General features: G+C 36.2%; 22 protein-coding genes and 3 long non-coding RNA genes across 69 annotated transcripts; 20 read left to right on the top strand and 5 right to left on the bottom strand.

Moving 5' to 3' along the window:
* The first annotated feature begins 9,432 nt into the window (after window positions 1-9,432).
* Window positions 9,433-11,714, top strand: LOC105285167 (peroxisome biogenesis factor 2). 2 transcript variants are annotated; one of them, XM_011349182.2, is made up of 2 exons: window positions 9,433-9,538; window positions 10,297-11,714. In XM_011349182.2, exon 2 carries the CDS (start codon window positions 10,322-10,324, stop codon window positions 11,231-11,233), a length of 912 nt encoding a protein of 303 aa, XP_011347484.1. In that variant the 5' UTR covers window positions 9,433-9,538; window positions 10,297-10,321; the 3' UTR covers window positions 11,234-11,714. The 2 variants fall into 2 exon arrangements, with proteins under 2 accessions (XP_011347484.1, XP_019889122.1); XM_020033563.2 differs by lacking the exon at window positions 9,433-9,538 and adding an exon at window positions 9,808-9,831.
* On the bottom strand, window positions 11,708-52,165 carry LOC105285165 (protein bicaudal C homolog 1-B). 9 transcript variants are annotated; one of them, XM_026970305.1, is made up of 15 exons: window positions 52,079-52,165; window positions 42,244-45,933; window positions 40,409-40,443; window positions 31,851-31,920; window positions 26,326-26,405; window positions 22,295-22,510; window positions 21,595-21,834; window positions 21,035-21,253; window positions 20,525-20,840; window positions 19,471-19,830; window positions 19,118-19,219; window positions 18,781-19,031; window positions 18,229-18,460; window positions 17,939-18,058; window positions 11,708-17,639 (listed from the first exon to the last, which is right to left on the bottom strand). In XM_026970305.1, exons 2-15 carry the CDS (start codon window positions 42,473-42,475, stop codon window positions 17,518-17,520), a joined length of 2,595 nt encoding a protein of 864 aa, XP_026826106.1. In that variant the 5' UTR covers window positions 42,476-45,933; window positions 52,079-52,165; the 3' UTR covers window positions 11,708-17,517. The 9 variants fall into 9 exon arrangements, with proteins under 9 accessions (XP_026826106.1, XP_011347479.1, XP_011347477.1 ...); XM_011349177.3 differs by lacking the exon at window positions 52,079-52,165 and having other exon boundaries at window positions 42,244-42,530; window positions 45,161-45,247; XM_011349175.2 differs by lacking the exon at window positions 52,079-52,165 and having other exon boundaries at window positions 42,244-42,530; window positions 44,050-44,137.
* On the top strand, window positions 46,831-51,319 carry LOC105285164. Of its 2 annotated transcripts, XM_026970334.1 has the most exons (9): window positions 46,831-47,000; window positions 47,257-47,376; window positions 47,506-47,623; window positions 48,845-49,109; window positions 49,237-49,353; window positions 49,466-49,556; window positions 50,115-50,260; window positions 50,396-50,528; window positions 50,632-51,319. In XM_026970334.1, exons 1-9 carry the CDS (start codon window positions 46,854-46,856, stop codon window positions 50,689-50,691), a joined length of 1,197 nt encoding a protein of 398 aa, XP_026826135.1. In that variant the 5' UTR covers window positions 46,831-46,853; the 3' UTR covers window positions 50,692-51,319. The 2 variants fall into 2 exon arrangements, with proteins under 2 accessions (XP_026826135.1, XP_026826134.1); XM_026970333.1 differs by having other exon boundaries at window positions 50,396-51,319.
* A 1,500-nt stretch (window positions 52,166-53,665) lies between the features above and the next one.
* Window positions 53,666-60,634, top strand: LOC105285162. Of its 7 annotated transcripts, none has more exons than XR_003406643.1 (9): window positions 53,666-53,893; window positions 54,255-54,374; window positions 54,508-54,625; window positions 55,196-55,460; window positions 56,878-56,994; window positions 57,108-57,198; window positions 57,757-57,902; window positions 58,038-58,696; window positions 59,071-60,634. XR_003406643.1 is itself a non-coding variant. In XM_026970324.1 (9 exons), the coding sequence occupies exons 1-9, from the start codon at window positions 53,693-53,695 to the stop codon at window positions 58,317-58,319; spliced, it is 1,251 nt and encodes a 416-aa protein (XP_026826125.1). In that variant the 5' UTR covers window positions 53,666-53,692; the 3' UTR covers window positions 58,320-58,939. The 7 variants fall into 7 exon arrangements, 3 of the variants coding, with proteins under 3 accessions (XP_026826125.1, XP_026826124.1, XP_026826126.1); XR_003406641.1 differs by having other exon boundaries at window positions 58,038-58,983; window positions 59,071-59,210; XR_003406642.1 differs by lacking the exon at window positions 59,071-60,634 and having other exon boundaries at window positions 58,038-58,493; window positions 58,603-58,939.
* A 653-nt stretch (window positions 60,635-61,287) lies between these two features.
* LOC113561430 lies at window positions 61,288-65,344 on the top strand. The gene is made up of 9 exons (XM_026970329.1): window positions 61,288-61,515; window positions 61,877-61,996; window positions 62,130-62,247; window positions 62,830-63,094; window positions 63,222-63,338; window positions 63,451-63,541; window positions 64,107-64,252; window positions 64,388-64,520; window positions 64,627-65,344. Exons 1-9 carry the CDS (start codon window positions 61,315-61,317, stop codon window positions 64,693-64,695), a joined length of 1,260 nt encoding a protein of 419 aa, XP_026826130.1. The 5' UTR covers window positions 61,288-61,314; the 3' UTR covers window positions 64,696-65,344.
* A 949-nt stretch (window positions 65,345-66,293) lies between these two features.
* On the bottom strand, window positions 66,294-144,113 carry LOC105284147 (phosphatidylinositol 3,4,5-trisphosphate 3-phosphatase and dual-specificity protein phosphatase PTEN). 7 transcript variants are annotated; one of them, XM_026970309.1, is made up of 9 exons: window positions 142,245-142,459; window positions 141,898-142,114; window positions 141,631-141,760; window positions 141,259-141,537; window positions 141,025-141,170; window positions 140,757-140,914; window positions 140,390-140,671; window positions 140,083-140,260; window positions 66,294-66,763 (listed from the first exon to the last, which is right to left on the bottom strand). In XM_026970309.1, exons 1-9 carry the CDS (start codon window positions 142,419-142,421, stop codon window positions 66,738-66,740), a joined length of 1,593 nt encoding a protein of 530 aa, XP_026826110.1. In that variant the 5' UTR covers window positions 142,422-142,459; the 3' UTR covers window positions 66,294-66,737. The 7 variants fall into 7 exon arrangements, with proteins under 7 accessions (XP_026826110.1, XP_026826111.1, XP_026826109.1 ...); XM_026970310.1 differs by lacking the exon at window positions 66,294-66,763 and adding an exon at window positions 87,545-87,932; XM_026970308.1 differs by lacking the exon at window positions 66,294-66,763 and adding an exon at window positions 100,003-101,375.
* Window positions 66,789-71,587, top strand: LOC105279430. 4 transcript variants are annotated; one of them, XM_026970328.1, is made up of 9 exons: window positions 66,789-66,872; window positions 67,609-67,756; window positions 68,128-68,247; window positions 68,376-68,493; window positions 69,075-69,339; window positions 69,467-69,583; window positions 69,696-69,786; window positions 70,352-70,497; window positions 70,633-71,587. In XM_026970328.1, the coding sequence occupies exons 1-9, from the start codon at window positions 66,859-66,861 to the stop codon at window positions 70,844-70,846; spliced, it is 1,233 nt and encodes a 410-aa protein (XP_026826129.1). In that variant the 5' UTR covers window positions 66,789-66,858; the 3' UTR covers window positions 70,847-71,587. The 4 variants fall into 4 exon arrangements, with proteins under 4 accessions (XP_026826129.1, XP_026826128.1, XP_026826127.1 ...); XM_026970327.1 differs by lacking the exon at window positions 66,789-66,872 and having other exon boundaries at window positions 66,988-67,756; window positions 70,633-70,765; window positions 70,872-71,587; XM_026970326.1 differs by lacking the exon at window positions 66,789-66,872 and having other exon boundaries at window positions 66,988-67,756.
* LOC105279431 lies at window positions 71,974-73,121 on the bottom strand. The gene is made up of 2 exons (XR_893933.3): window positions 73,029-73,121; window positions 71,974-72,857 (listed from the first exon to the last, which is right to left on the bottom strand). It is a non-coding gene; the product is annotated as an uncharacterized LOC105279431 (long non-coding RNA).
* LOC105279432 (odorant receptor 4) lies at window positions 73,456-78,126 on the top strand. 3 transcript variants are annotated; one of them, XM_011339198.3, is made up of 9 exons: window positions 73,456-73,624; window positions 73,895-74,014; window positions 74,138-74,255; window positions 74,502-74,766; window positions 74,908-75,024; window positions 75,140-75,230; window positions 77,048-77,193; window positions 77,369-77,501; window positions 77,603-78,126. In XM_011339198.3, the coding sequence occupies exons 1-9, from the start codon at window positions 73,478-73,480 to the stop codon at window positions 77,669-77,671; spliced, it is 1,206 nt and encodes a 401-aa protein (XP_011337500.1). In that variant the 5' UTR covers window positions 73,456-73,477; the 3' UTR covers window positions 77,672-78,126. The 3 variants fall into 3 exon arrangements, with proteins under 3 accessions (XP_011337500.1, XP_019887257.1, XP_011337499.1); XM_020031698.2 differs by adding an exon at window positions 76,249-76,288 and having other exon boundaries at window positions 77,139-77,193; window positions 77,369-78,126; XM_011339197.3 differs by having other exon boundaries at window positions 77,369-78,126.
* LOC105279433 lies at window positions 78,585-84,852 on the top strand. 5 transcript variants are annotated; one of them, XM_026970322.1, is made up of 9 exons: window positions 78,585-78,753; window positions 79,030-79,149; window positions 79,277-79,394; window positions 81,507-81,771; window positions 81,902-82,018; window positions 82,122-82,212; window positions 83,766-83,911; window positions 84,102-84,110; window positions 84,329-84,852. In XM_026970322.1, coding segments are annotated over exons 1-9 (1,014 nt in total). In that variant the 5' UTR covers window positions 78,585-78,606; the 3' UTR covers window positions 84,330-84,852. The 5 variants fall into 5 exon arrangements, with proteins under 5 accessions (XP_026826123.1, XP_026826122.1, XP_026826121.1 ...); XM_026970321.1 differs by having other exon boundaries at window positions 84,096-84,110; XM_026970320.1 differs by having other exon boundaries at window positions 84,096-84,228.
* LOC105286688 lies at window positions 85,068-93,949 on the top strand. 2 transcript variants are annotated; one of them, XM_026970335.1, is made up of 8 exons: window positions 85,068-85,445; window positions 85,707-85,826; window positions 85,956-86,073; window positions 88,150-88,414; window positions 88,545-88,661; window positions 88,765-88,855; window positions 90,410-90,555; window positions 90,738-93,949. In XM_026970335.1, exons 1-8 carry the CDS (start codon window positions 85,299-85,301, stop codon window positions 90,946-90,948), a joined length of 1,215 nt encoding a protein of 404 aa, XP_026826136.1. In that variant the 5' UTR covers window positions 85,068-85,298; the 3' UTR covers window positions 90,949-93,949. The 2 variants fall into 2 exon arrangements, with proteins under 2 accessions (XP_026826136.1, XP_026826137.1); XM_026970336.1 differs by lacking the exon at window positions 85,707-85,826.
* On the top strand, window positions 91,070-99,072 carry LOC113562085 (odorant receptor 4-like). Of its 3 annotated transcripts, XM_026970331.1 has the most exons (9): window positions 91,072-94,554; window positions 94,825-94,944; window positions 95,068-95,185; window positions 95,432-95,696; window positions 95,838-95,954; window positions 96,070-96,160; window positions 97,978-98,123; window positions 98,296-98,428; window positions 98,530-99,072. In XM_026970331.1, exons 1-9 carry the CDS (start codon window positions 94,408-94,410, stop codon window positions 98,596-98,598), a joined length of 1,206 nt encoding a protein of 401 aa, XP_026826132.1. In that variant the 5' UTR covers window positions 91,072-94,407; the 3' UTR covers window positions 98,599-99,072. The 3 variants fall into 3 exon arrangements, with proteins under 3 accessions (XP_026826133.1, XP_026826131.1, XP_026826132.1); XM_026970332.1 differs by lacking the exons at window positions 98,296-98,428; window positions 98,530-99,072 and adding an exon at window positions 97,179-97,218 and having other exon boundaries at window positions 91,070-94,554; window positions 97,978-98,117; XM_026970330.1 differs by having other exon boundaries at window positions 91,071-94,554; window positions 98,296-99,072.
* On the top strand, window positions 99,191-104,965 carry LOC105287242. 3 transcript variants are annotated; one of them, XM_026970316.1, is made up of 9 exons: window positions 99,191-99,679; window positions 99,954-100,073; window positions 100,201-100,318; window positions 101,594-101,858; window positions 101,989-102,105; window positions 102,209-102,299; window positions 103,881-104,026; window positions 104,209-104,341; window positions 104,442-104,965. In XM_026970316.1, the coding sequence occupies exons 1-9, from the start codon at window positions 99,533-99,535 to the stop codon at window positions 104,508-104,510; spliced, it is 1,206 nt and encodes a 401-aa protein (XP_026826117.1). In that variant the 5' UTR covers window positions 99,191-99,532; the 3' UTR covers window positions 104,511-104,965. The 3 variants fall into 3 exon arrangements, with proteins under 3 accessions (XP_026826117.1, XP_026826116.1, XP_026826115.1); XM_026970315.1 differs by having other exon boundaries at window positions 104,215-104,965; XM_026970314.1 differs by having other exon boundaries at window positions 104,209-104,965.
* On the top strand, window positions 105,100-114,662 carry LOC105287244. 4 transcript variants are annotated; one of them, XR_003406639.1, is made up of 9 exons: window positions 105,100-105,589; window positions 105,782-105,901; window positions 106,033-106,150; window positions 108,228-108,492; window positions 108,623-108,739; window positions 108,843-108,933; window positions 111,716-111,861; window positions 112,044-112,988; window positions 113,060-114,662. XR_003406639.1 is itself a non-coding variant. In XM_026970313.1 (9 exons), the coding sequence occupies exons 1-9, from the start codon at window positions 105,443-105,445 to the stop codon at window positions 112,343-112,345; spliced, it is 1,206 nt and encodes a 401-aa protein (XP_026826114.1). In that variant the 5' UTR covers window positions 105,100-105,442; the 3' UTR covers window positions 112,346-114,662. The 4 variants fall into 4 exon arrangements, 3 of the variants coding, with proteins under 3 accessions (XP_026826114.1, XP_026826113.1, XP_026826112.1); XM_026970313.1 differs by having other exon boundaries at window positions 112,044-112,176; window positions 112,277-114,662; XM_026970312.1 differs by having other exon boundaries at window positions 112,050-114,662.
* LOC105284145 lies at window positions 114,034-119,422 on the top strand. 5 transcript variants are annotated; one of them, XR_894819.3, is made up of 9 exons: window positions 114,034-114,216; window positions 114,493-114,612; window positions 114,734-114,851; window positions 115,894-116,158; window positions 116,698-116,838; window positions 116,921-117,011; window positions 118,118-118,263; window positions 118,437-118,979; window positions 119,075-119,422. XR_894819.3 is itself a non-coding variant. In XM_011347444.3 (9 exons), exons 1-9 carry the CDS (start codon window positions 114,049-114,051, stop codon window positions 118,768-118,770), a joined length of 1,242 nt encoding a protein of 413 aa, XP_011345746.2. In that variant the 5' UTR covers window positions 114,034-114,048; the 3' UTR covers window positions 118,771-119,420. The 5 variants fall into 5 exon arrangements, 3 of the variants coding, with proteins under 3 accessions (XP_011345746.2, XP_011345747.2, XP_011345745.2); XR_894818.3 differs by having other exon boundaries at window positions 118,437-119,003; XM_011347444.3 differs by having other exon boundaries at window positions 118,437-118,569; window positions 118,711-119,420.
* Window positions 121,559-124,046, top strand: LOC105284146 (N6-adenosine-methyltransferase non-catalytic subunit). Its single transcript, XM_011347447.3, has 5 exons — window positions 121,559-122,088; window positions 122,193-122,369; window positions 122,457-122,774; window positions 123,001-123,383; window positions 123,471-124,046. The coding sequence occupies exons 1-5, from the start codon at window positions 122,023-122,025 to the stop codon at window positions 123,706-123,708; spliced, it is 1,182 nt and encodes a 393-aa protein (XP_011345749.1). The 5' UTR covers window positions 121,559-122,022; the 3' UTR covers window positions 123,709-124,046.
* Window positions 144,114-144,909: 796 nt separating the features above from the next.
* LOC105284142 (ATPase family AAA domain-containing protein 1-B) lies at window positions 144,910-149,313 on the bottom strand. The gene is made up of 8 exons (XM_011347433.3): window positions 149,066-149,313; window positions 148,548-148,633; window positions 148,045-148,244; window positions 147,682-147,924; window positions 147,400-147,601; window positions 147,035-147,231; window positions 146,762-146,934; window positions 144,910-146,649 (listed from the first exon to the last, which is right to left on the bottom strand). Exons 3-8 carry the CDS (start codon window positions 148,198-148,200, stop codon window positions 146,481-146,483), a joined length of 1,140 nt encoding a protein of 379 aa, XP_011345735.1. The 5' UTR covers window positions 148,201-148,244; window positions 148,548-148,633; window positions 149,066-149,313; the 3' UTR covers window positions 144,910-146,480.
* A 684-nt stretch (window positions 149,314-149,997) lies between these two features.
* On the top strand, window positions 149,998-150,925 carry LOC109610647. The gene is made up of 3 exons (XR_894815.2): window positions 149,998-150,206; window positions 150,326-150,474; window positions 150,777-150,925. It is a non-coding gene; the product is annotated as an uncharacterized LOC109610647 (long non-coding RNA).
* Window positions 150,926-152,391: 1,466 nt separating this feature from the next.
* Window positions 152,392-156,105, top strand: LOC105284141 (speckle-type POZ protein B). The gene is made up of 3 exons (XM_020033224.2): window positions 152,392-153,580; window positions 153,656-154,003; window positions 154,527-156,105. The coding sequence occupies exons 2-3, from the start codon at window positions 153,848-153,850 to the stop codon at window positions 155,703-155,705; spliced, it is 1,335 nt and encodes a 444-aa protein (XP_019888783.1). The 5' UTR covers window positions 152,392-153,580; window positions 153,656-153,847; the 3' UTR covers window positions 155,706-156,105.
* Window positions 156,106-156,241: 136 nt separating this feature from the next.
* On the top strand, window positions 156,242-157,207 carry LOC105284140. The gene is made up of 2 exons (XR_894814.3): window positions 156,242-157,059; window positions 157,159-157,207. It is a non-coding gene; the product is annotated as an uncharacterized LOC105284140 (long non-coding RNA).
* A 74-nt stretch (window positions 157,208-157,281) lies between these two features.
* Window positions 157,282-158,605, top strand: LOC105284139. 2 transcript variants are annotated; one of them, XM_011347431.2, is made up of 3 exons: window positions 157,282-157,484; window positions 157,694-157,817; window positions 157,976-158,605. In XM_011347431.2, exons 2-3 carry the CDS (start codon window positions 157,713-157,715, stop codon window positions 158,387-158,389), a joined length of 519 nt encoding a protein of 172 aa, XP_011345733.1. In that variant the 5' UTR covers window positions 157,282-157,484; window positions 157,694-157,712; the 3' UTR covers window positions 158,390-158,605. The 2 variants fall into 2 exon arrangements, with proteins under 2 accessions (XP_011345733.1, XP_011345731.1); XM_011347429.2 differs by having other exon boundaries at window positions 157,632-157,817.
* A 5,929-nt stretch (window positions 158,606-164,534) lies between these two features.
* On the top strand, window positions 164,535-166,960 carry LOC105284138. The gene is made up of 2 exons (XM_011347428.2): window positions 164,535-164,737; window positions 165,288-166,960. The coding sequence occupies exons 1-2, from the start codon at window positions 164,726-164,728 to the stop codon at window positions 166,404-166,406; spliced, it is 1,131 nt and encodes a 376-aa protein (XP_011345730.2). The 5' UTR covers window positions 164,535-164,725; the 3' UTR covers window positions 166,407-166,960.
* A 1,267-nt stretch (window positions 166,961-168,227) lies between these two features.
* On the bottom strand, window positions 168,228-171,031 carry LOC105284137. The gene is made up of 3 exons (XM_011347427.3): window positions 170,865-171,031; window positions 170,053-170,238; window positions 168,228-169,655 (listed from the first exon to the last, which is right to left on the bottom strand). The coding sequence occupies exons 1-3, from the start codon at window positions 170,923-170,925 to the stop codon at window positions 169,438-169,440; spliced, it is 465 nt and encodes a 154-aa protein (XP_011345729.1). The 5' UTR covers window positions 170,926-171,031; the 3' UTR covers window positions 168,228-169,437.
* A 9,703-nt stretch (window positions 171,032-180,734) lies between these two features.
* Window positions 180,735-182,448, top strand: LOC105284151 (4-coumarate--CoA ligase-like 3). Its single transcript, XM_026970765.1, is given in 6 exon segments — window positions 180,735-181,208; window positions 181,281-181,455; window positions 181,567-181,818; window positions 181,950-181,976; window positions 181,979-182,172; window positions 182,284-182,448. Coding segments are annotated over 6 exon segments (1,056 nt in total). The 5' UTR covers window positions 180,735-180,965.
* Window positions 182,449-183,557: 1,109 nt separating this feature from the next.
* On the top strand, window positions 183,558-186,305 carry LOC105284135 (luciferin 4-monooxygenase-like). Its single transcript, XM_011347425.3, has 8 exons — window positions 183,558-183,775; window positions 183,871-184,002; window positions 184,158-184,365; window positions 184,514-185,016; window positions 185,092-185,266; window positions 185,373-185,624; window positions 185,753-185,976; window positions 186,089-186,305. Exons 1-8 carry the CDS (start codon window positions 183,716-183,718, stop codon window positions 186,251-186,253), a joined length of 1,719 nt encoding a protein of 572 aa, XP_011345727.2. The 5' UTR covers window positions 183,558-183,715; the 3' UTR covers window positions 186,254-186,305.
* The last annotated feature ends 37,326 nt before the right edge of the window (window positions 186,306-223,631 follow it).

The following is a 223,631-nucleotide window of genomic DNA, read 5'->3' as shown; positions in this document are numbered from 1 at the left end:
GAAGGACGTCGGCTTCCGGCTGTTCTTTGAACGCAAGAGGCTTCACAGACCATCGTCGTTTCGACCGAACACTGTTCAAGCACTCTCCAGGCAAATTTGCCTTCCAATAAAGGCTGTAGCAGGAGTGCAGGTCAACGCGTGGAGCGACCACACTGCTCGCGGAATGCCGGTAAATAGCCACTCAATCAATGCGGTTAAGCCAACGATTGCTTAGCATTCTAGAGAGTATTGTTTGGTACTCCAAGAATCGCATAGTATTCCAAAAACATCTCGATATTTTGGAATGTCTCGATATTTTAAGTGTCTAAGAGCTGTAAGGCTTAATTTTTAATTGATAGCGTTCTAAAAATGCCGTTGGATTTTCTTGCATAGAATTTAAAAAGTTACTTGCAACATTTTAAAGCTAATAAAGTAATTACACATATACTACACTTTAAACAATACAATTATATAATTTATATGCTTGGTAAAAATATTATTTCATTACGTTGTCACTTCGTTGATATTGCATAAAAATTACTTTTTTATTTGAGTAATCTATATTATTTTCACAGAGAAATGTCACATAAAATATTTATAAACCGATCATCGTACCAAATATTTGAACATAATTAGCCACATCTCAATCCCAACATCAAGTACGAACAACACACACTCCATGTAGATGAGGCAATTACCCGATCTCGGTAATCAGGCATCGATCTCACATGCAGAACCACCGTTTCTCGAAGCGAATCCGCGAAATAGCAAGAAGATTCAACGTCCCGATCTCGTCGAGACGCGCAAACGACGAAGATTTCTGTTGGAAACGACAGAAATAAAGAAAAGTGCGAAGGAGGTACAGACGGGGGCTGCGAAAGCGGAAAGGAAGCCGCGAAATCTTTCGGAGGCGGCGAGCGTGAAATTCTTATGGGAGTTTCCGCTTCGGTCGTGGCCGGAATCTCTAAGCAGTGAGGCGCGGAGATGTCCGCGGAGCGCAAATTTAATAGGTGAAACCTGACGGAGGATGTTCTGTTCCGCGAGGATAAAACCTGACAAAAGAGCGAAGAATAAGAGGGGAAGTGCCCCCGGGACAAATTCGCGAGCCGAGGAGACATAAGCGACCGAGAGGAGAAGCATCACGTCCCGCTCGACCTTCGTTATCCGCCACGAAATTTACAGAAATAGATTCTCTCCGGCGGTCGCGTCCGCGACATTGGATTATGCGATACGTGGTATACGCGTCTCCGAGAAGTTTTTTATTATTTTACATATTAATATATATTATATTTGTATTATGCACAAAACCATGTAATATAAAATGTAAATGTTAATAATTATTAATATTAAATATAATATAATAATTGTGTACGTGCACGTGCGTTTGCGTATGTATCTATAATATCTATATGCAAGAAAGATATAGTTTCACTTATCGTCATTAATATTTTAATAGAATCATTTTTAATTTATGTACACTGATTTAATAAATTATAGCACAACTATGGACATAATAATTTCTTAATTGTCTCTTTTCTCGTTACTGGTAAAACTTTCTTATTCTCAGTATATTATTTATTTGTTCTTTCAATTATTATTTAAGTTAGCGAAGGATTTCTACGGAATAAATTAAAAATACAAACTCTAAATACGCTTTTCATTAGTCTATTATTTTCATTCTTTAAAAATATTCTCTTTATATCATAATTCCTTCTCCTTGTAACGTTGGAAGTATTAATTTCATATTTTTGATATAAACAAAGAAAGGATGTCAAGACTCAATACGATACGAAGAAAATCTAAGAGACTGACATAAGGGAAAGAAGCAGTAAAAGGCGATCTGGCGATCTCCGAAGGCATCATCGGATTACTTAATGTCGTTCCACGTATGCACGCGTATAAAAGTTTAGATGGATACGCGAAAAAAGAAAGACTTTTCTCGTTTATTTTCGCGAGTAAAATCGCGCAGTCTAATCTAATAATGAAAGTCTAATCCAAATACATACCACGAATGTAAGATAGTAAAGGTCAATTATCAGTAAGGCTATTGGTGATATCACGTTTATAGCGAAATTAAAATTCTTGCGCGAAACAAGAAGAAAATACATGTATTGCATGTATAGTTTCTCGAAGAGATTCCGTAGGAGTTTTTATCGCGTGATTTTTTTCACCTGAAATGATTACGAGCACATGACAAGGATATTAATACACTTGCATGTTGGTCAGGAATCTTATGTGTTCTAGGATGCCAGCAAAAATAAAACAATAAAACGTTGAAAGTTTGGAATAATGTATTTTAAGAACTGAAAGAATAGATTTCGAAAAATTCAATTTTCTTTTTGAACTAGATACGAATTGCTCACGAAGCAATTTATATTAATAATACCGATCCTTATAGAGTGTACTCCGAGAAATGTTCATGTATGACGAGGTACATATAGGTAATAAGGACGAACCCTTTAATAGCACTGCATTGCATAGCTATTGATCCATCATAATTCCAATTAAGTACGAACGCTTTTGGGACTGATATAACTCTCTACATCGAGCAAGTTAGGGCTAATCTCAAGACGGTACTTCCTTCATGAAAGTAACAAGATTTCGGTTGTCGGCCTATTTCGATGTAATGAAATTACGAGTCCCTGAGTTTGTAACTAATTTAATGACAGATCCTGAGCAAATGTTTACACGCTCCATCATATACGCTCGTTCACATATATTGGGTTGACCAGAAAGTCCGAATGTTTTTAGCAAAATTGCCGCAGAGAATAGCAATTCGATTTCACACAAAACTGATAGAGAAACTTTCGATGAGCTTAACGGATTGCCGTCCATTATAAAATCCTAAAAATTCCTCAGCTTCCCAGAGCCGAGCGCAAACACGTCGTTGAAAAAACCGGATTACTCAATAAATAAAAGATTGCCGAAGGGGTTGAAGTGCCGTCGTGATCATCCAGCTGGTAACGTTCGTTTCGTCGTTCCGACGTCGAATGCCGACGACGGCGGCGAAGGTGAAGAAGATGCATGAATAAGGGGAAGAGAAAGAGACCGAGAGACATAGCTGAAGAGGGAAGATGGTGGGGGTTGGCAACGTCGTGGGGGAGGACAGGTGGGGCAAACAGGGGGTGGCGAGGGGTTTAAACGGCGGATGACGTCGGTCGGTCGGTCGGGGGGATGCGGTGAAGGGCCAGGGGGAAATCGCGCCACGCTCGCTGGTGGCGATCAATACTTCGCCACCACGCCTCGCCTTCGCCACCACCTATCTCTCGCGTTGCGTTGCGAGAGAGCAAAACTTGACTCTCTCTCCCTACGTCACGAGCGAGAGGGTGGAATCGTCGGGCCGAGGAACGCCGATCACCTTGGACTTGGACGGGTCCGAGCTTTAACCCTCTCCCGCACGAATTGTCTCCTTGAACGGGGAAAAACCGTGGAGCGCTGTGGGTGACGCGCTTATCTGCGTTCCCTGTCGCTTTGTCACGATATAAGATAGAGACATAACATTAATTTTAACATCTAGTGGACTAGTAATTTTAGATAAATTATCTTTAAAATGCAAAACCGGTTTTAATAAATGTTAGATGAGGAAAACATGCATAGTACTACGAGGATTTTACTAATTGTACGATATGCTACTTTAAAGCCGGGTCAGTCTGGTTGGCGTTTTGCGAAAATGAGTTAAGCATGGTAGTTTCATGTATTAAAAATACAGACTTTACTTTACACAGTTATATATGTATTATGAATTTGCATTTTTAATTCTGTAAATCGATTTTATTGCGCAGTATCGAATGTTTAATCTGCAAACAATTTATAAATATCGATTTACACTTCGATTATCATACGAGCGTGGTACTTTAATTGTCCGAAAGTAGGCCAGCAAACACAGAAAAATAGCTGCTCTCAAGAAAAAGTCCTAAAATTCATTTTGATAGTTACATTCATGGAAATTCGCGCAACTACTTAAGACAATGGAATCTTTTCGAAGGACAACGTAAACGAAATGGAATTGCTCGATTTGATGCGAAAAAAGGGAACGACTCATTCGCAAAGCGTTTCTTCGACGAGCGAATGCCTGAACATGCGTGACCCCGTTCGATGGGGTCACGATACGGGGTGGGAAACGCGGAAAACACGAGATGGCAGCACGTTGCAACTGGGTAAAAATTTTGGCATGCAGATTTGTATCCTGAATTATTTTAGAAAACAAAAAATAATAAATTGCACACAGATTCACGATTTCTACATTGTGAAATAATACTAAACGAAAGTCTACCATATATAAAACATAATCGCGCATAAAATGTCATACATTTTACACAAAAATAATCATTATTTATTTCAATTATTAGCCCAATTTATACTTTTAATTTATTAATACATCTTACTTTCTTTATCCAAATTATTAATCTAATTTGTTTAAACAAGTGGTAAAAATACAAAGTTCGACCGAGCGTTTTACACTTTTATTACTCATTACAGTGCCGGTCATTAAATAGAAAAAATTTCAAGGTGGATAAGTGAGGTGTGAAATGTGCGATTAATGTCATGATCCGCGAGCGAATATTGGCGACTAATCGATGAACAGTACGTACGAGCTAAAACACGCTTTATCGTGATGGCAAACACGGTAAGTAAACTACTACCTAATCGGACTATCGGTTGTTCGAACATTGCTGAGCATCCTTTGTTTCGTGATCACAAACGACAACGTGCAAACACGTCAATTATCACCATATATGATTTCAATAAAATGGAGATAGTTTTGTGTTGATATTTGTTGCACTGTTATCTCTAGAAATTATAACAAATCTGACAAAGTTGCCTACTTTGCACTACAGCAGCTTTTCAACTGAGCAACTAACGGTATAACTATAAACCATTTTCTCAAAATGCTATAATCTTTTTTGTGTTAAACTACAAATGAAATTATTGTTACTACATACGAAATGCTAATATTTTATGTACTATAAACTTATTTTATTAAAAGTGGGGTGCCAAGTTCACATAGATTATCGTATGCAGGCCTCCTACATTGGCGTACTGATTATGATAATGGGAGTTCTTCTCTCTCTCTCTCTCTCTCTCTCTCTCTCTCTCTCTCTCTCTCTCTTTCTATCCCAATGCGAATTAATAGCAATTAGTGCAGATTCTTTTTTTTTATTATCGACTATCAATCGCGCGGAATACCTTTTTACAGAATAAATTTGTTGAGATTCTTGGAATTACTTTGAAGGTCTTAAATTAAAGCATAGACACGATAGCATTATATTAAAAATTTGAAAACGTGTGAACGTTCTCTTTTACAAAGCTAATTTCTAATAATTTCGCATAAATTGATAAAAGTTTGATTTAAGTCTTTCAGTGTGTTCTAGAAACTCGTGAACAATTTATTAGTTAAAACAGATTCCCTCAATTCTTTCAAATTTAATTTGCAACATTGCTGATTAAATATACTTGACACTCCCCATACATCTCGTTCGCATCTGCCTTTTAATGTACGGATCGAACGTTCTTTATAAAACTTTTGTGTCACTTCGCATTACGGACTTTCATTAAATTTTTATCAGCTTGACAAGCGAGACATCGCTTGGATATTAAAGGACGAAGAGCAAAAGCTTCCACTCTGCGAGATTAATTTTATTCGGTTGTACATGTCGGAACAATTAGCGCCTCATATTTCAATTGCGTCGGCATGATTGAAATGTAAGCGTACGGTTGCGTACTTTATCAATTTCTTCTGAATTACAACTCGCTTACTGTGACAGTCGCAAGCATATACTGTAAATCGATACTGCGCTTCGCTTGGATACACGACCGAATAAATTATTTCTTCGTCAAATAAAGCGGAGCTGCACCAGTTGTAAAATTATTCCTCGAATTTTTCATGCGCGATAACTACATGATGTTTCCACTGGTTTCATCTCATACAGAACCATGAACTACATCGATTAACAACATCGATGTAAACAAACAAACGAATGCACAAATATACGTAATTAACTCTCGTATAATCGAATTTTATTTGCCATTAAAATCGTTATACAATGTCCATCGAAACAAATTTCTCTGCCAAGGTAAATCTATTTATAATTAATCAGAAACATAATTATACCCATTCACAAAAGATACGGAAATACATTCAAAGGAGTCCAAATATACGCACAAAACACAAAATATTAAAATACATAAATTCGATAGCGAATCGCACTTCAAATCGGCCGACGTTGAACAACCATTTAGTAAGATCCGCATCGAGATATTTCACGAGATAAGTTCATGGGAAGTCACTATCAGGTAGAGAAATCTCAGCAAGCGCGTACGACGCGTAAGGGACGCCGATAATTATGGATCGGTAGCACCGTATATTCCCCGCGGCGCAGACGGATACCGTAAATAAGATCTCCCCCCGAATAAAATAGCGTGTCTAATGCGAGGAGTACCGTGGAGCGCGCGCGCGATCGGTCTAATTTATCGGTGATATCGACGTGCCGTGGGCTACGACGATAATATCGAAGTACGACGAATTCGACGTGCACGCGGGATATATCGGCGATACGTGCGTCGTCGTCGCAGCGCGTCGCGACGGATTTAGGCACGTCGATAAATAACGCCGGCAGGTGCGCGTGCACGCCGAAAAGCTTGTCCGCTCGTTCGTCCGCGCGAGCGGATCTTCCACGTCGGCGGCCACGGACCGTAAATTAAGGTCAGAGCCAAGAGCGATGTAAGCGACAGACCGCGGAAGAGCGAGGGAGACGCCCGAGAACGAGGAACGCAGAAAGGGAGATGCGAATGGATATGCAAATCACGTACACGCTTGGCTGTTTACGTCTGTCGATCTGCTGTCAAAGCAATCCACCGGTGAAATAACGTTCAACGGCATGAGCGCGGTGCGAGCAGCGCGCAGGTGACGGGGCAGGGCAGTGCCCGCGAGCAGTGGATTCTTGGACATATGAGAGCTGGATGAAATTTTCATTTTGCAACTCAATGGGAAAAAGCGGGACAATCTACGGGAAAGTCGATTCGTACTTTCCATGTCTTCATCGCAAATGCACCTGAACAGATACGTGGTATGGAAACACAAGCAGATTGCCACAATTTTCGACAGAGTGTTGTAAAAATTCGTTGGATTACAAAGGGACTGCACGCAAGATTGTGAATGTACGTAGTGAATTTGCGTTCGGCAAAACCGTTCAGCACAGTTGTGGGATTAATTCGAGGTTCTTGATACCATGAATATCGAAGAAAAGTGCGTAATGACAAAGTTTTCGACAAAACAAGGTCGAGATAGAAGAAACTCGAGATCGAAAGAACTGAGAAGCGAAAGCACATAGAAGAAAAACTTAAAAAACTTAAGGCACATAATTTTTTTATGACGCACGATATGAGAGATATCAAAATTATGTCTTCTTAATTACGTGTTTTACTATTTACTAGGAACGGAGATTTAGTTACTTTAAATTACTAAAAGTACTAAATTACTAAAATACGACATTCTATATCTTTACGCTCGTCTCTTTAATCGTGATGTACGCTTACGCATAATTTGCACCTTCTTAATTAAGATCCTTGATTAATATATTTCGTTAATTCTATCCAAAGCTAACAAAACAAATCTCCGCGACGAAGGTAACATGCAGCGTACTCCGGCATTGCGCTCGTGCTTTAAATACGATTACATTGCAGTTTCCCTTTAACATCTTGAATCTGATTTGTGGATGAAATTTTAATTCGCGTCTGATTCTACAAAAATAGAATCTTTGCATTTCCTTGATCAAGAAGATTTATTCCGGAATAAATCCAGCATTCCGCTTCACAACGCGCTTCACGACGATGTAATAACGGTAACGCTAACAATAGCGATAATCGTGTATGTACAAGAATGCACAATGCCTCAAAATTAGACAACAGCATTATCACATGCAGCGTGATAATACAATATAAACCCCCACAATAAAGACGACAATAATAACAACATAATTTGCATAATCACAACAAAATAATACCGTTAATAATATTTCGAACCTTCGAATTCACAGTCCGGGTTCCTTCGTCGATGCATGTCGCACGGTGCATTTTGACGCAAGTGATCGGAAACGATCGCAAGTGACACATTCGAAACACGGCGGCGAACAAGTGGCCCAGGGAGTAACATGCACCGCGGCACCGGTCAAGCGTGATACGCTCGACGTTCGGGCACGTTTTCTCGCTTCTCTTTAACCCAAGTTTCCTCTCGGAGCAGTGACTGCTCCGAAAATTTCATACCATCCGGCGGAGTTCTTCCTCGGAGCAGAATGTTCCCGAGATGTCCGTTCTCGCGAAAGAAGCGAGCGCGAGCAAGGGGAAAGAGAGAGAATACATGCTCGCGCGATAAACACGCGCTCTCGGTGACGCGAGATATCGCGGGTATCGCGAGAGGGGGGCCAGCGTGACGGCAAGATCGTTGAGGAGGCAGGAGGCAGAAGTGACATGCCGGCGACGGCTCGCCTGGCCGAATTGGAGGTTAACCTGTCACTCGATGGCAGATCGATTTTACGGCACGGGTTGATACGGAGGGAGCGGGGAAGGGGAGGAGGAGGAGGGGACGGGCCGCCCGTTCGCCGCGCGGCTACGAAGCGTAACGATATTATGTAATTTCTCTGGCACTCACCTGGTCCTCTCCCGTGAGCTGCGTGGACGAGCGCGTAACAACTGGTGCGACGACTCCTGCTGTCGAGTGTCCCGTCCGTGTCCCGGGGCAGGACGGCGTTGGGAGGTGAGACGGGAGAAAAAGTGAGACGGTGATCGCCGAGCCGAGGGAGGACGATGCGGCAGAAGCGGCGAGGTCACACACCGTGGCAGCCACCGATACGACTCGACCACGACAGTGGCAGCTGCACTTCGTGTTTCACGAACGATTAACGGCGACGGTCACAGGTAAGAATGAGACTAACAGGCAGAGATGGAGAGAGAGAGAAAAAGAGACGGGGGAAAATGTCAAACTTTATCACGAGCGCGGCATGACGCGCGACGGGGCTGCGGACTGCTGCGTGCGACGACGACGACGGACGAGAGAAACAACGACGGCGACGACGACGACGACAACGACGGGTACACTCGTGCGGCACCACCGACACTCAATGACGTCATACCACCGGCGGCAACATGGAGCCCGCCGACATACGCGCGACGACGCGACACGAGCACCACGACTCGATCACGACGACGATGATGGATCTCGTCGCGCTCCGACCGTTCGTTGCTAAGCCGCGCACAGTCGTACCGTGCCGCCTAACCTCGAAACGTTATTGCCCGTAATCGAAAGAGCAGAGCCAGCCGCGGCAGCGGACGCGCCCCGAGCGCAGCGGCGGCGAGACACGAACCCGAACTGAGACGAAGTCCCGGACGAGCCGCGCCGAGCGCGCCTCCGTACGCCGCGCCCTCTCATTGGTCGAGCGGCCGTACCGCCGCCGGCTCGTGTTCGTTCGGCCGATGTCGCGACGTACGGACTCTGCACTCTCGGAGTCATTCCGAGAGTGTGCACGTTGCAGCGCGGATGTAAATTCATAGACAATCGATCGAGGTAACGTCGCCTAACCTCATTCCTCGCATCGCACGAATTCAAGTCGATTCAAGAAACTCGTCCGATCGCGATCAATCGCGAAATGTTTATTTCGGTGATGTGAAACTGCGAATTGAAACTTTGAATTCAAACGGATGCAATTTGCGCGATCGCTGGACCGTGCCTAACTTCACTCGTGTGCGTTCGATTCGAAAGTCGAGAGCCAGTTTTGACGGTTATCGCGTATTCGGTGATTGTTTCCGCGTTTCGTTGACGGTGCTTGGTAAAAGATTAGAGTCCACGCGGGCAGGCAGGTACAGGAAATGACAAGCGCAAATTATATAACGCGTGTTTCGTATTGCGCCAGTGACAAAGGTCGCGTACTTTATACTCGCATCGCAATCGCTGTCGGTCTGTGCGATCGGAAGGCTGCTGCGCGATCTTCTGATTGCATTTGGCGATCTTGCAACCGATCTTTATTCAATAACCGTTATTAGAATGTTTAATTTTCAACATCAAATATGTCATAGAACATTGTCAAATTAAAGTCCATTTGAAAATAAAAGAAACTGAATAATTAAAATATCGATGCTTAACATTTTTTAAGAAAAAAATCGGTTTTAAATTGATTAAAAAATTCATACCGCCTGTAGTCTAAATATTAATATTTAATATCGTGCGTTTAATATTAATTTTTATATCTCATTTCTTAATTCAAAAACTGATTTCTCTTTACTCCGCATGACATTATTACATTACACGACTGTCTTTGCTTTCAGATAATAAATAACGGACTAAGTTAACATGACGCCGTCACTCTACGTCTCCCGAATAAATCAAATCGATGCCGCCCAATTGGACATCGAGATCTACAAGGTGCTGAAGGATCAAGCGAAAGAGATCGCCAAGTATGGCGCGCCCGGCAAGATCGACAAGTGGCAAGCGGAGATAGACGTTCTCCTGAAATTTCTCATCTGGAAGTTCTCGCTGCAAGGAGGATCCTCCACATTCGGCCAGAAACTGCTGAATCTGCACTATGCCAACATCAATCAGAAGAAGGCTGTTCTCTACCTGATCCTAAACGTTCTTCCGCAATACTTAAAGCACAAGGTGAATGATTGTCCATCGGCACGTGGCGCAACCGCGCAAAGGCTGCAATCGCTCGTCGATTGGACGTCGAACGCGATCAGTGTCTTGGAGTTCGTCAATCTGCTCCTGTTCCTTCACCGAGGCGTACAGCCGCGCGTGATAGAGCTTCTGCTGAATCTCACCAGTCAGTCGATAACCACGCATCGACCCAGAAGTATCGGCTACTCGTACATGACGAGAGAGCTGCTGTGGCACGGCCTGATGGAGCTCTTCACCATCGGCATACCCATGATAAACTTCTACTACCTGAAGCACACGATAATAAGACTGTGGCGACGAAGGAACACGCGCGAGCGCGTGCAGAGGACGTTTCCGGTGATGAATGCGTCGACCAAGTGCGCCTACTGCGACGAGACCCCGATTCTGCCGATGCACGCCAGCTGTGAGCACATCTTCTGTTACTACTGCCTGCAGGCGCACTTCACCGCGACGAGCGTGTACCATTGTCCCAGCTGTGACGCGGAGCTCCACGCCGAAGATTCGAAGAGGTACACGCTCACGAGTGCAGTTTTGAGTGATGACGACGAGGAGTCGGACGACAGTTTCGAGAAGGTGGACAGTGGATGATGACACATGTATGTACATTTTCAGTTTTGTGCGATGAAATTGATAATAATGATTATAGTTATAGTGCATAGTGTGGAATGTGAACTCAGTGGTGTCGAAACTCGAAATTTTAAAAAAGGGACTCTTCTATGAGGATTATCTTCATCGATAAAAACAGATTTTGTTGTTATGGTAGTTGAAAGAAATTTCGGAAAGGACAGATTCACGCTGCAATTACGAAAATGATAAACGTCGCGAAAGTGAATAGAGATTTTCATTTGACATAAAACAAATGTGAATGTACTACTGTAAATAGAAACAATTTTGTTATTATATTTTGTTAGAGTTGGCTAAATTTTCAAAAAGAGTAAAAATTACTTGGGAGAAACGCCTGTTTCTTATCGATTTATCGCGCAAAGGTATCTGCAACGTGTACGAGTGCACGTATATGTTGTGCGCACGGTATTAATAATTTTTTTATTAAAAATAGCAATATACAAAATCTTCTTTATTCTTCATTTCAATACAACAAATCCCAATCTCGGGCGACTATAATATTTTTCTAACGTTTCTTTATAATCATTTTTCCCGATACAAACAACAACAATGGTAATATAATTAATAATAGACCAATACGATATAATATCTTTCTCTCTCTCTTTCTTTCTCTCTCTCTCTCTCTCTATCCCCCCCCCCTCTTTCCGTTGGTTCTTATCAAAGTTATATTAGATTAGATCATATATAAAAATATTATATTGCGCTGCTGTATATTATAAAACGCTTCATCTATGACCGTACGCGATTGACGGATCGATTATTTGCATGCGGTAATGACACATTCATTGATTAATTCAGTTGCTGCACCTGCGCTCGATGGGCGGGTACGTCCCCCGATTTATTACACAAGAAACAACATAAGCATTATAGCACAGAGGGAAAAAAACGCAAAACACACACATACACATAAATTAACACTTCTCCGTCCATCTCTCCTACGACATTATAAATTGAATTCGAGTTCGAATTCTTATTGTTTCTGCTTTTTCTTTGGAATGTGCGATTTATAATACAATTGTATAGTGCGGCTCCACATTTTACAAGAAATCTCTTCTCAAATATCGGCTTTCCTTTTTGAGGTATTCGCATTTACGCAATCGCGCGCCGCGACTTTGCTCTATTCTAATACTTAATAATCTTACACAGTTACAAAAGCGGAGTTCACCCCAAAAATAATCAAGCGCACAGCAAATCGGACGCATGTAACTCGCACAATTCTCAGTTTGTATATTTGAAAAGATTATATTTCATATAATACATATATTTTTATACTATCATTAAAAATTGCAAACATTCGTAACGTGAGAATCTCTGTCTCCGCAAAATTTTCATTGTTATTCCCGTCTTTTTCGGGCGAACTCCTTATCTTAATTTCGCTCTCTCTTATCAGCATAGTGACGATAATTGAATTGTCTCAAGTGTCCTTGTTGTACCGAGGAGTACGATTTCAGCTCGGTCTCGCTTAGCGGAAAACAACGACATGTCTGGAGGATGAAAGGAAGAACGTAATATTGTAAGACGTTCGTTATCATTTTAACGATATGTGGGAATGATTGGCGTACTGCGTTATGATTATTGCATTAATAATCGTGAATTTCAATGTGCATTCGACATGTTTTCAAAGTAGAAGCGTGTTCGGTTTTTTCGGAATCTACAGAAAGTATAATTAAGAATTTCGTGCAACCGTGATCTGATATTTTTAGATGTTCGAGAAAATTGATCTTGAATTGAGAAAACTCGATTGTAATTGCAATTGATTGGAAATAAATTAGATTCGACTTAATGAATCGGATAAATTCGTTAATATAATTCCAGTAATCCAAAATAAATCGGAATTATATTAAAATTAATTCGAATTTTATTTTTGCAACATTTAGATTAATTTACTCCCGAACTGTTAAAAAATATATGAGACCATTAAATCCTCCAGTCGAGGAGTATTCTCGAATCATGCAAAACATAATCGCAGATCTACTTTGAAGGCAAAACATGGTTACGTGGCGACTTAGAGTCTTTCCAAGATATTTAGGAAAGATCTAGTAATTTTCATATAAATTATACACTTCTCTGTTAGAAACATTTAGAAATTAGTAGAAGATAATAGTTGCGCTACATACGTATAAAACTAAAACAGATTATGTCTGCAAGTTGCGAAGTGCACTCCAAATATTGAATAGCTAAAAAAGATCGTGCAAGTTACGAACTTAATCCATTCTAGCTCCGAATGCTACATATAAATTAATTGAATTGTGTGTACTCGATGTATCAGGTAGGAAAAAGTCCACAATTTGCTGCGATGAAATACTTCGTAAATCGTAATATTTTCTCTCGACGCAAAGACATAGTGAAAAATATATACTCTCACGATACACTATATATTACATTACACAACTTGAGAATATTTTTCGTGACGCATTCTCGTAAACGCAGTGAAATCTAGGTCGTGTAATCTCGCGAATGTGGCCGATCGCGATTAATTATTACGCGTTGACACATGAATTCTGGAAAATTTCGTTTCCGCGATATGAAAGAAAGAGAGAGAAGTCTGTCATGTTATTTGCTGGGCGCAAAAAGTGTCAAGGGATTAAGGGACTAGAAGGAAGGGATAGTGGAGAAACTGCGATTTTTACACACACACACACATACAATTCGAAGACGTATCTTCCTCTCTTCCCGACGTAATCGATTCTTGTTAATCGAAATGCTCGAGCACTAGCTAGAAGCTTTTGTTTATCGTTGTCGTTTTTCTCCTCGTGCACGCGTTCCCCTCTTTTTAACGCTAATTTCCGCTATTATGCCTATACCGTATAAGCTAAATCTTGCACGGGATTGCAGTACGTATTTACGCATAGGAACATTAACAGCATTCTTCTCAGGACTAAGGTTACAGTCTACACACCTGTAAAGAATCGTTGATTCCTGACTGGCAAAGGGCACATCTTGCCACGTGGTGTGCCACGTGAATAGGGTGATCGCATATACTTTGTCGGAAATCGCAAAAACATTAAACGAATATCAAAAGATAAGACTAGAATTCAGAAAAATATTATTTTCTCGAAATATTTCTTCTGCATTATCTTTCCATCTTCCGTAATTTGGAAGAAATTTGATTTTATCAAGTCTTTTTTCTGAATTCTGAGATTATTTCTCTCGAGTATTAGTCCCAAGAACTCGAGATGCCCTATGTAAGAAACGGAGTGCCGATGAGTGCCGATAGTCGAGTTAGTGCTTTTTAAGCACGAGGACGCTTGCGCTGCTTCGTTTATTCATGATTATGGATATGCATAGTTTTATCCGCAGCGACCAACAGACATATCACACACAATTGTCCTCGCTCGGTCATGAATAAGCACTTCACGGGATATCATCTTTCTTTCTCTTCCTCCTCTCGATAGCGAATCATTTCGATACCCTTTACCGATCAGGATTCCTCTTAAGAATAATAAATGATTGATATCACAATTAATCGCTGCCACAAAAGGTATTTTCTCTTGCTCCTTGCGGAAACAGCAAGTAGCAATCCGGGGTGACATACATTATAAACGCAACTAGATGAAAGCGATGTGCAGCATTTAGATAGAATAAATCTAAGAAACGTTAAAGAAACATTCCCAACGCTTCAATTTTCGCTTGACACTCTTTTATAAATGACTTTTTAACTTTTGCGTTCTGATATTTGAAATTGAATTAATGGTTGTTCGCAACGAGATCTATGAACTAAACTTGTTGAACTCATTAAACAGATTGTACCATCAACAAAATGTAATAGTAACTGTAGTATTGTGTAGCTAAACAGTGTGAAGATAATTTTTCGCAGCAAGGCAAAATTTTTTATTCTGTGTTACCAAATTGCTAGTAATATTTAATGACATTAATTTATCCATACAAAGGTATTACTTTAATATTATTATGTGAAAATGCGGTATATCACCCTCATCCACATCCACATGTGCTCTTGCAACTGTATCGTGCGGTCTTTGTGACGATCCCGCTAGAGGATCTTGGAAGTTCTTCTATTTTAAACAATCAGATTTATCATCATTTGGATGAAAAAAAAAGAAAAAACGAGGAACGGGCAATAGAAGCGGACAGTCGAATATCATATCACATCCGCGAACACTAATTCCTCCCTTAATGTTCTGATCAATTCGCGAGCGCACAAATAATTTACGCTTAAAAAGACTTCGCAAAAGACTTAGTCAAGAACTCTTCGCAGTAAAATCGTTCGTTAGGCATATTCGATCGCGCGATCCCGCACTCGAATCTTTAACGATTTTTATGCGGGACGGCCCACGGGATCGGTGATCGTGGATTGAACTCACGAGAGAACCGATTCCCCTTTCTCTGCAAAATAAGTCGTAGCTTCTTCGTTCGATTTCGAGTATCTGTTCGATGCGGATTAATATCTAGTAGACTGATACTGCGCGTGATTTGTGAATCAATTTACCTAACGCTTTCATTCCTTTGTTCGAAAAAAATTAACAAAAATAATGCTTAAAAATTCTAATAAATTATGTTGTGAACGAAATATATCTTATGTCTATAAAACGATCGTTTTGCGAAATCGATTGCAGCTGAGCTCTCTGCGCGCGAGGACAATCCGAGAAATCTAAACTTGGCGTTGCATCGTTTCTGGATTCGTGTGTTCCACATCATGTCTTGTGCGAATTGTTATTCGAATCGTTAATCATAATTACTTTCTTCATGGCATAAATGTCATAGAAAGATCATGTTAAACGAGATAACAGTTTTCCTGGAAATCAAACTTTTGAGAGTTTTATTACATTATTTTTGTATTTTTTTAGTATAATACAATTTTGGCTCTGCCAAGTTTAAAATGAATAATTTCTCTTTGGTTTGATTTGGTTTAACGAATTTCCTAGCCGATGCAATCGTTAATTGACAATGGTCGGTTTCGTGCTTAAATATCAATGCTCGATTCAAGCACAGTCCTCGGAAAGCATCGCTCGCAGATAAGCGGAGAGTGACTCGCGAAGTATTTGCGCTATAGAATTCGTTTTGCACCGTTCTGTGCGTCTTCAACACATGCTTTACACGAAAAGTTCTTGCGGTCTATTGTTTGACGTGCGTCCAGCGTCTTTCGCGAAATAATTAATAAATACTTCGTTGCTTTGTAAAACCCGAAATCGCAACCGCTTGCGAAAATTGCTCCGCCATAACTGTGTCTTGTTTTCATTGCACAATATCCAAGTAATCAAGAGTGTAACAATCCAGGTCCAATCTTAACTAAATAATATTTCAATCGACATCACAATTTCGGCCAATGCGCGGTTGCTTTCGAGCTTAGTCTGATTTAAATATCTAATATATATATATATGTATAATATATGTATATGATATTAAATATATGTGAATCTCTCTCTCTGTGCTAGGACGAAAGGCCGCTGAACACACGGGACATCCCTCGCCCATCGCATTATATTATAAATTTTGCTTCCATGCACTTTACTCAAAACATTTCTGCCCGATATTTCATACATGCGTACACACACTCGCACATACACACACACACACATGCGCACGCATTTATACGCGCACACATATGAATACAAATTATTCGATTATCATGCAAACCATTACATAGGGACACTACATAACACGAGTCGGTAGATGCGCGCGTCGATCGTTTCTCAATTATTTTAAATTTAATTTGCACGATTATTTACTTTGCTAGCGCGCTTACGAGCGTTTCGGAGTGTTAATTGAGTCGCAGATCGGTAGGATCCGCGGAAAATTGGCCTCGATGATTCACTGGTCTTCATTTACCGAAGCGATAACGAGATTACCGAAACGAAACAGTAATAACGACGCGGCCGCATCCACCGACTGGACAACTCTGCATTCATTAGCAAACGAAAATAGCGTATAACCAGCGAAAATAGTAACAATTATCCTAAATCCTAGAGGCACCTTCCGCGAGTGGCGCCGAGAACAGCAAAAAAATTTGAAAAAAAAGTACACAACCAGTTCCCGGCACAAAAATAACTTTCTCCGCTAATTTTTTTCTCCCGAATACCTAAGAATAAATTCCGTAATCAACGTACGAACTATCGTTTGTGAATTTGTCCTCATTGTGAATTTCAGTACGCATCCGCGCTCAGTTTCGTTAAGTACGCGTATCACTTTCCGTAATTTTGGCCGACGCTGCGACATTCTCGATCGACCTGGAGAGCATTGATGATGCTGTCACGTCCAAAACGAGTGACATACACGCGATAGTCCGTCCTTTACCATTTGGTGTCCAGGCTGCACTTGCCGATCGACGATGTCGACGCCGAGGACGTAGATGCCTTCCGCTCGGCACCGGGCGCAGCGCTTCCTGAGAACGGACTAGTTCGCTTGTTCATTTCTGAAAGAAACGAGATTGTTGAAAAAATCATAAAAATAAAAATATTGCCCATAATATATTAGATAATATATATAAGTAATAATCATGTCGAAGCAAAGCAGTAGCAGTCATGCGCGTATAATCTTAAGCGTTCTTTTATGAGCTGTATGCTAGCATCAAACTTATATATTAATAGAATATTTATTTTACAATATGCTATTAAAAGCATACAAGAGGGATTATATAGCCTTCTTAAGATCTTCACAATAATGTTAACATGCGTATAAAAGCCTGATTATGAAGTTGCAAAACCTACGTACCGGATATTAACAGCATTATTTTGCGCCTCGCTCCCCAAGCAGTGATCCCAATTTCGCAGAGATCCTTCTCTGTTAGAGAAGGAAACGTAGCCATGTCTACCTCGTTAGACGTGAACAAGCCTAGTGGAGAAGAAAGAGAAAAGAATAGGGAAGAGAAAGAAAGCAGGGTTTTTCTCTAATGCAATTCCCTCAAGTAAAAGCAAAATAAGCAAGTGAAGGCAAAGCGATAGAAGCAATAGAATGCGACGTGCAACATGCGTTATATCGTTAACTGGTGAATATATACTTACGTATATACTTCTCCAGACCAATACTAGTCAGCATGCTGGCCAGGTCATCGTACTGATGGGTCGAAGTGATTTTGTTCAAGTGAGACGTCGGCGTGTGATCCATGTAGTTTGAGGCCATCCCGATCAGTCCAATGCGGTCTTTGCTCGTGATAATGTTACCGAAGTCCATCTCGGTATTGAACACCGGTGTGGCCGGTTCTTTCCACAATTCTGAGGGATGTGACGTCAATTCCTGCATAAAGAATTCAGGCATCAGTAAATCTCAACGCTGTGTTAATAGATATCTCATGTAATTAAAATTTTATGTAATACAAAAAGGTAATCTGCATCATCCAAGTCCGATTTTTTTTCGTCAATTTTTTTTAACTATCCTTAGGCGAAATAATTGCTCGATTTACATACATCGTATTTTCTGATCGTAGATATTTAATATCGCTATTATCACGCTTTTATATGTATAAAAAGAGAATCCGGTAATAAATTTCTGTCTATATAAATATCTTGAAATATTCTTATTGATGTAAATACATCGAAGAGTCTTTGTATAGTTACCTTGCTTAAGTCACTTGTACTTATGGGTGGAATACTCTGGCTAAGACCGTAACCAGACCAAGCAGATGTCGGTACACGGAAGTCGCTGGCATTCGGTTTGCTTTGCATCGCTTTTGTGGCTAGCAGCTTCTTCTGCTCATAGTCGAACGGTGTGAGATTCTGCTGCGCAGCCATCTCCAGTGATTTCTTCTCGCAACCAGGTGCACGTCGATCGGTGACTGGCAAATCGGACAACATGCTGGATAGATCCGCTGAAAGAACAGCAAATACTTGTTATTCTCTTTATTGATCGTGAGCAGGAAACGTGTTGCTTGATTTCTCGAAACATTCGACTTACTTAAGTTAGGACTAGCATCTGTGGAATTGACTGGTGAAACATTACGAGGACTGATGGCAGGACTAGATAGAGAACTGGAAACGCTGCTCAACGAAGAATAAGCTGTAAAATACGAATAATTAATTTTAAATAGATAATGGGTATATTTCGTACAAAAATATGATTATTCGATGCTACACGCGCTACTTTCTCAGCTGAAAATCAGAGAATGTAGGGAAATCCCTACCTGTACGAAAATCTTAGAATTGTAGAATATAATAAAAATAACAGAGAAAATCGAAGAAATTATCTACTGAAAAATGCATCTATGAAAAAACGATTCGCAGGCATAATCTGACACAAATCATACTCACTGCTGCTCTCTTTGCTATCCGTTAACGAGTTGGTATTCAAGCCATGGATACCGGAAAAGTTAGGCGACACACTATTAGGGTGAAACGATCCAATACCAGACATCACAGGGTTCGATAATCCATGAAGGCCATGAGGAGCTCCTATCACGTTGTTGTGCAGCATGTGTTGCGTCGGCAGCAGGTGGTTTAAGTGAGGATAGGGACACATGGACGGAATAATATGAGTGTGACCCCAGTGCGGCGATAATCCCATGGGATTCGGCGAGTGCATCGGTGACACGCAATACGGCGGATTCTGCGTGTTTATGTTCAGCATGCTCGAGAAGTTATCTGGCATGCTGATCAGATTATTGTTAGGGACTAAAAAAGAAAAGAATATATTAGAATTTTTTTTAATTGATTACTTTAATTAAACTGACTTCTTTCTCAATACAAAACTAGTACGAGAATACGAGGAAAAATTGAAAAGATTCCAGAATGGCCGCTAAGGAGTTTTTTCCAAATATTTTTATGTCGTTGTGTTGACAACTCTTTCATATGAATGATTTCATAAATGGATGAGACCTGGATTCACTATTGCCAGAAACAAAAATCAGTCGAATAAAGAGGTGATCGAAATAGTTATTTTGGGGAACTCGAAGAAAGTTACTTCCGGAAGGGAACCGAGAAGCTGGAGAAACGTTAAACCAAGTGTATTGAGCTTCAAGGGGATTATATTGAAAAATAAAATATAACTTAAATCAGATTTATTTTGTTTTCATTGTCATTCCAGAAACTTTTTAATCTATCCTCGTATAAAGAAAATTCATTTTTAAATTAAAATAGTGAACAGAATAAAAACGTTAATTAAATAATTAAATAATTCTATCGAATATTATACAATATTATTTAAATGCAAAAGAAAGTTCACTGTGAAAAAATTTACTGACATATCTTGAAATTTACTAAAGATTACGTGTACGAGAAGAGTCTTGTAGAAAGTCGATCCAACTACTGATATATTAATCGAACTAATAATATTGTGCTCTTCTCCAATCGATCTCAAAACACTCACCGCTAACATCATTATTATTGTTGTTGGAATTCCCTTGGAAGATACTGCCGGCATTCGGAATGTGATAAGTGGCTGGTATCTCGGCGTGGACCCTGGGCTCATCCAGACCCAGTAACTGTTTCCGCGCTTCATAAATGTTACCGGCGTTTCTCTCGATTCCCTTAATGATCACGGAGAGCGTGCTCTGCTTCGGCTTATGTCGAATATTAATGAATACATCTAAGGATTGCATGAGCTGAGAGATCTTCTCGGTATCCACGGAAGCAGACATAGAGTCTTCCGGCAGATCGAACATAAGTACCAACGGTAATGAGCCCTGTAAACATAATGAAAGTTGAAGCAAATCGAAGAAGCGATATGAAATCTTGATCAACGCAGCATTGATTCTATTTCTGTCAGGAAGTTTTGAATGAGAGATGCAATTGCACAATCTTAATATGCATCTTGCGGAGGAAAGGAAAACAAGATAAAACTTTAGTTGCAGACTTAAGAGTAAACATATTGTCTTACCACTAACTGTTGTCGGGCTAAATAAACATTGTGGATGGCGCCAGTGATGGTGACGTTGCTCTTTTTGAGACTGGGTATATTCGGATCGCCGGCGTCAGGAAACATAATCTGCGTAGCGGTACGTTGCATGATCATCTTCAGATTGTTGCTCTGTTTTCCTAGCACGATGCTATGATGCTGAGGTGAGATCTCCATCGACATTTGTACTTGGATCTGATTCTGTCAAAAGAGGCATTCCTGATATTAATCTTTAGATAAGCACTCGTTTTCGTAGTAGTAGAAATCGTGGAGTAACTATTTACAGAGCTCTTCTTTATATCTTTATGTCTCCGATTTTTTAGTAGACAGATTAGAAATATGTCAAATTCGGAATATTCTTCTCTAATTGTTAAGTAAGAAGATATTTTTAAAAGGAAAGCGTTCAATGCGAAATGATCGATAGGATTATTTCTGTAGAAAATTCAGAAAATTTAAGTTCAATTCTTTTTTGCTCTTCCAAAGCTAGTTCTTTGAAATTCTCAAAAAGGCAGATGGAATTTTCGATTATTTCTATTACTCACAGCTAGATTCTTGCACATGTAACGAATCAGCAGAAGCGTCGCCTCCTTGACTTGAGAAACTTCCCATTCGCATCCCTTGACGACCACGAGAGTAGCATGCAACTTCGGTCTTGTTCGGAACATCACTTGTACGTTGTATTTCTCTTGTATTTTCACAATGTACGGTGCGGTGCAGTCTGGAGTGCTCTGCGATGTACCCATTATGGGCAGCTCGAACGAGAAGATCAGAGGCGTTAGATTCTGAAATAATAGAACATTAGTCAATGTTTTCTCTTCACTGCGTTTCTCTCTACGCAAAATGTCCCAAAAATCGCCTATTTCTTTCATTCTATTGATTTACTTAGAAATTTGCTTATTAAACTAGTATAAAATTATTTTATATTTTATGTAACATAACATTACATACAGCCAAAATATTTTTAAATATAACAATAAATCTTGGTGTACTTAAATCTAAAATAAATTTAAAGAAAATATTAAAAGATACATTAAAGAAAAAACACTTAATTAAAAAATGAAATTTCGCTTTTTCTCATATTTTAGATGTCAAGATTTGTAAAACCATATAATAGCACAATGCATAGTATTAATGCTGTGTGCGGAAGCATATATAATTTTTTAAATATTAATTTAATCTCAAGAAAAATAGAATGCACGATTTTTGGGACATCCTGAACATACTTCCTGTGAAGAAACTCACCCTAACACGAGCACGGGCGCGTTCGACGCCTTCAATCTCACCAGCTATAGAGACCTGATTACTCTTATCCTGATGATTGCTGCGATTACTATCTGGAAAATGGATGTGGCAGCCAGTTTCTTCCATCACTCGCTTTATTGTCAGGCCACCTTTGCCAATGATGTGCGAATGGTCGGTGTAGCTAACGTCCAACTTCATGGTCACTCTATTACTTTGCTGAAATCAAAATTTCGTATTTTCAAACTGAAAAGGTATAATCCGTTTACGTCTTTCATCGAATGAGTTCATTTCGATCTGAATTGATTAACCCAATCGATCACTAATTATCCTGGATGTATTTCACAAATAATTTGTTCCACCATATCATTTAGGAACATTTTTGTGAAACACTCCAGATAAAACAAATTAAAATTTACAATAGAATAAAATTGATAACTCTTGATTAGCGGCAACTTAATTGACTTAAACTTAAAACTTAATTGACTATAGTTTGAAACAATAGTGAATAAACTGATTATACTGATAACATCAGGAAATAAAACGTTATCAACAATCTCCGCTTCAACAATCTTCTCTTAAAAAGAATTCGAATAAAACCCACTTTAATAACGATTTCAATCGAAGCTGGATATTATCTATTGCTACTGACTAATGTAAAAGGAGTCTCCATCCACGATAGCCTTCGATGGAATCTTCGCGGAGAGAATTAATCTGTTGTCGAGAGAAAGCCTGCGTCTTTCGACAGTATCTCCTACATATTTATCTATCCGGCCGTTTACATTCGTATTGTATTCACGTATTTCCGCCAACCTCGAGATCGTCGACTCTGGGCGCGTGAGTCTTTCGGAGCATATCGTGTGCGCCACGGAACGAGTCGTGCTCGACTCGTTTGCGCGATTTTAAATATCGCGTGGCCAAGCGTTACATAAAGTCACGCGATAACGTTGCACGATCTGCTTGTACGATCTGCTACCGTAGACTCGCTCAACGCACTCAGGAATCTCAGAATATCCACTTTATCATTTGATTTGTTATAATAATTCGACACGAGAAGATCCTTGCGACGAACGGGTCCACGAATTAGCTTTTCATCATCGCATGTCGGCCAAAATAATTCGGATCTCCAATCTCCCACGAGGGATTAATTCTCACAGTGACGTCAATATCAAAATAATAATTGATAACTGAAGATAATTGTGACACATCCGCGCGACGCATCAGTGCGATTTGATATAAAATATGTCACGTCATTTTTCTCTTATCACCGAAAGTTTTCTGATAAAAATATAATTCACGCTGATCTGTCTTTATAGTATCAAAAACACAGTTTAATTTTTAAAAGAACAAACAAACATATACGTGCAACACATTAATTAATAAAATACTTTTATTGCTCAGTAACATTTGATATTGGAATCAACTGATTACGAAATCCATATGAACTGTACGAACTCATGTTGATTCAGACGTTCAGCACGATTTCTAAAATATCTTATCTAGAAGTTTGCTACTGTGTGCGCGTGTGTGTGCACTGCAAAATTCAGAATAGCGACATCCTGTGAATCGACTCGCGATATTGGACTCGTACGATATTGGATATCTCCGCACGTGTCCAACTGGGCTCTATAAATAACGGCGCGCTATTTACGCGCCATTCGCGGTCCGTAATTAGCGCTACGTGTATAGTGTTGCTATCCCGTCGCTTTTGCACGCTTGACGCCACGACTTGGCGTCTATTTTCGAGCGTCTGCGCGCGTGCAGCGGCGAGTGCAACGCGCGAATCGCAAAGAGGAGGAGCGGGACATTCTCTCGATGTTCGAAAAGCATGGTGCGACAATATCCACGTTTCTCGTGCACGGGGTACGCGCCAGGCACCTTTCACGTCTTTCCTCGCTCCCCGTCTTTCCGTCGCCGGTTTCGTACTCCCGTGGAACGTGTGCACGTCGGAATGCACATTCGACAAAGTAACAGGAATCGATCGGTACGCCCGGTATGGCCGGCAAAAACGACATGCCCCAGCCGAGCTGTCACTCGACGATTTAACGGTAACGGGACCAACCGACCGACGACGTCTCGTCGCATCGTTTCCTCGACTACAGACGCACGCGAGAAAACGGCACGGAGGGTTCCGATGCGGCAGTCATTTAAATCGCTTTGCCCAAATATGGAATTTTTCGGAAACGCTAGCGTTATTTCGCGATCGTTTCGCGACATTCGCTAACGCCAAGTTTCGTTGCCTTCGTCTGACGAGAAAGTATGTACATTATAAGCTCATATTTATTAAATGTAAATTAATATATTAAATGTGAAAGTTAAATATTCCTTAATGTAACATATGTGATACGTATACGCTGGTTGCCCGATTTAATCCGAATTTAATCCGAATTGGAGCGTAATCTTGTCTACATGGAAAATTCATTTCCTTGAGCTTCTAAGAAAGCGAATGGCTGGGTGCCTGATTAATCGAGATGCTTGTATTCTTACGTCGTTTTGCGTGCAATGGCCTTTAGTCCCTCTTCTTCTCACTTCCTGTCTCTCTTTCTCTCTCTACGTGGCAATTCGGCTGCTCGCCTAAACGTGACGATTCGCTTTCTCACCTGGGAATTCGTGACCGCGAGGTATAAATAGAATGTTTTCTTTCTGCGTGAACTCTCACGCGTGATCTCCTTCAGCTGAATTGGAAATTCAATTGGATACTTCGATCCTTATCATGTAGCCAACAGAGTGTGCGGATCATAGAAAGCCAGATTGTTTTCTTTTTCAATAAACCTCGAGTTACTTACACGCGTCGTATCTGAAATCGTTCTTCGTTCAATTCCCAAAACGCACGACGGAATTAAAAATAATCCGCCGTATCGATAACATTATCGATCTCCGTTCGCTACAATGACGTAATGCCTCAGAAAAGTGTAAAATCATAAACGGCCGTTCTCCAATGTCACCCGATCGAATTCGGTAATCACTCATTTGCCGTACTCTTTAGTCATTGATAACGATATTAACAAGAGAGAAAGAGAGAAAAAGGCGCATCATATCACAGCAAAAAAAGATTATATTAAATTCAATACATTTCACATGTCTCAAACGATTCATTCAAATTTTTGTGTTAATTTAACATAATGTCAAACAATGGCATCAGTATTATATAGATAATTTAACATAAAAGTATTAGAATAATTCTAATGTTTGAAACATTTATAATGTTAAATTAAATTTTACTTAAAGAAAATATTATTTGTACGGTTCGCAAAATATAATCGCGCTGCGCGTCACTGTCGCGTTAATGTTTGAAAAATGCTGATTTAGCATATGGTGACTGTTGTAGAGTGAAATTCTTACTATATTACATATAAAATATGCTATTTTAACATTTGGATTAGTTGATTATAAATTTTAACACATAAAGTTCAATTAACACAACGACAATTTATGAAATTTACATATAGATGTGTTACATTTTTAACAAGAAAATTTTAACAAGGACCGTTTTTAAGGTTTAAAATGTTTTTTTGTTGTGTGGCATCTCGAATTGCGATTTTCACGAATCGCACGAATTTCGCATGCAAAGTCGTTTCCCGCGTCCTAGGACGGCCGCCGCGCCGATTGCGACAGCTGAGGTAACGTTGCGCTGCATTGAGGCAAGACTAGACACATCCGCAGTTGCGATACTCAGCAGATTTTCGTTATACGTTAACACACTTTTCCCAAGACGTACGATGTGTAGACGCACGTCGAACATATAAATTTTTCCTGCAATCTTCCATGCTCCAAATCAAAATTGGTTGGCAGACATCTCGACGCTCTTTTTATTCGGCAATTCGATATACCGATATGTCTGTGTCTGCAATCTGTTAATTCCTCGCTGCTATCCATTCTTACCGTAGTTTTAAATACCAAGTGGTTCACGAAAGCGTTCTCTTTCCTCTTATGATTTTGCAATTATAATTGCGCGATATCTTCGACTGGCATTACAACGTAACGCAATCTTATCGAATGCATATCGAATTAATTATCGAAAAATTAAAACTTACCCGTGTGTCCAAAATTTCCATTATCTTCTCCTTCGCTGATCGTACGTCATCTAATCGCCCTGCAACCTTTATGTGCGGATCTGCGGGGAAGACGGAAAATTCAATTAAATTACAATAATAGCCATACGAGGTAGGGAGGTAGGGATGGCGATAGGGTCACGCCTTTATTACACCGAGCAATCAATTATAATTGTTCCTGTTAATTATCCATTACGTGAGTGAACTTCGTCCCGTGACTCGAAAAATACACGACGTCAGAAATAACAACTCTTCAGTCAGCAAAAAAGTCTTCAAACGTGGACGAATTCGTTTTAAAGGAATATTTCTGTATTCCATGGGGAAGAAATCTCTTTACCTATGTTTTCTTGGATTAATTAATACGGGGAGAATCTGAAATAATAATTTCAGGACCTTGAAAGATAGCGATGCAGGCTCAAGGTTCCGAAGATAAACAGACGTTACTGAGGTGAACTGGCGGCCACAGAACCGACGGTCAATCGACAGCTATTTCGAAGTCGTTCTTAGTACTCGCGAAGCATATGCATGCTTCTTCCTGAACGCAAGGCCTTCGACTGTGTATAATGTGTTCCAAAGTCGAGTGCGATGACGCGTCATTGACGCTGCATAATGATCGCACGTACACGCGCGCCGCGCATTCGCACATACTCGCTGCTCGATTCTTGTCACGCACGGCCACGGCTTTATAATTCGTCTATTTACAACGATTATCGAGAAGGAAAAATCAGTTATTAAAGGTAAATAGGTGAATGTGAACCAAGTAGGAAATCATGGTTTACTGAACATGTCTTGAAGAATGTGAAAACGGAATCTGCGAGTCAGCGGAAAAAGTATTTTCTTAAGAATTTGAGAGATAATTAATGCCTCAATTATAGGATTAATTAATACGAAAAACAAGCCAACGAATAAGTGCATGCAAATAAATAAGACCGTAATCGCGAAACTAATCTCAAGCGAATTTACATATTTCAACGGAAATTGAGCAATGATTAGATGTTTCTCTTCGCCAAGATACCTTCTGTTCTCACGAAAGCTCCTGTGCAACGAAATTGGCAACGATTCTGAAACTCGGGCACTGTTTACTCTTTTAAGTCTGCATGAAGACTTTTTTCACAAAAGAAAAAAAGTATTTTACTTCGTAATCAACACGACGATACCGTATCGTCTCATTGACATCGTTATGTCATGAAGTTCGTTCTTTATCTATTTCGTATAATTATACAAGAGAGATAATGCAGAAAACAACGCGATATCTAACGTTGCACAAACGTTGAACTAACGTCAGAACTTGGAACCCAATCGAGGTCTCTTCGATCGTAGTGATGCTTATAGATGAATCTCGAATGCTGCGTCAGCGTGATCATCTGTCACTTGCCGCGGCAACCTGGATTATTTTTAGAATCGGCGCGACGCGGTGGCGTGTTCTCCGGTATACGAGGTAAGACCCGACCTGACCTCTTTAGCCACGTCGAGCATAGAAAGTAGACAAATCCTGTTAGCGCAAGGCGATAAGAAACATCAACCGTTGCAAGTAAAATAAGAACAGAAAAAAGAGAAAAGGTGTTAGTGTCCCCCTTGATAATGGTACACTGTATTGCTTGATAGAATGTAACATGTGCTTCGTACAAGTGTACCATCATACCTTGCGATAAGTTCGATATGGAAGACAGGAAGCGCACGGAAAGGAGAACAGATGATAACGATGGGACATATGAGAAAAAATTGTGATAACAGCTTACAAAAAAAAGAAACTATAATAATCATTGCCTCAAAATGCAATATCTATGCGTCGAACTTTCACGATAATCACGTTTCTTTAAAAAGACAGAAACATGAAAGCGTTGCATAATTCGTACAAATATGAATAATTATTAATTAATGAGAATAATTATTGAAATATTTGATATTGTTAATTAATACTTAATACTTAATAGGAAAAGTTGTACGTTTCCATTAAAAGATAATTTTACAATTTCATAATGAAAATGTGTTGTCGATCTGCACATTTTATCGGAAGCAACGGATCCTAAGAGGAATCTATAAACAAATTTAATTAGCGGGATAGAATGCTTTCTGATGACCTTATGCGATAATCCTATAAATTTGCTCAGCCTCAATCAGATACGAAACCAGTCGGATAATTTGGTGAAGCAGCAATATTATGGAGTCACGCGATATCCTGTTTTCGAATTTTCTCACTTACTCGGCAAACACGCATCAGTAGGTATTCACGAACTGATTGCGAGCATCAAATATTAATCGAGGTGACACTCAGAAAAAAATCAATTTTTTCTAGCTGTGTAATTGTCATTGTAAAACAGCTTTTACAATCGCTACATCAAATCAAACTCATCCAAATCCTTTATTTTTCTTTGTTTTCAATTTTCAGACGCAGAATGTACAATTTATCGAATAATTTAGATTGTTGCTTGCTTATACTTAATTTGTATCCTTATAATTAAAATTGCTCTGAAATTTCTCGCGGTTTTTCGTGGTATATCTCTTACAATATCTCCTCCTACGTTGTTTCGTAGTTTATGTACGAAGAAAGAACAGCCGCTCCCAAGAAGTGATAAAGTGATGCAGCTCTATCGCTCGGAAAACAGTGGCTTACGTGACTGCAGGCACATCGATGTCCTTGTGCTAAGAATTAGGGCGACAGCGTAATACCGTGATTGACGGTTTAATTCGATCGTGGACAATTATACGACCGGTTTGACCGGATTGGAATCTCGCCGTGGTCGCTGCGCAAAAATTCGCCACAGCGATCGCGAGAGCGGATCAAATCGCGCAGAGATATCCTATCGCAGTACGGGGGAGATAACATGATAATATCTATTAACCCTGGAGCATGCGATGCGAGTCAATCTGACTCAGCCGTTACCTCGAATGCAAGTCCCATTTCGGACATAATAACTATGACCGTTCCTGATATTATCTTAATCGATGTCACGTTACATGTTACATTGATATGCAGAATATCGTGGAATTGACAAATCGTCTTTAATCGAAAGATTATTTAACCAATTTATGATATATTGAAGTGTAAATGAAAATTTTGCTTTTCTTCAAAACTTAATATTTTTTGTATAAAAAATTGTTGTCCTAATTGAATCACTGCAATGTGTCATACAATAAAATTTATCTGAACGGAAGAGCAATTAATCAAAAAAATAGATTTTTGTCACGTTACATTTAAGAGCTTTGGAATTTTGGGAATGGTTCTAAGGTGACACATTTTCCCATGAAGGAAACGATAATATACGAATTATTATGTATAAACGGTACATTGATAATACCGAAGGATGTTATGCGGAAGAAAATTTATGCGAGCTCAGGAATGCACAAAATGCATCAAATCAATCCAAGTAGCATTGCACTTCTTTTTGCGAAGTTTAGCAGCAAATTCCTGGCGGTCGTCGACATTTCCGCAATTACGTGCAAAGAGTTATTATAACGATCATAATGGAAACTTGTGAATGGCAATTACAGTATCATGCACTCGCATGTACATGCGTATGTGTGTGTGCGCGCGAGATAAGTCATTCGTTCTAACGCTAATTAGAAGTCGCAATACGGAGTGAGATATATTTATACTAGCTTATTTATACGAGATTACCACGCACGATCGGTCTCGTAAAAGAAAAGAAAAGGCAACCGCAAGCGCGAGGGAGATAAAGAAGACAGATGCAACAGCTGTTAGGTCACGAGGAAGGGATGAATCACCGAAAAATTTCCATCAAGTCCGATCGTATGAGCGGCGACGACGCTTTTTTAAGCGTGCAAACGACCGAGCGAGCAGATCGATTCGTTTCTTGTAACGTATTTCCCGACATAAGTGATGAAATAATAATCTTGAAAATGACATGAAGAATCAGTTCAAACCAGACAACTAATCAATCGTTACACGATATTCGCAAGCTCTTTGAATTCTAGTCAAACGAGGTCTCTCCACTGTGCTATCAATCAACGGAAACTCTGGTATTAAAATCTGAAATTTTTTAGTTTGATAATTCTTAAGTTCTAATTATTTCTAACGAGTCGGTAAAAATTCTTAAAATATCGAAAAGCACGTTTTGTTGCCGAATTGATATTATGAAGGAATGAAGATTACTGCACTTTTTTAATATCATTCTCTTTTTCTTCTTCTTTCTCTCTCTCTCTCTCTCTCTCTCTCTCTCTCATATATATATATAATGTTTTAAGATTTTTAAAATAAGAGTGAAATACGAGAAAAATTTAAATCTTGTCTTGCAATTAATTTGAAAATTAGTTTGCTAATGAAGTTTTTGCATCAATCGTGGCTTCGCTCAGCCTGAAATGACCTCGAAGTTTCTGCAAAGTGTGCAGATTTTTATTTCGCTGCGCACCATTATACAGCGAATTTTAAATAGCGATCATAAAAGCAGCGTGCGCTGAGACATCAGCTGGGGAAGAGGCGCGACCCATTCGGTTGACGCAATCCGTGCACGACGCGTGTTCACATGATCACGCATCAAACCGAATGCAGAGAATTCACGCAGGTTTGTAAAAGATGATTTTTGCGTCTTCCAGCGAATGCGAGCTGCCAAGGACATGCGACTCATCGAATCTTAATTCGTATCGTAATACGAATTAAGAATTTATACGTAGATAATACGCAATACTTCGCCCACGAGTTCCTGAGCGCATTTTCGCACGAACGTCAATCTCTTCGCGATAGAGAGAGATCATCACAGAAGAACTGCAGTTATTCTTGTTCGATCTATTTTCTAGCGAATTTCAAATTTTTTGGGAAGAAAGATCTTATTATAGATTATTTATTTGAAAACTCGACGATCATTTTAACTTTCTCATGCCTTTATTTAATTTATTTAATTAACGATTTTGTAAAGATGATTCATTCGTATTCATTCGTATTCGTAAAGTATTAAATAATTTTATAAAGACTCATTCTTCAAGTTAGAGATAGCAATCTAGTGAGAATTTTCTTCGAAGTTCTTTGGACTTAAATGAAAAACAGATTATTGTCCGCTAATCATATTTCATGCATGTTTGCACTCGTCGATGGATTTTGTCGACGTCAAACGGTAATGACGATATTAGCTACGCGGTGTATATTTAAAAAGTATGACTAAAATAAATCAGACATTTTAGTAAGGATATTCTGCCTCGGAGTTCTTACTGAGCAAAGAAATGTGAAAATACATAATTAAAACAACTAAAGATATTAGTGCTACCATAATTATACTAAATGCTGAAAGACACGACAAGTTTTTTGTACGTAAATATATGTGAAAGATAAAGGTCTTATTTCCGCCATTAATACAATTATTATAATTGCACTAATCATGCATGTACTGTCTATACATATCATATAATCGTATCACGATATTCTATGTATAAACAGTAATTTGCAATGCAATTTCAAAAAATGCAATTTTTTATTAGAACTAAGCCTTTCTAAAACGAGGGATTCGGATGGTGGATTTGCGTCAGAGAGGATCACGCGATCGGCAACTTCGTACCTTTCTTTGACTTTGCTCCAATCTTCAGTCGCGACGGCCATGTAACATAGGTATTTGTTTCCTCCATAACCTGAAACAATACAAAGTCAATCAATATTTCTGCATTCAATATACAAATCATTTTCCTCGCGTGTATATCAATATTTTCTGATTTTTGGATATTCTCAAAATATTTTTCTGTTCATCTTTCTTTCTCTCGAAACTTTGAGATAAGCTATTAGTATATATCATTAAAAGTCTTTCACCAATCTTTTTATCTCATTTCTCGCATAGTTTTGTATGAATATATCATTCCTTTAGTCACACATGTTTTATTTATATCAAAATTATATTATAAATAATTATTAAGAAGTATACATTCGCGCTCTATAAGTAACTTCTATATCTATATTAGATGAGTCCTCATTTCTTAATAAATTATTGAGTTGCATATAACCTTTAACTTTAGATAAAAAAGAATTATTTTTAGACATAAATTTCAGCAGCTTCTAGCTTCGAAAATAATTTGAATGAAATTTTTCTTCGAAACAATACATTGTTAAACAAAATTGCTAAATTTCGAATTATCGAGTCAATTATCTGCGTTCGTTAATCAATTATCTACATCCATTTTGTAACGTTAAATAGAACTGCTTAGGATTATAAATTAAAAGTCAAGTAGAAAAATAAAATTTTTAAATGGAAATTAATTAAGTTAAATTACTTAAATTAATTAAGTACAGTAGATAATTTTCCAAATTTAGATCTGCATTCTTATATCGCAGTCATACTGCAAACAAGTACGATTGCTTGAATCTCGAAATAACACGTGATCTTTGCGTGACAAAAATAAAATTCGATATCAACCCACACATTAAGCATCGAACGTCAAGTATAAAATCGCTAATCTCATACCAAATATGATTATACAGAATTCGATGAATTATGAATAATTGTCATTACCACGGTCATTTTTATTGAATCCTTATGTTCCTTCGTCGGCAGAGTTCACTTGTCCTTTTTATTTCCCGGTAAAGAAGATAATAATGAGAAGCAACAAAACGAAATAACAAGACAGAGCAAGATAGAAACCAACGGAAAACTATCGCGCGTTCCGCACTATTAGAAGTCGTTAAAGAAAATGACAGACACTGCGTGATCTCGGTGATTCGACTGAGGGTTCAGGAGCAATAACTTGGTCACTTGGTAGAGTCTGTAAGGTATGCAGGAGCAGTGCAGCAAGTCGCGGCACTGGTAGCCCGCGGACGAATCGAGACACCGGGTTTACTTTCACTGCAGCCGCTGACAGTCGCGGCAAAACGTCCCGGAAGATCACGCGGTCGCTAATTAACTGACGTGGTTCCACTTCGCGACGAAGATAATTGTCGCCACGGGGGTTCGACGACCTCGCGACCGATCTCGATGACGATTCCGCACTCTGTGTACTCGAGGATCCAGTAATTTGCGAACACGTCTCGAGACTGCTCAGACACTGCGTTAAAGGCCACTAGACTGATCGCCTCGCGGTCTCCCAATTCACGAACTGATCAGGCGACCTCCCGCTATCACTGTACTCCACTTCACACGTGACCTCTCTTGCCGTTCGCACACGGAATTTGCACTTGGGGAAACGTCACGTTACCACTCGATCGCTCAGTCCACTCATCTTCCTCCTCTCGGACTCGTTCGCAACCGGTCTCGGATTCCGCTCGCGGGCAATACACACCCGGGGATTTCGAGAGCCGTCTCTTACCGCCACGGGATCGCTGGCACAACTGACTGACTAATGCAAGATAGCATAACGGATCGGCCCGGGGTCCACGTTCTTCCCACTACGTGCCCGTAGCTAGTCCGCTAGAGCGGCTTCGCTTCACTGCGCAAGAACAGGTCCGCGCAGCTAGCCGTCCCCCCCTATACACGAAAACTTCAGAAGAAGAAATTATATAATTATGTGATACTTAACGCGAACTCGAAAAACTCGAGTCGAGAATTTTGCGCATCTTTCGTTTAATCGAGAAAATGCGATTCTCACCTTGACGATCACGTCGTCTGATTTAGCTTCCTATGAGGTTTCCTCTGCAAGCTTCTAGATGCAAAAACAGTCGAGACGGTTGATAGTCAAGATTGTTCTAGGGTTACAGATTAAATTGCAGGAAGTGTTAGACTCTCTTCCTCTTCAAAGGTGCGAATTAACGTTATTCGAGCGATCCAGTTTGCTACCTGGATAGGATTTTTCAATTACTACTACTGTTCCTGTGTTACTTCCATTATTTTTACGCTTTTTTATTGTCACATTATTTATCATTCATGCTGGTTTATTTGTGTCGAATCAATAGTTCGATTGCGTATTCTCAGTATTTTGTTATAGGATCGATAAAGATATATAAATACATGAAGAAGGTGAATACGAATGAAGGAAGTTAGAGTTTCAAGCGAAGAAGTCAAATGATAAGAAGAAGACAAAAAACTCTGATTCTCGCTAGTCTGACATGTCTATATATAACAATATTATTCGTATTATCTTCATTATCTGTTACTCATACGAATAACAGTTAATTGATGATTAAATCATAATGATTATTGCATATGCGGATAGATATAGTAAAAGATAAAAAATGATGACACATAATGATAAATGTCTCCATTTCTAGTTACTTATTTCGATTACATCTTATAATATATTTTAAACAAAATTTATTTTACTTCTAGTAGTTTTTTTACATTATTTTTAGTGTTATTTTCTACTGTAATTTTTAGCAATTTTGTTATTCGACAATCTCTAAGCTAACTTGCTAAATTCGTTAGATTGTAGCAACATTTCTTTTAAATAAACTTGGGAAATGAAACGTATTGCACCAGATGAATACAATATGACCCTAATACTACGAATTATAGACTTTGTTCAATTTCAAGCAATTTCTAGTAATACGAGGCTAGTAAGGCGGATATATGCCGGCTGGTGCTAAAATTGTATCGTATGTAAATGACAACGCGTTTCCCCTCTGCCCGCAACAGTGACTCAGTATTTTTAGACAGAATGGCAATTCGGTGACGGAAGATGCATAAGAGGATTGAACTAGGGGCATTTGCGAGATCGATATGGCGTATATATACGTGTATATAATTTTGTCTATCAAATCGAATCAATTTCAACATAGTGCAAAATTGGAATTGTTTTTTATTACTCTCAGCCTCGCAAAACCAAATATTTAAACAATTCAACGTGGTAATTAAAATTTTAATATTTAATAATACATTTCAGAAAAATAAAATAGAAGAAATATGAAAAATTCTTGTGATTTTGGGACATTAATAAGTCGGTCGATATCGATATTATTAGCACCGATAGCAAAATTGTTTATCGAAATAAAATTATGGTTCCTTTTTTATTGCGTTTTAACTTTAATTTAATCTGGCGCTTAATTCTCGAGATAATTACTTGCGATATTTACTTCGCAAAATATTTTCTTTTCAGAGAATATCGAAGGAGATAAATTTTTTATACTAAAGAAGAATATTCGGTTCAGTTAATTTCAGTTAAAACTACAGACATTACAACTTGATTGTGTTGTTGTTATCTACACTGCGACCGCGCGAATATACGTTTTAGTCTCAAAATAAAATGAAAAGAGATGTGCATGAATATGTATGCACATCTTTCTCACATTAAGATTATCAGAATCACGCAACGAACGACAAGTGAAGTTATCGCGAAGATATTTAAGACTTTATCTTTAATTTGCGTGATTCGCTGATTAAACGAGCCAGATAAATATGCACAGAAAGTGACATCTAAAAATACTTTTAAATCGTACATATATATAAATTACTCGTTCATTAGTAATTATTTAATTGAAATTATTCGAAGCTATTTACAAAATCAAAAAGATCCCTGTTTTAACATTATTATAATAATTTATATTGTTTGATTGATTTCTGTTTCTTTTTGCAAATTAAAATGTGTCATTTCACTAGCACTCTGATATTAATTGATGAAAACTAAGTAGCAACTTCTGTGAGAACTGTGTGTTCCTAGTAAATAATTTAGAGAGAGAGGATGCTGATATTACTCAATTGATAAGAACTTAATTTTTATCAGTGATATGGTTGTGTTTACGATACGTCATCACTGTGCAAAATCGCTGTGCCGACTTAAGATCAATTCACACCGTACTATGCAATGTTTTGGATTCTACAAATTTTCATTTAAAAAATAGCCAAGTTGAAATGTTTTAATTAAGTTAATTATATTAAACAATAGATACATATAGAACACTTGTATCTATTGTATCATCACTTGATGTTTAGCAAATATAAGACCAACATTTTCTTAAACGAATGCAAAATGTTTAGGTTCGATAATCTCAGAATAGAGAATTAGCACAAAATAGCACGATTCGACCATGAAAGATGTTCGATACGTAACAAACCGATAAAAAGAGACTTTTTTCGTGAAATTTTTGCGCTATAAAGTTCCTCGTAAACAGATAGATATTTAAATTTGTTGAGATAAGTTAGCTTCTTTGCATAGAAAGCACATTAAATTGATAAATAGTATAATCTAATAAATAATAATAAATAGAATTTATAATAATAAAATAATAATAAATAGAATTTATAATAATAAAATAATAATAAATAGAATTTACGTTGTTGCAAGTGTTCGATCCAATCGAGATTTCAACAACAAAATGACATGTGCTGAAAGTCTAAGTACTTTTTTATAAATAAAAGATTAGATTGAGAGAGATAATTTGACGATATCGAGATATACAAAGCACATTTAATTTTAAGTGAACGAGATTGCGATCGCGCGAATTTGAAATCGCGAACTTCTCGAGAAAGAAGCTGAGACGTAGCATTTCTAGAACGCAGTTGTCTCGTGTCAGAGACAGAACAATATTTACATAACGCAAGATATTGTACTTCTTTGAGCGAATTAAAACGCAACCGCAAAGAAGAAACGAGGGGATCGCGAAAATTAAGATAAGCACTTACGAACGAAAAGTTCCATTTTGCGATCGATTAGGATCGAAACCAAACAACGAAATTCGCACAATTGTATTAATTTAATACAATTTAATGTGATTGTATCGCATAATGATCACAACACACAGTTATCTTTCGCAATTAAACATCTCTGTGCACAAATTAAGTATGCTATTAACAATCCAGCACATTAACTATATTAACTATGTACATTATTAATTATATTTTCGTATTATATCGAAATATGATATTAATTCAGTGGAATTCTAATTTAACATATTATTTTCGATTTGAAACAGGGGATACGAACGACGAACTGATTCAGCGAATTGATCATGACGAATAGCTCAACAATTACACTCCCATGCCAATTTAAGAGTTTCCGGTTATTCACAGCGTATCGCAAAATTAAAACACGCTGCACCGGGTAGGCAACACGCGCGAATATTAATTAGCAAACCGCCAGCTAGCAGCGCGTGATATCTCGCGCGTCTTTATCGAGCATCGGAGAGCCAGCAACGGTCAAGGATTACACCGTGGCGCTATAATTAACGTAGCGATATCGTCATCGAGAATGAAAGAAAAAAGAACCCGATGTGTGTTCATTACACTCGAAGTGTGTCACGCCGTGCAGCGCGAGCTCGAATTTTTTCACGCGCATCACGATAATACCGGCTGTGCGGGTATTTGCGGTGTGGAATTACTGAAAAGCAGGAGAGCGGAAGGGAGCGGAGAGAGACTCGGAGCCGTTAAAACGGCTCTATAAATAATCGGCCGGTGTATTTCCAGGGGCCTCTCCTCTATCCCCGTTTACGCAATGCGCAACGACGATAAGGATAAGCGCGAGCGTTGCCTTCGAACTTGCTCGGTGAACGGCTCTCGCTGCGAGGCCCTGCAAAACCAGCTTGCGTTATCGTTGCGAGCTTCTAGTAAAGTTTTAATTCATCTCTGCGACTTTGATACCGTTAAGGGGATCCTGGAGTTGTTCGTTTTACCGATTAAATGTTAATTTCTTTTCAGATTGCTTTATATTTCTGGCTGCACAGAAATAAAAATCCTTTCCAGAATTAACGTGTGCATATACACACATAATTAAATATATATAAGTATAATATATCGATGCAAGTATTATTCTGTAATAACGCGTTATTAATTGAATCTTATAATAAATTGCGTATTTTTAGTATTGTTAGAAAACATATCATGTACGAGTGGATGCGTGCTCGTCTCCTAGCGGAAATTACTACTTCTTTCAGTTTCATCGAAACTATTCCCTCGAACCTAACTCGAACCGCGTATTTAATTAAATTAATTATTTAATTAAATGTAACACTTTGTTACTAGATTGTCAATATTTCCCGAATCACGTGCCGTGGCGATTACTTACGTAATTCCTTAATTATTCTTTCATTCCTGTGACAATCGCAATTCACCTCCAATCGCAATTTGTCGATTGGTTTTCTCGAGATATCACGTGAGCGAGAGCGAGAGAGAGAGAGAGAGAGAGAGATGAGGAGAGTAAACGGAGAAAGTATATAGTGTTACGTCCGATCGCGAGCTTCCTGTTGCGAGTTCATTTCGCTACGATTATAATTTCGAGTTACGTTATCACGAGGAAGAAAACGAAGGAGAGAACGAGTTTCCCTGCTCGCACTCGCTCGTCCATTCGCGCGAATTTCTCCGCGCCGTAATCGAGATTTTTCGCGCGTTGTCATCGCATTCGAGAAATCGATTACTATCGATTCTTCCGTAAAAACGCGCGAGGTGGTTACCCCTGTTTCTACCTCGACATTTCAATGTTTTCTAGTAAGATATCAAATACTTCTCGATCTCTCCACCAATGTTGATTCAGCAAGGACTTAATTTGATATGCAACTTTAGATTTGACATTGTATTACGTGCAAAAATGTAAAAAAATCAATATTTTAATTTCTTGATTAAAAGATTCTTAATCATTAACGTCTAAATTATTTTCTAATTATTTCTCATTTCTTAACAAAGTTTTTTAAATATCCACATTGTTTAAACACCTTCGCCAATTTATTATCGTCCTCTTCATAACCGACGAGCCACGAAAAGAATGAGAATAATTAAACTGTACAGATCAAACTCAGTCAAATCGAATTAAACAAAACTTCAATAACAAGACAATGTGTAAAAATTACACCCGACGACTTTGATTTGTCGAAATTGCGAAAGGAAAAAAACTGGCGGTATCGTAACGTCGTTATCGGTAAAGAATTTGTATCGCGCGAACAGACGTGAATAGTTTGCAACTCGCACGACGCAATGTAAGTTATCACAAGTTGCGACGTAAACGGCAAAAATACATAAAAATAGCCTCTTTCACTTTCGCATAATCGCAAGGTCGGTGCGACGCCGCCTCAAGCGAGAAAGACGCCTCCGCCTACATCGGCTGCTCTTTGACTTCAAAGTCGGTCATATCGGTGGAACCGTTTCCATAAATCCCTTTTCCCTTCGTGTCACCATCGTCGATACACCATGGAAGACAAGAATTTCCGCTTCTCGGTGGAGGTCGATTGTGAACCTTCTCTCGTAAATATCGTCGTGCGAAAAAAGAGAAATTTAATTCCGTTGTTTGGCAGCCGGCTCTTCCGTCTTTGCGTACGGAACGATTATTACAGCAATTAAATGAAGAGCTCACCTATCATAATCGTGCGTCTGTACGTTTGCTTCCTGCTTGGTGAAAGTTACAGAAATTACGCGTATTACTTGTAATCGTTCCGATGGTGATTTAAGTACGACAATTGGAAAGCAATATTTCCTTTCGTTAAGTCCATTGATATTGCCAATGGCATTTGTTGCAGTAGTATAAAACAAGTAAACTGTAATGTATCCACAAATGATCATGTGAAGAATATCCTTGAGGATATAATTGTTTAGACTCAACTGCATTACGTAAATCGGTTTTGTCGAAATTTATTCTGCGATTAAAGCATTTGGTAATTTATTTATATTATAATTCATTTATTCAGTTTCGAAAAATTAGATTTCTCTGATAAAGTAATCATATGTATCGTTACATCTTTCGAAACAGTTTCTTAGAACATAATAAAAATAAGACGGTACCGATGGCAGAAACTTTTACCGATCTAGCACCAGGAAAGATCTTTTGTAGTTGAGAGAAAGGAGTTGCATCATGTGCTATCCTGATTTATCTTACGTGTCGTCGTCAGGTAGAAAGTTCTCGCTAATCGATCAACGAAATCTTCACGATGGGACTTCATCTTTTGTATCGCGAATAGAGCAAGCACAAAGTGACAATTTTCGTCTTTGATCTTTCAACTTTAATGATGTTACTGAACGTAGAATACACTATTAATTAGGTGCTATTAATCTTCATCGCACCTTTTCAATTCTTTTTAAGTTCTTAGAAAATGACGTCAATCGCAAAAATTGCAAAAGCAGCAAAAACACATTTCAATGATTGCGACTAAGAAATGTGAGATCTTGTGAAATATATATTAAAAATAACTAAAAATTTCTTATTATGCAAAATGCTATTTTGCAATTTTCGCGAAAGGTATTAATAATAATCGATCGTAAAAAAAGAAAGAAAAAAAACTCACGCTATGGAAGAACGTGTCTGCCGATTTGACATCACCTGCAAATGCAAAGAGAAAATTAAAATACGGTCTTTCGAGCATGGAGATTTATTTTTCCTCTTCCCCTTAATCTATCTTCATTTTATTGCACGTCCGCGCATATACATGATGCAATCTCAGCATAATCGGGATAAGTTAAATAATCTAAATAATCACGTATTTCCATATTCGCGCGTTTCGGTGTAAGATCGCGAAAATTCATAGAAATGTGTGCGTTTGATGAACGAGAAGGATATAAAACCATTACATCGTGATTTGGCCGGACGGTATAACAAGATCCAAAAACATACGGGACTTGACAGTTGCTATGTAATCCCGTTTACAAACAAGCTGTCTATTTAAATCATGTGGTTTCGGATATATTCGCGAATGCAAGTAGTAGTAACGAAATGAGTGGAAACTACTATTACATCTCACTGATCAATCTAATCAGACTCATCGATTTGACATTCAAATAAACATGAATATTTGAAAAATAAAAGAACCGCGATTAAATTCTGCCAGTCATTACGAATGGCTAAAACCGCTGCAATGTTTTATATCTTTTTTCTTTCGGGCTTGTAGATGTTTGATTAATTAGGTTGCAGCAGAATCTTTCTTTCTTATCGAATTAACTAATATTTATACATGACAGATAGATGAATACCATAACGGTACTAAAACACTCGTATTATAGACGAATGAATGATAGAGAGAATTTTAAGAAATGTTTGAAATTTCAGTTTCATTGCTTCAGTATTATATTGCTCTTTACTTTCGCTTGATCGGGAAGTTTTTCACGAACCGCGCATGCTTTCGCCGATGCGAAAAGCTGACGTTTTAGGAATCGAGTCTACATTCGACGGGAAAGCGAAAGTAGATACTGAGCGCGCGGACCCGTTCTGCTTCTCGAGTGTTATGGGCAATCCAGAAGCAATGAAAGCGATAAAGGACACTGGAGTGCTTGGTGTGTGTAAGAACAGGGAAAGGTTAAGCACGAGATATATAAAGGCGAAGTTATTGTCAGGACCGTGGCCCCGTATTCTAGTCATGATTTAGCGCTTTGGACACGACGCTGAGGTCGACCTCGAATCGTGGTGTCAGAAAAATGGAAATCAAAATAAGGACGGCCGCAGCCTACCGCTAAATTCGGCCAAATACACGCGCTCGAGTCAAAAGTCTCTTCGAAAAATAATGACATTCTCTTTGCAAAATAATGACATTGTCTCGGTAAATCGTTGACTCCACTTGCCACTGTTAGCGCTTAACTGTTAATACAGCTCGACTTTCTTTGATAACCGCCTTCTCTCGTAATCTGATATGCGATCGGAGAAAGTGCGGCAGCCCCATGACAGACGGACACATGACAACTTATACATTTAATGTTACGATAAACGAACTCGATCAATCTATGTAGTCCGCTTGATTTCAGTCAATGAAATTCATCATGATTATCTATCCATTTTAATCTACTTTCTATGAATACTTGTATCCCGTCTTATATGTATATGTACAATCGACTTTACGCATGCCAGGCCAAAAGCACGTTCCGATATATCAATGCTTAAACACTCAATTCCATCCTGCAGCTTAGAGAAATAGAGAAAACTGTCGCCAACGTGAAATTAATTAATACCTATGACTTACGTTCACACACGTAACATTTCCACTTCTCTCTTTCATCAAGCTCTCTTTTAAATATTTTTATTATATTTGATCAAACGTTTAAGCTGACTAGCAAGACGGGAAAATTTCATTATACAATTTTGCCATTCCACACGACGCACTCGACGAATCCAGGAAGTACCGCGCGAACTCACCGAGAAGCATCTGTTCCAGCTTGCGGCGATCTACGCGGAAGCGCTCCTGGTGCAGGTCCTCAGGGTCGCTGATGCCCAACAGAGCGGCGACATCGCGCAGTTCCTCGCGACTCTCGAAGCCGGATTTACCGGACACGCTGGTGGTCGCCGTGCCCTCGGATGTCTCCGACATGGTTTCAGCCGCTCGCCGTTGCTCGCCATTGTTCACCATCACCATCTCGTCGGGCCTCATCCTGTCGTCTACCGAGGCCTCCGCCTCCGTCTACCTCCCCCACGTCGCGACGCTGCTAAAACAGAAATTGAACACGTTCTAATAGGAGTCTCATGTGATAGGTGAGATGTGCGCAAACTAAAGAGATCTAAAGACATCTAAAGATATTACATCCGGCCAACGTAGGCGGTACCATCAAATTAACGCTATTGTTTCGGTATGTAACGGAGTTTTACATAAACTATTTTGTCTACTTGTAAGTTCATCTGCTCTGTAACTTCGAATTATTTCGCGTGGATATAATTTTCGAAGGACACGGAGGTTTCGGGTTTTCGCGCTTCCCGGCTTGTTCAGCGCACTTGCTTCATTGTCGGCGCACGTTGGAATTTATTTTCACGTGCGGTTTCCGTCTTTCGCGATGATCCATCACGATCACGTGAACGTCATCGTCAATACTGAGTGTCCATGTGTACAGAACAGCAACCTGATGGATCATCGGAGTAAATTCCCGGAGTGAGCGCACGATTTACGTGTGAGCGTCTCCTATGATGAATGTCTTCTCCTATCTTTGGAGTTAGGTAGCTGGGAATCTACACGGAGAAAACAAATATAATTTTAATCGATTATTCTCACGGCATTATGTACGTTTGCAAAATTTAACGCTTGCGTATGCAGCAAATTCGCCGAAATTCCTTCATTATTCCGAATAAGAAACAGCTTGTTTGCTCCTGCATGGCTCACAGTCTGCACGAAAAAAAGGTAAACATCACGTAGGCAATACCAATCACGAGGAGTCACGTAGACGTAATTTTATACATTACGAACAGGCACAAGGGAGGTTCAGCACGAGTTCGACGACCATTAAACGAACTATGAGATCTCTCTAATTTGTCAGCAACCCTTGAATTATGTGTGCCCGGACGTATAATGCAATAATACGATGTCAAAGTAAGAAAACGAAGCACGTTTCTTCTGCTCCGACATTACGGGAAGGTATCCGCGCGAAGGATTCCTTCCGCAAAATTGGCGTGCCATTTGCAGGCTCATAACTTCGTTCGATTTCTTTTCTGCGGAGTCTTAAACCCCAAGAAATCAGGGAGAAACGGAGTTCCTTCAAAGTCGAAGATGAGGTGTCCGACTGAATGCGCACGCGCACTCCAGTCAGGCGATGTGGAAGATATCATCAAAGTACCTGAGTATACCCGACTATATTTCTACTTCTGTATAATTTCCAGATACACACTGGTTATCGTATCGTTCAGCGCGAACTAACTGACATCAGACCAGCCGGACGTGCAAATCGTAGGAAGCGCACGAATCATCGGAGGATTCGCAGCAGTGTCAGCGCGTATGCGTGAAACCGTCGATTTGAAATACCCGAAGGGCACTCGGAGATCACATAAGAATAAGGAGGGCACGTAAGAAAATAGTGTTCCTGTCTGGATGCAGGTAGAAGCGCTCGTCGCAGTGCTTGCGCTGGGAGATATCTATGAAATCACGTAGCTCGAAAGGGATACCTGGAGGTATCCAAGAGGGATCTATCTGATGTCGGAGTACACTTCACACATCACTGCCGTCCGAGGACGCGAACTGACCTGCACAACGACGACAACACTGCGTCGGACTATCGAGGACGTGTGGTATACCGCCGGGGCCTGGTTCTGGTCCCACCGGTTGGTCTCTGTCTTTTCGTCCCGGATCTGCGGTCCCCGTCCACGCCGCTGCTGCCGTCCAACTCGATCGGCGGCAGCGCTGTAACCCGCGGTTGTAATCGGCGCGGGCGAACAAGCAAGCGAGCAGGAGGCGAGCGAGCGAGCGACAGCGGCGCGGTACGCGGTGTAAACAAAATAAATGGCGAAGGTACAAGTAACAGGGGAGTCACCCCGGTTCGCGGGGTACGAGGAGGGCGGACACTGTTTCCTGGAATCCTGACTAATTTTCGGGGTAAGGGTCGACCACGGGACGGCGACCAATCGCAACGCGAGGTGCCAGGCCGATTCACCCGGTTTTTATTATCCCGCTGTCTTCGGCCGGGATCGTTCCTCGCATACCGGCGCGTCGGCGTCGCCCCAGCTACCGGACGCGACGATGTATGATACGTACGCATACATATCTATACTATATGTATGAAGACCTTCGCCGGAGAACGACGGCAAAAAATTGTTTTCTTGGGCACGTGTCGAGAGCGGCGTATATTATTCGTTCCGGCATCGAATTCATTTTCGAACGATTCCGCGCGCGCTTACGACGACGGAAGCGTCAGGGACGGAGGAAGTACGGGGACGGGCATGGGCGGAATTTTGCACAACTCTCACTGACCGAACTCAGGAGGGGTAAGAACATGAAAGCCTCAAGCTGACACCGAGAAAAATTTCTTTATCTGCCTATAAATAACGAATTTTTAATGATGAGAGGAAATAAGAGAGCGGTTTTGCGATGCTCACATTGTAAGATATACGCACAGTGAATCTATAAATCTGTGCTTATTGTAGCTTGATGCAGTTTGATGTAAAGAAAATTAGCATTCTCGAGTCCTCAGTGTGCATCTTCGCGAACGCAAATAACAAATTCTGATAAAGAATGCGACAGAAATTAGAAGAGACAATTTCAGGCTTTGTTAAACCAACAGTGAGGGAGACATAAGATGAAATAGACAATACAAAGTAAGGTAGATGAGATCAGCATCGAGATCCGTTTAGTACATACCTCACTGGCGTGGCATGGTCCATGCGCACTGATCAGCACCGAGTCGCGTGTACCAGTCGCGCGCCAATTTGAAAGCTGATTAACCGCGTGCACGCAGAAGCCTGGCCGCATTCTGTACTGCGAGGGCGGCAGAGATCCTGGCTCGTTATCCTGGTGAACGCGCGTCATCATTATCTGGTCGCCTCTGATGTTTCTTCGCCCATGTCCAACCTCTTTTTCTCATGCCGGTGTGTTCCTAATTCTTCAATAATTCCTCTTCGCCGACTTCTCACTCGTTGTGTGATTTCTTCTCTATTACGCCGATTTCTTCGTTTCATTATGTGTTTCTCTTGCAACGCGTCTTTGGACTTGTCTGACTTCTGTGTCTTTTTTCTTTGATGACGCTGGTGCCTACGCCTCTGATTAATTGTTCTATTCTTCATTCTGCACGCTCCGCACTTTCTCGCTCGATTGCATGTATCATCTTCATTATGGCTCGTCGCCTCATTTTTCTATTCATTTCTTCTTCGACAGATATGTAGATTTTTTTCACACTGTCATTCAATCGTCTAATTTCTTTGCGGATGAATTCTTTTCCATCACATTTTCTTTCTCTGTTGCATGCCGCCATTATTTCTCTCACGTAAGATTGCGCGGTTTTTTTTACTAGGCAAAAGTTTCTGCTTACTAATGAATCTTTTTCATTCCCTACGAACTTCTGAATACGCGATATGTTTACAGATCAGACAGTCAGCATAATGCGTTTACTCAACAAATATTTACGGAACCACATGCTGCAACATACATACGATACAGTAATTATACGACAGTAATTATACAACAAAATGCGTTATACTTGTATGTGCACAAGTATGTCCAAAGTGCACCAAAGATAAAATATATGATAACAAACAGGTATTTTTCTTTCTGTTTTTATTTCCTCACCCAGTTACAAGCGTGTACAAAATTTTAATACTAGATACACTTCCATACGTACATACATCTATACTCAACATTAAAACATCTTTTATGTCTGAGTTCTTTAATCAATTCCTAATCAATTTTTTCACAAATGAAATATTAAAAACAAATCCATGTTTGGAGAAACTATTTAAAAAATTATTTAACGTTAAAAATATTATCACTTAGTAGATAATGCAACATGTAATAGTTAAACGTATAATAAAATGAATATATGTACTTTAGTGGGAGTCAATTTTCTTAAATATTACTTTAGCTGCAATACAAGAAATTCTGCATAATAATACTTTACGATAGCAAAGATACATTCGCATTGCAATAAAAAACGAAATTCATGGATCGATACACCTTTCAAGAGTACAACCGTATCTCACAAGGGCCTAGACTTGAATGAAACTTGCGAAAATACAATATTACAGAAAACACGATCTGCGCTTGCGTGGAATTTGAGAGAGATATTTTATAACTCTTCTTCTGGGTGGGAAATAAACATCCGCTGAATTACTTTCTCCATTATATCGATCGCGTAATAGTCGACTTATACCCCAGTCAATTGTCACACAGTTATTTTGACACTGCTATGATATTGTGCATCATTTGGCTTATACTTATGCAAAATTGAGCAATTAGTAATAGTACGTTATAGAAAAGAAATTTTAAAATATCTATCTGAAACAAAACGCAAACCCCTCATTTGGTATTTCTCAGTCAAACGTTCCTTGATGATCGCAGAATGACGATCTGCGTTGTCGATCAGCATTTTAGTCTAAATAAAATGCTTTTGCGTGCAGTTGCTTTATGGCCTTATCGTCGAACAAAACTAATTGACTTTCATGTTTTCTTGATTCTTGTTATTTTTATTAGCTTTATCCTGGTCCAGGTATGTTTATATCTTTAATCAGTTTGGTACACAATAAATTTTCATAATTATAATTATAGATTTTCATTTATGGCCACTCTAATAAATTTTGCGCACTCTTTTAATTAGATTATGTATATAGCATTTGGATAGGTAATAATAACAAATTTATTACATTCACTTTTTTCTCGTGATATTAACAGTCGATTACTTACTATTATTGCTAATTATACACAAAAATAATATATAACCTTTACTTTTAACTTGTTGATTATAGTTGACAACCTTTCTAACTACAGAATGCACACCTGAAATGATAATTAAAAGTTTATGCTACACATCGGATGCCAGTATGTATGTTTTAACATACACTTCCTTTTGGCTTAATGTCGATACTGTAAGTTAAGTTTTATGTTACTCGTTATAATAAATATTACAGAAAAATGACTTTTGTCTATATAACTATCCTGTCTACGTTTTAGAGTGAAAAACAATAATAATACATAATATATTATTAATATGATAGATAAGATGTCTATTGGAGAAATTTCAATATATATGTGACGAGCTAACAGACGAAGGTGAAATCGCTATCATAAAACAATACGGGAACGGGGCGAAACGTTTTACAATTATGTTTTCATGTAAGAACGCTTATTGAAATTTACTAAATGTAGTAAAGTAAAAAGTAAAAAATAAATTACTGTGACGACATAAATTAAACAACTACGATAGTCATATTGGTCAATTGAATACCTCGTTTGAATATTTTCGTATTTCTATAATCAAAGATGCTATTTTATATTTATTTTCTAACTAGTCAAATAGAATATATCGGAAAAACTTTACATTACAAATAGCATGTGTCAATATATTCTTAAGCGTGATTTAGACGGAGCTCCTTTTGACGCTTATCGCTGGCTTCTCTCATCGCCAACTTCTCGCTTTTTCAGAGCGAATTTTCGGCTGACAAAGTCGTTAGCGTTAAATTATTTAAATCATTTACACGTTGCTGGCAAACAGTGTGAAGTCGCCAGCGTTTTAGCGAGAATTTTGTGGGAATAGCCAATCGCAAGCTTCTTTATTCGCCAGCAAATTTGCTGGTAGAAGAATTTCTAGACGCTCAATTTAAACGCTAGCGTTCAAAATTTTGAACTCGCGGCGTCTTTAGTCACTGCTATGAAGTTGAACATGTCCACCTTTAGCGAAGAGTAATTTCTAATTTTGTCCGAGATGGAATAGCTTGGAGAACAAGAAGTTGGCGCAATAAAAGAAGCCAGCGAGAAGCGTCAAAAATCGTTCTTGCTGTCTTCTCACGCAGCTTCTCTTGACGCTGCTGCTAAGTCGAGAGTGTTAAAATTGAACATGCTCAACTTCATAGTAGTGACTAAAGACGCAGCGAATTCAAAATTTGTAACGCTAGCGATTAAAAATTGAGCGTCTAGAAGAAGTTTTTACCAGCGAATTCGCTGACGAATAAAGAAGGTTGGTCAAAACGAATGAAAGCAGCGCCGTGTAAATAGCCCATTACCAAAAGTCAACTGCGTTCACAAAGCTTTGTTCTACTTCTTACTACCAAGTTTTGGGTTTGCATTTTCCGAGAACAGTTTGGCACTGTTTCCAGTCAATCCAATATTGTTATCATTTTATTTCTTGCATTATAATTTGTGTAATAAACACAACGTGTTAATTATTGATTGCAGATTTTATTCTATTGTACTGACATTTTCCAAAAGTCAATTTCTCTAATATCAATCCACATTCTATTCGAATTTGGAAATAAGGAAATGCAAAAAAGGCAAAGAATAAATAAGATATCAGTATTACTCAAATATATAACAGTCTTTTTTAATGTTGTTATACAGTATGCATCGTGTCCAACATAAGTATTACGTGTCTTCTACCAGTTTTCCCGCGAATTCTTCGTACTTTTACGTCCATAAATGTGTCTGAAGAACATTTTACGGTACATGTTATGAGAGAATATTTTATCGATCAAGAAAAATATTACTATTGTATTTTGCTGCACTTCGACGTAACCATCTTTATAGGAGGAATTGGATGTATGGCAACAGGGACATTGCTGTTTGGCTGCATCAAATATATTTGTGGAATATTTAGAATCGCCAGGTAAACAATTAACTGCATTATAATAGAAAGTTGCATTTGCGGTTTATACATTTATATACATTAATCTTAATTAGTTGTATATGAGATGGACATAAATAAAACACAGAAAAATATTTATTTCTTGCAGTTATCGTATTGATCAAGCAATGCAGACTGCGACACTACACCATGCTGTTTTGTCGAACAATTTTATACTTTATAAGAAGATCGTACGTGCCATAGACATTCATCGCAAAGCAGTAAAGTCAGTAATAGTCCTATCGTCATATGCAATATTTTGATATATAATTAATATTAATAATTTTAATGGTATTAAGCATTGCGATATGTAAAAACATTCTTCTTTCTTTTTAAAGATTATGTGATATAATAACATCCAATTTCGTGGGAACATTTTTTATAATGATGATAGTTTGTATTATTAGCTTAAGTCTCAATCTCTATGGAGTAAGTACTTTTTATTATTTCAGGAAAATTACTTATATATACTGATATATAAATTCAATATAATTATAGATCAAAAAGTAATCGACAAAATGTGAAAATTATTACGGACCTAAATTGATTTGAATTTATATTTATTTTTAAATAGAAAAGATAGTCAAATAAAAAAAGGATACGATGTGATTGCATCTTTCCGTATTTTTCACGTTTATCGCATTATTGATATTAAATTCTCATTGACATTAAGATTTTGGAAATTATTCAGTTTAGGGGAGTCAACTTCTACACAATGCGCTGTCCAACTTAAATCAGTTGTGTTTGCGTGTGTTACGAAATTAATAATTTTTTAATAAACAACGAGCAACGGTTAAAACAGTTTGAAGATCAGTTGATAGAATGATACATATATCAAAATCTGACAAAGTCAGGGTCAGTGGAACTAATTTCTCTAAACTGGATAATTACTAACCACTTTATATGTGTTTTCTGATATGATCCGTTTATGGTTGTATAATAAGGAATTATAAAAATATAATATTCCATCTATATTATCTTCACCAGCTTCACCGGGCTCTAATGCTTAGAAGCACCACGGAGGAATATGTGGCATATGTTTCACTTACTGCCACTCCTTTAGTATACATATTCTCCGTCAATTATGCTGGACAGAAGATCACAGATCACCATAATTATATATTTATCAATGTGTAAGGAACATTACTTAGCAGGATAATATTATTTAATGATTCGCTTCATATATACTATATAAATGTGTGTAGTAGAAAATATTTCTAATTGTTTTACTCTTTTCTTACGATTATTTATCAGTTGTCATTTGACAGGTACAACTGTAAGTGGTACAGAACTCCTTTATATATACAAAGGATAATTTTGTTTCTGCTGCGAAGAGGCACTAATAATAATTACCTTGTTTTTGGTGGGCTGGCTGTGTTATCTCTGGAAAGAGCGGCCACGGTAAAATTATTTCATGTTATGTCATGTTATAAAATTTCTTCACATGAAAATCATCAAAGCAGCATGCACATGCAGTGAGAAAAATATGCAAAATGTGTTTCAGATGATAAGCACTTCCATATCGTATTTCACCGTTCTCTATTCTACACAGCAAAGTCCATGATATAATTAAATAACCTAATTACTTTATGACTTCTGACTTAAGCACGAGTAGATTCTGCATATCAGAGATTTCGTAGTCGAATTCTTATTTTCGCAAACAGATGAAATTTATCACAAGAAAATTAAGTGCTTTGAGGAACAAATCGTCATAATATTTTCCTGCGTACTAGAAACCGTAATAACTATATAAATATATTCACCAATATTTAAGTACATATGTTACGTTTTATCCTGTATTCTATACTTTCCTTGTGTTTTATGTTTTAACAAAGCATATTTTGCAGTTCCGGTAATAGTTCGAAATACAAACCGGATGATGTGATACTTTACAAGAATACAAACATGTTTCAAGGAAACTTAGTTCGGAATAAACCGGAGGTTACCATGCACTCAAATAAATGATATACGCTTGCGCGAATTTCATTCAAGACATCATTCTATGACTGATCTGTCAGAAATAAATATCCGTTGAATTTCTTTCTTTGTCCATCGCTTAATAGGCAACTTCTACCTCAGTCAATTGTCACAGAATTATTTTGATATACGATGATGTTGTGCACCATTTGTCTTACACTTGTACAAAATTGAGTAATTAGAAATATTACGCTTACATAAAAGAAATTTCGAAACATTTCTATCTTCAAAAAATGCAAATCCTTCCTATGGTATTTCTCTAATTACTAATAATACCCCAAAGTATATAACTTTCCTTTTTAAATTGTTTATTATATTTAACATTTCTATCTGTATAGATTTCACACTTGATATGCCAATTACAATTTTATTCTTTGTAATCCACTATATATGTATTAAACTATAATTCTTTTGGCTTAAAACCGATATTATAAGTTAAGTTTTATTTTACATGTTTCAATAAATATTACGGACAAATGACTTTTATGCATATAACTATTCTGTTTCAGTTTTAGAGTGAAAAGTGATAACAATACATAATATATTATTAACACGATAGAGAATTGAGCACAACTCTCGTTAACCACCCAGGAGAGGTAAGGCTATGGATGCCTAAATCTGATGCCAAGAAAAACTTCTTTATCTTACTTCGTTATTTATAAATAATAAATTTTTAACCATGAGGAGAAGTAAATGAGTGGTTTTGCAATGCTCACATTGTAAGATATACGCACATTGCATCTATAAATCTAGGTTTATTGCAGCTTGATGCAGTTTGACGCAAAGAAAGTTAGTATTTTCGAGACAATTCGCGTTTTCGCGAGCATACTTAACGAATTGTGATTCAAAGAATGCGACAGAAAAGAATAGAAGAGAAAAATTCAAGCTTTGAACCAACATCGGGGGAGACACAAGATGAGATATACGGACGATACAAGGTAAGTAGGTATCTACGAGATCCGGTTGGTACATACCTCACTACCGTGGCATAGTCCATGCGCGCTGATCAGTACCGAGTCCCGTGTATGTACCAGTCGCGCGTCGATTTTGAAAACTGATTGCGATTACATGCACGTGCACGCGGAAGATCGGCCGTATCCTGTACTGTGATGCCGGCGAGGACGGCAGCGCTCATCCTAGCTCATTTTGCCGGTGAACGCGTCACGCAGACTCCGCATCATTATCTGGTCGCTGCTGATGTTTCTTCGTCCATGTGCAAACTGTTCTTATCACATTCCGGTGTGTTCCGAATTCTTCATTAATTATTCTTCGCCGATTTCTTATTCGCTGTATGATTTCTTCTCTATTATGTCGATTTCTTTGCCGATGTTTCAGTTCCATTATGCGTTTCTCTTGCAATGCGTCTTTGGACTTGTCTGACTTCTGTGTCCTCTTTCTATGATGACGCTGGTGCTTACGTCTCTGACTAATTGTTCTGTTCTCCATTGCACGTCCCGCACTTTCTTGCTCGCTTGCATGTACCATCTTCATTATGGCTCGTCGCTTGATTTTCCTACTAATTTCAGCTTCGACAGATATGTAGATTTTCTTTATTCTGTCATACAACAATCGTCTAATTTCTTTGCGGATAAAGTCTTTTCCATCACATTTCCTTTCTCTGTTGCATGCTGCCATTATTTCTCTCACGTAAGATTGCGCGGATTTTTTGTATTAAGCACAAGTTTCTGCTTACCTACTAATGAATCTTTTTCATTCGCTACGAACCTCTGAATACGTTTTCAGATCAGGCAATCAGAATAATGCGTTTACTCAGCAAATATTTGCGGAACCACATGCTGCAACATACATATGATACAGTAATTATACGACAGTAATTATACGACAAAATGCGTTATACTTGTGTGTCCAAAGTGCACCAAAGATAAAATATATGATAGCAAACAGGTATTTTTCTTTCTGTTTTCATTTCCTCACCCAACAACATTAAAACATCTTTTATGTCTGAGTTCTTTAATCAATTCGTAATCAATTTTTTCACAAACGAAATATCAAAAACAAATCCATGTTTTGAGAAACTATTTAAAAAAATATTTAACGTTAAAAATATTATTACGTAGTAGATAATGCAATATGTAATAGTTGAACGTATAATAAAATGCATATGTGTGAACTATGTCGGAAGTCTATTTTTTAAAATATTAATTTCGCTACACTACAAGAAATTCTGAATAATAACTTACGGTAGTAAAGATACATTCGCATTGCAATAAAAAACGAAATTCATGGATCGATACACCTTTCGAGAGTACATCCGTATCTCACAAAAGCCTAGACTTGAATGACACTTGCGAAAATACAATATTACAGAAAACACGATCTGCGCATGCGTGAAATTTGAGAGAGATATCATTTTATGACTTTTTCTGTGAGAACTATACATCAGCTGAATTACATCCCACATTATATCGATCGCATAATAGTCGACCTATACCCCAGCCAATTGTCACACAATTATTTTGATAGTGCGATAATAGCGGGCACTATTTGTCTTATACTTATGCAAAATTGAGAAATTTGTAATACTTCGTTATAGAAAAAAAATTTCAAACTATCTCTATCTGAAAAAAATGCAAACCTCTTATCTGGTATTCCTCGATCAAACGTTCCTAGATATTCGCAGAATGACGATCTCCGTTGTGGAACAGCATTTTAGTATCAGTAAAATACTTCTGCGTGCAGTTGCCATATGGCCTTATCATCGAACGAAACTTGTTAAATTTCACCTGATCTTATTTCATAGTATTTTGAGTAGCTTTGTCCTATTTCAGGTATGATTATATCTTTAATCGTAATTATACAGATTAGAAGAGTCAGCTCCGATTATCTTGACCTATATTAAACATATATTATAGAGGTCACTACCCTGAATAACCCGCAGAAGATTTTAACCGTCGCTCGTTGTAAAGTTATTAACAAAAGCAGATTAATGATTCTGCACGAGTTTTCAGCTGTCCACGCAAGGGAAGAGTTGAGTTAGATTAAATTTTTGTTACAGTCAAGCCTTTACTTCGCGTCGTCAGTCGAAAACGCTTGTATTTCGTTATAATAATAGTCTATTACTTTCCTATTATATTGCTAATCACATACAACAATAGCATATAACTTTTATTTTTTACTTGTTGATTATAGTTGACAACATTTTTAACTACAGAATGCACACCTGAAATGGTAATTAAAATTTTATGCTACACATCGTATTTCAGTATGTATGTTTTAACATACAATTCCTTTTGGCTTAATGTCGATACTGTAAGTTAAGTTTTCTTTTAGTCGTTGTAATAAATAGTACAGACAAATGACTTTTGTCTATGTATGTAACTATCCTGTCCACCTTTTAGAGTGAAAAAGAATAATAATACATAATATATTATTATTATGATAGATAAGATGTCTATTGGAGAAATTTCAATATATATGTGATGAGCTAATAGACGAAGGCGAAATCGCTATCATAAAACTATACGGGAACGGGGTGAAACGTTTTACAATTATGGTTTTATGTAAGAAACCATTTATTGAAATTTACTAAATGTAGCAAAGTAAAAAAATAAATTACTGTGACCACATAAATTAAACAACTACGATAGTCATATTGGTCAATTCAATACCTCGTTTGAACATTTTCGTAATTCTATAATCAAAGATGCTATTTTATATTTATTTTCTAACCAGTCAAATAAAATATATCAGAAAAACTTTACATTACAAATAGTATGTGTCAATATATACTTACCAAAAGTCAACTGCGTTCACAAAGCTTTGTTCTAATTCTTACTACCAAGCTTTGTGTTGGTATTTTGCGAGAACAGTTTGGCACGATTTCTCCAGTCAATCTAATCTTTTTATCATTTTATGTTTTGCATTATAATTTTTGTGATAAACACGATGTGTTAATTATTGATTGCAGATTTTATTCTATTTCACTGACATTTTTCAAAAGTCAATTTCTCTAATATCAATCCACATTCTATTCGAATTTGGAAATAAGGAAATACATAAAAAGGCAAAGAATAAATAATATATCAGTATTACTCAAATATATAACAGTCTTTTTTAATGTTGTTATACAGTATGCGCCATGTCCAACTTAAGTATTGCGTATCTTCTACCATTTTTCCCGCGAATTCTTCGTACTTTTACGTCCATAAATGTGTCTGAAGAACATTTTACGATACATGTTATAAGAGAATATTTTATCGATCAAGAAAAATATTACTATTGTATTTTGATGCACTTCGACGTAACCATCTTTATAGGAACAATTGTGTCAATAGCATCAGGAACATTGTTGTTTGGGTGCTCCAAATATATTTGTGGAATTTTTAGAATCGCCAGGTAAACAATTAAATGCATTATAATAGAAAGTTGCATTTGCGGTTTATACATTTATATATTAGGTTGGCAAATAAGTTCGTTCGGTTTTTGCTTCGGTGCAACTTCTTTCCAATTCACTCTTGTTTTTCTCGATACTATCGCGCAACTTCAGAGTGCATTTAAAAGTACATGTTTCACATAACCTTTCTGTAAATTTTGGTTTGACTAACATCAATATTGTGTGTGCTGCGTAGCTGTAAAAATGGAAGTAAATAACGTGCATTATCGTCATATTTTGCTCTATTATTTTAAGAAGAGCAAACGAGCTGCAAAGGCTCATAAAAAGATATGCCGTGTTTATGGAGATGATGCCTTAACAGAACGCGTATGTCAAAAGTGGTTCACCAAATTCCGTTCTGGAGATTTTGACGTCAATGATGTGCCTCGCTCCGGTCGCCCGATCGAGATTGATTCAAGTAATGTCAAAGCTATCATCGATAAAAATCCATCCCAATCGGTGCGAGAGATTGCTACAGCACTTAATATATCTCATATAAAGCGTAGAAAACAATTTGCGCCAACTGGAATACGTTTCTCGGCTCAATGTGTGGGTGCCGCATGAATTAACCGAGGCCAACTTGGCCACTCGCATATCCATCTGTGATTTGCTGCGGAAACGTCAAGAAAACGATCAATTTTTGAAGCGGTTAGTGACAGGAGATGAAAAATGGGTCGTCTATGAGAATGTAACGCGGAAAAGATCATGGGGACACAGCAGCGAGCCACCACAAACAACCTCGAAGGCAGGATTGCATCCGAAGAAGATCATGCTCTCCGTATGGTGGGATTTCAAAGGTGTCACTTACTACGAGCTGTTACCGTCAAGCAAAACAATTGATTCAACCATATACTGCTCGCAGTTAACAAAATTGGGCCAAGCACTCCGCAAAAAACGTCCAGAATTGATAAATCGAAAAGGTGTTGTCTTCCACCACAATAACGCCAGACCTCACACATCATTGACAACTCGGAACAAATTACTCAGTCTTGGCTGGGATGTTTTGCCTCATCCTGCGTATTCACCGGACCTGGCCCCTTCCGATTATCATTTATTCCGGTCGTTGCAAAACTCTTTAAATGAAAAAATCTTCAAGGATGAAGAGAACGTCAAAAGACACCTGGATTGGTTTTTCGCCGATAAGCCTCAGATGTTTTACGAACGCGGCATAATGAAGTTGGTGGAAAGATGGCAAGAAGTCATCAATAAAAATGGTCAATATATAATTGATTAAAATTTATTTCGTGTATCAAAAAAATTGTATTTTATTCCACCTTAAAAAACCGAACCAACTTATTTGCCAACCCAATATATTAATCTTAAATAGGTGTATATGAGATGGACATAAATACAACACAGAGAAAAATTTCTTTCTTGCAGTTATCGTATTGATCAAGCAATGCAGACTCCGACATTACAACATGCTGTTTTGTCGGACAATTTTATAATTTATGAGAAGATTGTACATGCCATAGACATTCATCGCAAAGCAGTAAAGTTAGTAGTAGTCCTATCGTCATATTGCAATATTTTGATATGTACTTAACATTAATAATTAAAATAGTATTAAGCAGTACAATATGTAGAAACATTCTACTTTCTTTTTAAAGATTATGTGATATGATAACATCCAAATTCGTGGGATCATTTTTTGTAATGATGATAGTTTTTATTATTAGCTTAAGTCTCAATCTCTATGGAGTAAGTACTTTTTATTATTTCAGGAAAATTACTTATATATACTGATATATAAATTCAATATAATTATAGATCAAAAAGTAATCGACAAAATGTGAAAATTATTACGGACCTAAATTGATTTGAATTTATATTTATTTTTAAATAGAAAAGATAGTCAAATAAAAAAAGGATACGATGTGATTGCATCTTTCCGTATTTTTCACGTTTATCGCATTATTGATATTAAATTCTCATTGATATTAAGTTTTTGGAAATTATTCAGTTTAGGGGAGTCAACTTCTACACAATGCGCTGTCCAACTTAAATCAGTTGTGTTTGCGTGTGTTAAGAAGGTAATAATTTTTTACTAAACAACGAGCAACGGTTAACACAGTTTGAAGATCAGTTGATAGAATGATACATATGTCAAAATCTGACAAAGTCAGGGTCAGTGGAACTAATTTCTCTAAACTGGATAATTACTAACCACTTTATATGTGCTGTGTGATATGATCCGTTTATGGTTGTATAATAAGGAATTATAAAAATATAATATTCCATCTATATTATCTTCACCAGCTTCACCGGGCTCTAATGCTTAGAAGCACCACGGAGGAATATGTAGCATATGTTTCATTTACAGCCGCTCCTTTAGTGTACATATTCTTCGCCAATTATGCTGGACAGAAGATCACAGATCACCATAATTATATATTTACCAGTGTGTAAGGAACATTACTTAGCAGGATAATATTATTTAATGATTCGCTTCATATATAATATATAAACATGTGTAGTAGAAAATATTGTTCATTGTTTTACTCTTTTCTTATGATTCTTAATCAATTGCCATTTGACAGATACAACTTTAAGTGGTACAGAACTCCTTTATATATACAAAGGATAATTTTGTTCCTGTTGCAAAGAAGCACTAATAATTATTATCTTGTTTTTGGTGGGCTGACTGTGTTGTCTCTGCAAAGTGCGGCCACGGTAAAATTATTTCATGTTATGTCATGTTATAAAATTTCATCATATGATAATCTTCAAAGCAGCATGCAAATATGCAAAATATGTTTCAGATGATAAGCACTTCCATATCGTATTTCACCGTTCTCTATTCTACACAGCAAAGTCCATGATATAATTAAATAACCTAATTACTTTATGACTTCTGACTTAAGCACAAGTAGATTCTGCATATCAGAGATTTCGTAGTCGAATTCTTATTTTCGCAAACAGATGAAATTTATCACAAGAAAATTAAGTGCTTTGAGGAACAAATCGTCATAATATTTTCCTGCGTACTAGAAACCGTAATAACTATATAAATATATTCACCAATATTTAAGTACATATGTTACGTTTTATCCTGTATTCTATACTTTCCTTGTGTTTTATGTTTTAACAAAGCATATTTTGCAGTTCCGGTAATAGTTCGAAATACAAACCGGATGATGTGATACTTTACAAGAATACAAACATGTTTCAAGGAAACTTAGTTCGGAATAAACCGGAGGTTACCATGCACTCAAATAAATGATATACGCTTGCGCGAATTTCATTCAAGACATCATTCTATGACTGATCTGTCAGAAATAAATATCCGTTGAATTTCTTTCTTTGTCCATCGCTTAATAGGCAACTTCTACCTCAGTCAATTGTCACAGAATTATTTTGATATACGATGATGTTGTGCACCATTTGTCTTACACTTGTACAAAATTGAGTAATTAGAAATATTACGCTTACATAAAAGAAATTTCGAAACATTTCTATCTTCAAAAAATGCAAATCCTTCCTATGGTATTTCTCTAATTACTAATAATACCCCAAAGTATATAACTTTCCTTTTTAAATTGTTTCTTATATTTAATATTTCTATCTGTATAGATTTCACACTTGATATGCCAATTACAATTTTATCCTTTGTATTCCACTATATATGTGTTAAACTATAATTCTTTTGGCTTACACCGATATTATAAGTTAAGTTTTATTTTACATGTTTCAATAAATATTACGGACAAATGACTTTTATGCATATAACTATTCTGTTCCAGTTTTAGAATGAAAAATGATAATAATACATAATATATTAACACGATAGGGAATTGAGCATAACTCTCGTTAACCACCCAGGAGAGGTAAGGCTATGGATGCCTAAATCTGATGCCAAGAAAAACTTCTTTATCTTACTTCGTTATTTATAAATAATGAATTTTTAACCATGAGGAGAAGTAAATGAGTGGTTTTGCAATGCTCACATTGTAAGATATACGCACATTGCATCTATAAATCTAGGTTTATTGCAGCTTGATGCAGTTTGACGCAAAGAAAGTTAGTATTTTCGAGACAATCCGCGTTTTCGCGAGCATACTTAACAAATTGTGATTCAAAGAATGCGACAGAAAAGAATAGAAGAGAAAAATTCAAGCTTTGAACCAACATCGGGGGAGACACAAGATGAGATATACGGACGATACAAGGTAAGTAGGTATCTACGAGATCCGGTTGGTACATACCTCACTACCGTGGCATAGTCCATGCGCGCTGATCAGTACCGAGTCCCGTGTATGTACCAGTCGCGCGTCGATTTTGAAAACTGATTGCGATTACATGCACGTGCACGCGGAAGATCGGCCGTATCCTGTACTGTGATGCCGGCGAGGACGGCAGCGCTCATCCTAGCTCATTTTGCCGGTGAACGCGTCACGCGAACTTCACATCATTATTTGATCGCCGCTGATGTTTCTTCGTCCATGTGCAAACTGTTCTTCACATTCCGGTATGTTCCGAATTCTTCATTAATTGTTCTTCGCCGATTTCTTATTCGTTGTCTGATTTCTTCTCTATTACGTCGATTTCTTTGCCGATGTTTCAGTTCCATTATGCGTTTCTCTTGCAATGCGTCTTTGGACTTGTCTGACTTCTGTGTCCTCTTTCTATGATGACGCTGGTGCTTACGTGTCTGACTAATTGTTCTGTTCTCCATTGCACGTCCCGCACTTTCTTGCTCGCTTGCATGTACCATCTTTATTATGGCTCGTCGCTTGATTTTCCTACTAATTTCAGCTTCGACAGATATGTAGATTTTCTTTATTCTGTCATACAACAATCGTCTAATTTCTTTGCGGATAAAGTCTTTTCCATCACATTTCCTTTCTCTGTTGCATGCTGCCATTATTTCTCTCACGTAAGATTGCGCGGATTTTTTGTATTAAGCACAAGTTTCTGCTTACCTACTAATGAATCTTTTTCATTCGCTACGAACCTCTGAATACGTTTTCAGATCAGGCAATCAGAATAATGCGTTTACTAAGCAAATATTTGCGGAACCACATGCTGCAACATACATATGATACAGTAATTATACGACAGTAATTATACGACAAAATGCGTTATACTTGTGTGTCCAAAGTGCACCAAAGATAAAATATATGATAGCAAACAGGTATTTTTCTTTCTGTTTTCATTTCCTCACCCAACAACATTAAAACATCTTTTATGTCTGAGTTCTTTAATCAATTCGTAATCAATTTTTTCACAAACGAAATATCAAAAACAAATCCATGTTTTGAGAAACTATTTAAAAAAATATTTAACGTTAAAAATATTATTACGTAGTAGATAATGCAATATGTAATAGTTGAACGTATAATAAAATGCATATGTGTGAACTATGTCGGAAGTCTATTTTTTAAAATATTAATTTCGCTACACTACAAGAAATTCTGAATAATAACTTACGGTAGTAAAGATACATTCGCATTGCAATAAAAAACGAAATTCATGGATCGATACACCTTTCGAGAGTACATCCGTATCTCACAAAAGCCTAGACTTGAATGACACTTGCGAAAATACAATATTACAGAAAACACGATCTGCGCATGCGTGAAATTTGAGAGAGATATCATTTTATGACTTTTTCTGTGAGAACTATACATCAGCTGAATTACATCCCACATTATATCGATCGCATAATAGTCGACCTATACCCCAGCCAATTGTCACACAATTATTTTGATAGTGCGATAATAGCGGGCACTATTTGTCTTATACTTATGCAAAATTGAGAAATTTGTAATACTTCGTTATAGAAAAAAAATTTCAAACTATCTCTATCTGAAAAAAATGCAAACCTCTTATCTGGTATTCCTCGATCAAACGTTCCTAGATATTCGCAGAATGACGATCTCCGTTGTGGAACAGCATTTTAGTATCAGTAAAATACTTCTGCGTGCAGTTGCCATATGGCCTTATCATCGAACGAAACTTGTTAAATTTCACCTGATCTTATTTCATAGTATTTTGAGTAGCTTTGTCCTATTTCAGGTATGATTATATCTTTAATCGTAATTATACAGATTAGAAGAGTCAGCTCCGATTATCTTGACCTATATTAAACATATATTATAGAGGTCACTACCCTGAATAACCCGCAGAAGATTTTAACCGTCGCTCGTTGTAAAGTTATTAACAAAAGCAGATTAATGATTCTGCACGAGTTTTCAGCTGTCCACGCAAGGGAAGAGTTGAGTTAGATTAAATTTTTGTTACAGTCAAGCCTTTACTTCGCGTCGTCAGTCGAAACCGCTTGTATTTCGTTATAATAATAGTCTATTACTTTCCTATTATATTGCTAATCACATACAACAATAGCATATAACTTTTATTTTTTACTTGTTGATTATAGTTGACAACATTTTTAACTACAGAATGCACACCTGAAATGGTAATTAAAATTTTATGCTACACATCGTATTCCAGTATGTATGTTTTAACATACAATTCCTTTTGGCTTAATGTCGATAATGTAAGTTAAGTTTTCTTTTAGTCGTTGTAATAAATAGTACAGACAAATGACTTTTGTCTATGTATGTAACTATCCTGTCCACCTTTTAGAGTGAAAAAGAATAATAATACATAATATATTATTATTATGATAGATAAGATGTCTATTGGAGAAATTTCAATATATATGTGATGAGCTAACAGACGAAGGCGAAATCGCTATCATAAAACTATACGGGAACGGGGCGAAACGTTTTACAATTATGGTTTTATGTAAGAAACCATTTATTGAAATTTACTAAATGTAGCAAAGTAAAAATATAAAAAATAAATTACTGTGACGACATAAATTAAACAACTACTATAGTCATATTGGTCAATTCAATACCTCGTTCAAACATTTTCGTAATTCTATTGTATAATCAAAGATGCTATTTTATATTTATTTTCTAACCAGTCAAATAGAATATATCAGAAAAACTTTACATTACAAATAGTATGGGTCAATATATTCTTTCCAAAAGTCAACTGCGGCCGCAAAGCTTCGCACTCCTTCTTACTACCAAGTTTTTTGGTTGCATTTTGCGAGAACAGTTTGGCACGGTTTCTCCAGTCAATCCAATATTTTTATCATTTTATGTTTTGCATTATAATTTTTGTGATAACCACGATGTGTTAATTATTGATTGCAGATTTTATTCTATTTTACTGACAGTTTTCAAAAGTAAATTTCTCTAATATCAATCAACATTCTATTCGAATTTGGAAATAAGGAAATGCAAAAAAAGGCAAAGAATAAATAAGATATCAGTATTACTCAAATATATAACAGTCTTTTTTAATGTTGTTATACAGTATGCACCATGTCCAACTTAAGTATTGCGTGTCTTCTACCATTTTTCCCGCGAATTCTTCGTACTTTTACGTCCATAAATGTGTCTGAAGAACATTTTACGATACATGTTATAAGAGAATATTTTATCGATCAAGAAAAATATTACTATTGTATTTTGCTGCACTTCGACGTAAGCATCTTTATAGGAACACTTGTAACAACAGCAACAGGAACACTGTTGTTTGGGTGCATCAAATATATTTGTGGAATTTTTAGAATCGCCAGGTAAACAATTAAATGCATTATAATAGAAAGTTGCATTTGCGGTTTATACATTTATATATATTAATCTAAAATAGGTGTATATGAGATGGACATAAATACAACACAGAGAAAAATTTATTTCTTGCAGTTATCGTATTGATCAAGCAATGCAGACTGCGACACTACACCATGCTGTTTTGTCGAACAATTTTATAATTTATAAGAAGATCGTACGTGCCATAGACATTCATCGCAAAGCAGTAAAGTCAGTAATAGTCCTCTCGTCATATGCAATATTTTGATATATAATTAATATTAATAATTTTAATGGTATTAAGCATTGCGATATGTAAAAACATTCTTCTTTCTTTTTAAAGATTATGTGATATAATAACATCCAATTTCGTGGGAACATTTTTTATAATGATGATAGTTTGTATTATTAGCTTAAGTCTCAATCTCTATGGAGTAAGTACTTTTTAATATTTCAGGAAAATTACTTATATATACTGATACATAAATTCAATATAATTATCCATCAAAAAGTAATCGACAAAATGTGAAAATTATTACGGATCTAAATTGATTTGACTTTATATTTATTTTTAAATAGAAGAGATATTCAAATAAAAAACGGATATGATGTGATTGCATCTGTCCGTATTTTTCACGTTTATCGCATTATTGATATTAAATTCTCATTGACATTAAGTTTTTGGAAATTATTCAGTTTAGGGGAGTCAACTTCTACACAATGCGCTGTCCAACTTAAATCAGTTGTGTTTGCGTGTGTTAAGAAATTAATAATTTTTTAATAAACAACGAACAACGACTAAAACATTTGGAAGATCAGTTTATAGAATGATACATATATCAAAATCTGACAAAGTCAGGGTCATTGGAACTAATTTCTCTAAACTGGATAATTACTAACCATTTTATATGTGTTTTCTGATATGATCCGTTTATAGTTGTATACTAAGGAATTATAAAAAGTGATCGGATAATATTCCATCTATATTATCTTCACCAGCTTCACCAGGCTCTGATGCTTAGAAGCGCCACGGAGGACTATGTAGCATATGTTTCATTTACAGCCGCTCCTTTAGTGTACATATTCTTCGCCAATTATGCTGGACAGAAGATCACAGATCACCATAATTATATATTTACCAGTGTGTAAGGAACATTACTTAGCAGGATAATATTATTTAATGATTCGCTTCATATATAATATATAAACATGTGTAGTAGAAAATATTGTTAATTGTTTTACTCTTTTCTTATGATTCTTAATCAGTTGTCATTTGACAGATACAACTGTAAGTGGTACATAACTCCTTTATATATACAAAGGATTATTTTGTTCCTGTTACAAAAAGGCACTAATACTTATTATCTTATTTTTGGTGGGATATTGGTGTTGTGTATGGAGAATGCAGCAATGGTAAAGTTATGTCATATCATGTCATGTTTTAAAATTACATTACATGAAACTCCTCAAAACAGCATGCACTTTGCAGTGTGATAGAAAAATGAAAAATATGTTTCAGATGGTAAGCACTTCCATATCGTATTTCACCGTTCTCTATTCTACACAGCAAAGTTCACGATATAATTAAATAACCTGAATTAATTAAACAAGAGTGGATTACACATATCAGAGTTCGTAGTCAAATTCTTATTTTCGCAAACAGATGATATGTATCGCAAAAAAGAAATTGCTCAGAGGAACAAATCATAATATTTTCCTGTGTATAGAAAACTGTAATAATTATACTCTGTTCACGGAGAAATTGCCCGGGCTCAGTCATGCTTTTCGTCCGGTTCGGTCAGATCTCGCCTAACGCCTATTTTGCTCTCTCTCCACTCCATGCCGCGAGAGAAGTATGCACAATGATGCCACATTCCGTGTATTTGGTAGCATGCGGTAGCTTTCTGTCTCACTCTCGCTCGGGCGAGTTGAGTCGCGCATACGGCACTACGTAGCGCCCTTGACTTTCCGCCCAAAGCTCCGCGAAGCCTGGGCAATCTCTCTGTGAACGGAGTAAATGAATTCAACAATATTTAAGTACGTATTTTAGGTTTCATCCTGTATTCTATATGTTGTCTGTGATTGATGTTTCAACAAAGCATATTTTACAGTTCCGGCAAAAGTTCGAAATACAAAACGAACGACGTAGCAATTTTTAAGACCGTATTTTAAGGAAATCTAGTTTGGAATAAACCAGAGGTTATCATGTACTCAAATAAATGATATACGTTTGCGCGAATTTCATTCAAGACATCATTCTATGACTGATCTGTCAGAAATAAATATCCGTTGAATTTCTTTCTTTGTCCATCGCTTAATAGGCAACTTCTACCTCAGTCAATTGTCACAGAATTATTTTGATATACGATGATGTGCGTCATTTGTCTTACACTTGTACAAAATTGAGTAATTAGAAATACTACACTTACATAAAAGAAAGTTCGAAACATTTCTGTCTTAAAAAAAAATGCAAATCCTTCCTATGATATTCCTCTAATTACTACTCATACACAAAAATAGTATATGACTTTCCTTTTTAAATTGTTGATTATAGTTAACAACATAGTTAACAACATTTCTAACTATAGAATTCACACTTCATATGCTACTTAAACTTTTATCCTTTGCATTGTATTGCACTATATATGTATTAAAATACAATTCCTTTTGGCTTAATGCCGATATTATAAGTTAAGTGTTATTTTACACGTTTTAATAAGTATTACGGACAAATCACTTTTATGCATATGACTATCCTGTTCAAGTTTTAGAGTGAAAAATGATAACAATACATAATATATTATTAACACGATAGATAACTTTGCACAACTCCCGTTAACCACCCAGAAGAGGAATAAGCTGGAATAAGATGGAAGCCTAAAGCTGACGCCGAGGAAAACTTCTTTATCTGCGTATAAATAATGAATGTTTAACCATGAGGGGAAGCAAAAGAGCGGTTTTGTAATGCTCAAATTGTTACCTACGCATGATGCCGGCGAGGGCGGCAACGATTCTGCCTTGTTTTCCTGGTGAACGCGCGACATCATTATCTGCAGGCTCCACATTATTAACTGGTCGCTGCTGATGTTTCTTCGCTCATGTCCAAACTCTTCTTCTCATTCCGGTGTGTTCCAAAGTCTTCGTTAATTCTACTTCGCCAATTTCTCATTCGTTGCGTGATTTCTTCTCTATTATGCCGATTTCTTCGTTTCATTATGTGCTTCTCTTGCAACGCGTCTTTGGACTCGTCCTCTTTCTATGATGACGTTGGTGCTTACGTTTCTGACTAATTGTTTTGTTCTCCATTACATGTCCCGCACTTTCTCGCTCGATTGCATATACTATCTTCATTATAGCTCGTCGCTTGATTTTTCTATTCATTTCAGCTTCGACAGATATGTAGATTTTCTTTATTCTGTCATACAACAATCGTCTAATTTCTTTGCGGATAAAGTCTTTTCCATCACATTTCCTTTCTCTGTTGCATGCTGCCATTATTTCTCTCACGTAAGATTGCGCGGATTTTTTGTATTAAGCACAAGTTTCTGCTTACCTACTAATAAATCTTTTTCATTCGCTACGAACCTCTGAATACGTTTTCAGATCAGGCAATCAGAATAATGCGTTTACTCAGCAAATATTTGCGGAACCACATGCTGCAACATACATATGATACAGTAATTATACGACAGTAATTATACGACAAAATGCGTTATACTTGTGTGTCCAAAGTGCACCAAAGATAAAATATATGATAGCAAACAGGTATTTTTCTTTCTGTTTTCATTTCCTCACCCAACAACATTAAAACATCTTTTATGTCTGAGTTCTTTAATCAATTCGTAATCAATTTTTTCACAAACGAAATATCAAAAACAAATCCATGTTTTGAGAAACTATTTAAAAAAATATTTAACGTTAAAAATATTATTACGTAGTAGATAATGCAATATGTAATAGTTGAACGTATAATAAAATGCATATGTGTGAACTATGTCGGAAGTCTATTTTTTAAAATATTAATTTCGCTACACTACAAGAAATTCTGAATAATAACTTACGGTAGTAAAGATACATTCGCATTGCAATAAAAAACGAAAGTCATGGATCGATACACCTCTCGAGAGTACATCCGTATCTCACAAAAGCCTAGACTTGAATGACACTTGCGAAAATACAATATTACAGAAAACACGATCTGCGCATGCGTGAAATTTGAGAGAGATATCATTTTATGACTTTTTCTGTGAGAACTATACATCAGCTGAATTACATCCCACATTATATCGATCGCATAATAGTCGACCTATACCCCAGCCAATTGTCACACAATTATTTTAATAGTGCGATAATAGCGGGCACTATTTGTCTTATACTTATGCAAAATTGAGAAATTTGTAATACTTCGTTATAGAAAAAAAATTTCAAACTATCTCTATCTGAAAAAAATGCAAACCTCTTATCTGGTATTCCTCGATCAAACGTTCCTAGATATTCGCAGAATGACGATCTCCGTTGTGGAACAGCATTTTAGTATCAATAAAATACTTCTGCGTGCAGGTGCCATATGGCCATATCATCGAACGAAACTTGTTAAATTTCACCTGATCTTGGTTTTTAGTATTTTGAGTAGCTGTGTCCTATTTCAAGTATGATTATATCTTTAATCGTAATTATACAGATTAGAAGAGTCAGCTCCGATTATCTTGACCTATATTATACATATCTTATAGAGGTCACTACCCTGAATAACCCGCAGAAGATTTTAGCCGTCGCTGGTTGTTTATTAAAGTTATTAACAAAAGCAGATTAATAATTTTGCACGAATTTTCAGCTGTCCACGCAAGGGAAGAGTTGAGGTAGATTAGGTAAAAGTTTTATTAAAGTCTAGCCTTCACTTCGCGTGGTCAGTCAAAAACGCTTGTATTTCGTTATCTCACTAGCCGATTACTTTCCTACTATATTGCTAATCACATACAACTATAGCATATAACTTTTATTTTTTAATTGTTGATTATAGTTGACAACATTTTTAACTACAGAATGCAAACCTGAAATGGTAATTAAAATTTTATGCTACACATCGTATGCCAGTATGTATGTTTTAACATACAGTTCCTTTTGGCTTAATGTCGATACTGTAAGTAAAGGTTTATTTTCCTCGTTGTAATAAATATTACAGACAAATGACTTTTGACTATATAACTATCCTGTCCACGTTTTAGAGTAAAAACAATAATAATACATACTATATTATTAATATGATAGATAAGATGTCTATTGGAGAAATTTCAATATATATGTGATGAGCTAACAGACGAAGGCGAAATCGCTATCATACAACTATACGGGAACGGAGTGAAACGTTTTACAATTATGGTTTTATGTAAGAAACCATTTATTGAAATTTACTAAATGTAGCAAAGTAAAAATATAAAAAATAAATTACTGTGACGACATAAATTAAACAACTACTATAGTCATATTGGTCAATTCAATACCTCGTTCGAACATTTTCGTAATTCTATTGTATAATCAAAGATGCTATTTTATATTTATTTTCTAACCAGTCAAATAGAATATATCAGAAAAACTTTACATTACAAATAGTATGTGTCAATATATTCTTGCCACAAGTCAACTGCGTCCGCAAAGCTTCGCACTTCTTCTTACTGCCAAGTTTTTTGGTTGCATTTTGCGAGAACAGGTTGGCACGGTTTCTCCAGTCAATCTAATTTTTTTATCATTTTATGTTTTGCATTATAATTTTTGTGATAAACACGATGTGTTAATTATTGATTGCAGATTTTATTCTATTTTACTGACAGTTTTCAAAAGTAAATTTCTCTAATATCAATCCACATTCTATTCGAATTTGGAAATAAGGAAATGCAAAAAAGGCAAAGAATAAATAAGATATCAGTATTACTCAAATATATAACAGTCTTTTTTAATGTTGTTATACAGTATGCACCATGTCCAACATAAGTATTGCGTGTCTTCTACCATTTTTCCCGCGAATTCTTCGTACTTTTACGTCCATAAATGTGTCTCAAGAACATTTTACGGTACATATTATGAGAGAATATTTTATCGATCAAGAAAAATATTACTATTGTATTTTGCTGCACTTCGACGTAAGCATCTTTATAGGAACACTTGTAACAACAGCAACAGGAACATTGTTGTTTGGGTGCATCAAATATATTTGTGGAATTTTTAGAATCGCCAGGTAAACAATTAAATGCATTATAATAGAAAGTTGCATTTGCGGTTTATACATTTATATATATTAATCTGAAATAGGTGTATATGAGATGGACATAAATACAACACAGAGAAAAATTTATTTCTTGCAGTTATCGTATTGATCAAGCAATGCAGACTGCGACACTACACCATGCTGTTTTGTCGAACAATTTTATACTTTATAAGAAGATCGTACGTGCCATAGACATTCATCGCAAAGCAGTAAAGTCAGTAATAGTCCTATCGTCATATGCAATATTTTGATATATAATTAATATTAATAATTTTAATGGTATTAAGCATTGCGATATGTAAAAACATTCTTCTTTCTTTTTAAAGATTATGTGATATAATGACATCCAATTTCGTGGGAACATTTTTTGTAATGATGATAGTTTGTATTATTAGCTTAAGTCTCAATCTCTATGGAGTAAGTACTTTTTAATATGTCAGGAAAATTACTTATATATACTGATATATAAATTCAATATAATTATAGATCAAAAAGTAATCGACAAAATGTGAAAATTATTACGGACCTAAATTGACTTGAATATATATTTATTTTTAAATAGAAGAGATATTCAAATAAAAAAAGGATATGATGTGATTGCATCTGTCCGTATTTTTCACGTTTATCGCATTATTGATATTAAATTCTCATTGACATTAAGTTTTTGGAAATTATTCAGTTTAGGGGAGTCAACTTCTACACAATGCGCTGTCCAACTTAAATCAGTTGTGTTTGCGTGTGTTAAGAAATTAATAATTTTTTAATAAACAACGAACAACGACTAAAACATTTGGAAGATCAGTTTATAGAATGATACATATATCAAAATCTGTCAAAGTCAGGGTCATTGGAACTAATTTCTCTAAACTGGATAATTACTAACCATTTTATATGTGTTTTCTGATATGATCCGTTTATAGTTGTATACTAAGGAATTATAAAAAGTGATCGGATAATATTCCATCTATATTATCTTCACCAGCTTCACCGGGCTATAATGCTTAGAAGCGCCACGGAGGAATATGTGGCATATGTTTCACTTACAGGCGCTCCTTTAGTGTACATATTCTTCGCCAATTATGCTGGACAGAACATCGCAGATCACCATAATTATATATTTACCAGTGTGTAAGGAACATTATTTAGCAGGATGATAGTATTTAATAGTTCGCTTCATATATAATATATAACCATATGTAGTAGAAAATATTTCTAATTGTTTTACTCTTTTCTTACTATTATTAATCAGTTGTCATTTGACAGATACAACTGTAAGTGGTACATAACTCCTTTATATATACAAAGGATTATTTTGTTCCTGTTACAAAAAGGCACTAATACTTATTATCTTATTTTTGGTGGGATATTGGTGTTGTGTATGGAGAATGCAGCAATGGTAAAGTTATGTCATATCATGTCATGTTTTAAAATTACATTACATGAAACTCCTCAAAACAGCATGCACTTTGCAGTGTGATAGAAAAATGAAAAATATGTTTCAGATGGTAAGCACTTCCATATCGTATTTCACCGTTCTCTATTCTACACAGCAAAGTTCACGATATAATTAAATAACCTGAATTAATTAAACAAGAGTGGATTACACATATCAGAGTTCGTAGTCAAATTCTTATTTTCGCAAACAGATGATATGTATCGCAAAAAAGAAATTGCTCAGAGGAACAAATTATAATATTTTCCTGTGTATAGAAAACTGTAATAATTATACTCTGTTCACGGAGAAATTGCCCGGGCTCAGTCATGCTTTTCGTCCGGTTCGGTCAGATCTCGCCTAACGCCTATTTTGCTCTCTCTCCACTCCATGCCGCGAGAGAAGTATGCACAATGATGCCACATTCCGTGTATTTGGTAGCATGCGGTAGCTTTCTGTCTCACTCTCGCTCGGGCGAGTTGAGTCGCGCATACGGCACTACGTAGCGCCTTTACTTTCCGCCCAAAGCTTCGCGAAGCCTGGGCAATCTCTCTGTGAACGGAGTAAATGAATTCAACAATATTTAAGTACGTATTTTAGGTTTCATCCTGTATTCTATATGTTGTCTGTGATTGATGTTTCAACAAAGCATATTTTACAGTTCCGGCAAAAGTTCGAAATACAAAACGAACGACGTAGCAATTTTTAAGACCGTATTTTAAGGAAATCTAGTTTGGAATAAACCAGAGGTTATCATGTACTCAAATAAATGATATACGTTTGCGCGAATTTCATTCAAGACATCATTCTATGACTGATCTGTCAGAAATAAATATCCGTTGAATTTCTTTCTTTGTCCATCGCTTAATAGGCAACTTCTACCTCAGTCAATTGTCACAGAATTATTTTGATATACGATGATGTGCGTCATTTGTCTTACACTTGTACAAAATTGAGTAATTAGAAATACTACACTTACATAAAAGAAAGTTCGAAACATTTCTGTCTTAAAAAAAAATGCAAATCCTTCCTATGATATTCCTCTAATTACTACTCATACACAAAAATAGTATATGACTTTCCTTTTTAAATTGTTGATTATAGTTAACAACATAGTTAACAACATTTCTAACTATAGAATTCACACTTCATATGCTACTTAAACTTTTATCCTTTGCATTGTATTGCACTATATATGTATTAAAATACAATTCCTTTTGGCTTAATGCCGATATTATAAGTTAAGTGTTATTTTACACGTTTTAATAAGTATTACGGACAAATCACTTTTATGCATATGACTATCCTGTTCAAGTTTTAGAGTGAAAAATGATAACAATACATAATATATTATTAACACGATAGATAACTCTGCACAACTCCCGTTAACCACCCAGAAGAGGAATAAGCTGGAATAAGATGGAAGCCTAAAGCTGACGCCGAGGAAAACTTCTTTATCTGCGTATAAATAATGAATGTTTAACCATGAGGGGAAGCAAAAGAGCGGTTTTGTAATGCTCAAATTGTTACCTACGCATGATGCCGGCGAGGGCGGCAACGATTCTGCCTTGTTTTCCTGGTGAACGCGCGACATCATTATCTGCAGGCTCCACATTATTAACTGGTCGCTGCTGATGTTTCTTCGCTCATGTCCAAACTCTTCTTCTCATTCCGGTGTGTTCCAAAGTCTTCGTTAATTCTACTTCGCCAATTTCTCATTCGTTGCGTGATTTCTTCTCTATTATGCCGATTTCTTCGTTTCATTATGTGCTTCTCTTGCAACGCGTCTTTGGACTCGTCCTCTTTCTATGATGACGTTGGTGCTTACGTTTCTGACTAATTGTTTTGTTCTCCATTACATGTCCCGCACTTTCTCGCTCGATTGCATATACTATCTTCATTATAGCTCGTCGCTTGATTTTTCTATTCATTTCAGCTTTGACAGATATGTAGATTTTCTTTATTCTATCATTCAATAATCATCAACTTTCTTCGTGGATGAATTCTTTTTCATTACATTTTGTTGATGTTTCTCTGTTGCATGCCGCCATTATTTCTTTCACATAATATATAACAAAATATTTAATGTTAAAAATATTATTACTTAGTAGATAATGCAACATATAATAGCTGAATGTATAATAAAATGAATGTGTACTTTAACGCGAGTTAATTTTTTTAAATATTAATTTAGCTGCACTACAAGAAATTCTGAATAATGACTTACAGTAGCAAAGATACATGCTCATTGCAATAAAACAAGAACGAAATCCATGTTGATACATCTTGCGAGAGAACAACTGTATCTCACGAAAGTCTAGACTTGACTGAAACTTGCGAAAATACAATATTAAAGAAAACATGCTCAGCGCTTGCGTGACATTTGAAAGAGATATTTTATAACTCTTCTTCTTGGTGGTAACTAAACATCCACACTGAATTACTTTCCCCATTATATCGATCGCGTAATAGTCGACTTATACCTCAGCCAATTGTCACAGAATTATTTTGATAGTTCGATGATATCGTGCACCATTTGTCTTATAGTTATGCAAAATTGACCAATTAGAAATATTACGCTTACATAAAAAACATTTTAAAATATCTTTTTCTAAAATAAAAATATAAACCCTTCATCTGATATTTCTCGATCAAACGTTCCTTGATATTCGCAAAATGACGATCTGCGTTGTGGATCAGCATTTTAGTCTGAATAAAATACTTTTGCGTGCAGTTGCCTTATGGCCTTATCGTCGAACAAAACTAATTGACTTTCATCTTTTCTTGGTTCTTGTTATTTTAATTAGCTTTATCCTGGTCCAGGTATGTTTATATCTTTAATCAGTTTATTACACAATAAATTATTATAATTATAATCATAGATTTTTATTTATGAACACTCTAATAAATTTGGCGCACTCTTTTAATTAGATTATGTATATAGCATTTGGATATGTAATAATAACAAATTTATTACATTATAGTTACATTCCCTTTTTTTTCGCGATATTAACAGTCGATTACTTGACTACTATATTGCTAATTATATACAAAAATAATATATAACCTTTATTTTTAAATTGTTGATTATAGTTGACAACCTTTCTAACTACAGAATGGACATCTGATGTGGCAATTAAAATTTTATCCTCTGCATTGTATTCCACTATATATGTAGTAAAATATAATTCCTTCTGGTTTAATGCCAATACGGTAAGTAAAGTTTTATTCTATTCGTAATACAAATTACGAATAAATGACTTTTATGCACATAGCTATATTGTTCAAGTTTTAGAATAAAAAACAATAACAATACGTAATATATTAATAATATAGATAAGATGTCTATTCGAGAAATTTCAATATATATATGACGAGCTAACAGACGATAGCGAAATCGCTATCATAAAAGAATATGGGCACGAGGCGAAACGTTTTACAATTTTAATGTCATGTAAGAAAATATTTACTAAAATATACTAAATATAGCAAAGTAAAATAAATTACAGTGGCGACATAAATTATATAACTAAGGTAGCTAAATTGGTTCATAAAATATTTTACTTGAACATGATTACATGGAATATGGAACATGAAGGAAATGGTTAAAGGCAAAGACTGAATAATATATAAGATATAATATTACACAAAAAAATAACTTTGTACATACAAAACAGGTTTTATTAATATTGTTATATAGTATCCGGCGTGTTTAGTTCAATAACTATGTGTCTTCTACCAATTTTTCCGCGAATTCTTGGTATTTTTATGTCCATAAATGTGTCGGAAGAACATTTTATGATACATATTCCGAGAGAATACTTTATCGATCAAGAGAAGTATTACTATTGTATTTTGCTACACATGGACGTTAGCTTCTTTATGGGAGCAATGATATTAGTAGCAACAGGAACACTGATATTTAGCTGCATCAAATATATATGCGGATTATTTAGAATCGCCAGGTGAACAAATAAATGTATTACAATGCAGTACAGAATACAAGGAATACGAAAATTGCATTTGCGATTTATATCTTACAATCTTAAATAGGTGTATAAAAGATCGATATAAATACAGCATAGAGAAAAATTTATTTGTTGCAGTTGTCGTATTGATCAAACAGTGGAGTGTCCCATGTTTCAAAGTGCCGGTTTGTCGAAGGATTTTATACTTTATAAAAAGATTGTACATGCCATAGACATTCATCGCAAAGCAATAGAGTTAGTATTAGTTATATCGATGCATTGCAATATTCATATAATTAACATTAATAAGTATATAACAGTATTTAGCGTTACGATATGTAAAAGGAGCATTATTTTCTTTTTTTTAAAGATTATGTGATATGCTAAAATCTAATTTCGTGGGAACATGTTTTTTACTAGTGTTAGTTGGTGTTATTTCCTTAAGTCTCAATCTTTATGGGGTAAGTATCTCTTGTACTTTTTAATATTTCAGATAAAGGAAAAACTACTTAATGATATGCAAATTTAATATACATATAATAATTATAAAACAAAACGTAATCGAAAAGTTGTGAAGATAATTATAGATCTAAATTTGAATTTATATTTATTTATAAATAGGAAATATGTTCAAATGAAAGAAGGATGCGGTGTGATGCAAGCTTTTCGTATTTTTTATGTTTATGTCTTTGATATTAAATTTTTGATAATTATTTAATTTAGAGAAGCCACTTGCAACGACCGTTATCTTGACATAATGTTGTTGAGATCATCTTAAGTAGTAACCTTCAAAAGATTTTAACCGTCGTTTATTGCTTATTAAAATTTTTAACATAAAATACGTTTAATGACTAAAACATAATCTTCTAACTATTAATTGGTTCATGAAGATATCTATATTGAATTGATCGAAAACCCGATTTTTTAAACAAAATTTAAATGTAGAACTTTGTATCATGTAATAATATTATAAAGTCTTGTATTTCAATTTTGCTAGAAAAGGTGCGCACAGATCTTCCAATTCAATATACAGTCTTTTTATATTCATTATATAGTCCAGAAAATTGCGCAGGTAGTGAATAATGAATCATATACCTGTCTTTCAGTTGTAATTGACACATCAGCTTCACAATAATTCCTAATGTTTGACACTATTATATACTATATACTACCTTTATTTGACATATGATTATAATTGTTCTTGAGGATCTTGACATTAATATGTTATAACATAATGAACACACACCTCTAAATAAATTCTTAACTCTCTATCGTCACAATAATTCGCTTTTTTAAAACGTGATATACTTGAATGCATGTGCAAAGAAGGGTCTCCTTCTCCTGCCCTTCCCTTGTGCATCCCGACTATAGAATAAGTTATGTGTTCCCCACTAATAATTTAGCCCGAAACAATTTGAATAATTCTTAAATTGTATGGTATATTCATACATTTTGGGTTATATAAGTTATATTTTCTAGGTGGAAAGTACAAGTGGATTTTTACTACATATTGTCCAAGGTGAGCTGCCACCACTTTCCGTACCTACACATTGTATTAATAGCAATTTATTTTAAGTTTGTTTTTGTTTATTATTATTATTGTTACTTTTACCAAAAGTGCGTATTACAATTATCAAGCGTCAATTTGTTATATTTTTTAACTTCATAATGCACGGTTTAGTTATTGACTTTTGGGGATAATTGCTGATAACGGAGTAACCAAAACTAACATTTCTGATGAGTCGTTTGTCTGACATCTATACTCATCAGATATATGTAAACAAATAAGTTATCAATCAAGTTCATTACTTTCAGCTTTCACTAAGAAAGGAACTTCGTTTACAATCAATCCTTATCACATTCATTCATCCATATTTTTCCTACTTTCCTAGTCTAAAGACTATACATTATATCAGAATATAAACAAATAAGTTTAATTTAATCATTTTTCACATTCGACATAACACGGGGCATCATGGTTATATAAAATAAAGTGCTATCCAAATTAAAAAGTGCGCGCGCGTGCTAGAGGGTTAAGAGATTAATAAGTTTTTAATAAACAACAAGCAACGGCTAAAATATTTTAAAGGTTACTGAATTGGATGATACGTATATCAAGATCAGGGTCATTGAAAGTGATTCTCTTGATCTGGATAATTACTAAACTTTTTATATGTGTTTTCTGATGATTCGTTTGTGTCCGCCTAATAAGGAATTATAAAAATAAGAAATTATAAAATTGATCAGAACGAGTAACATTTTATATATATTGTCTTAGCTTCACCAGGCTATGATGCTTGGAAGCGCCACGGAGGAATATTTAGTGTATGTTAAATGTATGCTTGTCATTCTAATATACATGTTCGTAGGCAATTACATCGGACAAGAAATTGCAGATCACCATAACCATATGTTTATCAGCATGTAAGAGACAGTAATCAGTAGCATAATAATATTTAAATGTTCCTTTTATTCTTTTTTTTCTTACATATTATTAGCAGAAGGTAATGTTAACATAGCTCATAAAACATATTCATGTAGTAGAAAATATTTCTGTTTGAATTTTTTTTGTGATGATTAATCAGTCGCCACTTGACAGATACAACATTAAGTGGTACGTAACTCCTTTATATATACAAAGGATAATTTTGTTCCTGTTACAAAGAGGCACTAGAAATTTTCAAATTGTTGTTGGTGGACTGTTCGTGGTATCTATGGAAAGTGCAACCATGGTAAGTTTATGCCACATCATATCATCTTATAAAATTACATCATATAACAATCTACAAATTAGCATGAACTATGCAAATAACCAATGCAAAATATGTTTCAGTTGTTAAGCACTTCCATATCATATTTCACCGTTCTCCATTCTATACAGCAAAATGATGTAACTAAATAGCTAAAATGAGTTTATGGCGTTTCGATTAGATCGAATTAAAATTAGATTCTACATACTAGAGAATTCTGAAGTAACATTCTTACTGTCGAACGGAGAAGAAAGTTTTAATCAACGGAGCAACTCATGATATTTTCCTGCATAATTCAAAGAATATAAATTCGCAACAGTGGATGTATCGTACCACTTTATTGGTGTTATTTTAATCAAAAGTTTAAAGTAATCTATATATGTACATCAGTTTATAATATAGCATTTGTGCGTATATAATTAAATATTATAATTTGTGCGTATATTATTACATATTATAAATATGTGCGCGGCATGATTAGTAACAAAATGTAAACCAAACTCACAACACATTATTTAACTTTGACATGTTATTCATATTTCGTGATATATAACCAGTGCTGAATGTATACCTGATTTGAATATCAAATATATATCACGTACATATATCAACTGAAGTTTTCCTTTGTAAGTGATTATTCACTAATTCAACTTTTTTTAATAAATTCGCATTGCAATAAAAAAAAGAACTGGATTATTACATCTTTCCAGAATACAACCGTATTTCACGAAAGTCTAGACTTGACTGAACGGGCGAAAATATAATATTAAGGAAAACACGATTTGCGCTCGCGTGAAATTTGAAAGAGATATTTTATGACTTTTTTTCTGTGAGACCTAAACATCCGCTGAATTACTTTCCCCATTATATCGATCGCGTAATAGTCTTATACCCCAGCCAATTGTCACACAATTATTTTGATAGTGCGATAATATCGGGCACTATTTGTCTTATACTTATGCAAAATTGAGCAATTGAGAAATATTACGCTTACATAAAAGAAATTTCAAAACATTTTCATCTTCACGAAAAGGTGCAAACATTCCATCGAGTAATACGCTACCACACGCTCCTCGACATTTGCAGAATGGCGATCTGTGTTGTGCAGCAGTATTTTAGTATCAATAAAATACTTTTTCGTGTAGTTGCCTTATGGCCTTATCATCGCTCGAAACTCGTTGAGTTTCACCTGTCCTTCTTTCTTGTTATTTTGATTAGCTTTATCGCTGCCCAGGTATCTTTATATTTTTAATCACATTATTACACAATAAATTACCATATAGATTTTTATTTATGGCCACCCTTATATGTTTTTCGGACTTTTTTAATAAGATTATTTATATATCATTTAGTTATTGGATATGTATAGTAACACATTTCTTACACACTTATTATGCTATATTAAATTTCCAACCCTTTCGTGATATTATTAGATTAACTTACGATTTTCGAAAGCATACATAATCATAAAAATGGTATTTAACTTTTCTTTTGTAATCGCTGATTATAGTTGGCAACATTTCTAACTACAGAATGTACATCTCATATGGCAATTAAAATTTTCTCTCTTGTATTGTACTTTACTCTATATTTGATAAAGTATCTTTCCTTCCGTGTTAATGCCCATACTGTAAGTTGAGTTTTATTCTAATCGTTCCAATAAATATCGGACAAATGACTTTTGTGCACATAGCTATTCTGTTCAAGTTTTAGAATAAACAACAATAACAATACGTAATACATTATTAATACGATAGATAAAATGCCTATTGGAGAAATTTCAATATACATGTGACGAGCTAACAGACGAAGGCGAAATCGCTATCATAAAAGAATATGGGAACGAGGCGAAACATTTTACCATTAAAATTTCCTGTAAGAAAACTCTTACTGAAATGTGCTATATATAGCAAAGTATAAATTACAGTGGCGACATAAATTAAACAACTGAGTTAGTTAAAGTATAATATCTTGCCTGAACATGTTAATATTTCTATTCAAATACATATCCTATTTCATATTATCTCGAATATATTACATCAGAAAAGCTTTATATTAAACTTGGAATGTGTATGCAAATATATTTTTAGAAAACTTCATTACACATTAAGAATTAAGAATTTAGGGAGTATGCCTATCTAGAAGGTTTTAAAAAGCATGCATTTTTGTGAATTTTTTCAACGTAACAGTTTTTTGTGTGTAAAAAAAGTACGTAAAAAAAACTCTATCTGGTGTCCTAGATTTCTATCTCTAAAATAAGCCTGCACAAAATCGAATTAAATCTGAATTAAATCTGAATTAAATCGATTAAGTAGTTTCATAATTATAGTGGTCAGCGACTTTAAAATGTGATTTTGGGATAAACGAGTTTAACGTTTTGCATGTAGTTTACATCTAGATACAAAATTACTTTTTCAACTTACACAGAGATATCGATTTCTGGCCCATATAATGGCCTTTCTGCTGCAGTTGCCGCCTCTAAACTTTCAGTTTATTTTTCTGTTTCTGTAATGCTGTCTTACCTCCCGTATACTCTGCTGCGTTCACAGATCTACCTTTTTTATACGAATTTCATCTATTGTCACAGCATGTAAATGTCTATTCGGCAAGACTTTTGAGCATCCTTTCACCGAGATCTAGTACCCTCATTTTAAATATAAATCGTCTATTAATTTCATGTTGATTTACTTTTATGTTGATGTAGGCATACGAAGGAATACATAGAGATTGGCATTTGTTGCATACTATTACTATCTTGAATCCACGTCCACGCGTACTTGTTCTTTGAAATTTCACATAATTCACACGTTACATCACTTTATACTACAAGACATAAAATATAAATATTCTGAATATTTCTCAATAAATTTAAACTTAAAAAGAATAAAATGTTTTTATGTAATTTCTTAGTTATTTTAATTTTACAATATTAAAATGCAGAGATAAGCCAAAGTTAGTAGTTTTATTAATATTACGTAAAGGTAAAAAAGGATATTTAGCACATAAATCAAATGTTTTAACACATAGAAACCATTGCCAATAATCAGTGATATCATGAAATTCGAAATAGCAGCAATATTGTTATGAAAGTTTAAATTCTATACTCAATAGAGCTATCTTGTGGCACTATAATATTTTCTTGCAATTTAATTTTTGTGCAGATGTACTTTCCGGATTCCTCTCTATCTCAAGTGAACGTGTAGGTTGTTATATTTTTTGTTGCTCTCGATGTCAAATATTTTCTGATGTTTTCAGATATTCCTTGAGCCTTTCTTGTGTCCGTCATGGCACTTTATACAACGAAATACTAGCGAAAACAGCCATGTATTGTACAGCTCCAAGCTAAAGAAGGCTATTTTATTTAAATTAAAGATTTTCTAGATTTTATGGCTGCTTTCCAGTTAGCGACATGATTTGACACAGAAATAATTCTGTCTTTGGTAATATTCAGTGCAACAGTGAGAAAGGGCCTTATTTTTTTCCTTCAATAGCTGCTGCGCCCTACCTGCTCCGTAGGTATAATGGGCGCTTCACAGAACACGCTTATAACTTCGTCATGTTTGCTCGAATTATCTTGAAATTGTCAGGAAATATTTTCAAGATGTTGTACTATAAGAAAATATGAAAACATCGATTTTTTTTGAAAGTTTCTAGGTAGGCATATACCCTTACTACACAGATTTGAGTTCGACTTTTGCTAAAACACACAGACTTTCCGGACAACACTTTTCAACACTTTTATCACATCACGTCTTGCATTATAATTTCTGCAACAGAAACGACATGGCATTATTGATTAAAAGTTTTATATTCTATTTAAATGATATTTTCAAAAGTCAATTTCACGAATAATACAGTTCATATTTTATTCGAATTTGACAAGAAGCAAAAGGCTAAAGGCTAAAATGAATAAGATATGAGATATAATATTACACAAAAAAATTACTCTGTACATACATAACAGGTTTTATTAATTTTGTTATACAGTGTGGGGCATGTTCAACATACTCACTACGTGTCTTCTACCAGTTTTTCCGCGAATTCTTCGTACTTTCACGTCCACAAATGTGTCTGACGAACATTTTATGATACATATTCCGACAGAATACTTTATCGATCAAAAGAAATATTACTATTGTATTTTGCTGCACATGGACGTTAACTTCTTTATGGGAACAACAGTATTAATAGCAACAGGAACATTGCTGTTTGGCTGCATGAAATATATGTGTGGATTATTTAGAATCGCCAGGTGAACAAATAAATGCATTATACCAGAAAGGCATATAAAAGTTGCATTTGCTGTTTATAATTTGCATTAACATCTGAGATACGTATGAAAATCGACATAAATATAACACAGACTAATTTATTTGTTGCAGTTATCGTATTGATCAAACAATGAAGACTCCGATGTTTCAAATTGCTGGCTTGTCGAAGGATTGTGTAATTTATAAAAATATTCTACATGCCATAGACATTCATCGCAAGGCAATAGAGTTAGTATGATGACAATGCATTGCAGTATTTATGTAATTAACATTAATAATTATAAATGTAGTTAGCATCATGATATGTAGAAGCATTATTTGTTTTTTAAAGATTTTGTGATGTAATAAAATCCAATTTTGTGGGAATGTTTTTTATAGAAATGTTAATTAGTGTTACTTCCTTAAGTCTCAATCTTTATGGAGTAAGTATCTGATACTTTTTAATATTTCAGACAAAGAAAAAGATACTTAATGATATGGAAAATCGATATAATTAAAACCGTAATCGAAAAGTTGTGAAAATAATTACAGATTTAAATTTGAATTTCTATTTATTTTTAAATTCTATATTTATTTTGAAATGTATCGAAATGAAAGAAAGATACGGTGTGATTGCAAGCTTTTCACGTTTATGCCTTTGATATTTTTGATAATTCTTGATTATTGATAATTGTTCAGTTTAGGAGAGCCATCTATAACGACCTTGACATATGTTGTTTTGATCATCTTAAATAGTAACTTGCGAAACATTTTAACCGTTGCTCGTTGTTTATTACACTTTGTTAACATAAAATACATTTAATGAGGAAAACATAATCTTCTAACTATTACTTGGTTTGGGAAGATATTCACATTGAGTTGTCCGAAACATCTATGCCCGCTTCTTTTACATTCAAATACAGAACTTTGTATGAAGTATTATTAACAAAGTCTTGTGTTTCAAATTTGCTGAAACAAGTACATACGGATGTTCCGACCAATCCAATATTTGCATTATAATGAAATATAAATGAATAATAATAAATAAATTTATATACACGGTTGTATAATTTAATTCGCGCCTACTATTTACACAATGATGTTTCTTATGCCAAATTACTGAGTCGAAATATCCTAAACGATTTTTTCTATACTGTTTAATAAAATAGTAATTATTAAGTAAACTCAATCCAGTCAACGCCGTTCTTTAGAAGTATACACATCTGTGAGTAACACAGCTGTTTTACAGCATGAACGATGAACGCAGCGGCGGAGTACTCACACACACTACTAGACGCTCCGCTCGCTGACGCACGCCCAGCTAAGGGTCGGCGCTGATTCGATCGACTTTACTCAATAATTACTACTTTATTAAACATTATAGAAAAAAGTGGTTCAGGACTTTTCGATTTACACCCTGTATAAATAAATAATAATAAATACGTTTAGTGTAATTATTTTCCACGTCGGAAATAACACGGGCCATCATGCCCCATATGTAATATAAAATAAAGGTTATATGTGCAGTGCCATAACTAGGGTGGTGCCCCGCAACAGGCGCCAGCTTTAGGGGGCGCAGTAACAACCTGGTTAAAGCTCTGATTGTGAGTGCACACATATTTGGGAGGAAGGGCGCAAAATGTTGAAATCGCACCGGGCGCAACGCAGGCTACTTACGGCACTTATATGGTTATATACATATAATATGAATAAATTCCGAATCAACAAGTTAGCGTGTTAAGAAGTTAATAACTTTATGATAAACTACGAACAACGATTAAAACATTATGAATTAACACAGTTTACTTGATAAAATGATACATACATATGTCAAAATCTAAGTCTGTGAAAATGATTCTCCCTCGCTAAACTGGGTAATTATCAAAATTTATATACTTTAAATGATTCGATTGTGTCTATGCCTAATAAGGAATTATAAAAATTTTAATAATTATAAAATTGATCGACAAGTAATATTTTATCTATATTGTCTTAGCTTCACCAGGCTATGATGTTGGGAAGCGCCACGGAGGAATATTTAGTGTATGCTAAAGGTATATTGGTCACTCTACTATACATATCCGTATGCAATTACGTCGGACAAGAACTTACAGACCATCATAACCATATGTTTATCAGCATGTAAGAGACATTACTCAGTAGCATAATAATATTTTAATGTTCCTTTTTTATTCGTTTCTTCTTACATGTTATTAGCAGAAGTTAAAGTTAACATAACCCATAAAATATATTCATGTAGTAAATATTTCCTATTATAATTCTATTAATCTTTTCTTCCGATTAATAATCAATCATTATTTGACAGATACAGTGTTCAGTGGTACGTAACTCCCTTACACATACAGAAAATAATTTTGTTCCTGTTGCAAAGAGGCACTAAAAATTTGTATTTAGCTTTTGGTGGAATATTAGTGATGTCTATAGAAAATGTTACCACGGTAAAATTATTTCATGTTATGTCATGTTATAAAATTATATCAAATTATAATCTTCCAACCAGCATGCACTTTGAGTTAAAAAATGAAAAATATGTTTCAGATGGTAAGCGCTTCCATATCATATTTCACCGCTCTCCATTCTATGCAGCAAACTGATGTAACTAAATAACTAAAATGAGTTTATGGCGTTCGGATTAGATCGAATTAAAATTAGATTCTACATACTAGAGAATTCTGAAGTAACATTCTTACTGTCGAACGGAGAAGAAAGTTTTAATCAACGGAGCAACTCAACATGATATTTTACTGCATAATTCAAAGAATATAAATTCGCAACAATGGATGTATCGTATCAATTTATTGGTGGTTTTTTAATCAAAAGTTTATAGCATTTGTGCATATATAATTACATATTATAATTTGTGCGTATCTTATTACATATTATAACTATGTGCGCGGCATGATTAGTAACAAAATGTAAACCAAACTCACAATGCATTATTTAACTTTGACATGTTATTCATATTTCGTGATATATAAACAGTGCTGAATGTATACCTGATTTGAATATCAAATATATATCACGTACATATATCAAATAAAGTTTTCCTTTGTAAGTGATTATTCACTAATTCAACTTTATTAATACATTCGCACTGCAATAAAAGAAAGAACTGGATTGATACATCTTTCCAGAATACAACCGTATCTCACGAAAGTCTAGACTTGACTGAAACGGGCGAAAATACAATATTAATGAAAACAAGATTTGCGCTTGCGTGAAATTTCAAAGAGCTGTTTTATAACTTTTTCTGTGAGAACTAAACATCCTGAATTACTTTCCCCATTATATCGATCGCGTAATAGTCTTATACCCCAGCCAATTGTCATACAATTATTTTGATAATGCGATAATATCGGGCACTATTTGTCTTATACTTATGCAACATTGAGCAATTGAGAAATATTACGCTTACATAAAGGAAATTTCAAAACTATTTCATCTTCACGAAAAGGTGCAAACATTCTATCGAGTAATACGCTACCACACGCTCCTCGACATTTGCAGAATGGCGATCTGTGTTGTGCAGCAGTATTTTAGTATCAATAAAATACTTTTTCGTGCAGTTGCCTTATGGCCTTATCATCGAACGAAACTCGTTGAAGTTCACCTGTCCTTCTTTCTTGTTATTTTGATTAGCTTTATCGCTGCCCAGGTATCTTTCTATTTTTACTGATATCATTATACTATAAATTAGCACAAGAGATTTACTTATGGCAACTCTAATTTTGGGATTTTTTTAATAAGATTATTTATATGGCATTTATGTAGTTACTGGATATGTAGTAACATACTTATTAAGTTATATTACATTTACAAACCTTTTGTGATATTATTAGATTAACTTACGATTTTCGAAAGCATACATAATCATAAAAATGGTATTTAACTTTTCTTTTGTAATCGCTGATTATAGTTGGCAACATTTCTAACTACAGAATGTACATCTCATATGGCAATTAAAATTTTCTCTCTTGTATTGTACTTTACTCTATATTTGATAAAGTATCTTTCCTTCCGTGTTAATGCCCATACTGTAAGTTGAGTTTTATTCTAATCGTTCCAATAAATATCGGACAAATGACTTTTGTGCACATAGCTATTCTGTTCAAGTTTTAGAATAAACAACAATAACAATATATAATATATTAGTTTAATATGATAGATAAGATGCCTATTGGAGAAATTTCAATATACATGTGACGAGCTAACAGACGAAGGCGAAATCGCTATCATAAAAGAATATGGGCACGAGGCGAAACGTTTTACCATTATAATTTCCTGTAAGAAAACTCTTAATGTGCTAAACTGAAATGTGCTATATGTAGGAAAGTATAATAAATTACAGTGGCGACATAAATTAAACAACTGAGTTAGTTAAAGTTAATATAATATCTTGCCAGAACATGTTAATATTCACATATCCTATTTTATATTAAATCGAATATATTATATTAGAAAAGCTTTGTATTAAACTTGGAATGTGTATGCAAATATAATTTTAGAAAAATTCAATTACACACATTAAGAATTAAGAATTTAGGGAGTATGCCTATCTAGAAGGCTCTAAAAAGCATGCATTTTTGTGAATTTTTTTCAAAGAAACAGTTTTTTGTTTGTAAAAAAGTAAGTAAAAAAAAGAAACAACTCCATCTTGTGTCCTAGATTTCTAACTCTAAAATAAGCCTGCGCAAAATCGAATTAAATCTGAATTAAATCGATTAAGTAGTTTCATAATTATAGTGGTCAGCAACTTTAAAATGTGATTTTGGGATAAACGAGTTTAACGTTTTGCATGTAGTTTACACCTAGATACAAAATTACTTTTTCAATTTACACAGAGTTGCCGCCTCTAAACTTTCAATTTGTTCTTCTGTTTCTGTAATGCTGTCTTGCCTCCCGGATACTCTGCTGCGTTCACAGATCTCTTTTTATACGAAGTTCATCTATTGTCGCAGCATGTAAATGTGTATTCGAAAGACTTTTGAGCATCTTTTATACCGAGATCTAGTACTCTCATTGTAAATATAAATCGTCTATTAATTTCATGTTGATTTAATTTTATGTTGATGTAGGCATACGAAGGAATACATTGAGATTGGCATTTGTTGCATACTATCACTATCTTGAATCCAAGTCCACGCGTACTTGTTATTTGAAATTTCACATTACTATTACAGGCGTTACATCACTTTACACTACAAGACATAAAATATAAATATTCTGAATATTTCTCAATAAATTTAAACTTAAAAAGAATAAAATTTTTTTCTGTACTTTCTCAGTTATTTTAATTTTACAATATTAAAATGCAGAGATAAGCCAAAGTTAGTAATTTTATTAATATTACGTAAAGGTAAAAAAGGATATTTAGCACATAAATCAAATGTTTTAACACATAGAAACCATTGCCAATGATCAGTGATATCATGAAATTCGAAATAGCAGTACTATTGTCATTAAATTTAAAATTCTATACTCAATAGAGCTATCTTGCGGCACTATAATATTTTCCTGCAATTTATTTTTTGTGCAGATGTACTTTCCGGATTCCTCTCTATCTCATGTGAACGTGTAGGTTGTTATCTTGTTTTGTTGATCTCGATGTCAAATATTTTCTGATGTTTTCAGATATTCCTTGAGCCTTTCTTGTGGCCGTCATGGCACTTTATACAACGAAATACTAGCGAAAACAGCCATGTATTGTACAGCTCCAAGCTAAAGAAGGCTATTTTATTTAAATTAAAGATTTTCTAGATTTTATGGCTGCTTTCCAGTTAGCGACATGAATTGACACAGAAATAATTCTGTCTTTGTTAATATTCAGTGAAACAATGAGAAAGGGCCTTATGTTTTTCCTCCAATAGCTGCTGCGCCCTACCTGCTCCGTAGGTATACTGCGCGCTTCACAGAAAACGCTTATAACTTTGTCCAGTTTGCTCGAATTATCTTGAAATTGTCAGGAAATATTTTCAAGATGTTGTACTTTAAGAAAATATGAAAACATCGATTTTTTTGAAAGTTTCTAGGTAGGCATGTACCCTTACAACAAAGATTTGAGTTCGACTTTTGCTAAAACACACAGACTTTCCGGACAACACTTTTCAACACTTTTATCACATCACGTCTTGCATTATAATTTCTGCAACAGAAACGACATGGCATTATTGATTAAAAGTTCTATTCTATTTAAATGATATTTTCGAAAGTCAATTTCACGGATAATACAATTCATATTTTATTCGAATTTGACAAGAAGCAAAAGACTAAAGGCTAAATGAATAAGATATGAGATATAATATTACACAAAACAATTACTTTGTACATACATAACAGGTTTTATTAATATTGTTATACAGTGTACGGCATGTTTAACATAATCACTACGTGTCTTCTACCAGTTTTTCCGCGAATTCTTCGTACTTTCACGTCCACAAATGTGTCTGAGGAACATTTTATGATACATATTCCGACAGAATACTTTATCAATCAAGAGAAGTATTACTATTATATTGTACTGCACATGGACGCAAGCGTCTTTATAGGATCAATTGTATTACCAGCAACAGGAACATTGCTGTTCGGCTGCATGAAATATATGTGTGGATTATTTAGAATCGCCAGGTGAACAAATAAATGCATTATACTAGAAAGGCATATAAAAGTTGCATTTGCTGTTTATAATTTGCATTAACATCTGAGATACGTATGAAAATCGACATAAATATAACACAGACTAATTTATTTGTTGCAGTTATCGTATTGATCAAACAATGAAGACTCCGATGTTTCAAATTGCTGGTTTGTCGAAGGATTATGTAATTTATAAAACGATTGTACATGCCATAGACATTCATCGCAAGGCAATAGAGTTAGTATTATACCGATGCATTGCAGTATTTATGTAATTAACATTAATAATTATAAATGTAGTTAGCATTACGGTATGTAGAACCATTATTTTCTTTTTACAGATTTTGTAATATGATAAAATCCAATTTTGTGGGAATGTTTTTTATAGTAATAGTAATTAGTGTTACTTCCTTAAGTCTCAATCTTTATGAAGTAAGTATCTGATACTGTTTAATATTTCAGACAAGGAAAATGATACTTAATAATATGGAAAATCGATATAATTAAAACCGTAATCGAAAAGTTGTGAAAATAATTACAGATTTAAATTTGAATTTCTATTTATTTTTAAATTCTATATTTATTTTGAAATGTATCGAAATGAAAGAAAGATACGGTGTGATTGCAAGCTTTTCACGTTTATGCCTTTGATATTTTTGATAATTCTTGATTATTGATAATTGTTCAGTTTAGGAGAGCCATCTATAACGACCTTGACATATGTTGTTTTGATCATCTTAAATAGTAACTTGCGAAACATTTTAACCGTTGCTCGTTGTTTATTACACTTTGTTAACATAAAATACATTTAATGAGGAAAACATAATCTTCTAACTATTACTTGGTTTGGGAAGATATTCACATTGAGTTGTCCGAAACATCTATGCCCGCTTCTTTTACATTCAAATACAGAACTTTGTATGAAGTATTATTAACAAAGTCTTGTGTTTCAAATTTGCTGAAACAAGTACATACGGATGTTCCGACCAATCCAATATTTGTATTATAATGAAATATAAATGAATAATAATAAATAAGTTTATATACAGGGTTGTTTAATTTAATTCGCGCCTACTATTTACACAATGATGTTTCTTATAAAAAATTACTGAGTCGAAATGTCTTAAATGATTTTTTCTATACTGTTTAATTAAATAGTAATTATTGAGTAACATCAATCCAGTCAACGCCGTTGTTTAGAAGTATACACATCTATGAGTAACACAGCTGTTTTACAGCATGAACGATGAACGCAGCGGCGGAGTACTCACACACACTACTAGCCTCTTCGCTCGCTGACGCACGCCCAGCTAAGGGTCGGCGCTGATTCGATCGACTTTACTCAATAATTACTACTTTATTAAACATTATAGAAAAAAGTGGTTCAGGACTTTTCGATTTACACCCTGTATAAATAAATAATAATAAATACGTTTAGTGTAATTATTTTCCACGTCGGAAATAACACGGGCCATCATGCCCCATATGTAATATAAAATAAAGGTTATATGTGCAGTGCCATAACTAGGGTGGTGCCCCGCAACAGGCGCCAGCTTTAGGGGGCGCAGTAACAACCTGGTTAAAGCTCTGATTGTGAGTGCACACATATTTGGGAGGAAGGGCGCAAAATGTTGAAATCGCACCGGGCGCATCGCAGGCTACTTACGGCACTTATATGGTTATATATAATAATATAAAATAAAGTCCGAATTAACAAGTTAGCGCGTTAAGAAGTTAATAACTTTATGATAAACTACGAACAACGATTAAAACATTATGAATTAACACAGTTTACTTGATAAAATGATACAGACATATGTCAAAATCAAAGTCTGTGAAACTGATTCTTCCTCGCTAAACTGGGTAATTATCAAACTTTTATATGATTTAAATGATTCGATTGTGTCTGCCTAATAAGGAATTGTAAAAATTTTAATAATTATAAAATTGATCGGGACAAGTAATATTTTATCTATATTGTCTTAGCTTCACCAGGCTATGATGTTTGGAAGTGCCACGGAGGAATATTTAGTGTATGCTAAAGGTACATTTGTCACTCTACTATACATATTCATAGGCAATTACATCGGACAAGAACTTTCAGACCATCATAACCATATGTTTATCAGCATGTAAGAGACATTACTTAGTAGCATAATAATATTTAAATGTTCGTTTTATTCTTTTCTTTTTATATATTATTAGCAGAAGCTAAAGTTAACATAGCTCATAAAAGATATTCATGTAGAAAATATTTCCTATTATAATTCTATTATTCTTTTCTTCCGATTAGTAATCAATCATTATTTGACAGATACAGTGTTCAGTGGTACGTAACTCCCTTACACATACAGAAAATAATTTTGTTCCTGTTGCAAAGAGGCACTAAAAATTTTTATTTCGTTTTTGGTGGAATATTAGTGATGTCTATAGAAAATGCGACCACGGTAAATTATTTCATGTTATGTCATGTTATAAAATTATATCAAATTATAATCTTCCAACCAGCGTGCACTTTGAGTTAGAAAAATGAAAAATATTTTTCAGTTAGTAGGCGCTTCCATATCGTATTTCACCGTTCTCCATTCTATGCAGCAAACTGATGTAACTAAATAACTAAAATGAATTTATGGCGTTCGGATTAGATTGATTTAAATTTAGATTCTACATATTAGAGAATTCTGAAGTAACATTCTTACCGTCGAACGGAGAAGAAATTTTTAATCATCGGAGTAACTCATCATGATATTTTCCTGCGTAATTCAAAGTATAAATTCGCAACAGTGGGTGCATCGTACGATTTTATTAGTGTTTCTTTAATCGAAAAAACTTTAAAGTAATCCATATATGTACACAAGATTATAATATATAATTTGTGCGTTTATAATATCTCATTACATATTATAAATAAGTGCGGGACATGAGTAGTAACAAAATGTAAACCAAACTCACAATATATTAGTTACCTTTGACATATTATTCACACTTCGCGATATGTATATAACTAGTGCTGAATGTGTCTACCTCAGTTGAATATTAAATATATATCACATATATATAAATAGTCAAATAAAGTTATCCTTTAGTGATTTAGTAATTCTTCACTAATTTAGCTCTTTGTCAATGTTTTCAATAAAAACATCAAAATCGGATTACTAATACGTTAGAAGATAATTTACATTCTCATTGAATGTATAGAGAACATCATCCTAAGATATTATAAAATTGAGAATATGTGTACTCCAACATGTATTCAATAAAGTTTAAGTATAATATATTTTACGTTTTACCCTGTATTCTGTATTGTACTTGTGTTTTATGTTTCACCAGAGCATATTTTGCATTGTTATACCAACAGTGGGGAAGATACAAGAGAAGATATACAGACGATACACAGCGAAGCAGGTGTCAGCATCGAGATTGGTACATATCTCCCTGCCGTTGCATGATCCTTGCGCGCTGATTTTGAAAGTTGATTACGATTCCACATGCACACCGAAGGCCGGTCGCATCCTGTATACTACGATGCTGGTGAGGGTAGCAGCGATCTTGACTAATTTTCCTGGTGAATGCGCGTCACTCAAGCTCCACATTGTTATCTGGTCGCCGCTGATGTTTCTTCGCTCACGTACGAACTCTTTTTCATATCCCGGTGTGTCCCGAATTACGACACAGTGATTATACGGCAAAGTGATAGCGTTACAATTGTATATACACAACTATATGGTGTACATGCATCAAAGATAGAATACATGATAGCAAGAAGTTATTTTTCTTCCTATCATTTCTCGTACTCACCCAATTACATATACATAGCGCGTACAAAACTTTAAAAAATACTAAATACACATTTACATATATGTATATATTCCACACTAAATCATCTTTAATGTATAGTAGTGTATAGTAGTTATTCAATTCGTAATACATTTTTTCAAACTAAACATCGAAAAAAAATCTATCTTTTGGAAAAACTGTTTAAAAAACCATTAAACGTTGAAAATATTTTTATGTAGTAGGTAATGCAATATGTAATAGCTGAATATACAAACAGAATATGTGTAACGCGAATCAATTTTTATAAATATGAATTTAGCTGCAATATAAGGAATTCTGAATAAAATATGTTACTATAAAAAGAAAAATACATTTGCAATAAAAGTAAAATAAATTATAATGAAAGAACAAAATTCAAGAATGACGGATCGATAAATCTTTCAAGAGTACAACCATATTTCACAAAAGCATACAGCCGAATGAAACGAGCGAAAATACTATTAAAGAAAACACGAACTGAGCTTGCGTAAAATTTGAGAAAGATATTATTTTATGACTCTTTTTCTGTAGGAAATGAACATCCGCTGAATTTCTTTCCCCATCATATCGATCGCAAAATAGTCGACTTATATCCCAGCCAATTGTCCAAGAATTATTTTGATAGTGCGATGGTATCGCACCATTTATACTTATGCACATTTGAGCACTTAGTAATATTACGCTCTTACATAACAGAAATGTTTAAAGATTTTCATCTTCAAGAGATTGCGTAATAGGCGACTTCTACTGCAGCTAATTGTCACAGAATTATTTTGGTAGTGCGAAGATATCGTGCATTATTTGCCTTATATTTATGCAGAACTGAGGAATTAGAAATGTTACGCTTTCATAAAAGAAATTTTCAAACATTTTAAACCTATTTCTATCTTTTTTAATCTTTTCTTACGATTATTAATCAATCGCCATTTAACAGATACAACATTAAGTGGTACGTAACTCCTTTATATATACAAAGGATAATTTTGTTCCTATTGCAAAGAGGCACTAGAAATTGTCAAATTGTTGTTGGTGGACTGTTCGTGGTATCTATGGAAAGTGCGACCATGGTAAATTTATGCCACATCATATCATCTTATAAAATTACATCATACTAAAATCTTCAAATTAGCATGAACTATGCAAATACCAATGCAAAATATGTTTCAGGTGTTAAGCACTTCCATATCGTATTTCACCGTTCTCCATTCTATACAGCAAAATGATGAAACTAAATAGCTAAAATAAGTTTATGGCGTTTCGATTAGATCAAATTAAAATTAGATTCTACATACTAGAGAATTCTGAAGTAACATTCTTACTGTCGAACGGAGAAGAAAGTTTTAATCAACGGAGCAACTCATGATATTTTCCTGCACAATTAAAGGATATAAATTCGCAACAGTGGATGTATCGTATCAATTTATTGGTGTTTTTTTAATCAAAAATTTAAAGTAATCTATATATGTACACAAGTTTATAATATAGCACTTGTGCGTATATAATTACATATTATAATTTGTGCGTATCTAATTACATAGTATAAATATGTGCGCGGAATGATTAGTAACAAAATGTAAACCAAACTCACCATACATTATTTAACTTTGACATGTTATTCATATTTCGTGATATATAACCAGTGCTGAATGTATACCTGATTTGAATATCAAATATATGTCACGTACATATATCAAATAAAGTTTTCCTTTGTAAGTGATTATTCACTAATTCACCTTTTTTTAATACATTCGCACTGCAATAAAAGAAAGAACTGGATTATTACATCTTTCCAGAATACAACCGTATCGCATGAAAGTCTAGACTTGACTGAAATGGGCGAAAATATAATATTAAGGAAAACACGATTTGCGCTCGCGTGAAATTTGAAAGAGATATTTTATGACTTTTTTTCTGTGAGAACTAAACATCCGCTGAATTACTTTCCTCGTTATATCGATCGCGTAATAGTCTTATACCCCAGCCAATTGTCACATAGTTATTTTGATAGTGCGATAATATCGGCACTATTTGTCTTCTACTTATGCAAAATTGACCAATTAGAAATATTACGCTTACATAAAAAACATTTTAAAATATCTTTTTCTAAAATAAAAATATAAACCCTTCATCTGATATTTCTCGATCAAACGTTCCTTGATATTCGCAAAATGACGATCTGCGTTGTGGATCAGCATTTTAGTCTGAATAAAATACTTTTGCGTGCAGTTGCCTTATGGCCTTATCGTCGAACAAAACTAATTGACTTTCATCTTTTCTTGGTTCTTGTTATTTTAATTAGCTTTATCCTGGTCCAGGTATGTTTATATCTTTAATCAGTTTATTACACAATAAATTATTATAATTATAATCATAGATTTTTATTTATGAACACTCTAATAAATTTGGCGCACTCTTTTAATTAGATTATGTATATAGCATTTGGATATGTAATAATAACAAATTTATTACATTATAGTTACATTCCCTTTTTTTTCGCGATATTAACAGTCGATTACTTGACTACTATATTGCTAATTATATACAAAAATAATATATAACCTTTATTTTTAAATTGTTGATTATAGTTGACAACCTTTCTAACTACAGAATGGACATCTGATGTGGCAATTAAAATTTTATCCTCTGCATTGTATTCCACTATATATGTAGTAAAATATAATTCCTTCTGGTTTAATGCCAATACGGTAAGTAAAGTTTTATTCTATTCGTAATACAAATTACGAATAAATGACTTTTATGCACATAGCTATATTGTTCAAGTTTTAGAATAAAAAACAATAACAATACGTAATATATTAATAATATAGATAAGATGTCTATTCGAGAAATTTCAATATATATATGACGAGCTAACAGACGATAGCGAAATCGCTATCATAAAAGAATATGGGCACGAGGCGAAACGTTTTACAATTTTAATGTCATGTAAGAAAATATTTACTAAAATATACTAAATATAGCAAAGTAAAATAAATTACAGTGGCGACATAAATTATATAACTAAGGTAGCTAAATTGGTTCATAAAATATTTTACTTGAACATGATTACATGGAATATGGAACATGAAGGAAATGGTTAAAGGCAAAGACTGAATAATATATAAGATATAATATTACACAAAAAAATAACTTTGTACATACAAAACAGGTTTTATTAATATTGTTATATAGTATCCGGCGTGTTTAGTTCAATAACTATGTGTCTTCTACCAATTTTTCCGCGAATTCTTGGTATTTTTATGTCCATAAATGTGTCGGAAGAACATTTTATGATACATATTCCGAGAGAATACTTTATCGATCAAGAGAAGTATTACTATTGTATTTTGCTACACATGGACGTTAGCTTCTTTATGGGAGCAATGATATTAGTAGCAACAGGAACACTGATATTTAGCTGCATCAAATATATATGCGGATTATTTAGAATCGCCAGGTGAACAAATAAATGTATTACAATGCAGTACAGAATACAAGGAATACGAAAATTGCATTTGCGATTTATATCTTACAATCTTAAATAGGTGTATAAAAGATCGATATAAATACAGCATAGAGAAAAATTTATTTGTTGCAGTTGTCGTATTGATCAAACAGTGGAGTGTCCCATGTTTCAAAGTGCCGGTTTGTCGAAGGATTTTATACTTTATAAAAAGATTGTACATGCCATAGACATTCATCGCAAAGCAATAGAGTTAGTATTAGTTATATCGATGCATTGCAATATTCATATAATTAACATTAATAAGTATATAACAGTATTTAGCGTTACGATATGTAAAAGGAGCATTATTTTCTTTTTTTTAAAGATTATGTGATATGCTAAAATCTAATTTCGTGGGAACATGTTTTTTACTAGTGTTAGTTGGTGTTATTTCCTTAAGTCTCAATCTTTATGGGGTAAGTATCTCTTGTACTTTTTAATATTTCAGATAAAGGAAAAACTACTTAATGATATGCAAATTTAATATACATATAATAATTATAAAACAAAACGTAATCGAAAAGTTGTGAAGATAATTATAGATCTAAATTTGAATTTATATTTATTTATAAATAGGAAATATGTTCAAATGAAAGAAGGATGCGGTGTGATGCAAGCTTTTCGTATTTTTTATGTTTATGTCTTTGATATTAAATTTTTGATAATTATTTAATTTAGAGAAGCCACTTGCAACGACCGTTATCTTGACATAATGTTGTTGAGATCATCTTAAGTAGTAACCTTCAAAAGATTTTAACCGTCGTTTATTGCTTATTAAAATTTTTAACATAAAATACGTTTAATGACTAAAACATAATCTTCTAACTATTAATTGGTTCATGAAGATATCTATATTGAATTGATCGAAAACCCGATTTTTTAAACAAAATTTAAATGTAGAACTTTGTATCATGTAATAATATTATAAAGTCTTGTATTTCAATTTTGCTAGAAAAGGTGCGCACGGATCTTCCAATTCAATATACAGTCTTTTTATATTCATTATATAGTCCAGAAAATTGCGCAGGTAGTGAATAATGAATCATATACCTGTCTTTCAGTTGTAATTGACACATCAGCTTCACAATAATTCCTAATGTTTGACACTATTATATACTATATACTACCTTTATTTGACATATGATTATAATTGTTCTTGAGGATCTTGACATTAATATGTTATAACATAATGAACACACACCTCTAAATAAATTCTTAACTCTCTATCGTCACAATAATTCGCTTTTTTAAAACGTGATATAATTAAATGCATGTGCAAAGAAGGGTCTCCTTCTCCTGCCCTTCCCTTGTGCATCCCGACTATAGAATAAGTTATGTGTTCCCCACTAATAATTTAGCCCGAAACAATTTGAATAATTCTTAAATTGTATGGTATATTCATACATTTTGGGTTATATAAGTTATATTTTCTAGGTGGAAAGTACAAGTGGATTTTTACTACATATTGTCCAAGGTGAGCTGCCACCACTTTCCGTACCTACACATTGTATTAATAGCAATTTATTTTAAGTTTGTTTTTGTTTATTATTATTATTGTTACTTTTACCAAAAGTGCGTATTACAATTATCAAGCGTCAATTTGTTATATTTTTTAACTTCATAATGCACGGTTTAGTTATTGACTTTTGGGGATAATTGCTGATAACGGAGTAACCAAAACTAACATTTCTGATGAGTCGTTTGTCTGATATCTATACTCATCAGATATATGTAAACAAATAAGTTATCAATCAAGTTCATTACTTTCAGCTTTCACTAAGAAAGGGACTTCGTTTACACTCAATCCTTATCACATTCATTCATCCATATTTTTCCTACTTTCCTAGTCTAAAGACTATACATTATATCAGAATATAAACAAATAAGTTTAATTTAATCATTTTTCACATTCGACATAACACGGGGCATCATGGTTATATAAAATAAAGTGCTATCCAAATTAAAAAGTGCGCGCGCGTGCTAGAGGGTTAAGAGATTAATAAGTTTTTAATAAACAACAAGCAACGGCTAAAATATTTTAAAGGTTACTGAATTGGATGATACGTATATCAAGATCAGGGTCATTGAAAGTGATTCTCTTGATCTGGATAATTACTAAACTTTTTATATGTGTTTTCTGATGATTCGTTTGTGTCCGCCTAATAAGGAATTATAAAAATAAGAAATTATAAAATTGATCAGAACGAGTAACATTTTATATATATTGTCTTAGCTTCACCAGGCTATGATGCTTGGAAGCGCCACGGAGGAATATTTAGTGTATGTTAAATGTATGCTTGTCATTCTAATATACATGTTCGTAGGCAATTACATCGGACAAGAAATTGCAGATCACCATAACCATATGTTTATCAGCATGTAAGAAACATTAATCAGTAACATAATAATATTTAAATGTTCCTTTTATTCTTTTTTTTCTTACATATTAGCAGAAGGTAATGTTAACATAGCTCATAAAACATATTCATGTAGTAGAAAATATTTCTGTTTGAATTTTTTTTGTGATGATTAATCAGTCGCCACTTGACAGATACAACATTAAGTGGTACGTAACTCCTTTATATATACAAAGGATAATTTTGTTCCTGTTACAAAGAGGCACTAGAAATTTTCAAATTGTTGTTGGTGGACTGTTCGTGGTATCTATGGAAAGTGCGACCATGGTAAGTTTATGCCACATCATATCATCTTATAAAATTACATCATATAACAATCTACAAATTAGCATGAACTATGCAAATAACCAATGCAAAATGTGTTTCAGTTGTTAAGCACTTCCATATCATATTTCACCGTTCTCCATTCTATACAGCAAAATGATGTAACTAAATAGCTAAAATGAGTTTATGGCGTTTCGATTAGATCGAATTAAAATTAGATTCTACATACTAGAGAATTCTGAAGTAACATTCTTACCGTCGAACGGAGAAGAAAGTTTTAATCAACGGAGCAACTCATGATATTTTCCTGCACAATTAAAGGATATAAATTCGCAACAGTGGATGTATCGTATCAATTTATTGGTGTTTTTTTAATCAAAAATTTAAAGTAATCTATATATGTACACAAGTTTAAAATATAGTACTTGTGCGTATATAATTACATATTATAATTTGTGCGTATCTACTTACATATTATAAATATGTGCGCGGAATGATTAGTAACAAAATGTAAACCAAACTCACCATACATTATTTAACTTTGACATGTTATTCATATTTCGTGATATATAACCAGTGCTGAATGTATACCTGATTTGAATATCAAATATATGTCACGTACATATATCAAATAAAGTTTTCCTTTGTAAGTGATTATTCACTAATTCACCTTTTTTTAATACATTCGCACTGCAATAAAAGAAAGAACTGGATTATTACATCTTTCCAGAATACAACCGTATCGCATGAAAGTCTAGACTTGACTGAAATGGGCGAAAATATAATATTAAGGAAAACACGATTTGCGCTCGCGTGAAATTTGAAAGAGATATTTTATGACTTTTTTTCTGTGAGAACTAAACATCCGCTGAATTACTTTCCTCGTTATATCGATCGCGTAATAGTCTTATACCCCAGCCAATTGTCACACAATTATTTTGATAGTGCGATAATATCGGGCACTATTTGTCTTATACTTATGCAAAATTGAGCAATTAGAAATATTACGCTTACATAAAAGAAATTTCAAAACATTTTCATCTTCACGAAAAGGTGCAAACATTCCATCTAGTAATACGCTACCAGACGCTCCTCGACATTTGCAGAATGGCGATCTGTGTTGTAGAGCAGTATTTTAGTATTAATAAAATACTTTTTCGTGTAGTTGCCTTATGGCCTTATCATCGCTCGAAACTCGTTGAGTTTCACCTGTCCTTCTTTCTTGTTATTTTGATTAGCTTTATCGCTGCCCAGGTATCTTTATATTTTTAATCACATTATTACACAATAAATTACCATATAGATTTTTATTTATGGCCACCCTAATAAGTTTTTCGGACTTCTTTAATAAGATTATTTATATATCATTTAGTTATTGGATATGTAGTAACACACTTCTTACACACTTATTATGTTATATTACATTTACAACCCTTTTGTGATATTATTAGATTAACTTACGATTATCAAAAGCATACATAATCATAAAAATAGTATTTAACTTTTCTTTTGTAATCACTGATTATAGTTGGCAACATTTCTAACTACAGAATGTACATCTCATATGGCAATTAAAATTTTCTCTCTTGTATTGTACTTTACTCTATATTTGATAAAGTATCTTTCCTTCCGTGTTAATGCCCATACTGTAAGTTGAGTTTTATTCTAATCGTTCCAATAAATATCGGACAAATGACTTTTTTGCACATAGCTATTCTGTTCAAGTTTTAGAATAAACAACAATAACAATACGTAATATATTATTAATACGATAGATAAGATGCCTATTGGAGAAATTTCAATATATATGTGACGAGCTAACAGACGAAGGCGAAATCGCTATCATAAAAGAATATGGGAACGAGGCGAAACATTTTACCATTAAAATTTCCTGTAAGAAAACTCTTACTGAAATGTGCTATATGTAGCAAAGTATAAATTACAGTGGCGACATAAATTAAACAACTGAGTTAGTTAAAGTTAATATAATATCTTGCCTGAACATGTTAATATTTCTATTGGGATACAAATCCTATTTTATATTAAATCGAATACATTATATCAGAAAAGCTTTATATTAAATTTGGAATGTGTATGCAAATATATTTTTAGAAAAATTCAATTACACAGATTAAGAATTAAGAATTTAGGGAGTATGCCTATCTAGAAGGCTCTAAAAAGCATGCATTTTTGTGAATTTTTTTCAACCAAACAGTTTTTTGTGTGTAAAACAGTAACTAAAACAACTCCATTTGGTGGCCTAGATTTCTATCTCTAAAATAAGCCTGCACAAAATCGAATTAAATCTGAATTAAATCTGAATTAAATCGATTAAGTAGTTTCATAATTATAGTGGTCAGCGACTTTAAAATGTGATTTTGGGATAAACGAGTTTAACGTTTTGCATGTAGTTTACATCTAGATACAAAATTACTTTTTCAACTTACACAGAGATATCGATTTCTGGCCCATATAATGGCCTTTCTGCTGCAGTTGTCGCCTCTAAAACTTCAATTTATTTTTTTGTTTCTGTGATGCTGTCTTATCTCCCGGATATTCTGCTGCGTTCACAGATCTACTTTTTTTATACGCAGTTAATCTATTGTCGCAGCATGTAAATGTGTATTCGGCAAGACTTTTGAGCATCCTTTCACCGAGATCTAGTACCCTCATTGTAAATATAAATCGTCTATTAATTTCATGTTGATTTTATTTTATGTTGATGTAGGCATACGAACGAATACATTGAGATTGGCATTTGTTGCATACTATCACTATCTTGAATTCAAGTCCACGCGTACTTGTTATTTGAAATTTCACATATTTCACACGTTACATCACTTTACATATCATGAAATTCGAAATAGCAGCAATATTGTTATGAAATTTTAAATTCTATACTCAATACAGCTATCTTGCGGCACTATAATATTTTCTTGCATTATAATTTCTGCAACAGACACGACATGGCATTATTGATTAAAAGTTCTATTCTATTTAAATGATATTTTCGAAAGTCAATTTCACGAATAATACAGTTCATATTTTATTCGCATTTGACAAGAAGCAAAAGACTAAAGGCTAAAATGAATAAGATATGAGATATAATATTTCACAAAAAAATTACTTTGTACATACATAACAGGTTTTATTAATATTGGTATACAGTGTACGGCATGTTCAACATAATCACTACGTGTCTTCTACCAGTTTTTCCGCGAATTCTTCGTACTTTTACGTCCACAAATGTGTCTGAAGAACATTTTATGATACATATTCCGAGAGAATACTTTATCGATCAAGGGAAATATTACTATTGTATTTTGCTGCACATGGACGTTAGCCTCTTTATGGGAGCAACAGTATTAGTAGCAACAGGAACATTGCTGTTCGGCTGCATGAAATATATGTGTGGATTATTTAGAATCGCCAGGTGTACAAATAAATGCATTATACTAGAACGGCATATAAAAGTTGTATTTGCTGTTTATAATTTGCATTAACATCTGAGATACGTATGAAAATCGACATAAATATAACACAGACTAATTTATTTGTTGCAGTTATCGTATTGATCAAACAATGAAGACTCCGATGTTTCAAATTGCTGGTTTGTCGAAGGATTGTGTAATTTATAAAAAGATTGTACATGCCATAGACATTCATCGCAAGGCAATAGAGTTAGTATTATACCGATGCATTGCAGTATTTATGTAATTAACATTAATAATTATAAATGTAGTTAGCATTACGGTATGTAGAACCATTATTTTCTTTTTAAAGAGTTTGTGATATAATAAAATCCAATTTTGTGGGAACGTCATTTATACTAATGTTAATTAGTGTTACTTCCTTAAGTCTCAATCTTTATGGAGTAAGTATCTGATACTTTTTAATATTTCAGACAAAGAAAAAGATACTTAATGATATGGAAAATCGATATAATTAAAACCGTAATCGAAAAGTTGTGAAAATAATTACAGATTTAAATTTGAATTTCTATTTCTTTTCAAATTCTATATTTATTTTGAAATGTATCGAAATGAAAGAAAGATACGGTGTGATTGCAAGCTTTTCACGTTTATGCCTTTGATATTTTTGATAATTCTTGATTATTGATAATTGTTCAGTTTAGGAGAGCCATCTATAACGACCTTGACATATGTTGTTTTGATCATCTTAAATAGTAACTTGCGAAACATTTTAACCGTTGCTCGTTGTTTATTATACTTTGTTAACATAAAATACGTTTACTGAGGAAAACATAATCTTCTAACTATTACTTGGTTTGGGAAGATATTTACATTGAGTTGTCCGAAAAATCTATGCCCGCTTCTTTTACATTCAAATACAGAACTTTGTATGAAGTATTATTAACAAAGTCTTGTGTTTCAAATTTGCTGAAACAAGTACATACGGATGTTCCGACCAATCCAATATTTGCATTATAATGAAATATAAATGAATAATAATAAATAAGTTTATATACACGGTTGTTTAATTTAATTCGCGCCTACTGTTTACACAATGATGTTTCTTATGAAAAATTACTGATTCGAAATGTCTTAAATGATTTTTTCTATACTGTTTAATTAAATAGTAATTATTGAGTAACATCAATCCAGTCAACGCCGTTGTTTAGAAGTATACACATCTATGAGTCACACAGCTGTTTTACAGCATGAACGATGAACGCAGCGACGGAGTACTCACACACACTACTAGACGCTCCGCTCGCTGATGCACGCCCAGCTAAGGGTCGGCGCTGATTCGATCGACTTTACTCAATAATTACTACTTTATTAAACATTATAGAAAAAGTGGTTCAGGACTTTTCGATTTACACACTGTATAAATAAATAATAATAAATAAGTTTAGTGTAATTATTTTTCACGTCGGAAATAACACGGGCCATCATGCTCCATATGTAATATAAAATAAAGTGCAGTATATGTAATATAAAATAAAGTTTATATGTGCAGTGCCGTAACTAGGGCGGTGTTCCCGCACCAGGCGCCAGCTTTAGGGGGCGCAGTAACAAGCTGGTTAAAGCTCTGATTGTGAATGCACATATATTTGGGAGGAAGGGCGCAAAATGTTGAAACCGCACCGGGCGTACCGCAGGCTACTTACGGCACTTATATGGTTATATACATATGATATAAAATAAAGTCCGAATTAACAAGTTAGCGCGTTAAGAAGTTAATAACTTTATGATAAACTGCGAACAACGATTAAAACATTATGAATTAACACAGTTTACTTGATAAAATGATACAGACATATGTCAAAATTAAAGTCTGTGAAAATGATTCTCGCTCGCTAAACTGGGTAATTATCAAACTTTTATATAATTTAAATGATTCGATTGTGTCTGCCTAATAAGGAATTGTAAAAATTTTAAAAATTATAAAATTGATCGGGACAAGTAATATTTTATCTATATTGTCTTAGCTTCACCAGGCTATGATGTTTGGAAGCGCCACGGAGGAATATTTAGTTTATGTTAAAGGTCTATTTGTCACTCTACTATACATATTCGTATGCAATTACATCGGACAAGAACTTACAGACCATTATAACCATATGTTTATCAGCATGTAAGAGACATTACTCAGTAGCATAATAATATTTAAATGTTCGTTTTATTCGTTTCTTCTTACATATTATTAGCAGAAGTTAAAGTTAACATAGCCCATAAAAGATATTCATGTAGAAAATATTTCCTATTAAAATTCTATTACTCTTTTCTTCCGAATAGTAATCAATCATTATTTGACAGATACAGTGTTCAGTGGTACGTAACTCCCTTACACATACAGAAAATAATTTTGTTCCTGTTGCAAAGAGGCACTAAAAATTTTTATTTCGTTTTTGGTGGAATATTAGTGATGTCTATAGAAAATGCGACCACGGTAAAATTATTTCATGTTATGTCATGTTATAAAAATATATCAAATTATAATCTTCCAACCAGCGTGCACTTTGAGTTAAAAAATGAAAAATATTTTTCAGTTAGTAAGCGCTTCCATATCGTATTTCACCGTTCTCCATTCTATGCAGCAACCTGATATAATTACATAACTAAAATGAGTTTATAGCGTTTCGATTAGATCGAATTAAAAGTAGATTCTACATACTAGAGAATTCTGAAGTAACATTCTTACCGTCGAACGGAGAAGAAATTTTTAATCATCGGAGCAACTCATCATGATATTTTCCTGCGTAATTCAAAGTATAAATTCGCAACAATGGGTGCATCGTACGATTTTATTAGAGTTTCTTTAATCGAAACTTTAAAGTAATCCATATATGTACACCAGTTTATAATATAGCATTTGTGCGTATATAATTACATATTATAATTTGTGCGTATCTAATTACATAGTAAAAAATGTTCGGGGCATGATTAGTAACAAAATGTAAACCAAACTCACCATACATTATTTAACTTTGACATGTTATTCATATTTCGTGATATATAACCAGTGCTGAATGTATACCTGATTTGAATATCAAATATATATCACGTACATATATCAAATGAAGTTTTCCTTTGTAAGTGATTATTCACTAATTCACCTTTTTTTAATACATTCGTACTGCAATAAAAGAAAGAACTGGATTATTACATCTTTCCAGAATACAACCGTCTCTCACGAAAGTCTAGACTTGACTGAATCGGGCGAAAATACAATATTAATGAAAACACGATTTACGCTTGCGTGAAATTTGAAAGAGCTGTTTTATGACTTTTTCTGTGAGAACTGAACATCCTGAATTACTTTCCCCATTATATCGATCGCGTAATAGTCTTATACCCCAGCCAATTGTCACACAATTATTTTGATAGTGCGATAATATCGGGCACTATTTGTCTTATACTTATGCAACATTGAGCAATTGAGAAATATTACGCTTACATAAAGGAAATTTCAAAACATTTTCATCTTCACGAAAAGGTGCAAACATTCCATCGAGTAATACGCTACCACACGCTCCTCGACATTTGCAGAATGGCGATCTGTGTTGTGCAGCAGTATTTTAGTATCAATAAAATACTTTTTCGTGCAGTTGCCTTATGGCCTTATCATCGAACGAAACTCGTTGAATTTCACCTGACCTTCTTTCTTGTTATTTTGATTAGCTTTATCGCTGCCCAGGTATTTATATCTTTACTGATATCATTATACTATAAATTAGTATAAGAGTTTTACTTATGGCAACTATAATTTTCGGACTTTTTTGATAAGATTATTTATATATCATTTAGTTACTGGATATGTAGTAACACACTTCTTACAACTATTATTTAAAATAGTATTTAACTTTTCTTTTGTAATCGTTGATTATAGTTGGCAACATTTCTGACTACAGAATGCACACCTCATATGGCAATTAAAATTTTCTCTCTTGTATTGTACTTTACTCTGTATTTGATAAACTACCTTTCCTTTCGTGTTAATGCCCATACTGTAAGTTGAGTTTTATTCTATTCGTTTCAATAAATAACGAACAAATGACTTTTGTCCACATAGCTATTCTGTTCAAGTTTTAGCATAAACAAAGCAATAACAATACATAATATATTAGTTTAATATGATAGATAGGATGCCTATTGGAGAAATTTCAATATATATGTGACGAGCTAACAGATGAAGGCGAAATCGCTATCATAAAAGAATATGGAAATGAGGCGAAACGTTTTACCGTTATAATTTCCTGTAAGAAAACTCTTACTGAAATGTGCTATATGTAGCAAAGTATAATAAATTACAGTGGCGAAATAAATTAAACAACTGAGTTAGTTAAAGTTAATATAATATCTTGCCAGAACATGTTAATATTTCTATTCGGATACATATCCTATTTTATATTAAATAGAATACATTATATCAGAAAAGCTTTGTATTAAATTTGGAATGTGTATGCAAATATATTTTTAGAAAAATTCAATTACACACATTAAGAAGTAAGAATTTAGGGAGTATGCCTATCTAGAAGGCTCTAAAAAGCATGCATTTTTGTGAATTTTTTTCAAAAAAACAGTTTTTTGTCTGTAAAAAAGTAAATAAAAAAAATTGAAACAACTCCATCTTGTGTCCTAGATTTCTAACTCTAAAATAAGCCTGCGCAAAGTCGAACTAAATCTGAATTAAATCGATTAAGTAGTTTCATAATTATAGTGGTCAGCGACTTTAAAATGTGATTTTGGGATAAACGAGTTTAACGTTTTGCATGTAGTTTACACCTAGATACAAAATTACTTTTTCAATTTACACAGAGTTGCCGCCTCTAAACTTTCAATTTGTTCTTCTGTTTCTGTAATGCTGTCTTGCCTCCCGGATACTCTGCTGCGTTCATAGATCTACTCTTTTTATACGAAGTTCATCTATTGTCGCAGCATGTAAATGTGTATTCGGCAAGACTTTTGAGCATCTTTTATACCGAGATCTAGTACTCTCATTGTAAATATAAATCGTCTATTAATTTCATGTTGATTTAATTTTATGTTGATGTAGGCATACGAAGGAATACATTGAGATTGGCATTTGTTGCATACTATCACTATCTTGAATCCAAGTCCACGCGTACTTGTTATTTGAAATTTCACATTACTATTACACGCGTTACATCACTTTATACTACAAGACATAAAATATAAATATTCTGAATATTTCTCAATAAATTTAAACTTAAAAAGAATAAAATGTTTTTATGTAATTTCTTAGTTATTTTAATTTTACAATATTAAAATGCAGAGATAAGCCAAAGTTAGTAGTTTTATTAATATTACGTAAAGGTAAAAAAGGATATTTAGCACATAAATCAAATGTTTTAACACATAGAAACCATTGCCAATAATCAGTGATATCATGAAATTCGAAATAGCAGCAATATTGTTATGAAAGTTTAAATTCTATACTCAATAGAGCTATCTTGTGGCACTATAATATTTTCTTGCAATTTAATTTTTGTGCAGATGTACTTTCCGGATTCCTCTCTATCTCAAGTGAACGTGTAGGTTGTTATATTTTTTGTTGCTCTCGATGTCAAATATTTTCTGATGTTTTCAGATATTCCTTGAGCCTTTCTTGTGTCCGTCATGGCACTTTATACCACGAAATACTAGCGAAAACAGCCATGTATTGTACAGCTCCAAGCTAAAGAAGGCTATTTTATTTAAATTAAAGATTTTCTAGATTTTATGGCTGCTTTCCAGTTAGCGACATGAATTGACACAGAAATAATTCTGTTTTTGTTAATATTCAGTGAAACAATGAGAAAGGGCCTTATGTTTTTCCTCCAATAGCTGTTGCGCCCTACCTGCTCCGTAGGTATACTGCGCGCTTCACAGAAAACGCTTATAACTTTGTCCAGTTTGCTCGAATTATCTTGAAATTGTCAGGAAATATTTTCAAGATGTTGTACTTTAAGAAAATATGAAAACATCGATTTTTTTGAAAGTTTCTAGGTAGGCATATACCCTTACTACAAAGATTTGAGTTCGACTTTTGCTAAAACACACAGACTTTCCGAACAATTCAACACTTTTATCACATCACGTCTTGTATTATAATTTCTGCAACAGAAACGACATGGCATTATTGATTAAAAGTTCTATTCTATTTAAATGATATTTTCGAAAGTCAATTTCACGAATAATACATTTCATATTTTATTCGAATTTGACAAGAAGCAAAAGGCTAAAGGCTAAAATGAATAAGATATGAGATATAATATTACACAAAAAATTTACTTTGTACATACATAACAGGTTTTATTAATATTGTTATACAGTGTACGGCATGTTCAACATACTCACTACGTGTCTTCTACCAGTTTTTCCGCGCATTCTTCGTACTTTTACGTCCACAAATGTGTCTGAAAAACATTTTATGATACATATTCCGAGAGAATACTTTATCGATCAAGAGAAATATTACTATTGTATTTTGCTGCACATGGACGTTAGCCTCTTTATGGGAGCAATAGTATTAGTAGCAACAGGAACATTGCTGTTTGGCTGCATGAAATATATGTGTGGATTATTTAGAATCGCCAGGTGAACAAATAAATGCATTATACTAGAACGGCATATAAAAGTTGTATTTGCTGTTTATAATTTGCATTAACATCTGAGATACGTATGAAAATCGACATAAATATAACACAGACAAATTTATTTGTTGCAGTTATCGTATTGATCAAACAATGAAGACTCCGATGTTTCAAATTGCTGGGTTGTCGAAGGATTATGTAATTTATAAAACGATTGTGCATGCCATAGACATTCATCGCAAGGCAATAGAGTTAGTATGATGACAATGCATTGCAGTATTTATGTAATTAACATTAATAATTATAAATGTAGTTAGCATTACGGTATGTAGAACCATTATTTTCTTTTTAAAGAGTTTGTGATATAATAAAATCCAATTTTGTGGGAATGTCTTTTATACTAATGTTAATTAGTGTTACTTCCTTAAGTCTCAATCTTTATGGAGTAAGTATCTGATACTTCTTAATATTGCAGACAAAGAAAAAGATACTTAATGATATGGAAAATCGATATAATTAACCCTCCGTCGTCCATCATTTTTTAAACAACGCCATCGTCCCACTGTACACTTGAGTGTTATACATGTATCGCTAATACATAACTGCTTTAAAAAATGTGGCAAAATTCCAGGTGACTCTTTGAACGTTTCTGAACATGTTTTGACAGTCACCAAACCGGAATGATCAGTAGGTTTTTTATGAAAAATTGAAATTTGTCGGTGAAATTTACCATAGTAGTTTCAGGCGTGTCACTCAAGTGTACAGTTGGACGACGGAGGGTTAAAACCGTAATCGAAAAGTTGTGAAAATAATTACAGATTTAAATTTGAATTTCTATTTATTTTTAAATTCTATATTTACCCACACAGAACAAAATGTTCATTAAATATCTAATAAATATCTACATATCTATTTGATGTCCATATCTATTATAGATAACGTATCGATATTTAATAGATATACAAAATATCTATATCTCTAGAATAACTAGGGGGGATATCTCTTGGATATTTATATATTATTTATATATCCATATTCGCCAAGTAATTATTGAAGATATCTAGTGGGTATTTACATATTATTCACATATCCATGTCTATTACGAAGCTATCAAAGATATCTATAAGATGTTATTTATATCCATGGTCCATGTAGATTCCCGCCTCTGATTCACCAAGCGACCGATAGATGGCCAGGCCAGGCGTAATGTTCTCGCAAGAAACATTTGCGTTATCACCTTATAAATAACCATCCGGAAAACCGATCCAGTACTCTTTTCTTAATATTTCTTAATAAATCATGGTGACATTATAATCACATTTCTGTCATATAGTATTTCTGCAATCAAAATTCTGTTTATGTTATTTTGCAATTTTAGAGTCATGTTCCATTTATTGTCTTACACTAACGATATCATGAATGGATATTCACGGAGAAATCCACTGAATATTAATATATATGCACTAGATATCTATTATATATACAATATAACTATCCCGAGGATAGTGATGTAGATGTTCAATAGATATTGGTCTACATATCCCATTGATATTTATGCAACCTCGTATTGCGGACATTTGGATATTTAAGGCATGTCCACTGGCTGTTTCCTACATATTCATGGATATCCATATATCCACCAAAAATATCCAGTAGATATCTAATACAAATTATTTTCTGTGTGGGTATTTTGAAATGTATCGAAATGAAAGAAAGATACGGTGTGATTGTAAGCTTTTCACGTTTATGCCTTTGATATTTTTGATAATTCTTGATTATTGATAATTGTTCAGTTTAGGAGAGCCATCTATAACGACCTTGACATATGTTGTTTTGATCATCTTAAATAGTAACTTGCGAAACATTTTAACTGTTGCTCGTTGTTTATTACACTTTGTTAACATAAAATACATTTAATGAGGAAAACATAATCTTCTACCTATTAATTGGTTTGGGAAGATATTTACATTGAGTTGTCCGAAAAATCTATGCCCGCTTCTTTTAAATTCAAATGCAGAACTTTGTATGAAGTATTATTAACAAAGTCTTGTGTTTCAACTTTGCTGAAACAAGTACATACGGATGTTCCGACCAATCCAATATTTGCATTATATGTAAATATAAATGAATAATAATAAATAAGTTTATATACAAGGTTGTGTAATTTAATTCGCGCCTACTATTTACACAATGTTTCTTATGAAAAATTACTGAGTCGAAATGTCCTAAATGATTTTTTCAATACTGTTTAATAAAATAGTAATTATTGAGTAAAATCAGTCCAGTCAACGCCGTTCTTTAGAAGTATACACATCTGTGAGTCACACAGCTGTCTTAGGCCCGTTTCTACCAATGTCGTTTAACTTTAACCGTAGTTTAACTCACTCTCTGTTCTTTTCTAACTACCTGCCTAAAGAGACGAAGAGTCAGTTAAACTACGGTTAAAGTTAAACGACATTGGTAGAAACGGGCCTTACAGCATGAACGATGATCGCAGCGGCGGAGTACTCACACACACTACTAGACGCTCCGCTCGCTGACGCACGCCCAGCTAAGGGTCGGCGCTGATTCGATCGACTTTACTCAATAATTACTATTTTATTAAACATTATAGAAAAAGTGGTTCAGGACCTTTCGATTTACACCCTGTATAAATAAATAATAATAAATAAGTTTAGTGTAATTATTTTTCACGTCGGAAATAACACGGGCCATCGTGCTCCATATGTAATATAAAATAAAGGTTATATGTGCAGTGCCGTAACTAGGGCGGTGCCCCCGCACCAGGCGCCAGCTTTAGGGGGCGCAGTAACAACCTGGTTAAAGCTCTGATTGTGAGTGCACACATATTTGGGAGGAAGGGCGCAAAATGTTGAAATCGCACCGGGCGCATCGCAGGCTACTTACGGCACTTATATGGTTATATATAATAATATAAAATAAAGTCCGAATTAACAAGTTAGCGCGTTAAGAAGTTAATAACTTTATGATAAACTACGAACAACGATTAAAACATTATGAATTAACACAGTTTACTTGATAAAATGATACAGACATATGTCAAAATCAAAGTCTGTGAAACTGATTCTTCCTCGCTAAACTGGGTAATTATCAAACTTTTATATGATTTAAATGATTCGATTGTGTCTGCCTAATAAGGAATTGTAAAAATTTTAATAATTATAAAATTGATCGGGACAAGTAATATTTTATCTATATTGTCTTAGCTTCACCAGGCTGTAATGTTTGGAAACGCCACGGAGGAATATTTAGTGTATGCTAAAGGTCTATTTGTCACTCTACTATATATATTCATATGCAATTACATCGGACAAGAACTTACAGACCATTATAACCATATGTTTATCAGCATGTAAGAGACATTACTCAGTAGCATAATAATATTTAAATGTTCGTTTTATTCTTTTCTTCTTACATATTATTAGCAGAAGTTAAAGTTAACATAGCCCATAAAAGATATTCATGTAGAAAATATTTCCTATTATAATTCTATTACTCTTTTCTTCCGAATAGTAATCAATCATTATTTGACAGATACAGTGTTCAGTGGTACGTAACTCCCTTACACATACAGAAAATAATTTTGTTCCTGTTGCAAAGAGGCACTAAAAATTTTTATTTCGTTTTTGGTGGAATATTAGTGATGTCTATAGAAAATGCGACCACGGTAAAATTATTTCATGTTATGTCATGTTATAAAAATATATCAAATTATAATCTTCCAACCAGCATGCACTTTGAGTTAAAAAATGAAAAATATGTTTCAGTTAGTAAGCGCTTCCATATCGTATTTCACCGTTCTCCATTCTATGCAGCAACCTGATATAATTACATAACTAAAATGAGTTTATGGCGTTTCGATTAGATCGAATTAAAATTAGATTCTACATACTAGAGAATTCTGAAGTAACATTCTTACCGTCGAACGGAGAAGAAATTTTTAATCATCGGAGCAACTCATCATGATATTTTCCTGCGTAATTCAAAGTATAAATTCGCAACAATGGGTGCATCGTACGATTTTATTAGTGTTTCTTTAATCGAAACTTTAAAGTAATCCATATATGTACACAAGATTATAATATATAATTTGTGCGTTTATAATATCTCATTACATATTATAAATAAGTGCGGGACATGAGTAGTAACAAAATTTAAACCAAACTCACAATATATTAGTTACCTTTGACATATTATTCACACTTCGCGATATGTATATAACCAGTGCTGAATGTGTCTACCTCATTTGAATATTAAATATATATCACATATATATAAAAAGTCAAATAAAGTTATCCTTTAGTGATTTAGTAATTCTTCGCTAATTTAGCTCTTTGTCAATGTTTTCAATAAAAACATCAAAATCGGATTAATAATACGTTAGAAGATAATTTACATTCTCATTGGATTTATAGATAACATCATCCTAAGATATTATACAATTGAGAATATGTGTACTCCAACATCCATTCAACAATGGTTAGTATGTATTTTACGTTTTACGCTGTACTCTATATTAACGCTGCATTTTATGTTTCACCAAATCATAGTTTGCAGTTCCGGTACAAGATTGAAATGTTAAACCGAATATGGAACTTTGCAAAAATATAAACGTATTCCGAACTTGGAATGAAATGGATACTATCAATGTACTCAAGATAAATGATATGTGGTTGCATGAACTTCGTTCAAGACATCATGCTACGATTCTTCGCCAGTTGAAAATAAAAAAGCAATAAATTTCATTCCTTACCTTGATAGAAATCTGTGCAGTTTTTCTAGACACCCAAGCAGTTACTGTCTAGTATTACTGTAGTCTCATAAATTGTATCATTACTGTGTAGGAAATGGACAAAACTAGATAGAGTTTTACTAAGCCCATTTTATGAGCAGTAAACTTGCTTAGTAATAGGTTAAATAGTTTAATAGATTTAATAGTTTGAAGAAGCTAAGAAGAATTTAAAAAAATGTATAACGTTAAATATATTTTTACGTAGTAGATAATGCAACATGTAATAGCTGAATATACATATAAAATGAATATGTTTAACGCGAGTCAAGTTTATTAAATATTAATTTAGTTGCAATACACGAAATTCTGAATAATATAACTTACGTAGAAAAGACATCTTCGTATTGCAATAAAAGAACAAAATGTCCATGTATCCATACATCTTTGGAGAGTACAACCGTATCACACAAAAGCCTACACTCGAATGAAATTTGCGAAAATACAATATTAAAGAAAACGCGATCTGCGCTACCGTGAAATTTGATAGAGATATCATTTTGTGACTCTTTTTCTGTGGGAACTGAACATACGCTGAACGTACGCTTCCCCTATCGATCGCATAATAGGCGACTTCTACCGCAGCCAATTGTCACTAAAGTATTGCGATAGTGCGATAATATAGTGCACCATTTGTCTTATACTTATGTAAAATTGAGCAATCAGAAATATTACATTTACATAAAAAAAATTTCAGAATATCTTTATCTCAAAAAAAATGCAAGCTCTCGTCTGATATTTTTCCAGCAAATGTTCCTTGATATTCGCAGTATGACGATCTGCGTTGTGGATCAGCATTTTAGTCTTAATAAAATACTTTTGCGTGCACTTGCCTTATGGCCTTATCATCGCACGAAACTCGTTGAATTACACCTGGTCTTGTTGTTTTTTATTTTCATTAGCTTCATCTTAGTTCAAGTATGTTTAACCATATGAGTATAAGTTTAATCATATTAATACGTTACTATACAGATTTTTCTTTATAGCCACTCTAATAATACTTCTGCACTTTATTAATAACATTGTTTATATCGCCTTTAATTACTAAATGTGTAGGAAGAACACATTTATTACGTTATGGTTACATATTTTTACAAAGCGTCCATTTAATAATTGATTATTTTATCTTACTATATTGCTAATCATACACAAAAGCAGCATGTAACTTTTATTTTTATAAATCTTTAATTGTAGTTGACAACATTTCTAACTACAGAATGCACCCCTAATATGAGAATTAGAATTTTCTCCTTTGTATTGTATTTTACTATATATCTAATAAAGTACAGTTGCTTCTGCATTAATAGTGATACTGTAAGTTAAGTTTTATTTTACTTATTGTAATAAATATTATTGACAAATGACTTTGGTGCATATAACTATCCTGTGCAAGTTTTAGAATGAAAAGCTATAACAATACATAATACATTAACAGATAAGATGTTTATTAGACAAATTTCAATATATATGTGATGAGCTAAAAGACGAAGGCGAAATCGCTATCATAAAAGAATATGGGAACGAGGCAAAACGTTTTACACTTATTATGTCAGGTAAGAAAACATTTATTGAAATTTAATAGATATAGCAAAGTAAAATAAATTAGAGTGGCGACATAAATTAATAAACTAAGTTAGTCAAATTGGTCAATTCAATATCTCGTTTGAACATTTTCGTATTTGTATAGGAGTACAAAGATGCTATTTTGTAAACAGACGAATGGAATATATCAGAAAAACTTAACATTAAAAATGAAATATGTCAATATATTTTTAACAAAATTCAATTGTGCACGCACACGCGCGCGCACACACACACACACACGCACAAGCTTTGTACTAATTCTTACTACAAAGTTTTGTGTTTGAATTTTGCGAAAACAGGCATGGTACTTCTTCTAGTCACCCCACTACTTTTATCACATATCTCGCATTGCAATTTTTCTAATAAAGACAGCATGTCAATTATGGATTATAGACTCTATACTATTTTATTGACATATTTTAAAAGTCAATTTTTCCAATAGCATTCTATTCGAATTTGACAATAAGGAAATAGCTAAAGGAAAAAAATAAACAAGATTTTAATGGCTGTTTGCCAGCAACGGAGCACACTCATGCACTGTGTGACACAATATTATATAATGTTGCCTTATAACTGAAACGTTGCTTAGGTGTTTTTATTTCACCATCAGAGTGCAGGATAATCACATAACACATTGTCACTAGGTTTTCTGATATATACAGATGGGTTCATATTCGAGACCCTCTTTTATCGATAAAAGTGCCTCACCTATCTTCAAAGTATATCCTTAAGTTTACTTTCTCCTGTCGAAATACCATTCTTTAGAATACTAAATAGTACCAAATGTAAAAATGTTGGTATTCAGGAATACGCAAAACGACGATATAATCGAACAGCATTCTAGTTGTATACGGTTGTGTCGATTTCTTAGATGACGTAGTTGGAAAATACTATAACAATGAGTCATGTGTTACACAGTGTCGTCTACATACATTGCTGGAAAGAATTCAATATTACGCAAAAATATAATTTTGTACAAACATAACAGTCGTTTTTAATGTTGTTGTATAGTATACAGCATATCCAACGCACTTATTCTGTGTCTTCTACCAATTGTCCCGCGAATTCTTGGTATTTTTACGTCCATAAATGTGTCTGAAGAATATTTTATGATACATGTTCCGAGAGAATACTTTATCGATCAAGAGAAGTATTACTATTATATTTTGCTGCATATGGAAGCAAACTTCTTTATAGGAGCAATTGTATTATTAGCAACAGGAACAATGCTATTTGGCTGTATCAAATATATATGTGGATTATTTAGAATCGCCAGGTGAACAAATAAATGCATTATATTAAGAAAGGATACGAAAGCTGCATTTGCGGTTTATATGTTGCATTAGATAGCTGTATAGAAGATCGACATATATACAGCACACAGAAAGATTTAAGTAATTATGCAGAAAGGTTTACACAGCGCGAATCTTTTTCATTTTGACCTATATTTGACATATGAAAGATGAAGTCCTACGTGATTTTTATTTAACAACTATGAAGGTCATGTTAAGTTTTAGAGATATATCACAAATAATATACAAACTAGGTCAGCTCCGATTACTTTGACCTAGACATATGTTATAGAGGATATTACCCTGAGTAATCTGCAGAAAGTTTCAGCCATCACCCGTTGTGTATTAAAAAGTTATTACCTTAATATTATTTATGATATATCTCACAAACACACACGCGACTCCCACATAGTTGTTAAGCAAAAATTACTTAGAACTTCACTCTTCATAACATGTATCAAAATGAAAAAGTTCCGCGCTGTGTAACCTTTTCTGCACAATTATCAAGATTTATTTGTTGCAGTTGTCGTATTGATCAAACAATGGAAACTTCGATGTTTCAAAGTGCTGGTTTGTCGAAGGATTGTGTAATTTATAAAAAGATTGTACACGCCATAGACATTTATCGCAAAGCAGTAGAGTTAGTATTAATTATATCGGCGCAGTTCAGTATTTATATAATTAACATTAATAATTAACAGTACTTAGCATTACGGTAGAAGAAGCATTATATTTTCTTTTTAAAGATTATGTGATATAATAAAATCCAATCTCGTGGGATCATGTTTTTCACTAATGTTAGTTGGTGTTATTTCCTTAAGTCTCAATCTTTATGGAGTAAGTATCTTGTATTTTTTAATATTTCAGACAAAAGAAAAACTACTTAATAATATATGCAAATTCGATATAATTAAAACCGTAATAAAAAAGTTGTAAAAATAATTACAGATTTAAAATTTTTATTTATATGTATTTTTAAATGAAAAAGATGTTTAAATAAAAAAAGGAATACGGTATGATTGCAAGCTTCCCATATTTTTTTGTTTATGTCGTTGATATTAAATTCTTAATAATTACCTACTCAGTTTGGGAACGTCACCAACAGTGATCTTTATCTTGATATATGTTGTTGAGGTTACCTTAATTAATAATCTTCAAAAGATTTTAACCGTCGCTCGTTGTTTATTATAAAATTGATTTAATATAAAATAAATTTAATGTGCTCCGCTGCGCGGAATCTGACCGAACCAGACGAAAAGCATGGTCATTCTCTCCGTGAATGCAGTATAGGTGGAAGTATAAATGACTTTTTACTACACATTTTGCAAGGGAAGCTGCAGTCCCTTTCCTTGCCTATACATTGTATTAATATCAATTTATTTTAATATCAATTTTTATTTGAATATCAATTTTTTCTAATTACCTTTAGTTTTACATTATCGAAAATGCACTACAATTCTCAAACTTTAATTTGTTATATTTTGTTAATACACTCCGTAATGCACGGTTTAGTTATTGACTTTTGCTGGTATTGCTTGTAACAGAATAAAGAAAACTAAACATTCAACGAGCCGTTAATCAGGCATCTATACTCATCGGACATGTATAAACAAATAACTTTAATGTAATCATTTTTCATGCCCGAGATAACACAGGTAATATAAAATCATGGTAATATAAAATAAAGTGCTATCGGAATTAATTCAAATGCACGTTAAGAGGCTAATAACTTTTTAACGAGCCACAGCTAAACCGTTTGAAGGTTACTTGATAAGATGATACATATATCAAGATCAAGATTATTGGAACTGATTTCCCTAAATTTACTTATCAAATATGCTTTCTGATATGATTCGTTTGTGTCTGCCTAATAAAGAATTATAAAAAGTTAAAAAATTATAAAATTGATCGGGACGAGTAATACTTTATCTATATTGTCTTAGCTTCACCAGGCTTTGATGCTTGTAAGTGCGACGGAGGAATGTTTAATGTATGTTACACTTACAGTTGTCATTCTAATATATATGTTCATAGCCAGTTACATCGGACAAGAAGTTTCAGATCACCATAATCATGTATTTATAAGCGTGTAAGAGACATTAATCAGTAGCATAATAATATTTAAATATTCCTTTTATTCTTTTTTTCTTACTTATTATTAGCAGAAGGTAATGTTAACATAGCTCATGAAACATATTCATATAATAGAAAATATTTCTGTTTTAATTTTTTTGTGATGATTAATCAGTCGCCACTTGACAGATACAACATTAAGTGGTACGTAACTCCTTTATATATACAAAGGATAATTTTGTTCCTGTTGCAAAAAGGCACTAAAAATTTTTATATTACTTTTGGTGGGCAGTTTGTGATGTCTATGGAAAGTGCGACCACGGTAAAATTATGTCATATCATGTCATGTTATAAAATTACATCAAATTATAATTTTCCGCGAGGTGTAACCTTATCTGCATAATTACCTTTCAAAGCAGCATGTCCTTTACAGTGGAATAAAACAATGCAAAATATGTTTCAGATGTTAAGCACTTCCATATCGTATTTCACCATTATCTATTCTACACAGCAAGATACATGACATAACTAAATAACTTAAATTAGTTTATGGCTTCTAGAGAAAAGCCATAGCTTCTAGAGAGAAAACATGAGTAGATTCTGTATATCAGAGATTTCGTAGTCGAATACTTATTTTCGCAAAGAGATGAAATTTATTGTGAAAAAAAATTGCTCAAAGCAGCAAATCATCATAATATTTTCCTGTGTTTACAGGAACCTGATAATAATTACGTAAATAAATTCAACAATATCTAAGTACATATGTTACGTTTTATCCTGTATTCTATATTTTTTCTGTGTTTTATGTTTCAAAGCATATTTTGTAGTTCCAGTAAAAGTTCGAAATACAAAACGAACGATGTAGCACTTTCCGAGAATGGAAACGTATTTCAAAAAAACTTGGTTTGGAGTAAAACCGAGGCTACAATGTAGTCAATATAAATCATATGCATTTGCATGTGTTCAATTGAAATGTGTTCAAGACATCATACTATGATTCTTCACCAGAGGAAAATAAATATCCAGTGAATTGTTTTCTTTATCGATCGCATAATAGGCGATTTCTATTCCAGTTATTGTCACTAAATTTTTGCGATTGTGCGATGACATCATGACCATTTGCTTTGTATATACTTATGTAAAATTGAGTAATTAAAAATATTACGCTTACATGAAAGAAATTTTAAAACATCTCTGTCTCAAAAACTTTATATTATTATATTATTATATATTATATAATATTATACTATTATAATTTAAATATCAAAAGTATATACCTCATACGTATATCAAATCATATTATTATTTGTATGGGAATTATGTGATCATTTTAATCAATTTTTTTTAATGAAAACATCAAGGCTGAATATAACTCTTTGTGATTTACAAAGATATGTAATGTTAAAGATATCACTTGATTTCTTTAACACGAGTTATTATTGCGTATGAATTTAGGTATAGCACTTATAATATTATTAAGAAGCTCTATTATTATTAAGAAGCTTCGAATGACAATCTGCAGTACTTTATGCTTTATCTATATTAATACCATAGTTGTGATGAAAGTACTATAAAACGGGTATACTTTCCAAGGTTACACTCACCAAAGCGTAAAATGGAATAAAGCGGGGAAACGATATTCAGAAAGGGTGAATACTTTTGCGTTTGCGTGAATTGTATTTAAGATACCCAGCAAACATAAAATATAACTGTTATATAACACAGAAGTAACACGCAATATAACAACTGTTATATGTTATTAATGTTAAAGTTACATAATTTTCTTTGTAACTGCAATATAACTGTGTTATAAAACTGTTATATTGCTCTGTTATATATTGGTTATAATAATATAACAGTAATATAACTTAAATATGCGATGTTATATAACTGTAATATTTGCATATTATGTCTATGTTATATACCATTTTTAACATACAGATGTCGAGTCGTTCGCTAGATGGCTTCCGTTTCTCGTATGCAAAATATGATACAAAATATATGTATAAGAACGGTGATCACGGCACGGTACAACTTGTATTATAAGTCCATTTCTACAATGAAGTGGTACATTTTTGAACGAATAATAAATAAGAGCAAAGTACTAACTTCTACATAACGTTTAGGACAATAAATTAAACACAAACCTAGTAGTAGTTGTAGAAAGAGGAAGAAAGAATAATTATATTCCATTTATATAACATTTAAGTAACATTTTAGTAACACGTTATATTACTGTTATATTACTGCAATTTCGTATGAGTGGGAAATTACAACTAACATATACATTACATGTAACGAACATGTTATATTGCGTGTTACATTCTGTTATATTATGCATGGCAATATCACTGTTATATGACTGTGTTTGCTGGGGATATATTATTATCATTCTTGCGTGAGAATTAAACATACGGTAACCCTCTTTTCAAGTCAAATCGATTCCTTAGTAACTATCTCCCATTCAAACAAATTGTGACGAGCACTATTATTAATAGCAAAATGCGATCGTGCATCCCCTTGTTGTATATTATCATAAAATTGAGCTATTAGGTGTATTACATTAATGCAACTTAAGAGTGAAGAAGAGTGAGAGAATTTTCAAGAAAAAGAAAGAATATTATATAAGTACCGGCTTTCTACGTATTTTTATTTTAAATTTTGTAATAAAATTCGTATAAAGCAATGGGACATATTTTCCAGTTAATGAGTGCTTCAGTAATTATTTCACCGTTCTGTATTCTACGAGGCAAGATCCATGATATAATGAAATAATTATGCAAGTGAAAAATTGTATATATGCAAAATTCTCCTTTTTCTCTCTTATAAATATAACTATAGTAGTATGTATAATGCAAAGGCACATACAGATATTCAAAATTTAAAAAATCTCATGTCTAACTATTCAATCTCTCTCTCTCTCTCTCTCTCTCTCTCTCTCTCTCTCTCTGCAAAATATTATACAATCTACAGTGTCATATTGTACAATTAACTGCTTTTTATATTTAGTAAGATTGAATGGTTTCCGATAAGGTAGCAAATATAAAATATATAAAAATATATATATATTTTTTTTAACTAAAATTGTTCTCAGGCTAACGTGGCATTTTAAAATATCAGAAACAGAACTGTCTGAGCGCCTACGGAATGGCAATCTTCCTAGCGATCATACATATTATTCATTTTTCCTTCTAATTATTAAATCTATACGTTTTCGTCGTTTTTTGAAAATTATTTTACATTTTCTTAATGCATTAAAACAATCTACATGTATGTATAATCTTTGTCACTTACATTTATTGTTAGACAATTTCTCATAACGGATTCTAATGTGACATGATAAAGTCGCGAACATCTTTACCGACGAGATATTAACCTCTTTTCACCTGGGGTTTAGCAACCTTACACCAGTATCTATCTGATGAGAGGTTAGGTAGTGCGTCATGGATTCCAACAATTTCAGAAAATTTTTACGTAAATTGAAATAAAACAATGAAGAAAAGGAAATAGGAGAAAAAACGGGTTATTGTATCCCAAAGAGAAATAACAGATATCCGTAAAAAGAGAAGAGATTATTATAGAGACGATTCTTGCATGCCTGGAACAGACCGCGTCATATTAATACTAACAAATAGGCGCCGAAATAATACCGTTCGTGAGATATAAGATAAATATTTGATTTCCATGCGTCTGTTTGCCTTGGTTCCGGTGAGCTTAACGTCACTTTGCGGAATAAACTAAATGTGTTTGCGTTCACAATGTGTCGGAAGTAAGAATGCAAACAATGTTGCAAGCTCGTTGGGAACGTTCTCAGAAACGCAAGAAGCTCTTGGCTCAAACGGTGAGCACCAAACTTTATTTCACACGAAGCATCCTTAAATTAATCAAAAAAAATAGGATACACTTTCGTAACCTTTTATTGTGCTTCTGTGTTCTCATTGACAGCTAGGAGTTTCCAGCGTGGATGAACTGCGACAAATTCTGGGAACCGATGTGGAAGATGTGCAGAGGAAGAGGAGCAGATTATCTGGTGACAAAACCGATGGGACGATCAAGGATTTGAAGGATGATGCAGTGCCAACAGACGAGATTGTGTACAAGGATTCCTCGACATTTCTCAAAGTATACATTTGCATGACTAAATATCATATCTGTCCATGATAACTTCCAAGGAACATTTAAGAATGCATAAAACCTGTGCACTTAAAGGGAACGCAGTCGTCGAACCCGCACAATGACTACTGTCAACACTTTATCGACACTGGCCAACGGCCGCAGAATTTTATTAGAGACGTGGGTTTGGCGGACCGATTCGAGGAGTATCCAAAGTTGCGCGAGTTGATCAAGCTGAAAGACGACTTGATCGCGGAAACCGCGACCCCGCCAATGTATCTAAAAACAGACCTGCTGTCGTATAACTTGAAAGAGCTCAATTGTAAATTTGATGTCATTCTTATAGAGCCACCTCTGGAAGAGTATCAGAGAACGTGCGGCGCAACGAATGTGCAGCTTTGGAACTGGGACCAAGTTAGTTTCCCAATTATATATATGCGACTCCGTCCTGACTAGTTTTTATTCATAAATTTCAATTATAAAAAAATGAAATTTACTTAATGAAACAAATTAGCAAGAAATATATTTTTATTTCTTTTCCTTCACGTGAAAGACATGCAGAAAGAATAATTTAATTGAGAAATCATTTTTATCACTTGTTAAAAATTGATTCACCATTATTTTCCCCGTCCGTGTGCAGATAATGGAACTAGATATTGGTGAGGTGGCTGCCAATCGGAGCTTCGTGTTCTTGTGGTGCGGTAGCAGCGACGGCCTGGACATGGGGCGCTTCTGCCTGCGTAAATGGGGTTTCCGTCGCTGCGAGGACATATGCTGGATTCGTACCAACATCAATAATCCAGGTCACAGCAAGAACCTAGATAGCAAGGCGGTGCTGCAGAGAACGAAGGAACATTGTCTGATGGGTATAAAGGGAACAGTGCGACGCTCTACGGACGGCGACTTTATTCATGCGAATGTGGACATTGATCTCATCATATCGGAGGAGCCTGATTACGGATCGATCGAGAAACCCGTGGAGATCTTTCACATCATTGAGCACTTCTGCCTCGGCCGAAGAAGGTAGGAATGCGCACAAACGCGTCCTTCTCATTTGTTCCGCTTTATTTTGGGAGGGAAGAGATAATCATCACTCATCATTTCATTCAGGTTGCACCTCTTCGGTCGTGACAGCACCATCAGGCCGGGCTGGCTCACCGTTGGCCCGGAATTGACAAACACGAACTTCAATGCGGATCTCTATCAGAGTTACTTCACTAACGGTCAGATTACTACCGGCTGCACCGAGAGGATAGAGGCACTCAGGCCGAAATCGCCACCGCCCAAGGGCAAGGTGTCCGGCCGTGGTAGAGGAGGCTTCAATCGCGGCAGAGGCAGAGGGAGATAAACCCGGAACTCTACGCGTTTTTCAATTATTATAATAGATGTAAAAAAACAGATATGAAGATCATTACCGATGCACGTACGTTCTCTATTTATATTCTATAAATATTCTATAATCTTGAAATTTATTTAATTTTTGGACTTTAGACTTAAATTCTTCAATTCTTAAAGTTAATTCAATGTTTCTTGTGATTCAAGATTTTGAAATCCGAATTACTCTGTTTACGATAAACAGTTCTATTATATTAAGCTTTGAAGTTTCATGTAACACTTGCTTGAAATTACTCACAAAATGTAAGACCTTTTTATACATTTACATTTGAAATATTTGATTTGTCGAAATTTTATTTTTTCAGTATTCTATAATATTTGATTTGTGAAAATAAAAAGAGAAATGTTAAAATAAACCTGTTTTTTCAAAAAAACATTTTCAAAAAAGAATCATTTATAAAAATCAATTTTCTTCAGATTAAAAAAACATCGATAAATAATACAAGTTATGAAATCTGTGCGAATCTGTGCGAATCAAAATTTACTATCACAAAATACGATTAAAAATGTGCGAGGATTGGGTGCAAAAAAATAAGGAAACATATTATTTTAATATCAAACTTATTGTTATTGCAAGGTACATTGTAAAGAACGCAGTTTATCATTTGAACGCATTATTATAACATATAACCTAATCTGCAACTACAACTATCTGCAGATAGCATTATAGTATTGCCTCTTTCTCTCTCTCTCTCTCTTTCTCTCGCTCTGTCTCTTTCTCTCATCATTTTTAAATCATTAACAATAAAAATCAAACTGCAAGAATCGCAGTTTACGAGGGATTGCTGAATACGAAATAAAATACATTTAAAAAATCACGTAAGATCCAAATTCGAATTTTTCATTAAACCGACTCTAACTGCGTTATGAATCGCATTAGGAACAAACAAATATACATATATATATATATATATATATATATATATAAAATAAAACAAATATCTTCTTATTTGGGAAGCGATATCGTAAAGAGTCTTATGCGTATATAGTACAAATAATCAATAATTAAATAAGAATAGCGATATATATCGTCGTCGAGAGGATAGTGTGCATCTCGTTAGTTATTGGGATTATTATCAAGTTACACCGTTACAACAATAGAAAAATTCTAGAAAACGAAATCAAGTGTTACTACAATACACGTAATTGTTATGGCATGTTCTTCCGAAAATTTTCTTTTCGTGCTGTTATACCATTTCCTTCATTTTTATTTATTTTCTGCTATAATAAAATAAAACAAATTCTTGCACAATAAGCTCGCAAACACGATTCGTTTCGAAGATGGAAAACATTGTGTTGACTATAAATATATTAACGGAAATGTTTATCGCACTGCCGCATGTATGCATAAATTTGAAAAGAAAATCAATACGACGTAGACAGACTAATCCGCGAAAGTCTATTTAAAAAGCTTCCAAGTTTTTCTCTTTTTTTTCATCCATGCGAAACCTGTCCTTTGTTTGACATGACTATTCAAATGCATGCTCGACAATACCGCTTAAAAGATTAACGCCACGTACTTCCGGAGAGGCAAAGAACGGTGAAAATTTTCTATTTAAATCTGAGATCAAGTGTCGCATACTTTGTACTCTATAGGCTGAAAGTCGGGCGATTAATTTACAATATATACCATAAATATTATCGAACTCTTAAGATTAAGATCATCATCGTCATCGGTAAAAGAAAGAAAAGTACGCACTTATAAGGTAGTTTTATTGGTCCCAGTAAAGCTTCCGGTAAATGAAATGAATCTATCTGTGAGAAGACAAACTTCCTCGTCCTTCGTTCCATTCAAATGCACTTTTGCAGTATATAGTGATTATTATGTTTCACCTTTGCTTCGTAAAAAATCGACTATTGATAAGATCACAAACGTGTCAGTGCATCGGGGTGGGATGTACTTGTATGTGTTATAATAATAAGTAAGCTCCCATTGCGGAATATATAGCGAAACATAGATTTATTACACTACAACAGAAGATATTCCTTTTTTCCTTTCTCTTCGATTTTTGATTAAGCACTAAAACGCGCAGAAATAAATCAGACGGCGGCTATTTATTGCTATCGTCTTATCGATCTAATATAAAAATCGTCTATCGTGATTTCAACTATGATGGATCTTACGTACATATTTTCTTGTAATGCGTTTCCAAACGCAATACTACGCTTTCTATCTCCCTCTTTCTCTTTCTCTCTCTCTTTTTTTCTTGTCGCTAATTATTGTCGTATAATGATGGCATAATATGAGAAGAAAGATTGAAGTAGAGTATTAAAAATCTCGGTACAACATGGTCATAAATAAAATACATAAACGATCCGATTAATAATATTAATAATAATAATATTAAAAATAATAATAGATAACAAAGTGTATTTTCCGTAGAAACAATTATATTTCGATGCTAAACGCCAATCGCGCACGTCAACAATTATCATTGTTTTTTTTCCTTTACTTTCTCATTACTTCAACGCTATTAAGAACAGACAATTATTACTGATAATTATTGTACAAATTAACATGTATTTTTATCGAATATTTGTTATAATTATTGATAATTAATTCTGCTCTCTATGCCTATACCAATAACAAAAACGGATGTATTGTACAAATTAGACTGACAAACGTAGGCAAACTTAAAATAATAATATCAGCGTGCGAATACACATGATAAATAGGATGGCTAACATCGTCAAAATGAATCATCCATCACGTCTCCAATCAAGAGACTCCAAAAAAATACGAATAAAAATATCGGAAGAAGACAAGTAAATAGAATTATTCGCGTAAAACACGAATATCGTTATTGCTCTCTTCTCGGAAAAATAAATAAATAAAAAAAGAGAAGCAAAAGAGAAACTCGATTCACATGTCTCTTCTATGCACGTCGCGAGATTGACGGCCGAGACTCGCTCGACTCGTATGCGAGATAGATCCATTTCCGACAGCAAGACGCATCTGTCGCGCGAGAGACTGAAACGAGAAATTGCTTAATGCTGAATGTACGTTTTTACAAAAAGGCTCCTAGCTAGCACTAACAATGAACGGCTTTTATATAAAAGAAATCAAGCACCACTCTTTCTCTCTCCTCTCTCTCTTTCTGCTCCTTTTGTGAAAACCTTTCTTGCCAAAGATCTCCCTCTAAAATTCATTGCAATTAAAAAGCTCTTAAGAGTAAAAATTTCTATGATTCCTATCATAGAAATCTACTTGGCACGAGTAATATAAAAATTAATCGATTTAACGCAACTATGGTTCACTGGGTTTTCAAGTTCGATTTGAATAACGCTTCAAATAATACTAGTTCATAAATATATATATTCATAAATATATATATATATATATATATATATATACTGCGTTCATATACAAAACTGACTGTCTCCTAGATCATCAATCAAGAGGGACATTCCTAGAAACACATACCTGACACCGGCGCTTTACTTCTCTTACATAAAAGCCGCATCACGTTGATCGCGCGCGCACAACGCGACACACGGCAATACGTTGAATTGATTAATCTTAATAATAACGGAATTTGGTTTTTTTTTCCGTGAAGCATCAGCGTGTGTGTATACTAAGTTTTGTGAGGCGATGGGGATGGCGGGCGGGGTGTACATGCATGCGTGGTGTGGCAGGCGGGATGGCGATGGTGGCCGTTTCATCTATTCGCACACATAATCGAATCGATCGGTTCGGTAATCAAGCGGTGCGAGGTTTCAGCGGTTTCAGAGGTTGATCGTCACAGAGAAGAAGTGTTTGGCTCTGATCGGTCCCACCATCATCATCATCTCTCTCATCATCATGTCAAGTCTCAAAAGTCACAAATATGTCGATTCCCCTGCAAGCAGACCTATCGTCAGTCGTGGGAAAAGGCGCGACATCAAGGATGAGATCATTTCTGAATCAATCAACAGTTATGTAGGGCTAGAGGTGAGAGGGGAGTAAAGGGGAAAGACAGGAAGGGGTTGCAAACTATTGCCGTTTATGAAGAAGCGAGGACAAGTGTAAAACAGAAGTACGTAGATCTACACGCACATTTATGTCCGATGAAAAAAGAAAAATAGAAAAAATAAAGCTCGCACATAGTGCTCCTGCATTTCCCAGATGTCAACGCACTTTTCCGAACTTTTCGCATGCATTCTACATTTGTTTTACGATGATAGACGCCCAAGTTGCAACATTGTTCCCGTTGAGTGACAATATTTATATCAACTCCAATTCAAATGTCAGAAACAAATTATTTAATCATTTTTCAGGCATGAGAAAGATAAAGTGCGCTGAATTTCAGAAAACTCACGTGAGAAAATAAAGTTAAGCTACGTTTCATTTTCACGAAATGTTAAGGAGTTTCTTTGCTCTTGAACTTACCCCTCGTGAACGGACCTGAGAGAAAGAAGCAAATACAACAAAATAAGACACATCGCACATTCTTAAAAGTTTGCCAGTTTGAAAGATACCGATACCAGAAATCAATTATATTGGATTGGACAATTAAGTTATAATATAGATCGGTTCTTAGGCCAAAATCGAACGAATAATTTTTAGTCATAAATCGATATTATTCTTTCTTAAAATAATCTTAAATGATCCTAATTGCTAATCCAATATAATTATTTTAATCGCACAACAACAATAAGAGATTTAATTATATGTCTTTATTACATTGCAGTGTTGTTCGATGCGACAACTAATAGATATTAGTGTCAAAGCTTGCGACAGCAATGGGGTTGTTTAAGGCAGCAACAATATTACAGATCATATCGAACATGTTTTCTCGGACAAAGGACAGGCTTATATAAACGCAGACAGGTATCCATGAACATGATTAAAATATAGCTCTAGCTACTTTCGCTCTAATTTATTCATAAATTCTGGAAATGATCAACGGTATAAATTTGTCCTCCGTGATATACAATTGACTCATCGGAGAAAATAAATCGAAGGATAGATGCGGCTCGCTCGAAAGAACACCAAGGGATATTCTTACACAAACTGCATCGTGTAACATTTATTTGTCAGTAACTAACGTATGTATATATTCACAATCTTATGACAAAATCGTACTCTCGTCGACACTGGACAGGTGCGATATAAAAAATTGGCGAAGTAAACGTACCTTATTATCGGATCATATGCCCCGTGCGATATTTCTAAAACCGGTCTAACATTTGGTTTTCTCCTTTCTTTTTTCTTTATAAATGGGAAATGACGGATAATTCGCACGTAAGCATTAATTAATATTTCGAATAATGTAATGTGAGATCCTATATATTTATACGCATCGAGAGGTACGGCATACATATCTGTATATTCAATTTAACAATAAGAAGAAAGTACAAAAATACGTCTATCGCGTAAATGTAAGACGGCCGAGTGTCGAGTTGATGCGTTCGTGTAGCGAAATATACAAGAAAGATCTTGTCCGTCGTGTTTGCAAGTTCTTATACCAGGTGGTTCAGAAAAATTGGGGATTAGAAAAGGTGTGCAGCTCTTAGAAGAAAGGTGATCTTCTCAATTGAGTATAAAATTGTTCAAATTCAATTAAAGTTTAAATAGTACGGATGAACAACGCGCTTAGGACAGAAAATTACGCTCTGCATAAAGCATAATGCAAAATTTATTAAATGAAACAGATAATTATTTTATGTACTATTTGAGCCATATTATTTTTATTAATATTATAATTATATTTTTAGATTATTTGTCAAAGTTTTAAAAATTTTAATGAATCAAGCTAAAAACTTAAACAGAACAGAAACGAAATAAATTTCCTTAACAAATTGTACCCGAAACAATTGTGTAACATCTGTGGCGCATGTTGTGATAAGAAATTGGACTGAATTTCTTTCGATGCAACATTAGCTCTCATATTCGTATTCTCATATTCACTAAAAACTATTTATAATTATATTAAATATTTAACAGTAAAGATTTTTACTGTTATCACCCTTTTTCTGAGCCATCCAGCATAAGTGCTTTAATGTGTAGATCGTGTATAACACTATCACCATAGAATTCTACGCGTAAGAATATGAACAGCGGAGACTGTTATCAGCGGTTGCACGTAAAATTCATCTCGATCATGACCGATCGTAATCGTGTAGTTTGAAATCTGCGGAAAAGTTCCTCGTCAATTTTACTCACTCGACTCGCGCGAACGCAGTTGATATACTATATGCGTATCGATCAACGAGGGAAATATCCGGCATCTGTATTTCCCTCGCTCTCCGCGAGTATCGAGTTCGCTCTTTAGACTCGAATCACTCAGATAACCGCTGGCATACAAGCGTATAGCAACGTAATCGAAATCATTTCTCTTCTCGCACGCGCTTTGTACAACTCTTTTGTCATATCAGAAGAACGGCTTCGTTGATTCTCTCCGCGTCGGCTCCGCTATCGCCACGAACGGGGATATTCTCGCATCTCGCACAAAATCAAGCCTTTCCCGATTCAGGTGTCTCATTTTTCGATTAATAAACCACAGCTTTTTCCTAAAAGCTGCATTTGGCTTTTCTTTAGATTCTAAGATACGAAAGAACTTCGAGGACGAAAGTTCGAGTGGTTTCAAAGAGAGCAAGAAGAAATATTCTCTTAAAAATCTTGCCTTGTTTAAGAAACATGACGTCTCAAAAGAATAAAATATTTTTGCGAATCAATGACGATCCCGAAGATGCAGCTATGCATTGAGCAGTTGCAGCTCTGCAGGATAAAGTTTTTGCTTTCTGCATACTTATAAACTGTAATGCAATTAAACGACGGCTTTCCGAGTATTTTATTAATCGAAAAAGTCGACGGTCGTCGATCGACTGCAAACGGACTATGATCTCGGAGATTATGTTGCAATTCACACGATTTCCGACCATGTACCACAGAGCGCACAATGGACAGCTGTACATGTGAATGAAAGACGTTATAATGCACCTCGCAGAGTTCTCAACAGAAATTTATTCAGTCAATATTCATAAAAGAGGAGATACGGCAATATTTTCCGAGAAATGACAAGTGATCGCAACATGTGTTTCATGTTAGAAAGAACATAATCTTAATTATTGTGTTGTTAGAGTGTGCGATGCATGCTGTAGCGAATAATCAATTGTAAATAAAATTCGAGATATCGAGCCGTTATTCGCGTAAGAATTTCAAGCTTGGAAACCATCATATAGGAAACCTTGCGCATATGCGACATATTTACGCGCTTTTCTTAAGCATTTCGCACATGTTGAAATAGCGCAAAATATCAAGTGAAAAAAGTACGATTGGTTGTTTTGTACATTTGCATATGACAAATCGCGTTCTAGATTTACGTCGAAAAGAGATATTCCACGACAGACGCACAATTTAAGAATCGTTTTCAAGAATTAGCGATTAAAAAATCGTGTGAAATATAAAATGTGCCTTTATATAAAATCGTGTCCATAATTTCACGGAGTATTAGAAGCACACAGGATATTTCGCGACTTCATACAGTTGTAAACTTTTCGATTAATTTTACAGACATTTTCTTTAAAAAATGTCATAATTATGAAAAATGATTAATATTAAAAATTGCAAGGCAATTGCGAGGCAAGACTTTTTAAGTGGCAAGTTTATTTTCAAAGAAAAACAGATAAGAATGATTACTCAATTAATTAAAAACTTATGTCTCTATATTATCTAATAATTTTAGATTTTATCTAAGAAAATATTTAATTCAAGACTTTTATGCACCAGTATCCTAAGAAAATTCGACAAAATTTTAGTCAACAAAAGTTCGTATTTAAATTTGTCAAAGGAAGTGTGATGAACCTGGAACATCCTGTGCTTAAACACTAACGAGAATCAAAGGAGAGATTCGATTTCTCGCGTGTTAAACGTACGTTACCATTCAATACCGAACTCTATCAACAAATCTCCTGCAATTCTTGCTCAATCATTGCAAGTGCATGTACCTCGACCGTGAGAGAGACTCGCAAGGATATATACGGTGAGAATCAGTTCTTTCAGCGAAAATCGGTGGCAGATAAATTTCCATACATATTTTCTCTACACGTTATTGTTATTGACTTACGATATTTATTCTTATGAAAATATTCGTTTTTTTACAACATTATTTTCTTTTTTCCTTTTCTTTCATCTCAGTCCATATATAGTTCATATAAACATGCACTTCCGCTACGCCATATATATAATATATATATATATATATATCTAGTCCGTGTTCGATTTGTGTTTTCGATCGTATATCCTCTAACGGACACAATGTTTCTGTATTTGTCGTCGTTTTGAAATTTAACTGTATACTTGTCCCTTTCCTTTCTTTTTTTAATTAAAAGGAACCATCATTAATCACAGGTTTGCAAGCGGAGGAAATAAGAAGTTATAAGTTATAAAGGTACATCGGTAATATATCGAGCTTGAAAGTTCTCTATCTCGCATATTTTACTTCGTTCGATAATAAGTAAATAGTATACTATATAAGACAGTTTTACAAAGTATTCCTCGAATATTCTTACACTCAAAGAAATTCACAATAATCCCGTTTCAGTTGTGATTAGATAAACATTATTACGAACACGCGTTTGTCCACGATTATTCAAGAATTTACAAGCTCATTGCATCATAACAAATGTAAAAATCATTTCTTCAGCGTTAAAAAATTTTCAAAAGTATTCTAACAATTTCTTAAGCTTTTGCATTAATATACAATTTTCGACATAGACAATTCAGTCAATGTACGTTACATGGTTTTAATATAGAATGTATATAAATATACATGGAAAAGATTGCATATTGTTGTACAAAATTAAAATTAATTGGAATTAAATAGAGCTACTTTAAATTAATTAAAATTTGATTAAACCGATTACAAGAATCAATATAAATTTGTTGTAGATATTTAAAGAATATTGATCGTGAACCAATAAGAAGCATACAAATAAATTATATTTGTCATTCTTATATGTATACTATTCTTATATATATAATATTTTTATAGCAAAGTTAGGATTATTCTTTGACAAAAATCGTCTATGCGTCCAATTGTTATATATGTGCAAAAAGTAATGTGCCATGCATGAACGAAGTGATTCCGAATATTGTCTACAAATAGTTTCGATTATAAGAAAAAAGAAAAAGAAAGAATTCAAGTGTGCTTGCATGAAGAATACATCATTAGTAAACCTGTGAGCACAGTAATTTTGATTAGACTCTTACGAATAATAAATACTTTCATCCCAATCAATCACTCATCCTCCTCTCGTTCATCTCTCTCACTCGCCCATTCTCTCTTTCTCTCTGCCTCATCCTTTTTTCTCATTTTCTCACACATCCATAACAGTGTAATCACTCGCAAACCTAATCTCTACGCTTTTCCGTTTTCGCGCGTGTAAATCGCATAAAATCATCATCATCATCATTATCATCAACGGCGAATCGGTAAGAAAGCGATATTAATATGAATACACATTATTCCTTTTTTTTGTCGTTTTTTTTCGCATTTGCGTAGAAAAAAAATCACATTTTACAGAGGCTTCTTCCCTCTCGTGCCGTAACTAAGATCACTAACTCAAGTACAAAAGCTTAAACGTAAACGTATAGACGCGTAGAACGTAGATTCTTCCGATTACGCGATAGATAAATGGTGTTTTGTTACGCGTATTACACAATGTTCAGCCGCGCGTGTACATGTATATATGTGTGTGTGTGTGTGTGTGTGTGTATGCGTTTGTAAGGACTCATTAAATGTCAATGAAGTCGAAAGATGATTAGGAGTGATTGGCGACGGGCTCACAAAAGATCTATCATCGCTCCATCCGACAGAAGACGGTATCGGCCGACCCGCTGGTCCAAGTCCACTAAGGGTGAACAGACACAGAGACACAATCGGTCAGTCAGTGGTCACAGAGTTGCTTATTTCGATGATTCTACATGTAAAAGACGACGGTGAAGGGCAAAGTGCCATTTCTGTTTTCTTTTGCAATGCGCGATCTTAATAGACGGAAGCGCTTTCTCTCGCTCGGAAAACTTGGGAAAATTGAACGCGATCATTTCAACGCGGCAAACGATGCGCCGATTATTAAGTATGCAAGAAAATTACATTCGACCCTCCTACCCTCGCCCTTACTTTGCGAAACATTATCGTCTTACAAAAGTCGATACTGACACAATAATCAGCGTCAGCGATACTCATAATACGTGACAAAGATTGATGCGATAATGGTTTGTAACTGTATGCATTTCGACTGCATGCAATGAACATATGATGCAGGGAGATTACGATTAACGGCAAATCGAGAAGAATGCAATGTTAAATCACAAAACGTTTTCTATTTTACAGAACGATACAGAGAAAGTTTGCACATGATTACGATCACGTTATCACAACTACTACACATACAGAGACGAGTGTGTGTGTAATGAATAGTTGAAAAAAGACCACCATAATTTTTAAATTTATTAATTATATACACATGCTTATACTATACTAAATTATTTAATTCAGACTTTTCAATCAAATTAAGAAGCAACGAGAACATAAATTCTAAAATATGATATAATTTTTATCATGATTGATTTTATCATGAAATAAAACTTTTGTTCCATGCAGACGGAAATTGAAAACCAAGCTTTTTCCAGGTAGTCTTCTTCCAGGATTGCGAGGATTGGGACGTTCTACATGGAGAAGCGGATGTGATAGCATTCAGTGAAATAGACAAAATGCGTAAGCTCTTGCAGAATTCGAACATTTTAATGTGTCTAATCTCAAATGTATATTACGATGCCCCTCAACCTCTTCGGCAGGTATCAGAAATTATCAAGCACAGAGGATAATTGCAATTTACGGATGAATCACGCAAATGTCGGGACTATCTCTTCGGAAGAAAAGAAAGAGAAAAGAAAGTGGGTAAGAGTAGAAAGAAAAAACGTCTGGAGATAGGATTGAAAAAAGTAACATGTATGTTTCTCTACAGAAATATATAGGCGCTGCAAATAGAAAATATTACAAAATGTATATGTATTTGCATATATATTATATATATATATATATATATGTATGTATATGTATGTATGTATATATACATATATATATATACACTGTCATTTATAATATATGCATATATAATCTTATTCTTAAAAGTATATAGAATTACAGAAGTACGTTCGTAACATAGTATTACATTAAAAAATCCGTAACAATATTATGCTAATAAATTGTAAAGGCGTTCTCGCGAATTGTGTGTAGAGAATACCGACAGTGTGTGTGTATGTGTGTATGTGTAACAGCAGTAGCATTCTCTAATATAATAATGACACTATTAATAGTACTAATAATAGTAATAATAATAACAACAATATATACTACTAATAATAATAAGTATACGATAGTATCACAAAATAATTATTATACAATTAAAACAGACGTTTTGCTTACACAGATCTTACACATGTCATAAACATTCTAACAATACCTCGAAAGATAATCGTGACTATACATATTATTTACATGCAACGAGAGATATAGGAGAATAGCGTTAAAATAAAAAAGTAAAGTGAGTGAAGGGGAGGGAAGAAGAAAACGTAACAGATATCCATTTATTCATTTGCGATATCGTCGTCAGGCAGAGGAGTTGAGGGGGAGAGGAGGGAAGACGAAGAAAGGGAAAAGAAATGAAAGAACGAGAGTGAATCCACTTCTTCGTCAACACTGTTAAATACATTCCAACATCCATGCGTCCCATAAAATCATACGAATCTCAATACTACAACCACAAAAGTATTGTGATAAACTCAAAGAGGGGCTCATGTTTCCCGATCTCTCTCTGAACAATCAGATTCCGTAATACAGAGTGTACGTATCGAATCTAGTCGGACCACCTCTTACTCCTCAGCTAATTTTAGATTTTTTTTTAAATTACGAGAATTATCTGTTGTGAGTTTTCAATATCTTCAACATTAAATAAGATCCTCGTGTGGTCCTTAAATTATAAATTTTAATTCTGTTAAAAATTTTATTTCATTCAAACAAAATGACAAATAAGATTTTTATTTATCCGTTTTTGCTGAGGCAAAATCGATTCCAAATTGATCAAAAAATCGAGAATAAAAGATGGTCCCCGTTCGATACAAGATACTGTATACAACCCATCAATTTATCGAGCTAAGTAGTCCTTACGAGGATATATCGACATAATTAATCGCTACACATTTATAAATCATGTAACGAATACTTAATTCTAACTTTCGGGGAGAAAGGAAGTGGGAGGAGAGGGCCATCGAAGCACTCCAAGAACTTTAATCAAAGTTACACTTCGCGAGTCCCTAGCCATTTGACAAACTAATTCTGCTATTTATCACGATTATGGGCATTTCTTATACCGGTCCTTACGAAAATCTTATCGACATCCTCATCTTATGTCTATTTAAGTTAACAATTTTATTTATAATCGTACAATAAATATAATTGTGTGTCTACACATTCAGAAATGTAGGTGAAACTTACAGCGCGTATTCTACTTTCATTATCTGCTAGAAATAATTATAATTGATTACGAATAAAAATTATGAAAAATATTTTTAAATCTTATAAAATTTGAAATCTTTATCACGCGCGTGCGCGCGCGCTTTTTCTTGTCTTGTTTCTTTTTCTTACTGCGGATGGACGTGATATAATTAAATTCCGATTTATGGTTGCGCACTTGGATTTATGGTATCACAAGTTTAGCCTTGTACAAGAAAAGGAGTAGTCCGACAATATAATATAATGTAATACCAATAATGCTTAACGTGCTATACATAACTCGCTAATCGAGAATTATTATAATATCATAATTATTGTATCTTCTACTAATAATATAATAATTTCATCTAAGTAACCTAACAAAAATAAACTCGTAGAACTCGATAGTCTCAATTATACTATACAATAGATTAATTACGTAATGACTATATACACGTATGATCCCGAAGCGCGCGCGCGCGCGCGCGTGTATGCGTTATATAATTTATATCTTCTTATATTATACATAATATATAGTTCTCGCTATGCAACGACAGTTATGTCTAAATCTAAAATCTCGTAATTCTTTTGTATAGATTAAAAAAAGCATATATAGAAAGACAATTGGTTTTGTATCTACACTCACACTTTCCTTCTTTTCTGTTTTATACGCTGCCTATAGAATTCCTGTATACTTTTTCCCTAATTTCCATTTAAGTCTGAGTCTCGTTTGATTTGAGTTACTATTACCAGTAGAAAAATTGTTATCTAGTTATTCAGCACCCACGGTTCGTTAATCCCAATGTTTACAACGCGCAACATGTATAAAAGCTGGGTTTCTACGTATATTTGTACTTCGTCGTTGTCGATAAACCTTCAACAAAGATCTTCCCTGCGTGTCTGAACTTGCCGAAAAATCTCGGAACCGAACGGAAAGATTGCAGTTTTAACACCGCTTCTTAAAACTGAATTTCAAACCGTTGGTTTGCATTTTCTTCTCGTTTTTCATTTGCGATCACATCAACAGCGAATAAATTGTTCAGGGCTTGTACTATAATTTACTTTGGTGGAATAAGTATTTCTCAGACTATATAAACACCCGACACACAAAAATGTCGAATGTAACGCGTTAGTAAACTCTTCTATTATATATTGAGACATTTCTCTAATGGCTATATATATACATATACATTTGTATGTGCCTATATATGTATCTCTACATGTATGAATGTATGTATATATGCACATGTATGTATGTGTATATGTATCACGTAGTTATAATCACAAGGTACATGGTCAATGAACAACGTTAACCTTAGGAAATAGAGTGCTTTGACACGAATAAGATGTGCACGAAAAATGCGAACTTGAAATTGTGTTTAGAAAATGTCCAAGATGTATAAATATTGTACAGGCAGATTGCATATGTATCTTATATTCTTTTTCCTTTCTTCTTTTTTTCGGTATACGATTATCGATTCTCTCAATTAACTTAAGGTAAAATTACAATGGTTCTTTATATATAATTCAAGTCTAATGCTTACAAATGTAAATTACAAATTTTCCAATATGATAATTTTATGCTTGTTTTAATAAAATATTTTTAATTAAAACTTTTTACAACGGTTTAATCTATTAAGAAAGAAATACGAATTCAAGCGAAATACAAAAGTCAGAGTTTTTTCTGATTAGATGAGAACACTGTCAAGTAAATTACATGTTAATTAGATATTTCTGCTTTTATTCCGCAAACAACATAAATAAATATAAAAACAGAAATAAAAGAAAAGAAACGAGTTTTCACGCAGTCTCAACGTGTTCTAATATCGATAGAAGTGTCGTACCATTTTGCGATTTCGCGCGTTAAAAATAGAAAAAAAAGAACGCTGTATTTACTTTCGAATAAAAATATGTTATCGTGTTGCAGGCACTAACACTGCGGATTTTACAATAACGCTAGTTTATCGAAGAGTTCTATCGAAGCAAAAAAAATCGATTGCAAACGTACATACGATTTCAATAAAAATGTTGCTTGATAAAAATAGATGCAAAAAATACATTGTTAGAAAAGTGAAGTCCGTTTCGCTTGAATTTAAATAATAAATCGTGCGAAATAAAAACCAGGAATTTGCGTATGACTTTCTCTCTTATTATACTCGAGATACAACGGAACCTAAGTTTTTTTTTTTTAAATTAAAATAGTTTATACCGACAGCTCTCAGTATACACGTACATTTGTTTCATTAAATCTAACAATATGAATAAATGCCCATGACACATATTATTTACGATCGTTTGAAAAATATGATGTGATTCGTTAAAGCGAAAAAGTATACATCCCTCTTCGCAGAGTGCATTAAAGCGTTATAGTATAACGAAGATTTTGGGCTATTGTCATTTCATCACTATACCCCGAATATACATCTTCCCTTGTTGCTAAAATTACATTACACCGGTATTATACTTTCATTTCTACGTGATAATCTAATCCATTTTACTCAAAATACTAGGTGCATATTTAATGACATTAACTATTTCACTATCGAGCATTACGCGAAGAATTGATCAACAGCTAATAGTATCCTAATCAATAAGAACGAATCGAAAAAGGTAAAGCTCATGGTCCCTCAACGTAACAAGAAATGAATGAGAAAGGGAGGAAGAAGAGAAAGAGAGAGAAAAAGGGGGAGAGAGAGAGAAAGAGACAGAAGGGAAAGAAACTTACGTTAGTGCTTCCCAATAATTTAAATGGATAAGAATTATTATATATACATATATATACAATAAGTGTTACACAGATTTCTCTAATTTGTTTCAAGTTTGTAAAAAGGCTAGAAACAGCCTTAAAAAACATGATGAATCAAATATTGATGAACTCGATATCACTTTGAGCAACGCTGTATCGTGAAATTGTAAAGTTATACAGAAATTATTTATTGTATAAGTATATATATACATTACATATTAATAATACAAAGAAATACGAAAATATTAATTTGCATTATTTCAATATATAAGATTACATTATTCCAATACATAAACTGCCCGTTTGAATTTATAATTAAAACAAATTTATTTGAGGTATAACGTGATATGTAAAATTGTGATTTACGTTTGCAAAACTCCTCCGTGTGCCTGAGAGTATCCGCACTGAATAAAGAAAAATCGCGTAAGCAGTTTCTACTAAAAAGAAAAATTTTCTATTGCAACTTATCATTTTTCCATCCAGTTAAATTGTCGAGAGGCACCACCGTGCGATCGTACAAAACTAAAGAGAAGTGCGAGCGATGATCACTGCAAAAAACTGTCATACGACGAATCTCTCCGGGTCCAAGTCATCACGTTACATGCACCGAGACCGTTCGCGCGTGTCGCGCGACTCCGCGACGAAAGAAAGAACGGCGAAGAATACGCGCGCGTCGCGTTTGCGTTCTCTCTCGCAAAAGGAAAACGCGGAGCGCGAGTTTAAAGTGCGGGACGTGCCGCGCCGCTTCGGGAAGACGTGTCGGGACGCCGCGCGACTCCGCGGCAGATGCGGGCGTCGCAACTTCGGCGGAAAATGCGGGCGTTGTCGCGTGAACGGTTTTTCCTCTTTAAGTACCGAGAAGCAATGTTAAGCTACTACGTGTCGAGAGTGGTCGGACGCGCAAACGAAGTGGAGGAACGCTTCACGTTCGCGCCGGCGACGCTCTGTCTATTACTACTCCTGCTCTTATCGCCACGCGACAACAGAGCCTTGGCGGTTTCCTTGAGACTGACACGCGGACGGACACCGCTAACGTGTGTACGGCTACTGCTGTGTGTAAGAGGATGGTGTTGGTGGTTCACCACCAGGGATGCAGATGACTCACCGGATTCCCAACCGTCCTCGTCGCCGGTGGTGTCGCACTCGCTGCTGTCCGCCTCGCTCGACTCGCTCGGCGTCTCCTGCCCGCCCATACCCAACTGCACGCCGTCCCCGCTCCTGTTCGTCGTCGCTGGCACGGCTGGCGATATGCTACCGCTCATGCAATGCATAAATAGACTCACCTGCAATTAACGCAGCTAATTACCGATAATAATCGCCGATAATGGAACGTCGAATTTCACTTTGCACTTGAACTACAAGATTAAATTCTAATCGCATCTTTCTGATTGGCAGTGTCGACAGAAACTCACTTTAAAATCTGGACTGTACAGCTTGTGATGTTTATCCTTATGTGCATCGTCTAATCCCGACTTGTCTATCCGTAAAACGAGAGTGGGCGGCATAGGACCGAGGCTCGCCAACGATCCCGTTCGGGGTTTCACGTGCGACGTGACCATCGGCAATTCCATGGCCGTGCCGTCGCAGCTCAATGCCCTCGCCGACCTTTCGACAGGTAATTCGCCATTGTCGTACTCGGAATTGGTTTTCTCGCGGACGAAAAATGTGTTGAACCAAAAGTGAAACATCTTTTCCTGGAAAAAAAAAACGTAATCGCAACGGATTCATTAATCTACCAAGAAGTAAATTAATTGTAAAGTAATTGTACGTGGGTAATACCTTCAGTTTCATTTTCGGCCGGTTGAAGAAGTCCACCCGTATGTCCCCCTTCAAAGCGACATTGTGTAACGGGATGCTTATAGAAGACGTGCCTTTCCGGACTTCGTAAACGTCCGAAAATACTTGTTTGTTTGATTCCGAGATTACAAAATGCAGACCTGCGAACGTACGAACGTACATTTCGTAAACTGTGACGCGAGAATGATTGAAAGTGGCTTTTTTACAGCGATATAAAGAAATCGGAGAGAAATATTTGCGGATATCTTACTGCCTTGACCACCGTTGAAAATGGGGACTGGGTCCAGTTGTATCTCGCGCAGTATTAACGTCACTGGTTGATAGTTCAAGCCGTCCTGAACAAGGGTGGCGTAATAATCCACGTATCTCCTTTGCGAAGGTATCGTCACGCCTTTCCTGCATCGAATAAAATCGAGAGTGAGCAAGAGAGATCCGAGATCGGCCGGTCGGAAGCCCTCGAAACTGGCATTTACCCGGTACTTACCTGTCGTGCGTCCGTTTAGTTCCGTAATAATTAAGGGCTTCCGTGGCAGTGGGAAACTGTTTGCTGTGGAGTAGGTAGCAGCACACCATTACGCCCGTACGACCCTTGCCGGCCTTGCAGTGGACCACGGCCACGTTATCTTTGTGCTGGGACAGCCACGAGTGCACGTCCTCGCAGAACGGCTTGATCTGCTCCAACTTTGGTGGGTTGTGATCATCGAACGCGTAAGTGGCCACTCTCTGCTTGAACTTTTTGCAGTCGTACGACCTCTCGGAACACCTGACGGAAATTCGCGATCATCATCGACTCTCACGGCCGTTCATCAAGTAAAAAAAAAAACAAAAAAAAACACTCCTCCTCCCTGCTACTTACAGATTATAAATCTTGTAATGATCCTTGTGTTTGGATTCGAGTAGTTTAACGACATCGTCAATGTGATTTCTGTACACGCCCTCCAACTTCTCGGCAGGGAAACCCATTGCTATTAAATTATCTGTTATATCTGGTTTCGAAAGTTTTATTAAGAAACTTACTCGGGTGAACAATGGTTTGTCTGTGCAATGAATAATGTTCTAATCACCAATTATCCATCTCTCTTTGCAACTGTACTTGCGAAACATTGGCGTAATAAAAGGATACATGTGAGATCAAGATCAAAACCGTCCTCGGTGAAACGCTTGCGACGCTTGCTGACGAGCCCCTTTATGGGGTTGGTCATCTTCATGTTACTGATAGTGTTGGCCATGCTCGGCTGGCTCTGTCTTAACTCTCCTGCTTCGACCTCGAGCGAACCAATCTCCGCCACCTCCTCGGAAACCTCTTCTTCTGCTTTTTGATTCTCAAAGGTCCCTTTAACCTGTCACCAAAGTAGGATAAATATGATAATACACGAAATAACACACTGTGCTCTGATAGTCGATTACGACCTGTGAGAATGTGCAATGTATGTGTGAAATAGATCGAAGCATGTCAATGCAAGCGCTAACCTGAGGCTTGTGAGCTTGTGAAGCGTCACATAAGCCCAGTTCTGGTCTTCTTTGTTCCTCCAGACAAACATGGAGAGGAGTTACTGACGCCGAGATGTGCTCAGAGATTTTACTGTTCAACCTGCCACTGGTGGGTCTCCTGCAGGAAAAGCATATACCCATCAATTCCCAGAACATGTGTTTCTCTACTTAGGCATGTTTTCAGCGAGCATGTCCTATTTCTCCGCCGTGAAGCTCGATGCTGGCTCTTGATCGGACGCGGATTGCCACTTCATGGCGACACACCATCACCAGAGTCTGGTGGTCACGATTCACAGAACACAACAACAGGGAAACTCCACAGAAAGCAGCGCGGCCCTTTTGATGGGAAGCTGTCCGTACGACCGCAGTGACAGAGGACACGTAACACAGAGACGCACACCGCAAACTCTCTCTCTCACAGGCTCCGTAACTGCGCTCTGTCTACCACCAAGAACACTGGCCACCGAGACTGTTGCATCGTCCACCGCGGGCTACCTTATCTCCGTACTGCTAGGCATTCCCTGCTCCGAAAACCACAAGAATCACGATCATCACCAGTCGGCCAGCGGCAGCGGAGGAGGAAGAGAGAGAAGGAGAAAGTCTACGGGAGAGAGCCTTGCGTTTACCTGGCAGGTTCGTCGGCGGGGTCGGGGAAGACTCTCGGCGAGCGGGGAGAAAAGATACGCACGGGGGGAGCGTATGCGGGACGAGCACCGGGTTCGCGGGGTCTCGCGCGAACGCTCACGTCGAGCACGAACGCTCGAGTCCGCGGCACCGCGAGCAGGTTAGCATCGCTGGTTAGGCGCGACAGCGTTAGCGTACACCGAGGAGGACTTCGCGCGAGCTCGATGGTCTCGGTCTGTCGCGCTCGCGATCAGCGCGTCGGGATCCAGTCGATCAATCCGTCGGGACGCGCCGTTTCTCTCGCGCCCGCCGTGTCAGCGTTTATCGTGACGGCGCGCAACACCGGCCCACGGGACGTCCGTAAAGACGAGAAAGACTGGAAAAAGATGATAACGAAACGAACCGAGAGTTTTAGGTTAAGCGCACTCGCGCTCTCCGTGCGCGCGTGTAGGTGCGTGTAACAGAACAGCGCGAGAGTGCGAGGGTAGAGAAAATCGGTGCCTCTCGCGGTCTCTCTGTCTCTCTCTCTCTCTCTCTCTTTCTCTCCCTCCCGCGAGCGCGCGCGCGCGCGCTTGCGAGCGGCACGACGGCAGCGACGGCGCGTTCGTTTCTCGCGACCGACGTCGACGGACGATGATTTACTCGGCGATCTCGGCGGCGGAAGGTACTCCACGATAATCGTCCCTCGGTCGCGTCACATGTTTCCTCCGCGAGATCCAGCGCCGAAGTCGAAGGGAAAAAAAGACAGAGGCACGACAGAGACGTTCCGGAGCCGAGCGACTCGGAGTCGAGCGGCTGACGCGACGCGCGCGCTGCTTTCTCTCTCTCTCTCTTTCTCCCTCCCTCACTTTCGCACTTTCTGCCTCTTTCTTTCCCTCGTACGAACGGATGGACGATCGTCACCGTTGCTGTCGTACGTGCCACCCGAGGACCGCACCGCGGCGCAATGGCGATATATTACCGGCACTTTGCTTCGCGACAGCACGTAACACATTCGACACGCGCTGTTAACGTTAACACCATGACGGTGTGCGTGTGCCGCGACTGTATGCGTGCCTTTCCCGTTCTCTTACCTCTCAGCCCCCGCAGGCGACCGCGGTCCACCGTCCAGTCCGGTCCGCTCCGTTCCGTTCCAGGACGCACGCACGCACGTACGCACGCACGCACGCACGTTCGCTCGAGTCGCCGTCGCGGCACGTTCTCGCGTTTCTCGTTCAGCGCGCACGCCTCGGTCGCGTCATCGCGAGAGAACACGAGAGAACCGCGATCTTCGGAGGGACGGCGCGGCGGTGCGGGGGTAGCCGAACGCCGCTCGTGCGTCCTCGGTTCTCCCGCTACTGCTGCTGCGCTGCCGCCGCCGCCGCGGATATTCGCTGCTACTGCACCGCGAATATCCGCTCGCGAGTATCTCTGTTCTCTTTCATCCGCTTTGTGCTCTCCGCGATAAATGAGCCTGTCTTTCTCTCGAATCCTCTTGAAAATCCTCTAAATTCTAATGCTACTGGATGCTGCACGATACTCGAAATTACGATACCGTTAAGGATATATCGCACCCGCGCTAATTGCGGATCATCGGATCGATCTCATCGAGATAATTAGAGAAAAGCGATATCATTTACTTGCCACTGTCAGTTTCCCGCATCGATACTTTTCCAACAGCACACCGATGATTGTGTTATCGGCAGGCACTTGTATTTGCACTCGTGAATTATATCGCGTAAATAAAAGATTCTTTTCCTCTGAAACGAATGTCTCTCCCTCTGGTGATGCGGTGTCACCCCTTCATCCTGTTAGCCCCTTTTACTTGAAGCAGAAAGATCTTTTTCTTCCAAGTGAAATAAATCGTATACTCTTTGTTTCTTTCGTTCTTCCTCTCTCTTATGCGTCCTAGGATTTACTAAATATCTTTGTTTTATTAAATTTTTAATAATTCTAGAAACGTTTTATATTATTTTTATATTGTCTTGTTATATTATCTTTTCACATTCCTTTATAACATTCATATATATTATATATAAAATTCATATGTATATTCCTTATATTTGTTACACATTGTTAAAATCTTTACAGGACTAAATAATTTCCATATTTATGTAACAATGGTAGAATTGCTGATTGAGGAAATTAAGACCGGAAAAAGATATTTTTCTAACTTAGTTTTATATTACACATGATATATCTATATATACTATATATATATACCTTTACATATATGTACACGACATAAAATATACAAACAGCGAATGTTAATTTTGTACTTGTTCGTAAAAGCATAATAATCAATTTTATTTAGTTTTATGAAACTGGAAGAATAAAAACACAATTATACATGTATTTATATTACACTGACGAATGATTAGGACTGTTGCAAAACTGAAACTGTAATACAATGGGATATAATACTGCAACGATATAAAACTTTTTGGTATTTCTTTCAATATGTATAATTTATAAAGATAATATATATTATATATTTATATCGCGTTTCAATATATCTTCTCTTTGTTTCTCTAAACATAAAATATAATCCTTATTGGTCACAATATTCTTTAACTTACATACTCAAATGAACACTAAACATAAATAATATAAAAAATAAAACAAATATCATATCACATTTTGAAAAAATTCCTATTACCTCTTTCACATTGTATTTTGCAGTTCCAGCTATTTAAGGATTAAAGTAATGCAATTTAAGAATACATTATTTTTATGGCAGAGCGCATAGAAATGCATGTTCGCGTGTGTGGCATATAAAAAACCTAAAATAATATAAAAAAGCATATTACTTATAAATACACGTAATTGTGAGATAAGATATAATCCTCTTCTTTCCCAATTTGTATCAGAAGAGAGAGAGAAAGAGAGAGAGAAAGACGGGGACAAATAAAAAGATATGTATATCACTTCGCGTCGCATTTTATAATTAAACGTAACAAATCCGGATCAAAAGTTATCCTTTCTCAGTTTCATCATCATCAACCTAATTATTAATTCACGAATCATAGTCGAAAATATTCTTTTTTTGCAATTCAACATCATTATAGCTTAATCAGATTCCTAGCTAATTTTTTTAATACGTCTACCAGTTTCAATTCTACGCAAAACTGTATTCAAATCTTTTAATCACTTTGGATTTGAATATTGTGACTGACTGAAGAGTAATCTTTGGATGTAAATACGTCATATAACTATACGACGAAATAAGGACTTTCGACGGATCGTAAGAAAGTGGCATTCACTACTACATACGCAAATTAGAATTTAGAGATAATTAGGTTAAACGACAGGCTTGTTATTCATTCAAGTCGCATACTTGACATCATAATGCGACGTTTAATTTTGTTATAAAAGTTTCTACAACGTCCTTTGTTTGCTATACAGATTTATGAACCACCGCACCTGCTAATTTTTATTTGCGCTATATTCAGTATCTCGATAAAAATCTCAATCGACACTCGATTACGACTTTCCGATAGAGAGGAACGACCCCCATCGTCATCGATTTGTCGTAATGTCTATTCAACATGCGGAAAACTGTCAAGAGTACAGTCTTAAACAACGCGGCTAATAGAGATTTAAATTGCTCCCCTAATCTAATTCCAGTTGTCTCGCACCGAGGGTGCCCGTGTGCAGTTTCGACGTTCTCATTTTCCTAAAAGACTTGAGTAGATCTTCCATTGTAATCGGCCGCACGGTATCGTGGAACTCTTCATCATACTCTTCGTCGGTTTTGGTGCTTTCGTAGTTGACTGCATCGCTAAAAAATGAAATACAATAACCAAATTACAAAAGCCAATACAACGTATCCACGGCTTTCATTTTATTGTGAAATATTATTGTATAATATTTTATCTTCCTCGGGTACGTACTGAGAACATAGATAGTCTCTGATACGATAGATCGACGCGTTCCTACAAAGTTCCTGCAAATCCGACCCGGAAAAGCCCTCCGTGTGCTTTGCCAGCGTTGAAATTTCGATATTCTCCGCGATCGGCTCATTTTTCAGAATAAGCTGCAGAACCTTCGACCGCTGCTGCTCATTCTGTAGATCAAAATTCAAAAATACACAATGCACATTTTCATAGTTTATTACGTTTTAATCGGTAAGGTATAGAAATTTAATTTAATTTGTACACACTGACCGGCAAACCAACGTGGAAAGTCGCTGGCATACGTCGCAGGATCGCCTTATCTAAATCCTGAGGTCTATTGGTGGCGCCCATTAGAATCACAGTACAATCAGGATCGGTTATTAAACCGTCCCACAAAGACATAAATTGGGCCTTCATCATCGCCGTGGCCTCGTGATCTTGCGAATTGCGCGATCTCAGAAACGAATCTGTCGCGGGATTAGAAATATATTAACATAAAGAATTCCATCGTAAAATGAGATTATAAATAAATAAAAAAATAAAGATTAAAATAATGTTAACTATTTCAAAAAAAAAATCGACAACAGTGCACAGAAAATTCCATGAAATAATAAAATGTTACCCGAGACACATACCTATTTCGTCAATGAAGATGATGCAGGGCTGCAGTTTGACCGCTAACGAGAAAACGGCGGCGGCCAGCTTCTGGCTTTCCCCGTACCACTTATCAGTTAGGATGCTTACATCTAGATTTATGAAGCGCGTCTTCGCCTCTCGCGCAGTGGCCTTCGCGATCATCGTCTTGCCGCAACCTGGCGGACCGTACAACAATACTCCCTGAAAGTGACGAGCTCAAAGCATGCCTAAACTACCGAGTTTTCCGGATTTTTCAACAAAGGTCAACACGATACTAGTACCTTGGGTGCTTGAGTCAGCTGCGAGTCCTCGAACAACTCTTTCCTCTGTATAGGCAGTATAACCGTCTCCTTCAGTTCCTGAATAACGCTATCCAGGCCAGCAATGTTGTTCCACGACACTTTAATGTCGTTCGGATCCACGAGATGATTCGCAATTATCATCTCGTAATCCGTCAACTGGTCCATGTCAAACGATCGTCCATATCTATCGTGCTCTGCCAATTTACGTAACTGCTCGCGAGCCTAAACTCATTGAAGTGCCAAGGTTAAGGCTTTGCTCCAGGTGAATATTGATTTGAAGTATTTGAAGGCCCGTTGAAGCCTGACTTTTCAATTTAGGAAAATGTAACGACGATCGCGTACCTTCTTTTTAGCTCTTTGCTTGGTGCTTCTAGTAGGATCGAGCTGATTCATGATCCAGCGCATGCTGAAGAAGCCGATTGCTGCGACACACGTCAGCCTCGCCATCAACAGTAGAATCTCCTGACGCGTAAGCCCAGCACTTGCTGCCATGTTCATCGTTCGGGGATATTTCGGTTAGAAGTAGAACAGCAGTATTTGCACTGAAATGTTCCATGCATTGATGCGTAAAGTTTTTTTTGTTCACCAGAAGATAAACACGTGTAATAAATTCAACAATTGTCGCAATGTTAAACAAATTTTATTACAATAGCACAGACAATTCTATAGAAGAAAAATCTACTTGAATTTTAAACGTCTGTAAAAATCGAAGAGTAGGGACGAATCGAGGGTAATTCTTGTTCAGATATCAGTCACAAAATGTGGTTTCTTACGGCGAAAATACGAGACAGTTTAAAGAAAATAGGAAATCTGAAATTGTATAACAACCGTGGAAATTCATTTACCTGCAATCGTTATCGATTCTTTGGTTAATTGTAACACGCCGAGTCCTGCTGCACTGCACAGCTGCTAACCGTTGATGACTGACCTCCTGGAAATTAACAATTTTCAAAGGATGATGAAATGAACAGACGAAATAACACGTGTTAGGTTAGAACGAGGACCGAGAACGAGAGATCATGCGCGACGGGCCGGCCATCGCTACATGAAAAAGCGATCTCTGTTCTTCCCCGTTAAATATATTACATTCCCCCCCTTTGTAAATGACATGCTCAAGTAATCGGAAGGTAGAAAAGACGAGAATGAAAGCGAGAATAATTATCGAAGGTTGCAAATGATAACGTTAACAGCGCGACGGTTAAACGTAATCGATCAATCGTGCGGGACGCACACGCAAAAATACTAGTTTTCTTTTCTTGTTGCGTTATATCAAAATTATGTGCACTCAGATATGCGTGCATGTAATTAAGAAACGAGAATCTGCAAATGAATTACACAGAGACAACAGAGTCGGAGAAATTACCACGAGAATCGATCACATAACCTCTCCGGGGATCAAACGGTGAACAAAAAAAATCACGCAGAAAAATTCTTCACCAATTCACCATGCGCGTTTGTCACTGAATGGTAATGTTCTTTTAGCAATCAATTGCCGTCACGTTAATAGCAAAAAATCAGAAATCACTGCAATTCTCATATTTATATGACGTACGATATGCATACAACTAACAACACGACCGCTCGCTGAGCGCTCACTGAAAACTGAACGCTCATGACGGCCATGACGCTCTTGTCAGTCGGCTCAGTAAATACCCTAGATAATGAACTGCTCCCTAAGCAGATTCTTCTAATGAGCATTTTTTATAAAGTAGTTTTTCACCGCTCACTTCGCTCACTTTACGCATCATTTCACATTCAAAATCTTTCGTTGAATTTCTTCCAAAGCAAGGTATGTACACTTATAAAGCCTTTTGTATCCACGATGCAGAAGTCGATCCTAGATCTCGATCCGGATTTTTCCACAAAAGCTACAAGTTGATTGGCCACACATTTCTTGGATCGAGATCTCGGATCGATTTCTAGTATCGTGGATACAAAAGGTTTTACAAGTGTACCTTGCTATTAATATTTGGACATTTAAACGTAAAAAACACAAAGAACAGATATAAAGAATGAAGAATAGATAAGAAGAAACAATTTCGACTGAAATAATATAAAATATAAAACCGAATTTTTTCAGGTACATTTTCAAAATTATGATCTACAATATTTATTAAATTTAATCTTTTTAAGTTAAATAATTAAGTAAAATTAAATATTAAACATCAATGTGCTTTAAATGAAAACGACATTTCGAAATTAAAAGTGAGCATAACGGCGCAAGTCGTTTGAAAGCGAATTGACCGATTTGTTATGTCTAGATCCAAACAATAACAATGTATGATCGAGATCAGTGTTATTCTCGTCGTTGGTCTAAGATAGATAGGACACACGAATAACAGGCTGTGTAAAGATTACTATCATATAGAAAATAATTAATATCATAGAAAAAAGAGTTGCTAATTAAAAAGTGTTTATTTTATACCGATAATATCAGGCACAAAAGATATTGTTTATATAGCAAGAAATAGTCAACTGTGAAACGGATAAAGTAAAGTAATAACGTAAGTAATAACGTTCTCATTTAAATATTATTTAGAGAAAAGGAGACAATAAATAAAAGATACATGTGATTCAATAAAAGGAAACACTTGCTATTTTCATATTCTCGTATTTTTGACAGTTTTACATCTGGTTGAAGTGACTGAACATTATCGGAGCATATAATATATCGGAATATATTATTCCATAAAGTTTTGAAATTTGTGTGTTTAATTGTAAGATTGAGATAATCAAGTATAAAAAATGAGCGATATAATGACAGAGGATGAAGTAAGAACATTTCATATTCCTTTCTTTGATATTCTTTTGTTTGAACGTAACATGTTTGTTAAAACATATTATTGATACTTAAACTGCCGAGCTAATTTCTTATATTAATACAAATATTTTGCTGTATTTTCTTTCACAAATTTATAAATAATAGTCCTTCACTACGGCCCGCGCGGTGCCGAACTAAATCGCACGGCGAGGCGTAAATAACATTAAACGTTACCGTGTTCGAAGAGAAATGCGAAATACATTGATAATTTTGAAAATTGATAAACAAAATAATTGACGATTTTTTCTTTCAGTTTTTGACAACAAAGGAGAAGGAAACCCAAACTTATGAAAAGCCACCGTCAAAACTGCAAGTAATGCAATCTGTACAACCTTATCAGTATAGTATAAATTATTGCCAAACGTTTTATTCGTGAAGCAAGTTTACATATACCTGGGAAATTAATAACTTTCCAATATTTTGTAAGACCTTAAGCACACTAACTTCCTCATCGTTTCCGGAAACAGCTCATTATACAATTCAAATGAAAGTTTCTCGCAACAGCTCAATGGACAATACAGTAGGATTTTATATATGTGCTAAAAAACCAGTTACAGCTATAACTACCGTGCGCATTTGTGCGGCCGATTCAGCATTTTTTGAGAAAATCGGGCCTCTATCGGATGAGACATTACTATTTCAAACTAAGGAATCCTCATTACGTACGTGTAATCCTACTTACACGCACTGAGAAAAAATGTAATTGATCCAACGAAATGTCTTGTCACGGGGTGCCAACAAAATATATACTTATTTCGACAAGTTATATATTGAAACAAATATGTAGTTCTTGGATTACACACATGAGAATTATAATCCAACAATTATATATTTGATTCAATATATAACTTGTTGAAATAAGTATATATTTTGTTGGCACCCCGTGACAAGACATTTCGTTGGATCAATTACATTTTGTTCTCAGTGCGCTTACGATGTATTTTGCATTCGAGATTCTACACGAGATTGTAAATATTATGTCAGAAATGAATGAGACACTCATGTTAAAGAATCTGAAATCCGGAAGTATTTACAATAAACTCAAATCTAATAAGATTAAATCGCTCACGTTCGTAGTATGTGGCTAGGAACGCAGTGTACCTATTTATTTGCTACGCGCCACCAATAGTGTGTACTTTAATGAATTGTGTAGCAAGTGTAAGGAAAAAACTGAAAGTACAATGGATGCAGTAAAAATAAATGATAAGCCCGCAGCTTTCTGTCAGTTACTATTATTTATCACAGATAAAATACTGCCGAAGCCCAATGATTATAGGATGCTTCTAGATTTATTGACGGTAGCTCATACATATAATGTTTCGCAATTAGCATCGATTTGCGAGCATCTTTTGCTACGTCACATTACAATTGAAACTGTTATAGATATTATAAACATTGCGTTTACATGTAACGCAGAATACTTGATACAATGTACAGCACATTTTTTGAAACTCCATATCAAGCAATTTTCACGAAAACTTATTGATATCATGGATCTTCGTGTCTCGGAAGAAAATTCAAAGAAAATAATTGAATTAATCAGCCAAAATGAACTGAACATTTAATTTTTACATATTCTCGTACGCCATACCAAGAACCGGATAAAAGAGTCATCAGCACATTTGATCTTTAAGAACACTACCTAGCTCATAAATAATCATAATTATTTCTACATAATTTTTTAGATTTGTTATACCTATTATTGCTTAGCGATAAAAATTTGTTCTTATTAATTATTAGTAGATAACAGTGTTTACCTCTAATACTTTCTATTTATTTCACTAAATTATTTATATAGAATTATGACATAAATAATTATAAAAGAAAGAGATGGATACAGTTTTTTTTTAATTCTGCCTGTTCATCATGTATCTGAAATTATTTATGTCATAAAATAATCTTTCTCATATTTATGCGTACCATGTATTTATAATTTATACGAGAATTAAACAGCAATAATCCAAAAGATTTACTTATAATTTTATAATAGAAGAATTTATGTACATGTAAGGTTTTTATTAAATATTGTTAATTTAAAGATTACTTCGTCATAATCGTCGTCAGGTTGATGTAAAAAAATCGCAGAATTTAATAAAGTACTTTTGTGCACTACTCTTAATTAATCATTTTTTATTTTCATTATTAGAAAGATTACATGCAACTAAATATCCCATCTACATTTTAGAGACACTCATATATGTTAATTCTACTTTGCTAATATTATATTTTATCTAATGTGTTTCATGAGATATAATTCTTTCGAAACTAGATCGTCACGTAATACATATGCAAATTTGTTCTTTTTATAAGATCTCAAACATGTTATAAAAATAAAATATATTCTTATGGAGGCAATAAAAAGTTACGCCATTGTTAATTCGGCACGTAGTAAGAAAATGTAATAGTAATCAGAATACATAGTGTTTATTTGAGAAATGCTAATATATATCAACAATTTAACATAACATGTATATACCGTTCTTTCCCAAAATCATAACATCTTTTCTTCCTACAACTTTTTATTTTTTTCAACATATTCAATAAATAGAGATACGCATGTTATCCTAAAGAATCATAATGCAGATCTGCAGATCACAATTGCATGTACAAACCAGTTATAAAAATTATAATTATATTTGCTATATGTTTGATGACTAATAGTTAAACTTCATGGTAAAAACTATAAAGTATATTTTGACTCGGAAATTTATTATGTTTTATTATTTCATCAATATCTTTTTATATTTACAGTAAGTAAAACGAAATAAAATTAAAAATTAATATTTTTAACAAAAACAACAAACACTCTAGAGAGTAGACGAATATGGCGAAGCATTAGAACCGAGGATTATAGTTCGACAGAGCTGGTCTATTGCCAAACAATAACAGCATCGTAGTAAACCCAGTATGAGAGACAGAGGTCAGTTAGAACGTAACAGATCAATTTCACATAGTGCTAAGTGCTGCAGTGTGTAGAAGTGTTCGTTATAAAGCAGGGTATTAAGTACAATAAACGGAACATAATAAGATTATTAATCTTTTTAGATGAGCGAAAAGGTAACTCTTTTAAATGTAGCTTGAGAAAAGGAAATATTGGCGTACGATTTATAATTATATACACTTTTGTTCTAGCAACGTCAACATTTCGAGATTATTCTATTCTAACAGCTTTGCCAGTGATCTCACAAAGGAAAATAAAATCAGTGGTCATTTTCATATTTGTCACATATCACTCATCACTAATTTTATCTTGATAAAGATCATAGATCTTACGAAATATTTTGTAAAATAAACCTTGAAAATTTAGTTCTACTACTTTAAAAAATGAGCAAACAAAGTAGTGGAAAGGTACCACTGTACGAGAAAATACTGAAAAGGAAGGACAGTACGAAAGTAACGGGAAGTACAAGTACAATTACAAATGCAAGTACAAGTGCAAGTACAAGTAAGGAAAGTATAGGAGAAACTCAGGAAAATATAGTAAGTTTTGAATATCGTCTTTCTTGGTTCAGTTTTTTGTCATGCGCATATCGTTAAGACACGTAAAATTTAAATTCAATGTAACGTTATTGAGATATGTAAAAGTAAATTTAAAAAAATATTGGTATATGAACATACTATCTCGTAAAGTATGTATAATTCAATTTTACATTGTCAAAAAGACAGCTCATACGTCAGTTTGATTTCTTTCGTCTTTTGTCAACATGAAGTACTAAAACCATGCATTTGCAAGCAATCATGCTGTACGAGCATAAGAATATGTTTCTTCAATATTTCTAGAAAAGTCAGATTGCAAGATTATGTAACACAATGCTTAGATAATTAGTAAAAAGATCAATTGTCGATCAATTGTCATGATATATCACCTTACATTTCTAATAATATTATATCTCGCTTAAAATTAGAACATAATATCGTTCACTCTGTTCGTTCTTTTCGATTGCGTTGTGCAATACGTTATACTGCTCAAAGAAGAAATGTTAAACACATTGCATGTTTTCAGTACGCTACCATATCAGAAGGGACCAGATCAGAAGCGAGTACAGAAGTGATGAATATAGATAGCACCGCTTCATTTCATTACGAGACAAATAATGAACCACAATCGGAACAGCAATCAGTTGCATCTACGTATTATAAAACTTATTGTCGAACATGTTATACTACGGATGTGTATGACTATACCTGGCAGCTGGAACATTTCCCCATGGTTTATAAAAGCATGCCAGTAATACAATCCTCGGCAATTTCAAAACCACTTTGGTGTAAGATTGAAATGCGATTGTGTCAAGCAGTAGCGGACAAATCTGAGGATACTATAATAAAATTTCATATTCTTTTATATACTGAGGAAGCATATCATGGTGTTTGGGATATATCTGCGATTTATTTGGATGAAAAAAGATTGTGCGCCTCGACAGGCGGCTATGTAACAAATAATTCATGTTTATATGAAACTACAGCGCAGACATTGCTTCAGTATTTAGAAGAAGACAGGCTTACGTTGAACTTTACGATTACTGTTGCTCGTGATATGTTAAATGAGACCTTGCACTCAATACCATTGCGTACTAATCGCATCAATGAGACAGAGGATTATAGAAATTTAATAATCAATAAAGCTAATCTTTATTCGTCACAGATTATTTTTAAAAAAGATTATGGTACAGATAACTATATTTTTAAAATATCGAAAGGTTTATTGCAGTCTACTCGAAGCACTTATTTTACCAAGTTATGTAATATGCATAGAAGAGACGAAGACCAAGACTCAACAGTAATACTTGATGATGAGTCAGATATTTTTGTGATAATGTTAACATTTATTAAAACTGGTTCATTACCGGAATCAGTTAGTTCTAACTATGACACTCTCACAAAACTATTAAGAGCGGCTCACAAATATGATATAGTAGAACTGAAATCTTTATGTGAACAATACTTAATAGCTAATATTACTGTTAAGAATGTCATCAACCTTTTAGATGTTGCGATAGAATTTAAAGCAGATAAGTTACGAAAACATATAATATATTACATTAAATTTTATTTCAAAGAACTTATAAAACTCGAAGAATTCCAAAAACTACCGCAAATATGTTTGAACGAGATTACAAAAGTCTTACAAGAATGTAAAGTGGAAAACGAATCAGAAATAGATGTTTCAACGAAGTTTACTTAAACACAATAATTATTTAACTTATAATATTATAATCGCAAGTATAACTAAATGACTAATTATAAAATCGGTTCGTTCTTTTTTCATGAACATACTTATTATAAATAATTGTAAAGTTTCGTTTATATCATGCGTGTACTAACATGTTATTATTTTAAAAGTCTAAACTTTATCAGTTTTACATGTGAATAATGCAATAAGATAATTTTAAATTTTAATACGCAAAAATTTATGTTTGTATGTGTGCATGCACATTTGGACAACTCAAGGATAATTTACAGCTTGCGCGTATGTACCTATGATAAGTATCATTACAATAATTTAGCTATAATTTCTCTCAGTAAGCTTACTTCAGAAACAAGATCGAAAAATTTAATAAAACTTTTTTTATTGGTGGTTTTCAGTGGTTTATTGTTATTAATTAAAAGCACTTTGTTATTTTTCTTATTACATGTAAATAAATCTCCAAACATTTTTAAATTATTGTATGCGTATACGAGATATATATCAAAATTCTTTTAAATTTGTTAATTTCTTTTTTAAATCCTATTTATTTTCGTTTCTTTTTATAACATAGCGAATGCATTGTAAAAATAATATATATGTTTAAAGAAACAATCACATTTGCCGTTTATGCAACAGCTGTATATTATGTACATACGTTGCGCGTCGTATCTATAACATGAAGAAATCCTCCTGAAAATGTATTTATTTATCAATTAACATTCAGAAGTTTTTAATTAAATGTAATTACTTTTGCATTTTTTACATTTCAATATATTGAATGTCGGACTTATTCGCTTCTATTTCCGTTTACACTAAAGTAAAGTTCATGTCTCATTATCTTGAACGAAGTTTTGCTTGAATATAAAATATATTTATAAAATTATTGTTTACGAAGTTTTACATATTTTCTATTGAATCTTAGCACTAATCATCTGTGACCGTTACGGCATTCGATATGTTAATATTGTATAAAATGGCATATGTGTACATTCGTCGTGTGCGCGTGTGTGTGTGCGGGCGCGCGCATGCGCTTATAATTTATATACATGTATATGTGTATATACATATCAGAATAGGATATAATCTAACAAAATAAACAAGGTGAGAAAGAAGGTGAGACCTGTTTTTAAAATTTGCTTATCAGAGCAAGTTTCTTGCTAAACACATTAGTATCGAATTGAATTCGCCGAGAAGTCGACGAAAATATATTGTATAGATTAGTATCGCATAAAGTGTTACAAGAAAGAGAGATATTTGAAGTACTATAATTGCAGAGGATAGAGACTACCCTAGATACAATAAACGTACTGCATGATACGGATTATTATAGCTTCTAAAGACAGATAGAAAGGTGAGGTTGTTAAACACGATATGAATATACATGGATGCCTGTGTTTCGTATTCATACATTAGTTCTACTAGTAACATTAACACTTCTCTCTGGTACTAGTATTAGTAGCTAAACTAGCACAAGGCAGTACAAGCAGTTCCGTCAAAAAGAAGTTAAATAAAGTTGTCTATACCAGTTGCACTCATTCGAAATGCAATACGGACAGTAAAGAGTTACACTCACAATCAGTAACGTCGCAGCGATAAAAAGGGATCATCTTGCACATTTCTGCCACATCATTTAGAGTGCGTCAGTGAATACTGAAGAGTTCAGTCAAGAAGACCAAACCTCTTACCTGGAAACGTTAACGGAACATTACAAAATAATTATAAAATCTCTGATTGAGTTATACTAGCAAAAAGCTGCTAAATATAATGGAATCAAAAGTAAGTTTTTATATGCATTATACTCTTTTTTACTCTTTTAGTAAGCGCACGATATTTAAAATGCAAATGAATTAAAATGACTTACCACTGATTGGTTTTATTTGGTTTTGATTGCATGTTACTGACTAAATTAAATTTTTAATAAAGATTAATAAAAGGTGATCTTTAATATTATCATCGCAACGATACGCGGAACTGTGAAATTTAAGGTCACTTCGAGTTGGCACGATGGATAAAAATGGCCAAAAGGTGCAATCAAACCTACGTGCGATAACAGAAGGAGAAGAAGAATACAACATAGAAAATAAAGAAGAAGTAGAAGAAAAAGAAGATGTAAATTAATAATATTTTTTTATTCATATATTCTTTTAAAGAACTGCTATTAAAACATTCATAAAATAGCGGAAGCGTAAACTTTATAACAATATATAGGTACAAGTCGGATATATGTTTCTATTGAGTTGCATCCTGTATGAATTTATCGTTTCCAGACACAAGCTGATAATAAAAAAAACGAGGAAGTCATTGCAGTACACAAACCATCGTATTCCAAGACTTATTGTCGAACATCAATTAAGACAACTAGATTTGATTATCTTTGGGAAATTAATTGCTTCTCCACTTTTTCTAAAAGTATGCGTGACTTATATTCCGTGCGATTTCCAAGTTCAGGGAACTATCAAGTTATGATGAAAGCTAATTCCTATCAGAAAATAGAATTTCATCTACTTACTAAAACACTAAGTAAGGGTATGTATCATTTGTTCAAAGTTTATCCAATAACAGAAGAAAAAGTATTATGCAAGTCGTATGTAGGTGATTTAAAAACAAAAAAATTATGTGAGATCTCAGAATCGTATTTTCATTCTTTGCCTCAAGACAGACAAACTTACGTTGTGTTTTGAGTTTGAAGTTTTTGATGAAATTTTAAATACGTTTAATTACATAGAAGCGCCAAAGCAAAACATTGTGACAAAAAGAAACGGTATAATAAATTTGTGTCGCGAACCTTGTAAGACAGACCGGATCACATTTGTATTACAAAATAAACGTTATCATTTACCTATGCAATTATTATGCTCTTATGAATACTTTAAGAATATATGTGATTTAGAAAAAAAGGAAATAGAAATTAATATTGACCCTTTTGTTTTTGAAGAGATGTTACATTATATTATAACTGGTAGGTTGTCACCCACAATATCATTCGATGCACTTAAAACCTTAATTCAAGTATCTTATACATACACAATAAAGGATTTGTTATTAGAATGTGAAGAACATTTGATACAGGACGTTAGTATTACCACCGTCATAGATCTATTCTTTCTTGCATCTTCAATTGACGCAGACAATTTAAAAGCTTATACAACAAATTTTTTTAAATTTTACTTGAAAGAAATTGTATGTAGGGTGAATGCACCGTCTGTGGCCATTGCACCTATTTTGGCCATCTTCGTCATTTATTAAGATTTTCTAAGTTAGGGTTGGCTGTAGTGCGCAGCAATTTATATAAAATTGTATAAGATATATTTATATATTCATTTCGTGATTGCTGCGTACTACAGCCAACCCTATAACTTAGAAAATCTTAATAAATGACGAAGATGGCCAAAATAGGCGCAATGGCCACAAACGGTATATTCACCCTACTTCAGAATTTCAAAAGCTACCAACTGACAAGTTAGAAAAAATATTTACTTCTTTTGTTAACATTAATATACATACAAAGAATATAAAATTTTAAAGGACTTTCTATTTAGAGAGTCAAAAACTAAATTTTTGTACAAATTACTCAGTTCATTTAGATATAATCAAGCCGAGAAAACTTTTCCGTTTCTTTTCAACAAATACTTGTGTATGTTAAAAATAATTATACTGAATTTATATGCGGTATAATATGTATAATATTATATGTATAATACCATTAATTTTATTTCTAAGTATTTTTTTTTCTAATTTTATTGTATAATTTTGTTTCATAACTTTTAAGTTTTTAAGTTTTTTAAGTTTAAGTTAACATAAAGCTTCATAACAAACACTATATCAGTAATATTGTAATTTTATTGTAAAAATAAAAATTTGTAATTCTAAATTTTAATGAATAATATTGTCATACATAAAAAAATAATTAAAATAATTAAAAAAGTAAGAGATAAAAATATAAGAATTGATAACTGGTATGTTATGTTGATATACTGATATAATGTTGATATCAATCGAGCATTCGTGTATATAAAGATAAACGCTTTACTATTAAATATTCTTTATCTGAAAAATAGGAATTTAGATATCTTATATTTTTTATTTATTTTTATTTTATAAGCATTTATAATTCTTTTTTATTGAAATATAAATATACAAAATTTATATATAATATATTAAGTATGTTGTTACGTCACACGACAAATAAGATTAGATTGTTAGAATTAAAAAGTTAATTTTAGAATCAAATAAAAAAAAAGTGAAATAAATAGTATATTACGAAGTAAATCGTCTCTCTCTCTCACTCCTCAAAATACTAATAATTACAACTATTTATACATCCCTACCCATACAGCACATAAGCTCCCAGTTTTATTGCAGGAATGTTGCAACATTACAAGTTGCAATGTAATTTTGCAGAGATATTACAGAGATATACAATTGCAATATTGCACCGAAATGATCCTGCAAAGTTGTATGCGTTTTCGCTCCGCACCACTAGGTGGTGCATATGTCAAGTTCTTACTCGACGTTAAGATTTAGCTTCACAGTTATAAAAGTACGTGCCTTGGCATGATAATTTTTCTGAGAATTTTTGTACTTGCGGCAGAGGTTCCCATGGACAACGTCCACGCACGCCGCAAGCATCTGAAGTCATTAAATTTGTCCATTTAATCATAATTAAGTATTAGCTAAAAAACAGATTACTTTATAATATTGGACCAATATAAATTACTCTCTTTTACTATACTATTATATTTTTTGCAATGTTTCTGGGAGCACACATTTCAATGTTGCTGCAATGTTTCATTGCAATGTTTCCTAGGGCGGACATTTCAACGTTACTGCAATGTTGCAGCAACATTGCAGAGACATTTCGCAACTTCCATGCAATATTGCAATCTTTCAATGTAAGATTTCTGCAACGTTTCTGCAATCTTTCGGTGCTGTATGGGTAATGACATCAATAAACGAAGATGAAGATGAAGAAATGTGCTTTGACATAATATTTATTTATGAGTGCATTTCTCGAAAAACAGATTGATATCTATTTTATTCAGAGAAAAACACTCAACTTTATGTGATACATTTTACAAATAAAGCTACATAATTAAAAGTAAGTAATTATAAAAAAAAGCCACCGACTAAGATAACAATAAATCTCACCAGAGTTTTAGAATAGTTATTAATTACAAAATCAGTACTTGTAGTAATACAAATACTATACGAGTGAATATGTATACTGGCTGTCCCAACCTTTTACCATGGCAGATGGATTACCGATTGTAACTCTGGTTAATTTAACAGAACATAGATGACAGTTGCTTGGATCGACCGTGATGTACACTTAACTTGCTTGTACAGTTTGTTTTTATTGTATAAAAAGAGAGGGCCTTGGCATCGCCATCCGGTCAGCGGTTACAATATGTGGACTTATAGTATCGACCGAAAACTACAGCTGGTCTCGCGCTAAAACTACGACATAGCTGAGACCCCACACGCTCCGCGGCAAGCCCCGGCAATCGTACCAACAAAGCCCGCCGCATAGCACGCAGGATCCCAACCCACTGCCTCCATGAAAAAAGACATTAGATTTCCACGCATGTGCGGCGCATGCCGCGCGACCACGAATCCCACTTCAAGCCACCCTCGCTCAACGTTTGATCCTTCGACATGCATGAACATCCCGATAACCGGTCATCGTATCGCATACCCAGCCGCGGGAAAGACAGGACGGCATATCACGGTTTGCCTCGAAAAAGCGTACTCCGTCACCTGACGAATAAGCCACTCCGCGATACGCCCCCCTGCCCCCTCCTCTACTTGCGCTCTATATTCTATAACGGAAGCTTTTTGCAACGACGATGAGTTGGGACTATTGCAGCGCTCCACGTTTTCTACCTCGCCGATGAGACGGGAATGCGCGCCCTTCACGATTGACCCGATCTGGCAGAGTCGACGCATTACTACCGCAAGGCACAGTTCTTGACATTCTCGATTCGTCGGATTTACAAACTGCATATACGCATTCGCGCGATGCCAAGCGAAACCCGTAACAATAGGGCCTGTGTTCTTTACAGCAATTATATCAATGGAACTGAGTTACTAATATCTACTTGCAAGAATATATGGGCACAAAAAGACCCTCAAAAGGGAAAGCAAACAAACAGAACGTACGTATAAATATTCGAATAAACAGAAAATTAATATAACTGTAAAATTACCTAACGCAATAACAAAAAATAAACGAACATATATACTAGTGCTAACCAACGACTATAGATACAGCACAACGTACTCAACATACTCGTTTCCGCTCTTCCTTACAAACGTATATCACTGCACTTTGCACGCTCAAATATTCAGAGTTATTGTCGAAATAAACTCTGCTATCGCGTCTACTATACACGGTTAGAGTCGCAGAGGGCTTGTTCCACGCACAAGGGACCGCATCGGTATTGGCTGCGAATTACGGCAGACAGGGCTGCACGCTCTTGGTCAAACAAAGAACACTGCCAAAACACATGGTTAGCCGTCTGCTGAGCCCTTGCACATTCACAAATTGGCGAATTAACAATGTCGTGGCACCACAAGCTCTCCGCCAGGGACGTATGATTGGCCCTAAATCTATTAATAGATACAATACTTCTTCTGTTAAGATGAAGCCCGTGGAACTAAGGTTTCCGTCTGTTCACAAAAAAATTTTTTAAATAGTAGGTCCCCTTCTGGTTACCAACTTCACACGCCCACGCATGCAGGCCACTATACATATCCTTCCTCCGTAGAGTTCTAAAGTCACCACTCGGGAGGAGAAACTCACTGTCCACTCCCGAGAAAACTGCCTCTTTGGCCTCACAGTCTACCCTCTCGTTCGGGGAGATGCCCATGTGTGCCGGAATCCAGTACAACTGAACCTGTCCCCCCTCCCGCTCAATGTTACTTATCTCGTCCAGAATTTCCCAAATAAGGTGATTTCTATTCTTCTTTCTGTTCCTACACTGGCTGAGCGATTTCAAGACGCTTCTGGAGTCAGAAAAGAGAAGAAGCTCTCGCTCCGAAGACTCCCGAAACAGTCGGAGAGCCTTAAGGATAGCCATGGCTTCGCAAGTAAAAATTGTGGTGCCGTGCGAAGTCCGGTACCGAAAACATTGGTCAGCAGACTCGTCGAAGACCGCATACCCCGCGAAAGGTAATCCATCCGACTTGGAGCCATCCGTGAACATACGAGTCTGATTTACGGACCGAGGAAACAACTTCCCAAATAGCCCAGATGGGCACGCGTCCCTCCTGAGAATTTTGCCCTCCTCGAATGAGACGCTCGGAGCGAGCGTCTCCAGATGCTGAGGGAAGTGGCAATGCAAGGGCACACTCGAAGGGTGCACCAGGTGAGCGTAACGGGTCCAAACGTTAAAATCAATACTAATCAGTGGAGCCTGACGCCTCAAGACATTCACCGGATTATCCCGGAATTCCTGCAGTCGCTCCAAGATAGGAATAAGAGCATGCTCCGGGTCACTTAATGTCCTACCTATATAACACATCCCTAGGTAAGTAGCTCTGTTCTTGAAAAGTGGCTCGCATGCCTCCGCGTATATCACATTAAGAGGAGTGCTCTTCCTATAACCCATGGCGGTCCGAAGAGCTCGGTTCTGAAGAGTCCTTATTTTCACTTCTAAGCATCGCGGTAAATTACACCAGAGAAAAGAGCCGTAATCCAAGCGCGACCGCAAAAGACTCCTGTAAATTTGAAGCAGCAGGGCTGGGCCGGAACCCCACCAAGTCGATCTTAAAAAACTGATAAGTTCAGAACCTTCGCACCACGACCGCAAGCCTTCTCTACTTGCCCGTTCCATTTTAAATTATTCTGTAGTGTCAGACCGAGGAATTCTACCCGCGAACCGGCCCGAACCGTGCAGCCCCGAATTCTGAGAGCTGGCAACACCCCGGTTATAGCTTTACCAAAAATGCAAAATTGTCTTCTGGGGAGCCAAGTCTAACCCGAGACCCTCGAGCCATATCGCCACCGCCTCTATACATTCCTCCAGCTGACGCAAGAACTCGCGCCTATTTCCACCGGCCGTATAGAAACAAACATCGTCCGCGAATTGAAGAGTCCTAATCAAAGGAAAATTTATCAACTGGAACTCTAAGTCCATTATATATATCGTGTACAAAATGGGGCTCAAAACGCAGCCCTGGGGGAGGCCTTTATTCGCAGTTCGCATACAGTCAACGCCATTGAAAACAAAGTGGACCTCCCGCTTAGAAACTAGATTATAAATAAATTGAATATAGATGGGGGGGGACGCCCAACCGCTTCAGCTTTTCTATAAGGATGTCCCACAGGACGTTATCGTAGGCTCCTTTTATGTCCAAAGAAACCGCGCCTGTCTCTCTACCTTGACACCAATTAAGCTCTACGTCTGAAGTGAGAATAGCCAAGTTATCCTGACAAGATCTGTTACTCCTGAATCCGAACTGACTTTTAGGGAGAAGACGGTGTCTCTAAACTTGCTTGTACATCACGGTCGATCCAAGCAACTGCCATCTATGTTCTGTTAAGTTAATCAGAGTTGCAGTCGGTAATCCATCTGCCATGGTAAAAGGTTGGGTATATGTAAAACTAGTAAAACGTTTGCCGCGCCTCTTTCGTTTTTCCGCTTTTCCGTTTTTACGTGAACTAACGTATTTTCGATCAAAAGGGCGTGTTTCGTGTACTAGTATTAGTAGCTAAACTAGCACAAGGCAGTATAAGCAGTTTCGTCAAAAAGAAGTTAAATAAAGTTGTCTATACCAGTTGCACTTATTCGAAATGCAATACGGGCAGTAAAGAGGTACACTCACAATCAGTAACGTCGCAGCGATAAAAAGGGATCATCTTGCACATTTCTGCCACATCATTTAGAATGCGTCAGTGAATACTGAAGAGTTCAGTCAAGAAGACCAAACCTCTTACCTGGAAACGTTAACGGAACATTACAAAATAATTATAAAATCTCTGATTGAGTTATACTAGCAAAAAGCTGCTAAATATAATGGAATCAAAAGTAAGTTTTTATATGCATTATACTCTTTTTTACTCTTTTAGTAAGCGCACGATATTTAAAATGCAAATGAATTAAAATGACGTACCACTGATTGGTTTTATTTGGTTTTGATTGCATGTTACTGACTAAATTAAATATCTGTAAATGAGGAGGCATACTTTTTCAAAAGAATCACAGAGAAATTGTAATATATATTCAGTTGAATGCATCCTATACTGTAAGAAGGACAATTTGTGTCGTGTCACTTTTATTTTCTCCTCTTTTCATACCTAGAAATATATAAACTATGTAATTAATTGTGTATCTAGGAATATTTAGATCATGTAACTATGTAAATATTTGAGCATGTGCCTTTAATACAATAATTTTAGAAAAATGAGATCGCAAAACTGTGACATAATATTTAGAAAATTAAAAAAATATATTGCCTGCATGTCATGATACATCTTTGCAAATCTATCTCGTTTGGTCGGTTCATCTTTTTCGATTGCGATTTATGATATGTTACATTATTCGAAGAAGAAACATTAAACACATTCAACATTTTCAGGACATTTCTAAATTAGAAGAAATGTTAGATTCAGATGATGAGGTTCATCTATTAAATGATGAGATGGAAAATGTACCCATTACACCTTCGTATTATAAGAGTTATTGTCGAACACAGTATACCAAGAATATATTTGACTACACTTGGCATCTGGAGGATTTCGCTACACTCTCTAAAACAGAAACAAAAATTCAGTCGGCAGCATTTTCTGAAACAGCTCAATATACATTTGAGATACGATTGTTTCACACACCACCTTACTGGGATGATACTGTTATAAAATTTTATGTATTTACTAAGGAACCATTTCAAGGTAGTTGCGATGTATTTACGATTTGTAGGGGCAAAATGGAATTGTTGATTTCGAAAGCCGGCTATATAGAGAATGGTTCATGCATGTATGAAACTATAGCGAGCTCATTGTTAAGGTACGCAAATGGAGGAACGCTTACATTGAATTTTAGGATTACAGTTCTTTGCGATATTTTAACTAAGACTTTACATGTGAAGTCAGTACCATTGAATACCGTAAATAATAGCATGGAGAACCATGAGAATTTAATTAGGATAAGTTATTCACCATGCGTCATTTTCATATTAAACGAACGTGTAACGTATAAAATATCAAAAAATTTATTACGTGGCATCAAAAGTTCCTATTTCTCGTCGATATGTGAAACATGTCAAGAAGAAGAGAAAAATGATATAACAATAAGCCTAAATGTACCATCTAGTAATGATTTTCGAATGATGCTAACATTTATCGAAACTGGTTCATTACCGACATCAGATTCTAATGTTCCAACAATCCTAGAGTTGTTGAACCTATCCATCGCATACGATGTAAAAGATCTTCAAGTTACATGTGAAAAAGCTTTAATACTTAATATTACTGTTGCAAATGTCCTCCACATTTTGAACATTACAATGAAAATGTCGACAAGTGCCTTAAAAGAACATGTAATGGCTTTTATAAAATTTCACTTAAATGAACTTAAAAAAACCGCAGTATTTAAACAACTCCCGTCATCATCATTGAAGGAGATAGTAGAAAGCATTGCAGAATATAAAATAGATATAAAATCCGTACCAATCAATGCGCGTTCAGAATCTTCATAGAATCTTTATATTGAGAACATTAATTATTTAGCTCTTTTTATGATGTAACGATATATATTATGATCTCAAGTATAACTAAACTGCTTCAGTTTTTTCTACAAACATGCTTATTATAAATAATTTTGTCGCATTGTGTGCATGTATACTAAGATAAGTTTATTTTAGTTTAAGAATTTAGTTTAAGAGTTTATCTACTTTATATGCACAAAAAATACAATAAATATCGTATCTTTTAGTTTTAGTATAATAAGTAAGAACCTATGCCTATATATGCATATGTATGTGTGTGTAAGTTTAAAACAAGTCAAGTATAGTTCGTGGCATTATTTGCGCATATAATACATACAAATTGTTTATATGTAACTTAATGTGAAGTTGAACAAGTTATTTTAATTGTTTTAAACTGAAGCAAACTGGAAATTCTCTGTTATGGTATTTCCTATCTTTCTAATATCGTAATTATAGTTATCTAAGATAAGATTATAGATAGATAAGAAGATAAGAATTATAGATAAGAAGACAATAAAATAAACTTTCTACTTTTTCGACAAAAATTTGTTGAATTTTCATGTTTCATTCCGTTAAAAATAATTACTGATGTAGCTTTTCTGTGTACGTCAACATTAATTTGATTTCGAAGTGTACTTTATGACTTTATTATGTAAATTTGATTTATAAACTTTTAATTTGCTAATAAATATTACTATATATAAATACTTTGACTGTATGTTATGCAATTTAATTAACTTAAATTTGAAATAAAATAAATTTCACAGCATCTATAGTCCCAACAAGATCTGAATTCTCAGTCGATGGATTCTTGATTCATGTTAGTATTTCCCGCAAGAATTCCTGCCCGATATGTCAAATGCCAAGGGATCCCACATCCAAGACATTTAAGACGCGTTAATTGCATGACGCACCCGAACAGAAATTCAAGTCTACCCTCTGAAGGACGTCGTTCTCCGGTTTACACGCGCAAACCTTTCGGTGTCGTATCTCGAAGAGGATCGAGAAGGTGATAAGACTTTTCTGAAGTATTATCGGCCGCCACCGTCGCCGGTGCCGTGCCGCCAGGCAAAGACGATCTTAATTATTACACAACGCCTTGAGTAACGAGGGTTGGCACGTGGTGACGGTAATGCATGAGAAGGGCCTAAATAGCCGGGAGCATTGTTGTACGTATTGTACGAGGCGCGCACGTCGGATCTGTTGAGGCATTAATAGTCTCGCGTGACGTAATTAACCCGCGGCCGCCGAATTTCCGGCATTACAGCGTGACGTACGTCCAGGAGGGTGTCCTCGGTCTCCTTGATACCGGAAGAGGCATCATCCCCGCCGGTTGCGAGCGTACGTCAGCCGCAATCCCTCTTTGTAAAAGGGGGATCGAGAACTACCACCTAGAAATTTCGCGTGTTTAACACGCCTATCGGTAATATACGACAGATAAGATGTACAAAGAACTATATGTACTTGCTCGGCGATGCGTTTAGATATTATATATAATGTTTAAATAATTGTATTGCGGAAGACTTGATTTGTCCCTTATAATATTAGATGCCTCTGTGTGAATGTAACCAAATTTACTTCCAAATTTGCTTTCAAATATGTATTATAATAAACGTAACAACTTATATCGAATTTTATCGATTTATATCGACATTAATTAATAATGTAACTATTCGCATATTTTCTTGATTGTATTCGTCAACATTTATTTAATAAAATTCTTGGAAAAGAATATATATATTAATATGCATTTTTATGTGAATTTAGAATATATATATATTTATTTGTACATAATAAAAATATATATAAAATTAGATTAAACATTAAATATGTATATTTATCGTCAGTTATAATGCGTTTGTACATAAAAAAGAATAAAGTGATCGAAAATTTAGATAGGTGAAGAATTTAAAGCGACGATGCGTTAAGCTGCACATGAAAAAGAATAAAGAAAGAAAGAGTATCATGTTTGTTTTAATAAATTAATTAAATCATGATCAAAAGTAGCGATATTTCGTTTACAATTGTAGGTATAAAGATATATTATAGAATTTTTCGAAGATCTTAAAATTGAGATTTTTATAACTTTTTCTTTTAATAATATTTCTGCTGTATTAGATATTCACGCGACTTAACTCATCGTTGCTTTAAAAGTCTGTTGATATATTATTCTACTTAAATTATCGAAGGTGATTGAACAATACTTTTGCATACAAAAAGGGCACTTTTTAAATATTTTGAATATCTCGATAATAAATCTGTGCTCTAAAATAATTAGATAAAAATATCGAACCGTTCTTTTCATGCTAATTATTGTTCCAAATCCATTTTGTACTTTCTCGCATTTCTTATATAAAATCCAAAGTATAATTAACAGATCTAGTATCTTAATTTACCTCTCCTTAATTCTCTTTAATGAATTAATCATTTTATCTCAATTGCATTTTGAACAAATAATGTTATAGCATTTCTTAACAATACTAAATGGACGGATACGACGCTTAAGTTATTTACGTAAGTGAGAATTCGAGAGATTCAATAGATTAACATATCGTACATGGACGGACGTGTTATTTACCATATCTACACGCTGGCTCGGAAAACGGAGCCAGGAACACAAGTGTACACTGGCAACTTCGGAGTAGATTATGGCTAGACGCAAATTTGGAGCCTCGATTCCACATCAAATACAATAAAAATTCCAAAAAACAAATATATTACAAGTAAATTCTCTGTTTCTTATTATTTAAAAGTAGACTTCCAATTGAGAAAAATTTAAGGAAGAAAAGTCGGGGGAACAATTCAGGAGTCATGATTTCAATCGAAATTGCATTAAAAAAAGACCAGCTTTAAAATCCTAATAATGCATCTCTCATTATTACTGTCTTCTTCACTCTAATCTTTGACGTTATCTAAACTACTCTCGTTTTTATAAACGACAAGGCCTCCACTATCGATCTTTTCCGATCAATGTTTCTACTTTGCAGTTTCTTAAAAATACCTGAATATTTTGAAAATTTGTTCACTTAAAGTAAAATAGCGTAATCACGACGCCGCATGTCATGAGGAGAAGCGTGGTGAAGGACACCAGACTGGATGCTGCGTTGCACGCGTCCTCGGAGCAATAACATTCCTGCCAGTAAACGCCGTTCTCATGAACTCCCCAGTTACAGACCCCCGTGACCCCTGTACTGGCGACAGAGGCGCATCGTCGGATCACCTGTCGCCACCTACCATCCCCTTGAACATTGCCAATCAGTTCTTTCATTAATTAATTAGCTCTCTCAATTTGTCGCTCAAGGGGAGACAGAAATCTGTTTCTTTCATCGTCTTTACAGTTACAGTTGGAAAACTAATCCACATTCCTATTTAATTTTACAAATAAAGCTTTTTTTGTGAAAAAAACATTGAAAAGACATTTTTGTGAAGTTTTTAGCTAAAACAAAATCTGTGTTTAATATTCAAAGAAATTGATACTTTGATCACACCAATTTTTTTCTTTAAAAAAGAAGAAGAAATGTTTCACTTCTGCAGGATTATTAGACAAACAAAAATGAAGATAATTTTACAATGTATCAATTGACGGTCAAGATAAATGAAATTGCACTAGATATTACTTCAACGATTCCACACTTACAGATGAAACCGCGCGGGCTCTGCTCGGTGTATTTAACGCAAAACGTGCCAGGCATGTGGGATTCCTCGCTGTTGCACTCGATCGGCACGTTCCGCTCTTTGTCGAATGTCCTGTAGGAGCCGCAAAGGTCCTCGCCATCCGGATCGGTGTCGGAGCTACATTGGAAACAGCGTATCGCTCCGGTACCTGCACATTCCAAAATAACACGTGTGTTAATCGCAACGTCGAGTAAACCCGAGACGCCGAAAGTATCCGGTTACAACAATCAACGCAAACTCCAGGGGAATTAATCGCGGCGTTCAGAACGTATCCAATTACGCCAATTGAAGCGAATCAAGACTTCCTCGATTCCTAACCTAGACGTATCTGGCTCACGAGAAATATATGCCTCCATACCATGTTTTTAATCATTTAATCCGTACGACAATCGCGGATCTCATGTTGCTTAATCCGTTTCTATTTTTTAAAATAAGATTGAAGTGCAGTACATTCCTACGAAAGTGCGTCTACTTGTATCTATTTACGTCCTACATTTTAGGTTATAATTTTACATTTCGTTAAAAACACGACGCTCGAGCGTATTTCCGGACAGATTGGAGTCGAGGAGCGTTAAGGAGCACTAAAGCAACCTATATGACCGTTAACGTCATTAATTGTCGTAACAATTTTCCAACGCCCATCCGTAAACAATCAAGGGTGGAGGTTGGCTTGGTCAAAATGGTGACCGCAGCCGCACCTGTGTCAAGACGTATTACGGACACGTGTTTTTCTTTTGCCGTTTAATCCCGAAATTCTCGTTTGAAAAGTCTCACCTGTCGCGGCGAACAACAACAAGAACGCGCACAACACGCCCGCGTTAGCGTTACGTATCATCGTATTCCGCCACTTTCTATCTCGGACAATCCTTTCGGAGCAAGCGAGCACGTTCGTTCACAACGCACCGAGCGCGCACTGTACGCACCTGACGTCATTCATTGGGCGTAACTCTTACGTAGCGAGCCGATCACCCTCCTACACAAATCCCCCTCTCCCGCTCTCGCCAGTGGCGGAACGCAGCACGGAGGGCCCTGAATGAAATTCGCGATTCCTGCTGCGTTATCGCCGGAGTCACAACTGGATTTCATCTCAACTGGCTCTTATCACGTTCGCTATCATGTTATATGATGGTGACTTTTTTATTTTATAAAATTTATTTTTTTATTTTATTTACACAAAAACTAATAAAATCTGATCAGTATCAAGAATTAAAAAACTGTAGGGTTGTCTATAATGAAGATTTTCTTGATGATGTTAAGATGAGTTATGATTAAAACGAGATTCAAGTTGCTAGATGAAGAAGCAAATAAGAAGATTGAAGAAAAAGATGTAGCAGAAGATAATTAAACAAGTTGATACAACATGGATAGGACGAATCCAAGAATTCCATAAGTAAAAGATTCTACTGGCCAAACAACGTGCACAAGATAGACAGAATTTAGACAGAATAATCATTAAAGTTCTATAAGAAATGATAACCACATATATTTATAAGGGTTGACGCACCAAAGAATTGCAGGAAGAAAAAGAAGTATTAGAACTGGTCGAGAAATTCACCATTGAAGAAACGACTTGATAAAAGTAAGACAGTTTGCAAAGGATCGCAGCATTACTAACAAAGTCGTTCAGCCGACACAAATATCATCCCATTCACGTGGCTAAAGTTTTCGAATTAAGATAAGAACGTCGTGAGCTTGTGTTGCGCTGCTCTTCAGGGGTGCCGGAAGTGGAAGTGCCACTCTTGTGTATTTCTCTCGACGAAAACGCAGGTGAAGCGGTAATAAGAGCAGACAAAAGATGGTATTGCACACCGCTGAAAATCGTGAACGAACGTCGTCTCCAGGGAGCACTCGTCGCTGGACTTGAATGTCGCTCGATCGTGTCTTATCTGCTTCGCGTCAGTCTTGGAATGTTTCAATTTGTCCATGTTTATGTTGCGAGCCACATTAATAATGTAAAGAAAAAATACAAAACCACAAACTGAAAAATAGATTAATGAAAAAAGTTACACTTGTCTTTGCTTCTTATTTGGAGCAATCTGTGTTATCTTAAACGCTTTATTTAGTATAAAATGACAGAAATACTTTGCAGCAGTTCTTCCTTCTGTGTAAAATGCAAAGGCACCAAAGGAAATATACAAATATTCTTCTGCTCGCTGTAAATGATATTGTACATATAATTTTTATAAATACTTCATAAATATTTACGTTGCAGAAATTGTGTACTTTCTGAAATTTTACATTTTGAATCTTTGTACTTTACTTTGATAAAATTATACTTTTAACAGATTCTATCTTTAGAGCAATACTAATGCGCGTTACATTGATACCTTCGTCCTCTTCTTCCAAGCATAAAATTCACGTTCCCCGAATGTATTTTCGAAGTCTCAATATCCTTAATCGCACAGGAGGCTTCAGATCATTTCTTCTCAATCTCGCTACCAATCTTCACCCACCCCTGTTGTGAAAAGACGCGTTTGGAGCCGCTGATCGGAATTGTCCCGTGATTGGAAGTAAACTCGATCCCCGCCGCAACCTTGACACCCTCTCTTCCTATGGCGTCCGCGCGCAAAACAGATAGCCTCGGTAAATTATTCAAAACGTACCCCGTATGATCTATGAAGGCGCCCCTAAGCTTGGCACCGGCAATCTATTCTCTCTGCTAGCTTCCTTCCTCTCTCTCTCTTCTTTCATCCCTCCGACTAGTCTGTCCGTTCGTACCGCAAAACTCACCCCTTTCTGACGCTCTCACCCCTATCCATTGCCTCTTCTACTTCCTCTCTCTCGGTCGTGCTCTCCATCTCCCTCGTCACTTTGCTACCTCAGTTTCCTCTTCATCCAGTAACCCCGCTGCTTCTTCTCATCCGGCACAGCATCCCCGGGGGAATTCCGACTTTTCTCTGAGAGCCACCACCGCATTTATCCCATCCAGCGTCCCCAAACGACGAGCTTACAAAGGCGGCCCAAAGGAATCCAATAAGTCCGATAACGCGCGAGACTTCTGTGAGTGTACACAAGCTGGTTGACTATCCCGATAATCGCCAACGTATTGGTGCCATCGACGCAAACGCGTTTCGACATTAAACAGATGGATTGATCGATCGATGGATGCTTGTCTTTTTATTTCTAGATTTCCAAAGTTTTTTATAAGTATGAATGAAAAAGGAATTTACAAGTTGAAAGACTAAAAAATTAAGAATTGGTATTTCAATATATCTAATACAATTTAATAACAGTCAGTTAGTGATTTACGTTATTAATATTGCATAAATTAGTGTATTATTGATATAAAGATAATAACACATTACATATGTACTAATATTTTAATACGTTATCATAATTTGGTGTTGAAGATATTATTACTTTGTAACAAATTTTTGGAATATTCAACAATTATTAATTTCAAATAATTTTCTAATAAAATGCCATAAAAAGAGAGAAGAAAGTATAGAATTTATTACCTACATTGTTATAACTACAGGGTGTCTGACATAAGGCAAAAAACCTCTCGCCCACAGGTAGATCTCGTTAAACTGAATTAAAAAGTCCATTTTGCAAACAACCACGTAAAATTACGAGTAACTAAGTAAAGAAAGCTTCGCTAATTTTTTCGCAGGACATTTTAACTCAGTTTGACGAGATCTACCTGTGGACGAGAGGTTTTTCGCCTTATGTCAGACACCCTGTATATATGGTACAATCATCGTATATTACCGTATTCAAAAAGAACATGAAGGGTTGGCATTTTTGTCGCTCACAAAAGCTTTGAAATGCTTTAGCATAAAATGACACACAACACACTTGCGTATGTGCAGCCAGAGGAAAATTGGCGCGAGAAAATGGCAAGCTCGATATATTACACCACGTCGTGAATTCTTGTTCCGAGGAGTGAACATCACGTTTCTTGAAGACGGAAGGAACATGCTTTGCACATACTTTTCCATCGCAAACCATCGTACCGCTGGCAATATTCGCTTGCTCGCGCAATCGTTTCGCAGTGAAATGTTTTCACGGATAATGTTCTGTCATGTATCGTGATGCACGCGTCGCGTGCCAGCGAGTATCGAAAAACTTCTGACTTTCTGTCGGATATGTATTTCAACTACCTCGCCGATCTGCTCGAGTATATCCCGTGAGTCTTTTTTTTCGCTTTACCTGAGAATGAAAGACTACATGGAAGACTACAAGAGAAAACGAAGTGAGCACATTTCCACTGAATTGCATTTGATTTCAATTAAAGATAGAAGAAAATTAAATAATAGACCGTCAGAGGCTCTTGGAGATGAGTTTTCGATTTTAATAATTTCGTTCGGGAAATAAAAAAAAATATCCATAAAGCATTACATCGTTTCTGGTATATTCTAAAAATGGAATAAAGTATGATCAAGGATAACACGTTCGATTTTATTATATAGCGCTAAATTTTTTTTATCAAGGGGAACACATTTCTGAGGCAAAACGTAGGCGAGATAGACTGAAGAACCACGATTATAAGATCGTCATTGCAATTTGCTTCGTCGTTATGACATCGCCGGCCTGTCCACGCTATGTAGTATCCACTTATCCGTGAATACGGCGGAACGCGACATTTGCGTTTATGCGAGGGACACATCGATCCGTTGTCGTTCCGCCAAATACTATTCCATCGGAAAACGATAAAGAGGCGCCCCCGCTTGCACCCCCGATACCCCTCCGGTCCCATCCGGGAAACTGCAAATCGATGGGGGTGCGTATTTTATTTAAATTCGTGCGACGAAGCGAGGGCGAGTGAGAGAGAAATGGGATAAGAGCGAGGGAGACGGAGCGCAACGCAAATTTGCAATTTCAAAATATTCCGTCGAATCTACGAGCGCGAAAAAGGGAGCGCGACGGGTTGGGGGTACGAGGGGATATTGGGTGGGATTTAAATCCCCCTCGCGTCGTCCTCGTTCCGACGCAATTGTTATTTTAATTCGACTTTTTGTCATTAGCCTGCCGCTAATTCGGCCGAACTCGCCGCGTTTCCATAATGCTTCCTTATTGCCGTCTTCTCTCTGTCCATCTCTTCTCTCTTTTTCTCTCTTTCCCTTGGCCGCGGTCTCATTAAAACGATGTCAGATCAGCGGTTGAGTGCTCAGACGTCTGGAGTACATACAGCTTCTGTCGACTTGAGAGCGAAAAAATTACTTCGTACTCCATACCGAGACAAACGAGCTCCCATCTTGTCAAAAAATGTGCATTTCTCCGATTTGGCAAATTAATTCACGGCGTAAAGCAACTTTTCAATATTGTTGTATAAAGAAACATTTCTTGCTATGAGAATGTGCAGAATATCTTGATTGTTCTCAATTTTCCTTTTAATGGAAAATGAATAATAAATCGGAAGAGATAAAAATTAATTCATACAGAATCTATTGTTTTTTTAATGAAATAATTAAAAGTTAATAATTAAAAGATTTGAACAAATGACTGATAATAAATGTACCGGTCATGAAATACTGAGAATATTAATAGTTAAGTGTAATCGATGATACAAATACTCCTTCTAACATGTAATACTACTACTCCTATGAATAGTACTAATACAATAATAATCATTTCTAATTTAAGGTTTCATTTAATATTCGTTCTACTTTTTAATTATAACATCAATAAAATATCAATATGTAAAGCAGAGCATCAGATATAATCCAAAATTAAAACACGTTTATCTCTCGATTTATAATCGTTTAATTTTCATGCTCCAGTTTTTATTCAATCTCGAAATAACTATCGAAAATTTCAATTTCAATATCTATTCGGATGCAAATCCGAATGAAAGTGGCGAACGTGTGCGAATCGAATAAGTCCCTTTACGTCCCTTACGTATCCTCGAGGTATCGTAAACGGACGAGTGGATGAGGGGCGCGCGACTGTTGGGGAAATGAAGAAAAATAATGCATCCGGCCGCCGGACAGACAACGACGCCGGCGCGTCGCGATGACGGGGTGGCGGCGGCGGTGGCGGTGGTGGTTACGCTCCTACAAAAGCAATGACGACGTGGCCCGAGGGCGCGTTGAATATTTCATAGAATAGCCACCATGGAGAACCGCGGTGTTCGACCCGTTCCTCTATAAGCGCGCCGTTCACCCTTAAGCCCGCGGCGCACGGTGCGGAAGGGCACAGGCCCTTTTGTCGCGGCCGGGGATTGCCCTCCCGCGCAACGTGCTTCACACACGTGATACGCAGTCATGCTGAATGGCAAGAAACGACGTCGACAGAAACGCGAGCGACAGATATTTTCCGCCGCAGGAGCGGTACCGGAGAATCAGCGACACCGGAAATCGGGAACCACGCGTTCACCATCCCATCGCGGAGAATGCACGCTCGAGAAATACCTCCCGAGATCCTGGCGCGCGGGATAAATTTTCCTTTTGATCGCTTTACCTTCCCGCGTACCCTGTTTTCGCTGTGTACCTCGCGTACGCTTCCGAATTAATTCCGCGCACGCCACGTGTGCAGGATATCTTATGTGCAGGATATCTTATGTTCTCCTAATTTTAGATCTCTTCTATTTTTAAGGTTCTTCTCTCTCTGTCTTTTTATAATTTCACACTTGTATAGTAAGCGATAGGTCGTGAACATCCGTGCGCTAATTGCGTGCGATAAATCAGTGTTTCTCTTTTGCACCTTCAGATTTGTTTTCTGGATTATCATAGAAGAAATTACTACTCTTTCTCTTTGCATAAAAGATGATTAAGTATAAAGCATGATATGTGAATCTTAAGGATACATTCATCTTCCGATTATCGACTCAACTTTGACATCTCGCGACGTTCTGATTTACGAAATATTTACGGAAATTTCTTACTCGTTACTCACTCGATTCAGTTATCATGGACTTTCTGTTTCAGGACAATTTTAAATCAATCGTAATGCTGACGCACTGCAACGTAATTCACGTAATACCAAACATAAAGCCAATCCTATCTCAGGTCACCGAGATAGCACGCGCCACAACTCGCAGTTGCAATGAAATACCTTGTGTGTGCCAAGGGCTTTATTCTGCCGCTCTCGCTCTGAATCACATGCACACCAGTAAAACGAGAATGTATACATATGAGAGGCGCACAGAGAACGGAACCGAGCGGAAACGCCCGCTCGTAACGGAACCGAAGCGGTTGTCGGGGAATTTGCAATTCCCACCGGGTATTCTCGGCCGTTCTCGAATTTTGGAAAATTCCATCGTGAAATCCCCGACGGGCCGGTTAAATCGTGCTACTTATGTCGATCGACCACGTAACGAAGCAGTTAAATCTCAGCGTTTAAGATTACATCGCGATTTGGATCTGATTGATCCGTAAGATCGATCGTATCGATTAGTAGTATCACGTGATGTACGTAAATTGAACTTTCGGGAATCTAATCAGGAAGCTATGCAGATTCCTGAGCAATTGTACACAAGATCACAAATGTCTCAAAATCAGAATCAGAATCAGATATGCAACAGTTACACAAAAAATAGAAAACTTAAAATTAATTAATTAATGTGAATAAATTTTCCTGAATTAAAAATATCAAAAAAGTAAATCTCGTAAGTGAAAAGTCACCGCTTTGCGATTTTTCCGCGAAACTAGATGAATATGAAAATTCTTCCGTTTGGATATTTCTCCAACTCCTTTGATATCTCTTCTTCCATTTTCAGTTCCCATTATTATTTACTCGAGTTATGCTGAGACGAACTTTTGCCTAATCCTGGGCTGCAGTCTTTTGTCCGGAAACGTTGGATTTTTGAGTCCAACCCCGATCCCTAAAAGTATTGTCAAAAACATAATCCCGGCTGCGCACCTCGGAACGAATTTCTCGACATGAAAGAGAGAAAGAGAAAGCAAGAGAAGACCCACCCTGTCACGGACGATGTTTTTGTCTACCGACCGAATGGCAAACGAAAGCAGCGGCGATGTTGGCTTAAAAGTTGCGCCATGCTTCAGGAAACGGCTTCCAGGACGCCAGCGGGAGTGGCTACACACTCACCCATTTTCCCCGTGCAAATCTCGTGGTTTTTTTAAACTTCGTTACCGGAATCTCGCTCGAGTCCGGAGCTTCTTTTTAGCGTATTTTCCTCATGAATGGGAATGAAGTCAAAGTTGGCGCGGCTAATAAACCGACGAATGATGAAGCCAAATAATTGATGTATTCCATCCAGACTCATGCGACCATATCTCCATGTATAATACTTTTGATATCAGGTCAAGTCGCGGCCATTAGTTAGTTGGCGTTTAGGCTCTCCTACTCGCGGTTTCCACGACTTGTTGGTGAAGAAGTCGGATGGCTGTGACGGCCGTGTCTCGGATGAACTTAGTTGAGAGTAGAGTAGAGAAGAGTAAAGTCTTTATTGCACTGGGATAAAAATTCCTTAAGTACAAAGATTAATAAAAAAAAATAAAATTAAAATACAATACATTGCTCTCCCCAAATAGAAAAATGATAAAATTAAAAAGGAACCAAAACTAAAATCTAAACAAAAAAAGAATAAAATGCAATACATTGTTCTCCACAAAAGAAAATTATAAAATTATAAAAAGCAACTAAAGCTAAACTAAACAAAATAAGATAAGAGTAAGTAAATAAGTAACGCAGGCGAGTTAACCAGGATTACTCAAGATTACTCTTTCGCTATCGTGATCGTGGTATAGATTTATTCGTAGAGCTGTAGAGGATAAAAGAACGTGAAGTTTTGATTGAACTCATGTTTTGAGACAATACATTCTTTCATCTCCAAACCAGCTTTTTTCTAGTCTTGGAAAGACAGATACAACTGTCAAAAATGTGCAATATATGTCACCCATAGATAAAATTGTTTTAATATTAAGGAAAAAACATACTGCGTTCTATAAACGGAATTCTTTCTAAAATGATGAAAAGATTGATATATTACTTCACGTAACGTGCCGCAATTCAGGATCCATTTTAAACCATTAATCCCATGAACGTAACCGAACGCTAAGAAGTATCGACATTTTGGACACATTGCCAGCAAAAGAGTGAAATAAAAATGAAAAGTTCGATCATCGCGAGTTGCCTTTTCGATTATAGAACATCAGATGATCATACGAGAACGCGGTATAATTCATTTCGGTTTCGACGCATGATTTGTCATCTGTCCGATACACAATTCGCGCGCATGCACACGCGCGCATGAGACGAATAGTCGAGGAGTGAATATAAATTTTCTCTGTTAAAGAACTTGACTTATCGCATCCAGCTGTTATTAGCCGATATGAGATAAAATTAAACAGCATTTTTTCTCGCGATACGATTTTCTTCCCTATTCAAAAAGACAGATTCGATCGAAATTGACGAATATCGGGCTATCCCTAAATTGTAAAATTTCGAAGCGAGAACATTAATAAATTTTCGGTAACATTAGAAATTAGCGAAAGTTACAGATACACTGAGAAAAATATCTAATCGGATAATCAATTACATAGTAACAAACGGATATATTCGATTAAATTGTATTAAGACAAAGAAAATGATCAGACATATAAAGATAAAGGTAATTGGACATACCATTATTCAATCGGAAAACAAAATTAACAATCGGAAACTATTTAATCGGTTACCCGATGGTTTATCTGATAAAACTTTTTCTCAGTGTAGAAATATCAATCCGGTGTATTATGATTCAGGTTCATTATCGTCGCTCACTCAAAACAAAATATTTTCAGTTTCCGCAAGGTCGCTATATGTCGCGATATCTACAAGTCGACAGACGTTAAACTTCAGTTTCGTAGAAAGCACGGTGGAATATAACCGGCGTTATCATTCTTGACTTTACAATAAGACCGCTTATAATATTAATAATTAGTAATGTCGTCATCTGACGAAACCTCAGGCAGCTCGGACATACAACTTCCGGTAAGAGATCTGTATCAAATAAGACACGATAAAATTTCTCTAGAGAAGTTAGGAAAATGTATGGTAGGAAATAATAATAATAGTATCATGCGGCTTTTCAGGATGCACTCTTTTCGTTTGTCGTACAAAAGGATGAATTGTTAAGTAGTTTCAATTCCGTAGAATTGAAATCCGAAAATATCGGGCATTATATTTTGGAGTCATTCAAATGTGCGCCAGAATTCATTGGTCAGGTAATATAACATGTTTCTAGTGACTAAATTTCTTTCGCGCATCGCATGAGAATTTGAAAAAGAAGCACTCGTTAACAAATAACTGCGAAAGTGAACGATCTTGCTAGGCTAGATTACTTACGTTCTATTAGTTTTTAATGGCATCATGATACGCGTGTATTGGACACACAGGTGGATGCCAAGACCGGAAGAGAAACTACATTCCAGGAGATGAGAACGAAAAGTATAAAATGCGCAATATTTCTAAGGAATATGGGTGTTAAGCAGAACGACGTGGTAACAATATGTATCTACAATCATATAGACGCCTATGTACCGTACCTGGCTTGTCTGTACATCCGTGCTATCGCGGACTTATGGCACGAAAATTATATAACAGGTAGGAATGCCACAAATTTTTGTTCCAAACCAGGCCTTCGGCTACATATCTTCATGGTAGAGACACATGCGCGCATACGCGTATGTTATATGTATGTACGAATTAGATATATTTATTATATGTACATCTATATGTCCGGATAGCTACAGGAGACATAAAACCTCAAAAACTTCTGAACCTAAGAAAGCCGAAGATAATTTTTACCAACAGTAGATTCTTCTTTGCCTTCAAGTATTTAACAAATCACGAAAGGATACCTGTGAACATCGTGACCATCGATAAATACGTGCAAGGTCATTACTTTCTCAACAAAATCATAAACGAGGTCGACGATGAGATCGACCGATTCTCGTGCACAAAGTTAGCAAACCAGAAACTTGTGCGATCATGATGTATTCCCCCAGCACTAGCTATTACGGCAACATTAAGCTTCCTCATGTGATATTCTCATATCCGACGGGCGGCCAGATGCTCGAAATGAAAAACAATACCATCGGTATGTGGTACGCACCCTTCTGTTCGTTGCACGGTCCGTTCCTCACCGTGCGCGCTATACTCAAGCAGGTGACGGTGATTAAGCCCAAGAAATTCAAAGAGAAGAACATGTACAAAACTATACAAAAGTACAAGGTGTGAGAATCATACAGAACCATCCAATCACTGACGAGAACGTATGAAAGGAATTAAGTACATCTGTTTCAGGTGAACTGGATGTTGCTTGAGAGCGAAATGTGCAACAGGATGCTCTTCAACGTCGACGTCTCGGTGTACGATACCTCTTCGTTAAGGGAAATCGTGTGTGATTCAGAGATCAGGTATCAGGCTTATGTAAGCCTCATGAACTTATTACCACATGTTGCCATCATTAAAGTATATAGTACGTACATTGAAATATATAGTCGTATACTCGTCGCGTGAAATGATGATGATCAACGATCAATAGCAACGATTCAATATCGAGAAAATCCGTGATTTCGAAACGTTCTAGATATGGTACAGGCAGGCGTAATAGCTTGCCAAAAAAACAGCAGCAAAGTCGGATGTAGCGGTTATGTAGCGCCATTGATGAAAGTTATAATTGTCGATACGAACACCAGGAAGAGATTGGGTCCAGAATCACACGGTGAGATCTGGTGTAAATATCCGGACGTGACATCAAGCGACGGCACAAAAGTTAACAAAGGAAACATAGAGTTTCCATATTTCCCCACCTCTAGGGACTGCAGACGTATAATTAAGGGTATGTTACAGTTATTCTCATTTATTATAATTAATCTTATGTAACTGCGAGTGCCTTACGAAATTACGAAAGTCTGGCATTACGCAAATCACTAACAAGAAAATAATGGGTGGAATGATATAACAATGTAGGGTGGTATTGCACCGGAGATTGGGGCTACTTGACAATGACGGCGCCATTTACGTCATCGACAAGCTCAGTCATCTTATGTGGAATAAAAGTCAGCTCATCTCGTCGACAGAAATCGAGGCTAAAATAGAAGAACATCCGCATGTGATAAAGGCCTATATACTGATTAATCCTAAAGATAAGTCTTTCAAATCGGTGCACATTCTGCCATCGCCAGAATTAGAGGTTTGCAGAGCTAATATTTTATATATACATAGTTACTATATAACACTATAAAATTACTAAGATCAGACAAATCCATTTATGAAATGTTCATATTGTTACTATGTGTTTTAGGAAAATGATTTGGTCCAATATCTGCAACAATGTCCGGGCTTACCTCGTGAAATAAACAAAAAGAATATACACTATTTCGATAACACGATACCGCATTTGCCCAATGGTAGAGTTGATAAAATGGAGCTTGAATCACAGAATCTTACATTGGATTACTTTAGGTAGAAAATTTGCTTGATATGTATATATATGTGTATATATGTATATATATATATATATATATATATATATATATTTGTTTACGCATATGTGTATTAGGTAATACACGTATAAGTTATGTGACGCGGAATTACTTAATACTGAATTACTGCACAATTCTGAGATGTCTCTATTATAATAATAAAAACACAACACGTATCTATTATTACACGTATAAGATAACCTTGTTTTGCAAATGTAACTTATAATGGGACTTGTACATAGTTAACACTGTATAACGATAAAAAATATATTTCTAGTCATTCTTATTTCTCTGTACACATAATAATTATTATATTTGTCTGTTACTTCTTTTCACATGTGCACTATAAAAAATAACATGCATTACATGTATTAAATATATTTGTTACTAAAATGTTACTGATTTTTTTTATGACAAAACGCCAGTGATTGAGAGCCTTAAATGTTTGATTACTAATGCTGAAAACCCTTTGCGTTTTGCTTCTCCATTTCTCAACTTTTTTTTGTTTTGACGCATTTTAGTGGATTATTTTGCACCTTATTTCGAACGAAATGATTACTGTTATTTTTATTTGTGTATATATATGGCAATGGAAGTGTTAAAGAAGAAAATACACTATTACTTAAAGCAAAGGTTTATTTATTAATTGTTATCATATTCGGAATCTGCATCGGCACCTTCAGCTGGTTGTGCGTGACATTTTTCGTAAAAGCAATCGAAACATAAGATTTCAGCAATGGATACATTTTATAATACGACATTCATATTGTTCATGCTTTTTGACACTTCAGCATCTATTCGTCGTCGTTAAGTATTATTTGCCGCTTTTACAACATACGAAAATTGCTTTCAATATTTCTTCAGCCACAGTAATTGAAGCGACCAATTATGTTTCTTGATGACGCGTTAATGACAAGATATTTTACCTCCAGTAATCTATGACAATCTTGCAAAGCGTAATAAATTTTCAGTAATATTACAGATTAGCGAAAATTATAGTTAGAAGCATCAATCCGGTTAATTATGATTCTGTTTATCATCCTCGCTCAGTCACAACAAAATATTTCGCTCGCGTCAATTCTCAAAATAAAATATTTACAATTTCCGCAAGGTCGCTCTGTATGTCGCGATGTGTACAAGTGTCGGGAAACGTTAAACTTCAGTTTCGTAGAAAGCAACGCGTGGAATATAATCAGCGTTATCATTCTTCATTTAGAGATATAAGAACGTTAATAACATTAATAACTAGTAATGTCATCATCTGCGGGAACCTCCTCAGCCACGGACTTCATCCTCGGACGTCATCCTCCGGTAAGAGATCTGTATATACAAAGACACGGTAAAAGTTGTCTAGGAAAGGTAAGAGAATGTAGAAACACTGATAACGATATTGTGTGGCTTTTCAGGATGCACTCTATCCATTCAAGATTAAAACAAGAACATTATCAAGTATTTCGAATTTGTTTGATGTAAAATCCGGAAATATTGGGAAATATATTTTGGAGTCATTGAAGTGTGCGCCAGATTTCATTGGCCAGGTAATAATATGTTCCTAGTGACCAATTTTCTTTCGCGCATCGCATGAATTTAAAAAGGAAGCACTCGTTAACAAATAGCTGCGAAAGTGCGCGATCTCGCTAGGCTAGATTACGTTCCGTTAGTTTTTAATGGCAACATGATACGCGTCTCACAGGTGGATGACGAGACTGGAAGGACAACTACGTTTCGGGAGATGAGAATGAAGAGTGTAAAATGCGCAATATTTATGGCTGCACTGGGTATCATGGAGGGAGATGTGGTAACAATATGTATCCCCAATCATGTAGACGCCTATGCACCGTATCTAGCTTGTCTGTACATAGGTGCTATCGCGGACTTATGGCACGAAGATTTTGTAAGATGTAAGAATGACACAAATTTACGTTCCAACCTTTCGGTCGACTTATATCTTCATGATTTAGACACATACCATATGTGCGTGCATGTGTATGTATGTATGTATGTACGTGTTAGGTATGATATTATATGTATATCAATATGTCCAAGCAGTTGGAGGAACCACATCTATTCTACACATTCTGTCGCAAACAAAGTCGAAGATGATTTTCATTACCAGTATGTTAGCCCGTAACTTTGAGTACATCACACATTGCAAGGAATTAAAATACGTGGACATCGTGACTATTGACAAACTCGAAAGAGACAATTACTTTCTCAATGATTGGATAAGCCATATCGACGACGACGACGAGCGCGTCGAAAACTTCTCATGCTCAAGAATAGGTACAATGGAGAGTGCAGGAATAATGTACTCTCCCAGCGCGACTACAAGCTTTAAAAGCAACATTGGGTTTCCTCACATGATGTTCTCGTATCCGACGAGCCAGACGATACCTGACATGAAAAAGAATGATATCGGCATGTGGTACGCACCCTTCTGTTCGTTGCACGGTCCGTTCCTCACCGTGCGCGCTATACTCGAGCAGGTGACGGTAATCAAGCCCAAGACATTCAGCGAGGAGAACATGTACGAAACTATACAGAAGCACAAGGTGAGAGAATCATAGAGAAACATCCAACCGCTGTCGAGAACGAATGAAAGGTATTATTAAGTACATCTATTTCAGGTAAACTGGATGTTGCTTGAGAGCAAAATGTGCAACAAGATGCTCTTCAACGTCGACGTCTCGGTCTACGATACCTCTTCGTTAAGGGAAATCGTGTGTGATTCAGAGATCAGGCATCAGGCTTATGCAAGCCTCATGACGTTACTACCGCATGTTCCCATCATTAAAGTATATAGTACGTACATTTAAGTATACACATAGTCATATACTTGTGCGTATAATGATGACTAACGATCGCCGATTTAGTATTGAGAAGATCCGTAATCACCGAATTGTTCCAGGTATGGTGCAGACAGGCGTAATAGCTTGCCAGAAAAACAGCAGCAAAATCGGATGTAGCGGCTACGTAGCGCCAATAATGAAAGTGATAATTGTCGATGCGAACACCAGGGAAAGATTGGGTCCAGAATCACGCGGTGAAATCTGGTGCAGATATCCGACCGTGCTTCCAAATAGTGTCAATATATTTTACGAAAAAAACGAAGAGTTTCTTAGTGAACCCACTGCTAAGGACCAGAATAGAATGGAGAAAGGTATGTTACAGTTCTCATTTATTATAATTAATCTTATGTAACTGCGACTGCCTTACGAAATTACGAAAGTCTGGCATTACGGAAATCACAACCAAGAAGATAATAGGTGGAATGGTATAACAATGTAGGGTGGTATTACACCGGAGATTGGGGCTACTTCGATAAAGACGGCGCCATTTATGTCATCGACAAGATCAATCATCTTATGCGGAATAAAAGTCAGCTCATTTCGTCGACAGAAATCGAGGCTAAAATAGAAGAACATCCACATGTGATAGAGGCCTATATACTAACAAGTCCTACTGATAAGTCTTTGGACTCGGTGCACATTAAGTCATCGCCAGAATTAGAGGTTTTCAGAGCTAACATAACATTTTATATATAGTTAAGATGTAATACTGTAAAATTACTAAGATCAGAAAACTCCGTTTATGAAATGTTCATATTGTTACTATGTATTTTAGAAAAATGAGTTTTTTCAATATCTGACACAATGTCTGGGCTTACCCGAGGAAGAAGAATTCATGGAAAATAATAGGGTATACTTCTACCCTAAAAAGTATCATGCACCGTGTTTGCCCAATGGAAGAATTGATAAAAAAAAGTTGAATGATTCTTGTATGACGTAATAACCTATTGAATGATAATAATTTGATACATGTATAATATATAACATATAACAATACATATACTTGTTTGCACGTATATGTAGATAATACGCGTATAAGTTATGCGACGCGGAATTACTTAATAATGAACTACTACACAATTCCGAGATACATCTACAATAATATTAGAAATACAATACAAAAATCTATTATTACACGTATGTAAGATAATCTCGTTTTACAAACTTTTATAACTTATAACGGGACTTGTAGTTAACACTATATGACGAAAACACGTTTACGTTTTTTATGACAAACATAATTATCAATACGATTTTATAGTGCACACATAAATAGAATTAATAAACAAATATAAAATATTATTATATATACAAAAAACTAAATATTATTGTATTTTATCTCGTTAACAATATATTATACGATTAAAATATATTACGCGATAATATATTATACGATTATATGTAATGCATATTATTTTTTTATAATTGATATTTTATCTAAAGAAATGTACTTGAAAATTGTGTGGAAAATAAGAATATTACAAGAAACACAAAAGTAATATTTTTTATGCATCTCTCTTTTCGTTTCTTTACAATCGACAATTTAAATGTATTTTTTTTTGTAACTTAACTTAAACTATTCTTGTAACTGAGAGTAATATTATTCTTCTAATATTATATAATATTAATTTTGCAAGTTACTCTATCAAAAAAGAATGTGCGATAATGTAATATATGTAGTATTGGTGCATTGGTATAAAAATCTGTATAATTGATCTAATTATTATATCGCTAAGGTATGAACCAAGTGGCATCCATTATGGAAATATACCAGCGACGAATCTTTTCATCTCGTCGTGTGACGGATGAGAGCGGATCGCGGATATCCGCGAAGCGTCATCGCGGCGGGACTATTAATGGCCATCTATCGTCGATCGTGACGTCTCGCGTTCATGCGAGTCAAACGCGGATAAAAGATGAAAGGCGGAACGCGCGCGTGCGCGCGCGGCAGAAATCACTTTCAATAAATCGCGTTGCTCGACGTTCCTCCATTGCGTCTGAAAAACGACATCACAGAGCGACGTCAATCTACAGTGAGCTACGATAATGCTTACAAAATTTTCTCATATTACGTAAATGAAATGAAATCCTATTTACATTTAAATCTTCGATCGACAAAATTATTAGTCTTCCCCAAAGGGATTGATATAAAATGGTATTAATAAAAAAGTTAATAACAAAAATTAATAATATGATATAATTAAGCATTCTTCATTCTTCATTTAAATTTCCGTTTATTTAATATATAAAATATCGCGCCACTTCATTGTTGATTCCGATGATAAACATCTCGCGCGATACATGAAGCTCGACCTACGCAATTTATATTGATGCACCAAACCAATATCGGAGAAATAAGTTAGCAAATCGGCTCGTCGTCCGTTTATATCGAATATACGCATACGAAACGATTTACATCGATTTGAACGCCGGAATTTCGGCCGCCTCGGGGGTGGAAAAGTTAGGTGCCGTCCCGGAGTGGCGGCCGGTAAGGGGGTACGTAGATTACAATTTTCTTGCGCCTCGAGATGGAGCGCGGACCCCCGCGTGCGAGTCTCATTGAATACGAAACCCACCCTCCGGCCATCCGACCGCTCGTGCGAGTTGGGACCCGTTCGCACAAAATTCAGCTATGTAAAATATAGGCCATATATAGTGTTTCCTAATATTTCGACCTCAAAAGAGTACCTAAAAAGTAAAACAGTGTCATATATTTGTTTCCCAAAGTTTTGTTCATATAATAATAAAAGAAATTGGCTTTTACAATTTGTTAAAATACTATTTATTAAGATCTAGTATATAATATATTCGAAAAATTATATAATATTCTGATGATAGATTTTTATAATTATTCACTAAAATTGTTAAAACAGGATTATTCTATAGCTCTTTATTCATCTCATAAATAATTAATAAAAAATCATTATGAAAGCTTCAAACGCATTTCTTCTGTCAAAAAGCTCTACTTTGGATTCATCAGTAGAGGCAATAGTACTTTCATGGCACCACGTGTATAAATGACATGCATTTCAGACAAAGCGGCGATAACAGTCGGATCCCCGGTAAGTCGGCGTCGCGACGCCGAATCTGCTCGATCGGCGAACTTTCGCCATAACGCGACTTGCAAAACGCACGGAGAGGCGGCATCGTTTAAAGTTTAAAGCGCCGTCGCAAGTTCACGTCGCGAGCGGATTCAGCGAGCTCGCAAGTCCGCTATTATCCGCGCTGGAGTTTCGGACGTCTTCGCGCGGATTTACACCCCCGTGTGTGTAATTCGCGCGTTTGGAGAACAACAAGCAGAACCGGCTTTGCGTCGGTTCCGAGACCGAGGAAAACGGACGATGGCGACGGTCACAAAGCCGGACCGGCCATCCGCAGGGTGTAAACGCGTGAGTTTCGCGCGAAACGAAGCGAACTTTCACGACCGGCCGGTCATAAATATTCCCGGACGCAAGATTGAGACGATAAATTCGCAAACTTTCTCGATCGCCAGCGTTTTAATAGGACGAGGTCCCTCGGTCGTGCCGCTCGCATGCAATGAGATTCCTGACCGAAAGCTGCGGGGTACGTAGACGAAAGCGTCGCGCTTCCATGTAGAACAGCGCGCGGTCACGGTGTCCGTAAAATCCGGTACCTTAATCCTCGTAATAAATTCCTCTCGACCAAGTCGGAGTCCATTTTCAATTAGCCAACATTTCGACCGGGATTTATTAATTAACCCTAATTTTCTCAGTTTATTAAGGTCGCAAGTTCGCAATGTTTTGTACAACCTTTTAATATCTCGAATGTCTTGATGATTAAGTCTCATATTAAACTCTGAGAGAGACTAGTCTTTTATTTCCAATTGTGTAATTCGCAAATGATTACTGTCTCGACAATTTAATTATAAATTAATCTGATTTGTGACAAAGAATCTGCTGCTAAATTTAAGACCGACTTACTCCAATACATTAAAAAGAATATTCCGAAATTCCAATATACGACATGTCTCCGAGATTTCAAGGTGCAGGTGGATACACAAAGAACTCATCAAGATATAAAACATGATCTAGATAATTATATCTATAAAGACAATAAACGAATTGAATGCACGTCATCGTTGGTAGCGGAAGGATGCCGGCGCGGTCCTCCTTTACGACACCGAAACATGAGAAGGCTTTTCCGGAGACACGCGAGTAAGATTTTCGACGTGGGAATAGTCCGGTATCTGGAAGTAAAAGTGCTTTCGATCGTCGATTCGAGCCCTTGAAGGGAATCGAGAAGGCGCGCACGACTTCCGTGCTTATCGACAGCGTGGCGCAATTCCGGCGCAATTCCGATACGTGCTCCAATCGCGAGCACTTCGGATACGGAGTATCACAGGGAATCGATAGCTTACGAGCCGCTGGTAGCCGCTGTTGCTCACGGGGGATTCAACGAAGAGGAGTCTCCGGTCGGCAGTGCGCGTTCTCGCGCCACCTTTACGACCAGGGGTATAAATTGAACAGCTTTATGTATATGAAAGGGGCTTAGAACCAATTTTGGCTCTTTGGATCCTAGGTATTTCGGAAATTGCCGTGCTTGAAAAATATTTACGAGCAACGCACAAGATACCCTTCATATTTCGTATCAGTCAGCCATTGCTTCTCGCTGTTATTTTCTATATTTCTATATTTCTATAGAAGGTACAATACCAGAATATAAACTGAAATGAGAATAAATACATAAGCCTGATAAATGTAACGATGTATGAAAGAAATGTGCATAGAGATATAAAAGGGAACAGTTTCATTCTCAATTTAACTTTCCTAACTGCAAACTTTTTATCGTAGAAATTTTATTTTCAGATAAACTCGCTTCATGCTGTGCCACAGCTATGCTTGTAAAAAGTCAGCTGATAATTTTGAGGCATTCCGTGCACGATGAATCTCGCGCCGTAGGAATGCGTTATGCATTCTCGTTATCTTGTAATGCTAAATAGGCGGAAGGACATGTAGGAATACCGCCGAGCGCTGGTGACACCGACATCGATACGATAAATAATAAACGACAGCGCAGAAGCTAGATCGAAAGAGGCTGTAATCACGATAATGATAAGGACGCACGAGAATGCAATCAATGGCGCAATAGGAGCACAAGCGAGCTAGTTTGAGCCGGATGGCCGATAGTCCTCTCGGAAATACCGATCCAATTAAGCCGTGCATCGCGTTCATTCATCGCCAATTTCCGCGAGCTAGACTACAGACCGCCATGTAACAGTTCGCGATTCATGGCCATTTCGACGCGGCCCTTGACGCCGCAAATCAATACAAAGTACTCTCATTTATTTCGGAAAGCACCGGATGTATCTGCGATATCTATCTAAAAGAGCCGAAAGTTTCCCTTTCACGAAAAAACTTTTCGCGAAATAAAATAAAGAATCAAGCATTGACTACATTGGAGCAGGAACATAAAAAGAGATCGCGAGGAAATCGCGAAATAGATAAAACAAAGAAAGAAATTGATACATTAACATTAAAAGGCAATTAAAGGTAAAGGGGATATACGTAATTGCGTAGCTAATTAAAGGAACAATAAAAAAAGTGATATTGGACAATGTGTCTTCATTAAATTTGAATCAAAGACTAAAAAAATCTCATCAACGTTGCTAAGTGCTTCTTTATTCTTAACGCAGAAATAACTTTTTATGCAAAAACAGCTGTAGCTTTCAAACACTCGGTATGACACAATATCGCGTGCTTCGCGAATGCACACTCGGCATTAATAATTCTTATCTTCTCATCCGATAGCGCGCGCGCGGGAGAGGTCTCTTCTCTCTTGCTCTTTCTCACTTTCTCGAGCTGCGGAACGACGACGCTCGGGAATATTTCGTAGTCCTCCCTCTTGACAATCCCGCCCTATCTCGATCTTCTTTCTCGAAATGCATTCGAGGATGCAGCGTGACTTCCGGCGCGCGAGCGGAAGCTGCGGGGAAAACAGTGGAATATTTAAGACGATGCGCAACGAGAAGACAAGCACGGACGAAATTTCTCCGCGGGCGAAACGTAGACGCGGAGGGTGAGAAAATGCCACCGCAGAGCTGGATGGCGAAGAGAATAAAAGAGGGAGGCTGAGAAAGCGGGAGTTCATCGGCAGGTCGATGGAGAAGGTAGAGCCAGCCGAAGAAAAGGAGTCTCTTCCCGCTCCTGAGATGGCTTTTTTCCGGCGAAACAAGACTGGACCCCCACACCTCGTTAGAGAATCATTAGCAACGCTTACATTGCCGCTTCCTACGGCGGAATTCGCCATTTTCCTAGCGGCTGGTTTCTTCAGCCGCCGTCATTCCCATTGCGATCGACACAAACTCTGAGATCTCTGTTTTTATAAAAGAACGTGGGAAGAGAAAGCTGCGGTAAAGTAAATGAATTTTATATTGCTTTCATCGACTGTCTGGTTTGTCGAAATGGAATTCGAAATTCAGAATATTATATGCTGCTAACTCGTTCAGTAGCTTAAACTCCAAACATAAGTCTGTTATTTTTTGTAGAGAACTCATTCAACAAATGTTCAAACACTTCTTTCTTCAATAATTCTTGTCAAAAATCAATTTTTTAAATTAATAATGCTATTTTTCTCAATATTTATTTCCTATTTTCTTTTGATTTTTCTCTTTTCTACTGTTTATTGTTAGATATCTTCTTACTGGACGTAATTTTCTCATATTATTCTCGATATTTTCCTGAATACTTGAAATATCGTTTGTACATAATTATATTAAAGATTTATTTTTCTAAAATTCTCGATCTTTTCTCTTACTGTTGTTCAGAGTTTTATGTTTTTCATAAAATATCCTCGTGTTGCGTCGCTACATCTGGAGTGCAATCTAAACGTTTATTAGTTTTACACGTCGATCTGTCGTGCGTTTAATATACCTGCTGTACGATATATCGCTACGATGGTGATATGTTTACGCGCACGACACCGACAATTTCGAAGGAGGTTTCGCCTAATTACGGTCTAGATGAATTTCTCAGTGCATCTCTCGGTGTCTCTCTCAACGTCCGCTCGGTGAGTGGTATGCTCCTAACGACGACGAAGAGATATGGCGTGTCACGTAATTCCAGCTGTGAAAGCAGCCTTATTGTTCCAGGATATTAAGCTCAAACAAAATAGCTGCAAAGTTGCGGGACATCTTTGGCACGCTTTCCTAACTTTCAAGTCTACCGTATTTTTCGACAGCATTATTATAAGTAAGTGGTAATATCAACATGATATTAACAATGATATGATATACAAAGTATAAAAATAATGTAACAGAAAATAGTATAAAGTTCCTTGACCAAAAGATGGGACAAGCATGCTTGGCCATCATGAACGCGGATAAATCATTTCAAAATACCTCGGCCGATATTTTAGCAAATATTTTCTTTCATATCGCACGCCGGACTCCGCATTTCTTTCATTATTGAACGTCCGTTGCGGATTTAACGCGACATTCAGGATTGGGCATAGACCGTCCGCGTTCAGTATAGGCCACGGTGTCTCGTGGCGACAAGGTACAATATTTTCTAGGGTCTCTTTGCCGTCCGAGAACTTATGCGGGTGGTAAGCGAGTCTTATCAGCCACGCCAGGGCTGCACCGGACAGCTCCACAATGCCGGCGCTGGATCGCCGTCTCTCGATTCGCCCTCGAAAGGTTTCCGAGTATCAGCCACCGCATTGTGTCCGACCACCCTCACTCTCTCTTTCTCTCGGGGACCAGGAATTACTTGGACCCTTTTGCTTCTCTCCTTGCTACTCTGGGCTTTTGCTTTCGTTCTTGAAACCAGAAACTCTTCGGCAACGTGCAATGAGATACCGTGACGGTAATTGGTACGAACAATGGCGAAATTTTCTCTTATCGTTTTTACGAATAAATCGATTATCCGTTGCAATCTTGAAGAAACGCGGTTGCTTCTATAATTACAAAAGTATTTTTCCAAGTAATCATGTGTATATAAATCACGTGTAAAAAATCGATGCTTTGAATAAAATAAAACTCGAAAGAAGTATATATGATTAAAAATAGTGTTATATATATTATACATACATACAGATTTTTCTACAATCTTTTTATGTTTATCTCAAATCGTTCTAAATATAATATATAAATTATTTGTCATTGTACAGCTGACGATGAATGTCAATCGCATTTTATTTCAACTTGAAACACGTTTGCATGTCACAGAGTGGCGAATTAAAAAATGAAAAAAAAAAACCAAATTTACTGTATTTTACGGATGTTACCACGCTCTTATCGCGTGATGCACAACTGATAGTTGTTATTTTAGAGTGTACGTGCGCGATTCATCTCACGTTGAAACTCACGTCCGATCGGCGAGCTAGTTTGCGGAACTTGGCGAAGTAGGTGCGCATCGAGAGAGAGAGACAGAAAGACAGAGACAGAGAGAGAACGAAGGAACTCTTCCCCGAGAAGGAACTTACTAATAAAACTTTATATGTCGCTGCCACGTAAGTAGGCGCCATTTCAGACGTTGATGCTCGCATGAAATATTCCGACGAATTCACTTCCGCGTTCTCCTACCCGTCGTTCGTTGTCGTGCTGACGAATATACTCGCGCGATATACAAATCGCTTTGCGTTTTTTCCCTGACACCGGAAAATTCTCTGGTATACACGGGGGACGTCTAATTTTTTTCAGCAATTTCTTTTATCGAGCAAATTTATGGCGTCAATATCTAAAACACGAGACATTTGCCTCCCCTGCGTTGTTTGTACGTGATATTTCCGATACTTTACCGTTTTCGACAATTCTCCGGCGCCGCCGTATGCCAATAAAGATACACGAGCTCTCGCGGATCGTTTCCGTTTGCTGAGAACATCGCCGATTGTTTCGCCGCAGTTAGGCGAACATCGATCGTCCGAGCCATTTACAAGAGATCGATCGCAAGCCGCGCGAGGTAAGGACTAAGAGCAAATAGAATTTGCCGGAGCTTCGAGCGCGCGAGTTCGACTCGCATAATGCGATGCTCACCCCCCTCGAGAGCGGCGCGTCTCGCGAGGAACTTCGAGAGGACGGATCGAGCGAAATTTGAATAAAAATACCGTCTCGCGACCGGCCCGGCCGGATCCCCCGGGAGGCAAAATAAAACTTGACGTTAGTCCTCTCCGGAGATGGTACCGGGCAGGAGTATCGTTGCAAAAAACCGGAGTACGACGGGAATACGCGTCGAGTAATAGCTAGATTTTCCAATACTACAATGCGATACTGGATTCCGGATCACGTATTTTCTACCCACTTGACTATTCCCTCCGAACTCTCCGGCCGATAGTCGAAGACGCATCGAACGCTTCGACCCTACCACTCTTCTCGCCCGGCGAAGCCGTATGAATTCTTCGGGGCTACCTGGTCTCGTGTGCGAATTGCTAAATGCAATCGGCAGGTTTTGCTGAGGCAAACTGGTACTACAATAGTAGAAACCTCACGTGAATGTAGAACGGCTAGACACGTGACATAAGCCTGTAATTGGCTTCTGTATAACATTGGCTTCTGTAGGGAGTATTTGCGTTGTTTCTTTGTGTAAAGATCGTTTTACTGCGCGCGCGTGCGAGCTGGAATTGAATTTCTTATTGCAATCTTGCCTTACTAATTTTTCTTTTGATACAATTTTTATTTTAATAAGCTCCTTAATATTCCTCAAATTTTGAAGAACTCAAGATTGATTTTGAAAAATTGATTTAATTATCTTACAAATATCATATCTCAAATATAATAAATTTTTTTTAGAGCAAAGATCTTTTAGCTTTTTAGCATTTTAGCTATTTAGCATAAAATATTATGCATTTTCTTATAAAATTATTTTCTTAATTATTACATTCATGACGTTTATATAATACTATTTATCTTTACAAAATTCTATCGAGTCTTGTGGAATCTCATGGTTTCCCATTGCGCGTGACAACGAATACAAATTCTCGCCTGAATCTCGTTGATATTAACATCAAGAATGAAGTAGTATCAAAGTTTCCGTTAGGCGACGAGACGATCGCGCGTCCAATTTCATCGAGAAACACCCCCGTTCCAACCCGGCGTCGTAACGCAGCCTTAATGATACAGTGGGTTCCGGTCCGGTTCCGCGTTTCTCGCATCCTCCTGATGTTACGCCTCGTAAATAACGGGAGACCGTCTTCCGTCCGTCCGCGATGCGACTAAACGCCTGTTAACTCGCCGGTGCCGCCTTCTCTCTGCATTGCCGGATGCTTGTCGGATAAACAGAGAACCCTTACACTAAACTGCGGCCATTTAACGGCTGCAATTGTCCGCCCGCGTTGTAACTCATTCTACGGCAAAATTAAAGTGACAATTGCGTTGCACAAAGTCGATTGTCATTGTCACAAAACTTGTGTAATACACTTTCATATTCATGAATCTAAAATCGACTCTTTTAGTAGACAGTGAATAAGTCTTGAACAAATATAAAGATTGTTTATTTAGAGAACGTTTGACGAAATTATGTGTAATGCTATTTAACGTAACAAATTTTGAAGAATACGAAATAATTAAAAAGAATTTGCTTTATAATTTATCTTCAATAAAACTTTTTTATATGAAAATATCTACTCCAAAGTTATCAGAAGAGAACTAATTTTGCCACAAATATGTGCTTTGTGCTTAATAAATGGTCTTTCACAAGTGTATAAAAAAATGTAATTGATACTGTAATAATTCATTCTTCGAGCAAATTGGCCATTAACAGGCTCCATCTCAAACTTCAATTTGCAGCCAAATTGCAGAGATGCATAATTCAGATCATTAAGCAACTCTGCTACGCCACTACCAAATTCATATTAGCGAGATCTCCACTTGGAGTTTTCGTCGGAAAATCCCATGATAATCTGCAATCCCGTTTAATCTTCGCACTTCATCTAAAAAGAACATCCCAATAAATATTCGGGGCATCTCCCTCCCACCTTTCGTATCAAGACCACGAGGAGCTGATGCGACAACTCGAGGACATCCAGCATCCCTCTCGAGGGTGAGCCAACCGAATCGTCATTGGCGATCGTTGTCTCTGGCGTTTCCTCACGGAGGTGAGCACAATAGCGACCGAACGACGCTTTATCGCGAGCCGGAATGTCGAGTTTATGTCCCGGTCGCGTCGGCCAGAATCCACGTACCGGGTGTAACGGCCAACGGGTATTACGACGGAACTAGCAGTATCGCTACCTGCCGCGGAAGGAGCAAAGGAGTGGAAGCAGGAGAGAAACGCTTCTCTGCTTCCTTCACCGCGTGCTGTGGCAGAAACGAAACGATCCGGCGAGAGGAGAAACGGCCGCTCGCGTAGCCTTATCACGTGCGAAATCCCTCTGCCGGACTCATCTCACGTGTCCGACCGTGCAGCTTCCTCCTCCACTGCGAGCCCCCCTCGACGCACTGATGGTTTATCTCCTGAGTGACGTAAATCCGAATTTCTCACAGATGTTCGTGTAACACGATAATGTGAGACGGCCGAGGCCTATTTTCGGAGGACGTGGGCCTCTAAATAAAATATCCCCTCCGAAACTTCATGAGTTCTATGTGGCGAGAGGGATGCAAGAATCAACATCGGTGTTATCGAGACTCGCGGACTAATAAGTTACGAGCAATTAATGTTTGTCGGAGTTAATTTTTGAGGTAACCATTACGGTAATGTATCATTCAAAATTACTGAGACTGTAATTGCTGTAATTACTAAGATTTGCTTGCGTACAGAATACGTGCTTTACTATAATTTACATAGTATAACATGTTAATTTGTCATCAGAGGCAAAATAAACGCGAGGAATGTTGGTGCTCGTTAAATTACGTTATAGAGAGATGAAAATTATACGCAGTATTTTACGTGGACGAATTAGCAGGATTGCGATGAATTTGCGCTAATTATAGACAGCAATATCTGTTCGGCGACAAGATAGCGGATGAATGGGAGGGATTGTGATATATGTCGTAAATTATCGACACGCATGGGGGAGAAAACGTGTACGAGCATGAACGGTAAAATTGCGCGGGTAAACAACGTATCGGGTGCGTTTTTACGCGACCTAATTCCGCGACTGAATTTCGCCGACGTAGTCGCTGTGAGCGCAATCGCAACGCGATTCGCGTGTCGATAAACAAAATTAATGACGCAATAAATCGGACCCGTTTATCGGCCGACTTATCTCTCTTTCGCCCTCTTTCACCCTCCCTTTTCGCCCTTTTCCCTTTCTCTCTCTCTCTCTTTCTCTCGATACAGTACCTAGTCGACGGTAATAAAAAAATCACTGATCGCCCGTATAAAAAATGGTGGAGGATAGTAGTCGCACACAGTCACAGTCCGATGAAAAACGACGCCGTGTATATTCTGCCTACCGCTATCGACCATCGATACGCCGTAGATACGCCGAAGAATACCGCTAATGTAAATGTCAAAGCGATTAATTGGCCTCTTTGAAACTTCGCTCACATACAGATATATTGACGACACGATGTCTCGGAACTTGCTACGTTAAACGCGACGTTTCCGAAAAGTTTCCGGATCCTGTGGTAGGGAGAAGAAAGAAAAGCTCGCAAGAATAGGCTACAGTCCAAGAACAACGGAAACGAAGTAGTGGCTGATTCAATATCGAGCAAGTCGAAGACGAAACTCTCGATCGAGTTTGGACGTTTGATATATTCCTGGATTGTTACTTTGAAACGCTCGCCACGTCGTAACCCTGCACTACAGGAAGCACCGATCACGAGCCGATACTTACGATATTATCAAGGGGGTGAGCTTCGACTCGAGGAATCGAAGAATTAATATTCCGCGATTGCATTCGCGTCTCGATCGTTCCGCCCAAGTAGGCGCGTTTCTTTTGTGTCTGCTCTCTCGCAGAACAGAAAAGTTTCCGCAACGATTACGCGAGAGACATGCGGCATAGCTGGAGGGTAAGGATGGATCAGGGTGGGTGAACGAGCGGATAGGGATGGATGGTGAAGCGGAGCGGAGGAAGCGATGAGGAAATTGGTTTTGCATTACAAAGCCGGTGGCCCGTGATAATGGGACACTCCGTAGGCGCGAGTACGCGCCCGGTTGCTTATTCGCTATGAATTATCCAATTACATTATTGCCCGAGGCCGCCTTTGGACGAGAAGCGATGCACCGGACGGCTCGTTAAATCTCGCTGGTCGTTCTGCCGGTTTTTAGGAGCGAGATTCACGCGTGGACGTGCTCCGTGTTAAAACGCGGACAATGGGGCAGTTGGAGAAATACGATCTTGCGAGGGAATAATATCGCGCGGCCCGTCGTCCGTGGGAAATAAAAGCACACGCGGGATATTGAACGACCGCCAATGAAGAATTGGATTATTCAGTCGGCAATTTGGGAGACGCATGATTAAGCGGGGAGGCGGTAATAATTCCGATCGAGAATTATGCGCGGCATTCGGGGTAGAAAAATCTTCCATTCAAGAGAGAACAGAAATTCTATTTGTTACATGTAATTATACATCATATTATATATGTTCGTTTCTTTCTTTATTATTATATATTATTATTTTAACCGAGGTAATCGATTTCGCCTTTCAAGTATTTTTACGAGTATCGCATTTGGACCTTCAAGTATTGTTATTACACTATTCATGAAACTTTGTCAGAACACTAGAGAATGTATTATATATATGTTGACTTTCTTATTTCATAATTCATATCTTTGTGAGAAGAAATCGAAATTTCAGTCACGAATTTATATGGCATATCAAACTATTTTCATCGACCATATATTCGATTTATAAATGCTATCCCGAACATGTACCTCATACATTTCTCTTCAAACTCAACGTATCGTATACGAGAATTTGCCACGGGAGACCGCGGGATTTCCCTTTGCTCGAATAATCTATTCCGTTCTTTTCTTCTCCCTTATGATCGGAAAAACGCAACACGCTCGCGATATGTGTCCCATAAAACACGGAGCGCCTTTGGTGGATCCTGGAGGGCGGGACCGCGGGACGAAGAGCAGATCGGCGCAGCGGAAACCGGAGCGAAGGGACGAGGAAGTGTAGAGAAGAGATCCGGACTTTTCAATATCGAGCCGAGACGCGCTCGCTGGACCGTGATGAGCATCGGGGACATAATAAAGTCTGGATAAACGAGCAGGCCATCTCATCGCGACGATGGAGTTCGAAAGTTTCGTGTCTCATCCGAGTTTGTTCGTTCACTTGTCAGTAAGAATTTCTAAATGCAGATTGTTCGATGATAAACGCATCTATCACGACGTGAGCCGTTAAAAGTCAAAAACAACACAGCGATATTTCATTTTACCGACATGACTTTAAGTAAACTTTACTTTGATAAAATCTCGACTTATGATTTACGACATGAAAACTTTTGGATCTCGTTAATTCAGATGAACAAGAACATTTACTATAATATTATTGAACACTGCATTAATATGATATTAAACGCTGGCACGACAGCGAGAAGAAGAGACGGCAAGAGAAAAGGCAAGTAGATGAGAGAAGCTCGGGAAAGGCGCGCGATCAATTCCATCGGCTGTTCTTTGAAAAATCTATATATGCACCATCGTCCTTTCCGCGGGATATTTGCCGCTTCGTTGGTTCCGTTTGATGAACGGATTCCCCGGCGGATGCCGGTAGAGAATATACGAGAAGAAAAAATAATAAAATAGGGGCCGGTCGAGCTTTTGGGGTGAACTCGTCTGGAATCCTGTTCGAACTGCCGATATTCTCTACGTCGGCGTATGAAAACGACAATGACGAGCGGAAGAGCCGCTCCGGGTACGCAGGGTTATCGTTATCGCGCGTCTGTCATTACGCGGTGTAACGCGGTATGCGGAAAATTTTCAGAGAACACTCTTAAGATCTCGAAATATGAGGAAAATGCCATTTTAATTTTAGTGCTATTTTAAAGAGGAAGAGGGATGTTGCACGTACGTGTAATAAATCTAGCTAATTAAATGGAATTTAATAACAATCTCACGACCACGTTTCTCGATTTCAGTTAAATTTATTTTTACGAGCATAACGATGACTCGTCAAGCGTAAAGGCCGTATCGAACAACGTATAGCACATTGAAGCTGCGAATTGGAAATTGGGATTTGACCAATCGAAATATTGCCTGTTACATTTTCATCGACATCCAAATCCTAAATTCTAAATCGCACTCTGGGTCTACAATACATAGTCCAATACGAGCATAATATAATAAAGAATTCAAACACGACGTTCTTTTTAATCGCAGTCCGATTAATTTCCGGCTTCCGAATCCGCGTTCCATAATTCGCCGTCACGTATTATGCGGCGCACTGCGTGCAGCTGCCGTTATGGCTTTCCCAACGTTTGTTGCACAGCGACTCTTTACGATGTAACGTTATTCCGGCGGCAGCAGTCGGTTATGCATAAGGTAGGTCGTATCAAGCGATACGACTAACGCGAGATTCGAAACGCTGCGCAACATGCATCAAATGCATGTTACACACGAGTCGCGCATCGATTTTGACGGAGATTCATGTTTGATACGTGTTGCGCCTCGACTCGTGGCACAGATTCCGCGCTTCACGTTTCGAGCTCTTACGTCGCGCACAGCAGAATACTGCATTTTGTTCAGATGCTCGAATACATGTTTTATATTCCATGTACTATTTCTATAATACAATATGTTTCTCGTTTTGAAATGCCGGCTTTTCTCGAACGAATAATTAATCTGGAAATGATCGTGTTGAACAATGAGAAATTTACATACATTAATTAAATTTGAATTAAAAGACAGGATTGAAGAAATAAAAATACTATCAAATAATCGTATTGATTATTTATTATCAAATCATTATTCATTACTTTTCTAAGTCATATTTCACTCTTTAGATACTTTAAAAGTATTCTAATGAAAGAGAAAGATTGTTTTTTTTTTCAAATACGGGTTAAGGACGCAAAGCCACAGTCCCTATTAAGGGCGATAAATGCATTTACGGTGCTCGCTTTCACCGATAACCATTTTTAGCCGACGGTTAGTCGCAGATGGCTATATTTACCAGGCATGTGAACCGTAGTGCGTGTAACTGCGACAAACATGTATTATTCCATGACGGGGAACAATGATCTCTCCCTTTCTTTTTCTCTCTCTCTCTCTCTCTCTCCCTCTGTGGGATCCCCTAGAGTAGCCACTGAGTGTCGAGCCGTGTTCACGACGAGATCGGTTCCCATCGCACTAATGCCATCGCCAGTTTTAGCATAAATATCGCTAACATCCAGGGGTTTTCGCCATGAGTGAAAAGGGGATTCCTTTTGCGATCAGACGACGTTTCGCTTTTTCCCCGCTCCATTTTAACGTAAATCTTTTAACAGAGGTAAGACCATTTTTCATGTCCATTTTGTTTTTAAAAGAATAGCAGAATATCGAAGAACTTGTGTGTAAACGAGATAAATGGTTCACGATGGAAAGGAATTAATCTTAAAGCCTCCCTTTTCAAGATTCAAGACGTTTGTCCCATTTGCATTATACGAATATAAATTTCCTTTAACAGAAAAAGATACATTACTTTTCCGATTATATTTCAATTGAACTATATCCTTAAACATACCCTTAAAGTTACTTTAAGGATGCACCCATGTAAATAAAATATCCATAATCGTATGAATAGTAATTAGGGATAAATTACACAAGCTATTCTAGAAGGCGAATTATTACGTAAAAGAATGAGCCGTTATTCTGCAATGCAACCGCGATTATTCGCCACAGGTACGGGCGACTTCGCGATATATGTGTACTCTTATTACCGCCTTACATCTAAATTAAGGGAACGTTAAGAAAGCCGCGTGTACACCCGCTGTTTGCGGATGCCGCGCGCACTGGATGTGAGTCGTGACCGAAAGAATCGTCGCTCCACGAACACGCGGCGATAAATAAATTAGCGGCGCTAATTGACAAATTGCTAATCCTCTGGGTCATTACGCGCGCCTGCAATGGTAACAAATGCGAGCAATAACGTCGACCGACCGACACCGTACAAAATACGGAGATTCCTCGCTGCATTCCGTATTACCTGCGAAAATCGGCAAGAACGTATCAGAAAACCGGATATTGAGGATTTTCGATGGAAAATCCGTCGTGTAATCTCTTAATTATAAAAATGAAGGCATAAAGATAGATAGTCGGCTATTACTCTAAAAAATTGCAAGAAAAAGAGAAAAAAAACTTGATACTTTAATATCATAATTAATAATAAGCGGATAATTATATATATTTCTTCTTTTTTAGAAGATTTCTTTTCCTCATGTGATTTATGTTATGCATTATGATAAAACAGAACCTCTTATCGCACGGAGAAACACTTTTCACTTTTAAAGTACCGTCTATTTTTTAACTTCTTTTCTTGAGTTTTATAATGGACACACGGATGCTCTTCAGTTATCCATCCGGTTGCAAACCTCGCGGCAAATTAAGTCTAACGAAGCCTGAAAAATGATTCTTTCCCAGACTTCGTTATGCTGAATAAACAGAATACACTCGGCGAAACTTCTCCGACAGTGTCTCCCACCGAGAACGCGCGGGTGGAATCCCCCAATAAGCCGACTGTTTTCTTACTCGGGACTTGGGTTTTTCCCGATTGCGAGCCGGCGGGTGGTTTATTGGCCCTTTCTCGACGAGCAGGCTAATATAGCGCCGCTGACAAATCAGCGCGTCGCCGAGACACCCTAAGCAAGAACGACACTCCTTCGTCCCGATCCCGCCGTTTCATCCCGTCCGTCAAAAAATGTTCATGGACCCCCCATGTGGTGATGGTTTCTCCTTGCGACATGGGCGATACTGATTGATCTGTAAGATCAGTAAATGATAATGAAGTGCGTGCTCAGGAAATGACAATTAAATCACACGGTGCTCAAGAGTATACTACTATTTTCTAATACCTAACAATAAATTTCTTGTTAAATTAAATTTATGTTTTCTTTCCGTAAATCACAGTAATTAATATGCTAATAATGTAAAAAAATGTCGGAAATTCTAGATTAATCAAAAGCATTTTTAAAAATAAAATTGTATAAACAATGCTGTGAATAAATTAAATTAATCCGTAATCATTGTAACAGTTCTGTAAGTGCGTATAAACGATACATTGTCTTGACATGCTCTATATATTTACGCATATATATTCTGGCCGTATTCTGTCTGTTCTACTTCCTGCATTCCATATGGCTGACCTGTTCAGTCCATATTTCACTGGCTCAGTGATCCCTGGTGTATATCGCGGGAGTGCGCGAAGCAGACAGCTCATCGACATCGCCCGCATCGTGTGCAAGACGCGAAGAAAGCAGAAAGGAATGGCGACTCGCGAAGAATCATAAAAATGCGTGTGTGCGAACCGCATCTCGCACCTTTCTTCGCCGATCTGAAGAAATGAGGATAAGTCCAGCATGTCGGGACTCGATTGGAAAAGGGCTCTCTCGAAATTGAACTTCGAAGGCAGGGGCGAATAACTGAAGGGTAACCGTTCCCTTTTTTGAGGATTCAATTGTTAGAACGAGCATTTACATATAAATTCCATATAGATATCTTATTGTATTTTCAAATAATTCATTTAAATATTGAAATATAAAAACGCTTTCTCAAATAATAACAATATGTAACTCGGCAAATATAATAATTATTAGAAAAATTGTGTATGTATACGAAAGTTAGCTGTTGAAATGCACATTAATAAAAATACAAATGTGCATTAGTAAAAAGAAAAGAAGAGCAATTATCGTTACTCAAAGTAAAATTACATCTTCTTCGGCTATAAACTCGCACTACCATTTATCAATCTGAAATTAATAGGATTACCAATGTATCCTCTCAAACCTACTATCTATTAGTCTCAGGAGTTTTATAAATAAAATAATATTTTCATTCGACAGGTAGATTAGTATCTAGGAAAATGAAAATTAATTTCGAAGGCCGTTCTCTCCAGAGATCTGCCCGCTCCTGCTCGGAGGTTTAGTGAACTTTCTACTCGCGATGCTCTTGGGACGAGTGCCGGACCGCTGATAACGATAAGAACAACTACCCGCACCGCATTTACAAATGTATTCATGAGAGACAGGTGAATTTGGAAAAAATGCGGAAGAATCCGAGGATAATGTGTGGCATTGTATGATCCAATCAATTTCACGTAAACTCGCAATATTCCCGATATTAGGATTGGATCTGACAATTATATGAAAAAATTTGAGCACATTATATATCTAATATTTTATTAATTACGTCACTTTTTTACATTATTTCTACACATTAATTATCTTTATTTATGTTTTTAAATCGTAATTGATATACGGTTTTATTTGCTGTATTAAGAAATATTTTACGAAAATATTTTTTAATACGAATAAAATTATATTGTTCTCTTCAGAATAACCTGCTTTTATTAATTAAATTATTTAATGCGTTATGATATAATCACATTTTACCTATGTCGATTAATTAATATTTTACGCTATAATTGTCATTTACAGACGCCATTTTCGTTCCTGTAATAAGTGATTATAGTTGCATTAAGTTATATGACAGCGAATATTGCAGAATAACAATTTGCTTACTGTGTAAAGCACTGTACTTGAATACTTGAACAGTCGTCTTTTCTCGTTGCGAATCACCATCTCGATATTTTCCGAGTTATTTCGGTTGAATTCATCGACTCATCGTTGTATATATACATATATACGAGTATATGTATACACACAGAACGTGACTCGTCGCACTTTTTCTCTAAACTGCGAAAAATTTATGAAAGTACACATGTTACCTACTTTACACATTTTACTTTTTATTATATAATTCGTACCGTTATTCGTACTATCACTCCAATTTATTCTTGAATTTTTTTCGAAATATCACTGAAATTTCAAATTATTCATTTTTATTACTTTCACAACAAAGAAAATTGAAAATTTCGCTCATTCGTGATGTTTCAGCTTGTTGAAAAATAGTTGTAAAGTTAAAGAAACATTTAACAATGTCAGCAATAATGCAATAATTATAGCAATCTGGACACGAGGACGCATCTTCTTTTTTACTCTTTGATTATCTGATCGAGCAACGAGATTGTTACGCGATTAACCGGCAAATCCCGTTGCATAAGCTCTTCTACATTTGGCTTTAACTCTCTTTCCCTCTCTCTCTTTTTCTATCTTACGAGTCGTACGACAAGCTTGAGGATCAAGAAAACTTTCCGATCCTGTGAAATATACAAGGAATGTCAACGGGACACGACCCTATGATCCTTCGGGACCTGCCTGCCTGCCTGCCTGCCTCTGCTTGCCGTATGGCGTGGTGTACTGAGTTCTGGAGGATTACTAAAGCTGCGAAGGATTACCGGGCATCTGGAGAAATGGCTGATGTGACTTAACGTGACACCGAACCTTCCGCCATATCTTCAGAGGTTGCGACAGATCTCAATATTTGATTACTCTTCCTGCTAAGAAGATTTTCTGTCTCTATGGCGATACGGTTCTACTGACTTTTGTTTAAATTATTCAAGTGTAAAAATATAATTTTAAAAAGACTGGCATAATTGTAAAACATTACTTGTAAATTACTAACTTTAGCTTCTCCATTACCATTATGTTATTTTGTACTTTTATTCCATGCGCGTTAGAGCTGTATAAAATATTATCAAATAAATTTAATAAATTTGCTAGTACATGTGTGTGCGAATGTGAAATATTAATATTCAAATTATTCAAAGCCATACCTAAAACTTGTTAATAAAAATAATTCTATCAAAGTTAAATCTCTTCACGAATATACAAATATATAAATGGAATAAACCCACTTAAGGAAGCTTTTCGTTCTTTCTCTCAACCGTCATATTTTTCACGGTGAAAGTGCTGAAATTAAATAAAAAGAAATTGACGTTTTAGATGCAATATCTCGTAATATATCGTAATAATCGCGTTATATGTGTGGTACTCTTGCGAATTTCTCGCCCTATTACACGAGGAAGCCGAGACCTGCGAACAAAATCGCAACGCTGCTCTCGCCGACACGCGCACGTAATCCTGTAGCCTGACAAGGCGGCGCGTTCGTCCGCTCCTCGAAATCGAGGAAAGGTACGATGAGAATCGAAATCGACAAATATTGTCGTCACGTAGTCTGGCCAGCGATAAGTCGCGCTCGTTCGTGCTGTCCTTTCTCTCTCCTTCTCTCACATTCTTCTTCTCACTTTTCCACCCATCCTCTTCCTTCCTCGAGAGAGACGTCCACGAGGATGCAGGGTCCACGAGGACGGCCTGGGAGAATGATAGGATTTTACTGAGGAACGTCAATGGACCCGCCGCGCGTTCTCGCAGTCATTCGTCGAGGACGTGAGTAAATATTGATGCGCGTGATCCGATCGCGCGTTTGGGATAAACGAGCTGCGGATGCCGATTGCGTCCACCGGATATATAACGCCACGGCGATTTTATGACTACAGTGTATCCCAAATGTCTCGTATTTCCTCTCGTATCTCGAATTCGGGGTGCGATTTCGATATATATTGTTCCTTAACCGAAATTCCAATCTTATGAATGATCGAGAACCTGCAAATACTTTATGAGAGAGCTTGCTAGTCTTAAGCAAAACATTTCGGAGTTCTGAGTTACTTTAATTCAGCACCCAACACATAATTGTCTGACAATGATAGAAAATAGAAACAGTCTGATGATAATGTCGAACGATAGTGTAAGCGATGCACTCGAATGATATTATTTGTGCCAAGATCTTCAGCATTTTTTTTATCGAGGCATTTTTGAAGGCGCTAGGAAACACTGAGTACCTTATGAAACAGGTTATTTAAATTATTCAAATTCTCTCTCTAAGGTTGATATTCCTCACGACTCTCGGGGCGAAAACCGATGGCAATGACGGCTGACTGATGGAACGCGTCAAGCCTGGACCCGCCGCTCCCTCTCTCTTGTTCAACCTGAATATTGGATATCAATAACAACAGCCGAAGCTGGCATCGAGAGCTTTTAGTCGCCCACTTGATTCACGAATGGATATAGCCATGATAATGCTGTTCCTTGTTGGAGTACGACAATACTGGGTTTGTCAGGTACACGTTTTTCCTAGATCGTAAATGTTGGAAATTAAAGGAATATTGAAAAATGCCGTTTACTTCAGTACCAATGCATGAATTATACATCATTAAAAATATTCTGACATGTTGAGTAAATAAAGAAAAGAGCTTTATCTTTGCTTTAATTTTATTATAAAGTTTTAACTTGAAATTTAGTTCAAAGTTACTCAACGATAAATTTAATCAGTTATGAGAATATTATTTAACAAGGTTTAATGTAATAAAATTACCATTCAAGAGAAAACGAGTTTCAAACTTGTGGAAGGGTTTAGATGAGGAATGCAAAAAATTTGCGACACCTCGTGTGATATTAATTAATAATCCAGTTATTTGCATCGTCACCGATTAAACTATTGCACGAAAATGTGCAGTTTCTCCGTTGATTGTTTTATCACGTTGCAAATGCGCGACACACTAACTTTCAATCGAACGTTAATCTGCCTACGAAAAAAAGCGGAGCAACAGTCGTCGGAAGAGAGCAATCCGGGACAAACGAGTGCAAACGGAGTATTTAGAACGTCAGCTTGAAAAGAGGTATGGTTTCTCGAGCAAGTTTGTAATAGGTAACCTTGCCAAATAATTGAACGGTCAAGAGAGGAGAGGAGGGCGGAATGCAGAATTCATAGCGTTTCGAAGTTATCGTCTTCGGAATGGAATTGCTCGCAGCAGCAACGCGACTCGATTCATTTAATATTGCGTCCCGTGAGCCAACTTCATTAAATACTATCGGCCAACTCGTTTGATGGTACGCGAGGGTTTTCCGGGGAAAACCTGTCTTTGAGAATAGGTAATTCGCGCGGAATAAATCCAGTTACAAAGTCACGACGATTCTGATAAAATGGACGGCGATGTTGCAGAAGTCAAGCGAAAGACGCGATAAAGCAGACCTAATATTACTAATATTATCTGATTGAACAATATTGTCGACCAGAAAATTTTCGACTCAGTTAACTTTCATTTTTATCATTTTCAAAATATGCCACTATAAAACATAAGAAACTGTGTATTCCTACGCTGGACATAAAAACAGCAAATCAATCATGCGTACAATTTTCCCTGCTTGTAACTTCTGGAGAGCGTTTTACTTCCAAGTTACTCGCTTGAAAGTCCGCGAATGATGGCAATTCGCGCGAGATAAAAATGACAATTCAGGAATAATCGACTCTCTGGAGAACAGGGTACATCTCGCTTATCCATTCGGTCCAATTGCCGGCATCGTGCAATGTGGTATGCCTGCGATAAACACCCGTAGACAAACAAGCGCCAGCACTCGGGCGATATATCATGCGGGCCGCAAACGCGGAACTTTCGCAAAAACCACGGATGCTCGCAAAATGTCTCGCAGCAGCCGACGGCGCGGCTCACTATACTATGCTATACACTATATACTATATATACGTCGTCCAAGTTCGTAATGAATCGCGGCGGATGGTGGGCCGTCTGGCACGGCCGGCGCCTCAGTTAACTCAGTTAACCGGCAACTTTGATCTGCGATTCTGAATAGCCGTTCGTGCCGGGCATGGGGCGTACTGATACTCGAGAATTTCGCAGATTCCACTATGAACCGCCGATGACGGCGATCAATATTTAAATATTCTAATGGTAGTGACCCGCGCGGCAAAAGCGCCGGCCGCGAAACGCGGGGTGTCTGGTGAAGTGCGTATATAGTAGTAGCGTATAGCGGTTCGTTTCCAGAGCGCGAGCTTTCGGAGGATGGGAATGAAGTGAATGCACTTACTTAGTAGACATATGTACGTGGAACCGTAGGGTCCAATCGAGAGTATATGCCTGCGAGAGGAAATGTAACCATAAAGTACGTTATGCAGCTGTAAGGAAAATAAACGGAAGGAGCGTACACAGTGAGAGTATGTACATAAATGAGGAAGCACGAGTAACAGACAGAATAATAAAAACGAGTTGTAAGATGCAGCACAACGGAGCAAAATTCTTCGGCACGCTTCTCATCGTCGAAGCCGCCCTCTCACCGAGCGAACGAAACTTTCAGATTAGAGGAAACACGACGATGAATGGGGGATGATATTGCGATGACAAAGGCCGCCGCGGCGCCGCAATAAAGACGGCGAATTAAGGATCCCGGCATGTAAATTGCCGTTGATATGATTTACCGGTAATTTGAATGAAGAGCGCGAGCGGTCCATAATGTCAGTTAGCATAGATTTGAATAAATTGCGAGTTACTACGGCGTCATTAAGCTCGGCGAGTCTTTTTACAAGCTACTTGCACGCGCGAATACCCCATAGTTATTATCGAGTCGCTCTTTTATCCCAGCTTCGACCGAAAATAAAACGGGAAACGAAATAGAAAGCGGCGATATCCCGCGAAAATCCGTAATACATTTCATCATTATCGTTAATAGGGATTTTGATGTCCCAACGCGAAATCATGAGCTGATTATCGGCTCGGTAAGATCTATGAATTATAGAGAGCGTGGAGAGAGCATGTTATTTATAACTGCATTTATTTTAACGCATAAATCTGGGAAAAATAACAGTCAACTGACAGATAGACAAAATAAACACGTGTAACCCAGATGTCGAGATATATCAAGAATGATCTCAGAAACAAATTATTAAAATTTCGTTATCGCGTTTAATTATCGTATTTGATTATCGCGTTTGTAAACCATATCCAATTCTATAAGAGCAATAACAGTAAAATTTTAACAATCCTTATAGCATTCTCATAATACAGCTCACATGCACCGATTACATTCTACCTCGCTCATGCGTCGATGCATTTCATAAATATTTATTTCAGAGTTGCGTTGTTTGAAGAAACCAATGGAAAGTTAGTTACTATAGGTACTATGATAAAAACACAGCACGATGAATGGTGAACCTTTGAGACTCCGCCGTTGTGTCGCGAGGGTTAAAAGCCATCACGGTTACGCAACAGCACAGTCGCTTGCGGCGGCAGAATGGACCGGACAGAACGACGGACGGATGGACGGATGGATGGACGGAAGCTGGAGTTGGCCGTCGCTCCGAGGTGGAATTGTGCGTGGATCAATAAATCGCGCGTGGAACGACGGAGACGTCAAATGGCGCATAAAGGGAGCCCTCACGGCGAATAGAAACGGTCATACAACAACGATTTCGAGCAACTCGAGACGATATCGACGACGATATCTCGAACGACGCCGGGACGATCGGCGATTTGCGCAATGGCCTGTTTAAGTCCGGACCCGGTTTAATCCTTCTCGCGATTCGTTCCGTAAATCGATTAACTCGCGAACGAAGCTCGGGATTGGAATTCTTCGTGTAATACCAATTATCGTCCGATCGAATCTTGCGCGCGCGTGCGCCTCACAATCGGATTAAATTAAGGCTCTGGATCGATTGGCAGAATATTTAGTCGGGAAATAAGGATTTTATTCGCGCTGAGTGCTATCGTAAGCGCGCAAGAACGAAAAGAATACCAGATATATTAGAAATCGGTAAAGGTGGCCGATTCTCATGTGACACATGAAAAATTAGTAATGAACGTTCAAATGTCGTATAATTATGTGGGAAAAGGAAGAGTTGAATTTTGATAATTATACGAAATTCATGTTCTCGACATTATTTTTCATACTTTCAATTACAGTTTTGCAAAAATTCGCGATATTGTAATTTTCCTACAAAACAAAGTGTTTTAAAGCGAAATACGCCACATTGTGGTATGAGCCACGAACCATTTCACCCGCGATTGTCCCGCAGAAATCGTAACGAGTGCTTCCGCTCATTTCGCAGAGCTTAAAAACCAATTAACCGTGACAACGTTTTTGCGTCAACTCGGCGCCGCACAAAGGCGCGCTTTAATAAACGGAGAATATATATATTCACACCCTCGACGATCATTAGCAGAACAAAATGCGATTTTTCGTAAACATTTAGTGCTGCTGCAGCAAAGAATGCAGAAATAGAAAAATGTGACCTAAAAGGTATGAGTAAACGGTAATAATAATATCTTCAAGAAAGAAGAACAAGTTCACGAAAAAAGATTAAAAATCATTTTTTAATTTTCTATGACATACATTTATTATGTAAGAAATTCTTATAAAATTATATCCTTTATATGGCCTCCCTTTGAATCATAAAAGTTTTTGGTATTATATAATTATAAACTAAATCAATATATCGCAATATATCCAATATATTTTTATAATTAAATATTTCATTTAGTTATAATTTCTATATACATTATATCATTGAGAAACTGGATAAAACTGCATTTTTATCTCTCAAATACCTACGCTCCACCTATTATATCTTTTGCATTATGTTCTACGAAAAATATCTTTTGGAAAATGAAATGAGCACATCGAAAGCGTTGCAACGTGTGCAACTTTCGTAATAGTTATATGAAAATATATGTACGATTAACGTATGTAGATGTACGTCATGTCTTGTCCGTATGTCGTTTTTCGGGTGAATTCTCCCCAATTGCGGTTTGCGCTCGTACCCTCGGCGAATCCGCAGGGAATAGGTGCACCAGTTTGCATTATTACGCGGATTCGCTTTTGCAGTCAACAGTCTCACTTGGGTTCGTTAGATCCAACTTTGCCTCGTACGTATGCTGTACTGGTCCCCAAGCCTGGTCGGACGCGTTACATATTCGTGTATCTACGTTGTTGTATTCTGATGGGAAACTGTTCTGATGACTTCTCGTTCGACAAATGCGCGCAGCGACGCGAATATGTGATACAAAATAACGCATAAATTTGCAAACGCAATAACTTAACTGCAATTTATACATATCTGTATTTAATTTTGCACGGGAAACAGCGAAATTCTACGAAAATACTGTTATTTTGACAATCCACGTAGCTGATAACACGAGTGACGCCGAAATGCCAGTTAAACGGGCAACGGTGTAATATTTCTCGCTCGAGAGATGCGTGGAAAAATGAAATAGCTCTCGCGACCAAAAACTCGCGTCCTCCCAACGTTGCCCGGATAACGTAATTTTGTACGTAAGCAATAACGCAATTACACGCGCGCTTAATGAATCGATAAACGAAGGGTGGAAAATTTCGTTTCGTTGCAATCGAGCTAGCGTTGCAATCCGGTTCCGCGTTTAAAGAAGAGATGCCGGATGATGCAGGGGGTGAGTAGATTGAAATTAATCCTAAGGGACAACGCGGCATGATAGGTCGTAGGCGAAGTGTTACAGTCGACGCGAATAGTAATACCGTTCTCGGGAAGGCGATCGGATAGAGATACGAACGACGAGGCGAGACGAGATGAGAGGAACAGGAGGCTCATCCGCGTCTCTGCTTCATTTGCATGGGAAAGGGGAAGAGAGAATATCTCCTCGGCGGTGGATATCTCGTCTGACCCAATAATACGCAACTGGCCAACCAAACGGCCGGAATTCAATTACGCGAGTGTAGCCGAACGCGACCGCTAACTCGAGCCTGGAGACAAGCGAAACCTAATAACCGAACAATAGAGCGCTTCTATCGCGTGTAGATCCTCAAGCTGCTCCTCGCCTCTCTCTGTCTCTCTATGTCTCTCCTTCTCCGGAATATCGCAGGAATGTTCCTCTAAGATTCACGGGCTCTTCAAAACGTACGACAGTTATGTACGATATTATGCAGCATTTATTACGTAAGATGAAGTATTGTGTGTCATACCCTAGGTTCATTACTGGATCAAGGACTCTCACGTCGCAGCGTACTGCTTCAAGAATAATAACTTGGGACCTTCATATTCTCATCTCTGCATGGCAATAAAATTGCATGGACGATTTTGGACATCTTTCCCCGAGTGATGCCGGGCAAATAAGTCTCTGTTCTCTGTTCCCCATCACAAACGACACGCTTACGGCACGAATTTCGCGCGAGATTGACATGACAAACAGTGCTATGAAATCACGCGTTATGAAGCTCAAGACCACGAGCTATTTCCAACGCGACTATAGACGAGTCACGGGCGAATGAAAGTACTCAATTAATCCGTCGACGTAGGCAGTGCAAACCAGTCCGGGCTATTATGGGGAACTAAATTGCTTTCGTTCACGGTATGTGCGCTTATGTGGGAAATTGAAATAATGTTTGAAACTGCGCGGCCCGCCATTATGGTAACCATTTAACTATTAACGCGCTCTGATGGGCTAAGCACTCGCGAAAAATCCGGACGTGAAGGAAAGAAAAATGCAAGCCCGCAGGGGACGAAACAATGGAAGGAAATAGAGAGGGCGGAAAGGGATGAAAAACAGCGATGAGCACGCTTCAATTATCGTGCGGGAAAAAAATCCGTTTTTATCCTCTACAAAATCGAGTATCGACCATCGCGTTACAACGTTGACTCCGTATGTGGAGAATGGTTGGTCCCGCGGGAATTTTCGGGAAATCTGGAACACAGCCAATGGCGCAGCTTAGCGTTGTCGTTGCATTTACGTGCCGTGGGGGTGTATTCTACCAGGCGCTCGTTACTCGCCGAATTTATATATGTACGTACGCTGTATAGGTGAATTTTTCCACCGCGCTCTTTCTCGTGGAAAATTAACCGCGATATCTGTCTGTCGAGGATTACCGTCGTGGAATACCATCGCGAATGTAGTCAAACTAATCCTTTCGTTATAAAAATGCAATTTTGTTATATTTTTGATATCATCCCGTTATGTATTTCGTTACCTCGTTATATTCTAACACATTTCTCACACTGATAATAAAATCGATGATAAAATTGATTATAATTGCATGGTAAAAAATTATAGTTGGAATATTCATTTTTATAGTAAAGTCTATTATAATACTAGTAATATTAACCATTATACTATTAGCACTATTCTATATGCTTGGTCCCTCAGGATACTATAAATTAAAGTAAAATTACAGTAACTTCAACTATATTTTTTCATCAGTGCACTCTTGACAATTATTTTAAGACATGTTAATGTACGGAGGAGGCATTAACTCTCCTGCTTGAATTTAAGCACCTGAATTTAAGTAGAAGAAAAAAATTGTGTGGAAATTATCACGGTACTCGGTATAAAAAATTTCGAAATATGCTCGCGGCTCGAGGTTGAATCTTGCTTTTTCATAACGTATAAGTTTGGCGGTTCTCCGCGCAATATGAATGTTATTTCGTCGGGATTGCGGGAAATTGAAAATATCTGGGGAACGCGGGTTGTATTATTCGGAAAAAACCATAGCGCAATCGAGGAGGGTGGACCGCGGCAATGCTGGAAACGCTATATCGAATCGCCCTACTTTCGAACGAATCGCGGCAACGGGTCCGCTTCGCGGGATTTGGTCCGAGCGACGTTTACATTACAACAGCGTTATCGGATTTCCCGCCGTCGATGTAATCGTCGCTGTAATCTCTACCTCGTATCCCGCGCATCTGCATATGGCTTAAGATGTGTACACGCTATACATATGTATGTACGCGCTACATCAGTCTATGTATAATAAATTGTTTCTTATTGAATTAAGTTTTCATCAAGAACAGAGATAGTCGTGGCTACGAATAAAAACGTTGGAATTGTGTTGCTCTGTTACTATGATAATATTGTAATATTGTAAAAAACCAAGTACGAAAAGAGAACAAGAAAAGAGAGCAAGAATATGAGATAAAAACAGGTATGATTTTAATTTTTTCCAGAAAAACATCCAAAGTCAGAATTACTTTAATTTGGAACAGAGTAAACTCTCTTCGTAAATTTTAAAAAGCTCTTCTAAACTTTATGCTTGCCATAATGTAATAATAAAATGTATAATATAAACTTATAATCTATTATTTTGAAAAATTTAATATTGCACATTAAAAATGTATAATGGAATTATATATTTTTTTCTGTATTTTGTGCTCTCTCTCTCTCTCTCTCTCTCTCTCTCTTTCTTTCTCTCTTGATTATTTAATTTTTATCGTAAAAGTCTATATAATTCATCTATTTCTAGAAGAAACAGTAATATTTTCCAGCTTTTCAAACAGTTCGCATTGAGTTTTCGCGTGAAAAACGGCGACTATGAATCACCCGTCGTAAGACAATGACGGGATGTCGGCATTAAAGTTGTATTATTAATCGAGAGGGTGGGCGGGTAGTGAAGCCCTCTGACAGGGATGGTAGTGCGGATACGCACGCTCGCTCGGTCGGTCGTTCGTTTCATTATTGAATGCAAATAGGTTCGTTAGGGCCCCGTCGTTTTTAAGTGCTCGTCGAGTCTCGACCCTCTGTCTAGCCGAGCCTCCAGAAACAATACTCCACCCCCATCCCTAAGAGAAAGAGAGAGGAAAATTACTCCGTGGAAAGTTTAGCGTGTCGTGACAGCCGACTGTCGGGATCAGCGAAAACCCCATAAATGCACAGGGTCGTCTCAGATCTATAAAGTTACTTTCCATTTATAAAATCTTTCTATCGATATTAGCATCGATATACAATCGATTTTTATAATAGATTAGAAATCAGAGTTAGAAACCCAAATTGATATTGACATTGCAAACCTAAGAAATAACATTGAAAAACAGAGAATATTTCAAGTGATGATTATAGAATTTTAGTATTTCAGATTAACAGAAAAAAATATTGAAATATTTGAATATTTTAGAAATATATAATAAAAATTATGAAGAGAACAATTCGAAAAAGGTACTAAAAAACGTACTAAAATTGTAGAACGTTTTGTTCTCGAGTTACGGAAATTGCAAAAGCGAAATTGGTGAGTGTTATATTCCAACGGCGTCAGAATTTAGAGATGTCGAACGCATCGCTCCCGTTATTCGAATTACGATTAGAAACGTGCCGCTTGCGTCCAAAACAATTGTTCCGTAACACTCCCGATCGCAGCACAAATGGGATCTCTATCGGCGTATCTCGTCCCCCGCTCATGTCTATACACGATGCCAATGCATTGCCGGTTGACCAATTAAACGTGGAAATGTGAACGTGATCGTCAGCGATGCAAGCAAAAATCGAATATGCAGAATGCGTACAGCAGAGCGATTAGAAAAATTATGGATAAAAATGCAAATGAAAGAAATAACATCTTCTGGGAAATCTACTTTCTCAAATAATAATTATCAATTTCAGTGAAAATGGACAAAAAAACATTCGTTCGATGTATCTAAAAGATAAAACTTGCGTTTGAAAAAAATAAGCATTTAAATAAATATACATATAAAAATGTAAGACTCCCTAATGGTAAGAAAAAGTAAAAATAGCAATTAAGTTATGAGGAATTAAATTATATAATTATATTATTAACTCTTATGGGGCTTTAATTCTCCAGAATCTGAAAGCCAACTCGATACTAATAGTGATTTATTGACGTCAGATGTTACATCGATACCAATTATCATAAAATGCGGTGGATATGATGACGTTTTCAAAAATTGCTGACGTTGCGACGGATTTTATGGTGCACGTGATTCGCGATCGTCCCCCAGCTTGTGTTGCACGAATGCAGTAATTGATCGCGAAGCGGCAACAGGTGATTTACGATGATAATTCGGTAAATATGACGACGATTCGTCCCGTCATTCGCTAATATCATGATAAACGCATTACATTATCAGCGTGCGTTTAGTGCCAAACTTGGCTAAGCAATTTTCTGTCGAAAGCTTTCATGCGGCGTTTATAATCATCGTAAATCACGGGTAAAATAAAAAATAGAACAGTATTTGACGTAGGTACTCAATGTATTACATTTTATGTAAATGACAATATATCATAATAAATAAATGCAATTTTACATCTCATTAAACTCGAAATGACCTCGCTAGCTGCGAGAATGCGAGGACCATCATTTCCGAACGTTGAGAGAGGATTTTCCTGATAACGCCCATTCATCAATTTCATTGCCGAAGAACGCGATGAGTGATACAAGGTAAACGGGAGTGGAAACAGGCGACAATGGTGCGATGGGTTAGTAGGTTCATTTCAATTAAGAGAAAGCGGCAATGGATAGACGGATAGTGACAGCTTTGGCGGTAGAACAATGGGAGCCGGCTATTTGTCATTGACAACAGATCGGATTGTTGCGGGGTGAAATTCAATCGAGCATAGTGAATGTACAGCGTTCGCAACGGCGCGTTTAGGGTTCCTACTATTCAGCCATTAAACCACACTAAACTCTCCCCCTATAAGCTAGACTATAGCATGCTAAAATTATTCCGCACATCCAACTAATCGGAGAAAACAACAAGTAATGTCTGCGAGTAAGTAATCTGCGATCTTCCAATTTCTGCGATTTAATTCTCAATCATACACGTGCAATTTAACTCTGAATTTATTCCCCTGGAGTACAAAATCGGTGTGGGAGTAAAACGTTATTATTTCCACGAGGGTCTAATCTCCATTTGTGATAAATTTAATGAGAGTCAGTTTTTAATTAAACGGAATTTAAATCTGGGATCTCTGGAGGGCTTCCGATGATTGAGGAAGCACCAGGGATCTTCAAGCTCCGCGTACCAAACCGCGTCACTGGCCGTTCAACGATCCCATCGAGCCGCGGTATGCTATTTCAAATAATCAAGGCAGAGTATATATCCGAGAGACACCCTCCTTCCTGTACGTACTGCCGGACGATCGAGATGATAGCAATTTGCACCGCTCGGCCGCGGAAGGACCCGGATCGCGTCGGAGGGCCCGCATCGACGAAGCGGGCGTGCCGAAGGGAGAATGGCCTAATGCCTCTTACACTGGCGGCATAGTATCCGTCGTTAATGGCCACGAAAGCATGGTCGTAGTGTGATTCTGTGTTTACGAGCCTCGTTGGTTACGGGAAAATCGAGAGTTTGCCGATATAGAGACGCATATCTCTCTGTCAAACGAAAGATAACGATAAATTCCCGCGATTTTGTCTGGATTCTGAAGCGTTCAGAGCAAAGAATATGCTTGCTTGTATGAAGAAAGTATAATTAATGATAATATTATTATTTAATTTGTTAGAAGATAAATCTGGCATGGGAACAAATCATTTTTGCTTTCAGAAGCGTCTATTCCATTTGTGATAAATTTATTGAGAGTCAATATTGTAATAATAAATAAGATTCACGCTCGTGTGAATAATTTAATTCTATTACTTTTATTAAAATCTGCCATGTTATCAGTGATGAATATTAAAGTACACATAAGGAATAAATTTCGGTAAGGAAAAAAATTAATGAATTAAAATTTTCTAATATCTGATTATTATCCAATACCTGTCAGATCAGTGTCTGATCATTGACTTCCGGGCAGATCCTGTAAACTAATAAATATCCCGGTTACAATGCGAGTGCAAATTTCCGCGTGTTATAAATCATGGGGTCTTAAGAAACTTCTGGTCTTCTAATATAATCTGCAAAATAATGTAATTTCCTCAAGATTAATGATGGTTCCGCCGAGCTTGAAATAGTTTCCGGAAGTTACCGCCATCGGTGATCCAATAGATACGTTATTACGCGATGGAATATTCGCTATCGTCCGCATGCTTGGACTCAAAATACTCGGGACGTGTTTCTCCGCGGAAGACGCTGATGTAAGCGTACATCGGAGACACTTCCGCCATGAAATTCGCATTTCACGAGATATGTTGCTTCCTCTTTCCGGCAGAGCAATCGACACAGCCGCGCAGCGACGAAAATGTCGAAATAAACAAACTCGTTTCGCGTCGACATCGGTTTCTCGTCGAAGCGCGCAAGAAGCGCCTCAAGAAGTAGTTCCTCACAATCAGTCTGGACGAATGATCCTTCAGTGGCAGGAACAGGAGGGACGGGGTAAAATCACCCCTCGAAGGGGGAGTAAGGAGGCCTACGAGAGAAAATAATAGCTCGGTCGAGACGCAGGCGTTCACGACCATAAATTACACATATACTGTGCACACAGCCAGCGCACGTAGATGGCTTATTTACATCGGTGCGCACGTACATACATATACATGAACAGACGTCGGGAAAGAGAGGAAACTGCAGACGGACGGACAGGACGAAAACGCGAGACAGCTCGTTGCTTTCGGTAACCCAACCCGAACCCTCTCTATTCCGTTTCCTTCTGTCTTCTCGCTCTTTCCTCCCTCTCGTTTCTCTCGCCCTCTTCAGTGGCCTCTCTACCGGCCTTGATGTACTTTCCGGTCACCCCCAGTCACACCCGCCCGATCCTGGAGCTGACTGGTTCCCGCGTTGTCGCAAGGTCATCAAGCTTACTCTCGGTTGCCCCAATCTCGAACTGCGGATGCTGCTCAGGCGTGAAAATCGAAGAAATTAGATTCAAAAGGAGATTAATCGTGTAATTGTGCGTTTCGAAAGGATCAACAAAGCTACGCAAGATATTTTGCGCTCCGGTCACGTATGTTTGATCTCCAATTTATGCAGCATGATAAGTGTTTGATTTTAGCATTAAATAAAAAAGAGTTTTGTAAAATATCGCAGAAAATCTTTTACGATTACGCTCGGCTTACTAATATAATTATAAATTAACAAGAAATAATTTGATTTTATAATTTGATAACAAGTAATGAGTGCATTATTAATGTGCGATAATTGATTATTACTAATTAAAGATTCTATTCTATTTAATCGAAATTATATTCAAATTAATAAAATATTTAATATAATTATATAATTCTTTAATTAAGTTGATGATTGATTCGATAGTCTAGTAGTCATATCGATTCATTTAAAGCTCATTACAATTTCATTTTTGGTGTCGTTCCCCCAACTCTTCAATAACTGGTGATCACGCTGTTCGCATCTGTCATCATTCTCGCGTCATAGTTTTCCGCAGGCTGCAAATGGGCGAATCGTGTCGACACGATGTGTCCGTGATCTCGACGCGGGCGTATCGGGAAAAATGTCGGATGTCCGGGGACGCGCGAGACGTGTACTTTTATTCTGGAAAATATTTCGCGTGAACTAAAGGAGCGCAACATAGCGTGGAGACTTGACGACGACTGCGACTCGGGACAAGCGGAACGCTCGAGTCTATGTACCGTGAGAAATATCGTGAAAGCTACATGTCCCTCGCATCGAGCATCCATCGATCACGCGCGACAACTTTCGCTCCGTGGCTGCTGAACTTCGCGATCGGGGTGCTTAAGACGACATCCAAGCCCCATGCGACTAATCCATGGGGCGCACGCTAATGGAAGGTCTAATTAAACTGATCAATGCGCGGGGAGACCGGGCGTCGAGTCAATCGGAGCTCATTATGCGACGAGGGAACTCGATTTCTCTAAAGACAGATACTCTTAATGTTTCGCGTCTCACGAATTATTCAATCTTCTTTTTACGAAACCGAGATGTTCCAAAATAAAAATTTAAGCATGAAGACAGAAACTTATAGAGGAACGTACTTATGAAAACATTTCTTATGAAATCACTGACGTCGAAATTGCTAGCTTTGAAAATTGATGTCCGAATAAAATTTATGTTCGCGAGATAACGTTTCGATCTTATTCGTTTCGAAACTGACTAATTCCGAAGTTCCATCCAATCTCTATCGTGAATTGCCGGAAGCTATTTTATGTTGGACAGCCCTTTATTGCGTAACGGGCCGTAGTCATCCGGTAGCTGTAAGACTCGTGAATTGATTGCATGAGATCGCTAAAAGAGAGAAAGGAAACTGGCTCGGCGGAACTTAAATCCTCGCAGATGGCTCCGTGCCGTGCGCGCCGATAAAAAGCCAGGAGCTCTCGCTCCGTACCGTTTGTATAACGAGTCACTGAAACTTTGCAACAACAGTACGTTTTTTTAACAGCTACAATCAGTATTTGGGGGTTGAAGGGAACGGAAGATTGAGAACTCGTTCGCCGGTTCCGTTTGAGAATAAATTAACACAAAAGAAAAAAACAAACAGAGCAGCAGCGCTGGCCGACGAATTCGTGCAGGTCAGTTAAAGCGCACGAAATCACTTTCATAAATCAAAGAGGGCAAAGGAAGCTGATCTCCGGCAAGAGAGGCTCCATGGACGTAGAACGCCGCTTTGAGAGAGCGGGATGCTCGTCGCAATTAACCTTGCAGCGGTCGAGTCGTTTTGCGCTCTAAGCTGAGCAGTCGACTGGCGCACCAAGTATCCAGCAAAAGTATAATTTCATCTTTGAACTTGCGTTCTTGAAAGATTCTCAATTATCTCAAATAAAATTTTTCATTTCGCAAACAGTCCTTACTCCTTCCGACTGAAAACGTTCATTGATATTAAATAAAGCTCAGAGATTTTATTTCAAATTTAATTACTACTAATAGAATTTCTTTTCGAGTGAAGGCTACAAGTCGATCAACATGCTCGTGTACTTCTCATACACACACGAGATCGGAGAATTAACACTTTCGTTATCTTTCGGCTCGCGTCCTGCGGGCAACTGACGTTTAACTGTCACGTGGGAAAGCGTGTGCAACGCTTGATACGCGGTCGCTTTTTCTTTCCCAATGAAGGCATCGCAGCCACGCATCCACTTGACGCAAGTGGCATCGTGCATTATACATTCAGAGCATGATGCAATGTATGCTGCTTTGATCCTTGTTTTCGCGCAACCACGCGTGGCTGCTTTCACCTCGGGAATAGCCCCGTTTACGTATTCCACCTTTGTTTTCCTTATCACGATTGTATTTATGTCAGCACGATGTCTCTTCAAGTTTTTTGCAAAATGATAGCTTGAATAAAACAAGTTCATCAAAATGATCACAAATGCGTATACAAAATTAATTTCCCTGCAACTTTTCTAATTAACAATCTAATTAACAATCTCGCAATTAAATTTCTTTTTATCCTTGCGTCTGGATAATGAAAGCTCTCTATTTGTGTTGTAAAATATTACATGTAGTTTTTAATTAGATTTTAATTTCTGTTCAGATAAAATATTAAATGATACCGTCGTACAAATTTGCTTTGAGCAATCTGCTTCTGGGACTTTGCCCTCGGAAGGCGATCCGTCGTCCGAATATATCTGGGCGTTAAGGAATCTTCGCGAGACTGAAAAGCGAGATTGAAGAGCGCGAGCATGCGACATCGTTAGCTGCAAGTATGCGACACATTCGTATGCAAACGTAGCCACTCGCACACGAGTCCGATGTCCCCAAGGGTTCTAAAGATAGAAACGTACGATGGGAATGCAGTCGCTTGCAGGGCCGTCTGAACCCTTAGATCGCAAATGGAGTAATCTCATTCATTTTGCGCTAATTATTAGATGCGTTTCGACTGTCAAGAAGAATCATTTTATTTTAATCAGATAAGTTTTGTACAGTAGAATAAAATTGTTAATAATATATAATAAGATAGAGGAGTAGAAAAAAATATCAACTGAAAGTTCAAATGTTTTAGTAAATTTAGTTATAATTACGGTTATTTTATATTAATTTTTATATCTATAGATAAAAGTAAACGTCATTTTCGTTAACTAACTTTTGAATTTTCCCCCGTAAGAACATTGTGAAAACCAAATTTTGTGCGACTTTGAGTTATTTAATTTTAAAAAATGTTTGAGGCAACAGGCAACCCTATGTTCGCTCGGCCGTTGTACTCTGCGAACTTGAAACACACTAATAACGTTAACGGGAAAAAGAGTTGTGCGCACGGCAGCGGAGCTTTGCTCGCAGGCGTCGTGCAAAAAGCTCGGGCTTTACCACGCTTCTGTGTCCGACGATACAGACGTACTCGTAAGTGCAAGAGCAGAGTACCAGAGGTAGACGCACTAAAAATGATGGACGGTGCATGCGGCGTGCATGTACCGGACGAAAATTTGTAGCGCCGAGTATATAAGAACGACGAAACATCGCCCGAAAATCTATTATTGTTGCTATTTATTGCTTGCGTTTGTTAGAGTTCAGCGATGCGCAAAGTTTTATTGATTCTGGATTAACATGAGCATCTGCGAATATCTTGCGGTCGAGACTACAATTAAAAAACTGAATTGAAATATATATTTCTTAATTAATTAATTAATTAAAAAATATTTTCAATACAATTAAAATAGTTAAGCTTACTAGATTCATTAACAGTGATTTATATTTAATGTGTAAGTACACTTTGATAAAATCACAATGCGGAACGCATTGATCAGTTTATTAACATTTATTAAGTTATTATCCTTTCCGTAATAATCATTGATATAATAGATACTGTCAAACATAGCAGATAATTAGTAAAATTAATTACTGGTAGACTGCTGCGGATAATACATACTTTTTACATCATGATATTAACTCCAGGCATCGTTAACTTTTAAATAATTAATTGAAATTAACAGTTATTAGTAATCCCGAGAAGTAGCGCGTATCACTCTTTCGCTGTTATGTATAATAACTATTGTAAATAACGTT

This window comes from Ooceraea biroi, chromosome 6 (assembly GCF_003672135.1).
Source record: "Ooceraea biroi isolate clonal line C1 chromosome 6, Obir_v5.4, whole genome shotgun sequence".
Classification (NCBI taxonomy): Eukaryota; Metazoa; Arthropoda; class Insecta; order Hymenoptera; family Formicidae; genus Ooceraea; species Ooceraea biroi.
The sequence above is the reverse complement of the archived record's forward strand: the minus strand, read 5'-3'. Positions and strand labels throughout refer to the sequence as shown.

What these genes read in the sequence shown, in the direction of transcription:
- LOC105285167 (XM_011349182.2), top strand. Translation starts at nt 10,322, where the DNA reads ATGACGCCGTCACTCTACGTCTCCCGAATAAATCAAATCGATGCCGCC.
- LOC105285165 (XM_026970305.1), bottom strand. Translation starts at nt 42,475, where the DNA reads ATGAGGCCCGACGAGATGGTGATGGTGAACAATGGCGAGCAACGGCGA. An exon ending in CAGACACGTTCTTCCATAGC is followed by an intron (nt 31,921 to 40,408) that starts GTGAGTTTTTTT and finishes GTATTGTTTCAG; the next exon opens with GTTATGGAGGAAACAAATAC. An exon ending in GCGCCCGTGCTCGTGTTAGG is followed by an intron (nt 21,835 to 22,294) that starts GTGAGTTTCTTC and finishes CTATTATTTCAG; the next exon opens with AATCTAACGCCTCTGATCTT.
- LOC105285164 (XM_026970333.1), top strand. Translation starts at nt 46,854, where the DNA reads ATGACGATCTGCGTTGTCGATCAGCATTTTAGTCTAAATAAAATGCTT. An exon ending in TTAGCTTTATCCTGGTCCAG is followed by an intron (nt 47,001 to 47,256) that starts GTATGTTTATAT and finishes TGTTGATTATAG; the next exon opens with TTGACAACCTTTCTAACTAC. An exon ending in AATTATATATTTATCAATGT is followed by an intron (nt 50,261 to 50,395) that starts GTAAGGAACATT and finishes GTCATTTGACAG; the next exon opens with GTACAACTGTAAGTGGTACA.
- LOC105285162 (XM_026970323.1), top strand. Translation starts at nt 53,693, where the DNA reads ATGCAAACCTCTTATCTGGTATTCCTCGATCAAACGTTCCTAGATATT. An exon ending in GGAATTTTTAGAATCGCCAG is followed by an intron (nt 55,461 to 56,877) that starts GTAAACAATTAA and finishes TCTTTCTTGCAG; the next exon opens with TTATCGTATTGATCAAGCAA. An exon ending in TAAGTCTCAATCTCTATGGA is followed by an intron (nt 57,199 to 57,756) that starts GTAAGTACTTTT and finishes TATCTTCACCAG; the next exon opens with CTTCACCGGGCTCTAATGCT.
- LOC113561430 (XM_026970329.1), top strand. Translation starts at nt 61,315, where the DNA reads ATGCAAACCTCTTATCTGGTATTCCTCGATCAAACGTTCCTAGATATT. An exon ending in GGAATTTTTAGAATCGCCAG is followed by an intron (nt 63,095 to 63,221) that starts GTAAACAATTAA and finishes TATTTCTTGCAG; the next exon opens with TTATCGTATTGATCAAGCAA. An exon ending in ATTCATCGCAAAGCAGTAAA is followed by an intron (nt 63,339 to 63,450) that starts GTCAGTAATAGT and finishes TTCTTTTTAAAG; the next exon opens with ATTATGTGATATAATAACAT.
- LOC105279430 (XM_026970326.1), top strand. Translation starts at nt 67,556, where the DNA reads ATGCAAACCTCTTATCTGGTATTCCTCGATCAAACGTTCCTAGATATT. An exon ending in ATTCATCGCAAAGCAGTAAA is followed by an intron (nt 69,584 to 69,695) that starts GTCAGTAATAGT and finishes TTCTTTTTAAAG; the next exon opens with ATTATGTGATATAATGACAT. An exon ending in AATTATATATTTACCAGTGT is followed by an intron (nt 70,498 to 70,632) that starts GTAAGGAACATT and finishes GTCATTTGACAG; the next exon opens with ATACAACTGTAAGTGGTACA.
- LOC105279432 (XM_011339197.3), top strand. Translation starts at nt 73,478, where the DNA reads ATGACGATCTGCGTTGTGGATCAGCATTTTAGTCTGAATAAAATACTT. An exon ending in TTTTACAATTTTAATGTCAT is followed by an intron (nt 74,256 to 74,501) that starts GTAAGAAAATAT and finishes ATTGTTATATAG; the next exon opens with TATCCGGCGTGTTTAGTTCA. An exon ending in TAAGTCTCAATCTTTATGGG is followed by an intron (nt 75,231 to 77,047) that starts GTAAGTATCTCT and finishes ATATTGTCTTAG; the next exon opens with CTTCACCAGGCTATGATGCT.
- LOC105279433 (XM_026970318.1), top strand. Translation starts at nt 78,607, where the DNA reads ATGGCGATCTGTGTTGTGCAGCAGTATTTTAGTATCAATAAAATACTT. An exon ending in TTAGCTTTATCGCTGCCCAG is followed by an intron (nt 78,754 to 79,029) that starts GTATCTTTATAT and finishes CGCTGATTATAG; the next exon opens with TTGGCAACATTTCTAACTAC. An exon ending in TCCGTGTTAATGCCCATACT is followed by an intron (nt 79,150 to 79,276) that starts GTAAGTTGAGTT and finishes TTAATACGATAG; the next exon opens with ATAAAATGCCTATTGGAGAA.
- LOC105286688 (XM_026970335.1), top strand. Translation starts at nt 85,299, where the DNA reads ATGGCGATCTGTGTTGTGCAGCAGTATTTTAGTATCAATAAAATACTT. An exon ending in TTAGCTTTATCGCTGCCCAG is followed by an intron (nt 85,446 to 85,706) that starts GTATCTTTCTAT and finishes CGCTGATTATAG; the next exon opens with TTGGCAACATTTCTAACTAC. An exon ending in TCCGTGTTAATGCCCATACT is followed by an intron (nt 85,827 to 85,955) that starts GTAAGTTGAGTT and finishes TTAATATGATAG; the next exon opens with ATAAGATGCCTATTGGAGAA.
- LOC113562085 (XM_026970330.1), top strand. Translation starts at nt 94,408, where the DNA reads ATGACGATCTGCGTTGTGGATCAGCATTTTAGTCTGAATAAAATACTT. An exon ending in ATTCATCGCAAAGCAATAGA is followed by an intron (nt 95,955 to 96,069) that starts GTTAGTATTAGT and finishes TTTTTTTTAAAG; the next exon opens with ATTATGTGATATGCTAAAAT. An exon ending in TAAGTCTCAATCTTTATGGG is followed by an intron (nt 96,161 to 97,977) that starts GTAAGTATCTCT and finishes ATATTGTCTTAG; the next exon opens with CTTCACCAGGCTATGATGCT.
- LOC105287242 (XM_026970314.1), top strand. Translation starts at nt 99,533, where the DNA reads ATGGCGATCTGTGTTGTAGAGCAGTATTTTAGTATTAATAAAATACTT. An exon ending in TCCGTGTTAATGCCCATACT is followed by an intron (nt 100,074 to 100,200) that starts GTAAGTTGAGTT and finishes TTAATACGATAG; the next exon opens with ATAAGATGCCTATTGGAGAA. An exon ending in GGATTATTTAGAATCGCCAG is followed by an intron (nt 101,859 to 101,988) that starts GTGTACAAATAA and finishes TATTTGTTGCAG; the next exon opens with TTATCGTATTGATCAAACAA.
- LOC105287244 (XM_026970311.1), top strand. Translation starts at nt 105,443, where the DNA reads ATGGCGATCTGTGTTGTGCAGCAGTATTTTAGTATCAATAAAATACTT. An exon ending in TTCGTGTTAATGCCCATACT is followed by an intron (nt 105,902 to 106,032) that starts GTAAGTTGAGTT and finishes TTAATATGATAG; the next exon opens with ATAGGATGCCTATTGGAGAA. An exon ending in TAAGTCTCAATCTTTATGGA is followed by an intron (nt 108,934 to 111,715) that starts GTAAGTATCTGA and finishes ATATTGTCTTAG; the next exon opens with CTTCACCAGGCTGTAATGTT.
- LOC105284145 (XM_011347443.3), top strand. Translation starts at nt 114,049, where the DNA reads ATGTTCCTTGATATTCGCAGTATGACGATCTGCGTTGTGGATCAGCAT. An exon ending in TTAGCTTCATCTTAGTTCAA is followed by an intron (nt 114,217 to 114,492) that starts GTATGTTTAACC and finishes CTTTAATTGTAG; the next exon opens with TTGACAACATTTCTAACTAC. An exon ending in GGATTATTTAGAATCGCCAG is followed by an intron (nt 116,159 to 116,697) that starts GTGAACAAATAA and finishes TATTTGTTGCAG; the next exon opens with TTGTCGTATTGATCAAACAA.
- LOC105284146 (XM_011347447.3), top strand. Translation starts at nt 122,023, where the DNA reads ATGCAAACAATGTTGCAAGCTCGTTGGGAACGTTCTCAGAAACGCAAG. An exon ending in AGCTTTGGAACTGGGACCAA is followed by an intron (nt 122,775 to 123,000) that starts GTTAGTTTCCCA and finishes GTCCGTGTGCAG; the next exon opens with ATAATGGAACTAGATATTGG. An exon ending in TTCTGCCTCGGCCGAAGAAG is followed by an intron (nt 123,384 to 123,470) that starts GTAGGAATGCGC and finishes CATTTCATTCAG; the next exon opens with GTTGCACCTCTTCGGTCGTG.
- LOC105284147 (XM_011347448.3), bottom strand. Translation starts at nt 142,421, where the DNA reads ATGTTCTGGGAATTGATGGGTATATGCTTTTCCTGCAGGAGACCCACC. An exon ending in ACTAAACGGACGCACGACAG is followed by an intron (nt 141,171 to 141,258) that starts GTAAGTACCGGG and finishes TATTCGATGCAG; the next exon opens with GAAAGGCGTGACGATACCTT. An exon ending in GGCCGAAAATGAAACTGAAG is followed by an intron (nt 140,672 to 140,756) that starts GTATTACCCACG and finishes TTTTTTTTCCAG; the next exon opens with GAAAAGATGTTTCACTTTTG.
- LOC105284142 (XM_011347433.3), bottom strand. Translation starts at nt 148,200, where the DNA reads ATGAACATGGCAGCAAGTGCTGGGCTTACGCGTCAGGAGATTCTACTG. An exon ending in CATCTTCATTGACGAAATAG is followed by an intron (nt 147,232 to 147,399) that starts GTATGTGTCTCG and finishes ATCCCGCGACAG; the next exon opens with ATTCGTTTCTGAGATCGCGC. An exon ending in CTTTCCACGTTGGTTTGCCG is followed by an intron (nt 146,935 to 147,034) that starts GTCAGTGTGTAC and finishes TTTGATCTACAG; the next exon opens with AATGAGCAGCAGCGGTCGAA.
- LOC105284141 (XM_020033224.2), top strand. Translation starts at nt 153,848, where the DNA reads ATGAGCAAACAAAGTAGTGGAAAGGTACCACTGTACGAGAAAATACTG. An exon ending in GAGAAACTCAGGAAAATATA is followed by an intron (nt 154,004 to 154,526) that starts GTAAGTTTTGAA and finishes GCATGTTTTCAG; the next exon opens with TACGCTACCATATCAGAAGG.
- LOC105284139 (XM_011347431.2), top strand. Translation starts at nt 157,713, where the DNA reads ATGGATAAAAATGGCCAAAAGGTGCAATCAAACCTACGTGCGATAACA. An exon ending in AAGTAGAAGAAAAAGAAGAT is followed by an intron (nt 157,818 to 157,975) that starts GTAAATTAATAA and finishes TATCGTTTCCAG; the next exon opens with ACACAAGCTGATAATAAAAA.
- LOC105284137 (XM_011347427.3), bottom strand. Translation starts at nt 170,925, where the DNA reads ATGATACGTAACGCTAACGCGGGCGTGTTGTGCGCGTTCTTGTTGTTG. An exon ending in GTTGTTGTTCGCCGCGACAG is followed by an intron (nt 170,239 to 170,864) that starts GTGAGACTTTTC and finishes TGGAATGTGCAG; the next exon opens with GTACCGGAGCGATACGCTGT. An exon ending in GAGCCCGCGCGGTTTCATCT is followed by an intron (nt 169,656 to 170,052) that starts GTAAGTGTGGAA and finishes GCAATGTTCAAG; the next exon opens with GGGATGGTAGGTGGCGACAG.
- LOC105284135 (XM_011347425.3), top strand. Translation starts at nt 183,716, where the DNA reads ATGTCATCATCTGCGGGAACCTCCTCAGCCACGGACTTCATCCTCGGA. An exon ending in GCACGAAGATTTTGTAAGAT is followed by an intron (nt 184,366 to 184,513) that starts GTAAGAATGACA and finishes ATGTCCAAGCAG; the next exon opens with TTGGAGGAACCACATCTATT. An exon ending in CCAGAATAGAATGGAGAAAG is followed by an intron (nt 185,625 to 185,752) that starts GTATGTTACAGT and finishes ATAACAATGTAG; the next exon opens with GGTGGTATTACACCGGAGAT.